General features: G+C 45.8%; 1 protein-coding gene and 2 long non-coding RNA genes across 7 annotated transcripts; 1 reads left to right on the plus strand and 2 right to left on the minus strand.

Annotated features, from left to right (window-relative positions):
* Nucleotides 1-17857: 17857 nt before the first annotated feature.
* Nucleotides 17858-186955, plus strand: Vwa3b (von Willebrand factor A domain containing 3B). Of its 5 annotated transcripts, XR_015628847.1 has the most exons (30): nt 17858-17971; nt 18070-18304; nt 24289-24450; nt 31168-31262; nt 33759-34009; nt 36010-36172; nt 43173-43342; nt 46297-46412; nt 76481-76618; nt 93009-93202; nt 99696-99850; nt 105172-105310; nt 106546-106677; nt 113891-113989; nt 119607-119783; nt 127514-127644; nt 129722-129879; nt 134902-135012; nt 136327-136414; nt 136510-136666; nt 150596-150714; nt 157384-157434; nt 158743-158944; nt 168794-168905; nt 173819-173943; nt 175767-175904; nt 177824-177924; nt 185882-186058; nt 186244-186476; nt 186896-186955. XR_015628847.1 is itself a non-coding variant. In XM_087567260.1 (28 exons), exons 1-28 carry the CDS (start codon nt 17944-17946, stop codon nt 186266-186268), a joined length of 3714 nt encoding a protein of 1237 aa, XP_087423386.1. In that variant the 5' UTR covers nt 17858-17943; the 3' UTR covers nt 186269-186955. The 5 variants fall into 5 exon arrangements, 2 of the variants coding, with proteins under 2 accessions (XP_087423386.1, NP_001406890.1); XR_015628846.1 differs by lacking the exon at nt 136327-136414 and having other exon boundaries at nt 136497-136666; nt 186249-186476; XR_015628845.1 differs by lacking the exons at nt 18070-18304; nt 136327-136414 and having other exon boundaries at nt 136497-136666; nt 186249-186476.
* On the minus strand, nt 84474-86379 carry LOC148003687 (uncharacterized). The gene is made up of 2 exons (XR_015629473.1): nt 86027-86379; nt 84474-85102 (listed from the first exon to the last, which is right to left on the minus strand). It is a non-coding gene; the product is annotated as an uncharacterized LOC148003687 (long non-coding RNA).
* Nucleotides 186956-194500: 7545 nt separating the features above from the next.
* Nucleotides 194501-198789, minus strand: LOC134480357 (uncharacterized). Its single transcript, XR_015629474.1, has 2 exons — nt 198232-198789; nt 194501-195530 (listed from the first exon to the last, which is right to left on the minus strand). It is a non-coding gene; the product is annotated as an uncharacterized LOC134480357 (long non-coding RNA).
* Between the last annotated feature and the right edge of the window lie 12840 nt (nt 198790-211629).

A 211629-nucleotide genomic window follows, 5' to 3' on the forward strand; every position in this document is an offset into this window, starting at 1 on the left:
AAGAGCTTTTAGGCTCTGAGCCATCAGTCTAGACTGAGCACTGTCTTTAAAAAGATACAATCTTCTTCACAAGAACTCATTGTTCTCTGTGTATGTGGATTGGCATTTCCACCTTAACTCACACGTGTCCTCTTAAGGAAGTCTACACTTCCTGCGAGGTGGAATTACAAGGTGGATGAGACAAACTCTCTTATATTTTATTTTGTTACCTGAAAATGTCTTTTATTTTGCCTTTGTTTTCACCAAAACAAGCTATCTATCATCTATCTATCTATCTATCTATCTATCTATCTATCTATCTATCTATCTCTATCTATGTGTGTGTATGTGTATGTATATACATATATATTTTTCCCTTGGATAGAAGCCTTAGTATGCTGAATGACATCTCTCTTCTTTCAACATGTCCAGCCTCTTTGCCTGCCCATTCTCTGGTGGAAAGGCAGCTGCTGGTTTCCTTGCAGATCTTTCCTGTGTGATGTGTTAGCCGACTCTGCTGCTTTGAAGATTTTTCTTTTGTCTTTGCCTTTTGACATTTTTTTTTTTATGATGTATCTGGCTGTGTGTGGGTGTGTGCACGTGAGTGCATGTGAACACATGAGTGTGTGCACGCATGGGTGTGTGTGCACGCATGGGTGCTCATGAATGCGTCTGTGGCTGTCTTTTATTAGACATCCACAGCAATCCATTTAGTCCTAGGGAGGAAGGGGAAATTCTATGAGGTCAGTGACATCATTTTTGGCCTTGCTGAATGAAGAGGACTTTCCCTCGTGGAGAATAAGAGGAACTTGAGGCAGAGAGTACCGTGCCTGGGAAGACTGCATGGGCACACATAATTTCTCTTGTAGGTCAAATAAGCAATGAGTCAAATCATGAATATTTTGCGGTTGGTTTAGTAGGGAGAACAATTAAGGTCATGTTCCTTCTTTTGGGAAGTTAAAAAATCTATCTGGAAACACAAAATTACAACCTCAGTGAGCCTGTAATGCAGTAAGAGATCACTGAAGCTGGAGACTCAGAGTGTGGGTGCTACAGGAATGTTCAGTGCTCTAGGCATGGAGTGGTAAAGAACACCTCACCCATGGGGCAGGCGGATGGAGCCTCAGAGGGAACAGAAACAAACCTCCAGCCATTTGCGTTCCACACACTGGTCAAGGAGATAACAAGATGGAAGTCAAGGCTTATCGAGGAGCCACACACATGGAAACCTTGTGGGCATTATAGTAATGGGGTCACTTACAAGCTCTGGGCTCAAATACTTCACCCAATCATTCAATCAATCAATCGGTGAATTTCCTTTATCCTCTTTTCTTTCTCTGCAGAGGAGAGAGCTAAGAATGCAGATAGTGTGTATAGCAAATAAGTTCCAATAACTGGTAGGCTGCTTTGTCAGCTGTAACCCCCAGAGCCATATGAGAGTCAGGACTCCTCTTAGAGCATCACGTTCCCAGACAGGCAGCCATGTCTGTGCCTTGGTAATTTGTCTGTTACTTGTCTGAATGGCTTACTACCTTCAGGAATAAGTTGAGATTCTAGGCACAGAAGACTTGGACTCCATCAAGGGTGATAAAGATAACTTTTAGCTAATACTGTTAAAATATTAAGTTTTAAGCTTGGCTTCAGTTGAACTTTATACATTGGCCCCACATTTAGAGGAAACCGATGTTTAGTTAATAATTCTTCTTTCTGCCTTAACACTATTTTCCTATCCCTGGAGGTAACTAACGCTGCAGTCTCTCGAGTTTCCTTCCAGAAATAGCTGTGTGCAGACGAGAAACCACACGCACATTCTTCTCTTTAAATTTTTGCCTACAATGTCTTATTGTTTAAGAACTTTAGACATGCACATAATATGCTTTAATCTAATCCCATCCCTCCAATTACTTCCCTATCCCACACCCCACCACCTTAACTTCATGTGTCTTGTACCCGCTGAGTCTACTTTTCCGTGCCTTTATGGGCATGTGTTTGGGATGGTTGACTGGAGCACACATCCCTCTGAGAACACCTCCCTGAAGAAAACTAACCTTACTCTACCAGCAGCCATCAACGGTTGACAACTTCTCAACTAGGGGTGGGGATTCATGAGCCCTTCCTCTGTCCTTGCTGGAATTTTGACTGATTTACCTTGCACAGGTATTGTACACGTAGTTATGGCTGTTGTGAGTTCATGTTTGCACAGCCCTGTCATGACTGGCAAACACGGTTTTTGCCACAGGTGTCTACTACCTCTGTCTCTTACAATCTTTTCACCTTTCCAACAAAGTGAGTCCCTCAGCTTTGGGTGTGTGATGCTCCTTTAGAGCTGAATACTCTGCTGTCCCCTGTTCTCCGAACATTCAACCGGTTGTGAGTTCCTGTATTAATCTCTATCTACTGCAAAAAGAAACTTCTTTGAGAAGAATTGAAAGATGCCCTACCCTATGGGTACAAGGACACAGGGGACAGATTATTTCTATGTCCACTTAGGACAGTAATTATATTAGATTCTCATGAATCTAGCAGCTGTGGTGGTCAGTTTTTATGTCAGCTTGACAGAAGGTAAGGTCATCTGGAAAGAGAGAATTTTTTTTTTTTTTCTCGGAGCTGGGGACCGAACCCAGGGCCTTGCGCTTCCTAGGTAAGCGCTCTACCACTGAGCTAAATCCCCAGCCCCTGAAAGAGAGAATTTTAATGGAGAAAGGACCTCTATCAAAATTGGTCTGTGCCCAAGCTGTAAGGCATTGTCTTAATTGATAATTGATGTGGGTTAGTACAGCTGTCATCCCCTAGGTGAATGGCCCTGTTCTGTATGAGAAAACAGCTGAGTAAGCCAGCAGACACAAGCCAGTAATCAGCATCCACCATGGCCTCTGCATCAGTTCTTACAGCCAGGTTCCTGTCTTGAGTTCCTGTCCTGATTTCCATCAATGATGGACTGTGGTGTGGAAGTGTGACAGAAATAATCCCTTTCCCTTTTGGGTTTTACTAAAGCAATGGAAACCTTAAGATAGCAGCTGTTGGTTTTGGGGTGCAGTTGACAGTACTAGGTTTGAGCTCCATTTTGTAGAAAATCCTCTGAATCCACTCAGAGAGTGGTTCATTCCTCTGACAATGTTCAGGCCACTACTGCAACAGTGTTTCCACTTCAGCATGTGTGTGTGTGTGTGTGTGTGTGTGTGTGTGTGTGTGTGTGTGTGTGTGTGTAATATGGGTATCTCTATCTGTATCTGTGTATCTCCTTTATTTATTGATGACTTTAGATGCAGATTTTTTAGGGTGGAGGATGTCCTTGTTTTGATCACATGTTATTTGAAGAACACAATTCCCAGCTAAAAGAATTTAGCTATTTTAGTTGTATCTGCAATGAAAATGCAACTTTTCAGTGAAATTAGCCACGGGTTGAGTTTATGATGAGATGCTCTTTGGAAGACAGAAATGTACTCTCATTTATAAGTTCAAGTCTCATTGAGAATACTCCAAGATTTATTTGTTTACTTTTCAAGAAAAAAAATTGATTTACAGTCTCGAACACAAGAACAAAGCCACAGACAGGGCCCCAGTCTGGAACAAACCCATGTTTTCTGCCATTTCCACTCCACTGGACAAAAGCATATTTTATGATACCAAGATTAAACTAGCTATTGAGAACCCACACCAGTTCAGACAGGTCAGATAAAACGCTCTCAGCACAAGTGGCTATAAGACAACGTCATTTTGTTCATTGCTAAAAGTGACTTCCTCAGAATAATGCTTGTTCCTTAACTGTTATGTTGATTGTTGGTCTTGGTAGCTTATTTGATGGACAAAGAAACAGCTTCACATCCTTATTGTGAGTGTCTCTGTGTGGGAACAAAGAAAAGTGTTTCCAAGGCAAAGAGCAAATAAACCAGAAAGCAGTGGATAGGGGTGCTTTAGGGGCCATTCCGTTTGTGAGTGGGTAGAAGGTGATGCTTCAGGTCAAGAGGCCTGTTGTGTTGACAGAGCCCCATGCTTAGCTATGAAGATGTCCATCAGGATCGGGAATGTTGAGTGTCCAGTAGTCAGGAGCACAGCAACAGGGACCACTGAGCACGTGGGTGCCTACCTTTTTGTGTACCACTGAGGTAAAGCTGTTTAGACTTGCACCTGTGGAAAGATGTTGCCTTTCATTGTTGACTGTGGGTTCACTTACACAGAAAGAACAACGGTCTTTGCATTCCTGGAAACCTACCTTTTGATCATTATCTACAGAAGGAAAGCCTGGCTTGGCTTTGCCCTCCCCTAGAGGTAGAAAAAGCACTTGTCAAATGTCTAGCATGCTTGAGACATTGTAGCAGAAGTTCATCTGCCTTAGAACAAATGATATTCTTACTTCTAAGTGGCTCACGCTTTCACCACAGTACAGCTGATCTTGCAGTGGATCCAACATGTCAGTAACGAGAGTCCTGCCTCTTTAGGAGCAAGATACAGTCGGAAAAAGCCCTCATGTCAGCTCTATAAATGTAACACACCATGGTTTCCAATGTTCTTCTTTTAGCTTTTATTTTTAGATAGTTGTAGACTCACAGAAGTTACAAAGGTTAGAGTGGGCTTCCTGTACTTTCCCCTCTGTTTCGAGGGGTGACACCATGTATAACTGTGGTTCATTAGCAACACCAGGAAAGTGACAATGACACTTACTTCTGCTGCTGCTTTCTTGATATTGGAAAGTACAAACCCACAAGTTAAAGGCCTAAAACCCAAGAAGAGGAGAGAGTCCATTTGTTCTGACCGATTACTACCAGCTACAATCTCTCCATACCCTACTCTCTGCAGACTATTCTGGTTTCAGAATTTAAGTCTTTTGGGTAGAGAAATTCTATTTTCTGGAAAGTGTACTGATGCTAGCCTTCAATCCACAGAGAAGTCCCCTCCCCTCCTCTCTGTCTCAATCAGACAACATTCCAGATGGTACCGGACAGGGAAAAGGGATGGAAAGAAATGTCATCTGGACATGGCATGGCTGTTGCACACATGAGTTCATGTGGCTATTTCTCTTGTTATTGTACTTCAACTTTTTTTTTAAAGAAAAACTTCTTATTTAAATAATTACAGGTTCACAGGAAGTTGCAAAAACAGTATAGAAAAGCTGTGAGTGCCTTCCCTTGGTTCCTCCCAAGTGAACATGCTCATTGTTTAGCGTTCTATACTCAGAAAATAGATGGGATTCTTGCTGTGGTGATTTGAATATGCTTGGCCCAGGGAGAGGTGCTATTTGGAGGTATGGCCTCGTTGGAGTGGGTGTGGTCTCACTGGAGTGGGTGTGGTTGTGTTGGAGTGGGTGTGGCCCTGTTGGAGGAAGTGTGTCTGTTGCATGTAGTTTAAAAACTCTAACACCTTTTCCCGGTAAGGGATGCACTCCCACCCTTTCCTGGCTTCCCTTTCTACCTGCCTTTAGCTCCCGGAGGTGACTGCTCCACTAGTGCCTTCCCCAGGCCCTTGAATCCTCAGGTAAAAGACACATACACAGTTAATTCCTTATAATTTGTCTTCTTGGCATAATCTGGGTGCAGATAGCTCCCTCCTGGAAAAGTGCACCCTTACCAAGCATCCTAGGCCGTAAGACTAAGCTCTTTCTGAGACCTGATTGCTGTGTTCTTCTCCCTCTACAGCAAGACAGAAAAGCTCTCTCTCCCTCCCTGCAGCTCCTTTTTCCTGTGCCTGGAAGTCCCACTTGTAGCTTCCAACCAACAATTGGCCACCACCATCACCCACTTACTGAAAAATCAAGAACCAATTAGGTAACAGGTCACAAGCCTCCGAACCTCCCCTTACATCTGTCACTCTAGGTATGGACTTTAAGACCCTCATCCTAGCTGTCTGAAAGTCAGTATTCTGGTAGCAGCCTTCAGATGCAGATGTAGAACTTTCAGCTCCTCCTGCACTATGCCTGCCTGGATGCTGCCATGCTCCTGCCTTGATGATAATGGACTGAACCTCTGAACCCTTAAGCCAGCCCCAATTAAATGTTGTCCTTATAAGAATTGCTGTGGTCATGGTGTCTGTTCACGGCAGTAAACCCCTAACTAAGACACTTGCTTTATTCCTATTTTATTATAAACATTTCTTGGCTTGGAGAAATGGCTCAGTGGGTAAAGTGTATGCTATGCAAACATGAGCACCTGGTTTTAGATCCTTAACCAATGTAAAAGGCCAGGCTTAATGGCTTGCCCCTCTAATCTCAGCATTGAGGGGCTGAGACAAGAGGATACTGGGGGCTCACTGTCCAGTCAGTCTAGACAGTCAGTGAGCTGCAGATTAGTGAGATCCTGTCTCAATGCTAACATCTGAGGCTCACTGCTCCTGCCTTTCAAATGCTGGGATTACAGAGATGAACCCCCATGTCCAGGATGTTCCTTAAACCGGGAAACACCCAGCCTTCACCTTTATTTTGATTTATTTATTAAATTTTAATTTTTACTCATTTTTGACATCTTTATACATGTAGATAATGTATCTTGGTTGGATCCATCTCTCCCCACCTCCAACTCCCTCCAGGACCATCCACCACATCTTCTCTGCAAATTCATCTCCTCCTTGTATAGTTTTTACATATTTTATTTGAACAAACTGCCTTCAACAAGTATGGCCCATCTGTACTGGATAGTGAGGCGACCAACTGGAGCATGGGGAATCTACTAGTGACCATGGTACCAAAGAAAAGTGATCCTTTCTCTCAGCTGCAAACAGCTTCTCAGCTGGTGGTGAGGCCTTGGCTCGGCCTCAGCTAGAACATCTACGTCACCCCCAAGGGCTCAGGGAACCTCATAGAAGAGAAGGCAGAAATACTGAAAGAGCCCAAGAATGGGAGAAAGGTTATGTAATGTTATTGTGTGGACGTGACATGGCTGTTGTACACATGAGCTCACAGAAGCCATGGTGACCTCTACAAGAACAAGATCCACAGAGGATCCTTATCTACCCCCAAAGCCAGCCATTTCCATATGCACCACCACATCCAGCTCAATTGTTTTCTTTAACTATTCTTTTTGCTCAGGGAAATGAAACCAGTTTGATTGAGGAAAACAAATTCTAGCTTAGCTTCTCTTGTTCAAACGTTTGGTCAATGTTTGGTCGCTTATTAACCAGTTTAGTTCAAAAGTAGGAAACAAAGTAACATAATGCTTCATGCAGTTCAACTGTCTTTCAATCTTCTGGAACAAGGTTGCCTTAAAGACTTTACTAGAAAGGTCTGCATCCCAGTGGTCACCCTTTTGTCTTACCAGACTCATCTGTGGGGATTATTAATGCAAATCTGTACACTGCAGGCAGCTGAGAAACATGGAAATTATTTGCCTGCCCACAGCTTCTGAATCTGTGGGTCAGCGTCCCACGTGGGCTCCAATAGCTGAATGTGTTGGTCATAAAAAAAAAAAAAAAATCCAAAGAACAAAAAACAAAAAAACCTGGCAATGATAAAAGGTTTGCAAAAATGCAAATAGCCACAAATTAACACAAGAATCAAATCTGCAACAAATCTGAGGTGTTTGGGGAAGAACTTTCCTGTCTCGAGTCACATGACTTTGCTTTTGAACACAAAGATGCCCATATGAGCATACCACACAAGATTGAGCCTATGGGGTGTTATGAATTTCAGGGTTCTTTTTTTCACTGTTTATACAAGGCTTTCGGCTTCGATGGAAAAGTAATGGTTAAACTATGGGAAACAAAGAGTTGCTAATATTTTCTACTGTCATTCCTCAGCTCTTTGTGTTAAAGGTCTTTGCATGGCTTTGTTTGAGGATGTTTTAATATTAAAATTACTATTTGAGATTCTCTCCTGAGTTTCATTTAAAAAAAATTAAATGAAATATGGCCTGGGAATAGGACAGAATTTCCAAAGTGTCCCTTAACATAGCTTCTGCTATTTTATGCCACACACTGGTACACAGTGGCATTCTCAACACTGATGGGTGTATAATCAAATACCGATTAATTCTGAAAACCACTGAAGATGATCTGTGAGCCAAGCGTGGTGATGCTGGCCTGCAATCCTACCACCTGGGATGTGGAAGCAAGGGGATTGGGAGTTCAAGGCCAGACTTGATGATCTGAGATCTCCTATTTCAAAAACAAACAAACAAACCGACCAATCAAACAAAGCCAACCAGTCAAACAAACAAAAGAGATGTCGTTCAGTACTAAAGATTCAGCCAAGATTCATGCAAAGGAAAGCACACCCAGCTCATTAGTATGCACGTTTACCTTTGCCTCTAATAAATGCTATAATTATACATGTATATAAAATAAAAATTTTAAAAGATCGCTATGATTTATTATAGGTAATCAATGTTGGATTTTGTATGCCTGTTTTACATCCTCACATTCCTCAGGAGTTGTGTAGAAATCATTTGGTTGAAAAAGGATCCTGAATAGAAAATGTTTAAGAAGTCTTGTATTACAGATTGGCTAGCTTCTTTATGGAAATCTAGTCTGTGTTCACCCACAAACCCAGTTTGTGTAGGAAGCACAGAACGTCCTGAGTGGGTGCAGTCCTTAGTGAACATTTGTTGACACAAGTCAGCTGTGCCGAAAACCCCAGACCCTCAGACCCTCAGACCCTCAGACCCATGAAAGAAGGGCAAAGTGTCCCTCTAGCTCAAGCAGATTCTAATAGCCTGTGCAGAAAATGCCCCTCATAGGCTTCTAAGCCCTGACACTCATGGCTGGAAGACTGCTCCCCTACAGAGACGGCTCCTCCTGGAAGTAGTTTAGCCTAGCTCCTACACAGCTATAATAATCCCGTCTCCATGTTTATCTGTGCACAGTAACTTGCCTCTTTATCCAACTCTATATAACAAACAGGCTGAGCTTCTAGAAGCTGCGGCTTCTCTATCGGGGATCTCAGACCACCCAATCCCAGCATTCCGTCTGGGGAATCTAGCCATGCTTGGCTTTTCTTCTTTTCCTGGCTGCCCCAGTCATGTTGCATGCACAAAGCCATGCAAGTTTGAATGACTGTGTCATTTGTGGTGTTTTGACTTTTCTTTCAAAGGATCCTGACAATTGTCTGGCTCCTTCGTGTGATGCATTTAATAAAATCTTCTGAGTGTCTTCACTTCTGTATCTGAATGAGAGCGATGTTTTCCCCTTTCCTAAAACTTAACCTTTTGTTGGAGTCAGGGATTTTCTTTGTGGGGGAGGAGGTAATCGTTCTCAGGGCTGGGGAGGTGGATCAGTGGTTGAATCTCTTACCACAAAGGTTGACAGAGGACCTGAGCATCTTTGTTGAGCCCACAGAAGAAGCCCCAATTCTGATATGGTAGAACACTCCACAGTCCTAACACTCTAATGGGAAATGCGAGCTGGAGACAGGAGAATAATGTGGAAGCTCCCTGGCCAGCTGGCCTGGAGTTCTTGGTGTAGTGGGAGGAACGAGAGACCATGTCTCAACCAGGCAGAGGATGAGAACTTATCCTCAGAAGCTGTACCCTGACCTCTATACATGTGCCATAATAAATATATTGAAGGTCAGATTTCTTTGATCGAACAAACATGCTTGAACAACATGGATTTCTGGCTTCACACTTTCCCAGGTGGAAGTAACAACATTTAAATACATGTAAGAAATCTAAACCCTTGCTACTTCTGTAATCGCAGGAGTCCTTGATCCATGCCCAGTTTTTGTGGGGTCTCAAGTACTAATACCGCAGAAGTAAGTGCTCTCTAGTGACTATGGTTAGAACAGGATTTGTAGCTTTCCCCACAAAACTCATGCTAAGCTCAGGTCCCTGGTGTAGCAATGTTGGAAGACGGGGTCTAGAGCTGGTGCTTGGATCATGGGGGATGGAACCCTCATAAACAGAGTATAACCTTTATCCTGAGTGCTAACGCTCACAGGGATGAATTAATTATTGTGAGAGAAGTTATGAAGGGCATACATCTCTTCTCAGCTCTCACTTCTTACTTATACTCCCTTGTCATCCTCGTCATTATCTTTTATTTTTTAAAGACTTATTTATGGTCCATATACACTGTCGATCTGTTCATGCACACCAGAAGAGGGCATCCGGATCCCATTACAGAGGGTTGTGAACCACCATGTGGTTGCTGGGAATTGAACTCAGGACCTCTGGAAGAGCAGTCAGTGCTCTTAACCACTGAGCCATCTCTCCAGCCCCCTCATCATTATCCTGTGGTATATGTGTAGACATGTGATCTTGAGCCTTCCTGCTTCCTGATCTATGATTTAAATAAACCTCTTCCCTCTGTAAATTGTTCAGTCTCAGGTAGTCTGCTGTAGCCAGAGAAAATATTTGGAGATGGTAACTTAGAAACCTCTGATGTTTCCGGCTCATCCATACCAACTTTCGCAGACAAGGGTTGAAGTTTGGTTTTTTGCTTGTATTGTAATGCTAAATATTGGCTTCCAAAGCCTGGTTGCCTCTAGGAAGGAGTCTGCATAACCCAAGTGGCACACCCGATCACCTTGCCCTCAAGTTATTTCTGATTGGTGAATAGACATGCTTACAGTCTATACCTGGGAGGGGTTGAGATAGGCAGGATCTGGGGTTCCCAAACTTGGGGTGTGGGGAGAACCAGGAGGAGGAGAGAGAAGGGACGATGGAGAGAGGAGAAGATGCTATGGAGTAAGAATCTTGACATCATGCCCATGAGGGCTGGCCAATTGGAGGTAAGAGCAGCCGAGATGGAGCGTGGCAAGTCATATTGTGGGTCATTGGAAGGGAAATAGATATAACAGCATAGAGGGTAGACATCTGCCCAGCTGCAGTGCTGACTAAGGCTCATTGTAACGCTAAAAGTTGTGCGTCTTTTATCTAGGAATTGAATGATCAAAGGCAGGATTAAATACTTTTCAACACGAGAGAAGAACTTTGTCTCTTTTAACATCTACATTTCCCTAATTTAGGTTATGCAGCAAGAGTCTAGCAAGCCTGAAAGGATTTGAAACTAACCATATTTGATACAGTAACACACAGCTCCCCTGACTAGGTCAATGTCAGAACTTGCTCTTAATCGACTTGGCTGGTTGTGTTGAGGTGGATCCTTTGAAAACACTCAGTCAGCCTGGGGGAAGCCTCCATGAGGAAGTGTGAGGAAGAGACTTTCTGCATAGTCACTTATTTCTTTCTTCTTCCTGGGCTCACAGCTTGACCTCAGACCCTGGCCTCCCTTGCAGTGAGAGTGGCATTGGGACTGGATGTAGCCACAGGCGTATAAGTGAAAGTGACAAATGCCCCTTCTGAGACAGGAGCCTCTCCACCTGTCACTCTCCAGCTTCCTGTCATCTTCTGCTTGATGGAAACAAGAATGTTAACATCACTGAGAGGGATGGGGAGACCCAGAGACAAAGGAGCGCAGGTTCTTAGGTCTCAGGAGCAGTGGTTCTCAACCTTCCTGCTGTGCCCGTGCTTCTCAGCCTTCCGAATGCTGCAGTCCTAGAATCAATTTCCTCATCTTTTAGTGACCCTCAACTGGTTAGTATCTCTCCCGGAGGCTTTCTATTAGCCGTGGACCCTCTGGCTCCAGCTACCCAGTAAAATCAGGACTCAGATTTATATGTTAAATTCTTTTTTTTTTCTTTTTTTCAGAGCTGGGGACCGAACCCAGGGCCTTGCGCTTGCTAGGCAAGCGCTCTACCACTGAGCTAAATCCCCAACCCCTATATGTTAAATTCTTAACCCACAATACATCCACACAATTATAAAGATATAACCTACCCACCTAGATAAGATAAATTGATGTATAGAAATTCATCCCTTAAGAAATATTCATAACAACCTGTATCTATGTAGAGATGCATGGTGAGGATCATTTACTCACCATGGTCTGCCTCCATGTTGCCTCTTCCTTTTCTGCCTTTCCCTCTCTTTCTAAAACTTTGTTCCTTCCTACCCTTCTTTCTCATTCAATGACAGGCCTCATTCTATCTTGTGTCTGTCCTCACCTGCATAATGACATCAACCTACACTTAACCATGAGATTATTCCATTGCTACTTCATGACTGTGATTTTGCTACTGCTATGAATCACAATGCAAATGGGTCGCGACCCACAGGTTGAGAACCACTGACTTAGCGGACTAGAATTTTGGGGCTGTCTGTGACCATGAAAGGAACTCACGGCCACCATGTTTGATGCAGTCTGTGTTTCTGGATTGTCTTCTTACAGCAATTAGTGATCATAGTTGTTTCTTGCACCCTCACAGCTGCCCTCTGCTTGTGCTCCGTGAGAGGAAAGCTGGTCTTTCTACGGAGAGTGTCTCCAAATGCTTGTCAAGGATCTGAATTCAAATTCCCGGCATCTACACAAAAAGCCAGGCATAGTAGCCTTTGCCGGTAATCATAGAGCCGGGAAGGCAGAGGCAAGAAGACCGTAGGGGCATGCTGGCCAGAGACAAGTAACTGAATTGGTACGTTCCTGGCTCAGTGAGAGACTCTGTCTCAAAAGACAAAGTGGGAAGGGTACTGGCTAGTTTTATGTCAACTTGACACGAGCTAGAGACCCTGGAGAGTAGAGAGCCTCAATTGAGAAAATGCCTCCCTAAGAATGGGCTGGAGGCTAGCCTCTAGGGCGTTTTCTTAATTGGTGATTGGTGGGGGGAGAGCCCAGTATGTTGATTTTTGGTCTATAAGAAAGCAAGCTTTCCTCCATGGCCTCTGCATCAGGTCCTGCCTTTGGGTTCCTGTCCTGCTTAGTTCCTATCCTGACTTCTTTGGATGATGATGTGGACACATAAGCCGAACAGACCCTCTCCTCTTCAAGTTGGCTTGGTTCCGATGTTTCCTGACAGGCAACACAAACTAAGATAGGGAAGCCATTAAGGAAGATACCAGATGCCAATCAATGGCTTCCACATGAATGTAGAGGCAAGCACCTTTCACACATGAGAGAGAGAGAGAGAGAGAGAGAGAGAGAGAGAGAGAGAGAGCACAGAGAGACAGAAAGAGAACTTTACTCATTCTTAAATCTTTATTCATTCTATTGTTTTAGGCTTTGCAATTTTATGGTAAGCAAAACAGAGATCTCTGCTACATGGGGGCTCATGTCCTAGAGCAGACAGATACTAAGTGACGTCATCAACGCTCAGATGCTACCGATGTCGTAGCATGCAGAAATCTGAGCAGAGCACATGGACTGAACATTGTGGGTTACATATATGTGACTTTTGTCAAGGCCTGATTGTGCTAAGGGAACAAGTCTCATGGTTGGCTGAGGGTGGGAGAACATTCTAGAAGAACAGATTAGTAAACAAGGCTTCTTTTCACCCAGCGTAGACATTCTCTTCCTATTGAGTTATAATCTAATCAAACCTAGATTGGGCTAGGGCAGGGTTTCTTATCTCTCCGACTCCCAAATTAGCAGCAGTGAACAGTTTCAGCTCAGGAAGGGACATACAAGGAGACTTGAGCATAGAAGTCTAGCCTTTTGCTCACGTCCTGTGCCCTCATAGGGTAACCAGGTCACCTCCCACTAGGGTTGGAGGTTCCAGCCCAATATGGCCCAAGATAAGAATGGGCCATATTGTCTCTTGCTGTCATCCATGATGTATGTGTGTACATCTCTCCGAGACCATAGGAAGCAGACGACTGAGCCAAACAAGATTCAGGCTATTTATAAATAGCATTTCCGTGCAATTCAAAGTCTTATCAAAAGTAAGACCTTTGCCGGGTCGTCGTAGCATTGGAATTTTAAAATCCCAATTCTTTAGAACAATTGTGCTTATAGAAGATACTGTTGTTCCTTTGTTAGTCTGCTGTTGTGATGTGACATGGCTATGCTGCTACAGATATCTATAAGGAATAGGGCATCCAGAAGGTGTCATTGACAAGAAAGGTCCTTTAAGACTGAGGCAGAAGGATTGTAGAGCTGAGGCATTTTGAGTTGGAGAGTGTAGCTAAGACTAGCCGGAGATCCTGTTTCAGAAGAAAACAAGGTAGAAACGGAAGAACATGCTCATTCTCACGGCTCAGCTCATTCCTCTATAAAAGTGGGGGTGATTACGTTGCCCCTACCCATGGAAATTTTCTCTGTATTAAGTGAGGTAATGGATTTAAAGTACTTAAGATGTTGTTTGCTATTCCACAAGTTACAACTTCCATTCATAATGCTAGCTACTTTGAGAAGAAGGACACATTGTAACTGTCAGGGGTGGATGGTTTCTGCCTGTGAACTGTGCTTGTGAGAGGAACTGGCCAGAGTGAGGAGTCTAGTCTCTTCCCAAATAATGAACGCTGAACTCAGGGTCACAGCATAGTTGTTCCCAGACTCAGGATGGCTTGACATTTGATTTTTTTTTAACTGTCTTAGCAAAAGTCAAGTGCATTCAGCAGGAACTGCACTTTGGACTGGGAATTTGGCCCTTTTCCCACCACTATAAAAGGAAACCAACACCCTACAGTGAGTCGTGTAGACTGTGTTTTCTGGTTAGTTTGATAGATGAGATATACTTCCAATTTACCATATGTTCAACTCAGAATAGTGGGTTTATTGGGAATGGAATCCCCTCTGAAGTGGAGAAGCAGGTGTACACAAATGTCTGGACTCCACCTTCCTGCAACTCTGCTGTCTCTCTCAAGGTCATCTCTGATGATCAAAGCGCCTGCACTGAGAGTTCTAGCAAAGATTCAGCAAGGCTTGCTTCTTGATGGAGCTGATGTGTGTCTCCAAAGCCTGCTTCCTTTTTAGAGCAGCGCTTCTAATTTTGATTCCTGATCTTCCTCACACATACTCACATAATTCCCTCAAATTAATATTTTCTCTTTATCTCTAGGTTTGGGAAACTTAGTTTCCTCTCATCATTTCATTCATCATTCTCCCTTCGCTCTCAAGGATTCTAATTATATTTTTATGTCCAACCGATGTCAGGGACAGACTTCTATAAAGAACAAGGCAAGCCGTTCATCCTGAAAAGTAAACAGCTCAAAGGTCAAATAACAATGCCAGGGTTGATACAGTCAGAGGGCAGTTAGCAAGAGCTTGGTACTGACAGGTCATGCTCTGAGACTGGGCTTCCACGAGAAGACTTCTCTACAGGACCCAAAGGGTTGTTATCTCCGAACTGTGCCAACCTATATCAAGAGGGTGGCCTGATACAGGCATCTTTGTTTAGAGGTGGGGACCTCTACGGGCTAGTCTCAGAGCATTGGGATTGGGGGCAGTAGGTAGTAAGGAAGATCTGACCGTGTAATCTGAACTTCGGATGGTACCCTCCGCAGGTTAGGCACCACGTTATTTCAGGTTAGAGGTATTATGACAGACGCCAGTGGCTGGTTGAAGGCAGGCTACCAGTTATTTGTCAAAAGGTGAGTTGAATAAATCTGTCAAAGGTCAGAGCAATGCTGTGTCACTGTAAAAGGAATATCCTGTCCCAGATCACTCAGTAAACAAAAGCGGCACAGCCCATCTACAGATACATCGATACATCGAGCCAGATTGCCGTTTTCAAGGCAGTAAGTACTTTAAAAATGACCTTGGACGGTTACTTCTTTGGCTGTCTACGGTTTGAGTAATTTCTAAAGTTTTTGGTTTTTATTAGAATGTAAGTCTAAGGGGCCCCAGCTGACTACAGTGACTGTGGCAAGTGTCCCAGGAAGGAGAGCGCGAGCAAGCAAGGGCGGAGGTGGTCAGAGTGCTTGGTGAGACTACTGGGAGAGTACAGTGGACTCTGCCCTCTGTCACCTGCCTGGTCCAGGGATACTGGTTTGGCAGGGTGTGGATAGCAGGACGGTGATTGTGACTTTGGCAAACGTGGCCGGTGTGAGTCGTCTGACTTTGGAATTTTGGTGCTGGTGGTATGAATTGAAGCTACTGTCTGTGCAGCCCAAGTCATGCACTTGAATAACTCTACAGAATGATTTATGATTAAGGGTCAAACCCTTCAATACTTTGTAAATTGCTAAGGCAATAAAAGAATGAAAAAAAAATGAATCCCGGAGGACACAGTAGACTTCTTTGTTGAAGAGAGAATTGTTTCTAATGTTAGTTATATATTTTTTTATTAGATCTTTGAATCAAAAACTAAGAAATGGAGCCATCGATGTGGCTTGACAGGTAAAGGTGCCTGGAAACCACATGGCAGAAGAAGAGAGTCAATTCCCACAAGTTTCCTCTGACTTCCGCCCACCTCATGGGCGGAACACACACACACACACACACACACACGCACACACACACACACACACACACACGTATATATGTTTACAAAAACTCAAGGCCAGCTTTTCAATTTTAAAATATAAAACACAATTTAATATCCGAACACTGAAGCAAAACTTGGCTTATAGAATCTTTTTTTAAAAAAAGATTTATTTATTCGTGTACACAGTATTCTGCTTGCACGTCAGACGTCAGAAGAAGGTGCCAGATCTCATTGCAGATGGTTGTGAGCCACCATGTGGTTGTGGGATTTGAACTCAGGACCTCTGGAAGAGCAGTCAGTGCTCTTAACCGCTGAGCCATCTCTCCAGCCCTTATAGAATCTTTTATGAACAGATAGATCTTCATAAGTACATTTTTGCGTGAGTGCATGAAGAAAGGCAGATTTGCATTTTGAGTCATTTGTGTGATTGTAAGCCAAAACTAAATAAGCATTAAGTAGTGCGGTACAAAATTCCTATAGGAAAACTATCTGCAGATACACAAAAGCCACAGCTCTCGCCTTAAAGGGAATAAGAGAGTCTATTCTGGAGCCATTTTGAATGGCCATGGCAACACAGATTTAGTTTACCCCAAATCCCATGTTCCAACATGGAAGCAGTTTCATGAAGTATTTATAGCTTGGCAGAACAAAGAAAGTCATAAATCAAGGCAAATTTAAAATACCTTAGAGGGTACACCAGAGAGGTAGGTCCGGGGAGAGGGAGAGAGCTTTTCTACAGGTTCAAGATGCTGTGGGACATTCTTAGCCTTTGGATTGGTGGAGGCTAGTCGGCTGCTGAGTTAATAGAGTCTAAAAGAGTTCTATCTATTAGTCACAAGAAGTTCGGCCACTGAAGTGGGTAAGGAATGGCAGTCCCGGCGGGTTAAAACTGGCCCAAATAAGGTAATTAGCCTCCAGATAGGCAACGTTCCAACATCTCTTCAGAACGGAAATTCTTTTTTTTTTTTTTTAAGATTTATTTATTGTATGTATGTGAGCACACTGTAGCTGTCTTCAGACACACCAGAAGAGGGCATCGGATCCCATTACAGATGGTTGTGAGCCACCATGTGGTTGCTGGGAATTGAACTCAAGACCTCTGGAAGAGCAGTCAGCGTTCTTAACCACTGAGCCATCTATCTCTCCAGATCCAGAACTGAAATTCTAGTCAGTCAAAATCAGTAGCCACAGCAGTCGCTGACTGCAGACACAGTTTCCCTCTACCCTCCCCGCAGGAGTTTTCATTCACAATCTTTTTTGATCATGGCTGCTCTCGGTCCAAAGTTGCAATCTGGCAGAACTGTGAACGCTCATCTGACCACCCCTTCTAGCTGAGCACTTGTAACGAATCGCTCCAACTCCATGCAACGAATCCATCACTTTATAATACCGAAGGAGAAATCAAAACAAAAGGCGCGAACTAGGGTAATCTGCTGGAAGTAAAGCGAGAGAACAGACTTCCTTCGGTGGGCCAGTCTTCTGCTGCTTCTGCTCATCTGAGTATTTGTTAACCTAATTCTTAATATTTGCCACTGTCATCTGAGCCAGTGTTAGGAGCAGAGGACGAGCCTTAGGCTCCTTTCTTTTCGGTGGCCCCGGACGGTCCCAGTTGGTTCCGCAACACTAGCATCCCGCTCCCTCGCAGCCCCCAGCATCTCTTTACCCGCTCTGCGCTGGGCGCAGTGGTGGGCGGGGCCGGATCCCGAGCCATGCTGTGATTGGCGGTGTCTTAGCAACTGAGGCGATGTAGTTGTCAACAGAAACTGGACTCCTGCAACTCTGTGCCCGAGGCGGGGACCCTTCGCCAGCATCAGGGAGTCACAGCCTTGTCCAGCAGTGGGATGCTGGCCGCGCCCGCCTTCTGCTCTGGTTAGTGAGGCCCCGGAGGGTGGGAGGGTCGCTGACGCAGGCGAGCCGCCTAGCCCCGCAACTGACAGATTACTAAATTCCGGACACCGTCCTTCTAGCCCAGAACCTTCCAGCTTTGCAACTGGTTGTGTGGAAGAAGAAACAAGTTTGCAATTTCCGAGGTGGACCTCGCTTCTGCTGCGAAAGGGCAGAGGCCAGACCGCACCCACTTGAGAGCTGGAGTGTAGTCTAAGTCGTCGCCGACGCGTAGGAGCCCTTCTTACACAGAGGGTTTTCTCCATCACTCCTAGCAGAAGCTCGGCTCCCTAATGCCTGTCTATCCAGAGGCTAAAGGTAATCAGAGGATGTAGCACACTGATCGGTCTATTACAAACTTATCTCTTAGAAGCAACGATCAAAACTGGCAATCCAAACCCAAAGCCATCTTCTAGAGTGAAAAGTGTTTGCGACTTTTGAGTCTGGAGAAAAGAAAGCCTCTGCTTGCCTCTGGTTGGTCTTTGGGGGCGTTCACTTTCACTTTCTAGTATGGACTTTTAATTTCTTGGAGTCCTTTCTCATCTTCTTGGAAGCTCTCCTTTCCTTCTCAGCAATGACCTCACACCCCCACTCCCCCACCCCCATCCCCACGCGCCCAGTTTTCAATTCTCTGGTCTGTTCTCAACAGTGTGTCCCACAGACCATTTCAATCCCTTGACTCTGCCCACGTTTATCTGAGGCGATGATCTTAGCCTAGCTTTGCCTTTTAAGGACAGAAAGATTGGGGGTTGTTAAGAATTGTGACAGTATACATCAGAGAACATCCTCCCAGCTTCCTTTCTTCCCGGAAGAATCAGAGTTCAGAACTCCCACAAAATACTTCCCCAACTCCCACCCTCCGTACCCCTCCCTGCACAGATTTCTTCCTTCCTTCTTTCTTTCCTTCTTTCCTTCCTTTCCCTCTTTTTTTAGAAACTAGCATGATAAAAGAAAGTTTGGAGGTGTTGATCATAAGTTTACTAAGGATACAAACTGAATTAATAGTCTTAAGTGAGAGTCCAGGGCATGCAGGAACAATGATTGGGTAGCCCCGTGTGTGTGTGTGTGTGTGTGTGTGTGTGTGTGTGTGTGTGTGTGTGTGTGTTTATTCCCCAACTGGCTTCAGGATGAGAGTCCTCCTGCCTCAGTTTCCTAAGTGTTAAGATTATAGGTCTTAACTATCATCATCTTCCTACTTTCCCAGGAGCTTTTGCCTGTCCCAGGTACTCAATGACTCGTTGGACAATTCCAAGCTTTTAAGACTGAGAGCAACCAGAGGTGGTGGTATAAATGCTTGTAATCCCAGTACCCAGGAGGCTGTGGCGGCAAAGGGATGCTACAAATTCAATCTTGGTCTGAGCCACGTAGTCTCAAAATACCAAAGCTCAAACCAGCCCAAGAACCCTAACATTATCCTACACTGCAAAGCAGAGCCCACGAGTATGTATCCTCTCTGCCTCTGAGGACACTCCCGAGTAGCCACAGAAAATAGATACATAGCCACACCCAGGCAACAATGTGTCTGTGTTGAAAAGGATAGCTACTACTTGATCCTAACTTTTCTAGAACTTGATCTTTGCCTTGTTCGAAAACAATCAGGAAATTTCTTAGTTGCTATGAGTGGCTGATTTAACCCATCTCAATAGTATGCACAGGGACCTGTTATACAGAAATGTGCTGAGGGGATTCATGTAGTCTGTCCTTGTAGCCACCAAACTAGAGAGGACAGACCTGGGTCTGAGGTCGCAAGAATAAAGCCTCAAAGCAAAAAGTAGGCTTTGGTGGCTGGGGTGATGGCTCAATGTTAAAGAGTCGTCACTGTTCTTCCAGAGGACCCAATTGTGGTTCTCTGTCTGCAGTTCCAACTCCAGGGTTTCCAAAGGCAGCTGCACACATATGGCAAAAAAGACAGACATACAGACAAACAAATGCAAACTTTCCAAAAGGCAGGGATGCTCAGGGTAGCTTTGGAGGTTTAGAGAAGGGAGATAGGTGTGGAAGGTTAAGACTTCAGAGGAGACCACAGCCTCTCATGGAGAGGACGGCAGATGGGCTCCTGACTCCTAACCCCCAGGCTTCCTTGCTCTGACCGATAACCCTTCATCCCCTCTGCTGGGAGATACTTTTTCTTTCTGTTTCTTTCCTCCTAAACTCTGGCTGAAATTTCACTTTCCAAGTATCTTCAGGCTCTAACTCCCTGGGGCAAGGGTCTGAGTCAGAATGACTCAGACAGTGTCTCAGATCTGATAAAGCCAGTCACATCTTAAAAATTAACTTAAAAGAAGTCTCTAGGTCCCCAAAGGGGCTGGGGCATGTGTTGTCACAAAGTTGGAGAATTCAATTGCTTTGTAAAGGATTCAAACATGTGTCTGTTTAAATTTAAATGAAAATTTAAGCAAATTAAAGAATGAACCAAAGTCATGACTCTTTTAACCAGTCCTTTTTAAAAAAAGATTTATTTATTTAATGTATATTAGTACACTGCTTCAGACACAACAGAAGAGGGCATCAGATTCCATTACAGATGGTTGTGAGCCACCATGTGGTTGCTGGGAATTGAACTCAGGACCTCTGGAGGAGCAGCCAGTGTTCTTAACCACTGAGCCATCTCTCCAGCCCTTCTAATCAGTCTTTAAGGTTGTAAACGTCTGTGAGAAAACCTCATTAGGTCAGTTTGTATAAAAACCTCCCCCTTTAAAAATCTAAGGCAAGTAAGTACCTCCCCCAGCGATCAGAATGGAAGGGAGTGTTTTTGTGGGAAGAGAGAGATTAGCTGGCCTTGTTGAAATAGCCAGGTTATTCTTCTTAGCTTCTCTTGTTTCTATAGGAATAACAGAGGCCAGATCTTCAGGTACTGTCTCTGTGGACAGATCTCTGAAAGCAGGTTCAGGCATATCCTTTTGCCCTAGTTTCTATGCTCTCTACTATGTTCTAAACTTCCCAGCCCAGTAGAATTGGATGTCAAGACTTAGAAAAATTCTTGGAGGGCTTAGGGAGGAGTCAATTGGCAGAGTCCCAGCTGTTGGAGCATAAGCATCCGAGTTTGTGTCTTCAGCACCGGTGTAAAGAGCCATGTACAGTGGCACTACCTGCAGTGCCAGCCTTGGATGGCAGGTACAGGAGGATTTCTATAGTGCCATGGTTAGCCAGTTTAGCCAGTCAGTGAGCTCCAGACCTAGTAAGAGACCCTGTCTCAAACAGCAAGGTTGAGAGCGACTTATGAAGCCACCAATTTTGGCCTCTGGTCTCCATATGCACACACACACACACACACACACACACACACACACACACACACACACACACCAATATGTTGTGTATATACCAAAACATCGTGCACATACGTGCACACAAAAAAAAGTGCTTGGAGTCCAAGTATATCATGAACAGAATGGTTACTAGGAAAACAACTTTTGGATGCTTTATTTTTACATTATCTCTTTCCAAAATATTAAGCATGTGCATGGGTGTGTGTGCATGCACACACACACACACACGCCCGCGCTCGCGCGTGCACACGTGTACACACACACACACACACACACACACACACACACACTCTACAAGCTAACACATTTGTTCTTGGCAGCAGCCTCTGGTAGGGGGGGTCACACAAATGTGTTATGCTAGAGGGCCAAGGTCAGTTCCTGTGGTAGTGGACAGCTTATCCTGAGGTTTGATAGGGGTTTTCTGTTGTTCGATTTTGTTTTGTTTTGTTTTTTTGAGACACAGTCTCATTGTGTATCTCAGATGGCCCCCAATTCTCAATCCCCCTGCCTCACTCTCCTGCGTGCTGATATTATAGTCGTGTAGCATCACTCCTAGCTCACACTGAACTCAATTCTATTGTTTCCATCGGATCATGACGCTCTTCAAATCTTGTCACGTAGTCATCAGAGTGAGTCTTGTAGCCAACCTTGTCTTTACAAGGTCAGAACTTTAACCATTTGAATCTGTAGACCTTAGGAAGTGACTGTCAGCAGACAGTACAGATTCACAAAACCATCAGCATGGAATTCTTATCTTTAGCAGCTTGGCAGCTGAGCCTGTGCTATGAGAATCAAGGTTAGCGCTCTCTGCCTGAGGGCCTGGGTGTCGAACTAGAGTGCACATGGCTCTAATGATAACAGACGAGCTAAGAAGTGGCTTAGAACCCAGCTCCTGTTGCTCACAGATTATCACATAACCTATGAAAAAGCTCTTTAAAGTCTCAAGGCCTTGGATTCCTCAGCTGCGAGCAGGGTGGTAACACTGTGTCACTGCTGTGTTCAGGAGCAGTCTGTGAGGCAGCACAGAACAAAGGGCTCAGCCGGAAGGCTGATTGACATATGGAAGCTCCGGTGGTGTTTGTTCCTATGGTAATGACAACCAGAGAGCTAGACTGGAGAGCCGAGGGGCCTGGGCCAGATTCTTAGCCCCTCTATCAGCTGTAAGATCGTGAGCCAGCTTGTTAGCTCCCCGTGTTGCTTTCCTTATTAGGAAAATGAGAATAAGAATCGTGTCTACCTTGTGAGGTTGTTTTGGATTGATTTTTTCAAATTAAATTAAAAATTTTAACGACACGTATACAGGTGTGTGAGAGTATGGGTCCATGGATATGAACTGTTCTTAGGGGCTGGAGGAAGTTGTCGGATTTCCCTAGAGCTGAGGTTAAAGGCTGTTGTGAGCCATCCAGTGTGCGTGATGGGAACCGAACTTTGGTCCTCTGGAAGAGCAGAACATGTTCTTAACCTCGGAGCCATCTCTCTACCTCGTAAGGTTGCTATGAGGATGTTTACTGTACTCTATGTGTCATTGCATTAAGAGCTTGCTCTTTAAGCTTCTAACTTTTCTCAAAACATCCCTGTCTTGGGGCCACCTGACTTTTGTGCCTGACAAGTCATAACACCAAGACCTTGAAGAAATTGAGTTTTATTTATTTTTTATCTCTATATTTTTTAAAGATTTGTTTATTTTATTTATATGAGTACGCTGTAGCTGACAGACACACCAGAAGAGGACATAGGATCCCAGATGGTTGTGAGCCACCATGTGGTTGCTGGGAATTGAACTCAGGACCTCTGGACGAGCAGTCAATGCCCTTAACCGCTGAGCCATCTCTCCAGCCCTACCTATTTCTGTATTTTTAAAAGAGTCATTTTCACATGTGCAATGTGTGTGTGTGTGTGTGTGTGTGTGTGTGTGTGTGTGTGTGTGTGTTTGAATATATGTGAGAATTTAGGGGCACATCCTTGGCTTATTGCTAGGATGTTAGGATCTAAATTCCCATCCTTATGGTTTGTAACAATCACTCTTAACAATGGACCCATCTCTTCAATCCCTAGAATCAAGTTTTAGAAATTGGAAAGGAAAATATGTTTGTTACTAAGAAGGCTTTGCAGTCCTAAGAAACAATTTTAAGCACAGGACCATTGGATACACAGTAATTAGAACCTTCTCGCTGCCTCCCAGCTATTGATACAATTGGTGAACTCTGGTCTTACAAGGTTACCCTTGCACCCCGTCTCAGGACCCGCCCACTTGTGGTGAGCAGGTTAAGATACTGTATTACAGTTGAGGCAGTCTCTACCCCTTGTGTAAACTAGCTATATTTAGACCAGTGGAGATGAGTTTAATATGGTGTCTATTGCTTTGAGTCCAGTTGATCCCAGAACAGCTGGTTCCCTTAGTCAGAAGGATGAAGTCCAATTTTAGAGAGAAGCCTCAGAAAGTAAAGCACTCAGAGTATAGACCCGTGTCTCCCAGCGCACCCAAGCTGCTGTCTGCCATTGCCTCCCAGTTAGCTAGCCCACCCCAGGCTTTTCTCTTCTTTATCCTTGTTGGGTTCAAAATATTCTGGGTGAAGATAATTGACACGCAGATGTACAATGTGGCTTCTGGGGACAGCGTTTATTTTCCAAAATGGAAGAGTCTTGTATTTCTAATTATAAAAGTAAACCCCACTTTTGAAATGTTCAAATAATGCAAAAACTGAGATATGGCAGAAAAGGCAAAATTGCACACCCTTCTGCTGTAGTAGTGTGCTTTATATTTCTCTGTGTTTCAGAGCATGCATCTATGGATAGCACTTGGTAGTATGCATCTGTACTATAATTTTAATGGGTAAACACAAGTCCATATCATGAGTATACTGTATTTTATAATAAGTCAATCACGATGCTGATATTAGATCCCCCCAGCCTTTTTTCAGGAGCCCCAGGCTTGACAGTTTTCCTTTCGGGTGGTCCCTTGTGACTTGGGGGGGTCTTGATTTAGAGATTTAGAGATGTGGGAATCAGAATCACGTTTCCATATTGTCTCAGAGCCATGGGCGCAGAGGCAGGAGCGACTGAAGAAGACCGGGACGGGTGTGGCAGAGCAGAGTCTCCTTTCGTCGGAGCGATGGCTTCAGCTGCATGGGCTGAAGAGCAAGAAGCTGACCTTGAAGCAGATCTTATCACAGATTGGGTTCCCTCAGAGTGAAGGTACGGTGCTCCCTGATGGCCTCAGTCCCTTCGAAACCACGGGCCTCTGCGCTTGCTTCGAATCCACGTCTCTGTCAGGGGGAAGTGCTTGCACATCACATAGAAATACAACTGTAACTACGCAGGACTGCCTCACTTCACCTGTGTGTGTATACGTGTGTGGGCATGCATGTGTGTATGGTGTGTGCACGCACACATGTATGGAGGCCAGAGGAGGATGTCACTGCTTTCGTGGCTAGGCTGGTAACCATCAACGTCCAGCAGTCTTTTTGTCTGCTCTCTCCCACTCTCTGCAGATTCACATGGACTGGACGTCATGAATTTAGCTCCTAACCAGTACTGTTCATAATTGCTTCACGTCTGTTCCTACCGTACATCGTGTATTATTGTAAGAGATGGAGCCTTTCTGTTTAGACAAAAGGGGAAATGTTGGAGGTTGGCCTAGTGCTGTGCATACAAAGGCTACATTCTGAACCCCAAGATCCAGTTGCTCCCAGATGAGTGTATCCTCATGTATACTAGCTTTTGTTATGCAAACCGGGCTCCCCAATTTAAAGTTACTGGTTAATGAAAGCTTAGGGCCTGTGACTGGGCAGAACAGAAAGGTGGCATCCGAGAATCCAATGGGAAGTCTCGAGAGAGACTACAGGAGAGAAAGGAGAGGAAAGGGGGTGAAGGAGAAGGAGGAGAAAGGAGACAGAGGAGACTGCCAAGGGCCAGATGGATCATAAGCATGTGGTCAGGAGAAGGGGACCCCAGGACAGGCTGATAGAGCAGAAATAACCCAGGCAAGATTCAGACAGGTAATAAGGGACATATGGCTGGAGTGTAAGTTAGAAGAGCTCACAACCTGCCTAATCTTATGACATGCCTAGGTTAATAGCTTATAAATAAAACACCAGGATTTTTGTCTTTTATATGGGCTAGCTAGAATAAATAATTCATTTACATAAGCACTTATTTTTTCTTTTTGGCCAAGTGAGGTGGCACATGGCCTTACTCCCTGTACTTAGGAGGCAGAAGCAGGTAGATCTCTGTGAGTTCTCCCTGGTCCACATAAGAGAGTTCCAGGACAACATGGGCTACATAGTAGGCCCTGTCTCCAGCAAAACAACAACAACAAAAAAAAACCAAACCCTAAACCAGAAAATATTTATATTACATTTTATTTATTTAGCTGGGGTTAGGGGTTGGGTGTGAGGTATGCGGTAGCCAGGAGATGGCCTGTGGGAATCAGTTCTCTTCCTTCATCTGTGGGTCTTGGGGGCAGAACTCAGGTCCCTGACCTGGTGGTAAGGACCTTTACCTGCTGAGCCATTTCTCCAGCCCTCTGCCTTATTTATTTATTTATTTATTTATTTATTTATTTATTTGTTTTTGAGACAGGACCTCTCGTTGAAACTGGAGGTCGGGGAGGTCAAGCTGGTAGCGGCCAGTAAGTTCTGGGGAACCAGCCGTCTCATGACAGACATTCACAGACCGTTTGATTGCTTTTTGTTTTTCTTTGAGACAGGGTCTCCCTATGAACCCCTTCTGGCCTGGAACTCCCCATGTAGCTATAGGCTGGCCTTGAACTCCCAAAGGTTCTCCTGCCTCTGCTTCCCAAATGCTGGGATTAAAGGTGTGCAGCATGGTGCCCCACACTTTTCCGAGTGCTGAAGATCCTAACTGGGGGTCTCGTGTTTGTTTCACAGACAATTTAACCAATGAGACATTGTTTAATTCTCAGCCCCCAATTTAATTCTTCACAATGAAAAGATAGAAATTTTTTTTTATTTATTTTTTATATATAAGTACACTGTAGCTGTCTTCAGACACACCAGAAGAGGGCATCAGATCTCATTACAGATGGTTGTGAGCCACCATGTGGTTGCTGGGAATTGAACTCATAACCTCTGGAAGATCAGTCAGGTGCTCCTAACCGCTGAGCCATCTCTCCAGCCCCTAGAAATTATTTTTATTTACTCACACCACAGCAAAGGTCTCAATTGTCCTCTGGGGTGAGCAATGCCCCCTTTAGATTGACTGAAGTGATTGCTCTATTGACTGAGATGGTCGCCTCGTACTGCAGGAAAAATGCGCCTTTTCCCTTTTGTGGACTAATGGCCCGTGTATTTTTATTTATTTCTCTTTACTTTTTTAATGAATTTATTTATTTATTGTGTTTGTGGGTGTCCGTGTGAGTGTGCATATGTGGAGGTCAAAGGGCATGTCTGTGGAAGTTAGCTTTCTCCTTTTCCCTTGTCAGGGTTCAGGTTATCAGGGTTGACAGCAAATGGTCGCCTGCTGAGCCATCTCACCAGCCCGGATGCCTATGTTTCTAAATGCCCTGGCTAGGGTGTTGGTTCTTCCCTCTCAGCAGTGCCCATCCCTGGGCAACATGAAAAGTGTGAGGGCCTTTTCATCTTTATTTTCCCGAATGTTACATTGCTTTGAGGCATTACTGAGAGGCGCCAGTGTAAGAGAGAGGAGGGCCCTTCTCCCACATGTCTGTAACCTGGTGCTTGGAGGAAACACACTATGGATGATCCCAGTAATCGGGCAGTTCTGAATTAGTCTATAAAACAATTATTTATTCAACAACCAGCAATGCCAAGTTTTGAATGCGAAGCCCACACTGTTTCACTTGCCAGCTAGTCCTGCGGTGTCACTTGGGGTCTTGGTCACACAGTTGCCACAGGCCGATCTGGACCAGTCCCCTGAACTTAAGACTTTGCTCGCCAGGGCTCTGCCTTCTTGTGTAATTCCTTCTGAGGTGCTGGCATGGCTGTGTGCTGCTTACATACTTAAGGTTCAGGTGTGTGCCTATGATTTTCTAATATTGTAAGATAACGTTGGTGATATTCTTCAATGGCCTTTCATTGGCTTGTAAAATTGGTATTATCTTATTTCTGATCTTCATAGTTTTCATTTCCCTTTATTAAATCATTTTGTTTTGTTTTGATTTTGTGAGACAGGTTTTGATAGACAGTACAGGCTATCCTGGAATTTGCTCTGTGGCTCAAGTTAACCTTGAACCCACCATCCTTAGTTAGTGTTCTATTTATTGCGTTAAAAATATCTTAGATATATTTGTCTTTCAGAATGGTGCTATTTACTTTCCAGGTATCCTAGGATTTAAAAAAAAAAAAAAAAGTAGGGGTTGGGGATTTAGCTCAGTGGTAGAGCACTTGCCTAGCAAGCGCAAGGCCCTGGGTTCGGTCCCCAGCTCCGAAAAAAAGAAAAAAGAAAAAAAAAAGTATCTTGTCTGGGTTGAATTTTTAGTTTAACACTATTGAGGCCAGAGAATATCACCCGTGAACTCTTTGGCTTTGAAAGTGTGCTGACCCTTGTCCCGTGTCTCACCATAGTGATTTGGGAATATTTTTAAGTTTTGCTTAGGTCAAGAGCATTCATAGTGTTGTCCAAATATTTAGTAATTCTTGTTAATGGATTTGCCTCCTAGTTTGGTCAATTTTGTTCATGTATCAAACCCAGAGGTCTGTACATGCTTTGCCAATACCCTACCATTGAGCTCACTCCCATTGCTCACGGTGCGTCTCCCTCTCTTTGACGATTGGTGGCCCATGAGGACAGAGGGAACAGAAGCAGCAAGCAGGGTTTGGACAGCCACGAGTGTGATGGAGAGGATTTCCGGGAGTCAGCTTCGGAGAGACAGCTCATTTTATGGTTCTGGGGATAGGGCTTTTACAGTTGCATGCAGGAAGGGCTGATTGGTCACAACACGGTACCTAATTATCATACGGGCAGGAAGGAAGTGCAGAATTTATATGCTGAGTCTCTTGTAATGCTTGCAGGAAGCTCCACTCAGGGACGTCCTCCAGCTAAAGTTAAGTATCTGTGCTCAGAGGCATTCTCTAACCAAGGTCAGGCCGAGAAAGGGAGCCCTCCATTTTGTACCAAGCTCAAAGAGCTATCTGGACATGGCGGACTGTGACCTTAGTGATGGGTTCTCCCACAATCCACCATTTAAAAGATATTGCTGATGGTGTCTTATTTTTATTTCCCGAGCTGGAGGTCAAACTGAAGGCCCCTGTTCATATCTACCAGCTGGTTTTTATGTCTGTTGTTTACTTTGGAAATTTTTTTATTGTTCCATCTCCAAGCTCATTCACTCTTCGTTTTGCTCCTGAGCCCATATACTAAGTTTTTAAATTGTGCTTATTCTGTTTTTTTAAAAGAACACTTAGAGGGCTGGAGAGACGGCTCAGTGGTTAAGAGCACTGACTGCTCTTCCAGAGGTCCTGAGTTCAATTCCCAGCAACCACATGGTGGCTCACAACCATCTGTAATGGGATCCAATGCCCTCTTCTGGTGTGTCTGAACACAGCTACAGTGTATGTATATACATAAAATAAATACATCTTTTAAAAACAAACCCACTTAGATCCAGCAAGGAATGTGGTTCATTTTTTTATCTTGAAAAATTTATTATTGGTATATATTAACTACACAAAACAAGGTTTTGTGACACTCCCATACACAAGTCTAATGTTCTTTGACCATATTCACACCCATTAACTCTCTCATGCCCATCTTGATCTCCCCAAATAGTTTCCATTCTCCTGAATGTTCTCTACTTCTTGATTCCTCTGCATTTGAGAAAAGACAGGTGGGGTAGAAACCCCAGGTCAGGATTAAACAATTTCTACAACATATTAGTCCAGGTGCTCAGCTCTCTGTCATTTCCGTAGTTTGGAAGCTGTGTCTTTGTGCTTCCTGCAGACTCAGGTAAGATTTAACTCCTTTTCAGATCTCTGATGGGGTTGAAGACTTGTTATAGTCTCACAATTAAACCTCAGTTGTTTACCATGGAAGATGCTCTAGATTTGAAAAGATTTTCTGTAAACTACAAGGTATGATATACACCACTAACATCCAGTCCTTCTGTCAATGTAGCTATAGTACTCTAACATCTGTTCTTACTTAAAGAGATTATAATTCCATACCTGAATTATGCTCTGATTTTAACTTGCATTACTATCTGAAAATCGTGCTTTCAAATCTAGATCATCTTCCGTAGTGCTAGACAGTTTGCGTTTGATTATGAGACCATAAGTACTCTTTAACCCCGTCAGAGATCCGAGAATGACTTAAGTATCACCTGATAGGAAGCACAAAACATAGCTTCCAAAACTTGAACATTTTGTGAAGACAACTGACAACCTGGACATAGATACATACATATACATATATATATAATATATATATATATATATTCTGTACCAATGTAAGACATTATAACTTCAATTTTGCACCAATTGCAAAGATCTCTACTCTACCAATGTAAGATTATGGCTATACAATGTTTTGTCTAAGAATGTAGACATCCATCCCATATATCTAACTTCTTATAATAAAACTCTATCCCCCTTTCTCCCTTCCACCCCCTTTCTTTTACCTAGGGAAAGAAAGAAGAAGAAAGGAAAGACAGAAATCCCCAAGTCTAAGCTCTCTATTTAGTTTCCTCCCTGTTAAAAGCTATGAACGTTTCCAAATTGTCCCTTAAATTGAGTGACATCATCATCACTCTAAAGATGTCTCTGAGAAGCCTTACCTCATCTTCTTCTACCATCATAGCTCATCCCTTGAGGCTCTGTGGTCTCTGACAGCTCCATGAAGGGCTAGACGTGCATTTATGTAATACTGTATTCCCATCCAGTTTGAACTGGTCCTGACACACAGAGGATGCCAGGAAGAGTGCGTACCTAAATGTTTGCACAGCTGAGCAAACAATCCAGTAGTCCTTCGACACGGAAGCCATTGTGCATTTCGGCTGGCTACTGGGCTGTCCACAGACCTACCCCTCTCACGCCTCCGCCAAGTCTTGTGATGCTGACATCATGCTGATGTCACCCTTGGTTCCTCTGGATCGATTACTTGCTCACTTCATTCCACTTGAGCAGCGGGCAGTCCCAAAGTTGAGTTTTTATATTTATTTATTTATTATGTCTGGCTAATTGAAGAAATGACATTTCACCTTGAAACTTTTATTTGCATTTGTGTGTGGTGCGGTGTGCACATATAGTGTGCATGCTGCTGTGTGCTCAGGTGGGCTTACGTATGTGCACATGTATGTCCATATTTCTGGTTTATTGAGATGGTCTTGTATGCATTTAATCCAGGCTGGCTTTGAATCGCCCCTTCTCCTGCTTCCACCTCCCAAGTACTGGGATTACAAGTGTGAGCAACATGCCTGTTTTGTAAATTAAGTCCAAACCTTCAGTAAGATTTCAGGCATTTAGGGGCTGGAGAGATGGCTCAGCGGTTAAGAGCGCCCGACCGCTCTTCCAGAGGTCATGGGTTCAATTCCCAGCAACCACATGGTGGCTCACAACCATCTGTTAAGAGATCTGATGCCCTCTTCTGGTGTATCTGAAGACAGCTACAGTGTACTTATATATAATAAATAAATAAATCTTTAAAAAAAAAAAAAGATTTCAGGCATTTAAGATTTAAGCACAGTTTTCATGTTGTGATTTTGAACTTGGCCTCAGTTGTTCTAGATAAAAGAACCAGAAAGTGAACCCCACCTGCCCCTCATGATTTCAAAGATTTCTACGTGTCATAAGCATTTATGTTTGTCATAGTTCCTGTAAAGACTTTATGACTCAGGACAGAATACAATGCATTAACAAATTATTGAGGAAAATGTTTGAAAACAAACACGAGAGTCTTTGCTGATACACCATTTTGATTGTCTTCATAAAAATGCAGATTATGTGACTTCATTGAGGAGACTTGTGGCTTCTCGGTATGCTGATGGCCTGTTCCCACGGTTCTACACAGCAGAAGATGGCAGGCTATACAATGTGAGTCAGAGGTGCCTCAGTCTCATGGAAAGAAGTTGCGGTCACATCTTAGGGGCTAAGTAGTGGTGGTGGTGGTTGTGGTGGTGTCTGCCTTTAGGGGAAGGCAGAGGCAGGAAGATCCTCTGAGTTCTTAGCCAGCTTGGTCTCAGAGCAAGTTTCAGGACAGCCAAGGGTACACAGAGAAACCCTGTCTAGAGAAACAACAACAACAACCCCCCCCCCCATAAGCCCTTCTCCTAAACAACAATAAAAGATCCCAGGGCTATAGGATTTCCCATCTCAGGTTTTCTGTGGGCAGTGGCAGAATGATGAAGTTGTAGTTGAGCGGCTGGCGAAGGACGCCTAGGGCCTGAAAGAGATGAGTATGGAATGCCCTCGCTCAGAAGAAAAACCCTTTTGTACTGTATTTTGAAAAAGAGGGTGAAAAGAAGACAGTATGAGAGTAATCTCTGAAGTCACCCAAGAGATGCGTGGAGGCTGCTCTTGCCTGCCGGAGCCACGTGCTAGGGGCAGCGATGGCAGGTAGAGAGTTCACCCACGTCAGGCTAGGACCCACAACTGGAGTCCGAAGTCTTGTTGGAGACACACCTCTGAGCACCACGGAATCTGTAGGGGGCCATTCCAGGATCCCTGTGCTAGTCAAGGTTGTTTAAAGGAAGAGGACTAGTAGAAAGAATATATCTAAAGGGGATTTATTATAGTGTCTCACAGACTGTGCTCCAAGTAGTCCAACAGTGGCTACCTCCTGTCGGAAAGGCCGAGAATTCATAGTTGTTCAGTCCAGGAGACTGGGTGTCTCAGCAGTCCTGGTCTGGTGCTCAAGAACCGGAGTAATCCTAGAGGGCCGCTGGTCTTCAGTCTACATTGCTCTCCTGAAGAATAGGCGCTAACACCAGCAAAGGAATGAGGGCAAAAAGAAAAGGCTTCCTTCTTTATTCACATGGGCTGCTACCAGAGGATGTGGCCCAGATTTAAGGCGGGTCTTCCCACCTCAAATGATCCAATCAAGAAAATCCCTGCCGGGTGTGCCAAGGGACCGACTTGTTTTCAACTGATTCCAGATGTGGTCAAGTAGACAGCTATCCATTACAATCCCCGACAGATACTCAGCATAGCACGGTATTTGCATAAAACCCATTCAGTTCTATACGTTATTGCTAGATGAGTTATAATACCCAACACAATATAAACGCTACGTGAATATGTCTTACATCATACTGGATAGGGAATAATAACCACAAAAAAACCCATTCCATAGTCAGTATCCACGCGGTTCACTTTTTAATATTTTCTACCCTAGGTTGGTTAAACCTGAGAATATGGACACTGGATAAAGAAGGCTGACTGTATTTACTAATTTAAAGATGCACCTCTGAGTTTGATGAACTAGAGCTGTTTTTAACTGGTCCACATTAAAATCACCACAAAGCAGAGATGTCTTTGCCCACATAAATCCATCGCCACATCCCCTGAAGTCTTTCTGTGACTTTTCCTAGGTCGATGGAACGGGAACAACCATCTGCTTAATCAACCCCAGATGAGGCAAGGATAATGGACCAAAGAAAGGGTCCGTCTAGGTCTAGCTCAATGAACCAGAGTTTATAGGGGTTAAAGGAGGGACTCAATGGCAGCTGCATCATGGGAAAAAAGCCCACAATACCAAGCACAGCTGACTGAATCCTTGGAGCTCTACTACTAAATCCCCTCCCTCCTCCAACTAGTAGGACACAATACAGTTTCGTGCCGAGGGTCTGGAAAGCTGAGATCTTAAGAGAAACCACGAGGTTTGGCAGGGGCTGGGGCGTGACTCAGTGGAAAAGCACTTGTTGAGCATGTGCAAAAAAAAAAAAAAAATACAGATGACACAACTTTTTCATTCTGTCTACCTCTTTGCATTCTAAAAGGCCTCACAAATACGCCAGGTGTGCTTAAAGGGTGTGTACATAACAATACATTAACAATAACAATGCCCGCAAGTCTTTGTCACCTTTAGGGTGTCCCGGAAGGTATCAGTGGGGGCAATGAATAACTGGGTGACCCAGGTACAGAGGAGGTTGACCCAGGAGAGGGGCAGAGCGACAAAGGTTAGGGTCACGAGGATGAGCAATGCTGAGAGGCTGTCCTTGAAAGGAACTGGAGCCCTTTGAAGAAATATTTTGCAGCGTCTTCTTACATAGGAAAACTCTTCAGTGGGACTTTTAAAAAAAATCTGTCTTGGCTAGTTTTTCTTTCTTTTATTCGATTTCTTCAAAGTGCACCTGGACCATTTTCTGGTGTTCTGTATATATATATTTTTTGAGTGTGTTGCAGTTTGAAGAGATCTCATTATCTTTCTGAGAGGCTGAACTCTCTTTCCTGGCTCCTGTGTGGTTTGAAGGACACTTACAGAATCCTTTCTAGATCACGTCTCCAGCTGGATCACCGGAACTGAGGTTCCAGCTGCCTGTTTTGTTACCGTCTCATTCTTTTTAACTTTTCATTCTTATTTTCATTCAGCTGACAGCAAAGTCAGAGCTGATCTACCAGTTGGTGGATTGTTTAACGCAAGCCGTGGAGAGTTATAAGCAACGGATGGACTGGCTCACCAGTGGGAGCCGGCAGATTTTTGGTGTTATCTTGGAACAGAGAGTCACCATAGTGCTGGATCTCAGAGACATTCTGAAGGAGGAGCTCAATCTGTGTCAGGATGCTCTGACAATGGTCCTCCAGGAGCAGGTGGCTCTCATCACCAGTTTCAACATCATATGGTGAGTACCCAGTGGAAACATTCTCGTCTCTGGGGAACCTCGCATCTTCAGAGTTAAGTAGCAGAGTTAACACAGTCTGATGGCAAGGGAGGAGGATTATCATAATTCCATCGAATGTATAATTTCAGCAGAAAACCCACGACAAATTTATTATTCACCTTAGGGAACTTTTATCTGCACTACTCAGGACACCTTAGGTTTTGTGTTCAGAGAGATTTGGAGACTTGCTTTTCTTCAATCTCTTGGCAGGTCAAAACATGAGAATTGTGTATATGTGTGTGTATTGAAGCTGTAAGTCTCGTTTTAGATTGGATATTGAGATTAAAGGCCACAACTCTTGCCGTCTTTTCCAGACTGAATTTGTGACACACACTGACCTCTCCTATGAGTTTAAACCCCTTTAATCAGAGCAACAGGTGGTTGCCGTTCTAGAATTTCATGTAGAGTTTTATGATTGATTATTTATGGATTCTTGACACCACAGGAATGTGGGCTTCAGTGCTAACTTCTCAGCCACATCGGTGGTTGCGCCTCCTTGACGAGAAACATCTGGATGAGCGGGTGGAGGGAAATGCACCTAATTGAGTTTTTCCTCAACTGAATAATGCACTTTTATCTAAATAGGGGACACCTTTGTGGATAGTGCTGACAGAGGCAGGTTATTGAAGGAATGAGTTTAGATGTGCACACAGCCTTTGCTTTCTCGGACTGTTTACTACAGCCACCCAGTCAGAGCTCTCTACCCAGAGAGGCCCCACCAAGGGGACGCATGTATGAGCCAACAATCCTTGTGGCTTTGGAACATTAGCGACAGCCAAGCCAATTTAGTTGACATTGTAAACACAGCAGATTTGAACGGTTCCTCTTTCTTGAGGCGTGAGGGTGCCCTCCAGTCATTTCTAAAATAAACGGTTTAAACAAATGTTCTCAGAATTTTAAAACACGTCCCGCTGAACTAAAACAGTACTATTTTTGACCCAGAAAGGACAGCTGGTTGAGCTCCAAAAGGGCAATGAAAACAATATCACTAAGAATAAATTTTAAAATAGTGAGTTGGTACTAACTTGTAAGCCGCAGTACTGTAAGTCATTATAGATTCGCTATTGGTAGAAGATAGTTTAATAATCCTGTAAATGAAAATAGTTTCCCCTAGCATTTGTGCATGGATGCTTTTCATAATCCTATTTGTATGCGTGTGTGCGCACACAGGAGAGTGCACATGCGTGGAGAGGATGTGCATGTGTGCACACGTGAGTGCACATGTATGTGCACGTGTGTGGAGACTAGAGGTGTTTTCCTCAATCACTCTCCGCTTTATCTTTTTTTCCCTCTTTGATGCAATCTTTTGTGCTGGAGAGATGGCTCAGTGGTTAAGAGCACTGACTTGCTCTTCCAGAGGTCCTGAGTTCAAATCCCAGCAACCACATGGTGGCTCACAACCTTTTGTAATGAGATCTGATGCCCTCTTCTGGTGTGTCTGAATAAATAAATAAATAAATAAATAAATAAATAAATAAATAAGAGGCAGTCTTTCACAGAACCTGGACCTCTCTGATTGGCTAGACTGGATGGCCAGTGGGCCCCAGGGATGCTCTTGTCTCTGCCTCCCCGCATATGGGGTTGTAGTGTATATTGACATACCTGCCTTTTTTATGTGGGTACCAGAGATCCAAACTTAGATAGCAGGCATTTTACTAACTGATGCTCTCCTCGGCCCCTCTCTTAATGTTTTCAAAGCACTAGTTAACACTTGTCTGTCCCATGCCACTCCAGCCTGGTCACCATGCCTGCGGGAGGTCTTGGCACTTTGGCATTAGGTGTTAGATCCTCGGTAAACTTTCCTGAACAGGACAGGCACTTCTGCACTGGCTCACACATTTTCTTGAAGACTCTGAGAACTGGCAGCTTGGATTCCCTTCTCGCCCAGGTAACTTCCGGTTGACACTGAAGGCCGACAGTGGTGACATTAATCACTGTCTGATGACTATGATCCCTTCTAGGGTTTCCAAAGAGCCGGTGAAATGGCAGGAGGCTGCCATCTTCGTGACTGAATACTCCATAGCCACTGCCATCAGTTGGATTGAGAGAATGACTTTTGAGCCAATGGTTGTGAGAGAGGTTAGCTGCCTGGACTCTCTTCTGGAAGCTGGGAAAATCGAAACCGTAAGTGTGTATCCATGGCTGGCCCAGGTCACCAAGGTGGCCTCCAGCATCACTGTATACTCTCTGTATCTCCACACTGCTGATCCAGACCTCTTCCTAGTTGCTTCTCAGGGAAGCTGGAGCATCGCCACTGAGGGTACCTGCTGTAGTTTCCTGTCCAGTTGCTATGGTAACATACCACGGTCAAAAGCAAATGGGGGAGGAAGGATGGTTCATTTCTGCTGATGGTTCCAGTCTTCATAGTGGGGATGTCACAGCAGTAGGAGCTCCAGGGGTCACATTGCACCTGCAGTTAAGGGCAGAGGGAGAAAGAGGGGGGGTGGGCACAGAAACCCGGAGAATGATGCCATGCACTTGTAGCTGGGTCTTCCTATATCAGTCAATGCAATCAGAAGAATCATGGCCTTTGAGCTATGGATGCTAAATACTTGCTTCCTCTAGTCTGGAAAATGGAGTCTCTGTAGGTTTCAATCTTTATGTAACTGCATCCAGGACTCCTTTCTTTACAAAATAAGTAAGTAAGTAAGTAAGTAAGTAAGTAAGTAAATGCTGGCATGCCCCGCCCCCATTGGCCACAAGTCTATGCTCATCAATATTAAGGTGATGTTTTGAAATTGAGAACGCTTTTATTTTTCCTTGCAAAAAAACACGTGTTTTTCATTAAAGAAGAACCAAATACAAACAACTTTGCTCTATGGCCCTTCAAGACTGTTTCGACGTCTGCAAACTTCCAAGAGTTTGGTTTTTACTAAACATTCAAAATGGAATGTTTTCCAGGCTTTGCATATGTGTGTGTGTATGTGTGTGTGTGTGTGTGTGTGTGTGTGTGTGTGTGTGCTTATGTGTGAGTGTGTGTGCATGAGTGTGCACATGTATGTGTGTGTGCACGCACACATAAGCATGCTCTTTCCTTGTGGACTTGACTGTATTGACCACTGCTGACTGTGGCCAGTGTCACATGGCCAGGCTTGATCAGACTCCAATCCTCAGATGACTTTGCTTCCTTCCTTTATTTCCCTGAGTTCATTCCAATCTTAGAAAATATGAACAAGCCAGTGGGTGCCAGGGAGTCTTTAGAAGAGCCAAGAAAGGTGCTGGCAGGCACTGACCACCACGTTCAGCCTGTGGCCTAGAGCAAATTCCAAGCCTCTACCTGTGGGTGATCTCAAGGAAGATTCTAGTAAACACATCTGTCTTGTGCACACTTTATGTCTTGTAAGAGTAAAACACAGTGTACGCGAATATGAACTGGTTCCCTAAGGTCACTCTCCCCTGCTCCATGTCTCACATAACCGCCCCAGAGAGTACCAGTTTATTCATGTAGTTTGCTAGGAATAGAAACTACAGGATGCCAACACACTCGGAACAGTGACTATAACTACATAGACCTTTCCCTACCGATGACAACATGTTTTGGGTTGTCTCCCCCCATCCTTGGGCCCTGAAACCCACAGACACCAATATTCAGAAATAACACAGATGCCAGCCTTGTATGAAGCCCATGCATGGAGGAGGCCTTTGGCTTCATTCAGTACTGGGCTTAATAACCTGAAAGAGAGAGCAAGAACAGGGGTGGGAGTAGGGGACTGAGCACAGGCCTTGGGGTCTCAGAGGAGCCCTGGAAGGATGTGTGTGTGGGGTCTGTTTAAATCACATCTCCAATACGAGCAAATGCAGACACAATCGAAGCCTGAGTTATCACTGTATCCTGGGCAAAAAGACCTGGCTCACGGGAAGGGCAGCCTGCAACCTATTGAAGAAATGCTTAATAGGTGAGGCCTGCGTTCCTCAGAGCCCAGCTATGCTGACAGCACAGGTTTTCACAGCATCAGCAAGAAATCTGCAGCAGCTGAGCATGAAGGGTCTTTGGGAAAGAAAAGGCTGTCATTGGAGTTACCTGAAGAGTTCCGTTCCTGCTTTCGTCCTGCCCCTCAGGACGCCTGGCTTTCTGTTTTTGTTTATCCCAGCCTCTCTTTTGTGCACCTGGTAGGCACCCATTTAGATTTGAGGTTTCTTAAAAAATCATATTCACAGGGAGAGTAAGTGGATCGAATTAAAGATAACTTTCTTAATCCCCGAGGCAGGGGGCGGGGGGCTTGCCCTCTTGAGTGCCAGACTGTCTGTAAAACTGACATCTCTCTTGCTTCCCCGGAGCAGTTTGGACAGGTGTAAAAGTTTCCCACCATGTCCCCGATGCCTAACTTAATCTCGAAATGTTTCTTAGACAGGGAGGGCATGGAGAGGAAATAGTGTCAATATGGTTGAGTTTGGGGGCTAGGCGTAGGTCCAAGGAGTCCTGGTCCTGAACTCGTGGTGTAGAACAGAGGTTTGTTATCTTCAGATGAAGACAGGTAGATGGTGCTGGGTGAGGCAGGTAGGTTTTCGAAGTGTTCTAGGACGCTGGTGGGGACCCTAGAACTGCAAGGGCAGATAGTAAGAGATGGTCCAGGTACCAGGATGCGTCTGAGAAGACAACTGGAGTTCATCCCATGCCTGACCACAAGAAGGAGTCATCACCATGACAGGAATCAGAAAATCAGAGTGGAAAGGGCTTTCAGAGAGACGAGGAGGAACACAAGTCCCCAGATGTGGAGCTGACTTAAAATGGCGCAGTGTTGCTGTGAACGAAGAGGGGCAGAGTCTTCACTGTGCTTTGGACTGATCTCCATTTTGCTTCTTGAGGAAGATCTTATGCGTGGGGCTCTGGGGTGAGAGCCGGCTTGGACAGAAGACAGAAAGGGTAGCCGGGGTAGAAGTGGCTGCTCTCTGTCTGTTTCGTTCTTTTCTTCCTTCCAAAGCTGATGCCAGGAAGATGCCAAGGTCTCTTCATGTGGACGGGATGCAGGTTGCCATGAAATGGGACATGAAGGTGCCATCTGTGTGCGTGTGTGTGTGTGTGTGTGTGTGTGTGTGTGTGTGCACCTGTGCGTGTGTGCCTGGAGCTCTCTTATTGACTAGTCTACCTGTTCAGTGAGCCCCAGGGATCCCCCATTTTTGTACCCCCAGCACTGGGACTATAGGCACTCACCACTGAGCCTGCCCTTTACAAGGGTGCTGGGGATAGAATGCAGGTCCCTGTGCTTGAGCTTCGAGCCTCTACCGACTGAGCTGTCTCTCCAGCCCCGTAGTAGTCTATTTAATGCAGAATAAACTGCAGGAGCTTTCAGCTGAGCACCGCAGTGCAGTAAAGGCATTTTTCATTTCAATAGCATCTCCAGGGAAAAGCGTCTCTGCATCAGAGTTCCAGCATCTTGGGCCATTGCCAGAGCAGTGAAACATCCTGTCAGAGACTTCCGGCACAACCCTCCCCATCTCTAGGTCCTTGTCTAGTCAGGGTCTTACTGCTGTGAAGAGACACCATGACCACGCCACCTCTTATAAAGGAAAACATTCAATCAGGGTTGGGTCATAGTTTGGAGGTTCAGTCCTTATTGCCATGGCGGAAGCACAGTGGTGTATAGGCAGACATGGGGCTAGTGAGGTAGCTGAGAGGTCTACATCTGGACCCACGGGCAGCAGGAAGAGATGGTGAGGCACCAGACTCGAGCTTCTGAGACCTCAAAGCCTTCCTCCCCCAAAGCCACACCCTCTGAATATTGCCACTCCTTGTGAGCTACGGGGGTGGGGGGGGCATTTTTAGTCAAACCGGCACAGTCCTTGATCTCACTCGCCCTAGAAGATACTCTGTCTGTTCCCTATGTTGGGCCACGTGTCATTTTAGATGCCCACGAGAAGCTATTCCTATGTTACATTTGGGCACAGACGTAATCGGAAAATGCTTGCGAGTTGCAGAAAGGAGCCTTTAATCGTCATTGCTGCAGGGCCTGTCCTAGTTAGGGTTTCTAGTGCTGTGACGAAACACCAGGACCCAAAGCAGGAGCCTCGTTCGCACACCTGGCACAAGGCCCGTGTGACACCAGGAAGCAGGACGGCCTGGAATGCATTTGCTGGAAGCAAACAATTCAGTCTATGGAATGCTGTTTCTTAGATTTTTTTTTTTCCTCCCTACTGGGTGGCTGATGGGGAGAGATTTACAACATTTACCAGGCTTCGCCTCCTAGGGATTACTTCTTTTAAAGATCCTGGAACTAGTGTTGACAGAATGGAGAGGAAAAGGTATGGAAATGGTTAAGGCTATTCTGTGTCTGTTGGAGGGGGTAGTGGCTGAAGTAGTCTTGTCTTGGCTCTCATTCTGGCCACATAAGTCCCAACCTGGGTCCTTGGCTACCCCTTTTTCACCTGTCCCATTGCTCTTTCTGCCCCAGACATAGGCTCCTAGCCAACTTGGCAACTAACCATGAGTCTGTCTCCTCCCTACCAGGTTTAATGTTAAGGGGGCAGGCTTTATTGACTAGCTTTAACTCATGAGGAGTTGAGATTCAAGCATAAATCATGGCCTCTGTCCTGGCTAGTCCTATGTCAGCATGACACAAGCTAGAGTTATCTGAAAGGAGGGAACCTCAATTGAGAAAAAGCCTCCTTAAGAGCCAGCTGTAAGGCATGTTTAAATTAATGATTGACGGAGGAGGGCCCGGCCCATTGTGGGTGGTACCATCCCTGGCTGGTGGTTCCGGGTTCTATAAGAAAGCAGGCTTAGCAAGCCAGTAAGCAGCAACCTCCCACCCCCACATACACACATCTCCATAGCTTCTGCATTAGCTCCTGCCTCCAGATTCAGATTGCTTGAGTTCCTGTCCTGACTTCCATTCCTTCCCTACTCGCTTTTCCATTGTGGTGTTTCATCGCAGCAACAGACACCTAACTAGGATCTCTAAGGAGATGGCGAGGCCTGCTTCTCACTCACCCAGTTCATTTGCTGAGGCACCTACCGTGTTCTTTGCGGAAGGGATCAATTAAGGTGATTCTGAGGGGCAGGTTCAGATGATGTATATTCCTGGCTTGCTGTGATTTGTACTTTCAGAGATTCCTGTAAATCTGAAAGTAAAACCACATTAGTATATGTGTATTTACTTAACCCTTACAACCAAACCCTCAATGATGAATTGTATTGTATCTTTTTTTTTTTTTTTACACTCTTAGGCATCGAGGAGAGGTCACTCACCTGAATTCATAGAGTACATTCATGTCGGGGAGGCAAAACCCAGAGCAGAGCAAGAGTGGAGCCATTGCAGACGTGTCTCCTGGGCCTCCCTTAGAAGGCCTCCATATCCCCAATTACACCAAGAACACACTTTTAGTCAAGTAGGCATCTCCCAAAATCCCTAGCTCAAGATGAACGTGTCACCGTAGTGAAGGCAGTCAATCAATTGCATTAAGACAGTCTTGTATGTTTTCTCTCCAAGAGGTTCAAACTGGGGCCGGTGCATGTGACAGAGGGGTATCTGTTACTTTTCTCACAGCTGTGACATAGTTCCCAACAAGAGCAGGGATAACCTGCTTAGCTCACAGTTTAAGAAGAAAGAATGTCCATTGCAGTGGGAAAGGCACAGTGGTAGGAGAATGAAGTACTCTGTAGCAGTCAGGAAACCCGAGCCGACAGGACATGAAACTCAACTATGAAACCCAAGGCCTGCATCCAGTGACCACTCCCCCAGCAAGGCTCTTAATGACTCTAGAACTCTTCAAAACTGTGTCCCCAGAGGGGGGCTGGGTGTTGAACAAGTGAGCAATAGGGGATATTTCCCACATTCAATCTACATCAGGAGGGGGGCAAGGATCAAGAGGGGGGCAAGCTAACCAAAGTACACCAAGCAGACGGGTGGAAACAACAAAGGAATCCAGTGCTTTGTACAATTAAGGAAGAGTGACACAACAAGGTGTAAATGTAGCATGTGTGCTGTGTGTGACGTGTTTGTGTGTGTGTAATGTGTGTATATGTATGGTATATGCTAGTGTGATATGTAGTATGTGTGTTGTGTGTAGTATGTATGATGTGGGTGGGTATAGTTTGTGGTGGATGAGTAGTTTGGTGTGTGTGTGTGCGTGTGTGTGTATGTATGTATGTATGTATAATGTGTGGTGTGGTGTCTATGGGTCTATTGGGTATGGTGTGAATATGTGGTATGGTGTATGTATGAGTGTGTAAGTGTAGTATAGTATGTGGTATGGTGTGTGTATTGTGGTCTACAGAGGGGCTGTCGTGTGTGTGTGTGTAGTGTGATGTGTGTGTAGTATGATGCGTGTGTCAGGGGGTGGTATGTAGTGTATGTGCTGTGTTTGGTGTATGTGAGTGATATGCAGTGTGTTTATTAGTCGTGTGTGTGTGTGTGTCTTGGTATGTGGTATGTCCATATGTGCAGTGTATACAGTGTGTATGTGTGGTGTGTGTATGTGTGTTGTATGTATGTCTGTGTGAGTGTGCTGTGTAGTATGTGGGTGTGCTTGTGTGTGTATCGCTTTTCACATGGATTGCCTATTCCCCATTCTCTTCTGGCAAGGCAGTGTGCATTAGGGCCAGGCGGGCACTTCCCTCTCCTGACTTCCCATTAAGTCAGGGCAGCCTTAGCCCAGGCATGTGCTTCTTTGCTGTGACAAGAGGAGAGGCGAACCAGCTGGGAATACACCTTCTTTCCTGCATCCTGACTCAGGTTGACAGTGGATGAGTCTGTGCTGTCCAATTCTGGCACCGCCTTGGGAAGTGAATGACTGTATGCTCCCTGCCTGCAGTGGTGGGCTGGGCCAAAACTTCCTCTGTTTCTTGGCCTGAAAACAACTCCTCCTCTCCTCGTGTCTCTGTACCAGTGAGCCCAGAGGCAGCGACTCTCCAAATCTGCCAACTATGTTCTTCTCTGTGGAGCCCCCAAGGACCGGAGCCACTGTCAAAGAGACGCACTTGAATGACTCGCTTGCTGGCTTGGCTTCCCAGTGTTATCACAGAGCACTGAGCATAACTTGTATTCTTTCTGCCCTCTTCTGCAGCAATCGGAAAATGTGTCGCTGATGAGTCTGGGGCAGGGCTGCGTTGTATGGGGTGTGTGTGTGTGTGTGTGTGTCTGTGTGTGTGAGACAAGCCATAGCTGTTGGCACCTCTGTCTTGCAGATTGAAGCCATTTACTACTTTGTGGTGGGGGATGTTCCTCAGAAGTCCCGGAAGCTTCTACTCCAGAGGATTCTGGAGGTCCCACATCCAGTCTGCACAGTATCCTTCAACGCCAGAGGAGAAGACACCATAGCTTTTCTAAAAGATCTAAGTGCCAGGACCCACGGCAGGTAGGCAGACGGCAGGCTGGAGAGGGCCCGAGAGTGGGTAGACCACTTACAGTCTAGCTGCTTACCCACCGTGTCATGGCATACAGTCGTCACGGTCTGCGAACTCTTTTCTCTGTCAGGCATCAGTACGACTCTTCTCTGTTGATGTCCTGGAGTCTTGCAGACTGGAGATGCTGCCTTCTCAGTCAGCTAGTTCCTAGAGGATTGGGCTCTCCACTCAGGGCCATTGTCACCCCAGGGTCAGACACTGACAGCTGGAGATCACTCTGGATCCCCTAGCTCGTGGCAATTGTTCACGATACCCAGACTTTTTAAACATACAGGCTTTTTGAGAGGGAACTGTTGGTGATATGGAGGCCTGAACTTGGTCTTTATTTGACATCAAAGGCAAGTTTGAAATATACTTTTTCGCCCACCAGTTGGCCTAAGGGAGTTGGTGGAAATGCAGTTCTTTGCCCTCGGCCCCAGGAATCCTGATTTTCCATGTCCAAAGAGGCTCAGCGTTCTCACTGTGTAACAAGACCTGTGAGAGTCTGAGCTCACCTTGTGAGAAGCTTTCACACAGTTTGTAATCACTAGGCATGAGGCTTTGAATCTGGCATCCTAAGTATATCCAAATACATAAAAGGGGTGCGTGTCTTCATCAACGTTCTCTAGAGAGAAGACAGCTGACAGAATTCCTTCTCTGGTTTGTACCTGCCTCCTCTCTCCTAGAGATCGTTTTCTAGGAGGTTCAGTGCCCACGGAACAGCATGCTACAGGCAGTGTTGGTTCCTTCTGACTTTCAGCTCATTGGTTGCACCGTGGTGGGTTTACATAAAACAGTCAGGTGGAGACAGGCCATCCTCTGCATGCTCTGGGCCTTCAGGAGTAAGCTGAACACGTGACCCTTGGTCCTCCTGCCTGCTGTGGTGTGGGCTCAGACACACCATGCGTCTGCTGTTACTTTGTGCCCTACACTGCTGGGCCCAGCTAGAGCACGGTGACTAGCCAACTGGACACAGTGTGCCTTTCTAGTCTGAGTTTGCAGGCTGCCCAGGCCTTGGGCTCAACTGCATGGATCCCCAGACCCAAGTTTCCAAGGCTGTGTTTGTGTGGAAGCATCAGGGTGAGTGTGGAGGCTGAGGTCTTGCAGTATTCTCCAAAGGGCCTTTCTTAGTGGTGCCTCCTCCCATTAGAGGAAACTTCTACCCTGTTCTCTTTTCTAATCTGGAGAAGAGACTCGGGAGTGGGAAGTTCCAGACACCCAAGGCCTTGGCACTTGGGATTCAGAGCATGCCAGGACAGACCTCATCTGTTCCCTACCACTTCCCAACACACACAGACACACACAGACACACACAGACACACACACACACACACACACACACATACACACAAAGCACCCCACCTATACCACACACACGTACCACACACACATAAGCACCACACACACACCACACACACAAAGTAACACACACACACACACACACACACACACACAAGCACCACATACCTAAGCAACACACACAAGCAACACACACACACAAGCAATATACACACAAGCAACACACACAGCACAGTCCACACATGCACACAGGCATTCATCAAGGAGAGAGAGCTGGACATTTCTGCCTTGGAAGTGCCCACAGGACACAGCACAGCAAGGCTGGTGTCCTGGCCCTTGAAAAGTCCACAGGAAGGAGGCTGTTTTATTCACTGCCATCAAGTCACTATGACAATCTCACCAGGAGCTCTTTAGGAAAATGACAAGCTTCCCACAGTCCACTTGACTTTCTGGGTTACAGTTAAGGGGTTTCAGAAGCATGAGGATGTAGCCCAGGGTACCTAAGGGTGTCCCTGAGGGCCTGGGTTCCAACCCTAGCAGTACACAGAAAGGAGAAAAGGAAAAAGAAAGAAAGATGGAGATTAGCCCATCAGCTTGCCCCACACCAGCAGCTGTAAGCATTACCGTGCACGTGGGTCCTCCAGGAATCTTAAGTCATGTGACTCAGCAGGTCCAGGCAGGGGCCTGGGGTGGATGCTGGATCTCACCAGCTCTCAGGTGATACTGCTGATGTTCCCTGGGCCACACTTTGAGCTGGCAGGTCCCCTGAAACTTGCCCAGACAGGAATTACGTTAGCTCTTAAGCTCAATCCCCAGGGAAGGATGTGTTTGTTGAGTTACCGTTGACGTTGACGGAGGCCACTCAGCAATAAGCAAATTAGTCAAAGCCTTCTGTATCTCCAGCTTCCAACACTCTCGCTCTGCCAATCAATGCTAATGGCAGCCAGGGGGCTCCCTCATTTGATGCCTGGTCCGTCAAAACTTCGTATTGATGCCATAGAGGCTTAGAGACAAACCCCCACAAACTATCTTTTTGCTAGGATCAAGAAACGCCATTTGGTTGAGCTAATGACTATAATGAGGAGCCACGCCACCCTGGAAAATCTCAAACCATTCTTGTGTGCGTGCATGTGTGCATGCAGGCATACACGGAGGTCAATGCTGGGTCTTCCCAGGCTGGCTGGCTGTCAAGCTTCAGGGATCTGTCTGTCCGGTCAGTGCTGGGATCACAGAGGGATGCTGCCCATGTCCGGCTTTAATGTCGGTGCTAGGGATCCGAACTCAGGTCCCCATGCTTGCTTATTCTACCTGTCGAGCTGCCTCCTCTTTCCCACTCTTGGTTGTGGGAGCCAGACGAGACAAAGTATAGAGGAATCAGAGAATGTGGTTAAAGTTAAGAGGTTTGGCAGTGGGCAGAAAGCTATGCACCTGTAGCCCCAGCTACCCGGGAGGTGGAGGCAGGAGGATTGCTTGAGGCCAGAATTTCAGGACTGACAAAGCAACCTAGGGAGACCCAATTCTGAGAAAACAAATCAAAATAAATCAAGACTTGGAGCACTAAAGGCAGCAAATTGGCTGAGAGAACTGATAGGCACACGCCTGATATGGCACACGTTTCATGTTTCAGATTCCACGCGTTTGCGGAGAGAACAGAGTGTCTGAAATTCTCTGCCTTTGCCATGGAGGACGTTGACAGCTCCCTGACTTGGAATTCACGGAAACTGAAAGGGAGACAGCCTCCAGGTACCTGGAATCCGGGGAGGAGGGGAGGGGGGGCAATATCACTTAGAATCTTGGTCGTTTCAAGTGCCCTGCAATACAGTTTGGGAATAAAGGACAAAACAGGGACCGCCCATATCTCTCGCATTATTTCCTCGGCACAAGCATGCACCCAACGGGATTTCATAGCGAATGGGTCTGTTTAGAAACTGCTTCAAACGTATCGCTCGCAGAAACAGTCTAAGGGATGTGTGCTTACTGACATGGGAACCTTCTAGAGATGTGGCCCTAACCGCACTATTGCCGGGTTAGTTAGGTCCAAGCTAGGCAGAGCCGCCTGGTTTCTGGGCTAGCGGGGAGGCTGCACAGGGTCCCTGCAGTTCTTGGTCATTCTGTGTTTCTTGTGATGGAAGCAGGTACTTGCAGGGTGAGCCTGCCCTTGTGCAGGTCAAGGCAAAACAGACTTTTATGGAGGCTGAGGGAACCTCTTCATTCAGGAATGTGGTCTAGCGAATGAGGTCACAGAATCAGGGAGGGAGAGCACCCGGCTCAGAACTCCAGTAATGGGAGTGTACTCCGAAAGCTGTGAATGGGGAATTCCTCCAGGGCCAATTATGGCAAAATGCTCAGAGTAAATGCCACTGAATAAAGACAGGGAAGGGAGGTCCAGTGTGACAAGGCACAGCACGGTGCCCAAACTATTTAGGAACTGGTGGTGGTTTGAATGCAATGCCCCCCATATTCTTGGGTAACCAGATACTTGGTGCCCAGCTGGTGGCACTGGAGAGGCTTTGGAGGTGTGGCCTTGCTTCCAAGGGTGTCACTTGGGGTGAGCTTTGAAGTTTTAACGTCCTTTCTGCCCACCACCAACCCAAACCCGTTTACCCTGCTTCCCGCTTACAGTTTAAGAGGTGAACTCTCAGCCTGCTGTTCCACACCTACCTGCTGCCAGCTTCCCCACCACGGTGATGATGGACTCATACCCCTCCTAAAACTTAAGCCCAAACAAACCATTTGGTCTATATGTTGCCTTGGTCATGGTGTTTAACCATAAGAGAAAAATAATAAGTCTAAGAGAGCCAGTTCCTGCCCCCACCCTTCTGCTCAACTGTAGTCATTAAATAGGCATCTAGTTTTGATACTTGGCAGGGATGTCTCCTTGGGTACAGGGAAGAAGCTCCAGAGAATTTTTTTTTCTTAACAGCATTGCAAAGGCTCATGGGAGAGAAGGCATTTGCTTCATCAGCTAGTTGGTGAGATAATATCAGGAGAGCATGTCAGAAAGCCTGTACCGGAAACACGCTTTGCATATGCAAATTCCCCCTGTCCTAGAGAGGATGGCCCAGGGATATTTCTGTGGAGCCCTGCGTGCTCGGCTCTCTGAAGCCAACACCTTTTTCCGATCATGAGTGGACCTGTCCAGATAATTACAGAAAACGATTGGTGCTAATTGTGCTCCTTTGTTTGTTTGTTGTCAACTTGACCCAAGCATGTCATCTAGGAGTGCAGAACACCAGTCTGACTTGCTCCCATCAGATTGGTCGGTGGGCAAGTCTGCGGAGCAGTGCTTTGATTAATGATTGACGTGGGGGGACCCAGCTCACAGTGCCACCCTTGGGCACGTGGTCCTGAGTTGTGTAAGAAAGCAGGCTGAGCAAGCCCACGGGGAGCAAGCCCATTAGTGGTGATCCTCCATGGCCTCCGCTTCAGTTCTTGCCTGAAGTTCCTTCCCTGACTCCCGCTCATGACGGACTTTAAGCTCCAAAGATGACATAAGCCCTTTCCACCCCAAGCTGCTACCAGTCATGGTACTCACCACAGCAACAGAAATTGAACCCATTGGTGGTTTTGAGTCAGGGGGAGAGCACGGGCTGTCACTGCCCCCCAAGGCTCGTCAGTAGTTACTAATGGGGCTTGGTTTTGACCTTGAATTCTCTGGAGTCCCGGTCTGTTTGCTGCTGCTACACCCAAATACCTGAACAACTCATAGTGGACAGGGATGCGTTTGGCTCATGGCTGCAAAGCTGAGACATCCAAGAGCAAGTGACTGGCACAGAGAAGGGATTTGCCACTGCGTCCTCCTTGGGTAGCTGGGAAGAGGTTTGCTTTCATACTGAATCCACCCTCACAGTACTAACCAATACCCCCCATGATGCCATTAACTCATTCATAAGGGATAGTCCTTCAGACATCTCAGCAAGCCCCACATCCAGTTCCCTTGACTGGGGAGTCAGTCACATACGCCCTGCAGTACCTGGCATTTGGTGACTAAGGAAACATCACCGGCATTTCCACAGCTACCTTCTTCTCAGCCCCGGAAACAGACAACTTCAAGTACGGATAGAAAAGTTTTCTAAGAATGAAGCATTTGGCATGGCCTTCATTTTAGTAATCCTGGGTTCCAAGTTTGGGAGGGGAGGCGGCAGGTCCTAAATAGGCCATCTTGTCTACCCATCATAATGCCCCAGAAATGCCAAAGTTGGCTGCTTCTGCTCAAAAACTGCCCAGAAATCGTCAACAATTTTTGGTTTAGAAAATGTGTGGTTTCCAGTTCCACCTGGGCTCTGGGGGTTGGGGAGGAGGGCAGCTCTCTAACCTCTTTTCTGTGGTTCCTTCTTGTCCTCACCACACTGACTAGAACTTCAGTATCAGTCTCTCAAACCTCCAAGAGGGTGGGTGGAGTCTGACTCCTTGGAGATAATTTTATCTTCCTTGGGTGGAAAGCAGACTTTCAAAGGAAGACTTAGACAAGTGCTATTTAGGGAATCCACTTGCCGATCTGAGAGAAAGTTCCAGGTGCTACTTTTGGATTCGGCATAATTGGTTTTTAAAGTCTGGTCCTTCTTCCTGTATCCTAGTACTAAACAAAACAAAAATAAGACAAAAGAACCACCCTACAGTCAAGAAAAAGAATAGCATATATATATATGTGTGTGTGTGCATGTGTGTGTGTATATATATATATGCATGCATACATGCACACACACACAAGCACACATACCTCTGTACACACACATATATAAACACAATACATATACATGCATGCATACACACATATACACACATTACATACACATGCATGCATACACACATATACGTATAATAACATGCACACATATACACATATACACATACATCATACATACACATGCACACATATACATACACATGAGTGCATAAGCACATGCACACACATGCATGAACATATACACAGATGCACACATACACACGTATACACATGCATACACATGCACACATACACACAAGTGCATAAACACATGCACACACATGCATAAACACATGTACACACATGCATAAACACATGCATACACACACCCACACACACACCTGCACACACACTGCCCAGACAGCCATCTTTAAGTGTATAGCTCAGCTTTATTAAGAATATCCACTCTGGTAGTTGTCATGGCTACTCAGCTCCCAAAGTCTTGTTTGTCTTTTCAAGTGTAAACTCTGCACTTATGAAACAATGTCTTATTCCTTGTGTCTTATTCTGTCTGAGCTGCTAAAGCAAAACCTCAGAGCCTGGGTGTCCATAAAGAACAGAACATGTTTCTCACAGCTCTGCAGGCCGAGACATCTAAGATCAGCGTGCCAGTCGACCCACTGTGAACTTCTTGCTTCCAAGATGGCGCCCCCTGTGCTGTGTCCTGACTTGGCTAAAGAGATGGCATACATAAAATGACAAACAGAGCTCCCTTCAACCCTCTCTTTCTTTAAAACATATTTTGTTGAATTTGCATATGTGTGTGTACACGTGTGTGTACACGTGTGTGTACATGTACCTGAGCCGCAATGTGCATTTGGAGGTCAAAGGACAACTTGCAGGAATGGATTTTTCTCCTTTTGCTACATGGGTCTTGGGTATCGAATTTGAGTCATCAGGCTTGGTGGCAAGTGTCTTTCTTGTCAAGCCCTCCCTACCCGTGTACGAGTGCTACTGAACTCATACAGGATGAGCCCTTGGCATGATCATTTCTCCAAAGTTCTTACCCACAACACTATCGCATCTGACAGGCGGGTTTTAGGCTTAGACCTAAACTGTAGCACTGATCCCTCCTCCTGCAGCCATGACAACTACCATTCTCCGTTCTAGATTCTTGAATTCGCCTGTTACACAGACAGCGTGTGTCCTGTGATCAACTTTTCCCCCCTTCTCTTTTCACTTAGCATGAAGTGATTTCTCTCCTTTAAAGGAACAATCTTTTTTTTTTAATAACTTAGAAAATTTTCTTTTGGACACATAGAAGAAAACTTAGTTGGTAAAGTACTTGCCACACACACATGAAGAGTCAACTTCTATCCCCAACACCTGTGTAAAAAAGGAGAGGGGGGGCTGTGTACCGGTAATTATGGTGCTGGAATTCTGTGGAGACCGATGGTCCCTGGAGCTTGCTTCCCTGTGGTCTAGCCCATCAGCAAACCTCAGATGAACAGCAACAGAATAGAACACCTAACACTGGCCTCTGGCTTACTTATGCATGCATACAACAGAGGGGGAGGGAACCAAATTAACTCGTGTGTGTGTGTGTGTGTGTGTGTGTGTGTGTGTGTGTGTGTGTGGTGTTTACTCATCTCTCTGGATGAATGCACATCATTCTATGTCAGAGTGTGTTGCTCTAACACTGTCTGCCTTACTCCTCTGAGAGAGCGTCTTCCACTGAGCATGGAATTTGCTATATTTTTCAGGCTGATTGGCCAGTAATCCCTCCATGCCTCCTGTCTACACCCTGTCAATGGTTGGGTTACAGGTATTCTTGCCCACAGCAGACTTTTATGTGACTTTGGGGATTTGATTTCCATCTCTTTCAGTTCTAAACGAATGTTGAATTGTCCTTAAAATGGCTTTATTATAGCGTTATGCATTCTTTGTTTTTGCCCAGCCTATTTTCTCACGCCTCTCCTCCGCCCCTTTCCCTGCTTCCGGCTAGCTCCCCTTTCTCATGATTCCCATACACAACCACACACACAGATACAGTCGATGAAAGCATGAGTCCTGGTGCCTTCAGTTAATGCAACACTTCCCAGCTCCATCCACCCACCCATTTCCTAGCAATTGTCATGGCCTCGGTATTCTCTGTGGTTGGATAAAATGACATCATGTATATGTATCAAGTCTTCATACATACATCTGTCTATTATGGGCGTTTCTTAGCTATCATGAGGAGAGCAGCAATGGACACGGGTGGTGAAGGATTTCTGTGGTACGCTGGATTAGAGTCTCTGTAGTATATACCCAGGAGTGGTATAACTGGGTCACATGCTGATTCTGTTTCTAGTCTTTTGGAAAAATTCCACATACTGGGCACACTAGAGTATACTCCCACCAATGGGGAATAAGGTTTCTCTTTCTCCACGCCTTCAACAGCATTTGTTAACATTTGTTTTCTTGATGATAGTCGCCCGAACTCTGGGGTATTTTAATGTTAGCTTTGCTTTGACGAAACACCACGACCAAAAGCAAGCTGGGCAGGAAAGGGTTACTTCACTCACAGTGAAATATATTAGAGCATCTTAAAAAGCAGTGAGGGCAGGAACCCAAGCAGGGCAGGAATCTGGAAGCAGGAGCTAATGCAGAGGCCATGGAGGAGTGCTGTTCACTGGCTTGCTCCTCATGGCTTGCTTAGCTTGCTTTCTTATAGAACCCAGGACCACCAGCCTGGGGGGACAGCTCCACCCACATGGGCCTGGCCCTCCCCATCAATCACTAATGAAGGAAATGCTCTGTAGGCTTGTGTGTAGCATAATCTTACGGAGGCATTTTCTTAATTGAGGTTCCCTGACTTTATCTTGTGTCATTGATAAAAAACTTCCAGCATGCTGGGGTGAGATAAAATCTCAGTATAGTTTATTATTATTATATTATTTATTATATTATATTATATTATATTATATTTTTGATTTTGTTTTTTGAGAAAAGGTTTCTCCATGTAGCCCTGGCTGTGCTGGAACTTTCTCTGTAGACCCAGAGATTGCCTGTCTCTGTCTCCAGAGTGCTGGGATTAAAGGTATGGGCCACCACCGCCCAGCTCGTAGTTTTAATTGAAGGAATAAAAGTTGTGCATGCGAATGTGCATGTGTGTGTGTGTGTGTGTGTGTGCGCGCGCGCATGCTCACACATGTGTGTGTTGCACATGTGCATGCATGTGTGTCATATTCTGCTTATCCACCCACCAGCAATGGACGTATGGATTGCTTTTATTTTTTGACCATTATAAACTTAATGCTGCCCCGAAGTTGGGTTTACAAATACATTTCTGACTCCCTGTTTTTCATTTCTGGGGTCTATAATTCCAAGTGGGATTTCTGAATCATATACGGCAGTTTTACTTGTATTTTTGGGGAGGCTCCATATTACTTCTTTACAGTGGCAGCATTTCTATCTGTACCTATCAACAGTGTACAATTGTCCTGTGCCCTTGTGAGCATTTGTTCCTTTATGTAATTTTGGCTGCATTTCTTAATTGTGCGCTATTTTAAATCTGTGGCCCTCAGCCGGGTGGCAGTGCATGCCTTTTGCCCTCTGGTGCATCTCTTCTGTAGCCTGTACCCTTCTTTCTCTTGCTCCTTTCCCTGCCCTCTTTTGTTACATCCAATGATTATTTCTATTTTCACACTTCCCAGTTTCTTTTGTTTAAGGTTAGAACAGATTTCATTATGTCATTTTTCCACGCGTGTAGTATCTTACTTTGTTCTTATTCATCCACCCCCACCCCGCCCCACCCCCACCCCATCCACCCACCCCACCCCATCCACCCACTCCACCCCCACACAACCCTCACTCCACCCCCCCTGCCCCACCCCCACCTATTCACCCCACCCATACACAACCCTCACCCCACCCCCACCCCATCCACCCCACCCCCAAACAACCTTCACCCCCAACCTCACCCCATCCCCACCTCGCCCCCCCACCCTAACCCCTCACCCTACCCCACCCTCACCTCACAACCCCCACTCCCCCACCTCCTCGCTGGTCTCCCTCCCACCAGATAGTCCCCACTGTTCCTGTCATGTCACAAGTATTGTACTGCTTTCTCTTTTACCCTTCCCCTCACCTTTTTCCTTTCTTGAGACTCTCTTCTATTTTCAGGTCCCACACATGGTGGCAGGGGTGGGGGGTGGTGGTGGTGGTGGTGCACGAGCACACACACATACACACACACACACACACACACACAACATTTAAATATCTGCAGCACTTTCTGCTCTGAATCCAGTGTATTTTATTTATAACAATCCCAGGTTGTATCTATTGTCCTGAAAGCCACGATTGTTTTCCTTCCTTTTGAGCGGAATAAGCCACCCCAACGTGCACAGACGAGGTGATTGTCCAGAGAGAGAGGCTGCAAGCTTGAGGTGTCAAGAAATGGGTGTTGTTATGAAGGATAGAACGTCCCTAAGGGGACGGTACAATCCCGCTGTTGTACATGGGCCATATCAGCTTTGTCTCTTTGGCTGCTGATGGCCATCTAGGCTGACTCCAGTTCACAGCTTCTGGGGCTGGAGCCACCGCGAACACGGATCCTCACGTGTCTCTGAGCGGTGCCGACTTGCAGTGCTTTGGATATACGCCCAGGAGTAGCGCCGCTGGGCCACCGTGAGTCCTAGTGCAGTGTTTTAAGGGACCTCCCCTCTGGCTTCCACAGTAGCTGCCTCAGTTTACATTCTCACCTGCGGTGACCGGTTCCTCCTTCCCACAGCCTCACTGGAGCCGAAATCTCAAATCAGGCTTACTCAGTGCTTCATTGCGTTTAAGAATATTTATTTACCGTGTGCGTTTCTCCCTCTGAGAACCCTGTTTAGCTCATCTGTAGGTTCATCGATTGACTTTTTTTGTTTTTGGTATTTGAATCTTAGTATTCTTTTTGAACTTATTATATCTAACTAGTCTCCTTAGAATTTGGGTGGGGATTGCGCTGACTCTCTAGATGGCTGCTGGTACCATAGTCTTTTCACAATATTAATTTTGCCAATCCAGGAGTACAAGAGATCTTTTCGTCTTCAGTGTCTGGAAGTTTATATGGTAGAGGTCTGTGCTGGATGTTTTCTGTTAACTTGACACAAGTTAAAGACATTCCCTCAGAGGAGGGAATCTCAATTAAGAAAATGCCTCCGTAATATCGGGTTGTATATAAGCTTATAGGGCATTTTCTTCCTTAGTGATTGTTGGGGATGGCTCAGTCCATGTGGGTGGTGCCATCCCTGGGCTGGTGGTTCTGGTTCCCATAAGAAAGCAGTCGGAGCAAGTCAGTAAGCAGCACCCCTTTATGGCCTCTGCATCAGCTCCTGCATCCAGGTTTTGATTCTGTTTGAGTTCCTGTCCTGACTTCATTCAGTGAGGAACTGTCCCTTGTTGCCAAAGAACCCCTTTCCTGCCCAATTTGCTTTGGTCATGGTGGTTATCACAGCAATAGTAACCCTTACTAAGACAAGGTCCTTTGCCTGGTTTAGTCCTGAGTATTTACTTTTTTTCCAAGAACTTCATCTATGAGTACTGTATTTACATCAATTCCACTCCCTATGGTGAACTACATGAGTCTATAGAGGCCACTCCTATTCAAATCACCACAGCCTGTATCTCTACAGATTCAACACACTACCAATAAAAGGCACAATTCCATTTTTTTTACAAAGATAAGAGCGCTTTTCTTACCATTTATTACAAGCATAAAAGATCCCAGGTAGACAAACCAGTCCTGAGGGAAAAATCCTTATGTTAGAGGTCCCCATATCTGATTTCAAGCTCTATTAAAGTATCACGGAAGCAAAAATAGCATGGTGCAGGTACAGGTGGGCATGATGCAGGTGCAGATAGGCATGGTGCAGGTGCAGGTGGGCATAGTGCAGGTGCAGGTAGGCATGGTGCAGGTGTGAGTGAGCATGGTGCAGGTGCAGGTGCAGGTGGGCATGGTGCAGATGTGAGTGAGCATGGTGCAGGTGCAGGTGGGCATGGTGCAGGTGTGAGTGAGCATGGTGCAGGTGCAGGTGAGCATGGTGCAGGTGTGAGTGAGCATGGTGCAGGTGCAGGTGAGCATGGTGCAGGTGCAGGTGAGCATGGTGCAGGTGCAAGTGAGCAAGGTGCAGTGCAAGAGAACATGAGCAGGTGCAAGAGAACATGATGCAGGTGCGAGTGCATGGTAGAGGTTTGAGTACATGGTATAGGTGCAAGAGTGCATGATACAGGTGAGCCTCATGCAGGTGTGAGTGAACATGGTGCAGGTACAGGTAAGCACGGTGCAGGTATAGGTGAGCATGGTGCAGGTGCGGGTGCAGTGTGAAACAGATACATAGATCGATGGCAGGCAATAGAACATGAGTGTAAACCTGAACAGCAACAGCTTCGAAGACTCAGAGACTCATGGGAGATAGTAGCACTGGATGTGAACCTGCACGGCAATAGCTACACGCTTTGACAAAGACACCAGAGATATCCAGAGGAAGGAAGATGGACTCTTCAACTGGACAGTCACATGCAGGACAGTCAGTTAAGATCCTGCCACTCACCTTGCAGGACAGTTCCAGGTGCATCAAAGGCCTTAGTGTAAGGCCCAGAAATCATCAGAGGGAAAAGCAGAGGAAACACTCGAAGATACAGAACAGTTTAAGGACTTTCTCCAAAGGGTCTGGAAAGCAGGCCAACAACTGACAACAGCAAACGGGGCCTCCTGAAATAGAAAAGCTTCTGTACAGCAAAGGAAGCATTTGTTCCATTAGGAGCCAGTCCAAGAATGTGAGGGAGTCATAGAATTCATGTGGATTCCATCCAGCCTCTAAATCATTGAAGAACAATGATATATTAACCCTGTGACTGCCTAAAGACTGTTTTCTCTCCTTCCTCCTCTTCCTCCTCTTCCTCCTCTTCCTCCTCTTTCTCCTTTCTCTTCCTCCTCCTCTCTCCCTCCCTCCCTTCTCTCCTCTCTCCCTCCCTCCCTTCTCTCTTCTCTCCCTCCCTCCCTCCCTCCCTCCCTCTCTCTCTCTTTCTCTCTTCCTCTCTCTCTCTCTCTCTCTCTCTCTCTCTCTCTCTCTCTCTCTCTGTTTCCCATAATAATTATGTCCCTTTAGTCTGCCCTCAAGTAAGTGTTTCCAAGTGTATTTCATACAGTAACTCCTTTAAAAGCCACACGCATCATGTCTGGGAAGGGACAGATGACCTTAATTTTTTCTCTCAGGATGGAAAGAACCTAGAAGTAATGTGTCGTGTGAGCACGGCTGCCGTAGGACAGAGCTGGAGATCTGGACCTGGGCCCTCATGCTTTCCAGTCAGTGTAGATGCTTTGACACCTCTAGGGAAGACAGGGAGAAAAGAATTTTTGCTATGTAAAGACTTTCACTGATAAACATTTTGGGGTCTTACCCTTTACTCTTCCTGCTGTATACTTAAAAATTAATCAAGACATAAGCACTGTATTGTTGTCTAAGTTGAATGTTTTATTTTCTAGTTAATTTTGTTGCAAGTATTTTCTCAACAGTATAAAACATATGTTCTATAGATACTGAGGTATTGAGGACTTTAAAGGTGTATGGTATAGTTTTGGTAATCATTGCTTATGAGACGTTTCAGTAATGTTTTAATGTTTACAATTAGAAATAGTATATTTCTATTTTATATATTTCCTCCTACATTATTATTATTTAAATGAGCAGATTTCCAGGAGTGAAAACCCTGATCAAACTGTTGGACCAAAGGATAACCTGTCATTTGAGTTCTTCCAAAAGTGTCTTGAGATAATTAAATTCACACCAACGGTATTGTGATGGTTTGAATATACTTGGCCTGGGGAGTGGCACTATTAGGAGATGTGGCCTTGTTTGAGGAAGTGTGTCACTGTGAGGGGTGAGCTTTGAGAGCTTCCTCTTAGCTTCCTGGAAGTCGGTCTTCTCCTAACTGCCTTCAGAACAAGATGTAGAACTCTCAGCTCCTCCTGCACCATGCCTGCCTGGATGCTGCCATGTTTCCACCATAATGATGATGGGCTGAACCTTTCTACACTTTAAGGCAGCCCCAATTAAATGTTATCATTTATAAGGGATGCCATGGTCATAGTGTCTGTTCACAGCAATGAAACCTTAACTAAGAGAATATGAATTTCAGTGGCATCAAAGTGATATCTTATGGCTGCAGTTAGAATTTATTTAACAAAGAGATTAATGTCAATTAGTAACGAATATCACACATTTTGTATTTCTTAATGTCCTTCATACATCACCTTTCTGTCAGGTATGTTACTTGTGGCAATTTAAAATGCTATTATGATTTCTTTCATATGGGTTTTTCTATATGAAAATTTTTAATTTACACAGTAATGCAGTTGATAAGTTTTGTATCTCTTAGCTTCTTTGTGATCTTGTTTCTCATCTTAAGTGTGTGTGTGTGTGTGTGTGTATGTGTGTAAAAGAGAGAAAGAGAGAGGGAGGGGAGGGGGCAGAAACAAAAATATTTTTGGACTAGCTAGATTTGTTTTGAAGTATGATGGGTTGAGATGGGAAGGGATGAGTAGACTTTTTCCTTAATATATACTATTAATCTTCAGACCATTCACCCACTCCTTCTCCCTTGAATGCAGCATCATCCTCTGTAGTAAACAGAGCCTCATCTGCGATGGGCTTGCTCCTAAGCCAGCCAGGCTGCCTCATGGTTCCTTCCAGTTCTTGTCTGAGTCTACTTATGAATGACTTCTGACCTTAATTTTCTTTGCCACGCTTAGACGTGGGAATGGGTTTGGTGCTGTCCAGGTGAGCATTAGTTTGCTGTGCTTCCCAGACTGAATCTCTGAGGAGGACACACCCAGGTGTGAGCCTGCTTTCTGTGTGGCTTCATTCAACCTAAGTGTGTTTCCCCAGTTTCTGGCGACATGCTAAGCTTTTAGGGGTTCTCACCTCTTCCCTCCAGTTTATCAGTACAGCTGGAGTGAGCTCTGTCACTAGACCTAGGTGAGCACCACCAGCAGATTTGCTCTTCCTTGCCGTTGTAGTAAAGAAAGCACCTAAACACCCATAACATTGTAGCAATAACATTAGCAACTGGAAATGGAAAACTGCAAAAGCATTCTCTAAAAGTTTCAGAGGACTTTGGTGGGCTCCACTCTAAATTATTAGAGCCTAGATATGTCATAGGTAAATGTGTTGTCTTTAAGTCTGATTCCATTTAATTTTTATGGTGATACATATCACAGATTGAGTTAGAATGTCCCCCATAGGCTCAGGTGCTTAGAAAGTTGGTCTCCAGTTGGTAGTGTTTTCCGGGATTAGGAGGCACAGTCTCAATGGAGGAAGTAAACCACTGTGGGTGGGCTCTCAGCTTCCAGCACCATGTCATTCCCAGTGTGCTCTCTCTGTTTCCTGTTTGTGGTGTGAAACATGAACTCTCAGCTGTGCCTGCTACCCGCTGCCATGATTTACTGTGAACAGGGTCTCTTACCCTTCTGAAACCATAAGCCCCAACAAACTCTCTGTCCTTCAAGTTGCCTGGTTCATGGTGTCTTACCAGAGCGACAGAGAAGTAATTATATATTTGTAAAGCAGACACATATTCATTCTATATTTTGTGTAACAGTTTTTTTTTTTTTTTTTTTTTTTTTTTTTGTGGAGCTGGGGACCGAACCCAGGGCCTTGTGCTTGCTAGGCAAGAGCTCTACCACTGAGCCAAATCCCCAACCCCCTGTGTAACAGGTTTTACAAGCTGTCCTAATGTCACATCTAAATGAGCCATTTGTGAATGATTACTGAATTTTAGGTCTTGTGTTTGGAGATGATTCCTTCTATCAGCTTGCTCCCCAGAACAAGCAAAAGGCTGTAGGTCGAGAGGAATTTTGCCTTTTCTCGACTCATTGCAAGGGCAAGTAAACACATGTACCTCACATAAAAAGCATTCATTCTTTGATTATTTGGCTTCTTACGGATGTGTTAGTTCCTTGGAAGAGTTTTTCCCGCAATTCCATTTTTCTTGTGTTGATTCTTCTTGGGCTGTGCTGTTCAAGTGATGGGATGCTTATCGGTGTGTGAGCTTAGGATACACAGCTCACTGTTATGTTTTAGGTATAAAATGCGTCCTCACAAGGCTCATGCTTTTTTAAGGCCTTGACCTCGGTGCACACAGGAAATGCTTAGATCCCGCTGACCCCGACTTCACGAATGCATGAATCCCTTGGTGCACCCCAACCTGACAGAATTAATGGGAGGAGATGGAAACACTGGGAGATGAGGCCTATGTTGGAGGCTGTGGGCCACAAGGGCCATGTCTTTGAAGGGTGCCTTTGTTTCCCATCCCTCCCTCTTGGCTGCTCTCCCTGTAGCCGTGAGGTGAGCTGATTTGGCCCACCACTGAGCTGACCATGGACAGAAACAGAAACCTCTAAAACCAGAAGACAAGGAACCTCTGCTTCCTGGCCGTTTATCTCAGGGATTTTATTCCAGGGACAGAAAGACAGTGGACACACTTGCTTAATGGTTCATTACATTTCTAGTTTTCCTTACATTATTCTCTGAGATTCCATCACCACAGTGTTGGCTAGAAAGGACTTGAAGACACAGAACAGGAAGGAAACTAAGTTCAGAGTTACCTACCATCTTAGGGTTTTCTTGCTGTGCACAGACACCGTGACCAAGGCAAGTCTTATAAAGGACAACATTTAACTGGGGCTGGCTTACAGGTTCCGAGGTTCAGTCCATCATCATCAAGGCAGGAACATGGCAGCATTTAGGCAGGCATGGTGCAGGCAGAGCTGAGAGTTCTATGTCTTCATCTGAAGGTGACCAGTGGAAGACCTCAGTGTATTGGAGATGCCAGTGCCATGGATAATCACCAAGAGCAGCAGCAATGGAGTGGATCATCCTGAGCTTAGAGTGCTACAGAGGGCAGAGCTGGAGAAGCGACGCCAGCCTTCGGAGGAGCCCAGAAGATCATGTGTGGATCCCAGACACTGAAATAAGAAGCTGTAACACTGAAGATTTTCGAGATGCCAGAGCCATAGGATAGCTCCTGAGGAACCAGCCCAGGAGAAAGAAGTTTGTTGCAGTCAACAAAGATAAAAAAGGAGTTGGAGATCTGAAGACCACTTTGACGTCAGGCATGGAGATGCAGAATCTGGACTTTGTCAAGGTGGTTACCTGTTTTGCTTTGGGGATTACAGTTAAGTGATTGGATGGATCTCACAGGAGACTTTGAACTTTGGACTTTTGGCCTTGTTGAGACTGCTATAGGCTATGGGGATGTTGGAAGCTGGACTAAATATATTTTGCATTATGATATGTTTAGGTGTGGCTCCCATAGACTCATGTGTCTGAACAAGCCTTTGGAAGCCAGGGAGTAGAATGTGATGGTTTGTATATGCTTGGTCAGGGGAGTGGCACTATTAGGAGGTGTGGCCTTGTTGAAGTAGGTGTGTCACTGTGGGCATGGACTTAAGACCCTCACCCTACCAGCCTGGAAGTCAGTCTTCCACTAGCAGTCTTCAGATGAAGATGTAGAACTCTCAGCTCCTCTTGCACCATGCCTGCCTGGATATTGCCATGCTCAGCCTTGAAGATAATGGACTGAACCTCTGAACCTGTGAGACAGCCCCAATTAAATGTTGTCCTTTATAAGAGTTGCCTTGGTCATGGTGTCTGTTCACAGCAGTAAAATCCTAACTAAGACACCTACTAAGTCAGGAACTGTTCTTCAGAATGTTGCAGATGTAACTCATATGTAAAGTTGTAGCAGTAAATATCTTAAAAGAATGACTCTTTCAACCCACACTAGTGCCAGCTCCTGGTGGGCCACATGACATTGGTATTTTCATCTCAATCAGCAAAGCGTCTCAACCACTACGCTCCCAATCTCCTGAGGCCCCTCTTGCAACTCTCTTGCTGAGGACTCTGCTCACATTCCCAGCATCCGTCCCCTGTGGTTATAGTCACAACTCCCAGCATCCCATTAAAATCAAAACTCAATAAGCTTATAATTTAGCAATCAGATTTATATGTTAAATTCTCAATCCACAAAATGTCTGCACAATAGATTCACAACCAATTGATAATGATAAAAACCGCCCACCTAGATAAGATAAATTGACCTATAAAAAAATCCATCCCTTATGACTATTCACGACTTCCTGTGGTCCTTTTAGGCCACACAGATCTGGGCCGTCCTCCTTCATCTTTGTTCTTCTTCTTCCTCCTTTTCCTCTCTTCTGCCTTACAAAAACTCTGTCCCCGCCTTAGTTTTTCACTGTCCAATCACAGGCCTTGCCTTATCCTGTGCCTGCCCTCAGCTGCATGTAGACATCAACTCATGTTGTGGTACCCGGCCCCGTCAGTCTTCAAGAGAAATTTTGTATTTTTCTTCACTCTGTGGTCTGGTAGTACCTTCTGGTAGAAGGACTTCCACAAACTTCTAGGCAAGAGACATAACCTCTCTCCCATAGCTTCCTGGGATCTCCTGTTTGCCTGTTCTCTGTCTGGTTCTCCACGTCAGTCTGGAGGAAGATCCTGTTCGTTCCAGTCCAGTCCTGCCCTCTCCTTTCCACTAACAGCTGTGGCAACTGGACAACTGGAGGTGAAGAAAATCCTCCCTGTTTGTCCATTTTCCCATCTTTCCTTTCTGAAACCTCTCACCATTTCTTTTTAGGAGCTGAGTTCTCTCTCTCGCCCTGCCCCCAAGCTCCCATGATAGGATCATTGTACTTGGGGTCCCTTGAGATTCTCAGTTTATCTACCTCATTGACTCTGAAAAATCCCAGCCATCATCATCATCATCACCATCATCACCACCACTACCACCACCACAATCATCATCATCATCATTATTGATGTTATTATTAATATTAGCAGTAATATTATTATTAGCAGCAGCAGTGTAGCAGTGGAACTTTGGGGTGGTGGGTTGACTCCAGAGCCTCCCACATCCTGTCCTACTATCCTTCCAGTGAGCTGTGTCCTTAGGCCTCTTCCTACCTAAAAGAAATAAAGAAAAAAAATTGAGGTAAGATCTAAGTTGCCAAAGCTGACCTTGAACCCACACTCAGTAACCTAGGCTGCCCTTGAGCCCTTCTCCCTCAGCCTCCTGGGTACATGGGATTCCAGACTGTACCACCTGGCTGGGCTCAGCAATTCCTCCTCCTCCTCCTCCTCCTCTTCCTCCTCCTCCTCCTCCTCTTCTTCCTCTTCCTCCTCTTCCTCTTCTTCCTCCTCCTCCTCCTCTTCCTCCTCTTCCTCTTCTTCCTCCTCCTCCTCTTCATTGTTTTCTTTTAATGTCACATGGCTTCAGGTCAACTATGGTTTGATTAATTTCAAACAGATTTATCCTCGTTTAGCTCATGCTACTCAATGTATGTTTGTATTGTGACGCATTACTTGAGAACCATGGACAATCATCCAGGCACGCTTACACCGCATGGTCTATCTGCTAACATCTCATTGGCCAGAGTTAATCACATGACCATGCCCAGCACTAATAAGGGGTGAGGACTATTCCACCATCAGAAAGCCGAGGAGTGGAGTGGGTATGTGATAAACAATAATGCAAGCTGTCACGACCTTTCATTCTTGCGTGATTCTGGGTTTGGTGCCAGGAGACAGTGTTTGATGGAAAACGAATCAAGTTTGGTATCAGTTCTGGATTCAAATCTTAGTTTTGCCATAAATTATGTGACAATAACATGTTACCAAGACTTTATGCTTTGTCATGTCTAGAATGGGATAATAACATCTGCTTTATATGAGTATTGGGGGGAGTCTTAACACACACAACACACGTAGAAACATGTGTTCAAGACGAACCAGCTTTTGACTAATGGCAATTGCCCTTTTTCTTTCTTAGAATTCCAAATGGGCATTTCCTGCAGACACTGGCTCTAGATGGTGGAATAATCCAGAAGAACGTGGCAGCGTCTATCATAGCGAACAATTGAAAGGGTCACTACGCTAATAGGCTTGTTTGGGTGCATAGTCAGGGCTGGGAATTGGAACTGGGAACAGAGCACCAGATGTGGTAGGATCAAGTGTCCTGATGGGAGACAAGTCCCGATAACGGGAGCATCCCGGGGCCACCACGGAGGGTGAGAATCCTTCCTGTGGAAATCAAGGAGCCTACATCCCTCTTCTCCTAGAAGTGGGATTTTAATTAGTGTTGAGTGGAGTCGTGAGCTGGGCCCTGTGTGTGTGTGATTTTACCCGCTCCTCTTTGTAACCGTGAGGCCAGCCAGAGCTCAAAACGCTGTTCAAACATTTGTAAAATCGGGCACGCCAGCGTTCACGTCTCAGAAGGCCCCTGTAGAGCTGGCGGTGGGGCCAGAGCTTGTTTAGGAACTTGTTGGTGTGGTCAGGGACACCATCTTTCCGGCTGCCCCTCGGGTTCCCAAAGCTGGTGGGCCCAAGGTAGAGGTTTGGGAACTCTTCCAGAAGACGACTTGTCATATTAGGGTCTGAAGCAAGCTCTATTTCTGTTTTAGCTTCTATTCTTGTTTTATCATTAAAAAGATAACTGAAATAATGACCATCTAAAGTTAGATCAGAGTAAAAGTCGCCATCTGTCATCATCCATCATGAACATGGTATAATTTTGACACTGATGCTGCTTGGCTCAGGCGCGGGACTGGTCGTCAAAGCTGACAGTATGATGCTTGAGATGGTTTGAAATGCCAGGCTCTTTGGGTTGGCAAATTCAAGCAGCCCAGGCCAGCATGATCACGTGGGCTGCGAGCCACGATCACGTGGGCTGCGAGTCAGGCTCAGAGCCTTGTGATTCCGGCTTCATCAAGCCAGAGCATCACACCAGTCTGAACAACTGCAGCGTGCGTTTTAATCTGATATTATACATACCACCCAGAGACCCAACGGCTCAGAGCCTCTCCTTGTCCAGTAGAGCGGAAAGGGACGACAAGGCCCATCTTTCATTTCTGGGCTCATCTCATTAGGCAGCTGCTGGTAATCAGCCCTGAGTAGCTCTTCCTGCTGAGCCTGTGCTGCGGGCCGGGCCAACAAACTCAGCACAGCTGAGCCCTCTTAGTTACCGGTCCAGTTCACCCAGGCGAAGGCAAACAACAGACTTTGCATCGATCATCACTAGATCTTGCTTGCCAGATAGAAGAAAGAGATTATGTAATGAACAAATGAAAAGGAACGGGCCATAGCGTGCGAGGCTGTAGTAAAAAAAAAAAAAAAAAACAGTAATGCTTTGCTGGGGACATTTTGTTTGTATCTGGTACTTTGAGTAAATTGGTACTAAAAAAAAAAAAAATCTGCTCTAGGGACAGCAAGATGGCTCAGCAGGTGGAGGTGCTTGTGGCCAAGTCTGAGGGTCTGGTTCAAGCCCTAGGCCTCACACAGTGGAAGGAAAGAACCAATTATTGAAAGTTGCCCTTTGACCTTTATGCACATATATATGCTTGCATGCGCATATAAGAAACAAAATTCAAAAGCTTTTTTTAAAAAAAAGCAGTAATAAACTTGGTCTACTATTTTTGCAATTTTTTTTTTTTTGTGTGTGTTGGCAGAGGGGGAGAAAGCATGAGCTAAGGCTAACGTATTTTAAAATTACATTTTTGTTTACTTGAGCATACATCAGGTTGCTATGTTTAAACGAGCAGTCCTGTTCTTGGCAGACATGCGTGATCTTTAATTAGACTCTGAGTCTAGTGGCCCATCACTCAGGCCTGGCATCATGCCTCCCTGTTTCTAGTCTCCAATTTAATTTAGAAGCACTGGGTGGTGCCTGTTGATAGCTGTTTCTATTGGCAGCAAGAGGTTCTCTCAGAATTCTCTCTCCTCTGCCTGGAATTGAGCTTAATTCAGTGAATGTGGTCGAACAGCCCTTCCAAAGCTGTTGCCATGTGATGGCTTATCAAGCAGAGGGCCGTATGACCCAGAATCCTGCCCCTCTTGCCTGATGGGTGCCTTGAATTTCTTGTCATCGATTAAGGAAGACCTCTGGTTAGTCAGTAAGGATTTATTAAGCATTGTTTGTGGTATTTAAAGTCTCACTGGGGTGAAGCCAAAGAAATCCAAAGAAATGAATGACAAGGCTCTCTGAACCCAGGGACCCCAGACTCTCAGAGCGTCCGTGTTTCCTTCTGCTCCGTGATTCAAGTCGCTCCTTCCCCATTGCTCCAAGAGTCAATGTAACACAAGAACTACCCACCCCCACCTCCCTCTCATCTCCCTTTAGTTCACACCTTTGAAGATCTCATGGCCACTTGGGCTTTGTATCCTCACTAAGAGTGAGCCCCTATGGCTAGGGACCCCCATATTCCTCTTTCCATCTCAGGCTCCTGTCCTGGGCTCCTTGTTTAGTTCAGGGCTCCTTGTTTAGTTTGAGGCTCCTAGCTGCAGCATGGTCTTTTCACTTGACACCAGACAGTGGTAAGATCAGTCTGGTCTCAGCTCAGCCATTGCAATCAACCTCTGAACTGATGGAGTGGGTCCAAGCATCCCACAGGCATAGCCTAACAACACCCGAGATGTGGAGAAGTTCATCAAAAGTCTTAAAAATTAAACCAATTCATCTGCCTGAAATTGAGCTTAATTCAGTGAATGTGGTTGGAACAGCCCTTCCAAAGCTGTTGCCACGTGATGGCTTATCAGGCAGAGGGCTGTATGACTCCAGAATCCTGCCCCTCTTGCCTGATGGGTGCCTTGCTAGGGGAAAGAGAGCTAGTGTGAATTCTGATTATATTTGATTAAACTTGCTCTGATTTCACAGCTGAGAGAGGCCTCTAAATGTTATGTAAAAGTCAAGAGCTCTGCTTGGCGCCAGTGTATGCAGTATGCAGGGATGGAAAAAGGGATTCTCAAAAAGTCTGTTTTAGAACAGCCTATTTGGAAGTGTTAGCCAATTATCAAGGGTGCATTAGTTATAAAAAAAAAACGGATAAACATAATTCCATCCTTAAGGCTAACAATTAGTTATCTTAGCCAATTTTCTGTTGCTGTAGTGAAATACCTGAGGCACTTGGGTACGTTAAAAACCAAGGAAGACAACACTAACAGCAGCGGCAAATCCAGGAGAGTAACTTAGCTCACATCTTTGAAGGCTGAAAGTTCAGACAGGATGAGCCTGACTCTACTGAGAGCTCCTTCACTGCATCCCATCATGGCGATCTGCATCCCATCATGGCGATCGGGCAGGAATACATTTACGCTTTGTGTCTCTGTTCTCAATTTGCTCAGGTCTCCATCATCAACTCACCAGTACCACCCAAAAGTGAGTGATCCCAAATAGTCTTAGTCAGCGTTTTATTGCTGTGCACAGATACCATGACCAAGGCAACTCTTATAAGGACAACATTTAACTGGGGCTGGCTTACAGGTTCAGAGTTTCAGTCCATAATCGTCAAGGTGGGAGCATGGCAGCATGCAAGCAGGCATGGAGCTGGAAGAGCTGAGAATTCCACCTCTTGTCCTGAAGGCAGATAGGAGAAAACTAGCTTCCGGGCAGCTAGGATGAGGGTCTCAAAGCCCATGCCCACAGTGACACACCCACTCCAACAAGGCCACACCTCCTAATAGTACCACTCCCTGGACCATCATACTAAGGGAATGCGGACAGTTAGACCACACGCCCTCTGCATTTTACTGTGTTCTGCTTACAAGAGGAACAGGGGACCAGCAAACAGTCACTTAGAGCCCACATCGCCCATCCTGTGTATGTGGAATTCCTTCTGAGAGAAGAGAATGACCCATTATGAAACATACATGCTCCCTACCTCAAGAAAGTATAGATTCTCTCCCAAATGGTGGGATGACTACATTTGTTTTAAATTAGCTAATGGGGGGGGGGGTTGGGGATTTAGTTCAGTGGTAGAGCGCTTGCCTAGGAAGCGCAAGGCCCTGGGTTTGGTCCCCAGCTCCGAAAAAAAGAACCAAAAAAAAAAAAAAATTAGCTAATGGGACTGAATGAAGCTGTATGCATTGCCTCAGTCACGGGCCTCGAATCCAGATCCAGCCAGCAGGCATTTGATCACAGAGCAGCAGCACTGTGTTTTGACATAAGTCACACCACTTAAGAATGCTTTCATTGAAATAAAACTACCGATTTTCACCACTTTCTGCCCTCTATGCATGTTATGTGACCCCCTTTATCAGACCTGCACAGTAATTTTAAGTCTCTGGGAAAATTTCTCTCCCCCACCCCTCTCTGTAAAATATTTTATTGATTCTTTGAGAATTTCATACAGTGTGTTTTGAACATGTTCACCCCTGCACCTCCCAGGTCCACCTCCACCTCACCAATACCACAATTTTCTATCATCTTTAAAAAAAAAAAAATGTTGGGCTGGAGAGATGGCTCTGTGGTTAAGATCACTGGCTGCTCTTCCAGAGGTCCTGAGTTCAAATCCCAGCAACCACATGCTGGCTCACAATCATCTGTAATGAGATCCGATGACCTCTTCTGGTGTGTCTGAAGACAGCTACAGTGTACTAACACATAAAATAAATAAAATCTTCTTTAAAAAAAAAAAAAAAGCTTTCCTAAGTCCAGTTTGTGCCGCCTGTATACTTATGTGTGGAGCACCAGGGTTCAGCCAAACTCCCAGCAGCCACACCTTTGAACCACAAACTTGAATCTCCCTACCCTAGAGGCTATCACCTGTTCATAGCTCTTCAGTAAGGGGTGGGATCTTATAAGCCCCGCCCCCTTCGCTCTGGGATAGTGATTGGCTTGAACTTGTGCGGGTCTTGTGTAGGCAAACAGAGTAGGTGTCCCAGTTGTAGCCAAGCACCCTGTCCACTCTTATGCTCTGTGCTTGGACCAGCTTTGAGTTTCTGCATTAACCAGTGTCCAACGCGCAAAGCAGCTTCTCCCGTGAGGTCTGAGAACCGCACTAATCTATACGCAGAGAGAGGCAAACTGTGAAGGATTCCACGCTGTGGCCATTCGATAAAATAACAGCAGGGACGGTGAGCTCCTTAACCATGGGTTCTCGCTAGAGTTACAGTTCTAGGCCCTTGTATCATTCCGTGGAGTAGGCGTCAATCCAATTAGAAAGTAATTGGTTACCCCTGTAATGTCCATGCTCTCGCATTCACGGGCCACGGCCATTGTTATTGTAGTTCACAGGTTCCACCGCTAGGTAAGACTGTTGGTGATGCTGCCCCCTGCAGCCTCCAAGCAGGAAGCTTCCTGGTCAATATCCGCATGATTTCTCCATGTCCCATGATCAGGGTGCGTGCAATCTTAAGCAATAGGGCTTTGCCATCAAAGCCCTGATGGGCAACCTAGAGCAATAGCAAGCTCCTTTGGGGTTCTCTGGCCAACAACTAGAGGGAGGTATCCCATACCTAGCACCGAGCTTTTTATGTGGCAACCTATAGCTTTTGGGAGCAGCAAAATCTCCTTTGTAGGGTAATTCCAATTAAATTCTTCAATATGAAGTGTGTGTGTGTGTGTCTGTGTGTGTGTGTGTGTGTGTGTGTGTGTGTGTGTGTCTTATAACACAGTAAGTCACCAATATCCTTGATGTTAATTATCCTCCCCCCAATCCACTCCTCTGCCCTCCCCTCCCATCCTAACCCACTTGAACCTTCCTCCCTCCCATTATTCCTTTTTTCTTGGTCTCTTGGAAGCTTTAACATTAATAATTTTATCACAGTTAATAATTTTAAAAGTGGGGTTGGGGATTTAGCTCAGTGGTAGAGCATTTGCCTAGCAAGCACAAGGCCCTGGGTTTGATCCCCAGCTCCAAAAAAAAAAAAAAAAAAAAAAAAAAACAAAACAAAAAAAAAACATAATAATTTAAAAAGTGTATTACTTTCTGAAAAGGAAACTCTTTGCTACCTTTTCCTGGTGCATAGTATGGCCTTTTCATGGTTATAATGGGGGTCTTTTTTACATTTCGTGACCGAATAGGAGTTTAGGGTTCAAGCCATAGTAAACTTGCCACTCAGCTGGCCCTTCACCTAGGAGTCCTGGGGGACGGGAAAAGGCCACCTAGGCACTGGGCTGGGGTTTGAGGGTCAGGAGTGCTTTAGTCTACCAGCATCTTCCAGGGATGCATTAAGTGTCCTTTAGACTGTGCCATGCCCGCTACCTTTGCTTATTTTTCCCCTCCCAACCTGACGCATAGCAGTTTACATACTCTGGACAAGCCTGCCTCACCACAGTGTAATGCTTAGACTAAGACACAAAGTGATTTGTTTAGGATCTGCCATGGGTAACATCTGGATTCCCCAGAGCATAGCCATTTGCTTAAACAGTCCTTGCCTCACACTTGGGAGAGTTTCTTGCAGAAATGGTAACGGCATATTCAGATACAGGCAAATCCAGGAGGTAGAAAATAGCAGATGGTGTCCTTGTAGCTGGCCAAATAAAAGAAAGGAAGGATTAGACTTAGTAACAACCCTGAGTCCTGTGCTGAGTGATTGGGAAGGTACCAGGCAAGCAGATACATTGTATACTTTAGACATCCCCAACCCCTCTGTGAGAGGCAGTCTATGCAGCCAGAGCAGCAGCTGCGACTGCGCAGTGACCACAGGCACGGGGTTGGAGGCTAGGCTGGAGAGATGAGGAGTGAGCAGCTGTCTCCTAAATATAAGCTTCTTGTTTGGGAGGGATTGCCTTAAATTAGGCCGGACTAGAGACGGTGTGTTACAAAACGGCACTGGCACTGGCACTGCCTCTTGCTCCTTTGTGTTCCTTGGAATTAAGGCTGAAGTGACAGCCAGGAATATGCTTCCACCGTCAGTGGTGTAACAGGTGTGGATCTGAGTCTAGAAAACAGAAACTGGGGTTTCCAAGTCCTTGTATCTGTTTACAATGCAGTGCATAAAGACACATGGGTAGTTACAGGGACAGAGGTAGTTTATTAATAAAAGTTGGAGGTGTGCCATGCCTACCCTGGGGCCCGGCTCCAAAAAGTCAAAGAGAGAGAGGAGGGATGGGGTAAGATCTGCAGCAATATTTCATGCCTCATTAACATAATCCCAACTCTCCGAATTTGTCACAGCCTGGGCTTTTCCCAGCATGCTCCCTGCCTGGGCTTTTCCCAGCATGCTCCTTGTCTGGGCTTTTCCCAGCATGCCCCCTGCCTGAATGAGGCTTATATAGACTGAGGTCAGCCAGGCTTTCTACCATTGCCACTGTTTGTCTCCTCATTTCTAGGATTTCTTCCTCCACCATTTTTCATTCCCCTGCCTCAGCAGATCAGTGAGTCTGTCTTGGTCACAGACAGATAGTTGGAGGGTACAGTCCATCATGGCTAAGGTAAGGCATGGCTGCCTGAGTGTGAGGCAGGGGGTCATATTGCAGCAATGATCAGGAAGTAGTGAGTGAGGGTCACTGATGTTCATCCTCATGTCTTTTTATGCAGTCTGGGACCCCAGCCCATGGAATGGTGGTACCCCCATTTTGGGGGGGAAGGTCTTCCCAGCCAGAACTCCCTTGCACAAATGCCCAGAGGTTTGTCTACTAGGTGATTCTAGCCCTGTTGAGGGCTGTTCATGACAATTATTGACATTAATGACAATCAACGGGGACCCTCACAGCAGTGGGTGTGGCTGGTGTATTTCACGGGTGTGAAGGTTGGGATGATACAGGAAGCTGTTTTCTGTGTAGCTGGTCAAAGCTTGATGGTGGGCTATGGGGTGTGGCTTGGAAGAAGGGTGGGCTAACCAAGTGTGGGGAGAGGAGGCCTGGGTGCCCTGACAGGGAGCACAGGGGCCCCAGAGGGCTGGCAGGACTATGTTGTGAGTAGGGTCATAGGGCAGAGTATTGAAGGGACAATAATGGAGAACCTTGAGTTCTGGACTCAGGGAGGCTAAACCTGCTTATCGTTATATTTTCTCTCTGTGTGTATCTCTTGTCTCTGTCTGCCTGTCTGTCTGCCTGCCTGTTGGTCTGTCTCTGTCTCTGTCTCCCTCACTTACTTGCTTGCTCGCTTGCTCATTTTTTAAAGACAGGATTTCTCTGTGTAACCCTGGCTGTCCTAGAACTCGCTCTGTACATCAAACTGGCCTTGAACTCACGGAGATCCATCCACCTGCTTCTGCCTCCCAAGTGCTGGTATTAAAGGCATGCATCACCTCGCCTGGCTTCTCACTGTATCCTTGTTGCACCCACTTACCGCAGTCAACACATAGTAGGTTGCCCTGTCTTTGCTAAAGTAAACTTGCCTGTGACAATGGACTCATCCTGGCAGTGAGATGTAAAAGATTTGACTGAGAGCGGATGCTAGGCAACTGCATCCCACTGCCACAACGGAACTTGCTGTCCTGGCCTTGTTTCCCTTAGAAGTCAGTATTCATATGTTGTGGTAAAAATTAAAGAGGAACATTTTTCTATCAGTTCTGAGAGCCAGATCTACTCACTCTGGTTGCTACTCTGCCACGAGGTCTGTAAGCCCTCTCCAAGCTGTCTCCCTTTAGCCGCCTGCTCTGCACAGTGCCCTAGGCAGTGGTTACCACACTTGGCACACACACACCTCATTCTGCGGGCCCTTGCGTGTTCTCACTCCATGTGGGCAACAGAACCAGGTCCGCACGCTCCAACTGCCTCTCAGCCATTTCTTTCACGCACTGTTCTCTTTAGCCCGGAAAAATCTAAGTTCCAGAAACCTGTAATTTAGCTATTAGATTCACATGTTAAATTCTCAATCTACAATATATCCACAGGATAAACTTACAACCAGTTGATAAGGATATAAACCGCCCACCTAGATAAGATAAGTTTGCCTACAGAAATCCATCCCAGCTACCTTGGCAATTCAGGATCTGGGTCATCCTTCTCAGTCTCTATCTTGATTCTCCTTCCGTCTCATCCTCCCTACAAAGGCTCTGTCCCCAACTTATTTTTTTACTGTCCAATCATGGCCTCGATCTAACTTGTGCCAGCACTCACCTGCATAATGACATCCACCTACACTCATAAATCACAATGGCTTCAGGTGCTACTGCTCCTACACGAGACTAGTGTTTTAACATGAGCTTCCAGATTCTGACCCAGAGGTCAGAGGTCGGTACAAGCGTGGGGCTGTTTGGTCGGAAGCTTCTTGTTTCTGTCCGAGGCTGCTCTTGGCTGGCTGAGTCCGCAGAGGCCAGGACACAACATTTCTTTACGCAGATTCATTCCCCCTGGCTCAGCCTGAAGAATTTCCAACTCACAGGATCCACTGAGGTTTCCTGTGCCTCCTCCTCTGTCCTCTGTACTTCTAGTGGACTTCTCTCTTCCTTGGCAGCAGCTGTCAGATATCTAGCTAAGCCTCATAGAAGGAAAGAGCCCCTGATCAAAAGGACAGTCCCCTCACTGCCTGTGTAGTATCCTGTGATTCAATGTATCCATTCGGAATCATGCCTTTATACACTGTAGGGCTCTCACCCGCCTTTGGATTCTGCACACATCCTGTTTCGCTCTTTGAGCTAGGAATGGCTTCAAAGACCATTCACCTGTGTCAGAGTTTGTCACTGGTGTCATCAGCATGAGACTCACTAGTGCCACCTCACTATCACTAGATCTAGTTACCTGTGGAAAAGCCAGGACCCTGGGCCCCTTCACTCCTTCTCTGCCCTGCTGCGTTGCATTTCACAAGTCCGTCTTGATGGCTTAGTGCCAGTCCTTTGCCCTGAGTGGGTAAGCCACACAGGATGTCCACGGACTGAATGTTGGCCACTCTTTATCCCTGTTATTGAATCTTGGGTTTCAGTCAGCTGTGATGTAGACAGGAGTGGTCAGTGGACACTTGGGGGAGGGGCTCCTGGGTCCATTTCTAGGGAAAGCCAACAAACCAACTGAGTTGGTATAGTCTATGCTGTGCTCTTCATGGGCTTTTCCTCAGTTAGGGTTTTACTGCCGTGAACAGACACCATGACCAAGGCAACTCTTACAAGGACAACATTTAATTGGGGCTGGCTTACAGGTTCAGAGGTTCAGTCCACTCTCATCAAGGTGGAAGCATGGCAAGCATGGTGTTGGAGGAGCTGAGAGTTCTATAACTTGTTACAAAGGCGTGCAAGAGAAGACTGGCTTCCTGGCCTCTAGGATGAGGGTCTTAAAGCCCACACCCACAGTGATACACCTACTCCAACAAGGCCACACCTCTAAACAGCCATTCCCTGGGTCAAGCATCTTCAAATCACGATAGACTTGCTCTTAGCTGCCCTCTGCCTCTGTTTACTCAGCTGTGCATAGTGAATAGAATTTGCTTGCAAGGCTGTGGCGAAATAAAATGGAAAAAATACTAAGAAATACTAAGAAAGCCCCAAACACAAAGTCCTATAAAACAGCGGCTTCATATAGTACTGCTCCCACCCAGGTGATGTTAGCATTTTAAAGAGATTCCAAAGTGCTACTCCGAGGTCAGAGGTCAGCACAACAGAGACTCTTTGGGCTCTCTGGGGTCCAACAGTGAACTTGATACACTATGTGTGTAGCTGGCCTCGGCTAGGTTAATCCTCAGAGGTCAGGACCCAGGGTTCCATGCAGCTTCGTTGCCTCTGATCTAGACTGGTGGGTTTCTACAGAATCCCCAGAGGTCTCCTGTGCCTCTCCCTCTGTCCCCATGCCTCCCCAGTGGACTCTCTCCCCCTCAGCATTAGTTCTGAGACGTATAACTAAGCCCCTAAGAAGAGTTCCTGATCAAGCAGGCCTGTAGCAGGCACCCCGCAATGGTGCTTATTACCAGAGAGTTCAGCCCCTCTGTTGCCTTCTGTGATAATATTACCAGTGACCACTGAGCCTACTCTGTACATCCTTCAGAATAGAGGGTGGTTTGGGGGTTTGAATCTCTTGTACCTAGCCGACTGTGGCTGAGAAGCGGAGACCAGCACAGCAATGGGTAAGGCGGTCTGTCACCACCATTCGTAAGGTCTCCGGCAACTTCTTCTCGGTGTGTACATGTGTGTATGTCTTCACCTAGGAGAGCAAGCACACACATGTGCAGGTCAGAGGACAAGCTCATGTGTCAGTCCTTGCCCCCCCCCCAACTGCTTTTGACAGCATCTTTTTGTCGTTTGCTACTTTGGATGCCAGCCAACCTGGGGATCCTCCTGCCTCTGTTCTTGATCTTACCTTAGCAGCACTTGGACTACAGATGTGCGGCTGCCACATCCAGGTTTACATGCACAGTTGGGATTTGAACGCCAGTCTTCATGCTTATACAGCAAGCTCTTTAGCCACTGACACATCTCCCTGGTGCCCCCTCCCCTTTAGTCCGTGAAGGAAATGTTACCGAGGTTTCTGAGTGAAATGGAATAACAAGAACCCACCCTTCCTCTCCCAAAGGAGAGTAGAACAGTCAGGCCATGCGTAGGAAGTGTACCTGGAAAACCATGCCGGACTGTGGATCTGGTGAGCTGTCAACAGGAGAGAATGGGGGCCCAGCAGGGAGTGCCGCTTCCACACATCAGAGTGTGTGTGGCTTTGTGCCTCTGGCACAGAACAGGTATCAGTAGATGTGTCATGGTGGGGACTGCCAGTTTCCAGTCTACTCCTTTCCCCTTAGGACAGAACTTTTACTTCACCTAGGGCCACAGTGAACGCTGGTCTCCACTGGAGCCAGACAGTGCCCTGGGATAAAGCTCTGACCATGGGTAGGTAGTGAGACGGTTGTGTAGAACTTCAGGGAAGGGTGCCCTTAAGTGAGTGACTCCACAGAGGGTATTTGTCCTGACTGTGAGCTCTAGTCAGGATGTGTGACTTGTCACTCTAGAAGCTGCCTTCAATCTAGCGTGACTCTACCCCAGAGAAGAGAAGTGCTGTGATGCGACTGCAACAAGATGAAGTATGGATCTTGACTTTAAAAAAAAAAAAACCTTTTGAGATAATGGTAGACTTACATAGTTATAAGAACTAATACAGGTATATGAAAAACCATGTGGAGGACGTCATCTCACAAAATTATAGGAGTTACTATAGCCAGAATGTTTACTCTGATGTACTTAAGATCTCTTACGTTGGGTCGGAGAGATGGCCCTATGTTTAAGATTACTGAAAGTTCTTCCTGAGGACCTAGGTTCAATTTCCAGCACCCACATGTGTCGGGAATTGGTCCAAATGCTTTGTCTTGATTCAGCACCCAAATCGGGAATCTGCTTGTCTAGATGCTGAAGGCCTCTGTTCCCAATTGGTTTTTGATTGATGAATAAAAGAGCCAATAGCCAATGGCTGGGCAGGGGAGGAGGGTGGGACTTCTAGATTCCTGGGAGAAGAAACACAGAGAGGAGAAGGAAAGAATTTTCTCGAGAAGCAGGGAATTTATGTCCCCTCTTCCCCTCCCCCCATGTTTATAACCCATGGCGTCTAATTTATGCTGCCTCTATGCTCATACATGTGGTGACATCTGTCAGAGTGTGGCTGACCTACCAGGGTCTAAAAACCTTAAAGCTGACTGACCTTCAAATGCTAATACCTCTTCAGTCAGGAATGGGGGCTCAGGTGCCCGCTTCCCACCCCATGCTAAGAAGGTTAACCAGCTTGATCTTGTGCAGGTCTTGTGGAGGAAGCCACAGCCACTGTGAGTTCATGAGTGCAGAGGTCCTGTCTTGTCCAGAAGATAGTGTTTCGACATGTCCTTCTTAACTTCTGCCTCTTCCCATCTTCCTGCCCCCTCCTCTTCAGTGCTCCCTGAGCCTTAGAGGCAGAGTGTGACACAGATGTTCCACTTGTGGCCCAACACTCCATAAACATTTACTCTCTGCACTTTGGCCAGTTGCAAGTTTCCTTATCCTAGTTAATAAAGAAACTTCTCAGATGAGGTCAGAGAGCTGCACTAATCTGCGGGTATAGAGATGTGAATTTAGAGGGAGTTTGATACTAGGTTTATTTAGTAGTAGGTTCACCCCGGGCCTGTGAGCTCCTCAGACAGGAATTCTTTTTGCCTGCATTTGTAGTTACCAAGCATGTCTGTCCTCCTCAAATCCAAATAGAGGATAGTTACACCTATAACGCCTATACCACTATTGTATCATGGGTACAACGGGTGCCATGCCTGGCTCCCTTGAGGAGTCTTAGTCTTGATCTTCAGAAAGAGATTAGCAGGGGAGAATATAACTGGCTGTTCAGAGATGCTCTCAGTCAGCGGAGACATGCTGTGCCTGCTCGGACACGGCAGACTTTTGGGGTCTGTCTCAGCCACCTGCTCACACTGTACTTCCCTTTGCAGGGGCCGGCGTCAGAGAGGATGTGTTCCTCATCTGGAGAGAAATGGAGGAAGCCTGCAGCACACTGGCTCAGGTCCGGAGCCTGGTGGAGAAGGCTCCTCAGCCGGCTCCTCAGCCCAATGTGTCCCCAGCAGACTGCAGTAGGTGCTGTTTATGTATAAGTTTGTAGTGCAACAGACTCAGCAACATTGGTGGCTGGGGATAGAGGTAGAGGGATTGGAGTCCTCCAACAGGAGAGCTCCTTAGCTCATCTCTAAGGCGTTGGGGAGAGTCTCTGGAGCTGCGGTGTGTGTGTGTGTGTGTGTGTGTGTGTGTGTGTGTGTGTGTGTGTGGATATGTATACACACATGCATGTACTCATTCCCAAAGAAGTACCAGAGTTGGACAGTTGTTAAAACCATAAAGGCAGATTCTTCAGTAACTGTGTATATAGCAAGAGGAGGAAACAAGGCTTGGCATAGACCTGGGCTCAGTTCTGTACACAGCACAGACATCCATAGTGGGGGGGGTAGAGGGATGCCTGTCAATGGGAAAGCATTAAAAGGTGATTCAGTGAATAAGGAGGCTTCTGTCTGGATGGACACGGCAGGATTCTTGCTGAAGGCTGGACCAGATATCCCCTGCGGTGCAGGCATGAGGAATTCCACTGAAATGTTGAACTTGATCATTTATCAGTTAGGGAGGGGATTCCGGTTGCTGCATTTATTCATCTGTGCTAGCTATGCAGAGATGAACACTGGAGCCCGAAGAGTAAGGATATTTAAAAAGAAGATGCATAGGTGACTAACTCAAGCTTAGTCAGAGGCACAGACAGCCCAGCTGTCCTGAAACTCACTGTATGGACCAGGCTGGCCTCACAGAGATCCATCTGCCTCTGCCTCCCAAGTGCCAGGATAAAAGGCGTGCACCACTATCCTGGTGAGGCATGTGTTACTTTTACAGAGACAGTGAGACTGAGAGAACTCAGGGATGGGTCAGCTCGACTTAGCCTTGCTTATAGACTGAATCCCACCCAAACTGACTGTGGCAGGCCACCACCCACTCACCCTCACCTAACTGCAAGGAAGGCTACACTCACCATGGTTCTAACTTAAGGCCACTGCTCTTCTTTGAGACTCGGGAACTTACTTCACTGTTGAATGCAGACTCAGGCCAGACAAGAAACTTAGATGTGTTTGGAAGAGAGAGGGTCTGTAAGGGTTTATATTACCAGTCTTAGAAGGAAGTTACTAAAATGTACTTGCATTTCTGCCTTTAGAGGCCTTTCATGCTCTAAGTGGCAATGACAGCTGTTCTGAGAGTTTATAGGAGTAGAGATAACTCAAAGACAGCCACGTTGCTGAAGGCCCACACCAGCAGTGGGTGACAATTCATAAAGCTGGAACCCTGAGCTCTCTACTCAAACTTGCAGGCAGCTCTGCAGATCTGAGAACCTCCTCCACTTGGCTAGGCTGAGGGTTATAAGTGCTTGTGTGCACTTATAACCTTGGGCCTTGTGTACCTGATAAGTTTTAGGGCCTTCCTGAGACTTATGGATTGACTCCCCTTGAGGATTCCCTGTGTCTTAAGAATCTTCCCCCAGCACAGAATGTTTTGATTTGAAAGAAACTGCCACACATTAATAATAGTGATGGCAAACATTGAGTGAGCACCACTGTGTTTCAGGTGCTCCCATAAGGGTTGGAGGGGTGGGGGTTGTGCTTAGTTTATTTCATCTTAAAAACAAAACCTCTAGACTGAATCACTGTTGTCTACATTTGGTAGGTATTAAAGCCAAGGCACAGAAGGACTATGTAAACAGCCAGTGGTCACACAGCCAGTAGGACAGTCTTAAAGCCCCTTTAATTTAGCAACGATATTGTGTTCACCTGAGCACTGCTGTCTCGGTTCCCACTGTATCTATTGTATCCATTGTTATCAGGTCTGATAGGATGAGAGGCTGGCTTGGTGTCTAACCACTCTTTTCCACCACGGAGAAGCAAGCTCGGGGTATCTTTGTCAGTAAAGAGTAAGGAGGCAGCAAGAAATATTTTTTTCTCTCTTTCTTCTTATTACCAAAGCATGTTCACAATGGAGGGAAGGAGTTTTGCAGCAAGAAAATCCTACTTCCAAATCCCTACAAGCCTGGCCCAGGTTGTTCTCCTTCGGTCTTAGTTTGTTCTTCTCTAACACGAAGAGATTATCAGTCCGGGAGATTGTTGCAGACATTAAGGAAAAGAACGCACAATCTGCTCCCAGTGAGTCCTCACTTTCTCCTTCAACGTTAAGGGAATTGGTGCGTGCATCCTCTGAATTCTTAAGTTGGTGGAATTCTTAAATCGGCTTTCTTGTAGGAGAAAGTAATAACAGCCAGCCTTATGTGTCCGGGCTCTTCACCAGAATCCCCCTCCCTGGCTGTTCTCGAGGGCTTCTGTGAGGTTCTGCAACGCTGCTTTGCGTTAAGTAACTTGCCCAAGGTGACGTTGCTGACAAGTGACAAAAACTTGATGGGAAAAGCTATCCATCTATAAAACTACTGCTGTCTGCCTCCTCCTGCCAGACATTCTGATTTGGTCCAGGTGCGATGGTGCTTGGACATTTTGAGAGTCTCTGGAGGAGTAGGCTTTGATAACCCTGAAGGCTACAGTGTCTCCTCATACAGCCCATGTCACAGAGGCATCATAAATAAATATATATACAAAAGCACACACCCCATAAAAGTAAAAGAGAAAAAAAAAAGGAATGACCTGTGAGTCTGAAATTCAACAATGCTCTCTAAATACTCTTTATGTCAACCTAACATATACATACCCCCCCTGAGGAAAACAACTCTAACCAGACACTTAAAAATTAATCAGAAAGGGGAAATTTGACCAAAACCATCCCTCTGTTGGGTAGTCACCTGAGCCTTTACCCAAATTTGACCCCCAGCATCTATGAAGAGAATGTCTGACTATGCCTTTCCCCCCCAGGCCACGGTCAGTTTGGGCGAAGATCCTGCATCTGCTTCGTGGGTAGGCAGCCACTCCCTCAGCCTGACTGCTTGAGGCCTAAAGGCTTCAGGAGGTGGAGGTGTGGGAGTGGAGGAGCAACAGAGCAGAAAGCTCGGATTGTCATTTGGGTAGACTGCAGATGAAGTAGACAAAGAGTCCCTGAAGCTAGCTGTGCTCTGGTCCCTGTCACTGATTTACAACCACACCCACCTTTCCTCCATACCAACCCCCCAGCCCCCACCCCAGCCAGGGATCAGTCTGCTTATGTAACCATGGGGCCAGTGGCAATATCTGGCTGGGGTGACTCATAGCCTGATGCCTGGGACAGTAAAGCCCACATTGAGAATTAACTTGTTCTAATCCCAAGACCAGGATATAAAAATTCCTTAAGGAGATAATAACATACACCCCCAATATATACAAAACAATATAAATGCAGTGGATGCCAAGCAACAGGGGCAGCAGTACACAGGACAGAAAGGTGGCAAGCCATTGCCCTCCCTAGTTGACTGTGAGGCCATGGGGCACGGAGGAAGAAGCCAGGAGGAGCTTGTCCAAACTTGCTAAGTTTGGAGAGATGGAGTCTAGAAAGAACAAGGCAGCTGCAGCTCACAGCTTAGCATGTCCGAATGGGAAGAACCACGCGCCCAAGGCGACATGCAGGGGCTTTTCCTTGAGAAGGCATCTGACTACTGAGCAGTTCACACTTGTAAGAAAGTTGTCCGACGGGGGGGGGGGTGGTGGGGGCTACTGGGAGGAGTGAGAAGAAAAAAAAAAATAGCGCTCACACAGACTCAGGGACAGAGTCCAAGAACTTTGTAACTCACGAAGGTGTTAAGATGGCTTTGGAAAGTCTGGCCTGAGTGGAGCATTGCTCTGGTACTCCTCAGAAGCCATCAAAGTAAGATGTGAAACAGTTCCTGGGTAACACAACTCCATCTCACAACAGGGCACCGAGAAAGATTTACACAGCACAAAACTGTCCAGTGCTCACCAAGATCAAATTCACAATGCTTGGCATTCAGTCAGAGACGCAGGGAAAGAAGCAAGAAGGGGTTGCCTTTGATGTGGGAGGGGGAGGGAGAGGGGGAGAGGTGGGGTCAGGGGAGGGAGAGGGGGAGGGGAGGGGAAGGGGAGGGAAGGGGAAGGGAGAGGAGAGGGAGAAGGAATGAATCAGCCAAAATGGACAGGGAGAAGAAGCAGAGGGAGATGTCCCCTGGGCTGGTTAGCCTTTTCATAAACTTGATACAACCTTTAGTCACCTGTGGAGGGGGAACTTTAAAGAACTGCCTCCATCAGACAGACCTATGTGCATGTCTCTGGGGGCATTTTCCTGTTACTTGATGTAGGAGGGCCCAGCCCACTGTGGGCGGCACTTTCCCTAAGCAGGTGGACCTGGGCTCTGTAAGTAGCTGAGCAAGCTAGAGAAAGTGAGCCACTAAGCAGTGGTCCTCTGTGGCCTCTGCTTTGGCTCTTGTCTCCAGGTCCTGGCTTTGAGCCCCTCTCCTGTCTTCCACTGCACAGGGACTATGATGTAAACATACAAGCCAGCTGAATGCTTCCCTCTCCCAGATTGCTTTGGTCAAAGTTTTCATTACGGCGATCACAAGAAAACTAGGTGGATGGGCCTTCATCACTGCTCCTACTCTAAGTAGCCCAGAGTGGGGTGCCTCTTTGACGGGGGGGGGGGGCAAGAGAAAGATTTAAACCCAGGCCTCAGACTTGAAACCCAGTACAGAGGAGCCAGAGCGAAACAGCATTGAGCAAAGCTACGTGACACCTGCAGCCAGCCTACCACCTGTCGGATGGGCAGCTGGAACTGTGTTAGGCCTGACTCCTCCCATCACCCCTACTTCAACCCTAGCTGCAGAGCAGGGAGGAAGACTTAGCAAGCTCTGGGGAATGGCCGGGTACAACTACTATCAAGCCAGTGGTTAGAGATGGGGTGTTGAGCCATTTTACTACCACCTGGTAGAGAATTGTGTCCCAGGGGACATAGTTGAGATTTAGGTTACATCTCTGCCACCTGTGTGACCGGCTTCAGACACCCAAGACTGTGTGGGTACTCACAGCTGTGAAACTCAGAGGTCACTTATTTACCATATGCCAAGATGGTTAGGGAACCACATTCACCAACATTACCCTAACCATGAACCCCACAGCATGACCCCAAAACCCCATTTGATGTGGGTAATTGGATCTACAAGATTCTGTCCCAGAGTTGAGTGCTTGGCTGGTCAAAACTCATCCTAGGCGTCTTCCAATGGCTTCTATCCTGGTCTGCCAGAGATGGGACCTCTGAAACAGTTGTAGTGCTCGAAGACATGTCCCCGTGGGACACTTCGACCTCCATTCCAGCTGGCATTGCCTGTGGTAGTTGCAATGGTCCTGAGTCAGGGACTCACCTCCTTGGCTGGCATCCCACAGTACTGTGTGCCTTGACTATAGTCTAGTTGTCAGGCTGGTCCAGGCAGGTTGTTGGCTTAGGTTGTAACAGGTTGGTGGCAGTGGTGACCAGGGAGCCACATCCTGAGACTAATCACTTACTGTGATTCTGTCAGAGCCAGACAGAATCCTCCAATGTCTGATCTCAGGCTGGTGACTGTGAAAGAGACAGCGGGCCTTTCTAGGTCACAGGGGTGGCCTGTGAGGACAGCTGGCCCACCTGTCTTCGTTCTTTCTGAGCAATGCACCATAGGCATGATCAAGAAATCTGGGCTTGGGTTGCCCTTTTTTGCTGAAGCAATGACTGCATGCTGACGACAGACTCATCCTCCTTTTTATCCGGGTGCCACCCAGGGCTGAAATTATGGAAGTGACATATGACTCCATGTATCAACATGCACCTAGCAGGCATGCCCAACCTTTGGATGTTGAGATATGATGTCGTCATCCACAAGACTCATGCTCAAGAAACACATGATCCGGGGTTGGGGATTTAGCTCAGTGGTAGAGCGCTTGCCTAGTAAGCGCAAGGCCCTGGGTTCGGTCCTCAGCTACAAAAAAAAAAAAAAAAAAAAAAAAAAACCAAAAAAAAAAAAAAAAAAAAAAAACAGTAAAACAAAAAAAACCCTCAAAAAACCATGATCCATTTACCAGGAAAATCACACACACACACACACACACACACACACACACACACACACACTCAAGAGTATTCTTTAAATCTACATATCTATCTACCTACCTACCTATCATCTATCTATCTATCTATCTATCTATCTATCTATCTTCTATCTATCTATCGATCTACTACCTATAACCTATAATCTATCTATCTATGAATATTTTGTCTGCAAGTATACCTTTGCACCCCATGCATGCCTGGCACCCAGGGAGGCCAGAGGAGAGCATTAGGTCCTCAGGGGCTGGGGTTGCAGATGTCTACGCACTACCATGTGGTGCTGGGAACCGAACCTGGGTCCTCTAGAAAAGCAGCCAGTGCTCTTAAGCACCATCTCCTCAGCCCCTCAGAGTTTTTTTAAACAAGTTTCTGATCGCGCATGGGGCTGCGTCCTTGCCACCCTGCATGACGGTACCTGAAACTTTCAGACAACCATGACATCGTACGTGGGAAGTAATCAACTCACTTTTGAATAACCAGTGGAGCTTGGATAAAAATGGAGAAGGAAATTAATTTTTTCCCCTGAAACAAAAGAAGAGGGAGGCACAGCCTACGGCAGAAGTATTGTCCAGATGAGCGTGTGTAGAGAAGTGCAAAGGTCTGAGACGCCTGCCACTGACCCTGACCACAGGAGCTAAGGATGGGAGGAGCAGCCAAAAACCCACGTGAACTTGAAGAACAGAGCAGACAGTAAACCCCACCAAAGATCTGCAAATCAGAGCCGAGTCTTCAGACAGACAACGCTGTCTTAGACTGAGTATGAAAAGGACAGGAGACATCAATGAATGAGGCCAGAGAGCATAAGAGGAACATTACAACTGACACTTCAGAAAGGTACAGTGTGACCAAGGTCACCTGGGACAACTGGGAGAACCTGAAGGAAGTGGACAGATCCCTTAGACAACAGCCTTCCAAGAGTAGACCATGAAAGAACAGAAAATCTAAATAAGCTAATGATGAGAACATATTAATGACCATTTGTAATATAACACTTGGCAATATACGAGAGGCAAATACTATGTTCCTTTCTTAGGACATAGAACAGCATGCCCACTTTTGGCACCGCTATCCAGCAGGGCGCTGGAAGTCTCAGCCAGAACAATCTGTGAAGGGAAAACAACGGACATTCAGTTTGGAATCTGGTGAGCTCTAGATTCAGTGAGAGATCCTGTCTCAAAAAATAGATAGGTAAATAAGTAAGTAAATAATAAAAAAATAAAAAGGTGATAGAAGAGTGTCAATATTGGCTTCTGGCTTCTCCACACGTGCTCGTACACGCCCGTGTATACACACGGGCAAAGCACGTGTTTAGGCACACAGAGGTTGAGCTCATCATTAGCACGGGCTACTGACGAAGTGATAAACGCCACCTGAAGTTAGGCTGCGACTGGATGAGGTTGTGCACCGTTAGCTGCAAACAACCACCACGATTACATACGCTACAATGAAGGCATTGTTGTGGTCATCCATGCCTCCACACAGGGCTGCTATAAAGTGTAGGAGGGGGTGTTGCTCTGTTGCGGGCACATTCACCAGGGCACTCCCTCTGTGTAGGATCCAGGCAGGATTCTGAAACAAAAACTAGGCCTCCTTTGTCATAGAAAACTAAATAACTTTTCCAAGCTTGAGGAAGCAGAACTTTTTTTTAAAAATTATGCTACAGCCCAAACATTTCAAGGGCTCTTCACTTGGGATCTTCTCCACATCCATCTGTGACCCATCAGAGCCACGGAGCCTCAACATACCTGGTGGTCATGCTTCAGTCACGAACAAGGAGAGCCCCGGAGTTTACTCTCCAAACTCCAGATCTGACTCTGAATATTGACTCGTTTCAAAGTGTCAATTAGATGTCACGAGCCTCAGGGCTCTTTCAAGCTCTTCAGACAAAGTAAGTGGGAGAGTATTTATTGAACCAATGGAGACAGAAGACGGTCATTTTGCATATTAAATAACCAACAAGATTTTGTTGTAGTCCTGAGTGGCATTTGAGACATGGAGGAGTGCAGTCAGAGATGTATTAGAGCTGGTTTTGCTCACTGCTGCCATGTGCCTCTTGATAACATGCTATCTGTGCCACAGTTTCTAAAGATTTTATTTGTTTGTTTATTATTTATGAGTGCACTGTAGCTGTTTTCAGACACACCAGAAGAGGACGCCAAATCTCGTTACAGATGGTTGTGGTTGCTGGGAATTAAACTCAGGACCTCTGGAAGAGCAGCCAGTGCTCTCAACCACTGAGCCATCTCTCCAGCTGCTTTGGTTTGTAAAGAGCAAAATGCAGGCAATTCAGAAAACTAAATTTAAAAATGCAAAGAGAACTGGGGAGACAGCTCAGTGGTTAAGAAAGAGCGTGCTCTTGCATAATGAAGGCCTGCAAAAGATGGGTTTGTAAAGGCCAAAGTGTAGTGGCATAGACCTCTCTGTGGTTTCTGCATCGTAGGAGGCTGAGGCTGGAAGACAGGGACTTCAAAATCAACTGGAGCTCCAAAGCGAGTTTCCATTGAGACAGGACTGCACAGAGAAAGTCTCTGAAAACACAGACACATAAATTCATGGGATGACACCAGAGTAAATCTATGTACTTAGAGTAGATTTATTTTTAACAAGGGTTTTGGGAGATTTCAATATGGGGAAAATAACCTCCCAACATGGGAGGGCATGGGAGCATGCACCTCAGGGTAAAAACTAAATTATAATACTTTGGAGCCAACCTCCACACAAACGCACATTGCCTCAGGCTCAGCAGTGTTTTGCATGTTAGCACTGGGAAGAGCAGCAGAGATAAGATACAAAGGGACTGTGGTGGTTTGCATGAGAGTGGCCCTCAAAGGCTCACATGCTTGAATGCTTGATCCCCAGCTATTGACACTGTTCGGGAAGGATTAGGAGGCGTGGCCTTGTTGGAGGAGGTGGGTCACTGGAGGAAGCCTAGCCTTGCTCTCCCTCTCTGCCTGCAATTTGCAGCTCAGATGTGAACTCTCAGCTCCTTGTCCAGTCATGCCTGCATGCCTGCCACCATGCTCCCCCCCATGATGGTCATGGACTTATTGTGGTAAAAATTAAAAAAGCGGTGGAACCGGTACCTGTGCATACCCTGGCGGTTGCTAGTTCTGGCTCCAGAGGGTCATTTGAACAAGCGCCAATTTATCTCAGATTGGTATCTCTCCCGGAGGCTCTCTGCTAGCTGCAAACTCTCTAGTTCCAGCTACCCAGTAAAATCATGGTTCTAGAAGTCCAGCAGCAGCTGGCCTATCGCAGCTCCCTGCCACAGTCTCTGCCCACACTCCCAGCAACTGCCCCCTGGTAGTTAAAGTATAAACTCCCAGCTACCTGGTAAAATCAAGACTCAATAAACGGTAAACCCAACAATCAGATTTATAGTTAAATTCTCAATCCACAATACATCCACACAATAAATTCACTGCCAATGAATAAAGATAGAAACTGCCCACCTGGATAAGATAAAATTGACTTAATCCACCTGGATCTGGATTATCCTGCTCCATCGTCTCCACCTTGATTGTCTTGGCTCCTCCTCCTCCTCTTCCTCCTCCTCCTCTTCCTCCTTCCTAGACATTTTCTCCACCTACCCTTCCTTCTCATCCAATGATAGGCTTTGCCTTATCCTGGACCCGCCTCGCTGCATAATGACATCATCCTACATGGGCTAACCCTTTGGATTCAAGCTGTAAGCAAGCCCCATCAAAACTCTCTTCCATAAGCTACTCTGGTCATGGTTATCCCCTCGTAGCAGTATAGAGCTAAGACCAGGACCTCAGAAATGTGCTTCACGCTTCAGTTGACACTGTGGAGAAAAGGGAAGATCCAAGAATGGAAGTTCTTAGAAACAAGACATTCGTGCAGACTCTAGACCAGTGGTGCCCAACCTTCCTAGTGCTGCGACTCTCTAATACAGTTCCTCATCCTGTGGTGATCCCCCAACCATGAAACTATTTTGCTGCTACTTCAGAACTGTAATTTTGCTACTGCTATGAATTGTAATGTAAATATCAGATCCGCGACCTCTGAGGGGGTTACACAGCTCACAGGTTGAGGACCGCTGCTCTAGATGAAGGAAATCAGAGGGATAGTCACCACTTGTAAATAAATGACTGCTACCCTAGTCTTCATTGCACACTTCCATGAGCTCCAGGTCTCACCATTTCCCAAAGTCCACTTATACATTTTCTTCCCTGTCTCCTTAACCTCATGTGTCCACTTAACTTGCCACAGCCTGAATATTTGTTGACATTGCTGGTGGTGCTTTTTGAGGCAGGGTTTCTCTGTGTAGCCTCAGCTGTCCCAGAGCTCACTCTGTAGACCTGGCCTTGAACTTACCTTAGTGCTGGGATTAAAGATGCCACCGCCACCCTACCCCCCACCTCTGGCTATTTTAAACAATTTTTAAAGAAGTTTTTTTTTCCAATTGTAGGTGTATGGGTTATTTTTTGGGTCTGGTCACCGTGTGTGCCCAGTACCTCTGGAGGCCAGAAGAGAATTTGCTACCACGTGGGTGCTGTGGATTGAACCCAGGTCCTTTTAAACTGCTGAGCCATCTCTCCACCTCACAGTCTCACTTCTTAAAAAGTTGTTGCTTGGGGTACTCAACTTTGCCACCTGAAATGGTTGCTGGGTCATGGGCTCATCAAAGCACGCTGTCTGTGATTCCCCTCCCACCATCTGGCCTTCTTTCTTCATATTCCTGTGCAGGGTTGTCCCTGAACTGACGATTGCTCCCCACTGCCGAGCAGACATTATGGTTTAGAGTTCCCTGAAGCTGCCCCACCACCAGCTGAAATGCTGCCTGCATGGAAAGTCATTTCTCACACACCGACCAGACGGTGAACAGAAGAGAAACTGGGAGAAGTGTGGGCAGAAGGAAGGTGCTTGTTCCTCCTCCGAGTTCCTTTTTTTGTTTGTTTGTTTTTCATTTGAAACCTGCTTCTTTTCTGCCTCATTTCTTTCCCTCACCTTCTTCTCTACCCTCAGAGGCGGGTAGGAATTAGTGGCCCTGGAACTGGAAAAAGCAAATTGCGCAAGCAACAGAACCCTTCTTTGCAAAGGAAGCCATACTTTGATTTATCATAATTAACAAGAGGGAAAAAACAAACAAACTGCTGCTATAAAATTATTTAAAAAGCTGTCTTTTATCCCCGTAGTGCCCCAAGGTATCTGGTAGATATCTTCATCTCAGTCAGCAAAGCGTCTCACCTGCTCTGCTCCATCCCATATCACACTGCTGATGGCTTCTCTCTGAGCCTGGCAACAGTCTCTCTACCCATCCAGTTCCCAAGGCAGGTTTCCACCATGCCAGAAATACGCATCTCAATTCCGTGGTGGCTTAGTGTCCCAGCTGCCACCTACTCCCTTAAACTTAATTCACCACAAGAAAGAACACACAACACAACAACCTCTGATCCATTTGATAAGATATAATTGCCCACCTAAACATACAAAGCTCTGTACACATCCATCCCTTAAAATATTCATAACAACCTTTAAATGTGCAGAGAGGAATCTTAACATCCGCCTCCATGTCCTCTCTCTAAAACTCCCACCTCCTCCAGTCTCCTCCTCTCTCTAAAACTTTTCTCCCACCCATTCTTCCTTCTTGAACAAGGACAGGCCTCATTCTATCTTGTACCTCCCTTCACCTGTACGACATCCTACAACAAACAAAATTCAATTTACAATATTCTCAGGATCAGGGGGTGTAGGCCTAGAGCTCCCTGGCACCCCTCTTCAATCTCCCTTCAAGTTAAAGGTTACAAATTCTAACAGGCTTTTACCTGACCTTCCATTCAGAACAGAGACTACTTCCTGCTCCCTCTCAGGCACACACTTGACATTAGGCTCCTCGGTGCTCCCACTGGGCCTCAGCCCACATCTTTGCAGAGAAGCAGTCTTAGGGTAATGGTGGGTTTCTGCATTCCATCTCCCTCCTCCCGGGTGGTACCCATGAGGTGCCGGGCACATGTGTTGCGTGCTCGATTCTTTAGCAAGCACACATTAGCAAAATATATCAGACAAGCACAGAGATGTGTGCAACTGCTCAAAGGTGACTTCTGTCTTAATGTCATAGTGTCACTGCCTGTCCCCCGGCCTCTGCCCTGAGCAGGTTTCATCCCACCTTTAGAGGAACCACAGGTCTGCTGAAGGGGTCAACCCACCTCATCAGTGGGAGGGACTGGATTATCCTAGAGTTTCTGTTTGTCTCCCTCTGTTCCCAGCTGTCCTTAGTTCTGTGCCCTCCCTCTTCCTTCCCTCCCCCACTTCCAGCATGTATTGCGCCCTGGTCTGCAGAGCACAAGCCCTGGACAGAAAGGCGCTGGGATGAAATACTTTGGGGTTTCCCAATAGAGGATTGGGATGGATCCTGTTTGTGGTGAGCCTCCCACCCCAACCCCACCCCCGCCCATGCTCTAAAACAGGTTTAAAACAAGGTCATTAGTAATCTCCAAGTTTTTAGGTCCCCCCTCCCCAGAGTTTTACCTAAGGAGCCTTTCTGAGTAGCAGCCATCGGTGCTCAGTGGGGGCAAAGCATGTGGAGTTCACTGGGAGAATCACCAGATTGACGATGCTCTCCCTGTCTGGCAGTTCCCTGAAAAGGCACATGGCCTAGCATAACAGGAATGAGGTGGCAGTTGAGTAGCTTTCAGTGGACAAGGGTAGAGGGTGCAGTCTCGGGGGTAGTAAATCCTTGATGGTACCCCCTCGAGGATCTGACTTTGAGGGTAGGGTGCATAAGTGTCAGAGGGAGTAGTGATGGGTGAACTGTACCCAATATCATTTTTATCACGACCCTGGCTAAACCATGATGGTTTCCAAAAGCATTGGTAAGTTTGGCTTCGTGCCTGGAAAATATTCTGCGACTAACCCACAGGACGGAGGGGACAGGCAGGGAAATTCTGTGCTTCCCTCCTGGAGTGGATAAGGAGGGCCCTGTGATCAGCATCGCCGTGAGCTCACACCTCTGCACGAGTGGAGGCTCCAAAGGCAAGGATTCATACACACTCCTAATTAAAATAACCACGGGAGAACCGAGAAAGGATCCCTCTGTCAGTGCGATAATGAACAGATGCTGCCCCTCTCCTTTCCCCCCCTCAGGCTATCGAGGCTCCGTCACTAATTGGTGTAATTAGCAGTGAATGAAATGAACATGAAAATCAGCTTCCCTCTCCTCTCACCTCTCTAGCTCTGATGCATCTGAGCTCTCTGCCTTGAATGCTTGGCTGCACTGATGTCCTCTATGAAGCTCAGGTTGGAAGGGGCCCTCAACCCCTTTTAGCGTGTAATTGGGAGTCTGACTTCTGCCGGAAAGCGGAAGCAGCTTCACCCTCTGTCCTCCATGAACTTGAAGGGTGAAGGTTCATCTCGGGCTCTTTAAACATCCTTGCTAGGGCCGGTTTTGATGACTTCCAGAAGGTTCTTTTTGTCATAAATTTGGACTTACTCTTGATGAAGGGCCTTCATCTTTTTCTAAGAAGGCAGCCCCCCAAAACAGAGCAAAAGGGGGTGTGTTGCCATGGAAACCACTGAACGTGGTTTATTTCCCATCACACTGGTTGAACAAGGAAAAGAGAAGAGAGGAACCAGCTTCACAGGCAGGAACAAAGAGGTGTCCAAGACACAGAGAGCAATTAAGGACTGGAGAAATCAGGCTGGAGAAATGGCTCAGTGGTTAAGAGCACTGACTGCTCTTCTAGACGTCCTGAGTTCAAATCCCAGCAACCACATGGTGGCTCACAACCATCTGTAATGGGATCCAATGCCCTTTTCTAGTGTGTCTGAAGACAGCTACAGTGTACTCATACACAAAATAAATAAATAAATCTTAAAAAAAAAAGGACTGGAGAAATCATAGGAGAGTTTCTCCAAGGAGGCTGATGTCCCCCACAAAACCCAGCCACATTTTCCTTTGGTGGCTTGCAGTGGCGCCAGGCACTCCCTGGGGAAGCCGAAGGGGGCCCGATGTTCTGGGAGGCTTCTGATTTGAATTCCTTGAGAAAGGCAGGAGGAAGTCACCTGCTGGCACTGAGGATGCTACTCAGAGGGGCTATGGGGCCATACTGGCTTCAAATTCGAGCGCGGAAGCCAGCTTCTCTGATCACTTCTGACTCCAATAGGTTTCTGAGTGAGTTCTTCCAAGGAGTTGTATTATAACACGAGGACGTGCGCATCCGGCATGGTCCTGGGCAGCTTCTTTCCAGATCACTGAGGACTGACTGGCAGCAAGCCGCTTTATTTCCCCAGGCCCTATTCTAGTTATACGGCTCCTTAAATATGGCAAGCCCAGTAGAAATTTAATCTTTCATGGAAAGATTTAGGTTTTTTTAAAAATTCTTTTAAATGTTTATTTATTTATTTTATGCATGAGAATACACTATAACTGTCTTCAGGCACACCAGAAGAGGGCATCGGATCCCATTACAGATGGTTGTGAGCCACCATGTGGTTGCTGGGAATTGAACTCAGGACCTGTGGACCAGCAGTCAATGTAGCCATCTCTCTACCCCTTAAAGATTTATTTTTATTAAAAGAAAATGGTGTGTGTGTGTGTGTGTGTGTGTGTGTGTGTGTGTGTGTGTGTGTGTGTGTGGTGTATACATGTACATGTGTGTGTAGGTGCCCTCAGAAGCCAGAAGAGGGCATTAGATTCCCTGGAGCTGGAATTACAGGCAGATATGACCTGCCTGGTACAGGTAGGTGCTGAACCAGATTGGGGTCCTCTGCAAGAGCAGTCCATGCCATTAGCCACTGAGTCATCTCTGTAACCCTGTAGTGGCTAGCTTTTGTCCACTGGATACAAACCACAGTCACCTGGCATAGGGGAACCTTGAATGGGGAACTACCTCTGCCTGTGGGCAAGTTTGTGGGGCATTTTCTTGATTAAGGATTGACGTGGGAGGGTCTAACCCACTGTGGGCAGTCCCACCCCTGAGCAGATGGTCCTGGGTTGTCTAAGAAAGCAAGCAAGGTGAGTGAGCCTTGGACACAACCCTCCATGGTTTCTGCTTCAGTTCCTGTCTTGAGTTCCTGGCATGGCTTCTCAGCATGATGGAACTGGCTGTAACTGGTAAGCTAGCACACACCCTTCCAGGTAGTTCAGTGTTTTGTCCCAGCAACAGGAAGGAGAGTGGGACAAGCCCAGAGGTTACCTTTAATGACAGTCAGTGCCCTGTAGTCTCAGGCTCTGAGCGCTGAACCAGCTATGAATCAAACATATTTAAGGAGGAAGGGGGGGGGGGCTGGAGAGAGGGCTCAGTGGTTAAGAGCACTGACTGCTCTTCCAGAGGTCCTGAGTTCAACTCCCAGCAACACATGGTGGCTCACAACCATCTGTAATGGGATCCGATGCCCTCTTCTGGGGTGTCTGAAGACACTGACAGTGTACTCATATGCATAAAATAAACAAATCTCTTTAAAAAAAATAAGCGACTTTACCAGAAATGTGAAGATTTGTTTGCCATTTGTAAGCATTGCTTGCATTGGGTGATGCAACATGTGATCTAGAGGTGATTTGAGGTGTACAGGAACATGCGTGTAGGCTTTGTGCAAACACTACATCACCATGAGGAATTTGAGCAGCGTCTGATTGAGGTACTCAGAATGGGTCCCTGATCCAACCATCCCTAGACCCTGGATCAAAACCAGTGCAAAATTTCGGTCTCCATCTCAGTCTTCCTGACTCTCGTGCACATTGCTGGAGTGTTAAGAAGCCAGTGATACTGAAAACTGCCTACGAGAAGCCCCACTGCCACACTAGGGACCAAACATCTACCACATACACTTTCAGGTGCATTCTCAAAAACATGTCTACACAGCATCACTAGTTTGATGTGAATTATGCCTAAGTCATAAACTAGATCTGTAGAAATTCAGGCATCAGGAGTCCCACTAGCTAGCAGTGTATAAAAGGGAAGCTCGCTGGCTGTTCTCCCACACCGAGTAGAATGAATGAATGAATGAATGAATGAATGAATGCATGCATGCATTCTTTCAATGGCCTGGCAGCATAGGATACATTTCCAGTAAATATAAAATCAGTTTCTCCAAGAAGGCCAAGAGGATACCATCTTCCATCTGCTGGTAAAGCTATTTGCTTGAGCTCAGAGTGGTAAAATGGATGAATTACATTTGAGCCACTTGCCTCAGATAGTAGATGGCTCAGCCGAGACGTGAACGCAGAGCTTCTGACCCTGCATGCAATGCCTTCCTGACACGTGGCTTGGGCCGTGCTGGCATGAGGTCAGTTCACACTCATAGAGGAGGACGAGAGGAGAGAAGGAAGAGCCCTGCTGGAGCACATTTCCCGAAGGGACGTGCAGGCTGTGTAGTCTAGCAGCAGGAATGGTTCAGATGGGTAAATATGAGGCTGGGGGTGTTGGAGGAACTGCTCACAAGTTATGAGTGGCTGGTGAACTATGATTCCAGAACCAACGACGCCTGCTGAGAGTAAGGAAAGTCCAGAAGACACCTGGGACTCCCGGAAGTGGCTCCAGAAATATGGCTTGAAGGCTCAGAAGCTGACCTTTTACGATATGCTCGCCGAATGTTCCTTCCGCCATGCTGATGGAGTCGTTGATATAAAAGCCAAACCAGAAAACGAATCTGTGCAGACCAGCGCGGTAGGTGAAAGGCGGCAGCGGGGCTGTGGGCCTTCCCTTGGTGTCTGAGGCAGGTGGTGAGACCTTCCTTGGATCAGAAGCCCAGGGCAGGACCACATTGAAAGATGTCAGGGGACGGACGTCAGCTAGGGTTTCTGTGACAAGGGTGTCCCTTTGCTTCCCGACTTCACTAAATGGTACCCACGGGAGTGGTGAGAGCCGGGGCATGGTTCTACATGTCTTAGTCTATTCTGAGTGGATATAACAGAGTCCTTGATGGTAGGTGCTTCATGATGAGACACTTATATTTAGCTCTTATTTTTGGAGGTCTGTTATCAGGGAGGGGGTACCATCTTTCTAGCTTCTGGTACAGCACCCCCCAGCTCCCGGCTGTGTCACACAGAAGCAGAAAGAGAAACAGCCACCAATAGAAGGGGACCAGATGCATCGATGACTGTACAGCAGCCTGTGCCAGTGAGTGTCCATGCTGTACGACCAGCATTATTGCCCGTCATTGGAAGTTCCCCATGATCTCCCACTAGACCCTGCTTCTACGCCACTCAGCACTGCCACACTGGGGACCTGCCACAGACACTTTTGGAGACCCACTCAAAATTCCAAGCTATACCAAGAGTTAGAAGTATGTTGTACCCAAGTCATCAGCTGGACCTATAGAAACTCAAGCCTTATAAGTGTCCAGATTGTTCGATGCTATGTCAGAGGAGAGTCTCTTTGTCTGCCTCTATTGAAAAGAAGGGAGAAACTGCTGGTGCGTGTGTCAAGAACCAGGCGCTTCTATGGTCCCCTTGAATCTCTAGTATCTTAAAGGTGCAGTACTCCAGTGGGCACCTGCCAATACTCAGCAGATTTGCAGTAAACATAAAATCAGATTCTCCAAAGAGTCACGGTACCAGACAAGTATGTTTCAAGCTCTGAGAGGTGCAATTCCACTGTACCAAATGGCATCCACGAGGATGCTTCTCAAGTGTCTGACCCCAGCTCCCAAGGACCAAATTATTCTCAGTGTCAGTGGTTTCTAAACTTTCATATCATGTGATCCAAGGTCAGGAATTTTATAAAGAAAAGGTATTTATTTAGCTCACAGTTCTAGAGGTTAAAGAGTCTGGCGTTTAGTACCTGCTAAGTCTCCGGTGCAGACATCGTGTGGTATCAGCTCACAGAAAAGAAGGGAAGTAGGCACAGGTAGGAAGAGCACAAAGATGAGGGGCGTGGTTGGGAAGAAAAGGGGGCATAGGTGTGACAACAAGGGGGGGGAGATAGATGTGACAGCAAGGGGGGGAGATAGATGTGACAGCAAGGGGGGGGGAGATAGATGTGACAGCAATGGTGGGTGTTGACTTTTCGAGTTGACAGAATTTAGAATCACCCAGCAGAAAAACCCTAGAGCGTACCGATGAGGGGGTCTCTAGATTGTGTTAAGTGCGGTGGGAAAACCTACCCTACGTGTGAACAAAGCCATCTGGAATGCGGGCATCACCCATCCATGGACTGAGGCTCCGGGCTGAATAAACAGGAGAAAGTGGGCTGAGCATTAGCAACCGCCTCTCTCTGCTCCCTGACTGCAGATGCCCTGTGTGTGTGTGTGTGTGTGTGTGTGTGTGTGTGTGTGTGTGTGTGTATGTATGTGTGTGTATATATGTGTGTGTTTATGTATATTTGTGTGTGTGTGTGTGTGTGTATTTGTGTGTGTGCCAAGGATCAGGCTTGGTTTGGAGAGAAGTTCTGAGAGAAGGGGTGTTTGAGAGCTGTGAAATAAAGGACTCGAAGTCAAATTGTGGGTCATAAGCTGACAGACTATGTTCTGCTCAAGACAGCGTTCCTGATTGCTCTCTCTCTGTGTTCTGCTTTTTCTGAAGATCTCCAGGCAGCACTCTGCTCCCAATAGCTTTTTTTTTTCTTCCCAATTCTAAAAACTCTCTGGATAGCTCATCTCTTGCAGATTGAAAGCCCGGTGTTTTATTTAAATATCAATTCAGTTGTGTATCTTTCTGACAAGCTCCCTCATAGTACAGCTGCCTCTGTTCCTTTAGATCTGTGAAGCTCCATATACAATTCATATCGCACCTTTACATAGTTGAGAAATTATGTATTTTCAAACTCATGTTTTTTATCATTTTTCCCACAGCCTTAAGGGCTGTCATGAAGGTCACAGTGTTCTACTATTTTGCTCAGACATTAGACACACCCTCGACTCCCACACTTGTGCTGTCTCTGATTATCATGGAGTCGTTAACCTTGGCAGAGAGGACATTCATCGAAGGAGGAACATGAAAATATGCACATTAATATACAAACAAACTTTACACCCACAGTGACCATCAACACTCTTGGAGGCCCGTTCCCTGCTGGTTCTCTCTCAGAAACAGGAACCCATGTCAAGCTGGACTCAGCCTGCATGTGTTTGTGCATATGTGTGTACACACGTGTGGTGTGCATGTGCATGTGTGATGGAAACTAAGTATGTGGGGGGATCTAGGTCCTGCTCAAATACTGGGTCACTTGTTATATCCTAAGAGGCTGTGATTGAGGGCCAAAGCCTTTACTGAGAGGTTTGTAGATCCAACTGAGGGGATCTTCCACTCCTGATGTGGCACCACACTGGCTGCCACCCAGCTCCTTGTCCTCCTCCCAGTTGGGCTGTTTTCTTCTAGCTGTTCAGCCGTGGCGCTTTTACCTCCTTACCCCTGTGTGTTTCCAATGGACCGCTGCAGGAGGGAAACATATAAATTGAATTAGATGAACACAGCATTGACGCAAAGCTCGCTTCCTGGCGTGCCCTTGGAAGCAGGAGCAATCACTGAAGCTTGGGGGAAATCTCATTTGTGGCTTTCCCTTCCCAGCATGCTCTTCTGGCTTTGCAGACATCGCTCAGCTGCGTTCAGGAGGTCATACACAAATAAGTCTTCATCTAGAAAAAAACTCAGCCCTGAGTATTTAAAAGTATCAATCCTGGCCGATTTTGACATAGCCCACAGTGAGCTTCTGGAAATGTGGCAGGCTCCGGGCCAGCTCGAATGGTAAACTCGCTCTTCCTTCTCCACAGTCTCAATGATATTGTAAGGGCCAGACTGGAGAATGTGTCTTGCGAACAGGGAGCGGGGGCTTAGCTCACATTTTCTGTGCTACTGATTCATAACGTGGTGAAGATTGAGAATGAGCCCGTCTTACTGTTTCCTCTCATAGACGGTGGGGAGGGCCTTGCCCCATCATGTTTTCAGACCATAGGTCTCAAATTGGGTCCCTCCTGTGGTTATGACGTGTGTATAGTAGAGAGACTCTGGGTAAAATGGATAGATCCTTTACGGTTCCCTGGCAGCCGGGGCTGGATCCCCTGCACGACTGTCTCTAAACAACACTGGTTCAGGTGTGGTACCGTCCTGCCCATCTGAGAAACTAACAACTAAGAAAATCTTGGTGTGGAGGGAGAGGTAGGGATTGTCTTGCCAGCTGGAGCATCCTTCTCTGTGTCTTTAAACTGGGCATCATCAGGTACAACTTGGGAAACACCCGTCTCTGCACAGAGCCTCGAAGTTGGGAGGTTGCCCACGACATGTGGTCTTTTCTCTGTCGCAGACACTGACGTCACAGGTAGAGAGTTCACACAGCGCTTGTGGCCCCTACCACCAAGGAACCTTGGCTGTTTGCATTCAAAGTTTTGCCTTGGTGGGGTATGGAGTTGCTGGGTAGGTTAATTCTCTTGCGGCAGACCGGGGGCTGGTGTGATAGATCCTCTAGGCTGCCATGTTGCTCTATCCTGCTATGCTGCCGGTGACAGCCTGCCTCCACACAGCCGTATGGCTCGCTGGCCGTACCTCAGTCTCCTGGGGAAATGACATCATCCTGAGGACTGAGAGATAGGCAGGGAGAAAGCTTTTGTGTGTCAGCCCCAGAGATGTGTATGACTGAGATGGAGAGAGAAGGCACCATGGTAGAGGAGGTCCCTTTGCCACCCTCCACTGGCAGCACGTTGTCGATCAACCTGGTCTTTACCACAGACACAACACCTGTCTGCTGGTCCTTGTTCCCATGTGACCCCAGAGTTCTTGTCCTCCCTAGCAGGGTCTGGTCTCCCTCTTGGGCCCATTGGCCCGATGTGGGTGGTGGCCCTTTCTCCTCCCGCTGTCCTGACTATTACTGCCTCATCAGGCTGCTACCCACCTCCTTGGGCTGTGCTGAGCCCAGCTCACCTGCCTCTGCTCTTGGTGAGTGTCTCCCTTGCCACCACTGACTCCAGCTCCTGTTTTCATTCTCTGGGATGCCAGTGCCACGTGGGTGACCCTTACAACACACGTTCATTTCTTTATCCCCTCTCCTGATGGCTTCCCCCTCCACTCCTCTCCCTGCCGCAATAGGTGGACCCTTGACCTCATTATTATGAAGAACTGAGACGTAGCCCATGCAGTCAGTTCTAACCATGCCCCTTAGATGACTCTTCCAGAGTGTTTCTTCTGTGACTCGACACCACCCCGATGTCAGCCCCCCTGCAGGTTATTATTCCTGCCACGTTTCCACTGTCTCTGTCTGCGTGCCCCTCCCATGCACCCTCAGAGCTTTACCCAATCTTAGATCATTTCCCCAAGCTATTTAAATCCAAGTTTGTGACATGTCTTGTGGACTGTGCTAGAACATTCCAGAGGCAATCCTCATTTGTGACGCTCAGTTTTGCTTTGGATGAATGATCCTACGGCAGGAAGCACTGACCTGGCTTCTAACACCCTCCACGTAGGGACTCATCTGTCACCCTTCATTCATCCCCCATTTACTTCATATCCTTAATGTTGCCCTCACTTCTAGGGCTTTCTGTTAGCTCATAAGTGTGCATGTGTATGCGCGTGCGTGCATGCGTGCCTCTGTGTGTGTGTGTGTGTGTGTGTGTGTGTGTGTGTGTGCACATGCGCACACATGTGTCACTCAGAGGCCAGTGTCATGTGCAGCGTGCTCTTAACTGCTTTCTATCTTATTTCTTCTTTGGAGACGGGGTCTCTTACTGAACCAGAAGCTCATTGATTTGGCCCAGCTGCCTCGCTAGCAGGCACCCAGGATCTGCCTGCCTCTGTCACCCCTCCCTGAGCCAGCACCAGTCACCTGGATGCTGTCACACCCCACTATTTACAGGAGCACTGAGGGTCTGAACTCAGGTCTCTGGGCTTATGTGCTTGACCAGCTGAGCCCCCCACCCCAACACACACACACCCGGGGGAAGGGGGCGGTTACTGTATGATATCTGTTAACACACATGCATTTGATAGACTTTTCCCTAGGTGCACAGAGTCTCCCATTCCGTCAGAGTGACTGCTGCCAGTGTTTGCCTCTGCCTGAGGGACTCATCTGCTTCATTCTAGAGGCCATGACACATTCTCTTTCTCCAGCCCTTCGGTTCTGTTCCTATGAGCTCTAGAATCTACCCCAATCATGCAGAGTCCCCACTGCTCCATGAACACTGGGATATATAAATCTTTACATTCAGGGATCAGTTCCAATTCCCTAACCCTTTTCTCCCCTCCCCCACCATCTTTCCTCACCTCCCTTCCCCCACTATCTTTCCTCACCTCCCTTTCCTCTTCCTTCCTTCTCTCCTTTCCCCTCCTCCTGCAGGAATCCCTGGCCTCTCTCCTCTGGCACAGATGGGATCACACATGTGCTTCTGACCTTGCCCACGACCTCGAGCATTGGGCTGACTCTGGAACAGGGACCAGAACATCTTTGTTGAATTTAGAAGTGAATGGTCTCACTGTGGAGATGTGCATGTGCTAAGAGATGTACAAATAAAGCAGAGATGGGGGCACTCCCTGGCTACTTTTCTTCCTGAAATAGTTTCCAAGTGTCTTGCTATTATAGTTTTAGCCCCAAAGCCCAAGCCCTAGGGTTCCCCACAGAACAGACTCATCCATATCCCAATACAACATCCCAGTGTTGTTAGAGAGGCAGCTGCGAATGGCAGAGCAAGATTCCACCAACATGGCTGCTATCACATTGTGAAGTACAGCTGTTGGGCAAGCTGGACCTGGTTGATGTTGTCTCAGTTCCTGTTCTGTGAGGTTTGAGGTTGTTACTGTAAGAAGATTTCTGCCTGGGGGCAAGAGGCAGCTCATTCTGGGGGTCACATGACTTTGAGGCCCTGCTGTTCCTGGAATCCAGAGTAATTACAGGTTTACTGGACACCCTCAGGTACCCTTTTGGATGGTTTCGGTGGGATCTGGACAGGACATTGCCCAGTAAGATCTCTCAGCTGCTCTTTCTCTTTAAAGGGAGACGCAATGTCAGGTATCCTCAGGCCATACTTGGGCTCTGCTCTGGAGATTAGCATGCCAGTGTGCTGACTTCCTAGGTGATGGACTCAGAGGAGACAGATACAAAATGGAGGCAGAGATGTGCAGATTTTATTCCGTTTTTAGTTACCTTGGGAGCCCAAGCAAGGCGTCGTCTTTATTTGGTTTTAGCAAAGGGAGTTTCTAAGGACCCGCTCTAGCCCCCAACTTTGTCCTTCCCTCAGGACACCAATAAGAAGACTATCCATGCCAAATACTGCAACAGATTCATCCACGTCCCCTGGAAGGATGGGAGCTTGATCCACGTCAACATCACCAAGGAGAAGTGCAAGCGGTACAGGGAGAGAATCCACACAGCCCTGGCCAGGATCCAAAGGAGGTTGGTATTGTTGTATGACTAGTGGTCTAGTCGCTCATGAAATGCAGGTCGGTGTGACTTAGGACGAACTCAGCCGAATGAAGAGGACAGCAGACACAGTTAAGTCAAAGCTTCCATCTATAATCATTGACGAAGTTGTTAATAGCAAAGGGAAACACTAGCAATCGGGCTTCACCAGAAACAGAACAAGAACATGCTACTGTGTGTACATAGTCCGGTACACGTGTACATGTATGTGTGTGGAAAGGGGACAACAACGGAGGTTGATGTCCAGTGTGTGTCGTCCTCAGTTGCTCTCCTCCTTAGTTTTTGAGACAGTTTCTCACTGAACGGGGATCTCGTTGACAGACTGGCTGGCCAATATGGCCCAGAGAGCTGTAGCCCAGGACTAGGGCTACAGACAGACACACAGAACACTATACATGGCTTTCCTGTAAGTGCTGGAACTCTGAGCTGAGATCTCCACGCGTTTGTGACAGGCGCTTTATCAATGGAGCCATCTCCTCAGCCTCCAGAGGAGCTGTTTTGAAGATGGTCATTAGGAGACTAAGCAGTGTTTCTGTCTGTGCTTTGGGGGTTCTGTGGGCCACAGTCATATCGCAGGCTATGCATCTAAACTCTCTCTCATGGAACTATTTCATCTCAAGAAAACTCTTACGTAGCTGTGGCATACTGGAAAATAATCAGCTACTGTACGTATTTTAGAAAACAATTCAAACGCACACTTCCTGCCTGCCTTTATCCTGCTATGCTCTTATGATCTGCCCATGCCCACAAGGCTGCTATGTGGATAGGATGACCTCAGGCTTCACTTCATGTGGAAGATTTAAATTAACACCCTCCAAGTCCCACATGTCAGGGGACAGTTTTAGACCATGGAGACCAAATTCATTTAGGCGTATTGTCTCTGAGGTCAACAGAGAACTGGAAAAATAGGAAATTAAAAAAAAATGATGAAAATCTCATCTCTCCACTTGCTGCTTGACCCCGGGCACATTAGCTAATGACATTTTGCATCTGTTTCCAGGATTATAAAGTGGGAACAGTGACAGCATTTGTAAATTTGCTCTGCGGATTATGCCGGATGCTAAATCTAAGGTTTAAGCCAGTGGCAGCCCTGCCACAACCATTTGAAAATGAACACTCTTTCCACACTCCTGCCGTTTGGCTGCAGCAGATACCCAAATGCCTGGTATTCATGCCCAGAGCCCCAGCATCTCAAAAGCCACATGGTGATAGATTACTCACAGAAGCTGTCCCTGTGTGTAGAGCCCCCACCGCTAGGGTTTCAGAGATCATTCTCTAGTTTGTGTTTCCAGTCTTTCGGGGAATGTGGTGTTTGCGTGCACTCCAGCCTCTGGGTCCCCTTGTCCCTTGCTGACCAGTGTCACGAACAAGCAGGATCTCTCTCCACTTTGTTTTCTTCAGTACCGTGTGAGAGTCAGCACCGTCTCTATCTTGCACGTTTGGCAGAATTCACTGTTAACACTATCAAAGCCTGGAGTTTTCCTCTCTGCAGAAAGATTTTTGTGGCCTAGAACCTAGAAAGCATTGAATGTGACTTACCCCGATTTGTTGGAAGTATTGTGCAAATTCTCCACACTGTTGCCGATTTTCTCTTCAAACTGTTGTGTAAATTATTGAAAACATTTTCGAGTGGTTCTTCCAGGTCTGGCAGCTTTTCCCTGGTTCTTCCAGGTCTGGCAGCTTTTCCCTTACTACCCTGAAGCTCTGTTAGTTGGTGCGTCAGTGTTCTCCTTGTGGATCAGCTCGTTTGTAATACGAAACGCCCTGTTCAACTCTGCTAACATTCACTCTGCCTTAATGCCCACGCTTGTTCCCATGGCTGATCCCTTCCTGTCCTTTTCTCTCTGCCCGTCTCTGGCTTGTAATTAACTGGTCTTCTTGGAGACACAGTGTGTACCACACAGTGTGTACCAGTGTTTGTGGTGTTACGATGATTTACTCACTGACTTAGTTAGATTTAAATCTGGGACCTTGTAACTTTTTCTGTCTCATCTGTCTGCTTCTTCACTTTTTAACTGTGGTGCCCAGTTTCCTTTCTATGAGTCCCGTTGTCTTATTAACTGTAAGGTTACATTTTGTCCTGACGTGCATGATGGTTTGACGTTTACACTGCATACATTGACCTCTCAGTCTACCTTCAAACAGGATCACACCGCTTTGTGTATAAGAATATCACAAAGTCCACTGCCACTCTCTTTTTCCAGTTACCCTGTACTTTAAATGCACAGCTTCTATGAACCCAATAGCAGTTTTCTGTGAACAGTGCAAACAGTCTAATGTCCTAGTGTAACATAATTAGAATAAATACAAGTCGTACTTGCTCACGCCCCTTTCTATGGCTCTCCACCCCTTTACATAAACCTGGTGTTCCACCCGGCATTCTTTCATTTCTATCCAAAAAACTTTGTTGGTGTCTGTTGTGGTGCAAGTCGTTAGCAACGAATTATATTAGCACAGTTAGAGTGGAAATGCCTTTAATTTACTTCTCTCTCTCTCCTTTTTTTAAAAAAAGATCTTTGTACTAAGTATAGAATTTACCAAGTTAAGAGTTGAAAATTTTATCAGTTCTTTTTAAAAAAAATCTTCAATGTGTTCTGCCTGTGTGATTTATGATTTTTAAAAAAGACCTTTATTCTTAGACTTGTTCCTCTGAATACACTGTGGGTTTTTCTGCCTCTGGCTGCTTTTAATCATCAGGTTTCATCAAATTCATGACTTTGTTGTTTGCTATGGTCTCGTTCTCCTCTCTTCTCCTCTCCTCTTTCTCACCTCTGCCTCTCTTTCCTCTCTGTCTCTCTGTCTTTCTGTCTCTGTCTCTGTCTCTCCCCCTTCTCTTCCTCTCCTCTCCCCTCCCTTCTCTTTTCTTCTCTTCCCTCCCCTCCCTTCCCTTATCTTCTCTCCTCTCCTCTCCTCTTTCTCACCTCTCCCTCCTCCTACACCTCCTCCCTCTCCCTCCTCCGTCTCCCCCTTCCCTTTCTCCTCCTTTACCCTCCCCTCCCTTCTCTTCTCTCTGGTTTCTTTGACCCCTGTGGATCTGTAGGCACACTGTTTCCATCAAATTAGAAACATTTTTTATTGTGTTTGTACTTCTCCCTTTCCTGTTCATTCTTGAGTCTAATTATAGACATACTCGTGCACTACAAAATTGGGTCTAATTTTCTGTTTCTCTTTCAAACAATTCCCCAACGTCTCCTCTGCTCACTGTTGATGCTACATAATTCCCTTTTCACTTCAGACGTGTCCCTCTAGGAGTCCTATTACGGGTCTTTTAAAATTTACTATTTATTATCATTTGTATTTATACTTGAGAATTTCATACATATATGTAATAAAATAGAATTATACCTAACCCTCATTTCCACCCTCCAACCCACCTATAACCCCTAACATGTCCTAAGTTTATGTCTTCTTTCATTTTTTTAAAAATAAGTACAAGTCCAGTTAGCACTGATGTATGTGAATGGGTATGGGGCCCTCCCTGGGAGCATGAGGAACCCATCAGTGAGTTCACACTCCCAAAACTATGACTCCCTCACCCCACCCCACCCCCACCCCAGGCAGCTACCAGCTGCCCATAGTTCCTCAGTAAGGGCCGGGCCTGAAGAGCAGATCCCCATCTATGCTGTGTTTTGACTGACTTGGCATTGTGCAGGTCCTGCACAGGTAACCACAGCTATTTGAGTCTGTGAGTGCCACACCCAGCACCTCACGAGGCTCTTCCCCATTCTGTCTTCCGTTTCTCTCTGGTCCTGTTCCTGGACATGTGAAATGCATTTATAGTGACCACATAACACCCTTTGCTTTTCTGCTAATCCTAATATTAGAATTCATTGCTTTATTTCTGTCGACCAGATTTCCTACTAAACATGGATATTTTCCTGCTTCCTGGCACTGCCTGTGACTTATTTTCAATTTTTCTCACTCTCTCTCTCTCTCTCTTTTTTTTTCTGGAGTCTAGGCATCTTGAATTTTACAATGTTGGATGCTAGACTCTATCTTTAAGTGTTCTGTGATGGTGTGAAGTTGCTTAGAGCCTATTTGAGTCTAAGTAGTAGTTTTAAGTCATGTGAGTGTATGAACACAGTGGTCTTCGTCCTAGAGCTGATTTGGTTCTGCTGGTGAGGTAACTCCCCTGTGAGGATTCCACTGGACACTTTGCTCTGACTGCTGGGAAAATGAACTACTAGTGTTAGGTGTGTGAACTCCAGTGAGCTCTCTTTGTATGATTTTTCTCCTTGGCTTTTGCAATTTCTTCACAAGCACACCCTGATCACCATTCAGTCCACAATTCCAAGCACACACTGCAGATATGTACAGTGTGTGGAATATGGTTGTCCTAGCACTGGCTGCACCCATCTCCTCTCCGGTGTCTCTACTTTTCTATGCAGTAACTGTGCCATTTGCTATTTTGCCCTTCCAATTCCAGTTGCCTAAGACTTGCTAAGCTCCATTGAGTAAGGCCTTTTCTCCATCTTCTTTCCCCATCCCCCACTGCAAGTTTTTCCCTGAAGCTGTGAGTCTCAGTGCATCCTGGGACAAGCGCCTGGGCAGCGGCCACAGCAGCCCAGCGCACCCAGACACCTTGCTTGTTTCTGGACCCTGAGGTTACTCAGTCCCGTTTGCAGACTCCACAGGCCTCAGGAGTGCCTTCACCAGCGCCATTGCACTGATGTCTGCTGTCAGAGCTTACAGCCTTTGCATAGTAGACAGCGAGAAGTAATTTGCTTATAGCTTTCTTTGCATGTGCTTTTCCGTTGTATTGATTTTCTTAGTTTTGTTCCACTTGAATTGATGATGGGAAGTGGAGAGGCCTGATAAGAGAGCCAGTCTAAATGGGAAGTTTTCTTTTTTAAAAAAGATTCATTTTCATCAGTGTATGTGCCTGTGTGTGTGTGTGTGTGTGTGTGTGTGTGTGTGTGTGCGTGCGCATGCATGAGTGGGCTTGTGAGCACTGGCACATGCAAGTGCTGTCTGAAGCTAGAAGACAGCGTTCGGTGTCCTTGAGCTGGAGTTATGCGTGGTTGTGAGCTGACTAATGTATATAGGTGCTGGGAGCTGGATGTGAATCCTCTGCCAGAGCTATAAGCCTTCTTAACTGCCAAGCCATTTCTCCAGTCTCAAATGTAGGTTTTTCTGCAGAAAAGAAAAAAAAACTGAAAGTAAATCTTCCATTCATCAAAGATCTGATATAAACAATGTTGCAGATCTCTGGGCTCTGTAACTGTAGCCCTGTGTTCTGATGAAGAGCTTGTTGCCCCCAGTTTCTATTTACTTTGTCACCTTTTCTTGTCTAGGATTAAGTGGCTACAGAATGGGAGTCACGCCCTCTTTGGCAAAGCCCAGGGAGAGCGCATCTACGTCCTCATTGATACATCTTGCTCAATGAAGAGCAGACTGAACCTGGTCAAGGATAAGATCATTCGGTTCATACAGGTGAGGGGGGACTGTCAGGCTCTTGTACTTGGGCTGGTGTGTCATAAATGCATCCCCAATAGTCATTGTCTGTAGTAGCTCTGAGCAGTGGACAGGGCCACACTGCATGATAGGGTCCCTGAGGAAGTCAGTCCAGAAGTGCTCCCCTTTGCCATCCTAGAACTCTGAGTGCTCCCTGGGAACCAGATTTGTCCTCTGCTGGATTCTTTATGTCACCGTCACCCCCAGATTACTTAAGTGTGTGTCTATACTTTCTGCCTGGAGTTGTCACTAACATACGATAACCAACAGAAACCACCATTGCTTCCCAAATGTTTACTATCTCGAGATCTTAGATATCCTATGTCCGTCAGGGAAACTATGTGAACTGACCCTAGAATTGCAAGTGGGGAGGATACCTGCTAATGCTACCAAAATGTCTACCATGGTAGACTAGTGTGGGAGAAGTCTGAAAACGCCCTATGAGCATTGAGTTTCCTTACAGGATAGAAGTTGTCGAGAAACAGACTGCGTGACGAGAAAGGCGGTGTCCGTACATGAGCCGTTATTTGGCTACATGGATCCTATTCATCCAGTCTTATTAGTCAGCGTCTTAAAGTTTAGACAAGCATCTAGTTAGAGTCATAAATGAGCAGGCTCACGATGGCAGATCCCAGTTTCTGCCTCATTCACCTGGGCTGCCCCTCACTCGTTTGCTTGGAAGCAGCTTGCTCCCTGAGTCTAGTTCCCATTGATCTGTCGTGCTAAGAGTGGAGAATGTTTAAGAAATACAAAATACAGCCCTTAGCTAGTTTCCCCAGGAGAAATGTGGGCTGATAACCAGCAAGTGAATAGGCCTGTGCCAAATAATAGCCCCTCTCAAGATGTGGTCACAAAACAATATCATATTGAATTTTCTTTCTCTAAGCATTTAATGTGTTTATTCCGCACTGCATTAATTTCAGTAATAAAGTTAATTTAATGTCACAGTATGACATTGCTTACACATACATATGTAACCTATAAAGCTATCAATACATTCATATATAACATCAGTAGAGGCCAGACATCCAGACTGTGTGATTTGACTCGAATGCCTTTTACAGCAGAAACTTTTCTTTTCGATTGAACATAATTTTTAACTAGTTTCTAGAACTAAAAATGGATATCCGAGAGATTGCCTCAAACTGAAAGTTCTTTTCGGCTTGGTTTACATTTGAGTGGTTTTATGGTTAAATAATAATCATCTCTTACAGGAACAGCTAAAATACAAGAGTAAATTCAATTTCGTGACCTTTGACGGTCAGGCAATTGCTTGGCGGGAAAAACTCGCTGAAATCAATGAAGATAATTTGAAACAGGCTCTCTCGTGGATTAGAGACATTAAGGTAAATGTCTACTGGGGTAGACTAGTGCTGGAGAAGTCTAAATATGTCCTGTGTGTACTGAGTTTCCTCACAGATTAGAAATTGTCGAGAAATGCCTTGGGCGCCAAGAAAGGCAGTGTCTATACACGGACAGTTCTCTTGGCTACACGGATCCCATTCATCCATCCCAAAAATCAGTACCTTAAAGTTTATACAAGTATCTATTTATAGCCACCAACCCTTGGTATCCATGGGAGATTGATTCCAGGACCTCCCCCACATCCTGTAAGAGCCGCAGATGCTCAAATCCCTAACATAAAATGCTGCAAGATTTGCAGAGAGCCCACACAAAACCTCCCACGTGCCAAAAATCATCTCTGCACAATTCACAATACCTAGTGTACGTTACACTGTATCATTTAGGGAATAAAAACAAGGGGGAAGCCTGTATAGGTTTAAACAGATACAATGTTTATGTGTCTGTATTTATGTATGTCATATTAAATATGTGTAGATCTGTGCACATGAGTATAGGCACAGGTGTGCCACAGAGCTCCTGTGGAGACCAAAGAACAACCTTGTATGTTGGTTCTCGTCTTCACTCTTGTTTTGGACAAGGTTTCTTGGTTATTTTGCTGTCCATCCAGCAGGGTAGCTACCCTGTGAGCTTCTGGGAACTCCATCTTACCATAGGAGTGCTGGGATTACAGATACGCACGGCTGCACCCAGCTGTTATAAGTCCTGGGCATCTAACCTAAGGTGTTCATCATTTCCAATAGCAAGGGCTTTACCCAGTGAGCCATCTCCCCAGCCCTAGACGTGTGTGTGCACGTGTATATGTGCTTGTATCTTCTTTCCACAGTCGGTTGGACTTGTGGCTGTAAAAGCCTTGGACAAAGTGAGGTAGTTCTCTTTCCAAATCCGTCCTGGTCTCTGATTGCAGCTTCATGATGAAAACAGACTTCAACAGATAATATTTTGGTACTCAGGTACTCAGATCCGTCCCATTCTGACACTGTCCCATCAGTGTTTCAAAGGTCCAAAGGGACCACTGCAGCTGTTCCTAACAGTGAACTTTGTTCAGAAGCAATGGACTCACGGAGACAGACAATACGGCCTGGGCATTTAAGGCCGAGAGGAGAAGGGGGTGGTGGCAGAAGGGCACAGGAAGAGACATCATTTTTCAGGTCTGATATTTCTTCGAGATCCTGAAAGCTGTTGTTTCTTGTCACACAGGCTATTGGGAAGGATTTTTTTTTTCCCCTGAGTTTTCTCTCACCTTGAGCTTCTCTTAATTTTGAATGCACTCCAGAACCATGTTGCATTCCAGATATTTGAGACACCGAAAACTGAGACAAGGATGTTTAAAAAGTCGCTTAAAATAGCTCACTGCCAGAGTCGAGAGTCCTAGATTTGCCCTGCAGCCACACCAGACATTACCTGAGCTCCCTGAATCCTGACTGATCAAAGCAGGCCCAGGCTGACACTGGGATGCCCCAAGATCTTTTGGGATTTTTGCCTTTAAAATGAGAAAAGAAGGAACTGTATTGTACAAGAAGCAAATGTCTTTAAGGAACTGCCCACCTTATCCTGGGATGTAGTGTCAAGGTCAGACTCAACTGGTTACATTCCCCGTGTTACCAGTGTTCTCTTATTTACAAACTGTCAGTCATGGGAGCGACACTGTTAGCTGGTGGCTTGCTGCACAGCCTTACTGGGTGGAAATGTCGTGGGTTGTGCTTGATTCACGTTGGCGCTCACTTATTAACTGAAACGTAGGTTTCATTCAGAGCCCATCAGATTTCCTATCAAAACATTTCCAACTGCATTATTTCCTCAGTCTCCCCCAGCAAGAGGAAGCGTCTTGGTCTTCCCTGGATTTATGCCATGTTGACGATTTTGAAAAACACCAAAGGTATTTTCTAGAATGTTCTTCAGATTTTTGGAGTTTTTGTTGTTGTGGTTGTGGTGGTGGTGGTTGTTTTGTTTTCTGACACTGGGAATTGAATCAGGGCCTTGAACATGGCAGGTAAGGGTCCTCATTGGACTTCATTCTTAGCTCTTTGAATCTTTCAGGTTGAGCTTAGCATTGCTCAATTGCCCAGGCTGGCCTTGAACTTGCTATCTTCCTGTCTCAGGCTCTTCAGTAGCCGGGACTATGGGTGTGTGCCACCATGCCTAGCTTCTTCCAGGACAGTCCCTTGCTGGGTAGCCCAGGCTGGCTCCAAATCCAGCTTCCCATTAGCCTCCTAAGTGTTGAGGCTATAGCAGGAGTCACTGCGCCCAACCTACACTGAGCCACCCCGTCTTCCGGTTTGCTGTTGTCTTGAGTTCCCCTCACTCTGCTCTTGCGTCGTGTCCTTCTTCCCATTTGTTCCGAGTGGGCATCACTCTGCCTTGTGGAGGTTCTCCATTTAGTAGCACAGACGGCTTCTGGAGGTATTTCCCACTGTTCCGGCGTGAACTACTAATGGGCACAGATTTATGTGTTTTACTTTAGTTTCTATAATTCCTATTAAGTTTTAAATGTCTTGTTTCCTTTTTTTTTTGAGCCATGAATTGTTAAAAATCTGTTTTTTGATTTCCAAGTGTTGGGAGGTTTTCAAGTTGTCTTATTAATTTTGACTCTATGATGGCCGAAGGCATACTTGGCAAGACTTAACTTTTTTTCAATATTGTAAACTGTTTTTCATAAAAATTTAAAACATAGTAGAAATTATGGAAAATTAAGTAAAACTTAAATATATAGAATGTGGCTACCATGGTGCTGGATATTAAAGAAAATAACCATAATTGGACATTTCTCTATTTTTTTTCCTTTATCAACTCTATTACATCTTGCTTTGTGTTTTTAAAGACTCCATTGTTTGGCGCATATGTATTTAGAGTTTCGATGTTTGTAGATTGAGCCCAGTATTTAATGTCCTTTCTTGTCCTTAGTGCTTTCACTGCTCTGAAGTGTGTGGTGAGCCTGGCTTTGTGTGTAATACACGCACGTTCTGGCACCTAGGAGGCTGAGGCAGGAGGATAATGAGTTAGACGACTTCTTAGCTACCTAGCAAGACCTTGTTTCAAAAACAAAACCCAAACCCAAGCAAGAAACCAACAACGCCATCCACAAATCTTAAAGTGCGCTATGTGAGGTATTAGTCCTGCTTTAAAAGAATAAATCTGTAATGGATCACTTTCACCCAGTTACATCCAGTTTATCCATGCTACTACATTCAAAGCGACTTCTTGTAGGATTAAGCGGTCTGGTCATGACTGTTAGTGGCTCCCCGATCTCTGTCAAGTAATAGGTATTAGAGCCATGCGTGTGCATTGCTGACATCTGAAGCTCACATCTACAGTTTGGTTATTGGCTTACTGTGTATCCTTAGCTTCATCCTTTGCTATTGCTGTCTCTCAGGTCCTTTGGTCTCTTGTAGCCCTTCGGGTTACTTTCTACTGTAGTGCTCTGTAGGGTTTTCTAAAGCTTATCCTAGTGGCTTTCCTTATACAAAGTTGCCATTTATTACAGCTCCCCATACTGATGTATTCAAACAAGCTTTCAATTTACACCCTTTACACTCCATCCACCTTAAACATATTACTGAAGTGGCTTTCCTGTATGCAGTCAATAGATGCTATGAAATCTACCTCAACCGTATCACGTGACTGGAGAAATGTGGGGAGTTAAATGTAGCTTTCTGCAATGCCTTCCACACTCAGGGTTTGAGTTTCTACTAGTGCTGAGTTGTAAGCTGTCATTAATCACCCTTTGAAGATGAGACTCCCAGCCACAGTCACATGCTTTTCCATCAGCCCCGAAGTAGGTATTTTCACCAGATGACTTATGACTGCAGATTCATTTCTCTCATCGCTTGAAACACGATGGGCCACTTCCTTATGTCTCTGTGGTTTCAGATGAGAAGTGGCTGCCACCCAGATTGGAAATCCTTAATGGGCACTGCAATATGTTATTTTTCTTTCATTGTTCTTAGGGAGGGTGGTTTTGTTTTTGTTTTTTGTTTTTGTTGGGTTTTTTTTTTGCCTTTAACTTTCAGAAATTTACACACAATGTATCTAGCTATGGTTTTCATAGATTTTTAAACTATTTGGGTGTTTTATCAGTTTCTTGAATAGTCTTTATACTTTTCAGCAAATTTGGATTTAAAACAAGAGATTTATTTTCATTATCTTAAATTATGCATATGTCTATAAAGTACAGCTGTGCACACAAGTCCAGGTGCCCACGTGGGTCAGAGGCATCGCATCCCCTAGAGCTGTGAGACACGAGTGTGAGCTACCCAACTTGTGTATTGGGAAGTAAATTTGGGTCCTCTACAAAAAACAGTGTACATGTATAACCCCCAAGTCATATCTCCAGCCCCCAAGGGGTTTTTAAAAAGCCATTCTTCTTGAATATTTAAAAAAATTTTTACTCTCTCTTTCTGAAACTCTTACAGTACTAATATTCTATCTGCTTTATGTGTCAGAGATCTCAAAGCTGACAGCTTTTCTCAGATAAGTGATCTGTTTCTTGTTCTTTGTGCAAAGATTGGTTTTTCTTTATTGCATTCTGGGCAATCTGACTATTGTGTCAGGAGAGGCTTCTAGTTCAGCAGGCGGACACTGTCTTTAGGTTTAGCCTGCCCAAGCTGGCTTACATGTGTGAGCTTTCACTCTGGTAGCCACTCAGTTTTCAGAACCACCTCACCCTGCTGGGACTCCCATTCAGCTCCTGCTTGGTGCTGACACAGGGGTGGAAGGTATATCCCAGGGCTTCCTGTTCCCGGTGGGTGACCTTCTGGGTACATAAGAATAGACATTGCTAAGTCCGAGTCTCCTTGGGCCACAGGGTAAAAATGCAGGACCAATAGGTGCTTAGCCCAGGATATACCCAAATGTTTTTATTATCATCAGCTCTACCACTTTTTCAACATCCTGCTTCATGTGCAAGCTGCAGCAATAAAATTACTGGTCCAATCCTGAACAAGATAGGAAGCAGAAGGGGAGGGGGTGGGACATCATGTTCTATATTTCCTGCTCATCTACATGTCTTTAGTAGCTTTCCATGCCAGCTCCACAGTGAGCTATCCACTCAGCTAGAGTAGAAGAGCCAATGCCACACGCATCAGTGTAGCAGGGTCAGCACATTGCTTAAGGCAGTGTCTCCATGTCGCCAGCACTGCCATAGGAACCCCTCCCAAGACAGTTTTGCTAAGATGTGTCCTCGCCCTAGCATGCTGCAGGCAAAGTGGGTCTTGGGTACTTAAATATCCAAGGGTGGGCGAAGAAGAGGCACAGGGGAGAGGAGCTGTGTGGGAGGAGTCACAACTTCCCCACCTGGGCCTAGGTTTGAGCAGCTCTTATCAGAAAGGGATCTGAGCTGGATACCCGTCCACCAATTGGGCCACCAATCTCCACCTCCTCTTCCTGTTCTTAGAAGGGAGCAGAGCCTGTTCACCACATAGTAGTTGAAGCTCTGACTTTCCTCCAGCTCAGGTGTAAGTGAGTAGGGCTCAGGGAGCACACAACCTCAGAGTGACCTTCCTGGATTTGAATCAAGAGCCAGAGAGCCCAGAGGGTGGGTCTACCAACAAGAACCCTGACAGTGGTGGCATTCACAGACCGGTGAAGCCTCTTGGGTGGCAGTGGGCCGCTGGTCTATCTCGTGTCTGACAGCGCCTGGATTGGTGTGGCTAACCACAGCATCTGGTGTCCTGGTGGTGTTGCAGTGGGGCCCCCGCCAGGCAGGCTTGCAGCGGGACTGGGGCCTTTGCTGGTGTGAGGTCCGAAGCTCAGTTTCCTTGCCAGATGGCAGTGCTGGGAGCCCTCCAGATGCCCTCTGCGTACATCCCCTCGGGCTTGGATCAATCACAGTTGTTTCTTTTGCTTACAACTTCGGGTTGAATTGATACCCTGGGTCTGAGACAAGGAGGAAGGGTCCATCTTGCAGTCCCATGTATCTTACAGACAGACAGGGATTACATCTGGGTAAGGTTCATTTTTGTTTGCTAAAGTACATTCTAGCGAATCTGCATTTACCTGATTTCATTCCACTCCGTACTGACTCATGAGATTTTTCTAATTTATAATTGTTTGATGTGCTTGGTAACATTGTTAAAAAAAACCTATCATTATCTCCTCTTGACATGTATCTATTCTTTTTCAAAAAATATATATGTTTATAAGTAGATATATATACACACACAAAGATTAAATATATGTGTGTACATATACATACACACAAAGAATTATGGTTGGTGTTATGATTAATCTTTTATGTAAAAGAGGAAATAAGCCATAATTTATTCTCTTTGATTTTAATTTATACAGTTAGTTCTCAGTAGCTATGGGGAACTGGTCCGAGGATTCTTCTCCCCAACCCCCACAAATACCAAAGTCAACAGATGTTGCTCATATAAATGGAGCATGTTTGCATATGAACTATGCACCCCCTTCTGTTTGTTTTCAATCAATTTCAAGTTACTTATATCTAATACAATAAAAACACATCCATACTACAGTAGAATGAATACTTGCTATAACATATTATTTGGGGAATAATGAATTTTTCTGATATTCAGTATCTGTGTGGTTTTTTTTTTTTTTTTGTAGCATTTTTAACTTGGTTGATTGACATGGGACTTGTAGGCACAGGCTTCCAACTATGTTAGTTCATTTTTGTCATACTCAAAGCAGAACGTCAGGACCCCATGCACTCACATGAGACCCAGTAACACGCCTGAGCCTTCTAAGGTGTGGTTTCTACCGAAACCTTTGTAGACTGGATTTACTCTAGAAACATTCATGTGTTCATCATTAAAATGAGACTACGCTCCTGTTTGCCAAATTTGGGGTGGCGTGACTAAACCCTTAGTTGGAACAAACATGATCCCAGCCAGGAAGGATTCAGGCAGCTTGATTAAGCTCCTTCCTTAACTGAGTTAGCGGTTCACACAGAACCACACGGATGAAATTGCATTAAGACCCCTGTTGTCAAGACAGGAAATTCATAGCCTTGGCTTCCAGCAGACCTTGAACTGCCACCCTGGTGGCATATCTGAGACCTTGGTTTCTTGGGGGTTACTGGTCTTAAATCATTTTGTCAATGAAATTCTGTCTCTTCTTTCAGAAGTCCCTTCCCTTCCCTTTTTTTCTTTTTCTTTTTTTTAATTGAAGCTGAGACTTCATTTCACTTGCTTATGTGATCTCTCTGGACTCTCTCTTTTCCTCCCACGCCCACAGGTTGGGAGTTCCACAAATACCCTGAATGCCCTGAAAATCGCTTTTGCAGATGAAGAAACACAAGTGATCTACCTTTTGACAGACGGGAGACCTGACCAGGTACTCACTCAAACTGGACTGCTGTGGTCGGAGGTCAGCCGGGGTGGGCGCCGAGCTCTTCACAGGCAGACAAGCTAATCTTGTTCATTTGGACCTATCATCCCACACATACTGGGAAGCTGAGGCAGGGGAATGACAAGCTCCACGGGTGCTGGTTATAGAACAAGTTCAAGGCCAGCATAAGAAACTTAGCAAGACACTGTCTCAAATTTTTGAGACTTAAAAAGGAGCTTAAGGCTATAGACCAGGGGTTGAGTGCTTGCCTAGGCACTGGGGGGGGCGGATCTGGGTTCAATATCCAGGGCTTACCCCAACCCCCAGAGATATGTAGAGATATGTCCCTGGAATAGGGACCTAGAACTGAAGTATGAAGAGACACCAAGGAACCCTGTTGTCCCCTATAACTGTGAGAAACACTTATGGGCATCGTGGTGGCAGTGGATATTTTGTACATAATGTGACCCACATTCACTGGCCTGGAGACCATGCCCAGGGAAGGAGATGCCTGCCTGCCTGCCTTGCACATGGTTCTGTTTTATTACATGCCAGGAACACGGAGATCGCTTTCAGCTTCTTTCCTTTGAGGGCCCAATTCAAACATGTCTCTGGGCAACATCCTGGGTTCCACCCCCAATTTTAGCTTCGCCCTCACTTTAAACAAAAGCGTTCCTTTCAACTGAAACATTCTTGGTTTTGTTTAGCCCGCCTGGAAAATATTTCAGAAGCGTCTGTTCTGTTTCTTTCAAGCTTGTGAATGAAAGACGAGTACTCCGGGCATTAAGTAAATATGAGGATTTTCCAGGCCAGCACAATGTAAATCGACTGCTAAAGTGAATTAGTATCAACACGTACCCAGCCTTGGAAGATGTTTATATGCGCAGGCTGCCTGTTCTAAAATACCCCGTGTCAAATGGCTCAAGGATTAAATATCGAAGCCACTGGGTTTTACCACCGCAGTAGATTTACGGCAGAGAAACGGTGCTTCGGTGAAATTTAATTTGGAATGCTGTTTCTGTCAAAACTTCACTGTGCTTCCTACTCAGAAACAGTCTGTGACTCTTGTGTATCCCAGGTGGTGCCAAGGTTTGAGGCTGAGAAAGAGATCCTTGCCTTAGGGAACGCGCTAGATGTATACAGTTCCTTTTGACACAGTCCAGGGGGTTGAGGCTGTCTGCTCTATGTCTAGCAGCACGAGGAATGGATTTAGCTATACAAGGGTTTTTCTAGTGGAGAGGGGCATGTGTCTGGAAAGGAGCGAAAGAACTTTTTGAATGGAGGAGACCCAATTGTCCTGGGTGGTGGGTGCAGAAGGGTGGGCGTTTGGGGAGCAGGAGAAAAACCACCAGGGTATGGAGGGAATGCATAGTGTGAGGCAAGGATGTCCAGGCTGTCGTACAGGTTAGAAGGGTGGGTGTCACTACCATGGGGACCTCATAGAAACAGAACTTATCATTCCTCCCTAGTTTGGAAACATGCCCTGATAATGTCAGAGACAAGCCAGCTGTGCCAAAGCCTCTGAGGAGACTTGACGAGGGCCTGCAAGCATGTCAGCAGGAAGACCGGGGAGGAAGGGACCGGCTTGAGAGCTTGGGAGCGGTTGGCAGGGGAGTGGTGAAGGCAGAAAAGAGTTAACCACATTGTGGTTCATTATGACATTAGGAACTTAACTGCAATTCCAATTAAGAGCAAACAGGTTTGGGGTGCCGGGGAGCACACAGATGTTCAGAAGCCCCAAGAAACATGAGGACGAGGGTCTAATCATGTTCTTCCAAGGATCTAGAATCTCACATACATACATTCAAAATGCATTCATGTAGTTTTCTGAAGACCGGTAACTGTCCCAAGAGACTGTGTGTGTGTGGCTCATTAAAGAGGATGCACTGAGGAGGGAGGGGACAGCTGGGGTCTGAAGAATGACAGTTATCCCAAAACGTAACCTATAAATGCTTAAAAGGGCTGAGCGTTCCTGTCCACGTTTTCACGCATGGGTCTCTGTATTTTGCGCTGCCTCGAAGATTCTGCCAACAAAGCAAGTGGATATCAGATATTGTGTTCTGTGTAAAACATATCAAGAGGTCCTTCTCCATTGTGTTAGTATGAGAACAAGCTCTAGCCAGCTCATGGCTGGGGAGCCCCGAGATCTTGGGTCATTCTTCCTGTGGCTTTAGCTGGAGGGAGGGGCTCTTGGGGTGGGGACAGCCCAGATTAGTTTGTCAGTTTTCACCAGCTCTGAGGAAGCTCACCATGTGTGAGCTCGCCCGTGCGATTCAAGATGCTCAACAGTGGTTTCTGCCCGGACAAACAAGTGGAAGATCTAGATCCAGGGACATCCACTTACTGCTTGCATACTGGGTCAGCCCAGCATTAGAAAATGTCGCACATCTTTATAAAAGTCATCACTCTGTAAGAACTTCAGAAACGTCGATCTTCATTAAGATGCAAAGAATCCCATTACACAGGTGTCCTCTGGTGGGCAGGGGCGAAGTCTGGCCCGCCTTTGGCTCAGGTCATTTTAGAACTCTTTCAAGGTCAAGGTCTTTACAAATGGATGTGGTGAATACTTTTGCATCCTTCTAAGATGAAATTAATAGATGAAGCCTGACCCTGGCCCTGTGAGGTCTGGAGGACCAGGAAGTCACAGTGAAGAAGCCTATCCAGGTAGATCTTAAGGAAGCAAGGAAATCAGTTTCCCACCTTCCCGTGACTCTGGATTGATGGTGGAGTGTTATCTCATCTTAGGGACTGAAAAGAGCTGCCACAGGAGAGAGTAACTGGGCTGAGGAAAGCTTGGTGTCCCACAGGAGTGCCAGAGGCTATAGCTTCCCCATGCCATAGCCCAATAGAACCTGTTGGGTAAGCATTTGTGAAAAATAAGAGCGAACCAGGCTGCTGTGAAGAGATGATGTTGCCCTTCTGAGCCTTCCCCTCTAGTGCTCTGAGGGTGTAAACCAGCTTCTATCTTCAGTAGACAGACGATGAATGGCTACGCCATTACGCAGAGCTTGCTCTCCACTCCACGCACACCATTCTCCTTCCCACTCTCTAATGCCACAGGGGGTGCTGGAATACCATGCTAGTTTAACACTGTGGGTCCTGGGGCTGGGAGCTGGTGGTGGGCTTACAAAGTTGCTTCTATTGTGCCCTCCTCTCTAGTCGAATAGAGCACCAGGAGTAACTTAGAGATAGAAACCTGGCTTAGAGACTGACCCAATCCTGTCTGTCAGAGTATCCTTGGGCGAATGCCCTTTAACTAGAGTTTCCTCGTCTGTAGCTTAAGGCTAGTTGTCCTCCTCCCTCATAGGGTTGTTCTGAGGGAATAAATGATATTTCCATCACTGAACTCTGCAGTGCTGGCTTTCAGAGAAGCTCTTAGTGGAGAGACAGTCAACAAGCAAATAAATGTATGATGCCATAGACAGGGTGTCCCAGCATGCAGTTGGGGCGAGAACACTGTCATTCCCTTCCTATCCCAAATATCTCAGCCATGAGCCTGTAGAAGAACAGTGCCTTGCTGTGCTGAGAGCAGAGCTGAAACAGGCAGGTATGGAGCGCTTCTCTTAGGCCTCAGAGTTGACAAGAGAAGCAGGATCAGCTTGCCAACTGATCCAATCATTGTATGGCTAGCGAACCGGCTGACAGTCCGGTGCAGACTAGAGTTAGTAAGACCGAGGATACGTTTGGATGACAGCATCCACAAGCTCAGTCTCTCAGGACCATTTAAACAGCAGCCCCCCACCCCCCCAGGGAAGGCCAGCCAGCTGTGAGCAGAGTCCCTCTCATTCACGACCCTTTCCCCAGAGCTTCAGGAAAATCAGACGAGGCAAGGTTAAAGGGATGGAACTGTCGGAAGGAGCCAGCAAGCTGGATGATCAAAGGGGAACTCCTCACATTGAGAACACAGGGGAGGCCCTGGGACAGTTGGTGACAGTTTCAGAAGGCACTGGCTAGGCTGTTATTGGAGAAGAAGATGGCAGAGGAGGTCCTCCCTGGAAGGTCAAGAATGGTACTGTGACTTGCCCCTCACAGAGGGGCGATCTTCTTCACACACCAGGGAGCAAAGCACCCGGTGCGTCTCTAGGACTGAAGTGTGCACGTACCCCGTGTCACCACCAGAGAGCTTGGTGACGCTGGCAAACCTAACCGTTCAGACCAGTTTTTCCACCTTTAAGTGGAGGCGTTAGGTATGCTGTCACTTGGAGGGGATAGCTGGGGATATAGAGGGGAATAGAGGGGAAATGCTGGGTGATAAAGAACCACATTTGCAGGAGTAGGAAATCCAGCCATGACTGTTCTGGTTATGTAACCATGTGTTCCAAAGGTGGGCTTCCTCTTGTCTTCAATGTGTTTCCCTTCCTCGTGTTCACAGCATGGCTGCTACTGCTCCAGGGGAAAAAAGATCCATTTTGCAAGAATGGAGAAGGACATTAGACTCCTTTGCCTTTTTTTTTTTTTTTAATTGAGAAAGGAAATTGCTTCTGAGATTTTCTAGGTCTAGGTCTCATTAGTCAAAACTGGGTGTTTGGCCACTCCTAACTGTGAAAGGCAAATTTAAATTGTACTGTGTTATCATTGGTGATTTTTGTCCTCTGTCTTCTTAAAGCTGATATCAATGCCATGAAAAGGAAACCAGTGTCTTTACGTTAAAAAGGACTCGAGGAATGGATAGGCCGCCATCATTCCTTCCCAAACTACCTCCCGAGATGCTCGAAAGGCTGAACTGATGGTTCTGAGGAGTAGCCAGGAATTTAGGCTGTCTTAGCCAGTGTTCTGTTGCTATAAAAGAGACAACATGATCACAGCAACTTTTATAAAACAAAGTATTTAGTTCGATCTTCTATAAGGTTTAGTCCATCATCGTCATAGCATGGAGCATGGTGGCACACAGGCAGACACAGTACTGGAGAGATAGCTTGGAGTATTACATCCACTTCCTCAGGCATCAGGGAGAGCGACACTGGGCATGGCTTGAGTGTCTGAAACCTCAAGCCCACCCCCAAGTGACACGCTTCTACCAGTGAGACCGCATGGTATTCTCTGGGATCCTTTCAAACAGTGTCACTCCCTATGATCCTCAAGAGGCCATTTTCATTCAAAGTATCACACAGGCCCTAAAGGAAATACCCAGTGCTCGGAAGAACCGTTAACGTCTCCCTCTATCTCTCAGAAGCAAATTGCCTACAACATGGCAAAAGCTGAAAATATTCTTTTCATAAAGACATTTGGAAGGCAAATTGGGAAGCCAGGCACCCACGACGTGGGACCCCCTGTGGCCAGGATGACCTACCTATGGGTCTCCGATACCAGCCCAACTAGCATGGTCTCTACATTGAGGTACATTTAAAGTTGAGGTGATTCTGCTTTGACAAATCTTTTTCCTACCATAATGTGGGACTTCACTGGGACAAGACCATGGCCTTTGAGACTCCATGCTCCTTGGTAGCAGTTTGCCTATTGATTTGAACTCAACACACTGACAAAAAGTCACTTACTGTGTGAGCAATTCCTATCTCAGAATTTGACCAACTGCGGAAAATACTAAGAATTTTTATACTATACCATTTGTCTTTCTCTTTTCCTCTTTCCCATCCTCCCTCCCCACCCCCCTTTACCTTTTCAGCCACCAGAAATGGTGATGGATCACGTCAAACTCTTTCAGAACATCCCCATCTGTGCCATCTCCTTCAGTTACTACGACGAGGTTGCTAATGAGTTCTTGAAGCAGCTCGCTGCTTTGACTGGAGGCGAGTTCCGTGCTTATAACTTTGGCTGCAAGGATTCCATTCAGGATATTCAGGTGGGAACTCGGTACACTGAGCAAATGGTTCTTTCATTCACTCATTCATTCATTCATTCACTCATTCATTCACTCATTCATTCATTCACTCATTCATTCATTCATTCACTCATTCATTCATTCACTCACTCATTCATTCATTCACTCATTCATTCATTCATTCATTCATTCATTCACTCATTCAAATATCACAAGTCTCAAAGATCAGCTCCTGAGCTGGGAGAACTGCAGCCATACACAAAACTAAACCACGCAGTTGGTACAGTAATGATGCCCCTCCTGTGTTGGTCCAAATGTGGCCTGAGGGTCTCAAGACTTGTGACAATGTGAGCTTCGATCAAGGTCACAGGGACAAGCCAAGAACTCTTATAGCTACAGTGGCCCAAGGATCTGAGTAAATTTTGTTTTTTCCCTCTCCCTCCTCTTCTTCTGTTACTGCTTTTGTGTTTGCCTCCATGTATGTCTGTGCGCCACGTGCATGCCTGGTGCCTATGGAGGCCAGAAGAAGGCTTCAAATGCCCTGGAGTTACAGATGGTTGGCACCATAGGCTGCTAAGAATAGAACCTGGGTCCTTTGCAAGAGCAGCCAGCACTCTTAACCACTGGGCCATTTCTCCAGACCACACATAGAAAGGCTTTTAACTCCTGCTGCATAAACACCTGTATGGGAAACCTGCAAGAAATTGCAGATACTAAGTTGCTCCCTCTTAACTTCTCAGGGAATGCAACTACGTAACCATCTGATAAAGCCATTCACACTGATGGGGGGTGGGGGGGGGGTAATGGAAACTCTTCCCTAATCCTGCGATACTGACCTGAGGATGTGTACTCAATGTTTGCCGGGCTTTTAAGAATCCCGCTTGAGGTTCAGGTAAGACATCTATATAGTTTAAAGCCGTTCATTTTGTTTGTTTGTTTGTTTGTTTTGTTTTGTTTTGTGTTTTCCGGTTCAGTCTCTCAGCTAGTGTCCAATAGCCCGAATTCTCCATCTTTCCTGTCTCTCCACGTGGTTCTCATAGCCAGACTCCAGCTCTGCTGTACCTCCTTTCAGTCTCCTCCCGCTTCTCTCTGCATCTCTGCCTGCCTAGAAGTTCTGCAGCACTTCCGGTCCCTGCTCCAGCCCTCAGCTCTTTATTGGGATAAAACGTTCCTTACTCAGCTAGTAGGCTGGGGAAGGTCACCTTCCCCTAGGGCAGCTTGGCTTTCTTTTAAAGGCTGGTGAGGAAGGGAATATTACATATTCCCATTACCAGGCTTCAAATAACAATTGAAAACACAAGGACACACTTTCACAGGCAGAAAATGCAACATCTGTGGGTCACCCCACTGTGAATGTGTGTAGAAGACCATCTTCTACAGGAAGCTAAGCTTGCTGTTCATTTCTCTTCTTGTACACCCAAGAAGAGACTTTCAACTGGGTCAGGGGTTTATCAGGACAGACCAGAGACCTGAACAACTCTGGGACTGAGGTGAGACTACCCTCCTAGAACTGACCTAGACAAAAGAATCATAGGGGACTGTGCTCCGAGATCACCCAAGGCTGGGGGATGGGAAACCTCATCCTTGTTTGGGTCATTCAAAAGAACAGGCACTGCCCCTTTGGATATTTTGTGGACTGCACTGAGGGTCATGCTTTTGGAGTAGAAATCTTTAAGACCAGACATGAAAGGACAAAAGTAACTTCAGTGCACACATCGTAGAACAAATAACATTAGGGAAACAAAAACATCTGCAGCCTGGCATCTGATCAAATGTTACCAGGCCTGCAGAATAGCAGGAAAATGGCTATCCATGACAAAAGGGGGAAAGCACTGTAACTGATGTTAAGGGGTGTGTGTGTGTGTATGTGTGTGTGTGTAAGTGTGTGAGAGTATATATGTGGCTTTATGTGTGTATGTGTGAGTATATGTGTACTGTGTGTGCAACTATGTGTGAGTGTATATGTGTCTGAGTGTGGGACTGTGTGTGCATGTGTGTGGGAATCTGAGTGTGTATGTTAGTGTGTATATGTAGTTGAGTGTGTGAGTGTATATGTGTAGATATGTGTGCATGTGTGTGAGTATATATATGTGTGAGTGTATATGTGCATGTGTGGGAATGTGTATGCATGTTTGTAGGAATATGTGTATGTCAGTGTGTGTGACTATATTTGAGTGTGTGTGAATGTGCATGTGTGTGTGAATATGAATTGTATATGTTAATTGTATGTACTTGAGTGTATATGTATGTATGTGTGTATATGTGTGTGTGTGTGTGTGTGTGTGTGTGTGTGTGTGTGTGTGTGTAGCTGTGCTAATGAAGACAGCATGGCCTTGGTGGGGGAAGAGCTGCATACACTGTGGAACAGTTGCAGGAAGAACCCATGCACAGCACCCCTGCCAGCTTTTAGACAGAGGTTCAAAGCAGTTCAGAGGGAAAGAGCACCTTTTCAACAAATAGTTGGGACAACGGCCCATCCACAGGCAAAACGATGAGCCCAGCCTAGGTGCTGATATTCACCCACACACAGAGCATGCACTTGCAAGGTAAATCACGGGCTCCAATATAAAACTGTAAGCTAGAAGAGTTCTAGAAAGTAGCTAGGCCTTTGGCACAGGCCTGTGATCACAGCTACTCAGAGGCTGAATCAAGGGGACCAGAAGTTCCAGATTTGCCTGGGTTGTGTTTGATCCAAGGCCGATATGCTGGCTGGTTTTTTATGCCAACCCAACACCATCCAGAGTCATCCGGGAAGAAGAGACCTTAATTGAGGGGTTGCCTCTATCAGATCGGTCTGCGAGCATTTTCCTGATTAATGATTAGCGTGGGCGGGCAGAGCTCAGTGTGGGCAGTGCCATCCCTGAGTGGGTGGTCTGGGAGGTAGAGGACAGCAGACCAATAAGCAGCGCTCCTCCATAACCCCTGCTTCAGTTCCTGCCTCCAGGTTCCTATTGAGTTTCTGCCCTGACTCCTCTCAACGAAGGACAGTAATGAAGATGAAATATGATGAAATAAACTATGGCTTATATCATATGCTTTCTAATATATTATCCCTACAACAGAAAGCAAACTAGAATAGGCGGCCTGGGGACTTTAATGAGACCCTGTCCTAAATGTAAAGGGCGCCTGGGGATATTTGGTAGGTGGTAGAGCCCTCACCAGGTGTGTATCCCAGGGTTCAAACCTGAGGGCCATAAAACCAAAAAGTGTCCATCTTAGAAAACCTGTGAAACACATGTAGACATTCCACTGAAGAGGTCAGACAGATGTGCTAGCAAAGAGGATGCCAGGAGGCCGAATCCCACCAGGTCATGCTGGGAGACTGGATCCCACCAGCACATGCCTGGAGGCCAGATCCCACCAGCCTCTGAGGAACACTAACTAAACTATAGTACTGCCACTCCATGTCTGTCAGACATGCTGGTGGGTTGAGAAGAAACAGGGTCACAAACACACTGTTGGCTGGAGGATAAATACAGTCAGAAGGCAGTCTGGCAGTTTCCATAAAAGCCAAATATTTAATTACTATATGACCTGGTCCTTGGTCTAGTGGGCATGCCTTTCAGAGAATAAAAGCTTGGATTCGTACAAAGCATAGGGATGCCTACATCTATCAGAGGAATCGAGTTCATGGTTAAATGGCTTCCCTAGAGATCACCCCAGCCCCACATGACTTCACTGCTGAATTGTAACGAGAAGAGATACCAGTTCAGACGTGAGGATCTGGGTTTGACCCTCTGAGATGGAAAGGAAGGTGATCTTTGTGGATAGGTTCTTCTAGAACTCAGAGGAAGGAGTACTTTCCCATCTAAGAGGGCTGATATTCCTTAGCTACAAGTATGCAAAAGTTGAAAACAAAACTTAACAAACAAAAGCCAGTACATGAAACAGCTAACACACCCTGCCATGTTGGATTTTAGTGCAGAGATGCAATGCTAGCTTAACACTTAAAAACCAGCACACGACACCACATCAGTACACTTAGTTTTAATATTTTTTGTTTGGTTTTATGTGTATGAACATTTTGCCTGCATGTGTGTCTGTGGACCACTTGCATGCCCGGTACCCTTAGAGGACCGAAGAGGGCACTGGATCCCCTGGAACCGGATCACAGAGGTTTGCCCCTTTGGCAAAGCAGCCAATGCTCTCAACTGCTGAGCCCTCTCCTGTCCGATACTGTCATTTGTATTTATTCTTTGAAGATTTCAAGCATGCACACCCCCACACCCCCCTACTATTTCCTTTGGGCTCACCAGCCCATCTCCCTGATGACTTCCTACAATCATTAGCTTCCGGAGCCCAATCCATACTGACCCTGTGTGAATGTGTATGGGGCCATCTACTGGGTCACAAGGTTAACCACCTCTGCTTACCACAGACAAGATAAAAGGTAAGGCTGGAGAGGAGGCTCAGTGATTAAGAGTGCTTGCTCCTCCTCCAGAGACCCCAAGTTCAGCTCCCACTCTCACGGCAGCTGACAGCCAGCTAACTCCAGTTTCAGGGGATCATGCACGCACACTCTTCTGGCCTCACACCGTACACGGATACACACACTGGTAAAACACTCGTATGTATAAAATCAAGTCCTTTGAAAAAACAACCATCTCAGTTTATACATGAAAACCTTTTGACCAACTTCAATACACATTTCTGTAATAATCGGATTCCTCAAATATCAGGCAATCTACAAGGATGCTGCCCTGGCCGCCCTGGTCCCTCCTCCCAAGACCCCAGTCAGCACATCAGAGCGTAAGGAATGAAAGGCACCGAGTGGAAGGGAAGCTACCATTGTTTTCACTCAGCATCATCACCCAGGCAGAAAATCTCACTGAATACTCAAAGGGGCCACTGGACCCAGTCACTTACTTTACGCACATTATAAAGTCATAAAGGTAAATCTACGAAACCCAACTTTGTTTCTCCTTACTAGCATAGAATAGACATTGAAATGGACCTCACTGAAAATAACAGCAGAAATCACAACAATAATAGTAATAATGGCGACAATAGTAATAATGATGACATAGTAACAGTGACAATAGTAACAGTGACAATAATAGTAATAGTGATGACAATATAGTAATAGTGACGACAATAGTAATAGTGATGACAATAGTAATAGTGATGACAATAGTAATAATGACAATAGTAATAATGATGACAATAGTAATAGTAATAATGATGACAATAGTAATAGTAATAATGATGACAATAGTAATAACGATGACAATTGTGATAGTAATAATGATGACAGTAACAGTGATGACAATAGTAATAATGACGGCAATATTAATGATGACAGTAGTAGTAATAATAACTGCATAGGGATGCACCTATCAGAATACATGAAAGGCTTTCACACAGACCCGGGTGTAGCCCAGCTGAGAGGTGTGTTCTAAGTGTGCTAGAGGGCTTAGCAGTGTCAAGCTGTACACCCCCTTCCAGTGGATCTGTCGACTCCATTCAATCCCAGTCAAAATCCCAGCAAGATGGGGCTTGGGTGATGGGGCAGTGGGTCAGAGTCCATGTTCTGCAACCACAAGGACCTGAGTTCACCCACGTAAAAAGTTAGGCACGGCCACAGGTGCCTGAGACTCCGGCATTATGGGACAGAGACATGTAGGCCCAGAGCATTTGCTGCCTGCCATCAGCATAACTGAGATTTGAAGTCTCCGATTCACTGAGAGCCCATGTGCGAGGCAGAAGGAAGAACGGGTAGAAGATACCCCATATCAATGCCCCACTCTGAACTCTGTGTGCCTGCATGTACACATTCACAAGCATCACATGCACACACACATACACATGCAAACACACAATGTACATACAAGGTCATGCACATGCACACGCATACACACAGAGACACATACACGCATGTGCACACATACATGCCCACCAGCAAACTGTTCTTATGGAAAGGCAAAGGATTTACAATTACCGAAATACCTTTTCTGAAGAATAAGTTGGAAGACAGGATCTCCCTACGTAGCTCAGGCTGGCCCCAAACTGTTGGTTCTCTTACCTTGGCCTCCCAGGGGCTGAGGTTGCAGACTCATGCCATAATGCCTACCTGAAAAAACATATATGGGGCTGGAGAGATGGCTCAGCGGTTAAGAGCACTGACCGCTTCCAGAGGTCCTTAGTTCAAATCCCAGCAACCACATGGTGGCTCTCAACCATCTGTAATGGGATCCGATGCCCTCTTCTGGTGTACATGAAGACAGAGTACTTATGCACATAAAATAAATATTTTTTAAAAAAGAAAATAGGGGCTGGGGATTTAGCTCAGTGGTACAGCGCTTACCTAGGAAGTGCAAGGCCCTGGGTTTGGTCCCCAGCTCCGAAAAAAAGAACCAAAAAATAAAAAAGAAAAAAGAAAATATATACGTTTTTTGGTAGGTTATAAAAATTATAACCCATAGACTAATACGTTGGTCATTTGGAATAAATCAATATTCAAAGCCTCTTTGCCGGAAAGACTGACACAATACTGAAGAGAAATCCTGTAGAGTGGGAGGGTAATGTTTTCAGATTCTGTGTCTACTAAATGACTTGTACCCCAAATATTAAAACATCTTCAAAACCCAGCAATGGGGAAACCTGAAATATGGGCAAACACTTTAAGCAGACATGTTATCAAAATCCCACCAGAGAAGATGCAGAGCCAGGAAGACCACGAGTTCAAGACTGACCTGGGATAGATAGCAAGACCCCATTTTAGGGAAAAATAAGGCATTCACAAAAGAACATGTGCTTTGTAAACAACACGCACGAAAGGATGCTTATTATGATTAGTGGCAAGAAATCCACATTAAAACCACAAGTAGACACCTTCGTGCAGGCGCTAGGCATCAGCCACCATCTGTGCTGTATATTTACAAGGATGTGGATGCTCTGGGGATCCTGCCTGCCTGGTGGGATTATAGACTGAACAACCATTTCAGGAAACAGCTTGGTAGCTCTTCACAGTGAGGTCACCATACACATGATCTAGGCGCCTGTTTGCCGAAAACAGCTGGACACACACACACACACACACACACACACACACACACACACACACACGTTCATAGTGTTCTCTGTATCAGCCCAAGCCTGGACACATCTCAGCTGCAAGTGAATGGATACATTTTTATATTTATTATACGGTAGAACATCACTTAACAAAATGAATGAACGGCGGATTCGCCCAATAATATGAATGAATTTCAAAATAATCATGAGTGAAGGGAGCCCCGGAGGATTCAGGCGTTCATTCTATGATTCTACTTGTAGAAAATTCAAACTAATTTGTAGGGACAGGACGTGCTGAGTAGTAGCTTGGTAATTAGGGAGAGGGTTTATAGGAAGGAGGCCAGAGTTACAAATCAGGGCGGGGGTTGGGGAGGCTTTTGTCATGATGACATCACGATTATGACTACATAAATTCCCTTTCTTATATGTGAATAATAAACCATACAGCTGGTTGGATGTGGGATAGTGAAAGAATCCTGAGAGATTTTTTTTTTTAGTAAGATTTATTTATTGTGTATACAGAGTTGTATGCTTGCAGGCCATAAGAGGGCATCAGATCTCATTACAGATGGTCGTGAGCTACCATGTGGTTGCTGGGAACTGAACTCGGGACCTCTGGAAGAGTGGCTAAGTGCTTTTAGCTGCTGAGCTTCACCGCCTGTGGCAGTAAGCCTTCTGTCCAAGGTTATCTGTGCCCTCATGGGAGCCAGTGACACAAATGCTTCTCATTTCTACAGGATGAAGACGTGAACCTTTTACTTCAGGAAGTGCAGCGGGGTTACAGCGACCTGGAGAAGGTACAGGAGCTTTACACCGAGTCCTTAGTCATCGACTGGTGGTACAACACAGACAAGGACACGGATAGCAAGTGAGCTGTCAAACTGCCTGCCACCTCGGCTGAGTCCTCCCCCCCAACTCCTGACTCTCCCCTGCTTCCACCCCCACCTCGCCCCCTTCCTGCTCCCTCCCACTCCCTTCTTCCCCATCCTGCTCTCCCGTTTCTGAAGGGCCTTGGGCGATCTCGTGAGAGAAGCATGTAGTCTGGTCACTTTGGGATTTCTTACAGAGAGAGGATGGTCCAGTAACGGTGGCTAGAGGTGGCCACATATGCACTTGGTATATTCCATCTATTATAGAAAGCAACCTCCACCCCCACCCTTGATGAGCAGTGCTAGGGCAGGGAGGGGAGCCTGAGGTGGAGACTTAGCCCAGGGGTCAAAGGCTTATGTAAAGTTGACAGGCACCTTAACCTCCTCTTACACCATCCTATGACCCAGGATCTGTTTCCTTCTCAGGGCTGTGGTGACAGGTTTGGGATCGATCTCTCTTCCTCTAGCCCATATAGATCATGATTCTCATTCATGGTTCCAAACAAATCACAACTGACCAACTCTCTGTAAATCTCATTAAAGTGACTTAAGGTTGTGTGCACAGACACTCACTCATGCATAGTCCGCCAGGAAGATATCTAAAAGGGAGAGAGCTGGAAAGATGAAAATACATTTATTATCCAGAGCCTTTTATTCATCTAAACACAGTCTTCCTACTAACAAATTATGCATTAACACAGATACCAAATTCGGAGAAGAGAGGCCTGTCCCATAGTGGGTTGTCTTAGAAGGAGACTTTTGTAGTGTTTTTCTTTGGGGGGAATTTGGGAAGCACAAATGCGCTTCTAAATGCCACAAATAAACTAAAAACCAAGTAAGCAAACATTCCTTGAGTATAAACCAGCTTCTCTAGTCTTCTACCCAACACCCTAGCTGCCTTCCTTTTACAGAAGCTGCTAACAACAAACTCTTAGCCAAATGGGCAGCCGTTAACATCCGTGGACTTGGTCAGTTGTCTGTTGTCTGAACAGCGCATGGTCTGCTCCAATGGGTTTTCTGTATCAAGGACTGGGAGGACTGAGAGCTGGAGTCAGAAATGTTTACTGCTGCAACTGTTACACTCTGGACAAGTTACTTAATCCTGAGGTTGCACCATGTTCCCATCTGTAAGATGGTGATAGGCAGCTGGGTGTAGGAACCCATGGTAGAACGAGCAGGTGCCCCAGTGTGCAGGTGCCGGACTTCTCAGCTTCCTTTTTCCTTAATGACATTAGGAAAGTGATTTCTCCCACCTAGCTATTCACAACAGACTATTGATGTGAAGTTTCCCATTAGGTTTAAATAAATAAACAACTATATAATAAGAATGTAACAGCCAAAATCTTTTTTTTTTAACTGAGGCAAACTATGCGTCAGGAGAAGTGGGTACACGACTTCCGGTCCTTTCTGCCTTGAGATGCTCAGTGTAGACATAGTCACACAAAGGTCAGAACACGGGGCAGGACCACACAGCTGTCCCATGACTGCTGTTTTCAAAGTCCAGAGACAGAAACGCCTGGGAAGAGCATTTTTGGATCCCTCCCGGTCTCAGAGATTCTCCAGAACCGTTGGCTGCCGTCTTTGCAGGTGTGGGAAGGCTCCACCTTTACAAGAGCTTGCTGAATGACACTGGGATTGGAGAACTGGGTTTCCACAATGCTTGCCCGTTCACCACCAGTGCTTCCTCCCATTCATCCCCACAGCAGCCCTGGGTAGTCAGCGCTTGACGGACTGAGGACACTGAGAGCAGACCGTGTGACTTGAGGTCACACGTCTGGAAGGAACAGAGCTGTCACAGGAGCCACACCGCTCGGCTCAGGCTGGACCTGACCACACTCCTACGTCCGTGCACCCAGGCATCTTAATGTTTAATTTGATAATAGGAAGACTGAGTATTTTCGGCCTTCCCGTTTGCTGAGGCTCTTAATTAGAGGGGGCTCCTCCTCAGAGGACACTTCTTTAAGTCTGTAGTGTTCAGTGTGAATGTCTTAATGGGCTTCTCTTCCTTCTTAATGGACTTCTCCTTTTACCCTCCTTTTTTATTGGTCTACTTAAAAAAAAATCTGAATCAAACAGGCATCAAAAGGAAATCTCATCCATGGCTTCAACTCCAGAAAAATGTGCAAACTCTCAATCCGACGCTGACTCAATGACTTTGTCACCCTCAAACGTGTCTACAGGATCGTGGAAGGTTTCAGAGGAAAAAACACAGAAAAAGAAAATCCTCCATGCAGGTATCTGGGCACAGGATGGCATGACTCATGCCTGGTTTTCCTCCAGTGAGAGGGACTAAAACCAACCCCCCCCCCCCCGCTTTCTTTTAAAACCCCGATTTAGGCATTGTGTTTGCTCATTTGGGTGCCTTGATCATTCCCAGCAGGCCCACCACCTCTGAGCTACCCGCAGCCTCCTGTGCATGACTTTTCAATGCAGTTTTAATTAAGATAACTGGCACGATGTCATGCATAGCCTTACCCTGTAGTGCCCCCCTTCCCCCAGCCACAGTCCACCATGGTAATATCTCACAGAATAATATCACAACACCATGAACAGGATATTGACACTGGTAAAAATCCAACATTTTTCTTCAGATTTGCCCAAGCTTTTCTTGTCTGGCTGTGTTTTTTATCAAGTGTGCAGGCGCATACTGTTAGCCCTATACTCAGGAAGCAGGGTAATTCCATGGCCATGAGAGTCCTATAGGTTGGCCATTTACAGCCACACCCCACACCTTACATACCTTCCCCTGGCCTTTGGGAATCACTATTGTTCTCCTAAAATGTCACAGTTCAAAAATATTTTCGGAATGGAATATATATACACATACATAATATATAATATATTATATATATATCACCTTTTGAAATTGACTGTTTTCTCACTCAGCATAATTTTCTGTAAATCTATACAAGATTTTACAGGTGTCAACAGTTCATTCCTTTTTTATTGGTGAGTAGTATTCCAGGTAATATAAGTATCACAGTTGGCTTCTTAACAGATAAATTAACAGATAAATGATCTGTTGATCAATCCAAGCTGCGTCTAAGCCTATTATAAATAAAGCACATTATGAGCATTCAAGTACAAATTCAATGGGCCTCTTAGCTTTCGTTAAACGAGGGTAAATAGCCAAGAGTAGAGATGCCATGCCTCATGGTGATCCAACCTTTCACTGTGAAGGAAATTATCAGTTTTGCCAAAGCAACCGTGCCGTTTTGTTTGAGCAAGTGACAAGTTACTCTACATCTTCAACAGCATATCTTACCACTGTCTTTAAGGTCTTCATCCCCCTGATGGTCGTATGATAGCTCACAGCGATTTTAAATTCACGTTTCCGTAGTTGCTAATGGTGTTGGCCATCCACGTGCATTTCGCCATTAGCGACTGTTTTTTGCCAGTCGCTGTCCACCTCTGGTGGAATGTCGGTGCATTTGTAGGGCGAATTTTCAAAATGCTTTGAGTGTCTCTGGTGAGCTTTAAGAGTTCCTCATATGTTTTAGACATGAGGCCATCTGGAACCTTCTCTCTCTGTTTGCGTCTTCCCTCCACAGTAGAGTCCTTCGGCAACAGAAGACCGTAATGGGTCAGGCTTTCCTTTCTTGGATCCTTACTTTGGTGTCTAATATAAATTCTAGCTTTAAGTCTTGAAGATTGTTTCTTTTCTTAGAAATCACGTGGTTTTTCTTCTCTATGCTCCATTTTGTGTAAGGTTTGAGATTCGGATCAAAATGTATTCCTTCCCTCCGCTCTCTTTCTTCTTTCTCTTTCTTTTCCTTCCTCTTTCTCTCTCTCTTTCATTTGGGGCTACAGTTATTGCTATAGTATGATTTGCTTTTTATTACTATTATTATATTTTTATTATTTAAAATAAAATTATATTTTTATTAATTAAAATGGGTTCTTCTTCCCAGTCCCGTGCTTCCAGAAAGAAGACTCAGACTCAAAATATATTTACAAATACCTTGGCCATATAGCTAGTTCTTCTCTGACTAGAATCATAGCTGAAGGTAACCCATTAAGTTTAATCTACGTTCTGCCCACGTGACTGGCTACCTGTGCTCAGGTACAATGTGTCCATCCCCTCACATCTTCCTGGACAGATCTTCCCATGCCTGGCTCTCTCCCAGGATTCTTTCTGCCTCCCAGATGTCCCGCCTCCTATTTTATGCCTAAGCCATAGGCCATCAGTCTTTTTATTGGCAGGTGCGACATCTAAACAGACATAAATATTCTCTCTACGTTATTTTGAATTTAAATATATTTTGTTCATATTCTCCCCGTCCCCAAGTCCTTCTAGATCCTCTCCCTCTCTTTACTCACCCAACTTTGAGTTCCTTCTTAATAAAAAAAAAAAAAAAAAAGCCTGTGGAGTCCATTATATGTTGGTCATCTATTCCTGAACACGAGGCCTGCCCTGGAAAGGTGGATATGCCCAGCGTCGCTCTGATTTCCCCTCTCCCAGCAGGTATAAGAGACGGTTCAGTTGTTAACCTTTACTTTAGGGTTAGGTTCTCATTCATTCATTCAAAAAATAAGAAAATAAAATATAATAAGATAAAACAACAACAACAAAACCCATCACATCAAAGTCGGACAAGACAAACCGAGCCAACAGAAGGAAAGGAGCCCAAGAAAAGGCACAAGAATCAGAGACCCACCGCGCACATGTAGGAGTCCCATAAAAACACTAGACTGGAAGCTGTAAGGTCCACACAGAGGCGCTGGTGCAGAGCCGAGCAGGCCCTGTGCCTGCTGCTCCAGCCCCTTCGAGTTCATACGAACTCTGCTCATGTGATGCCGAGGGACTTGCCTTCTTGGGGTCCTTCATCCCTCTGGCTGTTACACACTCTCCATTGCCTCTTCTGAAGGGTTCCCTGATCTCTGAGGACAGGGATTTGATGGAGACCTCCCATTTACAGCGGAGTGTCCCAAGGTCTCTCACTCTGTGCATAACCTCTGGCTGTGGCTCTCCGTGTTTATTCTCATCAGTTGCAGGAGGCGGCTTCTTTGACAGCTGAAGAAGGCACTGATCCACGAGTACAGCAGAATATCATTAGGAGTAATTTAATCACTACATTTCTTCTCCCTTTTGAGACCAGAATCATTCGGTCTTGTCGTAGATCCCCGGACTATTTATTCGAGTCTTGGTTGTTGGTTCCCCAAGCAGTGCTGAGTGTAGGTCCCATCTCCCAGAGTGGGCATTAAGTCAAATCACCTGTAGGTTGATCACTCCCCCAAGCCTCGGGCCACCACTGCTCCACTGCTCCACTTCTTTTCCCTTTGTCCATGCCCTGTGGTCCTGATGGATGGATGTCAATGTCACAGACAGTGAGTTTGCTGCTGTGTTTATTCTAAGGAGTTTTTTAGTTACTCTACGACTTGATGCTTTTGTGTGAGCTTTAGACTGCATTTCGATTATAAAACTCTCTGGGATTTTCCTAGTAATTGCACCAAGTGTGATTCCACTTGGCAGATGACCCGGCTCACAAGCGTGAATTTCTCCCCGTTATCTGAGTCCTCTTATGTCTAACAGTGACCTTTCACAGTTCTCATATCCCATACAAATGCAGTGGTTGGCTTTTCTTAGGTCTGTTACTGGCTACTCTGCTGAAATCTGTAGTATGACGAGTTCTGCATTGAGTGGGTTTCTAAGTGGAGCGTTTTCTGTGTAGGCACCTATGAAGGTATGGGCACTCTCATATTTCCTGTCTCGGGCTTTATTCCACCTTCTCACCCCATCCCAGTGGCTAGAATCCCTACTATTATTTTGACTAATGGTAAGAGTGGCCACCATTTTGTTTTTCTTAATATTAGGAAGAAAGGGTTTTCCCCGGTTAAATGTGATTTCAGCTGTGCAGACTTGTTTATATTCTTTAGCAAGTTTTGAATGGGCTTCATTTAGCTTTCTGAAAAGTTTTTATTTCTCATCACAAATGGGTGCTGGATTTCGGTAGATATTTTTCTGTCCATTGAGTTTTCTTTGGTCTGGTAATAGGGTAGATCGCTTTTTTTTTTTTCTTCTTCAAATACAGAAGCAGCCGTGTATATATTTTCTAGTTCACTTTCTGTTACTGTAAGGAACTTAGATTTATTTCAAATTATGGTCCATCACTGAAGGAAGACAGGACAGGAATTCTTACAGGAACTTGAAGCAAATCCATGGAAAAACTGCCAAAGGCTTTACCAGGCCCATGATTAACTAGCCCTCTCATATAGCCCTGGCCCACCTGTGTAAGGAACGATGCTACCCACAGGAGGGCAAGGCCCTCTTACATCAACTAACAATCAAGACCACCCCCACAGACTAATCTGATCTGAGCAGTCCTTTGGTTGAGATCCCTTCCCAGGTGACTCTAGACCATGTCAAGTTGTCAGTTAAAGCTAACTATGATGACATCTCAAATATTGCTTAATGGTCTCAGGGTAGGACCATAATCTATCACCCCGGTAGATAATATATTTTGTACAGTTAAATTCTTTTTTTTATATGTGTGTGTGTGTGTGTGTGTGTGTGTGTGTGTACTCAGTATGTGTTCTTATGGAAAAGATAGGGTGTGTGTGTATGCATGCATGAGCATGTGTGCATATGTATATATGTATATGTGTGTGTACATGCTATGTGTACTTATGTATGGATGAGATAGGGTGGCATATTTGTGTGCATGCACATGCATGTATGTGTGTGTGTGCATGGTGTGTGTACTTATGGAAGAGATAGGGTATGTTAGGGTGTGTGTGTGTGTGTGTATGCATTCATGTGTGTGTATGTGTGAGTACATGGTGTGTATACTTATGGAGGGGATAGGGTATGTGCATGTACATGCATTCATGTATGTGTATGTGTCTGTGTGTACACGGTGTATACTTATGGAGGAGTTAGTGTGTTTTTCCTTATTTTTTGTTTTGTTTTGTTTTGTTTGAAACTGGGTCTTTCAGTGGCCTGGACCTTTCTCCCAACAGGCTAAACTGGGGAATTAGCAATCCCCAAGGAAGTGCTGCATACACACACACACACACACACACACACACACACACACACACACACACACAGAGTGAAGAGATTACAAGCACACTCCATCACACCTGATTTTTTGCCTTCAAATCAAACTCAGGCCTTCGTGCTTGCATGGCAAGCACTTTCTAGACTGAGCTATTAACCCCCAGTGTAAAATTACATCAACTTAACAAAGTAGTTCTAGCTGATTAGTCTCCTCCCATCCCCAATTCCTATAACCCTCTCTCTGTGATGTCAACAGAATCGACCAAAACAAGCCTACTCAGAAGTCACCTATTCAACTTCAAGAGCTTCAGCGGGAAGAAAGACAGCCCCAGCTCCAAGAGCGACATCACAGCTCTCAGCAACAGAGGCAAGCGAGAGAGGGCTCCTACCTGGGAAGCCCCATTCATGCTTTTGCCCAGCGTTCTGCGCCTGGAAGACCTGGGTGAAATATGTTTGAGGGAGTTAAGAAAATAATAATAATAAAAAAAGGTCACCCTTGAAATGTTGCAGATTCCTCCCTCAGAGGCTCCCTTGTAAATCAGGTCAACCTACCCCTAGTGCACTGGGCTTTCTTAGGGTTAGATTTGCGCTACGTGTATCTGCATGTTTGGTACACTCTTGGCTCACTAGGCCATAGTGTCAGTAGTGATATCCACTACCACTCTGTGCTTTGAACTTGACATTCCCACACCTCATAACAGGGTAACTTTTATCCTTCTATTTATAGGGGATGCCACCCGGTTAGCCTCTTTCTGGTCCCAATTGTCAGTGTTTTAAGGCTAAGAGTGAGGAAAGTATAACTTGTCCACTCAGTGGCCTGTCATGAGATGATTCTTCTTAAAATAAGAAATGGGATAGGTTGATTCCTATAGTGTGATCCCTACATTCCAAATACTTAGTTACTAAACCCTAAGACAGTACACGGTCCTCTCTGAAGCAGGAAGCACTCGAGTGACAAATGCCCACCTGTGCTAACTTGTCATAGAATAACCAGACTTTGCTTGCTTCAGCCCTGCTGTTTGGGAGCTAGCTTATCCTTATCTGACTGCATGCCTTCTGCTCGGGTTCGTGTCCTAAGCCTGCTGCATGCAGTCTGCTCTTCGTGAGCGTTAGCACGTGATCACCATAGCATGTTTCCCCAAGCATTTAGCCAACTCACACCTGAACTGCTTTCCTTTGAGCTGCTGCTAATTCAATGAGGAAATTCAAGTTTATATAAGGATATACATTTAAAGCTCACCATACTAATTTCAACATTTGAACTTAACAATTCAACAGAATCTTAGAGCCCTTGGTTTCCCATTCCAAGCAGAAGAACCATGAAAACCAAAGTGTCTGAATAGGAACTGGTGATCAAGTTGCTCCCCTAACAGTTGTTGGGGAGCCCAGTGCTGAGCGATCGCTGGTACATCGTAGTCTTGCTAAGCATTTTAAGTCCCTGGAGAGGGACCCACGAGCGCACTCTTCCATGGAGAGATGCTCTCTGCATGACAGATAAGGCAGGGCTGTGTCACCCGTGTCTGCAACTCCAGTGGAAGCTGCAGATGCATTCTGCCCAAGAGCCTGCTCTGATAGGTTACGCTATGGCCTCTGAAGTGGGCTGCCATTCTCTCTCCCCCTCAGCAAATGTGAGCGACCCCTGATGCGAGCCCCAGTAGACAGCTTGCACTTCCTTCCACAGAAATGAGCATCCTGCTGATGAACAAGTATCTAGATGACAAATTGTCAGAAAGCCTCAGTGGAAATGGGAGCCAAGTTAGTGACCACACGTGAGTGCTCTGATCTAAGGAGGACAGTCTGCTCTGGTTTTTGTTGGTGAGCGACTAAGTTGCACGTTTTTAAACTCTACAGTCTGTGTTCTTAGCTCTTCGGACATGTCCTCCAAAACCTGGCTCCAAATCCATGGCCTGGTGGCCAAGAAACTCACCATCACAGACGCCTTGGCCGGGACCATGGTATCCCACAGCTCCACCTATGTCCCCATCCTGAATAAGAATGTTGTCTCCAAGGTCTTTGATGAGGTAATGTGACTGCCTGTCCCATGTTTGAGGAGGATTTTTTTTTTAATTTTCTGCTTAAATTAAAAATAGCCTGCTTTGATGTCTTGAGCAGTTTTAGCAGAGATGTATTAATAGAGGTTACACGTGAATGGGGGAGGGGAGAGGTGGGGATCCTTAAGACTTCTCCTTCTAGGGTGGGAGGAACCGACCTCTACCAAGCTGGAAGTTTGTAACTTCTTGTTGCTGGGGAGAGGTGTGGATCTATGGAGATGCCGAAAGCTCTCTAGATGGGAGTTATGAGTGAGGATTCAGGGACAGAGTGGTAGAGGACAGGAAAGCTTGGCCGAAGAGATGAGGCCTTTCCTTTTCTCAAGTTGAATGGCATTTTTTTCCCTCCATTATGAAAGTCACCTCCACAGGCAAGAAGAGAGGGGCAGTGTGGAGGATAAAGCTGAGGTAATCACATTCCTAGAGAAGAAAACAATCCTTCAGTATGAGTGTTTGTGGTAGGGTATATGCCGCCAAGGCCATGTAAATATAGTTAGGCCTAGTTGGCCCTTGGTGTCTGTGAGCTCTTTATCTCGGCTGTAACTATTCTTAGATCAAAAGTTGCATCTGTGTTGAGCATGTTCGTCTCCCTGTTACTGCCTAACCACTGCTGTATAACAGGTAACTATTTATATAGCATTCACACTGTAGCAGGCATTGTGAAAAACTGGTAATTTAAGATACATAGGAGGGTGTGGGAAGTTATATGCAGAAAACCCCTCTGTTTAACAGAAGGGTCTTGAGCATCTGAGAAATTTGGTGTTGGCAATGGTGGTAGTATGTTCTAAAGCCAGTACCCCCCACCATGAGGATCGATTGTACTGAGAAGGAGTCCCAGAGTTTTAGAAGGGAGAAATCCTTGTTTTTAGGGAGTACATTTTCGGAAGCAGCCAAATGATAGTGGGGCGTCAAAGGCAGAAGCCGTGTGGATGAGAAGACCGTGATCTACTGTTGCCTAGCGAATATAAGATGCTGGAAGTTTAAGTAGAAACTGTCAGGCTTCCCAGCACCAAAGGGTGTGGCATCCTGAAGGAACTGGAGGGGGAGGAGCTACCAATAGGAGGGAGGGGGGAGGGGGAGAAGCTGCTGGAGTAGCTCTTGAACTTGGAAAAGATCATCATGGAGTATAAGTCCCGCTGCGAAATTCTCTCTGCTTTTCATATACATGAAATTCCCCATGAGAACATCTGGGAAATGAAACTAAAGGCAAAAGGATTATTTAGAAAAGCAAGTAAAAGGGGCTCTAACTGGCTTTGAACTCACGGTGGTTGGCGTACTTAGAGCATCAGACAGACAGATGGGATTCATTTATGTTAGTCATTAGTCACATGTAACACCGTAAACAATGGAGGTCAGCATCACCCTGTTCTTCACCCCAGAGGTTGTGCGTGGTACTGGTTACCTCAACCATACCTCTGCCTCAAGGCTGCAGAGGCAACAAAATGGAACAAATACTGACTTGTCTCTGCCAGGAAGTGTGCTGACATTTTCTTCACGTTGTGTGTGTTTCTTTTATTAATATATTTGAATTTATTAGGAAGAAACCCTGTTTAATGACTTCTCCCAGGAGGTAGAGTTTTCTTGGGCTTATATCATTCCTCTTTGTAACTCTCCCCAGAGCTGGGGATAACACTGGAATGGAAATTTCTCAAAAACAAATGTGACAGACTAGGGAAGTGCAAGCATATGACCAAGAAAAGAAACCAGAAAGAGAATATGTATCTCCTAACTACATCAAAATGAATCACTGCAGAAGAGGGAGTCAGAGGCAGTGGCTGGTACACAAAACAGGGTTTTCCAGACACAGTGAGGCAGCTGCTCATGTGGACCAATAGTGGTTGTGACAGCAAGGAAAAGACCCACACAAGCTCAAGTCACACCAAACCCAGCATGGACAGGGGAGGAGGGCACTAAATCCCACCACTAGCCGAGGAGCTCTTGGCAATTCCTCACCTCTGGGAAGACGGAGTGTTAGTTCTTTAAGGTATGGCCCCTAGTAGGTAGAATATACTCTGGTGATTGGTCCCACACCCAAGAGTATGTGAGCAACACAGTTAGAGTCAGTGGATTTAGAAAAAACGTTAGGGGCTGGAGAGGTAGCTCAGTGGTTAAGAGCACTGACTGCTCTTCCAGAGGTCCTGAGTTCAATTCCCAGCAACCACATGGTGGCTCACAACCATCTGTAATGAGATCTGATGCCCTCTTCTGGTGAAGATAGCTATAGTTTACTTATATATAAAATAAATCTTTAAAAGAAAAAAGTTAGGGTACAATCATGGGCAGGTAGGGAAGGGAGGGTTGATCTAGGAAGAATTAGAGGAGAGGCATGTGGACTACCAACATTTATGAAGTTCTCAAAGAACTAATAAATATGGTGTTCTGCATAAAAGCACATGAGGGAGAAACAGTTATAAGAAAACACTGTAGCATATACAATGAGGAGGGGCTGCAAGAATTCCATCATTTTTTTTCAGAGTTGAGGACCGAACCCAGGGTCTTACACTTGCTAGGCAAGCGTTCTACCACTGAGCTAAATCCCCAACCCCAAGAATTCCATCATTAATACGCACGTGTGATTCAGTATACATCAGTACTAATGTTCAGCCTGGATACACACATACAAGCTTGCCACAAAGGGACATGAACATAATAAATGTTCCACTGAAAAATCTGAGAGAAAAAGCCAAGGAGATGCACACAAATATTTAGCTTTAGAGGCAACCAGATATATGAGGTCAGACAAATACAAGTAGAAAACCAATTGCATACCCCTTTCCCCATCAAATTGGAAAGGTTAAAGCACACACACACACACACACACACACACACACACACACACACACACACACACACACAGGAGTCAGAGAGATGGCTGGGTGGATCAAGACTTCGGCTACCACGTCTGACTTGAATGGGATGGGAAAGTTACCTCTGCAAGTTTGTCCCCTGGCTCTGATGTATGTGTCAAGAAAGTAAAGCTTGGATGGATTAAAGACTTTCAACTTTGTCTTGAAGAAAATGAGAGAGGCTTTTTTCACTGGACAAAGTTAACCCTGGCTTTTTGGTGCCAGGTCAAAGAAGAGCACAGAGATGTGACGCTGAGCGCCCAAGTCTGGACAGCCAGGACCCAGTGGTGACACTCGGTATCGATGGAGACTGGTGTGAAGTCATGTAGTCTGGGCTGAAAGATGTGAGGTGGGGAGAGGCAGGGTCCAGAATGATCCTTAAGATTTCACCCCGACAGAGGCGCCCTCAAAAGCACACAGCAGACGCAAGGCTGCTGACTCAATCTATGGTCCTGACAAAACCGACACACGCCCCCACGGAGGAATGAAATTAGACCAGCAACTCTCACCATGGAGAAGCATCAGTTCAAAGTGGGTCAACGTTTAAAACATGAGACACCAAGACTGCTAGAGGAAACCAGGGAATACACTTCAAGTCACAGGTGCAGTCAAGGGTATTCCGGACAAACCTCCAGTGGCACAGGAAACTGACCCATGAACCAACGGACGGGATGGCGTGAAATTAAAATGTTTCTCGGCAGGAAAGGAAATATTCTAGGCAGAAGCACACAACCCGTGGGAGGGAGGAGAATCTTTGCCAACTGTACTTCAGACAGGAGGTCGACATCTACAATATAAAGAACCGAGAGAATTAAACACTAAAACGTGAAACTGCCTATTGAGAAATGGGATAACGAAACGAACTGTTCTCCAAACAGGCAAGAAATATTTTTTAAAACCCCCCGACATCCTTAGCAACCAAGTAAATGCTAATTTAAGCCACTCAGATAGTCCTGTCTCACCCGATCTTAATTGCTCACAACAACTGACCACGAAATGTGTGGAGGATATGAGGAAGAAAGGGCCCAAATCACCCTGGGAGGAGTGGACTAACACAGTCATTATGGAAGCATTCCTCAAGAAAATTAAAAACAGGACTATGATCTGATCCGGATATACTACGCCATGGACTTCATATCCTACAGCGGAGATGTCTGTGGGTCACACTCATGGCTGCTGCCTTCCCAATATCCAGGAAGTGGAAGCTGCCTAGACATCATTCAGTAGTTAGGTGGATCATGAAAATGGGGCGTATATAAGGAACGGTGTGTTTCTCAGCTGATAAAGAAGGAGTGAAGTTATGAGATCTGCAGGAGACTGCGGATCTGCGAAGAATTATACTACGTGAAATGACCCAGGCTCAGGAACACAGACGGCACATGTTCTCATGTGTGCGACCTGTGTCAGTTACTTTTCTGCTATTGACAAAGGTCATGACTAAAGGAGGAGGGAATTCTGGTTTGTGGCTCCAGAGGGATGCGTCTATCGCGGTGGAGAGGCACAAGCTGCAAGCCGCAGACAGTAGGCATGGCCAGAGCAGGAAGCCAAGTTCTCATCCTTCGTTCTTTACTGTAAGCACAAAGCAGAGAGAAAAATCTGCAACTGACACAGGCATTCTATTTCTTGCTTTCTTTTTTAAAGATTTATTTATTCTCATACACACACACACACACACACACACACACACACACACACACACACACACATATATATATACTGTTGATGTCTTCAGACACTCCAGAAGAGGGCATCAGATCTCATTACAGATGGTTGTGAGCCACCATGTGGTTGCTGGGAATTGAACTCAGGACCTCTGGAAGAGCAGTCAGTGCTCTTAACCGCTGAGCCATCTCTCCAGCCTTCAAAGCTTTTAATTTTTAAGCCTACCTCCAATGACGTATTTCCCGTAGCAAGGCCACAGCACCCAGATCTCTCCAAGCAATGCCACTAACCAGGAACCAAGTAGCCTTGTTGGAGTTGTCATACCACTGTAGGCGTGGGCTTTAAGATCCTCTTCCTAGCTGCCTGGAAGCAAGTCTTCCACTACTCAGCAAAATTCTAACTAAGACAGTGCTCTTAACCGCTAAGCCACCTCTCCAGCCCCCAGCATTCTTTTTCCATTCTTCCTGTTTATATCTGGGGGTCTCTTCCAGTCTAAGGAAATACTAGGGAATAAAAGATACAAACAGAAGATACTTGAAGTTTACTCATCGGCCTTTTGCAATGCATACTACATCATTTACTGCTGACGTCACAGTGCTGGGCAATCCGGCATCTCAAACTCTGTACTTTTGATCAACCATTGCCCATTGCCTTCTGCTCTGCCCCTTTACTGAAGCCTCTAGAACCAGCATCCCACAGTATTTCTAGCAGTTCCTCCTTTTAAGGTATGAGTAGGTGCGACCATGTTCTCTCATCATGGCTGGAAAGATGGCTTCGGAATTAAGGGCGATTGTCCTTGCAGAATACCTTGGCTCAGTTCTCAGCAGCCAAGTCGGGTGGCTCCCAACCGCCTGAGACTCCACCTCCAGGGGATCTAATGCCCTCCCCCAGCCTGTGTGGGCATTACACTCACATGCACAGACACACAGACACATATGCATATTCAGAATTAAAAATAAATCTTACAAAGATCACAGGTAAGTAAGTCACGCATGTGCTAATTGGCTCGAATGAATCACATCACATTGTAAACTGATAACCTGCTGCAGACCTTATTTAATTTCCATCTGGGGGTTTTACCCCATCTGTAACCATTACTTTCCTGGATAAAAGGCACACAACTTTTATTGTTTATAATGAACCTTAAATAGCACAAGAACTGTGTTCCATCTGGACTGCTCTTCATGTAATGGCCAACCCTCAGGGCCACATTTTTTGTGACTCACCTAACCCATAGGGACTTTTCTTCCTCCTTCATTCACCTTCTCCCTCATGTGGTTCTCCTCCGACCCTCTAAGCCCAGGAATCCTAAACCCAACCTATATCTCTTCTTCCCAGCTATTGGCTGATGGCATCTTTATTTACCAATCAGAAATAACTTTGGGGCAAGGTCACATAGCATCACTTGGGTCTAAGTGCAGACTCTCTCATCTCTGGGGCAGTGCACTTAGCATTACAACACACAGCACAAGACCAAACCTCACCCAATACCAAACCTTCACACTGTGCCCTAAAAAAGTACAGTTATGATTTGTCAAGAAAAGAAGTCAAAAATTTAAGGGCCTAAACTGTACTTTGTAGATGAGATTGAAATTCTTTACTGTGCATCTCTATCCCTATCTAACACTTGCCCTTCTGTTAATGAGGAAGGGTGAGTTTGTGGAGCACTATCCTGTCTGTCTGCCTGGCTGCCTGTCTGTCTGTCTGTCTGTCTGTCTGTCTGTCTGTCCGGGATGAGAATGGAAGGTGCCTCCAAAGGTGCCAAACACAAGTACCCTTGGGAGAATGCCCATCCCCTTCCCTTTGGCCTTGCTTTCTGGAGGCTAAATGCTAGAATGTTCTCCTAAAAATCAGGACCCTAACTCCTGCCCCTCCTGAATTTTTCCTTCATATCAATCCCAGAGTAGACTCTAGTTTTTATTAGAGTCTTAGTTAGGGTTTTACTGCTGTGAACAGACACCATGACCTAGGCAACTCTTACAAGGACAACATTTAGTTGGGGCTGGCTTACATGTTCAGAGGTTCAGTCCATCATCATCAAGGTGGGAACATGGCAGCATCCAGGCAGGCATGGTTCAGGAGGAGCTGAGAGTTCTACATCTTCATCTGAAGGCTGCTAGTGGAAGACTGACTTCCAGGCAGCTAGGATGAGGGTCTTAAAGCCCACACCCACAGTGACACACCTACTCCAACAAGGCCACACCTATTCCAACCAGGCCACACCTTCTAATAGTGTCACTCCCGGGGCCAAGCACATATAAATCATCTCAAGTACTGACTGCTCTCCCAGAGGTCCCGAGTTCAATTCCCAGCAGACACACGGTGGCTCACAACCATCTGTAGTGGGAGCTGATGCCCTCTTCTGGTGTGTCTGAACACAGCTACAGTGTACACATATAAGATAAATAAAATATTTATTAAAAAACTGATATGCTAAAATATCTCCCACCTTATTGGAGACACTTTTTTAAAATTTGAATTATTTTTGTAAGAAAGATTAAGCTGGCAAACAGATGGGCCTGCATCTTATCTTGCCACCTGGAGAACTTGAACTGACTCCTCTGTGCGGCACCTGCATGTCTGGTTTTGTACGGACTCTTGGCTTCATTCATGGCCTGTCCAGGCTTTCTTTCCTCTGCTGAGGCACAATGCTATTCTGCTTTCCGGTTCCCTGGACCAGTATCAAATCCGTCACCTTGGAAATGAGAAGAAAGGTTACCCTAGCAACTGTTCGTTACAAGATATAAAATAGGCCAGATAATTTTATCTCAGCCCTTTCAAAAAGAGAAATCCATCACCAAACCATACACAGAATGAAACTGCTTTAGCCAATTGATGAGCCTAGAAGTCAGAGCTCTTCATTGATAATTGCTCTTTAAAAAAAAAGAGAGAGATTGAGGTAATGTGGGAAGATTAGCCTACATTATTGACAGCATACCATATCATCATCATCATCATCTCCATCTCCATCATCACCAGCACCAGCACCATGACATCTGTTATAGCATCCCTTCTAGACTTTCTTGCCTTGTCCTCTGGGTTCTTTGCACACCATCTCTACCATCTGCTGGAGGACCATGAAGGGCCTGTGATCTATTATTCTGTGATGGCTACTGGTTATTATTCTGTGATGGCTACTGGTCATGCACTAGGCTCTGAGGAAAGCATTTGACATCATTAATGCATCCATCCAGAATCCTAGCGCAACCCGTGAGGTATCTACCCATCTCATCACTTAGCCGGCAGGAATGCTACCTACAAAGAGATCAGTGACGTTGTTTAAATCCAATTCTCCTGCTTTCAAATATAGGAGGATATCTATATCCCCAGCACTCAGGAGGCTGATCAGAAGAACGGCTGCAAGTTCAAAGCCAGCCTGGGCTACAGAGTGAAGCCTAGCCCAGCCTGGGCTACAGTGTGAGACCCTGCCAAAAACCACCCAGCAAACAAACAGCAAATACAGGAGGATTAAACATAAAATGACCAATGGGAAAAAATAAAAAAATTTAAATACAGTTGTTACAAAAGATTATAAATATAGATATAGATAAGATATAGATTAGATATAAATAATATAGCTATAGGTGTGGTGTAGGTACATATATGTGTGTGTACATATATATATACCTATACCATATATACGTGTGTGTATGTATATATATACACACACATATATATGAGTATAAAGGTATATATGTATAACATATATCTATGTTTATCTATACTTATATATGTATATGTATATATACATATATGCACATACATATATACATACATATACATATATACATACATATACATATATACATATACATATATGCATATACATATATATACACATACATATATATACATATATCTATCTATCTATCTCTATATATGAAAAGGAAGCATTAGAATGGCCAGGCCTTTTTTGATACATTCATGCCCTTTGTTCTTTTCTTTAGGGTCTAACCACAGTGAAATCACACTGTACACAACAGTGTTCATGCCCATATTTTCACTCAGGTGTCCAACAACATTACAGAGCGTCAGCAAACGCTTACTTTTCTAAATTTTGGATCTAAAGCGTGGGTGACAATCAGTGCCTCAGTCACACGCTCTGATGGCTTTCGAGCAATCTTGTTGACACACCGCTCTGCCAGTCAGTCCTGTGCCTGTCTTCACGGGTTCGATGGAGCTTGCAGAGGCTTCCGTCTGAAGAGCGCACTCTTCAGAATCAGCACTTCACAGTTTGGACAGCTGCAATTTCTAGATCACATCTGTATCAGAAGCCTGTCCCCGAGAGACATTTCCATTAGATCTGTCCCATCAGAGCCTTTGTGTGGCTAGTTTGGAAACCACGGAAATCCATGAATTTTATCCAGGTTCAACAATGAAATGTATAGTAATCAATTTCACACTGTTTTCTCAGTTTCGCATTCTGACTCCTAATGTCATCTGGTAAACTCTTTCCGACGATTGTTTGATTAATTTTAATAATATTTACTTATATAAACTGTGAAGCTGGACACATGGCTCACAGAGCTTGTACTGTTCTTCCCAGAGGACCTGAGTTTTATTCCAATGCCCATGTCAGATGACCCACAGCTCCCTGCACCTCCAGTTCCAGGGTTCTGGCGCCCTCTTCTGGCCTCCTCGGGTGCCTTCACACACATGCACATACACAACACAGACCTATAGGCTTACACATAAACATTCAAAAGATACCTTTTTAAAATAGTTCATTAAACAGTGACAACATATTGAACCACTCCTCCTGTTTTGGGGACAACCTACATGGGATTCTGAGACTGTTCACTTCCCTCTATCTTTCTGGTACCACTAAGACAGAAATAGCATACACACAAAATAAACCAAATGAAAACTTGGCCTTTTCTACTTCTACATAGAAGTGGCATGATTTCATTTCAATATTCAAGTACTTTGCCACATTTGAATTATAAATCTCTTAAAAATCCTTCTTACATTATTCATAGCCAGGAAACCTTTCCCCCAACTGACAACATCCTCCTTCACCCCACATGTTTCTTAGAACACAAATTTAGCAGACTCTAAGCTTCATGTTTTAAATATCAAACTGCCAAAAAGATGTTTTCGGCCTCCGTTTTAGTTTCTCATGTTATTCAACAAGTGGTTACTTGGTGTACACATTATGTCAGCAAAAACAATTTATGTGCATGTGTGTGCACACACATATGTCATGAAAGTAGGGCATGCATGCGCCACAGTGTGCACGTAGAGGTGAGAGGACAGCCTTGTGGAGGAAAGCCTCCCTCCCTTTATGTGGGTCATGATGACTCAGGTGGCTAGGCTTGTATAGAAACTGTCACTGAGCCCCAGCAGGCAACACTAACAGAAACAGAATAAAGTGGGCAGGAGAGATGGCTCTGTGGTTAAGAGCACTGACTTCTTTTCCAGAAGACCCGAGGTTGATTTCCCAATACCTAGGTGTTGGCTTACAACCCCCTGCAAAGTCCAGTTCCAGAGGCTCTGACAGGCTCTTCTGGCCTGTGAGATACCAGGCTCACACATGGTGCCCAGACATACGTATAGGCAAAATACCCATACACAGAAAAAGAATAGTGTAAGAAACACTTGTAAGTGTATAGTTTAATGGACACTTTAGTTGGCCATCTAGCAAAAATTACAATTAAATGTGTTTGTAATGGGATTGAATGAAAACATATGTAGAGAATGCCTGTTGTTCTTGGTAGAGAGTGAGGGTGAGTTCTATTATTATTATTATTGTTATTATCATTATTATTATTATTATTATTATATCATCATAAAGTTACTTTTCAGTTCTTTTCAGCCTTTATTTCCTCTAACAGTGGGAAAATGTTATCAGCCCATTTTGCCCACCCCACGGATCCTAGAAATTTCTGCCTCTGTAGTCCATTAATCTTGTCTCTCTAATCTTGTCTCTCTAACTCGCCTTCCTCCCTCTCTCAGCACCTGTGCTACACCTCTAGCGTGCTGCCATCTTGATTCGCTGCTTGCCTCTAAGGGGCATTGATTGATGTGAACGGGATGAGGTCTCTAGTTTTGCCTCAGAGAACTAAAGTACATGACGCCTCATTACCAAATACTGTCTAGAAGGATTCCCCCAGCCGAGTTCCATAAGTATGAAGGAAGCCATTTCCAAGGGGGTTCTGAGCATATGCCTTTATTTCCTCTCAGACAGGGCCCTCAGTTGCTACACCCACCCCACCTGCTCCTCTGAAAAGCCAATCAGCCATGACTCTGACCCCCCAAGCTCTGGAATGCCCCTTATGACACAGACTTTGACATCATAAAGAGGGGGTAGCATCTTGTCTCTTAAGTAGCCACCATGTTGTAAAAACTAAGACCAAAGACTGCAGTTGTGGAGTATGCGTTTGTGTTCCCTGAATCCTGTGTGCAGAAAGGAAGGAGAGTGGGTGCTCACAAGTGAGATTTGAACATCTACGTTCAAGTCCAAGATGGCCGTGCAAGGTGTGAGGTCTCGATCTACTAAACAGGGAAGTACAGTATGAGTTTGCTTTTGGTTAAGTAGTCAAGGATCCGACTAAACACTTTTTAGCACTGAGTTATCATCAACATGTAAACTAGGAGAGACATAGGCAGACTTCTAAAGGGGTACTTTCCTACCAGGTCACAGGTCTTGTTTGGGTTGATATGTTTTTCCTCTCAAGTTTTTGTGACATTGCTCTATTTTGAAGGGACATTACACACACACACACACACACACACACACACACACACACATACACACACACAAACTTATGCAATCTTCGGTTTCAAAACCCAGGCATTTCACCTTTAACCTCCTGTTCAGTTTACTTCCCTTTGAAAGGTGTGCTCCGGAGCCACATGCTGACGCCCTGTGGTTTCCGAGAAGCTGGTGGAGTGCCAAAGCTCTTAACATTACGCCTGTTCTCTTCTCTTTTCTAAACCTTTGCCTCCTTTATTTGCTCAAACCCTGACTAATTCGAGAATGAATATGCGTTGTTTAAAAGTAAAATCTTTAAAAAAAAAAAAGTCTTGCCTACCTCCTGTGACTCCCAAGTCACTATTTTTGATAGTTTTGACCCCAACGTTATGAATGTTTTAGATACTTTTGGAGATAGTCAAGGTGTCGGAAGTAAGGACTAGGAGTTCACATCACTTTACTTGTTTTGAGACAGGGTGTCTCTGTGTAGCCCTGGCTGTACTGGAACTCTGAGGCCCAAGTGGGCCTCGAACTCAGAGATCTGCCTGCCTCTGCCTCCCAAGTGCTGGGACTAAAGGCGTGTGCCACCACTGCCTGGTCCCACACCACCTTTTTTCTTCTTTTTAATGTTTCAATACAAAAATACTAAACTATATCTCTACCCTAAAACTATACCGTTAAAGAAAAGACTCAAAATAGTGCAACCTTTATTCTGGGGACAGAAGATAGAGCTGGGGAGGCTTCAGTCACACTCTCTGTACAAGGACCCAGACCCTCCCAAGCACTCAGGCTGATGGGGCCCATTATCAAACTTTGGCCAGCACCCATCACGATTGTTAATGAAGGGTATCTTTCTACCCTTTTTTGCAGTTTAAATCTATAGATACAGCCATCATTTTTGAAGCCTCTGCATGCATGGATTCATGTACACACGTGCACACACACACACTCACATGCTTGCACATGCACACACACTTGTACACACCCATACACACATGTATGTGTGTGCACACTCATACACTCACACAGACACATGCACACTCATACACTCACACACACACAGACACATGCACACTCATACACTCACACACACACACACACACACACACACACACACACACACCAGATGTTGCTCCTTATATGACCTCCCTCTTTGATTCTATTCTTTTGACCTTTCTATTACTTCCTGTTGAGGTTTCTAAATCTCCATCCATATAACCACCTATCACCCATTGATCTGCGGGGTTCTTTTGCCCACACGCTGTATTATGGGGGAAAGTATACATTATTTCACGAGGTATTTTTTAAATGTTTATGCCCAGTTTTAACTTTATTCAATCTGTGAAGAGTATTTCTATATTTCAGTTCAAATGTCATTTTCCCATGATTCAAAAATGTGCGGCCATTTCTTCTTAGAATTTCAGTAAGCTCTCATCTTTGGGCAGCCTAGTTGACACCAAACAAAAGGTTCTCTTCTCAGTTGAGTGCCATGCCTCAAACAAGCACAGATAAGAAGGGGTGAAGAACGATTTCCTCCTTGCAGTAGATAAAGAGAACATAGGAGTCATTTATACATGTTGTTATGCGCACATGAGATACCCTCTCCAGATGAAGGAAGTGTGAGGGCTTTACTGGGAATTTCACACATACTCACACAGGGAACCACTTAAGGGGTTCCCACTGCCATGCCATCACTGGACACAAAGCCAGCAACCCACGGCTTCACCCAGGCACACCTGTCTACATTGCTCTTCAACTTCATAACTCTCCATGTACAGCTTCTTTCTTCTTTCTTTGCACTGGTTTCTTAATATATGTTGGCACAGTTTTAGAAGCTGGAGGGGCATAACGACATAAACTGTACCATCTAAATTGAAATTAGGACTTTCTTATTAAAAGTAATTTCTTAGGGTTGGAGAGATGGCTCAGTGGTTAAGAGCACTCGTTGCTTTTGCAAAGAACCGGGATTCAATCCCCAGCATGCATACCATGAGTCTTAATCACCTATGACTTCAGTTCCAGAGGATCTAATGCCCTCTTCCAGCTTCACAAATACCACATATGCAAGTGGTGCACATGCACACACATACATGCACCCACACACGTGTGCACACACATGCACACACATGCAAAACACAAAAAATAAAATGAATATGTCAAAAAAGTAATTTCTCTGATTTCCAGAATGCTTGCCTACTCCCGTGGTTGGGATCACATACAGTTGAAAACATCAATAGCATGGTTTGGTCTTTACCTACTAGACCTTTTCCTTTCTGTTGAATATTATGTATGGATTATTAACATGTAAAATCTTATATTTTATTATATATAATATTATGTTATACATATATATCCATGTCTATAAAATGGTCCTATTTATTATTGCCTATACTTAAGAACTTACTAGAAGCCTCTAGAGATAATATTCAGCTACGACAATGATTTCTTGAAGCGATTTCTTTTTCTGTTGGTTTTATTGTGTGGTAGTGGTCTTTAAAATGTATAGTTTCTAAAATCGGGGTGAGCTTAGTAACTCTATCTCTTATTCTTACGTCCAAGATTTACTGTATTCTGTTTTTCGACACTTAAGTGAGGATTTTTATAGAGTTTTTATAGTTTTTTAACGTACCCACATAAGTGCACCCTTGAGGGCTCCCGTGAACCTGTTGAGTGACTCTCCTTTCTGTGGCTGCTGTGCAGATGTTCCCTGTGGCACATATGTGCAGTAACAGCGATAAGATGATATTAATTAACCCTCGTGGAGTCAACCTCAATACCTACAAGCAAAATGTGGAGCAAGCCATCAGATCCTATGAGAAGTGAGTATTAATCATGGGCATGCTCAATGGAGAATTCATTTGGGCTTCTTCCCTTTTGTTTGTAGCTTAGAATGCCTTGTCTATAAACAGCAATTATAAAACAGCCCCCTATCAACACCAGCCTCGAAGTAAGAGCTCATGCAGGGTCTCTCCCTGGATGCTGGACAATACTTCAGGCTCCTGAGCTGGTCTTTCCAACAGACTTTTAAATAAGCCAGTTTCCCATCCTAAACGCTGTAGAAATCTTGTGTTTCCAGGAAGCCTTCTCTGTGCACCATGGGATTGATCACGTTGGCACCTAATGCTTTGATAAGTAGCTAGCAAAGACCACAGCAGCGAGAGGCCATGGAGACATCTCTCCCATTCAACCACCCACAGAGCAAAAATGAGCAGGAGAGCAAACTGTGTCTGACCTGAGCTTGGGTCGGATTTCTCTTTCTTGTAACATTCCTCCAAATACAAAACAATCAGGCACACAGAATTTACATAAATGCACAGATACAAAAGCGAGTGTGCATACATAGTCTTGGGAATTCCGAGTAATGTACAATTACGGCACCTGGGACGGTGTGCCTTGACTCTGTGCAAATGCACCAGCTTTTGGCATGTGAGAACCCAGTGGTTACGATCCTGATAAATCTGTACCCAGTAAAGGGGAACCTTGGAGCCAGAGTCCTGGTGATCACTGGAGGGTAACTCAGTAAGTGCAGATTATTTACCTGCTTTTGTATAGAGATGGTGACTACACTGACTACAGAGAGAACTCTACACTCAAATGGCTCCTGTGCCCATGCTGAGACGGCCCCTGCCTTTCCTCAGGGACAGGTGACCTGGTTGTCATGCTTGCCCAAGCCACCTGCACACCAACCTAGAATCCGTCCTTCGTGTAGCGTGCACATTTCTGTGAACTTTGAAGGTGCCCAGCCTCTTTGGGAAGCTTGTTCTAGATTCTGGGAGCTCCACAGTTGGGTTTTCACTTTCTCCACATGAGATATATCCGTTATAACTTAGGATGAAGAGAGTCTACTGTGTGCTCAGAGCCCGACTCCTGCCACAGGGAGCCACATCCACCCCATAGGAAGGTCTTTTCCTATCCCTGGATGACACTCTAGTCTCTTCCTCCTCAGCCTCCTTCACTGCCCTCCCCATAGGCATGTGAGCCCCTTCCGTGGTCTTTATAGAACCCTCAGCCCAGGGTGAGATTTCCTCATCCACAATGAAAGGGTCAGGAGAATTTCAGGTTTTTCTTCCATATCTTTGATATTTGCACAGCATAAAATGGGGTACGATGGTGTACCCTTGGAATTGAGCTCGAGTCCAAACACATTTGTTTGTTTATTATTTGAAATTATTTCATGCCAGAAACAAAGTTTCCTGGCATGGATGCAATTTCCCCACTCGTCACTCTGGCATGCAATACGGTTGCAATTTGGGTTTTGTTGCTGCTTTGGATTAGGGATGCTCCACCTGCTTCCCCACCTCCCCTGCCTCCCATCCCCTCCAGTCCCAACACCCCACCCCCACCCCACCCCCCGACGTCTTTCTGCCTTCCATCTTTATCTTGGTAGTAAGATGAGCTATCCTAAGCCCACTCTCTGTCCTCCCTGGGTCTGGAGCCTGCATGAAGTCCTCTTTTTAAAAGACTGTTACTCTGCTGTCCCTCAGCTGGTCCTTCTTCCTGGTGGCCTCCCCTCTGAGGCCTCTCCAGACCCCTCTCTACTCTCTACCCCGTTGTGACCTTTGTGACTCTCAGTTACTGCCTGGCCCACAGCTTGTTGACTTTCTGGTCCACGAGCTTTCAGCTGGGCCAGCCTTATACTCCCTTTCATCTCTTTCTATCAGAGGCCTGTGTGTGCATTTGACTATTTGAAATCCATTCAAGCTAGATACAATTCCAGCTTAGCTATTAAAATGCTGAAATTGGACTTGTGCATTCAAATGCAATCCCATTCAAATTCTAATGTAGTTTGCCCTAATAATTCAGACATTTGAATCCTGCAATTACCTGGTCTATAAACATTCGGTACAGAGCCTCAGTCTAGCACTCAGAGGTCAGGCTGTGCTTACACGGTTCATCCCTACCCTCAATGCCTATGTGTAGGCAAGCATGTGGCATTTGTGACAGCAGGTAGCTTAATTAGAGAAGCCACACCACAGGGCTGATGGGAGGATTGTACAAATCACACACAAGATGCATTCCTTGTGGATCTGTCCCCCATCCTGAATCTGTTGATCCTAGAATAACCAAGGAAGTGTGCAGCACATGCCTGGGTTCTTTCTGATCTTTGCTAACCTTTACCTGAAGGTTTCAGAAAGAGAGGAGAGCCCTGTCCCCAGGCAGAACAACACTCCCTTGAGAGAAACCATAAAACACAGAGTTAGTGACTTGTTCCTGCACATAACTCTCTAGAAATCTTTTGCTAACCTGAGAGGAGTGTTGTTGCTGCAAGTTGAACAAAAATGTCTAAGAATTCCAAACCTCAGATGCTCCAAAATTTTTGAGTTCTCATAACTAGGCCACATACGGTAAATGCCGTTCCTGATCTCGTGGGAAAGACCACAGTTAAAAGGTCCGGGCATGCACTAATGACTATCCAGAAATTTACTCCTGGACTGTGTGTGTAGGTAGATTAAAAAAAAAAGATAAATTTTGTGTTTGGACTTGTGTCCCATCCTTAAGATCTCATTATATTACATGTAGATATATTTCAAAATCTAAAATCCCAAGCGTTTATGGGCCCAAAACTTTTGGATAAGAGATATTCAACTTGTACTTTCAGCAATAATAATTTTTTCACATCAATGACATCCACTCTAGTTTGATATTTAATACTTAAGTTTATTCATTTAATCGATATTGAGTTTTTTTACCTAGGTGTTTAAGTTATTTAATATTTGTTTAACAGTATTAATAGTAGCAATATTATTATATAGAACCAAAAATATTATATAGAACTTCCTGGGCCTTGCATGCAATAGTACCGAACCATTTTGTTTGTATAAATGTCAGGTCCATTTTTATTATTTTTGTATTTCACCGGTGTGCAACTTTCTCATCGGTATAAATGGACCGCACTGCGCAGTCAGGATCACATCTCTGTGGTGCTTTTCCCCAAAGTAAGCCAACGTCACCTTGAAAATAAACAGTGTCATACACCCATAAGCCCACCCAGGCTAGGGATGACTAAGCAAACGGAAGCTCACAGAGACATAAACGGAGCTATTTTGGACACAGTGTCCATGGGCGGGAGCCCTCTGTATTTCAAGAGTCTAGGCTTTGTGTGTCAGAACACAAGCTTGGATGTCTCTACGGCTGTTTGAATTCAGAGCCAGCATTTTTCTTGCAGCTTGTTTTGATGACCAAAGTCAAGATCACAGTCCTCAAACCCATAGGAGGTCTCAGTTCCAGTCTGGCTCTGGGGCTGTGCTTGAGATGACTCTGTTTAAGGTCATCTCTGACGCTGGTCGCACTTACGATGCGCCAACAGTTACCCACTGCTCTGTAGAGAGTCATTTCTTGCTATAGCCAGCCTATGGCTGCAAAACCAGCAGCCAGAATTAAGGGTCTGGACCAGAAAAAAGCTTTCAAATCCAATACCTTCCCAGCACCCCACCCCATGGCTTTGCCATGAGCACTCCACCAACTCGCTAACACATTAAAATATTAACAGTACCCTCGGACGAGAGGGGACACCGATGTTATGAATATGTGTGTGCCCCCTGGGAAATATTTTCTAAAGGAATGTGTTAAAATTTGATCCATGCTATCTAACTAAACCCACATGGGCTCTCTGTGTATCTGGGCTCGCCCATCTTCTGATCCTCCCTGAGGAGAGGAACGCTGAGGTATTTGTGGCACTTTGCGTATATGCTTTCCGTTTTGTCCTCTCAATGCCACAGACAGGTGGTGTTAGCCTTGTTTTATCCCCGAGAAAACAGAGCTTCAAAGGATTCTGTCAAACAGGATCACATAGCAGCTGTGGGTGGGAACTGCGGGGGTGGAGGTGGGGGTGGGGACAGGGAGGGGAGGAGGCAGGACACTGAGCCAGCCAGACATGTGTAGCTAAGTCCCTTTTCTGCCCATGCCCCCAGCTTCCACATGACGCTGAGTCCACTTGCAAGTATAGATAGAAGAGAGTATTGAACATACTTTAAGAAAACCAGAGACAACCAAATAGTCTTAGAAGCCCTAATCACTGTTGCCTGAACCAAGCAACTAAAGAACCCAGTTTCCTAACAGAACCCAAAGAATCAAACCTTGAAGTAAGACCAAAGCGCTGGCCAGCCTAGTTCCCTCTTCCCCACTCTTCTTATGTTTGAGATGCATTTATTTTCTTTTATGTGTACGAGTGTTTTGCCCGAATATATATGTCCATGCCTGGTGCCCTTGGAGGTTCGGAGGAGGCATCCGATTGTACAGACATAAAGTTACAGATAATCGCCAGCCACCAGGTGGATGCTGGGAACCAAACCTAGTCCTCTGCAGAAGCAGTAAGTGCTCTTAACGGCCGAGCCATCTCTCCAGCCCCCACTCTTGCTAACTTTCTGCCATCACTTACAGAAGCTTTGCAGGCGTCAGACACAATATATACGTTATGCACAGACCAGCTCAGAGTCCTCAGAACTACACCAGGGAAGAGAGACTCTCGTCATCCTGAGTCTCACAGGAATAAAGGAAGCTGAGGTCCACCATAGCTCCTCCCCCATACAAGCCACCTTTCTCCTGCCTCCCCAACCCGTCCAGACTGGTGACAGACACACAGGGCAGAATAGCACCTCCACCCAAAGTGTATTCTCTGGGCGCTGTGCTAATAGCAGCCGACCTCAGTGGTCACAAGAGCCCATCCTGTGGAAGGTGATGTCCCAGTGTTCTTTCCCCTGCTGTTCACAAAGCCCAAGGTGACAACATAGTGTCACAGACTGGGTAGGGTCCATTGAAAGAAGCATGTTGTGGAAATATTAAAAATCATTGAGCCATATGGCATTAGCGGGGTATATCTATATCAGTCAGCAAAGCGTCTCACCCACTAAGCTCCCAATCTCTATCCCACATTGCCTCTGGCCACTGTCTGAGCCCAACAGCAACCTCTCCATCCATCTAGTTCCCAAAGCGGGTCACTGCCACGCCAGTTCCAAGCAGAGACCACCTAACTCACAGCTCTCTTGCTGCGGACTCTGCTCACATTCCCAGCATCTGCCCCCTAATGGTTACAGTGTCAACTCCCAGCAACCCATTAAAATCAAAACTCCAGAAGCTTGTAGTTTAGCAATCAGATATATCTCAGTAAATTTACACTCCACAAAACATCCACACAATAAACTCGCAATCAATCAATAATGATATAAACCACCCACCTGGATAAGATAAATTGACCTATAAAATCCCACCCCTTAAGAAATATTCACAACTACCCATGGCCATTTTAGGCCACGTGGATCTGGATCATCCTTCTCTGCCTTCATTTTGGTTCTTTCTCCTCTCTCCCCTTACCAAAGCCCTGTCCCCGCCCCACTTTCTCACTGTCCAATCATAGGCCCTGCCCCATCCTGGGTCAGCCCCAACCTGCGTAAAGTCAACGATCCACAGAAGCATCTTTGACTGGTGCCAAGGAAAGGAGCCACCACTATGGCAACTTCCTTTTCTCTTGGCCCACTGGCCTCTCTCTGAAGGCATGATCAGTGCCGGGCTTCAGTCCCCAACGCTGACAGCTAGCCAGGTGGATATTTGAGTTGTTTCTCCTGGCTGCCCATCTTTGTGCTGCCATCCAGACAACAGGGAGGTCAGACTGGATGACTTAAAACGGGAATCCCGAATAAATGGCTCACAGCCCCCACGGACTCCCTTTGCTCTCAGAATCCAGGCAGAAGAGGGTCTGCAGAAGGCAAGTGAGGAGGGATAATTCTGCATGGCCCAAAACTTACTTTTTGAAGATAACCTTGTATTACTTCTCTTGCGAGTGCATGTGTGTGTGCATACACGTATGCGTGAGTGCATGTGCGGTAACACGGCGTCTGTGTGGGAGATGATTTGAGGGAGTCCTATTTTCCACTGGGAAATCAAATTCAGCAGCAAGCGCTTTTTTTTTTTTTTTTTGGTTCTTTTTTTTTCGGAGCTGTGGACCGAACCCAGGGCCTTGTGCTTCCTAGGCAAGCGCTCTACCACTGAGCTAAATCCCCAACCCCGCAGCAAGCGCTTTTACCTGCTGTGCCAGTGAGAAACTTGCTAATGCAGCGATGGCAAGGACCAGCTGGCTTACAACCACACTTTCTTGACAGCAAAGGTTCTTAGTGACTGGCACAACTCCTAGCCAGCCACAGGCTTCCTCAGAGTTCCTTAGGAGGGAGATGTGCCTACGTGACCTCTACTTCAGCTGCTCTTAACCTATGGGTCATGACCCTTTCAGGGGGTCACACATCAGTCTATCAAAACAGTAACAAAATTACAGTTACAACAAAAGAAATTTATGGCATGAGGAACTTTATCAAATGTCGCACATTAGGAAAGTTGAGATTAACGGTTTAAGTGGGTGTCCGTGGTATGGCCCAGTAAGTTGGCAACTGGCTTGGTCTTCTGGTGCAACCCCCTCAGAACCTGCAGTCAAGTTTTTTTTTTTACTTGAAATAAAGTTATTGCTCTTAAATGATTAATGTTGCATTTTTTTTCAATAGGCGCTTAAATAAAATTGTCTGGCAAGCGCTGTCTGAAGAGGAGAAAGAGAAGTAAGTTATTCCGTCTCTAGCTCAGTTCTGAAATGCTGGTGAAATTTACATAACTGAACCCGACCACCGCAAAGCGTTTGGTCTGGTGGTATTCAGAGTGTGTAACATCCCCAGACACTCATCCCCCAAGAAAGACACAATTGTTCCCGGTTGCCCTCCTCTCCAGCTCCCCTCTAACTCCAGTCTGCATTCTGTTTCCATCACTGCCTGCCCTTGATACATCATGTGACAGGAAGCACATACAGGTAGCACTTGTGAGTCTGTCTTCTAGTCCTTCCTGGGAAAACAGAAGCCTTTCAAAGTTCATGCAAATCGTGGCATAAATCCACACATACACATGGGTGCACATGCTGCGCGTTAGTTCTGTTCCACACACCACTGACGATCTCCCACTGACGGGCCTTTCAGTCGTTTCTGCTTTCTTCGACTGTTATGCATAAGGCCACTGTGCTCATCTGCATGGACGTTCCGAAACGTCAAGCATGTATGGTGGGGAGGAGTGGGCTTACCACATAGTAATTCTGTGCTTAAGGACTTGCCACATAGTATATGTTTTTGAGAAGGCTCCAGGCCGGCCGCCTCCAGCCACACCAGTACTGTATGAGCATTCCGATCTCTGTCTTCAGAAACGTTGCTTGCTGCCCTTTAAAAAGAATAAATCAAATGCAGAAGGCATGATGGTGCTTTCCCATAATCTGCTGGGGAGAGCCATAATTCGAGCTCATCCTGGGCTACAAATAAAGACACTGTCTCAAAGCAACAAAAACACCCTACTCCATGATATGTTGCCTAACTCCAGATGTACGTGCTGATAAATGCGTCCCTGGGCAGCTTGCCCCCCCCCCATATGAAAGTAATCTAAGATGGGTACATCACTAGCTGATGTAATTGTGGGACCTCAGTCCTATAGCAACACGGCGTTGATTAAAATGGCTCTGTCCAGTGCCCAGGCTTGTTTCCCACCATTCTGAGGACAGTTTCTAATTATAACTATTCTGGAAGAGTGAGAGCTCTGGGAACTAGGGAGGTGGACCTGAAGACACAGCTGGCGGTCTTCTGTCACCTAACATCTGTGACAACAGATGATTCTCGAGGAGTTTGTGGAGAAACTGGTAGCTTTTCTTCCTCCTCCTCCTGCTTCTCCTCTTCCTCTTCCTCCTCCCCCCTTCCTCTTCCTCCTCCTCCTTCTCCTCCTCTTCCTCCTCCTCATCTTCCTTCTTCTTCCTTCCTTCCTCCTCCCCCTCGCCCCTTCCTCCTCCTTTTGCTTATTTTGTCGTGGTTTTGCCCAAGCCTTTCTTCCTTTCTCAGGTTGGATGCTGTCAAGCCCATGCAGTACTTGGAAAACAAGGCGGTTTTAAACAGAGCCCTGGAGCGGCTGAATTGGCCCATTTCACTGAAAGAGCTGTCGATGCTGGAAAACGAAATCTTGGTTGGGAAAATGTACATCCAGCAAGCCATGGAGCTCCAGGAGGTTGCCAGGAAGAACTACCAGAGCAAGACACTGCAGGAGGTGGGTCCCAGAGCTGCCTGCACCCTGACCCACTCTTACATCCTCTCTGTCCTACCCACCCACCACATACCGGTTTCTAAGAGAGTTAACTTTAACATCCTGTCTTTAGAAGATGGAATCTTTAAAAAACAAAACAAACGCCTGGACTCTGATCCAAGTCTCAGATCTCACTACTTATCTTTAGTCAGTCTCGGCTAGTTTTTCCCATTCCTTTCAACTTCCTTTTATTATTTAATTAAAGTAAGAGTATTAAGACCTGGTGGGTTGTTAGGTAAAGAGGACATTCAGGTTTTCAGTTACTGAAGGCCCACCAAACTCATGGTCTCACTGCCTCGTCAGTACCATTTGGAGCGTTTCCTGTTGATCTTTTTTCCTCCTTAAATAAATCTCCACCCTACCCCCCCAGTCAGAAAGCCTGTAACCATCTTATATTTGGCCTTGAACTTAGCATCATCTGTGGCTTTGCTGAGTCTTCAGACGACATCATCAGTGGACAGATAACATGACGGATTTAACTCTTTACACAACTGTTTCCTTTTGGATCATTCCTGTTGTCGTTTTGTTTTTGTTTTTGTTTACAGTTTTAGCCAGTTCCTTGTGCTTTTGTAAGTCCCATGGTGTATCCGCTTGAGGTATTTTGTTAGGTTCTGAGCCCTGGCTGTCAGACTGCCCCAGCTAATGTGTTGCTGTACCCAAGCCTCTCCAAGCCCTGGAGTTTCCTTGACTTGAGAGCTGAACAATCAAAGTACTAATCAGCCAACCACATCTAGCCCTCCCGACAGACAGTAGATAGTACCAAGTGCCAACAGTAAATAAACTCAGCCGCACTGACCTTTATGCGCCTTCCATTATTAAAAGTCTTGTCAATAGCCAGGCATGGCAGCTCACGCCTTTAATCTCAGCACCCAGGAGGCAGAGGCAAGCAGATCCCTGTGGGTTCAAAGGCAGTCTGCTCGACTTCAGAAGACCTAGGCAAGAATGGGCTAGCCTAGTGAAACTATGGTGATTTGAGTAAGAATGGACTCCGTAGGCTTCTGTCATCAGGGGGTGGAACTGTTTGAAAAGATTAGAAGGATTAGGTGTGGCTTTGTTGGAGGAAGTATGTCAAGGGCGCGGGGGAGTGGGGGACTTTGAGGTGTCAAAAGTCTACACCAGACCCAATCTCAATATCTCTCTCTGTCTCTCTGTCTCTCCCTTTCTGCCTGTGGATAAGGATGTAGTTCTCACCATGTGTCTGTCCCCCATGATAATCATGGACTAAGCCTCTAAAACTGTAAGCAAGCCCCCAACTAACTGCTTGCTTTTATGAGTTGCCTCAGACACGGTGTCTCTTCACAACAATAGAACAATAACGAAGCTAGAAGTCCCGTCTAAAATGTGTATGTATATATGTATGTATATATGTATGTATGTACGTATGTATATTCAGTGAGTTTTTTAAACATCAAACAGAATGGTATCCCAAAACCATTCAACTTAGCAAGAGGCTGCACATCTGGTGACATCATCCAGGAGAGTGTCAATGGAATTGTGGGAGCAAATGCCTGTATGCAGTGAGCAAAGGGGTGAGGAGATGCCCAGGGAGCCAGTACAGGGAGGAGAGGCATTGACTTCCAGATCTTCATCAGAAGACAAGGAGAGAATGATGGCCCCAACCTGAGGTGCAGACAAGCAGAGGGGAAGATATTTAGTCTGTATAATATGTCGTGGACACACCACAGCACTCATAACTCAGCCTTCCTTCCCCTTAATTGGGTTCTGAAGCCCACACTCTCTGTTGGAGGGCATCCTCCGTGCTCAGCACAATTTCCCTTAAAGAAATGAATGAGGAGGGGCATCTGACATCTTACCTCCATAACGTCTGACCTCCACTTTTTGGCATGACCTTCTGAAATGGAAAAATCCCATACATCGTTTCCTTAAAGCAATATTTCTAATATTGTTTTAATTCCATTTTTATCATGCCAACTAATCTGACCTCATAGCCCACCAGTAAGGCCAAGATCCAGGGTAAAAATCTCTGGTGGGAGCAAAGCTCATGATAGCAAAGGCCAGGTTATAGGCCCTTTAAGATCCTGCAGTGGAAGAAACATCCATCATCCATGCAAGTCACTCCAACCTCTTCATACATATGCATAGGCTCATTCTAAACGTCCTTAGCAGAGGGCAGTGACTTGGAACAATGGTAAGAAGTTAGAGAAGAAGAAGCTTTCAACCCCTAAGGCCTTCCCCCCACCCCACAGAGTTTGCTGACGCATAGCCATAGCCAAGGTCCTTCCCATGGGATCCGTGAGAAACGCCCACGAGTGTTCCGAAGGCTGTGGCCACTCTGCTTGGTCCACAATGGAGTCTAAGACCCGAGGCTTTCCCACAGTCTGTGCTGCAGCCAGGTGCCAGTATCCGCAGCTATCCCTTCGGCTCTCGAGCCTGGGATGGCGTCACAGTTTTCCCGAAGCCGGGCTTGCTTTTCACCCCTAGGCTTCCTGATAGTCCCTGGCTGGCTGCAGACCAGATGTAAGATGATAACCATTATGCTTCCCAGTCTGGCAAGCACCCTGCAGGTTATGTGTGGGAGCGCCCAATGGTTTCCCCTGCGATCTATAATCCACCAGTTTTAGGACCTCCCCAGAGGCAGATGCTTGGCTCGCTGACCACGAAAGGAAAGAATAAACCTTGAGTCTGAAACTCCCCGAATCCTCATTTTATCAGTACCACCTTGTTTTCAGGATCACACATTTTTAACTCCATAGCCCCAAAGCTGAGCTGTGAGGAGCTCAGAAAATTATCGCTGACTTTCTGTAGGCCCCGTGGGAGCCCAGTCTAAGAAAGCTCAAGTGTACTGTCCTGAGCATCTCCCTAAGACACGCAGGTTGTTCTCATAGCAAATCCTCCAGAATCCACAACTAAAAAGATCCAAGACCCTCTTTATCCCCACGGCCCTGACCACCTTGGACGATTTGGAGGCATGAAATCTCTTTAAAGTTGTGGGAACCTGTCATCGGCAGCCCTGACAAAGCCTTGGGGATATGCCCACACAGCTGGTTTCATGTGTGTGCTTCTCAAAGGCATGACAAATGAGGAATCTGGTCTGTGGATTTTATGTGCATGATGGATTCAGTGTGCTGCTCTACAAAATGCTTTCCAGACAGGGGAGAGGTGTGAGTGAGGTTGGGTAAGGTTCAACTGGGAGAGAGCATGTGACTCTGAGGACCTTCTGCTAGGTTGTGACTTGGGCTCTATGCATGAAAGGAATGCTGGGTAGGGAGACCTGGAAGAGAAACTTCTCTGAACTATATGTGTGTGTGTGTATGTATATATATATATATGTATATATATATATATATATATATACACAATATATGTCAGATAAACATATATATCTTTGTTTCCAGATAGTAGCGGAACCAGTTGTTATTCATGCATTAAAACCCATTTTGTCTGTGGTTTTTAAATTTCCTCTTCTAGAGGGAAAGAAAGATCACTTAACCCTGCTAGTGAACCTTTCTCATGCCACAGTGAAATCATCTGTTCTGCCGGTCTCTGAATCTGGTGGGAAGTGCTTGACCTCTAGCACTAAGAACATCCTCTGAGAGTGTAAGACCTCCTCCCATGAAGCTGGGGAAGTCACAGATCATGGCTATGCCTTGATGACATTGTCATCTGAGAAAGAGCGACAGGTGAAAACCAGCCACCTTATCCCCAGACACCAGTACAATGTGAGCTAAACGTGTACTGGCGTGAAGGCCTCAATGAGCCAAAATCTCAGACGGACTGGCAGGTGGAAGGGAGGGAGGGTGAGAGAGGAAACTCAGCCAACACTGCAATGGCAATGCACCACACAGCAGCTAGAGTTCTCAGCACAGGACACTGGGGAAATCAAAGGAAGACGCCATATCCACGCACATGCATGTGCGCGCACACGCACGCACGCACGCGCGCACGCATGCAAACACCCCACAAATAACATTGGCCAAAAGAAATTCTCTGACTGGTTGGTACCTTGTTCTGAGAATGAGCTCTCACCTCTCATGATCCCCAAGGCGGCAGAAGCCACACCCACGTTGCCACTTCCTTCTGCTGCTAAAGCCTTCCCTCCTCACTGGAGGGTTCTCACTGAATGGATCCCAGCACTCCTCCCGCCTCACAGATGCTCTCTAGGCGTAGATGCTGCCCAACTATCAAAAGTAGGTTTGGGGGTGGTGGTGCCTGCTTGTCTGGAGCTGGAGAACTGAGTATGGAGAACTTATCGACAGAGTCCAGAGAGGAAACTGCCATTCAGTCAGTCTGCATTAATTAAGGGCTATAGCCACATGAAGGTAGGCCAAGTCAGTCAGCAGGAACCACTGGGACACAAAGAGAGCAGCAGCAGCAAGGGACCGTGAAAGCCAGAAACCAAGAGCAGGGGAGGGACAAGAAACCACTGCTCTGACTTTTCTCCTTTCCCCTCTGTTCTCAGTCAGTGCCTCCCATGGCCGGCTGTTCCAGGACCTGTGAGGAAAACAGGGTCTAGTCCTTGGTGTGGAAAAGCATCTGTCTACACAGAGCAGGCCCCTCAGAGAAGAAGAGCAAAGAATGTGTTTGGGGATGAGTGGGTAGAGACAAGTGCCCAGAGATGCAGATGTCTTGAGAACTTTTCCTAAAGACCCAGAGTGTATTTGTACACCATAGTGTCGTGTGAGAAACGTGTATAAGCAGATGTTAGGCCACATACCCGGCAGTGACATCAAAGGAGCATCAGTAACATCCATGTGACAGATCCCCAAGCTTCAGTGACTTTCAGCATTGAATAATTAAGACATTTTGGGGTTCTTTTCATGATAGCCTTTGAAGTTGCTAAGAGCACTGGGCTGGGAGCACTGGGCCGGGAGTACTGGGCTGGGAGCAGAGCACTGGGCCGGGAGCACTGGGCCGGGAGCACTGGGCCGGGAGCACTGGGCCGGGAGCACTGGGCCGGGAGCACTGGGCCGGGAGTACTGGGCCGGGAGCACTGGGCTGGGAGCAGAGCACTGGGCTGGGAGCAGAGCACTGGGCTGGGAGCACTGGGCTGGGAGCAGAGCACTGGGCTGGGAGCACTGGGCCGGGAGCACTGGGCTGGGAGCACTGGGCTGGGAGCACTGGGCCGGGAGCACTGGGCTGGGAGCACTGGGCTGGGAGCACTGGGCTGGGAGCAGAGCACTGGGCTAGGAGCACTGGGCTGGGAGCACTGGGCTGGGAGCACTAGGCCAGGAGCACTGGCCTGGGAGCACTGGGCTGGGAGGGCTTGCCTTCAGTAATTAAGTCTCCTCCAGAGCTCAGAGCACCCCTGGCATCCAGGGAGGAGTGAGGGCCATCTGTTTTAGCTTCCACCCCTGTAACATTCCCTAAGCATCCTAATAGCTCTTCACAAAGTGAAGACCTTGGATGTCCTTAGGGTTGGAGGAAGACCCTGGAAAATCTGCAAGAGAGGAGATGAGGGAGGCTGGCTCTGTCCCATTCGCCAAGCCTCCGAACGGAGTTGAATTATTAGTCACAAAGATAGTTTGCAAATCTTCTGTTCTCATAATTGGGAACCCTAGAGAGAAGGGCAGAAAGCACACTGGCCCTCCATGCATTATCTTAATCACAGCAGTCACAGACTTCCTTGACCAAATGACTCAGCAGGCACCGATAAGCAAACTGGGCTGCCGCTGGAGTGATTTTGGGATCCTGGAGGTAGAGTTTAGCGATTCCAAAGAACAAGAACATTTAGTGAGAGTTCTCAGTGCAACTGGTATGGAAGCATGCTATCACTGAAGGGGAACGTTAAAAGCACCAAGTGTTCTGTAACTTTACTGTTTCTAGCAGCCTAATCCCAAGAACGTGAACAGGAAAGATGTTGTGGTTTGCCCTGAAGTTACTGTATTTTGATGCTAATTCCACTGCCCCAAGGACAGCTGCCTAGTCAGGGACTCAGAACTCAGGTGACTTCACCAGACCCACCTCTCCATTGAATTTGTAAAGTACTGGTGAGGGGCAGGTACAGGATAGAAGGAGGCCTGTCATTGGAGGAGAAGGAAGGATGGGTGGGAGAGAAGTTTGAAGGAAGAGGAGGAGACTAGGGGGGAGAGAGGGAGGAGTCGGGAGCGAGATGGGGGATTAGATTCAGAGAATAGGGTTAGAGAAGACAGTTGGCGACAGTTGAACCAGTAGAACCTGAGGGGGGGGGGGAGCATTGAACAGTTGATATAGTTGGCAGAGTTAGTAATGAAAAAAGTGGGAAAGGGACTGTTTAAGTACACGATGGGGAACTGAGAGAGGAGGAGACAGGAGATGGAGAGAGGGGAGAAGCCATGGCAGGTGATGTTAAGATTCTGTTCTGTGTATTTATAGGTTGTTATTAATGTTCTCAAGGGATAGATGGTACTGGGCTTTGTATGTTTAAGTGGGCAATTATATCTTACCAATTGGATCTAAGATTACTGTGTTGTGTGTTCTTTTATGTGAGGGTTTGAATGTAGGAAAGTGTGGGGCTGGGATGTGTTTCCACCAAGATATCTAGCAGATATCTTGAGGCACTGAGGTGCAGGACCTAGAGGGTAAAAGACAATCCTTACTCTTTTATTTTTATAATTTTACAACAACAGAAAGGGTTGGCATCTTTGGGGACCTTGGCATACATCACCTGGTGATTGGATCTGAGAAAAAAATATCAATGCATTCTCTGGATTTTGTAATCAAGGCTGTAGCATGTGCCCAGTGGTCACTGGTTTGCCCCCCTTCTTTGGGGCCCATGCTTAGAGCTATGTCGACCAGTGTTTCCTGGTCTCTCTGTTTCTTCTGATGCTCTCATCCTAGGGATTTCTTTGTAGAAGTCTAGTGTTGGTTTGTATTCTGAACATGCACCTCCTTGAGATCAGGCAAGAGTGAGATAGGCGTGGTGTTCTTTGGTGTAGACCATACGGTACCTCTAAAGCTGTCGGCCAGGGTCGGAGACAACAGCTCTCATGTTTCTAGAACGAAGTCACGAATATTCCGGCTGAGGGAACAGCTTGTCCAACAGCCCCGATGATCTGTCCTTCCATAAAGCATCGTCAGCATAGGCGCCTTGGCGACTCAGCTTTGTAAGTCTGGTCAGACTTGCTGGGGTACAATGGTACCCTAAGAAATCCCCATGGGTGCCCTTTCCATAAAATCACATGCTGTGGAGTAGACTAGAAGAAATTCTTGACAATGGACAAGAGCGGTTGGAAACTTAAGTAGTAAGTGGGAGTCACTAGTATTTCCGTGTTAGTCAGGCCCAGGACGATTGGGAGAGAGTGGTCCTTTGAGCATGGTAGGTGGGACTCATGTGGTTTTCCCGGCAAGGCTGGGAGATGCTGCTCATTCACAGGACACTTGGCGTCCTATTGTATGTCTCTTGTGCACGCTCATCCTCCTGAGGCCATTTTCAGATTGCAGGGAGCCATTCTGAGCTTCCCACAAGGGCTTGGGATTCTTGTTGTTTTTTTGTTGTTTTCTGAGTGGAACCCCAGAAATAAGGAAGCAGCGTCCACCACCGATGCTACCAGTTCATACAGTGCATCCAGGGATGTCGGGCCACTCTCCTTGATAGACTGATTGGCTCAGAGAATGTACAGCTTCCAAAGAAGCTTGCTTGAATGTCTTTGCATGGCTATTAAGGTTCCATTTAGCATAGTGAGATTACCCCTATTGATCAGCTAGATGGTAAAGGTACTATTTAAGAAATATCAAATTATTATCATGGAACCAAATCAATACCTTTCATTTAACTCTGTGAAAATGACTCCTCGTCCCCTTCTCCTACTTGCATTTTGCAATATTTTATCTCCTGGGTCAAAGCCTGTCTTTCTGGATGCATCAGATTTCTTCTTTACCTCCTGACTCTGCATGGTGGTCACCTCTGTACCAGGGCTTTGTCTTTCTGCTTGCAGGTCTACCTCCCAGAAGCTGTTTTTAGAACACTGTGTTGGTGGGGTGCACTTCCAAAGTGTCACTTAATTTTTTTTTAAATCCACAAAGTAGCGTCTGCATTGTTATAATTATATTGCCCAATACCAAGGTAAGCCGTAGGTTAGGAGCACGTGGACCCCTCTGAGAGTCTTATAGCTAGAAGATTAAAAGATTAAAAGTTGCTAATAGGATCAAGGGAACCTAACCTTTGTGTCTTGCTATGTAAGGTTGTACTACAATTTTGTCTGTATTTAAGTCATTAGTTTCACTGCATTAGATTCACATGCATGGTTTTACATGTGTGTGTATGCATTTCATGTGTGTATTTTCAAGATTCCTGTGTCCTTACCCTTCACCCCCCTAAGACTTCCTAACTGGTCTGACCACACACATCTGTCTGTCCCCCGGAGATTTCTCCTCCTGTTCTCTTGGATCTACAGTCTAGACTTTCCACATTGTTCTTTCTTGCTTCGTGCCTTCATTTGGCTGAAATACATTTCCTAAAGCAAGATGAACTGGAGGGAAACACTTCTGCTCAGGGAGATGATTTTATGTTCAATCTGCTGTTTGACTTGATCAATAGTTTGCTGGGATTTAGAATTCCGAATTGGAATTTTCTTCAAGAACTTTGAAAACATGTGCCATTGCCCTCTTGTTAGGCTGATATCCCAGCCAGGAGGAGTGAGGACTAAGGATAACCCAGTCAGGTGCCCACGTGTTTCTTTTCTGTGCAGCTAAGTTTCCAAGGGGTTGTCTTTGTTATAGAGAGTGGGCCAGGCCACTGTGTTTCTACAAACCCTGTGTTTTCACTCCTCTCTCAGAGATGCTAACTGTGGATTGGCTTCTCTGTTGAAGGTACAGTCTCCCCACAGCTCTAGGTTGACAGCAGTTTGGGCCACAGCTCTTAAGTGGTCTGCTGTCTGGCTATGAAGCCATCCAGAACCCTAAGAATTCTAGTTGTAGGAATAATCTTTTTTAAAAAGGCACCCTTTTCTTCAATCAGTTATCCAATTTTCTTTCACTCATATATATATATATATAAATATATATGCATATATATATATATGGCTTAGAGTATATGTATATATATACACATATATATATGGCTTAAATAGACATAGATACATAGATACATGGATGATAGATGGATGGATAGATAGATAGATAGATAGATAGATAGATAGATAGATAGATAGAGTGCCAAGTGAACCCTTATGCAAAGGGTCATTGCCAGAGGGAACAAGGACGCCACAAAAAGACTAAGTCAACTAATCTGAACCTTTGGAACCTCCCATAGATGGACTCGTCAATCAAAGAACATACATGGGCTAGACGTAGGCCCCCTGCACATATCTAGCAGATGTGTAGGTCGGTCCTTGTGTGTGTGTCTCCCAACCACTGGAGTGGGGACTGTCTCTGACTCTGTTGCCTATTTGTGGATCCTGTTCCCTTAGCAGGGCTACCTGGGCTGGCCTCAGTGGGAGAGGATGTGCCTTGTCCTGCGGTGACCTGATGTTCCAGTGTGGGTTGGTGCTCAGGGAGTGCCCCGCCGCTTATCAGGGAAGAAAGGGAGGGTTGGGGGTGGAGGGGGCTGTGTGAGGTGGGGGGCCTGGAGTAGAGGGCAGGGACTGAGATTGAGATGTCACCTGAATGAATGAATGAATGAATGAATGAATGAGAAAAAGAATAAAGTTATAAGGAAGAGGAGGAGGAGGGGGAGAGGAAGGAGGGGAGGAGGCAGAGGAGGTAGAGGAGGAAGAGGAGGAAATGAAGATGAAAAGGGAGCGAAAGAAGATCTTTAATTAACTCAGGGCAGAGGTGTCCCGAGGGAGCAGAGGCGACCACGGGCTGCCTACATTTCATGGTTTTACTGTCTGTGTTGCCTATGGCTCATCAGTTCTTACTGTCGCTCTTTTTCAGCAGCATAAATTGCAAGGGTATCCAACAAAGAAAATCAAATCAAGAAAGCTAGACCCTCTCAAAGGCCAGAAGGTCATTGCCAGATGTGAGGAGAACGGCTTCTATTTCCCAGGTATGCCCTTCAGACGCGTTCACTAATGAACGTGGCACCGGGGAGCAGTCAGCCCTGAGCCCTCCCCAGAACACGGACATTTCATGTGTGGTACTAAGAAAGTCTTCTTCTCAAAACAACGCTTCTTTTCCTTCCCGTATGTGAGGCGAAAGAGTACTAGAAAATGACATTTCTTCTCACCTCTCATTTGCATAGTGAACAATTTCTACGGCAACCTACTGTGTTACACATGTGTATAATATTCTGAACATGCCCGTCTACATTTATTTGTTTTATTTGTGGAGTAGGGGCAGGCGTGTGTGTGTGTGTGTGTGTGTGTGTGTGTGTGTGTGTGTGTGCGCGCGCACGCGCGCGCGCGCGCTAGCACGCGCTTGTGAGAACAACTTGGAAAACTTTATCTTCCGCTTCTACCACATGGGTTACAGAGCTCAAACTCAGGTCGTCTGGCTTGACCGCCAGCGCCTTAACTTCCCCAGTCATCTCGTCAGTCCCAGACGGGCCTGTGTGATACAGTGAACAAATTCATGAACATTCTTGTCTTCAGGGAAGTTGCTTCTTACCAAGAGACATAGGGTAGCCACAAAGTAAATGGTAAAAATGCATAGTCTGTTAAATACAGTACTGTAAGGGAGGGAAAAAAAAATAAATGGATCCAGAGAGAGAATCGAGTGTGTCATAGAGGAGGCTGCAATTCTAAATCGGGTGGCTCAGGAAAAGCCCCTCGGAAACAAGACATGAGGAGGCCATGAGGAAGGAGGAGATTCCATTAGATTTATCTAGAAGAAAGGCCCCAAGCTGGACTGTGAGGAACACATCTCAGGAAAGGCAGACAGACTAACTGAGTTGACTTGAAAGACGTACCCCAGACATCCTGCAAGATGCGGTTCCTGCAGGAATCAGCCAGGAGCATTTAGAATGGAACCACGAAAGGGGCATATATGGGCAGTGAAAGTAATATCCGGCAAGAGCTAGCAGTGAGGAATGATATTTCGTCTGGAGATAGGAAAGCAACTCTGGCCAGGACTGGGACACAAGAGATCACGGATAAACACTAAGGCTGTCTTAGTCAGGGTTTCTATTGCTGCAACGAAACATACGACCAAAAGCACGTTGTGGAAGAAAGGGTTTATTTGGCTTACACTGTTTCATCACTGTTCGTCCCTGAAGGAAGTCAGGACAAGAGCTCAAACAGGGCAGGAACCTGGAGGCAGAAGCTGATGGAGAGACCGTGGAGGGGTGCTGCTTACTGGCTTGCTCCCTGTGACTTGCTCAGCCTGCTTTCTTCTAGAACCCAGGAACATTAGCCCAGAAGTGGCACCACCCACAATGGGACGGACCCTCCCACATCAACCACTAATTAAGAAAATGCCCTACAAGCTTGCCTTCAGCCTGATCTTATGGAGGCATTTTCTCAATCGAGGCTCCTCTCCATGACTCCAGCTTGTGTCGAGTTGTATTAGCGATAAAACTTTTCAGGGAGGTTAAGTATAGGAGTTTGAACTTTGCTCTCAGGGCATTGCGAGTTTAAAGCCCGGAGATAGACTGGAGAGATGGCTCAATGGTATGGATAAAAGACCTGGATATGAAGTGTTGGTGCCTGTGAGGTGCCCAACAGAAAGTGTTAGAGAAGCCACTGGAGTCTGGAGTTTGGAAAGGAACTCTGTATGGAGACACAGCTTCTGGAACGTGAACTCAAGGATGGCCATTGAAACATGAGAAGGGTCAGTAGGCAAAGGATAACCTTGGAGAAACCCTAGAGAGGCCCATAAGGAACCAAAACCTAAAGTTCAGAAGCCTCGCCCCTAACCAAATTTAATTAGATAATCTCTCTAGGTCGTGAGAAACAGCTTCAGCAAAACATTTGGCTTATAGTCAGCATGTGGATAGAACTGTCAACTAAGCTCTCGGCTTTGAAGTCTGGGAAGCGAGCTTGGAGCTGCTTGGATGAGAGGAGATCCACGAGAAAGGAACCAAGCATCTGAACTAGTGGAAGCATGCGAGAATGCTGTGCTGAGGGGATGGGCAGGCATGAGGCTTCCCTCCTTGGGGCTGAGAGGGGAATCACAGGAAGCTATTTCTGGGGAGACATCTCGATTTTCTGAATTTCCACCACGGAGGCGATCCTAAGTGAACCTGCCTCTTAAGTGGAACATACAAAGGACCGTGTCCCAGGCAGATGGCTTATGGACTGGGGTCTGTTCGCTGCCAGGACGACAGGGAAGGGAAGCATGTCAGATGCTCCAGCATCAATCTGTTTGCGCCCCGGCCGGGGGACAGAGAGACAGGGCTAACACCACAGCCACCTAAAGTACCTTCTCCCAGTGTTTAAAGTCAAGGAATCGCCTTTAAATTGGAGACTTCAACTTCCCCTGCAGAGTCAGTTTTTCTTAAAAAAAAAAAAAAAAAACATAAATAAAAATTGTAGGAAAGTTATAAGGAAAATAGAGAATTCTTAAATTCTCCTTGCCCAGATTTACTAATTTTCAGCCTTTTGTCACATTTTATTGTCCTGAGTCTTTTACTTTTGCACATTTTCAATTTTCTTCCCTACACACAGACAGACATGCACACATATAGACAGACACACATGCACACATATAGATAGACACACAAACATACATAAGCACAAACACACACAGATATGTACACAGACAAACACATATAGATACAGACACAGACCTGCTCACAGACATACACACACAGACAGACAGATATACACACAGACAGACAGACAGACAGACACACACATGTCTTTTCTATACTTTAGAGGTTAGGTAGCTCTCATCACAACCCTGTTTTTCAAAAACACGGGTGCCATCCTAACACAAGCACAGTAATGACCTTCAGAGAATCCACGTTACTGCAGCGTTTCTGTGCCTCGTGCCTTTGCTGCTTTTCTGAGAATGGCCTTGCTCTTTGGACAGATTCTAAGCCAGAGTCATGTGTTACATTTGGTTCGCATGCACCCTTGTGCTTCCTATTTTGTTTAAAAGATAAGGTCTCACTCTATAGTTCCGGCTGGTCCAGAACTCGCTCTGTAGACCAGACTGACTTCAAATTCATAGAGATCCACCTGCCTCTGTCTCCCAAGCGCCAGGATGTAAGGTGTGTGTCACCACACAAAGCTCCTTATTGTAGAACTCTTATTTAACCTTTTTTTTTTTAAGTGTAAACATTCACGGCACCGACATTAATGGTAGGACAGTTACAGGACGACCTTACTCAATTTAGCTTAGCTTAGAGTTGTTTACGTTCCTGCCCAGAAGACAACCCGGGTGACGTCACCCAGGTGCCATCTTGCTCAGCGGTGAGTGATGTCCATCTGTCCACTTTAGTGATAGTAACTTGGACCGCATGGTCGGTATGAGTTTGTAATTTACCCTCAAATAGGTTTTAACAATCTACTGGGGGGGGGGGTTTCTTTCCCATAACTGCTGTTCAAAACCTCCCAGTCCTTCCTCGTGAAAATGGCTGGTTTAAATGGCATCGGCAGAAGGCGGCACAGCAGTTAGGAACTGGTGTCCATCGCCTGAAGATAGGTCTACACTGGGGCACACTCAGCCTGGCTGCTGCTACTGCAATCCTAGGATCATGGCAAGGTGGTCCCTTGTGGCCCTATCTATTGGAGGACTCCATGTGGGCTCTCTAGAGAGGAAGTGACTATTTCCTACAGGGTGGAAGTGGGCAACCGGTGGATAGCCTGCTCTATTCAGACTCTGACAGGCAAGGAGGAAGATTCATTTCAAACATGATAAGATTATCACCGTGGAAACCGGGCCATTCTTCCTGCCATCCATGACAAGAAGCAACTTACACCAGGAAACTCATATCAGTCTCTACCCTGCATCATACGTACAAGTTACAATGGGGGAAAAAGGGCAGAGGAAGTGGGGTACCCCTTTAAATATGTTTCTGGCCGGCTAACCCCAAGCTGTCCCGCATCTGAATTCCCTCTTTCCTGTATTAGCTGTTTGACAGCAATCACTCAGCAACCTGGACCTCAGTTACTCTGTCCTTACAAACCCCTGCTAAGATTGTGGCACCAACAGCACGGAATCACATGCTACACTTTGTTAATTACATATGCTTACCTTAAATGTACGGCCCCTGTGCCCGGTCCTCAGCACAGCACTACACATACCTGAAAAAGATGATCAAACCGGCCAGACATGGTGGCTCACGCCTTTAATCCCAATACTTAGGGGGAAGAGGCACACATATCCCTGTAAATGCAAGGCTAGCCTGGTCTAGTTAGAGAGTTCTGGGCCAGCTAGAGCTACAAACTGCGACCCCATTTCTAAATAGATAAAAATATAAGATTAGAAAGATATATGCAATGTTCTATTTGAGTATAACCAAAAGACAAATTACTTGCTGGTCTGGTTTTTCCTCCCTTCCTCCCTCCCTTCCTTCCTCCCTTCCTTCCTTCCTTCCTTCCTTCCTTTTTTCTTTTTCTTTTTTAGAAAAGCCATGGCATGTGTCCAGTTACCTTTTCTTTCTCTAACATTAAGTGAAAAGTTGATTTAGCTGGGCACTTACATTTCCTTTTTACTTTAGAAATTTAACCACCCACTCTCAGTCTCTGCAGGGCATAGGATTAGAATAAACAGATAAGGAGATTTGGTGATGGGAGGTGCCCAATAGGGAACGTTTCCAGAACAACCAGCAGGACAGATGCTGCCGGTGCTGAATGAGCGAGCACTCCTCCTGCACCCCTGAAACCAGAACATTCTATTTCTCGCCTTTGCACTCAGCCCCAGAAGGTAACAAACTGTATCTGACTTTTCTCTTCCTCCTGCACGGATTAAAAGGGTGTGCTCATTTAAACAGATGTATGCTGTGGCCCAGCACTGAGAACAGTGGGAGCAAACCCGCCCCTGTCCTCACGTTTGTGTTTTCTCTGACTCTTCCAGGGGTTGTGAAGAAATGTGTGAGTTCCTCCCACGCCTTGGTAGACTTCAGGTATGGTGATACCAAGGTCGTACCCATCTCCTTCATCACGCCTATTGGGGGCGCCATGCCCTGTCCACAACTTCAGGTACCTGTTCTCTGATCCCTTCTGGGACTCTATAGCAGCAGTTCTCAACCCGGGATTCACAACCCCTTGGGGTTGGGGGTGGGGATGGGTGGGGCACATGACCCTTTCATAGCTGATGCGGAAGACCATCAGAAAACACAGATGTTTGAATCAGGATTCATAGCAGAAGCAAAATTACAGTTTTGAAGCAGCAACAAAATAACTTTATGGTTGGGGTCACCACAACATGAGGAACTATATATTAAAGGGCTGCAGTGTTAGGAAATCTGAGAACCACTGATCTATACCATCCACAGACTTTAGATTACAGAGGATGCCAAGGTCACTTTGTGGCCCTCTTGGGCTCCAGCAGGGAAGCTTGTGTTTGGGCAGGAAAAGTAGCAGCTAGTTACTGGTCCCCATTACCTAGTAATTTCTCTGCTGGTGACTGATGGGTCAACTCCCTCTTATGTAGCTGGTCACTGCATAGAGTGGCCTATATAATATCTGGAGACACTTGTCTCAAGGGGGAAGGAAACTATGTGACTCCCAGACTCCTGAAGCTCTCAGCACAGAAGACGGCATCCATTATGTTAGAACCAGTGATTTCTGTGACCTTGTAGCTTGTAGCCGCCGACCTGTGATGTCATAATACAGTGGCCCCCCGTGTGCCTTCCACAAATGAGACAGACAAATGTGTTCTCATCTGATTACAAATGCATAAGCATTACACCATGTCTGGATCTTCTCCCTGCCACCATCTTGACACCAAGATGGGACAGCAAAACAGAAGGAAAGCCTTTCAAAGGCTTGTGTTGCTGTTTCCTGCACGGTGCAAGCTAGGGAGGGATCAGATGGGTTAGCCTTGGCCTTTTCCTACTTCCTGGCTCAAACCCACAACACACCTCCAGCACCCTTCTCCTGATTACTGACAGGTACCTGACAGCCTCTTCTGCAAAAACTATCTAAACCTGTGTATGACTTAGTTGGGGTTTTACTGCTGTGAGCAGACACCATGACCAAGGCAACTCTTATAAAAGATATTTAATTGGGGGTGATTTACAGGTTCAGAGGTTCAGTCCATTATAATCAAGGTGGGAGCATGGCAGCATCCAGACAGGCAGAATGCAGAAGAAGCTGAGAGTTCTACATCTTCATCTGAAGGCTGCTAGCAGAAGACTGACTTTCAGGCAGTTAGGATGAGTCTTAAAGCTCACACCCACAGTGACACACCTACTCCAACAAGGCCACACCTACTCCAACAGGGCCACACCCACTCCAACAGGGCCACACCCACTCCAACAGGGCCACACCTACTCCAACAGGGCCATACCCACTCCAACAGGGCCACGCCTTCTAATAGTGCCACTCCCTGGACCAAGCATATACAAACTATCACAGTGACCTTCACCATGGATTTCATGTCTATGCTTGGGACTGACGATTCACCAAATCCACTCTTCCTTTATCTGGGGGACAGCCCTTCCAACACTGAGGACACGGTCCCCATCTCCCTATATCAAGCACCCTAGATATTCTTTCACCCTGGCTTCATTTCTGCCAATCTCTCTGAGTTCCAGAATCTTCTCCGTCTTGCTGACTATCCCTGGACCCCTGCCAGCTGCCAAATGCCTTGGGTTTTCCAAAGTGCTCAAAAAATTGTAGGTGCGACAAATCAACTTAGAGAATTCTGGAACCCTTTCTTATCTGATTAAAAGAAAAAAGGAAAAGAAGAGAAAAGCTCTATATGACTTTCTCACCGGTACCTGCCAGTCATCTGGAGTGGTCTTGAAAAAAGCTTAAATTATGTATGAACTCTGTGAACAAATGACTTTCTCCTACAGGTTGGGGATTACGTGTTTGCGAAAATCATGACAAGCAAAGGATTTGACTTCTACGTCCCCGCCATTGTTATAGCTCTTCCAAATCACAATGTGGCTTCAGAGAAATTCTACACAGTTTTGAAGTGTAACAACCGAAGAGTAAGTGGCCACCCCAAAAAGGGCTTTCCTGCTGGGCAGAAGACGGAGGAACACGCTGTCCACACCCCTACTCTAGAGTGCCTTGTGGTTTGGATTCTGCTCATGCTGAGAGCACATGGTCTTCTTGTTTCTATGTGGGAGAGTCACTTGGGTAGAGCTGGACAGGCTCACTGTGGGCGCTCTCTCTCTCTCTCTCTCTCTCTCTCTCTATCTATCTCTATCTCTATCTCTATCTCTCTCTGTGTATACATTTCTTCTCTCCCCCTCCCACATTCTCCCATACTCTGTATGCGTTATACACATGTGTCTGTATGCATGTCCAGATGTGTGTAGAAGCCAGAGGCTGCCACCAAGTTTCAGCCTCCACCACCTTCCACTTTATTTACTGAGGCAGGGTCTCCTGCTGGAATCTGGAGTTCACTCAACCCATCTAGCCAGCCAGGGATACTGGCTCCGCCTGAAAAGTGCCCATGCAGCCTTTCCATAGGTTCTAGGGACCCAAACAACACGCAAGCTTGCACAGCAATCCCGTATCCACGGAGTCAGCTCTCCAGCCTCAGTACCGCTCTTTTGGGTATCTTCTTGTGCGCCTCTGCCAGTCCTGTAGATAGAGGCACCTCCTGGTGCCTTCTCAGTCCTGTCCTCCTCTGCTACCTCATGGTCCATCTGTTGGATGTGCATCCCCATGTGCAGTTCTGCTTGAGACTATCTACTGGGAACAAGCAAGCCAGGAACATGTAAAATGGCGTCCCAAGACCAGCCTCGGGGAACGGAGAGATGTGCACAGGATGGCCTGAGGTCCTTAAAGAAAGGTCTCAGATTCCAGAGAGTGACTTTGTTGTTCACCCCAGGGCAAAAAGGCCCTGGGGACCAGAATGCTATGATCAGGAGAAAGGACATTGGAAAATATGCTCATAGAGATTCTGGAAACCTCAAAGCAGGAAAGCAGGACGTTTAGCTACAGGGTTATGGTCACAGCTACCCAGAAAAGAGATGGCTGAGGTTGTAACAAGAGGCAAAAAGATGTGTGTGCGTGTGAGTGTGTGTGTGTGTGTACAGTGTGTGTCTGTGTAGTGTGTGTCTGTGTGTGGTGTGTGTGTGTAATGTGTGTGTAGTGTGTGTATGTGTATGTGGTGTGTGTTATGTGTGTAGTGTGTGTTTATGTGCATGTGTAGTGTGTGTAGTGTGTGTATATGTGCATGTGTAGTGTGTGTGTAGTATATGTGTGTATGTGTGCTGTGTGCATGTAGTGTGTGTGGTGTGTGTATGTATGTATAGTATGTGTGTAGTGTGTGTGGTGTGTGTTGTATGTGTGCATAGTATGTGTGTTTGTGTGTTGTGTGTCTTGTGTATGTGGTGTGTATAGTGTGTGTGTAATGTGTGTGTAGTGTGTGTATGTGTATGTGGTGTGTGTTATGTGTGTAGTGTGTGTTTATGTGCATATGTAGTGTGTATGTAGTGTGTGTGTATGTGCATGTGTAGTGTGTGTGTAGTATATGTGTGTATGTGTGCATGTAGTGTGTGTGGTGTGTGTGGTATGTGTGCATAGTATGTGTGTTTGTGTGGTGTGTTTCTTGTGTATGTGGTATGTGTGTATGTGTGTGTGGTGTGTGTGTATGTGTATATCTGTGTGTGTGTGTGTGTGTATAGTGTGCGTGTGTACATTTGCAACTAACCAGGATAGACTTAGCAATTGACCTGGAATTTAGAGGAATGACAGAAAGGAAAAAACTGACTTTAATTCAGGAAAAAAAAAAAAAAGACAATGCAAAGCTCTGAGCTTAACCTGCTCCTGAATGGCCTCCTCCACAGGGTAATGACCAGTAGCTATGATAATGCGGCTTGAGCTGCAATAATGTTGTTCACAGATCAAGGGCTTCCTGGGTTCAATGACATGACCTCTTTTGGTGCAATTGCAGGAATTTTGCCCTCGGAGTGCTCTCATTAAGATCAGCCAAAACAAGTATGCTCTGTCTTGCTCCATGATAAGATCATCTCTGGTCGAGAACAATCCAACAGGGTGAGTACACCCAGCTCGTACCTCGCAGGGATCAACTTGGATCTCATTTGTACACGAGCAATGTTCTACTGCTGAGATTTGCACTGTCTGAGACTAGGGGACAGGAGGGGAGACACAAGGCTCAGCTCTTTGATTATCAATGTCCTACCACTGAGCTACTGGTTCTCACTGTAATCTCGGAGGCAACCTCGTTTTCACTGGTCCTTCATAAAAATATCTAACCCTGCCTCAAAAAGGAAGACACTGTTCCCTAACTGTCCCCTGACCATCCCTTCCATACAGGGGGGTGGAAGTGAGGTACTGAAGTGGCATCCCAGATAAGTATGTTGGCAGGTGACTCAGGGTCCCCAGGGTCTACATTGGGATGAACCAAGCTCCACCCGAAGCAGGGGAGTTACTCGGAGATACGCAGGCAGATTGGTCCAGTGTCCATAGGAGAGACTTAAGGCCCAAGTCCCTGCTGCTGGCAAGAGTTCACTCAGCTGGTGTCACAGAACCATGACCTCGGAGTGAAAGTCACACAAAGAAGAGGCGGGTGTGGGGTTCAAACAAGAGTTGTGGTGAGGGGATTCTGGAAACACTTCTGATTTCACAGAGTGCATCATTTTCTGTCTCTCTGTGTGTCTCTGTCTCTGTCTCTGTGTGTCTCTGTGTGTCTCTGTCTCTGTCTCTGTGTGTCTCTGTCTCTGTGTGTCTCTGTCTCTGTGTGTCTCTGTGTGTGTGTGTGTGTGTGTGTGTGTGTGTGTGTGTGTGTGTATGCCTGTGCCTGTACATTTGGAGAGCCTGAGAGGATGTTGGGTTCTTTTTCTATCACATTCCTCATTATTTTAAAAGACAGAATCTCTCATTGGCTGACCAGTGAGCTCCCAGTATCCCCGTCTCCACTCCTCAACACAAGGGTTACAGGCACATGGTGCTATGTCTAGCTTGTATGTTGTTGCCAGGGGTTTGCCTGCAAATCTTGCTCTCACAGCAAACCATCTCCCCAGCCTTCCTCTGTACACCCTCACTCAACATTACAGGAGCACCAACACAGAGAGACTGAACCGGTAGTCCCCACCCCTGCTTCTGATCCTGGACTCCTCACCTCTGCTCATCCTCCTCCCATGAGTCATGGAATTGTCCAAAACCTGCTAGCTGGTTCCCACACCCAAGGTGCCCCCAGGTTATTGCGATCCAAGCCTGGAGATGTTCTTCAGTTCTGTGGAGGCCAAGCGCTTTGTGCATCTGCTCTGAGCTACTCCAGCCCAGGCCTGCCCCAAACTCATCAAACCCAGGCATGTTCCCTGAGGGTTCAACGATTAATCTTTGAATGCAAAGTGTTCTTGCACCATTTCTCTCACCTAAAACCCCACCTCCGTCTGTGTCCCTCTTTATCCTATCCCAATCTCTCCCTTTCTTATTTTTTTTTTAAAGATTTATTTATTTATTATATATAAGTACACTGTAGCTGTCTTCAGATACACCAGAAGAGGGCATCAGATCTCTTTACAGATGGTTGTGAGCCACCATGTGGTTGCTGGGAATTGAACTCATGACCTCTGGAAGAGCGGTCGGGCGCTCTTAACCGCTGAGCCATCTCTCCAGCCCTCCCTTTCTTATTTTTAAATGCCTTGGTGTTTTGCACTCCTGTGTCTGTGTGAGGGTGTTGGATCCCCTGGACCTAGAGTTACCCTGTGGATGCTGGGAATTGCACCTTGGTCCTCTGGGTGCTCTTAACCACCAATCCATTTCTCCAGCCGCCCATCTTAGGCTCCTATTAGTGTGATGTAGCCTGTCTCCCAGGTCTCACTTATCCCTAGTCACTCCTCCAGGGCATACTAACTCCTTCTCAACACCAGGTCTCTGTGCTTTTCATAAACTATGTGTTACTTTCCCAGAAGACGATTTCTTAGCCACCTGGGAAAGTCCAAGACTGAACTCGAGTGTTCCAACTATCATGAAATGTCCTGCTACCTAGCTAGCTTCTCCTTAATACTAGGGTGATCCTACTGTATCCTGTGTGGGTTTTCCTTAGGGAAATTGCCCCGTGCTAGATGCTAGACTGTCTCTCGGTCTACTTTCTGTCGCTATAACAAAGGACCTAAGGCTAAGAACTTTTCAAATTAAAAAAGATGTTTGTAGTTCAGTTTTGAAGGTTGAAAGTTCAAGGTCAGTTGATTATCCAATTGGCCTCTGGTAAGGGCCTTTCTGGTCACATCTGAACACGGGAGCTAACATGGTGAGATGAAGAAGCTAGAGACAATGGAGGAACTAGGCTTGTTCTTACATCAAACTGCTCACTCCAGGAGACCACAATAACCTCTTAAAGAAGCCAAGTCCCCAATGACCCAATTGTCTCCTACTGTCTCACCTTTTAAAGGACTCATCACCTCTCCAATGGCCACATTGAAGACCAACCCAGCAGCGTATGAACCTTCAGAGAAAAAGAGCCTTTAAATTCTAGTCCATGACAAAGTAATATGAATGTCAGTCTAGGTCTTGACTATTTCCACTGAGTTCAACATTATCACCGATCACATTTTAATTAAAATGTGGGTTCTTCCCATATGAAGAAGAACTGTTGTTTCCCACATTCCCTGAGCTTTATTTAAATTTCTTGGCTGCTAATTATCTGCTCTTACCTCTAGAGCTTCACACAGGGGATATAGTAATCGACTCTCGAATTTCCTTGAATTTCCATTCTAGGAGCTAGGTTTAACTTTCCCAAACAGAAGCCATTTTCAACCTAATTCTAGAGCTTAATCAGCCTCTGCTCCTAGAGCCAGGGCTGAACCCCACAATTCAATGTGGCCGTTCTCTACTCTCTGTGCACCCTTGGGTCCTCTGCTGGTACCTAAGTCTCACTTAACACCCACAACATTTCCCTTTGCATGTCTGTAGTGAGTCCTCAGACTGTTATACCAAGCCGCCATGATTGAGAATCTTGATTCTCGTGTTCATGTTTAGATGTCATTAAAGAAACGTACCACAGGTCGTGACTCCCACAGGACAATAGTTTCAGGGATTGATTCATACGTGTCTACCAAGCCAGGGCCCCACACTTTCAGACCTGTGGGTAGACCAGCAAGCACAACATCTCGGTTTCTACCATCTCATCCTCTTTTCTTCCTTCTTGGGGCCTTCAGTGACGACTAGAAAGCATCTCCTACAGGTAGTTCCCTCTCCTGTCCTCAGTGGAGGGTTTCACACAGAGAAAGATGGGGAGGAGACTATTCAGAAGAACTCTACGATCAAAACTGACCAGCAAGGGTTCACACAATTTTCCATTTCCAACCCATGCTTGACAGCTAAGTGACTCTCAAAGACCTTTAATAAGATCGGCTTACAAAATATGTCATCCCATTAGCAAAAGTTTCCCTCTCGGAGGACAGCACCGGCCTCTGTTCCTTTGCCTCAGGAAATGTGTGACACAGGGGCCAGCGACTTCTCTCCTCCTCTTGTGTCACCTGCTGAACAGGTCTACTGAGGGGATGTGACTTCTCCACCTTCCCTCTTTCTCTGTGTTTTATGGAGTCATACATAACCTTTCTGAATGAGAATACTCTCTAACTGCTCTAGAACGTTTCATTTCAAGAAAACATGTGATTTCTCTCGAGATCTCAGGAACTCTAAGAAGCAAACAGTATGGGATGAATTCTCCCACCACCCTCCTATTTGGAATCCTTTCCCCTCATCCAGGCAGAGATGTCCCTGGCCTTCTCTCTTGGGATCCTGTTCCTTCCAATCAGATCACTGTGGCCTCTGATTGCTGCAGGGGAAGGCACCTGGTGGGTCTGATGCTCTGGTTTCTAATTTTCTCCCTGCAGAGAAATCACCTCAACCAGGTGTCCCGATGTTATCTCCAGACTGGGGGCATCTGGCAGGCCTGAGCAGAATTCAGACACCTGGTGCCCTCTAGCTGCAAATCCCTCCTGTAGAGCTGGAGTCTACCCTGCCCACTTGACAGAGCAAGGCCCGGGCAAGTCAGATCTCTAGAAAAATGTTCTCTTGAGAAAGTTTGTGATCTCATAGTCATAATAGCAATAGTTAACAAGAGTGACAATATTCCAAATGTGGTTTCAGGAAAGTCAAGTAGGACTAATCATTTTCATTAGACTCCAGAAAAAAAAATCTGATTGGCACTGTGTGATCTTGGGGACACTGTTGTGTGTGAGACTGCCAAAAGAATTTCCCAGGACTTGGCGGTGGCTTGTTTGAACCTGTGGTCAGGTCAGTATTCTCTGTTGCACAAACATTAGCTTCCCCTTGTCTCTCTTTTGAGCAGCTGTGTGAATTTCACGGATTTGGGCTTATGTCTCTGTGGGAAGGGTGGTTCCCTGGTGACTTAGCCTCCTTCTGGACAGGGCTCAACAGCCTTGGGATTAACTCACTGACTGAAACATGAGTGCTCAGTCTGGCCTTGTGTGTACACAGCACTTTCCTCACTGTGGCTTGGTTCCTCCTGAGAGAGGGAGCTGGGCATTAGAAACCAGCGAGTCTGGGCATTTCGTTAGCTTCCTTCATCCCTCAGTCAGATGGGAGCCCATTTTTTATCGGTGCCAAGCCTTGAAAACTAAGCAATTCAGCAAAGCATCTGCCTGTGGATGACCTATGTCGTCCATAAGGACAAAGGCCATTATCATGTCCACAAGGAACGGGTCGTGGTGTCCTCAAAGTCACAGAGACTCTCAGATCAGTGCCATCAACCTCTTGATCTTCTGCCTCTTCAGCCGTCGATTTAGAGTCCTTCTGATCCCCCCACAAGACATCATCATATCATTCCAGAGCAAAAGAGTCACTGGGACAGTGTAGAAAAGAGGCCTCTGGGAGCCAGCAGGAGAACCAGTCCGTCTATTGGTAAAGTTCCATCAACTGAAGAGTTGGATTTTAACCCTAGAAACAATGTAGCGTGGTTTCTCAGAACTTTCTCCCTAGAAGTGAGACCAGAAACTTCTAGAGAGCCAATTAAGGCAGGGTAACTGGCTCCTCACTCTAACCCACTGTGTGCACATTTTGATCCTATTTATAATATTATAGATTGGACGTCCCTAATCCAAAAATCCAAAATCTGGCATGCTCAGAGATGGGAAACTGTTTTAGAACACACCCGATGCCACAAATGGAAAATGTCACACCTAACTACAGTCACAGCTCAGAGACATCCAAGATACAGTAAACATTAGCGTGCACAAGGTGCATAAAGGTGGGAAGCACAACTGAGCCTCACATTTAGACTCAGATTCCGTCTGCAAGGTATCCCATTACGCATATGCAAATAGTCCAAAATCTGGAACTCTTTAGTCCCAAAGATTTCAGATAAGAGACACTTAACCCTGTATTTGGTCAACTTTTAACTTATAACAATTAAAACATTACCTAACCTAATGCTGCTTTAGTGTGAGCTTGAACAAAATAAAGCCACTGAGTGGGTCATGTTCAGTCACAGGTATGGCCTATGTCCCTAGGGTCAGGGCAGTCCTTCCTACCTCCATAGCAGTTGTGACCAAGAAGCAGAGTAAGGGGAGGGAGAGAGCAAGGGCAGAAGCTTGCACATCAGCCCTGTGCGAGGACACCTCCTTGTAGACAGGGCAAGCCAATCTCCAGCCAGATGATCTTCTGGTCTCCTTGCTAGTGAACACACATGGTGCACTTAAATACATGCAGGCACAATGCTCAGAAAACAAAAACAAATCTTTAAGCGGAAACAGCTTTCTCCAGATCAAATCTCCCTTTTGTTCTATGTGATAACTTGTCTTGTTTTGTTCTTGTTCCAAAAGGAGTGCACAGTCATCTGATGAATTAAAAGCAACCAGCAGCCCCTTTTAAATCCACAGTCTAACGTGTCCAAAATAATCATCGTATTTTGATTCTAATTCGTATAGACTTTTTTTTTCATCAGTTGTGTTTGCTCACATTTTTCTTCAAAGCCAAAAGCTTTATTGATTTTCTTTATTGTGTTTAACGGCCGCAAAACATCTTTTTAAAATGTGGGGAACATGGAGTTGGAGAGATGGCTCAGTGGTTAAGCACACTAGTTGTTCTTTGCCAGGACCCAGGCTCTATTCTCAGCATTCACATGGTGGCTCGCACTGTCCGTATCTCTAGTGCCAGGGAATCCTACCCCTCCCTCTGGCTTCTGCAGTCACCGGGCACACATGTGGTGGACAGACATAAATGCAGGCAAAGCACCCATACATATAAACAAAAATAAACAGGCATGAGATTTTTAATGTAAGAAGTGGAGAACATATTAATTCTATTGGAATCTATTTCTCAGAGGCAACTGTTTCTAATTCACTTGGATGTACCTAGTCCTCTTTGCCTATTCACAACCCTAATAGCAAAAGTGAAAATAAATGTATTCTCTTTAGTAACTTTTTCCCAGTTACTAATGAATTTGTTACCTTTTTCTATAACAACGACACCTGCTGTTTATTGCCTGCCTAAAAACCCTATTAGTAGGTGGTCTTTAACTCCTTCATGTGACCAGTCCCTATGAAAGATATATATAGCTTCTTGGTCCCCCTGCCCCTCCTCCCTCGGTGGCAGGTAGGCAGGTCCCTGCTTACTCCCTGTATTTGTAGAACATGGACACTCCTCCATCCCCCACCCCCACCCTGCTGTCCTTTCTCCTTGCCCTTACCCCTAAGAAGCTGTATGTTACAAAGTCTGCCCTTGGAGAAAAGCAAAACAGAATCAAGTTAGCTTTGAGTGGGGGTAGCAGAGTAAGGGACAGGATAAGAATTCAGATTTCATAGAGCAGGTGTCCCCAGCATAACCCCAAGGCATGGCCTCCATATGTCTCTAGGCACCTGATCTCCCAGAGATTTCACATCAACAGGAGCTCAGACCTCACAAGATAGTTTGTGTGTGGCCCACAGGGTTTGGTTTGCTTTTTTTTTTTTTTTTTTTTTTTTTTAATCTCACTGTTCCTTAGGCAACTTTTTTTGTTAGTTTGTTTTTGTTTTTTGCTTCTGTCAGGAATTCCCTTCAGAGTCTCGTGGCTATCTTTGAAAACAATCAATTCTTCTGATAAAATCTTAATCCATTGCAGAGTCATTCGAGTGATGGAATTTTCTGTTTGAAAATAACTCGAAGGCTTCTCTCGGCTCAGTCTTTTTTTTCCTCTGACATCTTCTAGAAGGATTGGAAACAGTGAGGCTCCAAAGTTAGCTAGGGCAAAGACAAAACCAAAACTGGTTCTGAGCGGAGGCAAAGGTGGTCAGGTGCCATTGAATCTCAGGTATTTGGTGCTCTCCACACAGCCTGACACAGTCTTAACACGGGTTCTAAAAAAGAAATTGCCGTATCATCGGGCTGAGGTAAGTGCGCTAGAATGAAGTCATAGCACTGGCAAGATGCCCTTTCTGAAGAAAAGCCAACACTCCTTGGTAAATAAGCTCCATCTGGTGCATTTCCTACGTAAGTCTCGATTTATGACATCATAGGCAGGCCTGTGGTTTGTTTGTTTGTTTTTGTTTTGGGTTTTTTTTGTTGTTGTTGTTATTAAATGTACTTAAAAGTTACATTGCTATTGGCGTTTAGGAAAGAGTTTCTGACGATGCACCTTGAACCACATAATTTGAGAAACCCAGAGCTAAAGAAACTATGCCTGTACATTAAAGCTCTAATTTATGGCCGGGGTTGGGGCTGGGGGTCGGGGGTCGGGGGTTGTAATGAAAGATCCAGACTGGCTCGCTGCCAGTGGACAGTGGTTGGCTCTCTCTCTGAAGCATGCACTGGGACACTTGGGCTTGAATTAACTGTCTTGATTGAGTAGGGACTGGCCCACATGGCTAGGTTTTCCCTTCTGTGTGGGGCTCCTCTGTGTAGACATGACCTGAATGAAGTAAGCCTAAAGTGTCCAACACCTAAGGCTGTGGACAAAGGCTGAGATGAGTTGGAGATTTCTGCACACACCCTATAGCAGTCAAGTCCGGGCGTGCCTCAGCCTCTCCTCTGTCTCTCTCTCTAGGGAGGAAATAGAAGCAAGTGACACTTCCAACCTCTGGACCGTGACTGAAGAAACCCCCGAGTATTCGAAACAGCCCAAACAAGAGAAACTCAGAAAAAAGAAAAAGAAGTCCTCCAAGAGGTCACCGCTCCAGGAGCTAATGTGCTCAGATTCGGACGGTTCCTCCCATGGCACCAGGTCCCCTGAACCTATCCCCAGCCCCTTCTCTGGGCTCAGGGTGGGGGACTGGGAGGCACCCTGAATCTATATGACACTTTAAAGCCTAGCATATATGAGACTGTCCCCCAGGCTCCAAGCCAGGATAGGTCCTAGCACAATAAATTACCCCCATCCCCCATTCATGCTGACATCCATTTTCCCAGAGAAGGTTTTCCACACGTGGGCTAGGACGCCGCCATCTCCGTCTTCGCCACACCGCCACCAGGAGCAGCCCTGCCCTGACAGAGTCCAGCCACCCACAGCAAAAGGGGCTGAGGACCCATCGCTGAGGAACCCTAAGGAACCCTAGTGGCAGCTAACTTTAAGCAAGCCACTGTCCCCCAGGGATGCTCAGACCCCAGCCTCTGGACTCTGTGGAGCAAGCCTCTCTTCTGAGGTAAGGCTTGCATTCTCTCTATCCAGTACCTTCCCTGTGGATGAAAGCCAGCTTCCTGTCCCATCCCCAGCCTGGCTATCCTACTGTTTGAGCTTAGGGATGTTTCTGGACATTCTTTGTTCTGGACATTCTGTTGTCATAAAATTGTCAGTCTTTTGATACATTTGTAGCGCACTAACCTGGCAGGCTGCTGTTAGAATGCCCATGTTCTTGGAGGACTCCATATAGCTGGGCTCCACACCTATGATGTTGTTTTAAATTGTTTCTTCCTTGTGATTTAAGGATTTTGCCACACAATGTGGAGACTGAAATTAATACTTGCTCAGTAACTTGTCTGAGAGCTATAAGACTGAGTGTTCTCTATGTTACTGTGTCCTGAGCATCTTTATTGAGCCCTTCCTAATTGATTTTGTCTGTAGTCTGTTGTAGGTACCTCTGAGTGCAGAACCCGAATAAAATCTCTTACATTAGAAACAGTATTCTGGTTGCTCATTTGCTACCGCCATCGTCGTCTCCTCCTCCCCCTCCCTCCTCTTATCCCTCCTCTTCCCCCCTTCCCCCTCCCCCTCCCTCCTCCTTCCCTCCCTCCTCCTCCCTCCTCCTTCCCTCCCTCCTCCTCCCTCCTCCTCCCCTCCTTCCTCCTCCTCCTCCTCTCTCTCTCTCTCTCTCTCTCTCTCTCTCTCTCTCTCTCTCTCTCTTCAGAGATCAAAGTGCTGGGATTAAAAGCACACACCACCCTCCGCCCAACTTGCTAATGTGTTCTTCAAGCACAGTTTAGTACCAACATACTAAAGTATTCAGTTCCCACTAATTTCAAAGCTGGAATAGTTTTCTCAAAGTCTCCTTTTTCTAGGTGGTAACAAGCTATTTAAAAAAAAAGTTCAGCTAGGAAGCGCAAGGCCCTGGGTTCGGTCCCCAGCTCCGAAAAAAAAGAACCAAAAAAAAAAAAAAAAGTTCAGATTATTAATGAGAAACATATTGGAGACCTTTGGAAAATAGAAAAGATAGGAAGAATTCTGATATTCAAAATGGACTAATTAATGTGTTCACATTCCTGAAAGCTAACTGAAGAAACGAGAGAACCCCACTTCTAACATCATGGGAGATGCACCCCACCCACACATACCCAGAAGCACCCTTCCTCTCCAGACCTGAGAAGAAAGCCTAATGTGGAGGAGGGGAGTCCTGACAGCATGGATGCTCTTGTGCTCCATGTAACTCAACCAGAAACTCAGCGGGCACGGAGCCAGGCTTCAGGTCTGTTAGCAGCCACTAGAGGATGGTCACCTCCACCTCAGTGTTCTTGGGGCTTTTTCATTTAGTTTTTTTCCTTACTGAACTTTTGTTTTGATGGACCACGGTGAGCACCTCTAGAGAAATTATCAGCCTGAGTGTCGGGGAAGTCAGCTGATGTCTGGTGGTTAAGTCAGAGAGCTGAGCTCCTCTGTAGATTGAATATCCAGTATTTCTCTTAAACATTCCCTTGACCCCCTTTCCTCGAATGTATAACCTGCCAGTCCATATCTCATCTCTAAATCTAGACTGGACGAGAGCACAGTAAACACTCGGGTGAATTTTCCATGGGAAGATGGCTATCAGTCAGGCTGCCTGGATTAGAACAGCCATGTTGTAATTTACCCTGTGGAACTTGAGCCAAAGTCCCTGGCATCTAGAAAACACCAAAAATGGGAAAACATCTACCAGAACCCAGAGAGGAATGGCCTGCTCTCCTTTTCTTCTGTGTGTCTGTTCCTATATAATGGGAGAGTGGAAAGAGAAACAAAGGAAACTGGAAACAGAAGCCAGGCACCTGGAGCATGCTAGGGCAGAAACAAAAGCCAGGAACTGTGGCACAAAGGAATGTCAAGGAAGAACATTCTAACTCAGAGAGTAACAGGCTTGGAGGTGCCTAGCAGACAGAGCAGGCATTAACCCTAAAGAGCTTGGGTCTCCAGCACCTCCAGGCTCCAGCACCTCCAGCCTCCACCATCTCCAGCCTCCAGCATCCCCAGCTTCCAGCTTGAGCAAGCCGATCCTGCAATGGCTGTTGCAATGTGTCTAGCACCTGGCAATCTATTCTTTAAGTCCCTGATTGAGATTAGTGCATTCCCAAGACTGACCCCTAGCCTGCTGCAAATTCATGTGAGCTTTCCAGGTCTATCAAAGTGTGAACTCCTGCTGGTAGCTGGCCAGTGTTGGAGAGGCAGATAGCTGGGAAACTCTTAAGTCCTCCCCAGAAACCAACGAACAGATCATGCAAAAAGTAAAAGTCCAAAGAGCTGGCTATAGAGGTCTGATATTCCCTCCTCACTATAAGATAAAGGGAATGCCCTGATCTCATCACTGGACAGTAGAGCCTGCCTGGGTCTCCTATATCTATGATCCTACTAAGCATGTGGGAAAGGGGAAAATCACAAAGATAAAAAGATGGGAGAAGAATGTTGGGGTGTGTGACAACACCTGTCACAGGAGACTCTAAGTGGCAATCCCCCAAGGGTTCAGTGGCACTGAGAAGTGGTACGGCCATGTGGTTGCTGTCACCAAAATGATGGTGAAGTTACATGGTCATTGCCTCCTTGATGATGCCGCTAACCAAGATGGTGGCCAATCGTGTGGTTTTCCTCCACCTCGATGATACCATGAGCTAAAATGGTGACAAAGCCACATGATTCCTTTTTGCTCTTGTGAGCTCAGTTCCACAATGAATTGAGCCCATCCCCTATTGGTATAAAATTTCCCATAAGATCCAGGCACCTTGCAGATTAAATGTGCAATCATCTCTGTCCTTTAAGAAAGTGCCTGAGTCAGGATATCATGGAGCTAGCAAAGAATGGTGCAACTGGGCCAGGAGAAAATGCCCCAAGGACTGTGGACCCCAAATAGCAAAAAAGAAAAACGGAGGAGAAAGGAATTCCACGGTGTCCTGAGGAAAGGGAGTCCGAGTGCCTTCCAGCATTGCAACTGGGAGTGCCAAATGCTGTCCGTCTCCTTAAGGCACTTCAGCATTAAACTTTAGAGGTATTTTAATTGCTCACATCTCTATGTGTCATGTGTATGTTTGCCTGCATGTGTACGTGTGCACCACACGTGCCCCTTGCACAGACCAGAAGGCGGCGCTGGATCCCCTGGGACAGGAGTTATAAGTGGTTGGGTGAACCTCCGTGGGAGGGCTGAGAACTGAACCTGGGTCCTCCGAGAGAATAGCAAGTTCTCTTAACCACTGGGCCATCTCTCCAGCCCCAACTTCAGGGATATTTCATCCAATGGAATCATCTTAATACTAATCACAAAGCTGCCAGATGAAATTAACCACCAAATATACCGTGACAAGATGTTTCAGAAGAACGGAAAGGAATCGGTTGGGTGAACCAAATTCGTCATAGCTTTCAGCACACACCTGTCTGTGGACATGCCTCGAACACTAATTTGGCAGAAATCACAAACTTTAACAAATAACACAGAATCTATGAATAATGAGACAAGGCTTTACTTGGACTAAACCTTTAAAGTGTGCAGAACTAGGATTGAAGGACGCAAATGTAGATGTGAACACCGTTTGTTCCCAGGTGGAACAGTTCAGCATCACGTCACGCACTCGCTCTTACCTCGCTCACACCCCCAACTTCTTGGAGTGACTCCTGGCTGGAGTGGCTCTTGTACTCACTTTCGTAGGGACTGGGACTTCATCAGGTGCTGGTGGCCCAGTAATTTGCAATCTCAGGACTGCCCTGGAGGTGGAGAGCAGGGGCTGGGGTGGGAGAGAGCAAATGAGAGGTAGGGGGTGGGGTGAGGGGTGGAGGTGGTGGGCAGGGTGGGGCAGTGAGCAGCACAGTGGGCAGGGGCAGGAGCGGGGGTGGGGGAGGGCAAAAACCAAATACCACACAGCCTCCCATTCGCCTTTGGTCAGAATGTTTTATATCACAGCAACAGAAGAGTGAAATGATTGATTATGGTAAAAACGAGTAACAAATCCCCATCTTGCCATTCTTCATTGTTCTGTTCCATATTAAAATGCTTCATCACTGGAAGTCCAAACTCTAGGTGACAGGGATGCAGAAAGTTAGAGTACGTGCCTGTAGACGAGAGTTAGCTGTCGGGGCTGGAGAGATGGCTCAGCAGTTGAGAGTACAGACTGTTCTTCCAGAGGTCCTGAGTTCAATTCCCAGCAACTACATGGTGGCTCACAACCATCTGTAATGAGATCTGATGCCCTCTTCTGGTGTGTCTGAAGACAGTGACAGTGTACTCACATGCATAAAATAAATAAATAAATCTTAAGGAAAAAAAAGTATGTCCTTTAAAAAAAAAAAGAGTTAGTGGTCTTGCCTGTGAGAGTTCCAGAATATATCAGGAAAGGAGGCAGCTACCCAGAGACCATCTATGATCAGACCTTAAACCTGATCTGCTCTCTTCATGGAAAATAGTTCTGTGAGAAGCAAACATTCTTTCTATATTGTCAGTCTTCATTGATAATCATGCTGATTTTTCATCTTCTGAAACCTTCTGAAAGTTTTTTCAAAGAGTTTATGTGTATGGGTGTAGGTTGATGTCATTATGCAGGTGAAGGCAGGTACAGGATAGAATGAAGCCTGCCATTGGATGAAAAGGAAGGATGGGCGGGAGAAAAGTTTTTGAGAGGCTGAGGAGGCCAGAGGGAGAGGGAGACAGTCAAGAGAACATGGCAGTGGATGTTAAGGTTCCTCTTCGCACATCTACAAGTTGTTAAGACTATTCTTAAGGGATGGGTGTGTATAGGATTTTGTGTTGTCTAGATGGGCAAATTATATCTTACCAGATATAAAACCAGAGGATATTGTGTGGTGTGCTATTTCATATGGCGACTTAATTGGGTTCAACAGAGTGCATGGTGGCTGGATGGATGCACTGGGCCCTCCACGAAATTGGGTTATATATGCCTGGTGTGGTGGAAACCAGCCAAGAGAGCTGTGAGTGAGGGCGGGAGGCCTGAGAGGGTACCAGGTTGGAGTGGCTCGCAGACAGCAGAAAGTAGATGGGGGCACTGTGGAGCTGCTGAGATAAATTAGCGCTGGTTCCAGTGGCCCGCCAGAGCCAGAATTAGTGAGAGCGCGACCAACAGGGTGCACGCAGGAACCGGTTCCGCCTTTTTATATTTTTACCGCAACATATGGGCATTTTGTTTGCACGGGTGTCTGTGTACCATATATGTGCCTGGTGCCAAGGAGGATAATAGAGGGTGCTGGATCCCGTGAACCTGGAGTTTCATGCGATTATGAGCCACCATGTGAGTGGTTGGAACCTCTAAAAGAGCAGCAAGTACTCTTAAACACCGAATCATCTCTCCAGGTCATCTGTGTACAAGAATTCGTTCTCAGCTGGTAAGAGGCCTCAGACAGTCTCTAAAATGAGAAGATCTTTTTGTGTCATTTGTTTCTTTCCCTGTCCCCATAATTGTCCTTGTTTTCCTCTCCTGCGTCAATATTTTGTCTCAAAGGTAGCTTTGCCATCGTGGGGACTTGCACATGGTCCCTGTGGATATGCCAAGGTGCTTTAAAGCTCTCCCTGGGAGCTTTTGGAGGCAATATCTAGCAAACTTATTCACAGTCTCCAAAGCCTCTGTGAATGTTTCTGTCCTTCCAGAAAGTATGGAAGTGATTCCCCCCACTGCTGGGAATCTATATCAGGCTTACTCCCTTCCTGCATAGGAATTTAGAAACCATAGGAGATGGTGATTGCCGTCTGCTTCTGTGTAAGCAGACAGGCTCCTCCTTTGTAAATTTAACCAGTCTCAGAAAATACACAGGAAAAGTGCATCTGTGCTCACACGTACAGACTTTGTAATCGTTGTTTCCCCTGAAGAAGTCAGAATGACACCTGCTTACCCAGCACTCACGTTGCATTAAGAGATGACACTTGGGTGTCATCTAGAGATTTTTAAATCTCCCTTCAGGAGAATGGGCACAGCATCCTATACACATATCAAACATCACATCATGTCTTATAAGAGCCTTAAGCATTTGCAGAGTTTTGTATCCACAGGGGTCCTGGAACCACCATACCGAGGGACCACCCACAGTGGAGGTTTGCAGCTTTAATCTGTCTCCACAGATCTGGCCCTATTGACAACACGGACTTGCAAGCCACACTTCCAAAGACACACAATCGGGAAGTCTGAGGTGCGATCTGCCTTTCCTTACAGCTACCCTTTCCTCTGCCCTATGTGAGCTCTCATTCACCTGTCCCTGGGGAAACAGGTTCTGTCTTGGAGTTTTTAGCCTCGTTAATGAAAATATCTAGAGTTGGAATAACTAAGATGCTCGGGGGAAATTTTATTAGAGTTTAAAAGGAAACAGAGCAGAGGTTAAACTCTTAAGCTTAATCCAACCATCACCAGGAGAAGATGGGAAAAAGTCGTGCCTCTTAGGAGAGCTGTAGAATAGAAATGGCTGAGAGGGAAAAAGCAGTTCAGGAGCAGATACGGGTTAGGGAGCTGACAGACGAGTCCATAACTTTGTGGTCATTATCACCACCCCTACACACACATACACGCGTACACACACACACACACACACACACACACACACACACACACACACCACACCTGTACGTGGTCATTTATTACCACCCCTACACACACATACACACACACACACACACACACACACACTCACCTGCAACCAGACACCTGTGTGTGGTCATTACCAACCCTTTTCACACACACACCTGTTCCCCCAGTTTGTAATTTCAGACTATCTCATATGTACTGTTCATTAGACGATGTCTTGTCCTCTGCAAACCGGCTTCTTTCACATGCTAATCTTGATTTACTTTTGAAAATTCCTACTCCCAAGTGTGTTTTGGTTGCCAAAGAGTGGTAGAGGGACCAGAAGGCTCCAAAGGAGGTTTTAGCAAGCCCTACCTGGAGAACCAGGACCTGAGCAGGTGACTGGAGAGGAGAGCCACTCACATGATAGGCCTTTCCCTCCCAGGACTGAGCCCCTAACCCTTTCTACCAGGTACCAAAGGAGTTCAAAGGACTCCAACACTGATCCTGCTCTGCTTCTAGGTCCTCTAAAAACCCACCGGGCTCTCCATCCTATGACATCACTTTCAGAGAACTCAGGGTACCGGTACAGAACATCTATCTACATAGAAAGATAAAATCTGGATACAAAAAAGAATTTGATCATCAGTGAATACTAATTAAAGATATCACTTAACCTTGAGTGAGACAGCCCCCATCCTAAATTCCCCTTTATTTATCTTTTCAATAGACAGGTTTGGGGAGCGGACTCACGTGTGGGAAGAGATCTAATGCTGTCAGTAATTTCCAAAGAACTTTCTATATCTGTCTGCCATGTTCCTGCACCCTTCTTTGACAAGAGAGTTACTATTAACGTCGTGTTAATAGTAATCTCCAGGGTCCAGGCAACACCTGGGTATCGAGAACGTAGAGGAAAGAAAATGATGGAGATACTGTTGTTCCCATGAGCAAATGGAAACCATGGTGCTGGGGTTAGGAAGAACAGGGAGAGAAGACACAGACAGACAGACAGACAGACAGACAGACAGACAGAAGGCAGGCAGGTAGAAAGATAAATAGAGGAGGAGGAAAGATAAAGACTGAGGGGGTGGGAGGGATGGAACAAGGGAAAACTGGCAGAGAGAAGCAGAAACAATAAACCCTCACTTCTTGGTGAGAAATTAGAGCTCAAATAGAGGCAGAAATTTCACAAGCAGCACATCGCAGAGAGCTCCGTGGGAATATAAAACACTTGGTTTCCTCGGAAATCTATTATTCCTTGACTCACATCAGGACCAAATGTGTGTGCTGCGTCCACTTGCAGATAAGTGGGACGCATGTGCATGATTTAAATGTTGCCTAGGTCTTGTGACTAATGAACCGGATGAGACATTTCAGAGGATCTTAATCCTGTCTCACAGAAACCTCTCCTTCCTTTCCTCAGCCCTGTCACCGCCCGAGAGGATGTGGAGAGTGGAGCGGGACCCGGGAGAGTGGAGTGGATTAGTGAGCTGGACTAAAGTCTCATGCAACAGCCAGCTTTATTCAGAGCATCAGACAGTTTATACTCTGAGGGTTAAGAAGAGTCACACGAGTGAAGTGTACAATTGCAAAGGCAAGGCAGACAAGCCGCATGCAGCAAACCCATGGTTTCCCATGAAGGCATATAAATAAATAATCAGAATTAAATCACTCCTTTCAACACACCTGGGAGGGGTGTGAAAGCATAATCCAAGAACAATTCTGTTAAGAAATGGAGGTCATGAGACTCTTGACTTCTTGGAGTTTTCTCACAAGCCCTCAGACACCTCACAGGACTGACTCCCTTCTTGGATGGTGTTCCGACAAACCCCACCCACTGCTAGAGTCAGAAATTCAAGGTGTCTGTGTCTTCTTGCGGGACCAAGAGGCAAATCCAGGTTCTCCTTCATCCCGCAGCTTTCAAGTATTCCTGGGGCACGGTCATCGTGTCATGTGAGTCAAGCCTGCTCCTCCAGGGGTTTTTACATCTTGTATTGAAAGACCTTCCTTTTTTTTTTTTTTTTTTTTTTTTTTTTTTTGGTTCTTTTTTTTCCCCCGGAGCTGGGGACCGAACCCAGGGCCTTGCGCTTCCTAGGTAAGCACTCTACCACTGAGCTAAATCCCCAGCCCCATCTCGACCTTCCTAATTCTGCGACCCGTTTAACACAACTCCTCGTGTGGTGACTCCCAAACATAAAATTATTTTCGTTGCTACTTCATAACTGTGATTTTGTTACTATAATGAATCTCATAATACAAATAATCTGACAGGCAGGATATCTGGTATGCCACCCTGAGAAAGGGTCATTCAACCCCCAAAGGATCTCGGCCTACAGTTTAAGAACCCCTGAGGAACAAGGAAAGAGCCTGTGCATCTGACTGCCTTCAATGCTCGCTCACAGACACTGAAGCTGAATCGCTGACGTTCAAGGCGTTTTGATGTGTGTTGCCTCCATTATCCACAGATCCGGAAAGGATTCCTCCTCTGTTCCTGAGCATTCCTGAGCTGGGTATCCAACCTGGGGGCCAAACTGAAGGAGAATGCAGTGAGCGCCTTCCGCCACGCACTCAACTTCTTTGTAGGTCCCGGGAGGCAAAGGAAAAGGGGAAACAGTCCCTGTCTTTGTGGTGCTTACAGATTAGTAGGGCTACAGAAGAGATGTGAATTACGTTACAGAGCCAGATAGGAAACGGTGCTGCGGAGAAAAGTGAGGTACGACGGGAGGGCGGAAAGTCCGCGTGGGATGCGAGATGGTTTGACCCTGAACAGGACACTGAGAAAAAGCCGCCCGGAGAAAATGATACCTGAGCAAAGAAGCGAAGGAAAAGAGTGGAGGATGGTGTTGCCACGTCCTGGGGCAGCTGGCTGCTGGATGGGTCAGAGGGATGCTTATGAGAGGGCAGGGGTGCCCTTCAGCTGGTGGAAGTGGAGGTGTGGGATTTAGTGTGAAGATCGACGGGTGAGATGTGTCCCAGGAATGGATATGGTTTATGAAAGAAGTAGAGGCGTCTAAGATTTAAAATTTGAGTTCCTTGACATTGTTATAACATAAGGGTCTTCAGAAATGTGGTTTAAATTAGAAAAAGAAGCCGTGATTCTTATAACGCGGTCATGCTCCCAGCACCTGAGTCCTAGAGGGGAAAGGCTGAGGCTGGTCTCCGGATGAATTCACGGGCGCTCAAGATAGCTTCTTATCCCGCTGCACTCGGAATGATTTAAAAATACAAATGAGGTAGGGGCTAGAGAGGTGGCTTGGTGGTTAAGAGTACTGGGTCTTCCAAAGGACTAGGGTTCAGTTCCTAGCACCCATGTTGGGGCTTACAACCATCTGTAACTCCAGCTGCAGAAGATCCAGCCCCTTCTTCTGGCCTCCTTCACAGTTTCCAGGCACACACGCAGGGCACTTTAAATCTGAAGGTACATCTGATACAATTTTAACAAAGTGTAATTTGTAGCATATTAAGTGTATAAATATTAACTATTCACCTTGGCCACATGCCTATGTTGTCACGGCACATTATACCAGATATGGAGGAAGGTTGGTTGCCTTCTCTCTAGAAAGTGTCCTCCTGACCCATGGCTAACGACCTCCATACTGGCTACCCAGGTGTCATGGTAAATTCTGCCAACTTGACACAATTTAGGATCACCCGGAAAGAAAGTTTCAGTAAAGTATTGTCTGGATGAACTTGGCGAATGAACACCTCTGGGAGGAGTTGTAGCAATTATGTTCATTGATGTGGGGAGACCCAGACTAAATATGGGTCGCACCGTTTCCTCTGTTGGGATCTTAAATTGTGTGATGAGTCTTTCTCACAGTAGGTATGTATGCATTTGTACCTCTCTGCTCCTGACTGTGACCAGTGTGACCAGCTGCTTCCAGTTCCTGCCTTGACTTCTGTGGTAGTTTGTATAGGTTTGACCCCATAAATTCATGTTTCAATGCTTGGTCACAGGGAGTGGTACTGTTAGGAGGTGTGACCTTATGGAGGAGGTGTGGCCTTGTTGGAGGAGGTGTGGCCTTGGAGGAGGTGTGGCCTTGTTGGAGGAGGTGTGGCTTTGTTGGAGGTTTAGGCTTTGAGATCTATGCTCAAGTTCGATCCAGTGTGTAATCAGAGTCTTCTCTTGGCTGATCAAGATGTAGAACTCTCATCTCCTCCAGCACCAGGTTTGCCTGCATGCTGCCATGTTTCCCTTGATGATGGGTTAAACCTCTGAAACTATAACCCAGCCCCGATTTAATGTTTTCTGTTCTAAGAGTTGCCTTGGTCATGGTGTCCCTTCATAGCAGTAAAACCCTAACTAAGCCAACTTCCCTCCAAAGATGGATTTGTAACCTGCAGTTGAGAGCTTTCGCGTCCACATTTATTACCGCACTGTTCACAATAGCTAAGCTATGGAGCCAGCCTCAGGTCCATGGGTGAATGGATAAAGAAAATGTGGCACATACATAAAATGGCGTTTTATTCAGCTGTGAAGATGAGTAAACTGAAGACACTGGCAGAAAAATAGATGGGCTGTGATCAACACGTCAGGTTTAGAAAGCAAAAGTTACATTTTTTTATCATGAAGATTTGAATTTGCATATACAAGATGCCCAATTGTCTCCAAATACTTATGTTTATACCAATAGGTTAGGTTCTCAGTCTTGATCAGAGTAGCCTCTTTCTCTTTGGAAAGAGAAGAACCAGAGCTGGTCAAAGTGCGTGACTATTGCGTGTTCAGCCAGTAAGGATCTGAAAATCGCTAAGGAAGACCCTAGACTCAGCACGCAAAGACAAAGAGTGTTTATCCTGCAGAAACATACAGCATGTGGGGGTCAACCATTTCTTGAAATGGCGACCCCAGACAAAGGCATACAGGTCTTCTTGTAGGGAACCGGGGGAACTCTCTAGGAGGATTAGGTAATTAAAATTTCATTGCTGGGTGTAGGGGATCACATGTGGTCAGTGTTCCGCATTCCTATATCATGAATGTTGAACCATACAATGAAATAGGACCGCCCAGCCCAGATGGCTCATTCTGAGATAAGGTATTTCCCCACTTGTGGTTGTCCCCAGGCTGTTCTTTGAGAGGGGGGTTTTATGACCTCATTTCTGGATTTTATGTTCTGTTCCCAGAGTTGGTGCCTTATGGCCTTCTTTCTGAAATCAGGCCTGGTCCTTACATGGAGACAAATGGGGTCCTTACGTTGTCCTTTCAAGCCCTAAATACAACGATATCATACGCACCTCCAAACTCAGGGAACATGGTGGACGAGGAGCAGAGAGATTGAAAGAGCCGGAGGGCGGGAAGGAGAGCTGCGAGACGCTGTCTTCTGCACGTTCCTCGGCTGTGTACTTAGGAAGCCTCAGCAGCTTCGATCGCTGCACGAGTTCAAGGCCATCGGAGAGACAGGTCAGCATCCTAACAGGCAGCGGTCATCGAACTAAGCGGATTGCAAATAACCAAAACCGAGCACACGAACGAGCAAACAAAAGACCACTAAGTTGAGAGAGAGACTTGTCGAGGGGTGTCTGGGGGAAGTGAGATGAAACCGAGAGTGGGCGGCCAGGACACACTGAATAGAGTGTGAACTTGCCGAAGAGTAAATGAAAATAGTCTGAAAATTAAAATAGGCATTATATATACATACGTGAAATATATATTATACGTAGCATGGAAGTATAAGAAGGACTTACAAGAGAGGAAGAAGAGGTCAGGGCCAGGAGAAAGGACAAAGAAAGGGTGTTAAGATAGGAAAGCAGAAGGGACAATGGGAGAGGAAGGTGCTGGGAAGAGTCGGAAAGGGGCGGGGCGGGGCGGGGAGGGGCGGGGAAGGGGCGGGGCGGGGCGGGAGGGGCGGGGCGGGGCGGGGAGGGGCGGGGAAGGGGCGGGGAGGGGCGGGGAGGGCGGGGAGAGGCGGGGAGGGCGGGGAGGGCGGGGAGAGGCGGGGAGGGCGGGGAGAGGCGGGGAGGGCGGGGAGAGGCGGGGAGGGCGGGGAGGGCGGGGAGGGCGGGGAGAGGCGGGGAGGGCGGGGAAGGGGCGGGGAAGGGGCGGGGAGAGGCGGGGAAGGGGCGGGGAGGGCGGGGAGAGGCGGGGAGGGCGGGGAGAGGCGGGGAGAGGCGGGGAGGGCGGGGAGAGGCGGGGAGGGCGGGGAGGGCGGGGAGAGGCGGGGAGGGCGGGGAGAGGCGGGGAGGGCGGGGAGAGGCGGGGAGAGGCGGGGAGGGCGGGGAGAGGCGGGGAGGGCGGGGAGAGGCGGGGAGGGCGGGGAGAGGCGGGGAGGGCGGGGAGAGGCGGGAAGAGGCGGGGAGGGCGGGGAGAGTTGTGGAGAATGGGGTGAATAAAACAAACTGAGACTTGTAGGAACGTCACGCTGACGAGCATCGCTTTGCATGCTGTCTAAAATATTAAAGAGAAAGGAGTTGCCAGTTTCCAAACTGTACCCTTTTATATTTCCAACCCTAATGTGACTGTGTTTCCGCGTAGCTTCCCAGACCCGGATCTGTCACTTTGGGGACACTGTAGTCACTTTAGAGTGTGTGTACCAGTAACTTACCATGAGGTTTGCATTTCGCCCTTCCTACTAGGATATTGACTACTAATAACACTGAGTATTTTCCATGCGTAGATTCCCCATCCCTTGAATCTTCCTTGACAAGATGTCTCTGTTCCAACAGTCTCCCTGCTTGTTGACAGAGTTGGGTTTTGGTTTCGTTTTTGGTTTTTTGTTATCGTCATGCGGAATTTTTGTGTGCTTTAAAAATGAGTCCTTTGTCAGATGTGTGACTATTTTATCTGTCATTGGAGCTTATCTACGCATTCCTTTTAATAGCTCCAGACTTTCCGGAAAATGGAAGAAAAAAAAAAAACTCAAAAGAATTACAACGTTGCCTTTCCTCATAATACACGAATGTTACCATTTCACCACCTCCACCTCGGTTTTACCACATTGCCTCTCTGTCCCTGTCTCTTCTGTGTTACTCCACGTAATTTTTGTTTGCTTGCGTTTTGAGATGAGCTTCTTGCTATGTGGCCCAGGCTGGCTTTGAACTTGAAGCAGTCTGCCGTTATCAGCCTCCCATGCTCTGAGATTACCGATGTGTGCCACCATTCACAGCGCAACATTTTTCTCCAAACCATTTCAGAGTAAATGATAGGATTATATGAAGTGGAAACTTAAGGGCTCTTTGGAAAGCCTGTTGAGTGGTGTTTTGCTGGGGCCAACACGTGAAGGAACTTTTTGTTAAAGCAGACACAGGTGTGAAAAGCTAAGGCAGACTCGTGAAGGAGCATTTTGCTGAAGGAGATGCAGGAGCGAGGATGCTCTGCTAAAGCAAGCGCATGAAAGGACACGTGATGAAGGATTCTTTGTTAACGACATGCATGTATTGGTCTGCCTTACGTTGCGTGGTTGAGTTCAATTTGTCGGGACACTATAGAAAGAAACACACCCCAAAACTTCTGGTGGTGTGCTACAGTTTGTTGCCGCTTTGAAGGACTTGAGCTGATTGGCAGATTGATGTCAACTGAGAAAGGCGCATGTGCGGAGGTAAGACGGGTGCTGAGGCAAGACACATGGAGGACGCATGGTGTTTGGGGCCTACAAATAGGACTCCACAGAGTGACAGAGACAGAGCTTGGCTTGCTGGTACAGCTAGCTGTGCAACGCTTGTGGATCTCACATCTTTGCTGATCTTTGCTTTCCTGAGAGAGGCAGAGCTGAAAACTTCTGCTGTTTCTCCTGGTCCCTCCTGCTGACTCAAGTTGAGGCTGAAGCCTGGCTGTCTCTGCAAGGTCATGTCACTGCCATTGCTAACCGGACTCTACGGACCTGGTGAGTCTGTGAAGTGTGTGCGAGTGGATCGAGCTGCCGCTGCCTGCTGACCTGTGAACTGAACTGCCGATTTCTAAACAACACAGACAGGAGTTCTCCAAAGAACCTTTCTAAACAGGTCCACTTCCCCTGTATCCTTTCTTTTTCCATGCCTCTGGTGAGTGGTGGGCTAAAAGGGAGATTAAAGTGTTTAAGAACCATCATTAACGGGGTTGGGAATTTAGCTCAATGGTAGAGCGCAAGGCCCTGGGTTCGGTCCTCAGCTCCGGAAAAAAAAAAGAACCATCATTAAAAATAGGATTTGAAAATATTAAAGTTATAATTATATTCTTTTATCTGTATTATTTCAATGTGAATTTTTCTAAAAACAAAGTCATTCTCTTACTTAGCCATAGTGCGTGATGTAAAGCAGTCCATTGGCACTATCAGGGTTTTATAATCAGTGGACCTTGTTACAAACTCACCAGTTGGCCAAAGAAAAAGACAACACTGGAGGTCTGAACCAAGGTCGGTCTCCTCTGATCCGGAGTGTCTCCTCATTTATTTCTTAATATACCATATTTGATATAACTTTATAGAGTACATGCTATATATTTCATATATACCATATTTGATATAATTTCATACAGTACATGCTATGAAATTTCACAGAGCATCCCCTTTGTTTACCCCATGATATCCTTTGGCAGGGAGAGATTATTTTTTAATTTGATATAAAGTACAGTTCATTGTCTTGGTATATTAAACTTTTTGTGTGCTTTGAAAATTCTGCTGACTCCAAAGTCATGCAAACATTCTGGGATTGTTTGTTTTTATATGCATGTAAAGTCTTGTTTTCATAGTGGAGAAAGATTTTAATTTTGGCTCACGGCCCAAAATATACATAGTCTCTGATGGTGAAGTCACTACAGCTGGAGTTTGGAGCAGCCAATCATGTGGATCCAATTATGTCTGAAGCCAAAAGAAAAAAAAAAGCAATGTACACTTGCATTGCGGTGTTGGGGGTTGTGGTGTGCTCTGTGTGTTCAGACGCTGACGTCCGTGTCCAGAGATCTCTTATATCAGTGTGGTGTAAAGCAGGCTCCCCAGTTATCACTGACTGGTTAATAAAAGGCTGAACAGCTAATGTCTGGGCAGAGCAAACAGAAAGCTGGACTTCCCATCCCAGCCAGGGGTCCTGGGCAGAAGAGCCAGTAAGAAGGAGTTGGCTGGGAGGCAGGTGAGGGTCCAGGAAGAAGGGAAGAAGAAGATGGCCATGAGGTTGGGCATGAGGAGTTACCAAAGGGGTTTCTCCATGACAACATGACTGCAGGGCTGTGGACTAATTACAAGTATCTCTGGGCATGTGGCTGGGAAGTAGGTAGCACAGAAGGTTAGAATAGCTTAGAAGTACGGCGTAGTGCTTAAAGCTTGCTAATAAACATAATAGGCCTCTGTCTCAGTTATGTGGGAGCTAGCTGGGTTAGAAAAACCTACTACTTTAAAATTCTATCCTATGTAGGTTCTCATCTTTTTCTCCAATCTTCCAAAAATGTTTGCTTTCTTTCATTTTGCTTCATCGTTATCTGTTCTCTAAGAATTTCAATGTATTTTTGACCATGTCCACCCCTCCTCCGTCCCCCTCCAGATACATCCTCCCTTGCCTGCCAACCCAACTTGTGCCCTCTTTTGAAGCCCATAAAGTCCAATCCGTTCTGTCTCCTGAGTTCATGGACATCCACCAAAGAATGGTAGACCTACCTGGACATATACCCTTAAACAAAACTGGCTGTCCCTTTCCCAGTAGCCACCAGTCCACAATAGCTCCTCAGCTAGGGATGGGGACTTCTGGTCAACCTGCCCTCTCCATCCTGGGATTTTTGTGTAGCTGGAGTTTGCACAGTGCAGCTGCCCCACTGTGTCCAGAGAACTGTTCACTCAGAGTCACCCACCACCCCTGACCCTTACAATCTTCCTGCCCCCCTCCCCTCATGATCTTTCAGTCTTGGGGTGTGTCACCAGTGATGTCCCACTTAGGGCTGAGCATTCTTCAGTCTCATTATTTGTAACTTCACCAATTGTCAGTCTCTATGTTGGCTATCATCTACAAAAGGACACTTTTCTGACTGGAATTCAGAGATTCACTAATCTACTAGGAATTTAATGGTGTGTCCATTTAGCAGAGCAATAGTGATAGGTCCTACCACGAGCCTACCATCTGTCTAGCCACAGGTTCCTGGCCTAATATGGGTTTGACAGTGTGGAGAAGACCTTAAATCCAATACCAAAGTGGTTGGTTACTCGAAAGGCATTATTGTGCTGGTACGCATGTCTTGACAGATGGGCTATTTATGTGGTTTGTAGGGTTCACAGGTGGGGTAAGATTGATGAATGTTTTTCTCCTCCAGTGGCCTGATTACATAAAAAACTATGGATTCTTCCTAAAGTTTATTTTCAATGATGTGTTGATGTGCATGCCTGCTTGTCTGTGTATGCACTGTGTGAACACAGGCAGAAGAGGGTGCTGGATTTCTTGGAATTACAATTATAGGCAGGCATGTGTAGCATGACATGAATGCTGGGGGAGGGGGGGCAGAACTCAGGTTCTCCTAAGAACAAGTGCACTTAACCACAGAGCTATTATCTCTCCACACCCCCCCCAACACACACACACACACACACACACACACACACACACACACACACACACCCGCCTCTTATGTTTAGGTCTATCTACAACCTATCACAAATCAATTTCCCTCTGTAAGTAAGGCAGAGGTTGGCATTGACTCTTTACCCGTCCAATACATTTAGAACCGTTTTTACGACTTGTATCTTAGTTTGCTTTCTGACTCCATTATCAAAAGCAACTTGTGGAGGAACCGGCTTATTGGCTTACAGGTGGCAGACCCTCATCAGGGAAAGCCAGGGACTGAAGCAGGGATCCTGGAGGAACAATCTGGCTTTCAGAATTGCCTAGTTTGCTTGGCTACCTTTCTTACACAGCCCAAGCCCACCCACAGAGGTACCGCCCACGGTGGGTTGGCCCCTCCCACACCAATCAGCCATCAAGAAAATGCCCCACAGGCATGCCCATGAGGCCAATCTGATGGACCTCCCTAGATGAGATTCCCTCTTTTCAGGCACATCTCTGTTTGTGTTACTTTTACAAAAGCTAATGATGACAACCTGTCTCAGGACCTTTATAAAACTCAGTTGAATATATACACATATATACATATGATTAGAATATATAAATATAGTCATATGATTATAAATATATGAATATATTCACATGATTATAGATATATCATGAGTATATAGTCATGATTATAAATATATGAATATATATTCGTGATTATGAATATATTATATGAATATATGTGGAAAATTTCTAGATTTCTATTTTGCTTGGCTAACCTGTTTCTTAAGACACTAACATTCAATTTGGACTACAGTAGCCTCATCCAGAATCTTGAAATCAGACACTAAGCCTCCAGTGGTGTTCCTCTCTTTCAAGGTGGTTCTGCGTTAACTGTCTCCTTTGATCTTGTATGAACTTTGAGAATGCAGTTTCTTCAGAAATGCCCACCGGGCTCTTGGCAGGGATCACATGGAATCAGAAACTAACTGCGGAAGAAAGACATCTGTGAGTTTCTGAACGTCACAACACCCCCCATAACATGCAAATGTGGTTCCACCCTGAGTGAGTGCTGGGTTTACCCTTCAGGGACTGATGTGCCTCATCCTGTGAAAATGGTATTTCTAAGCTTCACTTTCTATGGTCTGTCATTAAACTATAGCATAACCGAGGTTTCTGTATTAACTGTCTTGTGAGAGTCACTTACTGATTCCACAGTTTTGGTATACTGCTCAGATTTTCCCGGGATGCAAATGTGCTGTCTGCCAGTAACCAGCTGTCTTCTCCTCACCTCAGAGTCTTTGCAGTCTCTCTATACTGTATTTGCTAGGAATTTCAGTGTAGACGGATGCAGAGGCAATGGATGTGAACATCCTTTCCTTGCCCCTGATCTGCTTCCAGATCAAGCATGATATTAACATCCTGAAAGATTTTATCAAGTTAAAGGTGTTTCTCTCTATTCCAAATTTGCTGAGTTAAAGCAACAACAGCAGCACACACACATGTGCACACCCACACACATGTGCACACCCACACATGGGAGCACACAAATGGGTGCTGAACTTTGTGAAATAAACCTACACCCAAAAGCCTAAATTGCCATTTAAGAAAGGCTCCTGGGCTGGAGAGAGCTAAAAGCATTTGCTGCTCTTAGAGAAGGTTCCATTTCAGTTCTGAGCACCCATGAGACAGTTCACAAATATCTGTGACTCAAGTTAAAGGGGATCCAACATGCTCCTCGGGCCTCCATGCATGGAGGCAAAACACTCACACACATAGAATATAAATCTTTTTTAAAAAGAAAAAATGATTTCTTACCCTTCTGTCTCAGTCAGGGTTTCTATTCCTGTACAAACATCATGAACAAGAAGCAAGTTGGGGAGGAAAGGGTTTATTCAGCTTACACTTCTACGTTTCTGTTCGTTACCAAAGGAAGTCAGGACAGGAACTCACACAGAATAGGAACCTGGAGGCAGGAGCTGATGCAGAGGCAATGGAGGGATGTGTCTTACTGGCTTGCTTGCCCTGGCTTGCTCTGCTTGCTTTCTTATAGAACACAAGACTTCATAATGGACTGGCTCCTCCCTCCTTGATCACTAGTTAAGAAAATGCCTTACAGCTGGATCTCATGGAGGCATTTCCTCAAGGGAGGCTCCTTTCTCTGTGATAACTGCAGCTTGTGTCAAGTTGACACATAAAACTAGACAGTACATCTTTTTATTAAAAAAAATATATACATATATACACACATGTACATATACACATATATATAAATATATACATATATACACATATGTATATAAATATATAAGCAGTATGTATATATGTATATATACACAGAATATATATACACAGTATGTATATATACTTATATATACACAGTATATATACACAGTATGTAAAAAGTATGTAAAACTAGACAATACATCTTTTTATTAAAAATATACGTCTGTGTATATACACACATATATACATATATCTACACATATATAGTATACACATATATAAACAGCATGTGTATATATGTATATATACACAGTATATATATATACACAGTATGTGTATTATGTATATGTATATACATGTATATATGTGTGTATATATGTATACACATATGTGTATATATGTATATATGTGTATATATGTATATATGTATATATGTATATATGTGTGTGTATGTATATACACATATGTGTATATATGTATATACGTTTATATGTGTATATATGTATATGTATATATATGTGTGTATGTATACACATATATGTGTATACATTTATATGTGTATATATATGTGTATATATGTATATGTGTATATACATATATGTGTATATGTGTATACATATATATGTGTGTATATATGTATATATATGTATATATGTGTGTGTATATGTATACATGTAATATATGTGTCTATATATACATATATATATTTTAATAAAAAGAAGATTTACTGTCTAGTTTTGTGTGTCAACTTGACACAAGCTGGAGTTATCACAGAGAAAGGAGCCTCCGTTGAGGAAATGCCTCCATGAGATCTAGCTGTAAGGCATTTTCTTAACTAGTGATCAAGCGGGGGAGGAGCCATATATTTATGTTCTGGGCTGTGATGTTTATATCACAGAAACTACACTAAGATCTAGATTAGTTAAAATTAACCATTTTTTTAAAGTGATAATGAGATATAAGAATTCTTCCCGGCATCCTGGATCTGGAAGAAGTAGCCAAACAAACTTGGAACAGGAGCTTCCTCAAGGCTTGCACAGACCTCCGTGAAATGGGCACCCTTGCAGCCCTATGTCTCAAACGGAAGTTCGCTGCTTAGCAGAGCAGAGCTGGCCTGCAGTTCCTGAGCCAGCTGGAAGCAGCTCACCCAGGGCTGCGGCCCTTTTGTGGGGAGGGTTGCAGTTCCAGAAGATCAATTGATGGATCAATTAATCTATGAATCGATTAATCCGAAGACAAACTGGGGAGGGGCCACGTGAAGCGGAGGGATTTAGGACCCTGGTGCACGTGGAGCTACAGCAGCTTCAGGAAGGGCATCAATACCAGGGCTGCAGGGAGGGGATCAAGAAAGAGCTGACACATGGGGCTGGGGGTGGGGGGACCAACTGAACCTTCCAGCCTAGCTGCACTGGCCAGGACAGAGCCTGTGTCTCCTCCTTCCTGCTTTCTCACCAATGGTGGCACCCCAGAAACAACTGGGGAGCCCCTCTCTGCTCCCTGTCACACCAGGGTCCTCTACTGAGAAATTTCAACACCAAAAGGAAGGAAGTCTGCCCATTGCTATGGGGTATGTGCTGAAGGGTGACTCTGGAGCTAAGGAACAATGAATTACATCTGACAGTGCCGTTAAGGAAGGGGGTGACCTAATCTCTCTCTCTTTCTCTCTCTCTCTCTCTCTCTCTCTCTCTCTCTCTCTCTCTCTCTCTCTCTTCCTCCCTCCCTCTCTCTCTCTCTCTCTCTCTCTCTCTCTCCCTCTCCCTCTCCCTCTCTCTTTCTCTCTCTTTCCCCTCCCCCTCTTTTTTTTTTTTTTTGGTCTCACATTAAATTTAACTTTGCTCAAAGTTAAAGAAATTTCAAGTTAGATTGTGTAGACCTTATATCAAAATAAGCCCCATTATATTAAACAATATTAAATCGTACTAGGAATAAAAACAGAACCGCACCAAAGAAAGAATAGACATCATACAGTCAGGAGAAGTGCTCATTTCTAGGCTTTCAATGCGTGAATTAAGGAGGAAAATGTAAAATGTACTCAAATCTCAAAAACAATTATCAGGACTGAAGCAGATGTGGGCAGGGCAATGATTTCTTAACAGAACAACAGAAGGTCTGTTAGTATTACATTAAAATCTCATGAGCACTGGAAGGAAAAATATCACAACTTGAACGTTAGCGGGACATGAATAGAAGATTCACAAAGCATTCATCAACGTAAGGAATAGACAAGAGGACAGTCACCGTTCTCCTATTGAGAAGCTAACTACGTCCACAATAGGGTCCATTTATGCATTACCTTTGAAAATAGAATAGATGTTAGTTTAAAGTATGTTTTGAAACTGGGACTTGACTGATGGTCATAGAAATTGCTAGAACACCCAAGTTTGGATGTTTATGTCCTTGGGGTGACTCTGCCTCTGGGAGATAAAGAGAAGTTCTATGCCGGTGTTAAAGATGGTTGTGAAGAGGAGCAGAAATGGGATAATGCAAGCAAATGTCTAAAATGGTCAGAAGTTGGCCTGGAGAAGTGGCTTTGGGGTTTAAAGGGCTTTTTCTCTTACAAGGATCAAAGTTCAGGTTGCCAGCATGTCAGGCAGCTCATAGGCACCTGTAACACCAGCTCTAGGAGATCTGACATTCTCTTTTGGTCTCTACTCCTCTCTCTCTCTCTCTCTCTCTCTCTCTCTCTCTCACACACACACACACACACACACACACACACATACACACACACACAATTAAACTATATATTTTAAAATCAACAATTGGGGTTGGGGTGGGGGTGGGGTTAGAGGGATGCTTGGCACTTAAGAGCACTGGTTGCTCTTCCAGAGTTCCTAGATTCAATTCCCAACAACTGCAGGATGGTTTGTAACCATGTATAATGAGATCTGGTGCCCTCTTCTGGTGTGGAGGCATACATACAGGCAGAATATTGCAGACATAGTAAATAAATACATCTCTTTTTAAAAAAAAATATCAACAATTTTTTATTTTGTTCCACTATGCAATTCATTTGACCATGTCACAGTCAGTCATAATTTATTTGCCCATAGCCAAAACTCACAAACTATTTATGAAAATGTAAGAGATAATTAAATTTGAGCCGCAAAATTATAATTGTATCACTGTTGCTATCATGGGGGATGAGCATATGAAGAAACACAGAACACATACAATTGATTTATTAGATCAATGTTTCCTTTTCAAGACAGGATCTCATTACGTAGCTCAGGCCTGCCTCAGACTCTTTTCGGAGCCTCACACTCAAAAAGATGGTCCATTGTCAGCTGAAAGCCTTTGGAGTGCTAAGATCCAGTCCGGAAGTTGATTTTTAAGGTTCCAACAAAGTAGACCAATTTGGTCTGAGGCTCACAGAGATCCTTTTGCCTCTGCTTCCGAGTGCTGAGGGTCCCTGCCCAGCTATGCAACATTGTGTTTTAAACGTAGCAATTGAAAGGAAAACAATGCAGGTATGTTGATAAGAAAGGAGCTGGGCCAGGATTAGCTCTTTCCTCTGTGAAGTGCTTACTTTAAGCCAGCCTTCTTCACTACCCTTTTGCCAGCTCTCTAAAGAGATAGCATCAAGTGAGGTTGTCGGCTAAGCCCGGTCTCTTCTTCCTGTCATTAGGAACTGCCATTTGGAATCTCACATTTTTTCCTGTTACCTCATTTCTTGGTTTATACCTTCAGCCCACCATTGAAGGTACTCAGCAAATTTGGAGTCTTGATTTATAACCTTTCCTCGCTATATTTCACAGATAGCCTGCTAACTGCTCTTCCTCTCCACATTGAAATGTGCAAAATAAGGCAAGTGTTGGGGGTACACACCTATCGTCCAATTTCTTGAGCTCGAGGCCAGCTGGGGCTACACATCGAGTCTCTGTCTCAGGTGTAGGAGGAGCTGGAGGAACAACTCTGTGGATAAAGCTTTTGCTCTACATGTGTGAGGATAGCGTGAGCCTTCAATCTCAGTGCTCCCATGACAAGATGGGAGGCAAAGAAGGGGGAGCCCTTAACACTCCTGGGCCAGCCAAGCTGGTGTGTGCAGTGACAGACAAGGGGACCCTGCCTTAGACAAGGTGGGAGATGAGAATTCACAACTAAGAATTCTCTGAGTTCTATACATGTAACATGGTAAGCACGCCCCGCCCCACGCGCATATACACCATAAACATCATATATACACAAAATGCACAACAGACTCCGTGTGTTTATCCTGGGCCATGCGGATGGTGAAGGGCTGAGTGTGGCTAAGTACATCTCATTTAGGGAGAACACTGCTCATACCCACAGGACAAGTCACCAAAACAGAATTTGCATCCGTCACAACCTTGCCAGCTTGGGAAGGCTAGTTGTCTTAGGTTGGGGAAGGAAATAAAGGTTTGAGGCTCAGAAGAACGCTACAGAGACATCCTGGGTTTGGTTGTGTTGGGGTGACCCTTGTTTGGCGTCTTTCATCCCACGCTCTGATCCTACTTGTTCCCAGCATGGTGGGCACACCACCCGGTCCTCACCTGGGCATCACCATCAATATTCCTCAACCCTTCTAATCGGGAGGTTTAGGTCCTTTATCTGCACTGTATCTCCTGGAGTTACTTGCATTTTTAAGTGGATCGAAATTTGAAAATATGAAGTTCTGCTGGTGTGATTTTTGGGCATTGGTATCCAGATACTAGAACTTTGGGTGGGGTGGAAGGGCTAATGTTGGGGGTCTTATGCTACTGGGCAAGGCAGGTCTGAAAGTACAGCCAGGGCATTCCCTGGAGACAAGGCAGGTTAGCTCCCATGGTCCCATAGTCCTCCCCAGGTCCCTCGTGAAATTGATGGAATTTTAACTCTTCCCATCTCATTAATTGCATTTTAATTTTTTTCAAGCCGCCAGTTAAATATGAGAAATAAACACTATCATCGTAGCTGCCTGAAAAGGAGTGGGCAAAATAGGTCACACACACACACACACACACACACACACACACACACACACGTTGGGAATTCACACAGCAGAATCGGACATACCACTATTTTTCATAAATCATTTGATTTAACAAGCTGCCTTACCGCCAGCCAGCCAAGGATCCAGACCCTCTCCCTGGACTAGCCCCTCCCCTTGCCTCTCCCTTTGTCCCTCCCCTTGCCGCTGGCCTAGCTCATCTGCTTAGAGCATTGCTCATCTTCCGCTAATCTGGTTATCCCCTTATCCAAGTGTGTGTTCTTCTACACAGCCAGAAGAGCCGTGAGGCCCCGGCAGAAATACCTGTGCTTTGGCCCAACCAAGGGCACAGCTCGGGTACTTTTGAGTCAGTCTTCACCTGCAAATACCAGGTCTTTGGCACATGCAAATTTGTTTGAACTAGAAAGATTTCACATAATTAGAATGGTAAAACCATTAATTCTCTTTCTGTTGGGTTTTTTTTTTTTTAAGCAATGTATGTTGCACACAGGATAAGCAGTGAGTTATAGGCTCTGGGGAGATGAGCGAAGTGCTTGCTACAGGCGTTTGGGGACTGAGTTTGGATCTCTAGCACCTGTGCAAAAGTCAGGCACAGCAGCTCACACCTGAGTCCTCAGCACTTGTGGAGGTAGAGATAGGAGGATTCCCAGACATTGCTAACCAGCCAGTCCAGCCAAAAAGTGAGCTCCAGGTTCATTGAGATGCTTTGTCTCAGAAATATGGTAGACAGAGACAGAGGAATAACACCTTGCAATAACCTCTGATCTCTATACATGCACAGACAGGCACAGGCACAAGCAGAACACACACACGTTTATTTACACAATGAAACTGAATAAGTGAAAGCTACATGAAATATCTCTGAATCCCACTTAGCTAATATTGGCTATCGATGACAAATCCCAGAAGACGATGCAGATCATCGTGCTTATCTTAAATTTCCAAAGCTAAGAATCGACAGCGTACCCTTAAGTCACACAGTTGCCTACTCACGATCCAATCCAAGCCCTTGGGGC

Source organism: Rattus norvegicus, chromosome 9, assembly GCF_021556685.1.
Source record: "Rattus norvegicus strain SHRSP/BbbUtx chromosome 9, alternate assembly SHRSP_T2T, whole genome shotgun sequence".
NCBI classification, from domain to species: domain Eukaryota; kingdom Metazoa; phylum Chordata; class Mammalia; order Rodentia; family Muridae; genus Rattus; species Rattus norvegicus.

Coding starts and splice junctions, on each gene's coding strand:
- Vwa3b (NM_001419961.1), top strand. CDS start 17,944: ATGCTGGCCGCGCCCGCCTTCTGCTCTG. Junction 93,203..99,695: donor AATCTGTGCAGACCAGCGCG/GTAGGTGAAAGG, acceptor TCCTTCCCTCAG/GACACCAATAAGAAGACTAT. Junction 186,059..186,248: donor GGTTCCTCCCATGGCACCAG/GTCCCCTGAACC, acceptor TTCCCAGAGAAG/GTTTTCCACACGTGGGCTAG.